The 287,674-nt window shown below is 43.8% G+C and overlaps 15 protein-coding genes, 3 long non-coding RNA genes and 1 pseudogene across 26 annotated transcripts in view; 10 read left to right on the top strand and 9 right to left on the bottom strand.

Annotated features, from left to right (window-relative positions):
- Positions 1-6,655: 6,655 nt before the first annotated feature.
- On the bottom strand, positions 6,656-11,280 carry LOC115179621 (uncharacterized). 2 transcript variants are annotated; one of them, XM_029741254.1, is made up of 6 exons: positions 10,778-11,280; positions 10,439-10,501; positions 10,286-10,348; positions 9,989-10,051; positions 7,381-7,509; positions 6,656-7,041 (listed from the first exon to the last, which is right to left on the bottom strand). In XM_029741254.1, exons 1-6 carry the CDS (start codon positions 11,190-11,192, stop codon positions 6,761-6,763), a joined length of 1,014 nt encoding a protein of 337 aa, XP_029597114.1. In that variant the 5' UTR covers positions 11,193-11,280; the 3' UTR covers positions 6,656-6,760. The 2 variants fall into 2 exon arrangements, with proteins under 2 accessions (XP_029597114.1, XP_029597115.1); XM_029741255.1 differs by lacking the exon at positions 10,286-10,348 and having other exon boundaries at positions 10,778-11,277.
- Positions 11,281-12,283: 1,003 nt separating this feature from the next.
- On the top strand, positions 12,284-23,015 carry LOC115179357 (activin receptor type-1). The gene is made up of 11 exons (XM_029740792.1): positions 12,284-12,409; positions 18,221-18,293; positions 18,856-18,926; positions 19,025-19,279; positions 19,408-19,619; positions 19,708-19,807; positions 19,951-20,097; positions 21,061-21,336; positions 21,534-21,731; positions 21,876-22,006; positions 22,201-23,015. The coding sequence occupies exons 3-11, from the start codon at positions 18,869-18,871 to the stop codon at positions 22,330-22,332; spliced, it is 1,509 nt and encodes a 502-aa protein (XP_029596652.1). The 5' UTR covers positions 12,284-12,409; positions 18,221-18,293; positions 18,856-18,868; the 3' UTR covers positions 22,333-23,015.
- Positions 23,016-25,971: 2,956 nt separating this feature from the next.
- Positions 25,972-30,557, bottom strand: d2hgdh (D-2-hydroxyglutarate dehydrogenase). Its single transcript, XM_029740912.1, has 10 exons — positions 30,155-30,557; positions 29,263-29,629; positions 28,933-28,990; positions 28,675-28,814; positions 28,255-28,448; positions 27,987-28,155; positions 27,646-27,789; positions 27,389-27,531; positions 27,078-27,243; positions 25,972-26,967 (listed from the first exon to the last, which is right to left on the bottom strand). Exons 2-10 carry the CDS (start codon positions 29,606-29,608, stop codon positions 26,705-26,707), a joined length of 1,623 nt encoding a protein of 540 aa, XP_029596772.1. The 5' UTR covers positions 29,609-29,629; positions 30,155-30,557; the 3' UTR covers positions 25,972-26,704.
- A 32,280-nt stretch (positions 30,558-62,837) lies between these two features.
- On the bottom strand, positions 62,838-72,992 carry LOC115179258 (uncharacterized). Its single transcript, XM_029740640.1, has 4 exons — positions 72,468-72,992; positions 68,606-70,312; positions 67,969-68,261; positions 62,838-62,871 (listed from the first exon to the last, which is right to left on the bottom strand). The coding sequence occupies exons 1-4, from the start codon at positions 72,651-72,653 to the stop codon at positions 62,838-62,840; spliced, it is 2,220 nt and encodes a 739-aa protein (XP_029596500.1). The 5' UTR covers positions 72,654-72,992.
- A 15,980-nt stretch (positions 72,993-88,972) lies between these two features.
- On the bottom strand, positions 88,973-91,518 carry LOC115179401 (ankyrin repeat domain-containing protein 34B). The gene is made up of 5 exons (XM_029740893.1): positions 91,412-91,518; positions 91,090-91,314; positions 90,746-90,928; positions 90,260-90,476; positions 88,973-90,178 (listed from the first exon to the last, which is right to left on the bottom strand). The coding sequence occupies exons 2-5, from the start codon at positions 91,309-91,311 to the stop codon at positions 89,226-89,228; spliced, it is 1,575 nt and encodes a 524-aa protein (XP_029596753.1). The 5' UTR covers positions 91,312-91,314; positions 91,412-91,518; the 3' UTR covers positions 88,973-89,225.
- A 637-nt stretch (positions 91,519-92,155) lies between these two features.
- LOC115179800 (single-stranded DNA-binding protein 3) lies at positions 92,156-112,749 on the bottom strand. Of its 3 annotated transcripts, none has more exons than XM_029741590.1 (18): positions 112,288-112,749; positions 105,774-105,846; positions 105,101-105,162; positions 102,948-103,032; positions 100,331-100,420; positions 98,606-98,671; positions 98,136-98,195; positions 97,960-98,026; positions 97,423-97,490; positions 97,283-97,344; positions 97,080-97,125; positions 96,848-96,883; positions 96,676-96,727; positions 96,498-96,568; positions 96,242-96,320; positions 96,100-96,128; positions 95,847-95,948; positions 92,156-95,526 (listed from the first exon to the last, which is right to left on the bottom strand). In XM_029741590.1, the coding sequence occupies exons 1-18, from the start codon at positions 112,341-112,343 to the stop codon at positions 95,371-95,373; spliced, it is 1,260 nt and encodes a 419-aa protein (XP_029597450.1). In that variant the 5' UTR covers positions 112,344-112,749; the 3' UTR covers positions 92,156-95,370. The 3 variants fall into 3 exon arrangements, with proteins under 3 accessions (XP_029597450.1, XP_029597449.1, XP_029597452.1); XM_029741589.1 differs by having other exon boundaries at positions 96,673-96,727; positions 112,288-112,746; XM_029741592.1 differs by having other exon boundaries at positions 95,435-95,706; positions 96,673-96,727; positions 112,288-112,743.
- LOC115179801 (uncharacterized) lies at positions 111,067-113,332 on the top strand. Its single transcript, XR_003872999.1, has 2 exons — positions 111,067-111,861; positions 112,084-113,332. It is a non-coding gene; the product is annotated as an uncharacterized LOC115179801 (long non-coding RNA).
- Positions 113,333-125,959: 12,627 nt separating this feature from the next.
- LOC115179622 (uncharacterized) lies at positions 125,960-126,654 on the top strand. Its single transcript, XR_003872977.1, has 2 exons — positions 125,960-126,322; positions 126,392-126,654. It is a non-coding gene; the product is annotated as an uncharacterized LOC115179622 (long non-coding RNA).
- Positions 126,655-130,914: 4,260 nt separating this feature from the next.
- On the bottom strand, positions 130,915-148,282 carry LOC115179791 (kelch-like ECH-associated protein 1). Its single transcript, XM_029741554.1, is given in 11 exon segments — positions 130,915-133,636; positions 133,935-134,387; positions 135,367-135,483; positions 135,600-135,651; positions 135,653-135,724; positions 135,881-135,990; positions 136,113-136,259; positions 136,392-136,469; positions 139,594-139,812; positions 140,246-140,777; positions 147,805-148,282. Coding segments are annotated over 8 exon segments (600 nt in total). The 5' UTR covers positions 139,612-139,812; positions 140,246-140,777; positions 147,805-148,282; the 3' UTR covers positions 130,915-133,636; positions 133,935-134,381.
- A 13,875-nt stretch (positions 148,283-162,157) lies between these two features.
- Positions 162,158-168,720, top strand: LOC115179686 (cytokine receptor-like factor 1). Of its 2 annotated transcripts, none has more exons than XM_029741364.1 (8): positions 162,158-162,537; positions 165,016-165,294; positions 165,912-166,041; positions 166,132-166,301; positions 167,106-167,338; positions 167,431-167,524; positions 167,652-167,833; positions 167,997-168,720. In XM_029741364.1, the coding sequence occupies exons 1-8, from the start codon at positions 162,480-162,482 to the stop codon at positions 168,018-168,020; spliced, it is 1,170 nt and encodes a 389-aa protein (XP_029597224.1). In that variant the 5' UTR covers positions 162,158-162,479; the 3' UTR covers positions 168,021-168,720. The 2 variants fall into 2 exon arrangements, with proteins under 2 accessions (XP_029597224.1, XP_029597225.1); XM_029741365.1 differs by having other exon boundaries at positions 167,652-167,837.
- Positions 168,721-169,942: 1,222 nt separating this feature from the next.
- Positions 169,943-172,082, top strand: odf3l2a (outer dense fiber of sperm tails 3-like 2a). Its single transcript, XM_029741274.1, has 6 exons — positions 169,943-170,350; positions 170,576-170,686; positions 170,902-171,015; positions 171,323-171,449; positions 171,540-171,726; positions 171,899-172,082. Exons 1-6 carry the CDS (start codon positions 170,308-170,310, stop codon positions 172,055-172,057), a joined length of 741 nt encoding a protein of 246 aa, XP_029597134.1. The 5' UTR covers positions 169,943-170,307; the 3' UTR covers positions 172,058-172,082.
- A 2,605-nt stretch (positions 172,083-174,687) lies between these two features.
- On the top strand, positions 174,688-178,218 carry LOC115179385 (splicing factor YJU2-like). Its single transcript, XM_029740865.1, has 8 exons — positions 174,688-174,840; positions 175,281-175,381; positions 175,487-175,631; positions 175,729-175,863; positions 175,981-176,162; positions 176,277-176,424; positions 176,509-176,680; positions 177,686-178,218. Exons 1-8 carry the CDS (start codon positions 174,817-174,819, stop codon positions 177,808-177,810), a joined length of 1,032 nt encoding a protein of 343 aa, XP_029596725.1. The 5' UTR covers positions 174,688-174,816; the 3' UTR covers positions 177,811-178,218.
- Positions 178,219-182,093: 3,875 nt separating this feature from the next.
- On the top strand, positions 182,094-186,607 carry LOC115179281 (SH2 domain-containing adapter protein F). Of its 2 annotated transcripts, none has more exons than XM_029740662.1 (9): positions 182,094-182,449; positions 183,252-183,444; positions 183,681-183,782; positions 183,933-184,179; positions 184,303-184,469; positions 184,550-184,655; positions 184,998-185,157; positions 185,275-185,394; positions 185,989-186,607. In XM_029740662.1, exons 2-9 carry the CDS (start codon positions 183,256-183,258, stop codon positions 186,173-186,175), a joined length of 1,278 nt encoding a protein of 425 aa, XP_029596522.1. In that variant the 5' UTR covers positions 182,094-182,449; positions 183,252-183,255; the 3' UTR covers positions 186,176-186,607. The 2 variants fall into 2 exon arrangements, with proteins under 2 accessions (XP_029596522.1, XP_029596521.1); XM_029740661.1 differs by having other exon boundaries at positions 182,095-182,449; positions 183,252-183,498.
- A 360-nt stretch (positions 186,608-186,967) lies between these two features.
- Positions 186,968-190,644, top strand: LOC115179282 (testicular haploid expressed gene protein-like; annotated as a pseudogene).
- Positions 190,645-191,698: 1,054 nt separating this feature from the next.
- LOC115179862 (phospholipid phosphatase 2) lies at positions 191,699-207,431 on the top strand. Of its 2 annotated transcripts, none has more exons than XM_029741725.1 (7): positions 191,699-192,161; positions 203,917-204,068; positions 204,166-204,252; positions 204,383-204,558; positions 204,650-204,707; positions 204,775-204,951; positions 205,638-207,431. In XM_029741725.1, the coding sequence occupies exons 1-7, from the start codon at positions 192,095-192,097 to the stop codon at positions 205,791-205,793; spliced, it is 873 nt and encodes a 290-aa protein (XP_029597585.1). In that variant the 5' UTR covers positions 191,699-192,094; the 3' UTR covers positions 205,794-207,431. The 2 variants fall into 2 exon arrangements, with proteins under 2 accessions (XP_029597585.1, XP_029597586.1); XM_029741726.1 differs by lacking the exon at positions 191,699-192,161 and adding an exon at positions 203,180-203,281.
- On the top strand, positions 194,404-196,537 carry LOC115179863 (uncharacterized). Its single transcript, XR_003873007.1, has 2 exons — positions 194,404-195,856; positions 196,009-196,537. It is a non-coding gene; the product is annotated as an uncharacterized LOC115179863 (long non-coding RNA).
- A 6,500-nt stretch (positions 207,432-213,931) lies between the features above and the next one.
- Positions 213,932-223,423, bottom strand: LOC115179803 (amino-terminal enhancer of split). 2 transcript variants are annotated; one of them, XM_029741594.1, is made up of 8 exons: positions 222,730-223,423; positions 221,011-221,108; positions 220,783-220,846; positions 219,023-219,067; positions 218,440-218,502; positions 218,232-218,306; positions 217,987-218,160; positions 213,932-216,383 (listed from the first exon to the last, which is right to left on the bottom strand). In XM_029741594.1, the coding sequence occupies exons 1-8, from the start codon at positions 222,754-222,756 to the stop codon at positions 216,297-216,299; spliced, it is 633 nt and encodes a 210-aa protein (XP_029597454.1). In that variant the 5' UTR covers positions 222,757-223,423; the 3' UTR covers positions 213,932-216,296. The 2 variants fall into 2 exon arrangements, with proteins under 2 accessions (XP_029597454.1, XP_029597455.1); XM_029741595.1 differs by having other exon boundaries at positions 217,987-218,157; positions 222,730-223,421.
- A 573-nt stretch (positions 223,424-223,996) lies between these two features.
- LOC115179716 (guanine nucleotide-binding protein subunit alpha-11-like) lies at positions 223,997-264,038 on the bottom strand. Of its 2 annotated transcripts, none has more exons than XM_029741399.1 (7): positions 262,920-264,038; positions 238,553-238,737; positions 238,232-238,386; positions 233,846-233,974; positions 229,627-229,756; positions 229,212-229,365; positions 223,997-229,110 (listed from the first exon to the last, which is right to left on the bottom strand). In XM_029741399.1, exons 1-7 carry the CDS (start codon positions 263,053-263,055, stop codon positions 228,920-228,922), a joined length of 1,080 nt encoding a protein of 359 aa, XP_029597259.1. In that variant the 5' UTR covers positions 263,056-264,038; the 3' UTR covers positions 223,997-228,919. The 2 variants fall into 2 exon arrangements, with proteins under 2 accessions (XP_029597259.1, XP_029597258.1); XM_029741398.1 differs by lacking the exon at positions 233,846-233,974 and adding an exon at positions 233,169-233,297 and having other exon boundaries at positions 262,920-264,036.
- Positions 264,039-286,698: 22,660 nt separating this feature from the next.
- The window catches only part of LOC115179655 (inositol-3-phosphate synthase 1-A), a 9,161-nt gene continuing 8,185 nt past the window's right edge, over positions 286,699-287,674 (bottom strand). Inside the window, exon 11 of the mRNA XM_029741305.1 lies at positions 286,699-287,658. Within this exon, the coding sequence (XP_029597165.1) occupies positions 287,469-287,658 (190 nt within the window). The 3' untranslated portion in view covers positions 286,699-287,468. The remainder of the gene's footprint in view (positions 287,659-287,674) is intronic.

The following is a 287,674-nucleotide window of genomic DNA, read 5'->3' as shown; positions in this document are numbered from 1 at the left end:
TGTATTGTAGTATGTATTGTATTATATATTGTATTTTGTATCGTAGTATGTATTGTAGTATGTATTGTATTTTGTATTGTATATTGTATTGTAGTATGTATTGTAGTATGTATTGTATTATATATTGTATTATGTATTGTAGTGTTATGTATACTATGTATTTTATTTATTTGTTTGGACCCCAGGAAGAGCAGCCACTGCCTTGGCAGCAGCTAACTACAGATCCTATTAAAATAAAATACATTTAAAAAACAAACAATCAATCAATCCGTCTATCTGTTCTCACCTGCGTTCATGCATCTCCAACAGGGACAGGTCACTGGAGGAGCGACGAGCCAGAGCTACAACACAGTAGCTGATACCATCTGAGAGAGCAGACAGGATAAGGTAAGATAGGTTCAAGTTTTACACACGGTTTCCTTCTCCCTCTCTCTCCCCCCTCCTCACTCACCCACTCCGTTGTAAGACTCTCCAGCAGCCAGTTCTAGTCCATAGCACCAGTCAGCTGTGTAGATGTCATCTGCGAACATGGCTGCTGCATCTGCTGTACCATTCTGACAAGACATAGGTAATATTACATGTTGCACAATTCAACTACACTTTCTCTACAGGTTGTTTAAGGTTGCACAACTCTGGTAACTTTCCAGAAATCCTGGTTGGAGGGTTCCCAGATTTCCTGCTTATTCTTTTGTAATTCCATGGAATCTTCCAACCAGGATTTCTGCAGCCGTAAGGCTGTTTTGCCACACACCTTGATCTTCTCCATACAGTCTGTGGGACTCTGTCCACGGACACACAGCAGCGTTCCTCTGATATTCCGAGCTGTAGCGCTCCCAGCCAGATCCAGACACTCCTGCTCCTCTGCCTCCGAAACTACACACCAGGAGACTGGAGGAAAAACACCTGTCGCACCTGTTGCAAACGCCACGGAAATGCTCAATAGCCTTCACATTATGATGAGGTTCATCATAACCAGGGTGAAAACACAGAATACATCTGACCAAAAGGTTTTCTGAGTGGAGAAAGAGATGAAAGAGAAGAGGAGAAGAGTCACGGCCAGCCTTCTGTCCCGATAAGTCATGTCGACTGACAAAATCATAGAAATCTTCTCTCTCTCAAACACACACTGTGAAGACGAAATCTCCTGTCACGCACGAGACACACTCCAACTGAATGCTACAGTGGAGAAACCAGTAACCTGAGGTTTTATCTGGAGAATTATTTTTTCACATCGACCCTCTCTTATACCCTTGTTCTCAGGAACCCTCAAGCGGAGAGATGGATGGGGGAAGGGGGGGGGGTCAGGTAAGAAGAAAACATTTCATTATTCTCTTCCATTCCAAAAATTCTAACCCCTGGTAGATAATCTCCTGATAGCTGTCTAACATTTCTCTTTCATTTATCCCCTTAGCTTTAGAAAGCGAGAGGAGGGGAGAGAGAGATGGGAGGAGATGGGGGAAGAGAGGGAAAGGAGAAGAGAAATGCAAGGGGAGGGGAGAGGAAGAGAAAGAGAAAGAGGATAGAGAGAGGTAGAGGAGGGGAGTTGACAGAGAGAGAGAGAGAGAGAGAGAGGAGGGAGAAGAGAAGGTGAAGAGAAGGAGGGAAGAGGAGAGGTAGAGGAAGGAATGGAAGTTGATGGAGAGGGTGGGGGAAAAGAGAGAGAGGGGAGGAAAGGTAGAGTAGTAGAGGGGGGAAGGGGAGGCAGGCTGGCTACTTGGCTTGGCGTACCCACTCCAGTACACCTGGCATATCCCAGCAATCTCTCTAATTAAAAGAGTGACGCAGACAGAGTGTCTCTGTGTGGAAGTCTGGTGGGAGGCCTTGCCAGGAAGAGCGGATGCTCCCTGGGTCCCGCTCCGCCTGGGCTGAGATTAAAGATGTAGCCTAGCCACCATAACAGGCTGGGTATTGTTCAGGAGTACGGTAGCCAGTCAAGGAAAACATATTGGCTATCTGATACCTCTACCCCTCTCTCTGGGTCTCAGCTCACAAGCAGGCAGGTACACATACACGCACAGACACACGTACATAATGTCTAGCTCTACCTTGACTTAAGAGTTTTTAAATCTTGTTTCCAGATCTGGAATAGGCTAAAAACTGGTAGAAACCAGTAGAAACAACAGTACCATAAAATCTTGTGTTTGTTACCCAAACCGCTTTAAGTATTGCATCCAGGGGTGCAACTTTCACTGGGGACGGGGGACGGGGGGGGGGGGAGTCTGAAATGGCATTTTTGTCCCCCCCACAGTTTCATCATTGGAGTGTGATACAAAATGAGGAAACGGTGTGCTTGGGGACCATGCGAACGCTTCAGAGCGGTCGGGTAGGCTGTTTGGAGTGTTTATCCGACTGAAAAAAATGTCATAAACAAAAAGTTATTGCGATGAGTAGTACACTCCTCTCCCCGGTGCTGTGAAGGCACCTGAAGCACAGGGCAAGAAGAGAGGGAACAACCTTTTAAATTGTGGCCACAAGATCTTTTGGTTATAGCTAGTGGGGATGAGCTAAGATGAGGAAAATGTCAGTCGAAGCTGCAGTTGAGCTTAATGGAGGGAAGAAGCCCTAATGCAATGGGTATATACAAGTAAAATAGCACAATCGATATGGATGCAGTCCATATTGATCAAAAGTCTAATGTCAAAGCCTCTATAAAGGGCCTAGTGGTTGAGGCCAGGGGTCGGTTTGATACTGGGCAGTACGTGTAGTAAAAGTAGGCTACCTGTATGTTGGCTGTAGGCATTGCCTATATTGGTGAAGACTTTGGTGTAGATCTGGTTTCAGAACTGAAGGGTGGTACTGCTCCTGAATCAGTTAAAGCCGCATAGAAGGCCACCTTTGGTCCGTCTGTGAGCACGGGAGAGAAAGTATACTTATTTAGGACAATTCACTGATAAAACGTAGAAATTCCGAATTAGAAAAGATCTTTAATTATTAAACCTACTTAGTTTCTAATGAGATGTTTTTTGAAAGTGAAGAGAAATTTTCCAATACCATAATTTAACAACATGGGAACAAGTGAAGTTCTCAGAAAATGTTTCACCTCTCTTTACCTCCTCCTCCTTGCCCTTGATTTTCATTCTATCATACAACGAGGAACAATATACACTATTTCAATTTCTGGTGGCCAAAAAAATACCGATTTTTATTTTGACTAAAATCTGCGTACTGCATCTTCCTTTACATTTGTACTCAACATGTATTTCCTTGCTTTCTATAAAGGCATGTTCTGTCATATCAAATACAGTACATTACCAGTATTCTTCCTCTCACTGGCACTGTCTTGCTGCCAATGCTAGAATCATATCAGCAGAAACACTGGTTACCTCACAGTTAAAACTGAGAGACACATTAAATGACCAACCCACTGTAGAACGTGAGCTGATACACTTCATCATATTTGCATTTTCACTCTCACTGGCAGTCAATCCAATTCAACTTTATTAATCATATTGATTCTCCCACTAATTCAAGAATAAGCTTTTCTACACTAGCTGTATTCTCACTTTCACTGGCTTGCAGTCTGGCCCCCATCCTCCTCGGCTCCACTCTCTGTTCAACCACCATGTCTCTCAGCGCTCTCAGCTCAGCCCAGACATCAGGTGGTGTGGTCGTGCGTTCGCCTGTCGTGCCTACAGCTTCAGTTCTTTGGGTCTCTATCTGAAATTCACTCACCATATTCTGTTCCCCTGTCCGTTGAGTGATGTCATTCTCTCTGACCCCTCCACTCTCCTCCTGAGTCCATGTTCCAGACAGACAGAACACCCTCCACTCTCCTCCTGAGTCCATGTTCCAGACAGACAGAACACCCTCCACTCTCCTCCTGAGTCCATGTTCCAGACAGACAGAACACCCTCCACTCTCCTCCTGAGTCCATGTTCCAGACAGACAGAACACCCTCCACTCTCCTCCTGAGTCCATGTTCCAGACAGACAGAACACCCTCCACTCTCCTCCTGAGTCCATGTTCCAGACAGACAGAACACCCTCCACTCTCCTCCTGAGTCCATGTTCCAGACAGAACACAGAACACCCTCCACTCTCCTCCTGAGTCCATGTTCCAGACAGACAGAACACCCTCCACTCTCCTCCTGAGTCCATGTTCCAGACAGAACACAGAACACCCTCCACTCTCCTCCTGAGTCCATGTTCCAGACAGAACACAGAACACCCTCCACTCTCCTCCTGAGTCCATGTTCCAGACAGAACACAGAACACCCTCCACTCTCCTCCTGAGTCCATGTTCCAGACAGAACACAGAACACCCTCCACTCTCCTCCTGAGTCCATGTTCCAGACAGAACACAGAACACCCTCCACTCTCCTCCTGAGTCCATGTTCCAGACAGAACACAGAACACCCTCCACTCTCCTCCCGAGTCCATGTTCCAGACAGACAGAACACCCTCCACTTTCCTCCTGAGTCCATGTTCCAGACAGACAGAACACCCTCCACTCTCCTCCTGAGTCCATGTTCCAGACAGACAGAACACCCTCCACTCTCCTCCTGAGTCCATGTTCCAGACAGACAGAACACCCTCCACTCTCCTCCTGAGTCCATGTTCCAGACAGACAGAACACCCTCCACTCTCCTCCTGAGTCCATGTTCCAGACAGACAGAACACCCTCCACTCTCCTCCCGAGTCCATGTTCCAGACAGACAGAACACCCTCCACTCTCCTCCCGAGTCCATGTTCCAGACAGACAGAACACCCTCCACTCTCCTCCCGAGTCCATGTTCCAGACAGACAGAACACCCTCCACTCTCCTCCTGAGTCCATGTTCCAGACAGACAGAACACCCTCCACTCTCCTCCTGAGTCCATGTTCCAGACAGACAGAACACCCTCCACTCTCCTCCTGAGTCCATGCCCCCCAGACAGACAGAACACCCTCCACTCTCCTCCTGAGTCCATGTTCCAGACAGACAGAACACCCTCCACTCTCCTCCTGAGTCCATGTTCCAGACAGACAGGACACCCTCCACTCTCCTCCTGAGTCCATGTTCCAGACAGACAGAACACCCTCCACTCTCCTCCTGAGTCCATGTTCCAGACAGACAGAACACCCTCCACTCTCCTCCCGAGTCCATGTTCCAGACAGACAGAACACCCTCCACTCTGCTCCTGAGTCCATGTTCCAGACAAACAGAACACCCTTCACTCTCCTCCTGAGTCCATGTTCCAGACAGACAGAACACCCTCCACTCTCCTCCTGAGTCCATGTTCCAGACAGACAGAACACCCTCCACTCTCCTCCCGAGTCCATGCCCTTGACAGACAGAACAGCAACACAAGCAGAGCTACAGCACCCCTCATTCTGATACAATGCTTCTTCAGATATGATATAGTCTACAGAGCTAATTTCCCTTCCTTATACACAGAGAACACACATCGTAGTGAACCACAACATGGGACACAAGCTGCACGTGTTCTCAAAGGTGAAGTCTAGACAATAAAACCAAAGACTGGTAAAATACAAGACAATTGAGAAGGTGTTTCCTTAAAGCAGGTCATTTCGATCAATGAGGCTACGAGACTGCTTGTTGTTATTGTCTGTCATTTGCCAGTCACCAAGGTCATCAGATTTCAGGTTGAAAACATTGCTCCAGATAATAGGGAGGGTGCTAAGGTCATAGGACCTGAAGGGGCATGGACACAGAGCCAAACCCAGAGCAGTGTACAGAGACGAGATCTACTGTGCCCTCCTAACTTATTTAAATTAGGCTAAAGTACAGAATGTCACCTTTTATTTCTTATGTTGGTCCTGTGTGTGTCTCAGCTGGTAGAGCAAGGCCCTTACAATGTCACGATTGTGGGTTGGTTCCCGCTGGGGCCACCCATAAGACAATGTATCCATGCACTACTGTAAGTTGCTTTGGATAAAAACATCTGCTAAATGTCATATTCTATATTATTATAGCGAAGGCTTTAATTATGCGAAGTTGTTGTACCTATCGAGCATTAAACTGCTGAAGAGGAGACAGGTAAAAAAAATACTGAAAAGCGGTGTGATAAAAGCTGATCAAGGCATCTGTGTCCAAAGACCTACCTTTACTTGACTTTGATTATTTATCCAATGAAATTGCTTCATAATAAAGCAACAACAAATAAGTTGATGTCTGTCCAGATACCGGAGGGCGCTGTAGTCCATCTAACTCTAGGCCACTACCAAGAAGACTATTTCCCTCTAGAGCTCCCTACTGTATGTCCTTGGATCCATACTGATAAACAGTCAGTCAGATACCAACACTACCAGATAGATAGTAACATTGCCGGTAAACTATTTTGTTATCTGGGTGATTTCACTGGCATCTATCTCAGGGGGCAGAGTTGCACTTGTTTTTTTCCCCAGATGAAAATTAACACAGGTCTAATTAAAAGGTTAAAAAAAAATATAAGGAGTATGGTATTGAGTTAAAGTGTAAATTTTGAGTTTTCTGTTCAGACTTTGAGTTTGTGTTTTACTTGGTGCTAACGATAGGTACATTTGGGCCTTGTCGTGGACAGACTATGCCATGACAATATAATGTAACCTAATCATACATCCCAAATCTTCTTCTCCCCTTCTTCCCACCAACCAGAAACACTGAGCTACTGTCATATTGAACTAATTAACACATTCATCAGGATGCCATACAGACTGTAAAACATAACACAAAATTCTGCTTTTATTGATGCATTTATTAATACGGGAGTCATTGTGGCTCCAAGAGGCCCTGACATACAGACTCTACACTAGAGACCATTACAGCATTCATTATGTTCTCACACAGTGAAGAGCAGGAAGCCACTGAAGATGTTGTGATTATTTGAGTCATCATAGAGCCTGTTGCTTGCAGGGATGCGCATGTACACCACATCTCCCTCCTCTAGCTCCAGACTGACTCCATTAGACAGTGTCTCATAACCTCCAGCATTATATCCCTGACTATACATGATTTTCTGTCCATTCTTATACATGTATGCATAAAAGTAAAACGAGGTCTGGACACTCATGGCAGTGAATCTGATGTAGTAGACTCCTCTCACTGGTGCTGTGAAGACACCTGCATCAGAGGAGAGTAAAGAGGAATCAACAGTTTCCGTTTCTCATGTTCTCTTTTGGCATGCAACAAAAATCACACAAATCAACAGAATGCCATTGACACCCGATAGCTAAACAACAAAAGTTATAACTTTGTAGCTACAGTAAGTATCAGACTACTTAACATCCTAGCCTAATGGCCATAAGAGCGACTAGCCTCAGAAGCCCAGGCCTACGAAGGAGGATTTGGAAGGATGGCCACGCATGACTAAAGAGTGACAAATATCACATTTGCAAGGAGCATTCAAAAAGGGACAAAGGGTTGGTTTGAAAAGGCCAGAGATCGGTGAAAGTAGACTACCTGTAGCTGGGTTGTAGGCCTTGCCAATGTTTGAGAAGATTTTGGTGTATACCAGTGTGGTTTCAGCAACAAAGGGTCCAACAGTTCCTGAATCAGTCAAACCTGCAGAGAAGGCCACCTTTGGCCTGTCTGCGAACACAGGAAAGATAACATACAGATTGAATGACAGACTGTACTTCTAGTATTCTCAAGTCCACAGTGAAAACTGCATTACACCCTCTGGCAAAATATTAAATGTTGTTAATAACCCAAATCCAGATAGCTGATGTTCTGAAAGAGCTGCAACATCTGAATCCCTACAAATCAGCCAGGCTAGACAATCTGGACCTCCTCTTTCTAAAATGATCTGCTGAAATTGTTGCAACCCCTATTACTAGCCTGTTCAACCTCTTTTTCGTATCGTCTGAGATTCCCATAGATTGTAAAGCTGCCGCGGTCATCCCCCTCTTCAAAGGGGAAGACACTCTAGACCCAAACTGCTACAGACCTAGATCTATTCTACCCTGCCTTTCTAAGGTCTTTGAAAGCCAAGTTAACAAACAGATTACCGACCATTTTGAATCTCACCGTACCTTCTCTGCTATGCAATCTGGTTCCAGAGCTGGTCATGGGTGCACCTCAGCCACGCTCAAGGTCCTAAACAATATCATAACCGCCATCGATAAGAGACATTACTGTGCAGCCGTATTCATCGACCTGGCTAAGGCTTTCGACTCTGTCAATCACAACATTCTTATTGGCAGACTCAACAGCCTTGGTTTCTCAAATGATTGCCTCACTTGGTTCACCAACTACTTCTCCGATAAAGTTCAGTATGTCGAATCGGAGGGCCTGTTGTCCGGACCTCTGGCAGTCTCTATGGGGGTGCCACAGGGTTCAATTCTCGGGTCGAATCTCTTCTCTGTATACATCAATGATGTCGCTCTCGCTGCTGGTGATTCTTTGATCTAGCTCTACGCAGACGACACCATTCTGTATACTTCTGGCCCTTCTTTAGACACTGTGTTAACTAACCTCCAGATGAGCTTCAATGCCATACAACTCTCCTTCCGTGGCCTCCAACTGCCCTTAAATGCAAGTAAAACTAAATACATGCTCTTCAACTGATCGCTGCCCGCACCCACCTGCCCGCCCGTCTAGCATCGCTACTCTGGACGGTTCTGACTTAGAATATGTGGACAACTACAAATACCTAGGTGTCTGGTTAGACTGTAAACTCTCCTTCCAGACTCACATTAAACATCTCCAATCCAAAATTAAATCTAGAATCGGCTTCCTATTTCGCAACAAAGAATCCTTCACTCATGCTGCCAAACATATCCTCGTAAAACTGACCATCCTACCGATCCTCGACTTCGGCGATGTCATTTACAAAATAGCCTCCAACACTCTACTCAACAAACTGGATGTAGTCTATCACAGTGCCATCCGTTTTGTCACCATAGCCCCATATATCACCCACCACTGCGACCTGTATGCTCTCGTTGACTGGCACTCGCTTCATACTCGTCGCCAAACCCACTGGCTCCAGGTCATCTACAAGTCTCTGCTAGATAAAGCCCCGCCTTATCTCAGCTCGCTGGTCACCATAGCAGCACCCACACTTAGCACGCGCTCCAGCAGGTATATCTCACTGGTCATCCCCAAAGCCAATTCCTCCTTCGGCCGCCTCTCCTTCCAATTCTCTGCTGCCAATGACTGGAACGAACTGCAAAAATCTCTGAAGCTGGAGACTCTTACCTCCCTCACTAGCTTTAAGCACCAGCTGTCAGAGCAGCTCACAGATCACTGCACCTGTACATAGCTCATCTGTAAATAGCCCATCCAATCTACCTCATCCCTATACTGTATTTATTTATCTTGCTCCTTTGCACCCCAGTATCTCTACTTGCACATTCATCTTCTGCACATCCTACCATTCCAGTGTTTAATTGCTATATTGTAATTACTTCGCCACCATGGCCTATTTATTGCCTTACCTCTCTTATCCTACCTCATTTGCACATGCTGTTTATAGATTTTTCTACTGTATTATTAATTGTATGTTTGTTTATTCCATGTGTAACTCTGTGTTGTTGTATGTGTCGAACTGCTTTGCTTTATCTTGGCCAGGTCGCAGTTGCAAATGAGAACTTGCTCTCAACTTGCCTACCTGGTTAAATAAAGGTGAAATAATTGTTTTTTTTTAAACAAGTGTCTATGTATGAATCAGTGTTGCAGAGTGAAACAGCATAATGCTAAATGTTGGAGCAAGAGCTTTGAGTGAGATCTCAGGGAGAGTGAGATCTCAGGGAGAGTGATGTCACCACATGATAGTTCACATCTGCCACAGTAGAATAGTTCTATCTGGGAGTAGGGGGGAGCTGAATACAGCCAAACTGGGAGAGAGTAGAGAAGCTTTGTGGTGTTTGGATGGATTCAAAACTGAACAGAGCAGGCGAATCAACTGCTACATTTTCAATCGTGTGTGTGTTGTAGAGTTTAAACTGAACTGTGACATCACCCTCCTAAGATCGAAGACTCAACTGTGGCTCTCAGAGTGACAAGCTAATGTTTTGCTAGACGTGTGTATGCTTGAAGCGGATGTCAAGGCAATCATCTGTTTTACCTGCAGTTGCTCTCTTCAGCTCCTCCACCTGGCTCTCACTAGCACTCAGTCTGGTCTCCAGGGCTGAACAATCATAAAAACGTCAGGACTACTCCATGACTACTCTTATGTATTATGCACTTCCTATGAACAGTAAAGTTAAGTACAGTAGCACTTTTAATATACATTATGTAAACATACCTGCAAGATACCACATATTCCATAGAATTATTACAAGGTAAAGAAATATTCAAGTATTTCTGTCATTTAGGTGAACTATCCCTTTTAAACAACCAGTAAATCACTCTTACTTATTACCTGCATTCTCAGCCTCACTGGCTGTCACTCTGTCCCCAATGGCTGATAGTTCAGCAGCTTGGGCTAAATTTATGGAAACATAAGCTATTCAAGTTTATGTAAAACAGGTGAGAAATAATCATGATCATTCATATAAGCAATATAGAGAATGACCTGCATTCTTTGTCTGCAGCTCCTCCACCTGGCTCTTACTGCCACTCAATCCAGCTGTCAGGTCTAGAATGATAGAAGAAATATGAAAAACAGTTCATGTTGCTTCTGATTGTGGAAAGAGGTGCCTGAAAAATCACAGGACAGGAAATAGGACGGGACATTGTTGAGGCCTTATGTGCCTCTAGGCATAATAAGGCCTAAGTACGTGCCTTACAAACTAATCTGAAAGAAACGTCCATCCAGAATGTTAAATGTTCATTATTTCCACTCTCGCTGACAATCAAATGTAACTTTAGTTGACTCTTGACTGTAAAGCAATAAATAATAAGCTTAAATGACCTGCATTATCTTTCTCCACTTCCTCAACTTTATTCTTGGTGAAAATCAGCTCCACCCTAAGATCGGTCACTGTGTTTCTCTGCTCCTTTGCCTCAGCCTCACTGGCTGTCACTCTGACCTCCATGTTCCTCAGCTTCTCTCTCTGCTCCACCACGATGGTTCTCAGGTTGTGCACCATGTCTCTCAGCTCCTTCATCTCAGTCCAGATGTCAGGTGAGGTGGTCGTCTGTTTGTTGGTTCTCTCTGAAGCGTCAGTCATTTGGCTCTCCATCTGAACCTCTCTCACCCTGCTCTCTCTCCCTGCACTGTGTCCCTGTTGAGTGATGTCACTCTCTCTGACCCCACCACTCTCCTCCTGAGTCCATGCCCCAGACAGACAGAACAGCAACACCAGCAGAGCAACAGTACCCCTCATTCTGAAACAATACCTGTTCAGATATGATGCACTTTGAGGCTCAGACCCCCGACTTATATACACACAGCTCAGTTAAGCAGAACGTGTACAAGAGGCACGTCATATTCAGTGGAAAAATACTAAGCCATAAGGACATTCCGATAAAAAAAGAACATTTTATCACAAGTTTCAACATGTAGCAGTTCAATCGATGTTGCGTAAGACTGTGAGAAGTCTGCAACTGCAGTGATCTCATGTCTCAGTACAGTTTGTTTGTGAACAGGTACAGAACTATGTGGTAAAAGACACAAACTTGTAATATAATCAGAATCTATCAGAGCACTTCTGGAACAATTGCTGCAGCTGTAGTGTAGAGCAGACAAGGAGTGAATGGGTGCATATTTTGGGGAGGGAGGGTAGCGCATTGCAGTAGTAGGCTATATGAGGTGAGGTCAGGTTTGGAGTTTAGCCGTTGTACAGAGGTTAACACCCCTAGACCTGTGATATGGGAGTAGGGTGAAGTTGCCCTTATAAGATGTTCTTGGGTCAGTTTTACATTATTCCAACTAATGATTATGGATATGATCGGGGAGGGGATGCTGATCCTAGATCTGTACCTAGGGGAAACTTCATCCCAGAGCTTATGATAGGTGTCATTGACCATTGTCAGATCTCATCCAAGTAGGTTAGATCTAAGCATTATGGCGATGGTCCACCGAGCATTCTAGGCAAAGGGAAGGTTACGCCCTACTGCTTCTCCACCTATTCAGAGTGTTTCATATCTGCATTCTGTAAACACAGAAGGGGATGGAGGGGGTCAAGGGACCAGGAAAGCTGATGAACTCCTTCTTTAGGCAATGAGTAAAAAATATATTACATAAGTGAACTTGCTTTCACCTGTCTAGCTACCTGGCTGTCTGCCCCCTGCAGAGTTGAGCTACATCAGACAGACTCATTGTAAATGCTTCAATGAATTACATGAGATGTGTGTACAAAAACACCTAAACAAAAATAACTTTGTACTGGGGAGAACCCCAAAATGGTTTGAGGACTGGGGTACCCACAATGCATTATAATGGGAACGTTGTTGTGACGTCATGTTGTTGCGCTAGAACTGCACGACCCAACAAGAAGCCTGTGGGTGGTGGTCGATTCGTTCAGCCTTTTTAACAGTAAAAGCAACTGAACTAGCACGCTAATTTGGATTAGCCCTTCCCAAATCAGTTAATTAAGCCCAGGTAAGCACAATTTCGCAAGCTTTTGGGCAGCTAGCTGCTATTAGCATGCTAACGAAGCTGAGCTAGAACAAGTAACGTTAACCTGGTTCAACGTTAGCATAGCGAAATTGCCAATAGCTTATAGTGAATTGCAAACTAATAAAACAACAAGTAAACGTTGGCTAACTAGAAGTGTTGATACAATAATACAGTGCATTCGAAAAGTGTACACCCCTTGACTTTTTCCACATTTTGTTACGTTACAGCCTTATTCTAAATTGTATTAAGTTGTACCCCCCCATTCTACACACAATACCCCACAATGACAAAGCCAAAGGAAAAACAGGATTTTTGATTTTTGCAAATGTATAGAGAATACAAACTGAAATATCACATTTCCATAAGTATTCAGACCCTTTACTCAGTACTTTGTTGAAGCACCTTTGGCAGGGATTACAGCCCAGAGTCTTCGGGTATGACGCTACACGCTTGGCACACCTGTATTTGGGGAGTTGCTCCCATTCTCTGCCGATCTTCTCAAGCTCCGTCAGGTTGGATGGGGAGCGTCGCCTCAGTTATTTTCAGGTCTCTCCAGAGATGTTCGATCGGGTTCAAGTCTTGGCCACTCAAGGATATTCAGAGACTTGTCCCGAAGCCACTCCTGCGTTGTCTTGGCTGTGTATTTAGGGTTGTCCTGTTGGAAGGTGAACCTTTGCCCCAGTCTGAGGTCCTGAGCACTCTGAAGCAGGTTTTCATTAAGTATCTCTCTGTACTTTGCTACATTCATCTTTCCCTCGATCTGCTGAACAACATCCCCACAGCATGAGGCTGCCACCACCAAGCTTCACCGTAGGGATGGTGCCAGATTTCCTCTAGATGTGACGCTTCGCCTTCAAGCCAAAGGGTTCAAGTTTGGTTTCATTTAGACCAGAAAATCTTGTTTCCCATGGTCTGAGAGTCCTTTAGGTGCCTTTTGGCAAACTCCAAGTGGGCTGTCATGTGCCTTTTACTGAGGAGTGGCTTCCATCTGGCCACTCTAGTATAAAGGCCTGATTGGGGGAGTGCTGCAGAGATGGTTGTCCTTCTGGAGGTTCTTCCGTCTCCACAGAGGAACTCTAGAGCTCTGTCAGTCACCATCTGTTTCTTGGTCACCTCCCAACCCTTCTCCCCCAATTGGTCAGCTTGGCTGGGCGGCCAGCTCTAGGAAGAGTCTTGGTGGTTCCAAACTTTTTCCATTTAAGAATGATGGAGGCCACTGTGTTCTTCTGGACCTTCAATGTTGCAGAGATTTTTTTTTGTACCCTTCCCCAGTTCTGTGCCTCAACACAATCCTGTCTCGGAGCGCTACAGACAATTCCTTCGTCCTCATGGCTTGGTTTTTGCTGTGGGACCTTATATAGACAGGTGTGTGTCTTTCCAAATCATGTCCAATCAATTGAATTTAACACAGGTGGGCTCCAATCAAGTTGTAGAAACATCTCAAGGATGATCAATGAAACAGGATGCACCTGAGCTCAATTTCGAGTCTCATAGCTAAGGGTCTGAATACGTATGTAAATAAGGTATTACTGTTTTTTTATTTTTAATACATTTGCAAAAATTTCGAAACCTGTTCGCATTGTCGTTATGGGGTATTGTGAGTAGATTGAGGATATCTTTTTTTAAATCCATTTTAGAATAAGTTTGTAACGGAACACATTTTGGAAAAAGGGAAGGTGTCTGAATACTTTCTGAATGCACTGTGCGAAAGCGATAATCAAAGAGGGACTGGCTGTGCGTTCTATGGAAAATAATGAATGACGTGGAAGGTGTGGAACTAACCTACCATGGAGTTGCATTATTTTCCAGAGAACTCATTGAGCCCCGAGTTGATTATCCCTTTTATACCATGGTTATAATTTAACACACTAGAAATGTGTTAAAACATCCAGTTGAAATAATGCACGCGCTAGAATGCCCTTAAAGAATATTCAACAATGGTACCGGCAGGTAGCCTAGTGGTTAGAGCGTTGGACTAGTAACCGAAAGGTTGCAAGATCGAATCCCCGAGCTGACAAGGTGAAAATATGCCGTTCTGCCCCTGAACAAGGCAGTTAACCCACTGTTCCTAGGCTGTCATTGAAAATAAGAATTTGTTCTTAACTGACTTGCCTAGTTAATAAATAAAAAGGTTAAAAAAAAATGCCGTAGCATAATTAAGCAATAAGGCTTGAGGGGGTGTGGTATATGGCCAATATACCCCTGCTAAGGGCTGTTCTTAGCCGTGGTATATTGGCCATGTACCATAAACCTCTGCTATTATAAACTGGTTAACAACGTAATTAGGACAGTAAAAATAAATGTTTTGTCATACCTGTGGTACATGGTCTGATATACCACGGCTGTCAGCCAATCAGCATTCAGGGCTCGAACCACCCAGGTTATAATGCCAGTTTATAATAGCAATAAGGCACCTTGTGGGTTTGTGGTATATAATCAATATACAGCAGCTAAGGGCTGTATCCAGGCACTCGTTGCGAACTGTGTGAAGACCATTTCTTCCTAACAAAGACCGTAATTCATTTGCCAGAATTGTACATAATTATGACATAACATTGAAGGTTGTGCAATGTAACAGCAATATGTAGACTTAGGGATGCCACCCATTCGATAAAATACGGAACGGTTCCGTAGTTCACTGAAAGAATAAACGTTTTGTTTTCGAAATGATAGTTTCCGGATTTGACCATATTAATGACCTAAGGCTGGTATTTGTGTGTATTATATTATAATTAAGTCTATGATTTGATATTTGATAGAGCAGTCTGACTGAGCGGTGGTAGGCAGCAGCAGGCTCGTAAGCATTCATTCAAACAGCACTTTCCTGTGTTTGCCAGCAGCTCTTCGCAATGCTTGAAGCACAGCGCTGTTTATGACTTCAAGCCTATCAACTCCCGAGATTAGGCTGGCAATACTATAGTGCCTATAAGAACATCCAATAGTCAAAGGTATATGAAATACAAATGGTATAGAGAGAAATAGTCCTATAATAACTACAACCTAAAACTTCTTAACTGGGAATATTGAAGACTCATGTTAAAAGGAACCACCAGATTTCATATGTTCTCATGTGATGAACAAGGAACTTAAACGTTAGCTTTTTTACATGGCACATATTGCACTTTTACTTTCTTCTCCAACACTGTGTTTTTGCATTATTTAAACCAAATTGAACATGTTTCATTATTTATTTGAGACTAAATAGATTTTATTTATGTATTATATTAAGTTAAAATAAAAGTGTTAATTCAGTATTGTTGTAATTGTCATTAATCGGCCGATTTAATCGGTACCAGCTTTTTTTGGGCCTCCAATAATTGGTATCGGTATTGGCGTTGAAAAATCATAATTGGTCGACCTCTAATATCAGCATGGTAGAATTTGATGGCTTTAAGTTCATTCTTAGATGTTTGAGCTGCTTTTGAAAGCAAAAGTTTAATTGAAAACATTATTGTCATTGCTGAATTAGATTTTCATAATAGCAAGCTAGAACTGATGGTTTGGTTAGCTAAACTAGCAAGTCTGTTTGGTTACCAAGTCAACTAACGTTACTGTAGCTATCTGGTAAACTAGCTAGCTACTAGGTATTAAACACATTCATAGCAGCAAATGTGATAAATTATAGCCATGGTATGAAAGGGATAATGAACTGGGGGCTCTATGCGTTCTCTAAAAAATAATGCAACTCTGTGGAAGGTTAGTTCACTCCTCTAGCGCGTCGTGGAACACACCTCCCACGTCGTTCATTATTTTCCACAGAACTCATTGATTATCCTTTACATAATGCACGCTCTAGAATGCCCTTCAAGCCAATCAGAAAGGAGTATTCAACAATGCCATAGTATAACTAGCCAGTTGGCTAGCCAAGTTGTCTGCCTGCGTTAGCGAACAGTAGCTAGCTAGATCGCCGGGGAGAACAGCTGCTAGCCAGTCAGCTTCCACTAAACCTACCAGGGCATGACACAAGGGCAGACCACCATAGTCCCTGTGCCCAAGAACACAAAGGCAACCTGCCTAAATGACTACAGACCCGTAGCACACGTCCATAGCCATGTAGTGCTTTGAAAGGCTGGTAATGGCTCACATCAACACCATTATCCCAGAAACCCTAGACCCACTCCAATTTGCATACCGCCCAAACAGATCCACAGATGATGCAATCTCTATTGCACTCCACACTGCCCTTTCCCACCTGGACAAAAGGAACACCTATGTGAGAATGCTATTCATTGACTACAGCTCAGCGTTCAACACCATAGTACCCTCAAAGCTCATCACTAAGCTAAGGAACCTGGGACTAAACACCTCCCTCTGCAACTGGATCCTGGACTTCCTGACGGGCCGCCCCCAGGTGGTGAGGGTAGGTAGCAACACATCTGCCACGCTGATCCTCAACACTGGAGCTCCCCAGGGGTGCGTGCTCAGTCCCCTCCTGTACTCCCTGTTCACCCTAGACTGCATGGCCAGGCACGACTCCAACACCATCACTAAGTTTGCAGACGACACAACAGTGGTAGGCCTGATCACCGACAACGACGAGACAGCCTATAGGGAGGAGGTCAGAGACCTGGCCGGGTGGTGCCAGAATAACAACCTATCCCTCAACGTAACCAAGACTAAGGAGATGATTGTGGACTACAGGAAAAGGAGCACCGAGCACGCTCCCATTCTCATCGACGGGGCTGTAGTGGAGCAGGTTGAGAGCTTCAAGTTCCTTGGTGTCCACATCAACCTAGAATGGTCCAAACACACCAAGACAGTCGTGAAGAGGGCCCGACAAAGCCTATTCCCCCTCAGGAAACTAAAAAGATTTGGCATGGGTCCTGAGATCCTGAAAAGGTTCTATAGCTGCAACATCGAGAGCATCCTGACCGGTTGCATCACTGCCTGGTACGGCAATTGCTCGGCCTCCGACCGCAAGGCACTTCACAGGGTAGTGCGTATGGCCGAGTACATCACTGGGGCTAAGCTGCCTGCCATCCAGGACCTCTACACCAGGCGGTGTCAGAGGAAGGCCCTCAAAATTGTCAAAGACCCCAGCCACCCCAGTCATAGACTGTTCTCTCTACTACCGCTTGGCAAGTGGTACCGGAGTGCCAAGTCTAGGACAAAAAGGCTTCTCAACAGTTTTTACCCCCAAGCCATAAGACTCCTGAACAGGTAACCAAATGGTTACCCGGACTATTTGCATTGTGTGCCCCCCCCCAACCCCTCTTTTTACGCTGCTGCCACTCTCTGTTTATCATATATGCATAGTCACTTTAACCATACCTACATGTACATACTACCTCAATAAGCCTGACTAACTGGTGTCTGTATATAGCCTTGCTACTGTTATTTTCAAATGTCTTTTTACTGTTGTTTTATTTCTTTACTTACCTACACACACACACACACATACCTTTTCGCACTATTGGTTAGAGCCTGTAAGTAAGCATTTCACTGTAAGGTCTACACCTGTTGTATTCGGCACACTTGACAAAAACTTTGATTTGATCCAAATCATGTCTAGCCAACTAGATATCTAGAACATTTTTGCTAGGTAGCTAACGTTGTCTAACTAGCTATGCGTGTTTTATGGTGACTGAAAGAGTCAAACCAGTAACTTTACCACAGTGTTGGTTTTGTACTTCCTAGACTGATGTACATCACATCATTAATGTGTTGTACATTGTGCAGTTGAGAAACCCGGCTATAAAATATGCAGTAATACATGTATGATGGCTACCTGATATGAGAATGTGTCTAACTGAATCCTGCTACTGTTTTGCGCTTTTCTCCTGTCCCCTCCAGAGATTTGTAGAGGCCAGACTGGCTATGTCTGAGCCCTAAGGCACAGCCGAGCATCCCAACTGGACCACTACAAGTAAGACCTGCTAGTAGTAAGCCCATATCTGACCAGGGCTTGGGTCAGTTCCAATGCAATTCAGTCTATTCAGAGAGCGAGTAGCAATTCATTTTCATTTCCTCTCTAAATAGAAATTAAATTGACCCAATCCATGGTCTAATGTGGATCTTACATTCTGCCCTTTATATTCTGCTATTCGTTTATTTTGAAATGTTTTATTTAACCTTTATTTAAGTAGGCAAGTCCGTTAAGAACAAATTCTTATTTACAATGATGGCCTACCAAAAGACAAAAGGCCTCCTGCGGCGATGGGGGCTGGGAATAAAAATATAGGACCAAACACACATCACGACAAGAGAGACACTACAACACTACATAAAGAGACCTAAGACAACAACACAGTGTGGCTATGTATTTTTCTCTGTCAACATTGCGAGTTGCAGCCCAGTTTAATTCACTTACACACGCTGCAGAGGATCGATCAATTGAGACAAAAGACATTGTGTCCCTTTAAGAGAGGAAATAAAATGACTGTGACCAGCCCTGTTCTGAGAGCTGACCGTCTCCCTCTCTCCTACAGTGCAGTGAACCAAATGGGTCGTTGTGTCTTTCTGTTCCTGCTGCTACAGACCCTGCAGACATTGGCCGAAGGTAGACATGAAGTATATCTACCGCTCTCTCTCATATGGACATTTGCTTTGCATGTGTGTTAACTCTCTCCCCTTCTTCTTCTCCTCTCTCTCTATTAGATGGCCAGTTGCTGTGTGTGTGTGAGGGCAGCGGCTGCCTCAACTCCGCCCAGTGCGAGGGCTCTCAGTGCTACTCGTCGGTGGCGGTCAGTAGCCATGGGGCCGTAGTAACACGGGGCTGCCTGCAGGGATCAGAGAAGACCCGTTTGATCTGTTCTACGGCCTCCTCCCTCAGCCATGCCCTGCTCTGCTGCTCCAGCTTCATGTGCAACCGCAACGCTACCGCCAGCTCACTACTGCCCCTCCTCGCTACCGGTGGGAACTGCACCCCTTAAACTACTTTTAAGAAAAGCAAAGACTTTGGCTTGTTTCATGTCATGCTGGGTCCAGTTGTAGTGATGTAACATTTTCTCTCTCTCTCTCTTCCGCCTTTCTACCTCCAGCTCCAGAAGAAGAGCCTATGAGGTATCGTGTGGAGACTCTGGCCCTGTTGGTATTGGGTCCAGTAGTGATCCTAACCCTCCTGTCAGTCCTATCTGTGTTGGGCTGCAGGAGGCTGCACCACGGCAGGCTACAGCGACTACAGGAGTTTGACCCAGAACAGGATGCGATTGACGGACTCATCACCTCTAATGTTGGGGACAGCACTCTGGCTGTAAGAAGAAAAGACTTGTATGAGTTTGTTTGTATTAATATAGAGAGAACCCTGATGACCTCTGTCTCTCCCCCACTTTTCTCTCTAGGAGCTGTTGGACCACTCCTGTACGTCAGGCAGTGGTTCAGGCCTGCCCTTCCTGGTCCAGAGAACTGTGGCCAGACAGATCAGCCTGATGGAGTGTGTAGGTATGTAGAAACGCAACAATTAGATCAGCCTAATGGCGTGTGTAGGTACATAGAATCACAACACATACAACAGACAAACACATATAGTAGAAATGTAAACAGGGGTTTTGTAACGAATGAGTTCTCCCTCCCCATGTCTTTAGGTAAGGGGCGTTATGGAGAGGTTTGGAGGGGTCAGTGGCAGGGGGAGAACGTGGCTGTGAAAATCTTCTCCTCCCGAGACGAGAGGTCATGGTTCAGAGAGACTGAGATCTACAACACAGTGCTACTGAGACACGAGAACATACTGGGTGAGTAGGAGTCCATCTCGCTCTCTAACCCACATCCAGCTCCCACACGCTATATTGGACTCAAGCACACAACAGCATATTGAACAATGTTATGATGTGAAATGGTAATATTCAAATAATATTTAATAATAATGGTCAGGGTTCTCCCCAAAGAATGTAAGAGAGGTGGTGCCTTCGGAAAGTATTCAGACCCCTTGATCTTTTCCACATTGTTACTTTACAGCCTTATTCTAAAATGGATTAAGTCATTTTCCCCCCTCAATCTACACACAATACCCCATAATGACAAAGCAAAAACTGGTTTGTAGAAATGTTTGCACAAAAAAAAAGTGAGGTTGGATAGGGAGCGTCGCTGCACAGATATTTTCAGGGTTTTTGGTATCCCAGATCTGTGCCTCGACACAATCCTGTCTCGGAGCTCTACAGACAATTCCTTCGACCTCATGGCTTGGTTTTTGCTCTGACATGCACTGTCAACTGTGGGACCTTATATAGACAGCTGTGTGCCTTTCCAAATCATGTCCAATCAATTGAATTTACCACAGGTGGACTCCAATCAAGTTCTAGAAACATCTCAAGGATGATCAATGGAAACAGGATGCACCTGAGCTCAATTTCAAGTCTCATAGCAAAGGGTCTGAATATGTATGTATATAATTATCTTATTAGTACATTTGCAAAAATGTCTTAACCTGTTTTCGCTTTGTCATTATGGGATATTGTGTGTAGATTGATGAGGGGGAAAAAATAATTGAATCCAATTTAGAATAAGGCTGTAACAAAATGTGGAAAAAGTCAAGGGGTCTGAATACTTTCCGAATGTCCTGTAAGACCATTATAGGTGTTCAAAAATCTCCCGCCGTCCTCAGCAGCAGCACCTTGTTAAAAATTCCTGGGGAGAACCCTGATGGTAATATTAAAATAATAGTTATTAAGATAATTGACCTCTCCGTTTCCTTTCAGGCTTCATGGCGTCAGATATGACGTCTCGTTACTCCAGCACCCAGCTCTGGCTTATCACACATTACCATGACAACGGCTCGCTCTACGACTACCTCCAGAGGGTTCCCGTGGAGACGGGGGAGGGCCTAGCAATGGCGACGTCGGTGGCGTGCGGTTTGGTGCACCTGCACACGGAGATCTTCGGCACCGAGGGGAAGCCGGCCATCGCTCACCGAGACCTGAAGAGCAAGAATATACTGGTGACCAAGGATCTACACTGTTGTATAGCTGATCTGGGTCAGTAGTGTGTGTGTCTGTCTGTCTTTACATGCTACTAATTAGCTTCGGTACTTAAATCCAGTGTGAAAGAAATATGTCAGAGATTGATAGATGCAGAGCCATATAAGAAAATAAAACGGGGCACTCAGTCACACACAGTAGCCATTTTGTGCCAGTACTGACCAGTTTCTCTCCTCTCTTCCTGTTCCCTACAGGCCTGGCAGTAACCCACTCCCAGTCAAACAACCAGCTGGATGTAGGAAACAACCCCAAGGTGGGCACCAAGCGCTACATGGCTCCTGAGGTGTTGGATGAGTCCATCCAGACAGACTGTTTTGATGCCTATAAGAGAGTGGACATCTGGGCCCTCGGTCTGGTACTGTGGGAGATCGCTAGGAGAACCTACAGCAACGGTGAGGACTAATAATGTTTTTATTACCTTAAATAGTACAGGAACCTCTGACGTCAAGTGGCTTCCTCTACTCGTCCCCTTTCCTTCACCTAGACCCTATAACCCTTGACCCTAACACTAGATGTCCTCTTACCCCTGTGATCAGGTATTGTGGAGGAGTACAAGCCACCGTTCTATGACCAGGTGCCTAACGACCCCAGCTTTGAGGACATGAGGAAGGTGGTGTGTGTGGAACAACAACGACCGTTCATCCCCAACCGTTGGTTCTCCGACCCTGTGAGTATGACCACTACGTGACCGTTAAGTGACCACACACACTGGTACCATGACCTTAACGGTAACACTAAATTAAGGTAATCTGTTCTCAGGTTTCTGTGTTTCAAACCCTGTCTTCTTGTGTATCAACTTACAATGACCCTCTCCATCTCTCTCCCCCGCTCCTCTCTCTCTCCCCCACCCTCTCTCTCTAGACCCTCTCTGCCCTGGTGAAACTGATGAAGGAGTGTTGGTACCAGAACCCCTCTGCTCGCCTCACAGCCCTGCGCATCAAAAAGACCCTGAACAAGATCCATAGCTCCCTGGAGAAAGGAAAGAAGTCGTGAGGAGAGGAAAGGAGGACGACTGCCAGAGGAGAGATGGAAAGAAGGCAGGGGGGGGTGGAGATAACAGATCAGATGGACACAGCTGCTGCTACTGAACATGAATGTTGATATCCTTATTGGCTGAATGCTGAACTGAACTAGCTGGTCACTCCGTGTGAGATGGTGTTACCGTAGCCTTACCCTGCTTTAAAGGCCTGTACACGCTGCAGGGGTCAAGGCTGGGGCTCAGACCCTCTACACACACGCACTTCTGCCCATTTGTCGTTTCAATGTTCAGCCAATCATATTATGTTGCTCTACTCAGACAATCAATCAGATGTGTATTCCAATGTAGGTACACACACGAATGAAGACACACACAATCTTGAGTTCAGTTACACAGGAACAGAGCCAATAGGATCAAATGAACGCTACAGTTGTGAACTCTATAGTAAAATATTGATGTAATGTGCTTTGTGTAGGGTGGGACTATGATGATTTGTAATGATATGACTAGGAGTTTGGAGTTGGTTTTGGTAAGGGAAAACTGATTACATTACAAGGAAACTTTATATACCCATGTAAATGCAGTTTTTTGGGCTATTAAGACATTGTGTATTTACAAAGGAAGTCAGGAGACATGCCTCCACATGCTTTGAATTGTGAGCTGTGAATGCATTATTGTTATAAATATTGGAACCACATACTGATTCAGTATTGTATGCTTTGTAGAATTCCACCCAGTGCTCTTGATTTACTTCACACCTGCGCCATGTTGTCAGTTTTCACCTTGACTGGTTTCAAAAGTGAACAACTCTCCCTACCCAGAGTGCAGGGCCGGCTCTAGCCTTTGCCAGATTTGGTTGTGGGGCCCCCCACCTCGCGACAAAACATTTTATTGGCCCCCCTCTTTACAGAGGAGAGAGAATGTTTTTTGTTATTTTTTACGCGATTTTCCTGTGTTTTATATATTTCCACAGTATGAGGTTGAATAATACTGTGAACATAATGCCCTTTTAGTGTAGTAGCTGTTTGGAATTTCAGCCTGTCCAAACTTCTCTCCCAATAACATTTTTAGTTTTCCACTCCCAGACAGTGCTAGTAAAGTTTTTTTGCTTGAGAAAGTGCTCTTGCTAATAAGCTATTTCTGAAAACAATCACAGGTACTTAAAGGGATACTTCTGTATTTTAGCAATGGAGCCCTTTATCTCCTTCCCCAGAGTTAGATGAACTGGATACCATTTGTATGTCTCTGCATCCCGTATGAAGTCAGTTGGAGGTAGTCGCGTGAGCCAATGCTAACTAGTCTAAGGTATCTACTAGCAGGTGCTAACTCTAGCTAGCAATTGCACTAACCCTAGTTAATAACTTCCTTCAAACGGCACGTAGACACAAATGGTATCCACGAGTTCATCTGACTATGGGGAAGTAGAAAAGGTATGAAATTGTATGCACTCACTACTGTAAGTCGCTCTGGATAAGAGCGTCTGCTAAATGAAAAAAAAGGGGCTTATTGCCAAAATCCTGAAGTATGCCTTAAACGTTACCCAGAAATGATTTGATATTGACATAAAAACGGCTGCATTGGACCTCAGACGTTTTGGGGCAGAGAGAAAACATAAACATTAACACATTTAGCCAATTTCCTGTAATTCTACACGTAATGACATGTTAATATGATGTCTGAGTGAGAATGACTAACAAAATCAATGGGGCCCCCTTGGAGGTCAGGGACCCTGGTCGGTATTTGTCCATGATTCCTACAAGTTTAGATAGCTGGCTAGACAAGCTGACATGGTTAATTGAGTGACTGTCAGTGACTGACAGACATAACAAGAGAAAAACTGCTGTTGCATAACCACATTTCTAAATTGCAGCTGGTATATTCTATTCTTACTCTCAATAGTAAATTGAGACCCGGCTGAGTTCCTGTTTTGGGGAGGATCCCGGAGGCCCTTAGTGACCGCTGATGTCACTTATGCCTGGAACCGGCCCTGCCGGAGTGTCAGGCAAGTTTAATCACGCGCACCTAATGATTCTGCTCACCCAGGACCTTACCTGATCGGGATTAGTGGACAGGATTGCCAACGCATAGGAAACAGACTTGTTCCTTTTGAGAGAATGTTTTACAGGAAAAGGCCAGGATTAAATCCGATCCGCAGTAGCCTGGTTAGCTGAAAAACACATTGCTCCTTTTGGGGGTCGGAGGTGTAACTGATTGGATTAAATCCTGACCTTAAATTTGTAAGGAACAGTGTGTGGAAAATGTCTTTGTAATAGGGTTGTACTAGTACCAAGGTTTTTAAAGTTGAGCCCCCGATAAGACTGTAAGCTGATCTGTTTTCACATTGGTACTGAAGCTAACAGGTGTTGCTCAATTAAGGTTCCAGGTAGACGTTTCCCCTAACCACAGATCTATAATCAGATTACCATACTACCCACATCCTAACCTTAACCACTACGGGGTTGACATATCAGACCCTGTATCAGGCAAGTTCTACCTACTCAAGGAGGTCAAGAGAGAAAATGTGTTTTATGGGCAGATTGGTGTATTTCTAGGGGCTGGATTAGATCCGTATCGCAGAAGATCCATGTTATAGCTCGATTGAAATGTAAAGGTAACGTTCCTGAGTTCTGGGAGACTATGTTCACGGTAAACGCCATTGTCTCATGTCATATGGCGTCAGTCCTCCGCGACGCTCGTCCCTCAACCAATATCGGTGCATGCCGAATCGTCTCCCTACCTGATGTAAGACAATGCGGTAAACGCTGCATATGTTGACTCAATCGGAAATGACCTTTACATTTTAACGCGGATCTTCCACTATACGGAATTAATCCAGCCCTTATTTGGAGGGCAGCTAACAAATGTGATTGGTTACGTTAAAGCAAGAACTATGAATGGGATTAGAAAACAACCACACTGAGATTTGAACATCAGAGCATCAACAAGATCAGAAGGTGACCTTCTGGTCCCTGTACCTAGTCCATTGCGCCACTAGGGAGGAGGCACCAGTCTTTTTACCGCACATATATAATGCTGTTCAGTCTGTCAGAATGACAGTAGATTGGGAATGTGATTGGTTAAGTATGGTGGGTTAGAGAACTGACACCACACTGGGATTCGAACTAGTGACCTTGTGTGTCAAAACTAATTTTGTACACCCTCTACCGTTCTCGAGTGGCGCATCGGTCTAAGGCACTGCATCTCAGTGCTAGAGGCGTCACTACAGACACTCTGGTTGGAATCCAGGCTGTATCACAACCGGCCGTGATTGGGAGTCCCATAGGGTGGAGCACAATTGGCCCAGCATCGTCCGGATTTGGCCGGTGTAGGCCGTCATTGTAAATAAGAATTTGTTCTTAGCTGACTTGCCTAGTTGAATAAAATAAAATGTTACCACCTAACAAGCCTTTATTTGACATTCACCTGTTGCTGCAAACTCTGCCTACATCCAACCAATCACATTAATTCTGCCCTCAGAACAAGATCGAAAAAGGAAAACTCCACTGAGCTTTTAACATCAGAGGGCAAGGTGGAGCTACCACAATATTGCTTATAGTGTAGGGGTTAAGGGTCAATTTGGAATTGGGCATCTATGGGTCCCTTTGGGGAAACGAGCATGCACAATTATTTACATGAAAAGAACCAGCCGTAGATCTAGTTTAGAGATTCTGTATTCATTCACAAAATGAGCTTATTTTGTTGCTGTACATTTTAAAAACATATATTTTTTACATGTAATAAAACAATATCTGCACTGTTACCAAACACCATCTGCTGTCTTCAATTGTGGTGGTAAATAATAAACTGATTATGTAAAAAAAAGTCATCAGCTCTATTTACAATGAATTTACACAGATTATACTTACATTAGAAGTTGATCAGACACTTATACAATGAGAGAACTATGGCCACGGTTAGCCCCCTAATCAGACAGGTCTACTGGGGCCTCATCAGTGCAGGTTGGAGTTGAGTATCAGGTAGTTCACTAGGGCCGGGATTCAATCCGATCGCGGATTTGGGCAATGCGCCACTTAAAGGTCATTTCCGATTGAGCAGACATATGCAGGGTATACTGTGAATGTGGTCTCTGTGAACTCGTAAACATTGCCTTTAAAACGTGCACTGCCGACAAAGAGCGATCAGATTGAATCCTAGCCTAGCCTTATGCAAAAAAAAGTGAGACGTTTCTTCTTAAGAAGGTTTTGTGAATCTGGGCCCTGGAGTCAGCAGTGGAGGTGGTCTGGAGGGGGGTTTGGGTCAGGGTTAGTTGAGTTCATCAGGTATGGTCGTGCAGGGTGAAAGGTCAACTGGTAGTCTTATGAGAGTTGAGTCAAGGTCAGGTCAGGTGTTTAAGTTATTAAGTTAATCAGGTAAGGAGCAATATGGTCATTGCAGGTTGTCCGGCAGGGTCTTATAAGGGTTGAGAATGCCTTTGGGGTCTAACATGGTCTTAATGTTCCCCATCAGAGCAACAGCCAGGCTGGCTTTACTGTAGTAAATATAGTTCCTCTTCTTCAGGCCCAGGCCGTGCTCTGCGCTGATGCTGCCCTGGAAACGGGCCGTCCACTCATAGACAAAGGGTTCGATGGAGGCCAGGAGGTCAGGGTCTTTGGTAGGAGAGGTGATGTTCAGGTGGAGGTTACCATCACCTGGTGGGAGGAGAGGACACACACAGCGTCAGGCACACACACACACACACACACACAAACACACAGCGTCAGGCACGCATGCACACACACGCACACACAGGTTGTCTTACCAACGTGTCCGTATCCCACCACACTCTTGGCCCTGTTTCCCAGGTGTTCTCTCATATCTGTGACCAGCTGGTAGATCCGTTCCACAGGAAGTGAGATGTCGTATTTATATGTGAAACCATCATGAGTTAAAGCCTCTGTTACTCGCTCGCGCAGTGACCAGAGCGCCTAAACACACACACAGGAACACACACACAGGAACACACACACAGGAAAACACATTGAGGCAACATGTCTTGCATCCTCCAATGTTTGATCATTCTTTTTAATGATTCTCTTTTTTGATATCAACATATTCATAAATGAAAGTCACCTTGATTTTGGCCTCCTCCGTTGCTACGGTCCCGTCGATAACCTGGGATGATGTCATGGCCTCCTCCAGAAACTGGTGCAACTTCTCCTCATCATGGGTGGGGTTAGAGCCGGACGTTTCTATGACGATGTAGAACGGACAGTCTGTGGAACAAAGCAGGAAATAGATAAGAGGCTTTGAACCAATCAGAGTTAGAATTACTCAATCGAACAATTACTAGAGCGTTCAAAAGCATTAGAAAATCTGTGTGTGTGTACCTGTGATGGGGTTAGCTAGTTTGAGGTGTGTGTTCAGTAGTCTCATACACTCTCTGTCCAGGAACTCAAAGGCTGAGAGGATCTCTCCCAGCATGCCTCTACACAGCTGGAAGGTCTGCAGCAGCTGCTCAAAACTCTCACAGCCTGGACACACACACACGCGATCATATCATCACATTAAATTGTCATGACGATCATCTCACAGAAGAAACACATCACATGCATTAGACAGCGTGAGAGTGTGTAAAAACATAAATTAGTCAAAAGGAGGATGTATATGTGACATTAGATGATCACCAATTACTAGGTCAGGAGGGGTCATGAGGTCAGGTCACACCTACCCAGGAAGGCCACGTTGACGGCTTTAGGTTTCCGTGGACACAGGATGGTTACCGCGGTGATGACCCCCAGCGTGCCCTCTGACCCGATGAACAGCTGTTTGAGGTCATATCCTGTGTTGTCCTTCCTCAGGGTGGCTAGGCAGTCCAGGACCCTCCCGTCTGCTAGCACCTACACACAAATACACACACAGAGTATTGGTGCTGTCCTTTATAGTTAGTTGAATTTCAAAATGCATAGCCCCCTGTCAACCCCCCCTCCCCTACTGACCACCTCTAGTCCTAATACTGTCCCTCGTAGGGATCCGTAGCGTAGCAGCCTCAGTCCTCCAGCGTTAGTGGCTACGTTGCCTCCTATATGGCAGCTTCCCTTTGCCCCCAGGTCCAGGGGCATGATGTAGTCCCTGTCCTCTAGGTAAAGAGACAGGCTCTCCAACACACAACCTGCTTGGCATGACAGAATACCTAGCAGGGGGGAAGAAAGAAAGAAAGAAAGAGAGAAAGAGAGAAAGAAAGAGAGAAAGAAAGAAAGAAAGAAAGAAAGAGAGAAAGAGAGAAAGAGGTGAGTCTGGCTAAACTGGATTGGACTGTAAAACACTAAGGCAAAACTTTGAGAATCGGAACAGGAAATTTGACGTGTAACTGACCAGTGAATACTGACAGTAACCCTAGAATTACAGACGATACTGACCGGAGACAGAGTCGAAGTTGATGACATTGTTCATGAGAGCGGTAGAGAGGATGATCTCATCATAGACAGGAACACTGCCTCCCACCAGCCCTGTGTTACCACCCTGAGGACTCACTGCCAGGTTACGACTGTTACAGTACCTACAGGAGAAACACAACACAACATTAGAACACAGGTACACTGCCTCCCACCAGTCATGTAACACTACAACAGTAGAGGAAACCTGGCTTCATACACTAGAAGACTGGAGAATAATACCCAAGGATCTGAGAAACTTCCTCTGTACTCTGGGGCCTCAGCAGAACCTCACTGAAACCTGCACAGACAGAGGGATGAGATCAACACATCCATCAACACAATACAACCATAACAAGTACATCAACAGTTCCTAACAACCCTACAGAGGAGAGAAAGATAGCAAGCTCTTTCCTCCACAATCTCCCTCCTCTGACTTATCTTTCTACATTGTAGTTATTTAGCAGACACTCTTACCCACAGTGACTTACAGTAGTGAGTGCAAACATTTTCCTATTTGTTTGTACTATTTGTTTCTCTCGCTTTCTCCCTCCCCCTCTCTTTATTTCTCACCTCTCACTGACTTGAGCCAGTCCACATTACTGGCCTCCAGTATATCTGGGTCAGTGATGGTCCTGCCTGGTATTATCTTGCTGAAGAAGGCCAGGTCCTCTGGAGTTACCCTGGAGAAAGGCCTCCTCTCTGGGGCAGCTGCGGGGGACGGGGTGGGTCTCTCTTCCCCAGCATGGAGCTCCCGACAGCGGACGCCACAAGACCCGGGCCTGGGTGTCTGGAGCAGGCTGCTGCTAAAACCTGGGGGTAAAGCTCTGACTACGGCTGGAGGTGAGGCAGTGCTGAGGGGACTCATCCACCTGAGAGCAGTTCTCAGACGCAACCTTCTGTGGAGGAGACCAGCCATGGCTGGGGAGAGAGCGGATGCCTAGAGTGGATGGGGAGGGATGCTTAGTTATATTGCAAAGTGTATTATGTGGATGTTTTACATACACTGACTTTAATTTAAGTTTGACAAATTATTCCTGCAGAACTAAAACCAATCATAAAACTACACAATCTAATTTTGTAAATCTAACCACAATCTAATGGGTTAAACACACACACACACACACACACACACACACACACACACACACACACACACACACACACACTACAGTAAGCTAGTGCCATGCAACAATACCATGCTTCCCCTTGTTAACCCAAGTGGTGCAGCGGTCTATGGCACTGCATCTCAGTGCTTGAGGCGTCACTACAGACACCCTGGTTCGAATCCAGGCTGTATCACAACCGGCCGTGATTGGGAGTCCCATAGGGCGGCGCACAATTGGCCCAGCGTCGTCCGGGTTTGGCCGGTGTAGGCCGTCAATGTAAATAAGAATTTGTTCTTAACTGACTTGCCTAGTTAATTAAAGGTTAAATAAAAAAACTTGTATTTAACATACTGTACCTGTCACTGTAGTTCAGTCGTGTTTGAGCTTTTCTTAGCTTCTTAGAATGTGCACCATTCTCATTAGATGGATGACGTTTTCCTTGAACGCAACAGCACTGCAACTTTAGATCAGACTTGTTATGACATTGGCTATTATTAGCTAACTAGTTAACTACTAACGTTACACGTCAACCACTGAAAAATACAAGATGTGGCTATAGCTAGCTAACGTTACTTTGTATAACGTTTGCTACCAATCAATCTGGGAACGTTGTTGGACGCAAGTGTCTCTATTAATGTCGTATACTGTCGCAAATATAGCTATCTGTCACAAAGTTCAAGGGCAGATTCAACTACAACGTCAAGATTGTTGTGGTCAATCAATTGTTTACATCCAGGACAGCTAGCTAGGAACCTAGTACGTAAGAGCAAGTGGGGAGGTCAGGACCGTTTTGCTGAAAACACAGTTCTGAGGAGGTGCAACACAAAAAGTGTATTTCCGGGTTTGAATAAAATAAAAGCACAATAAAAGCTTATGTCTGATAAAAACACTCCTAAAATGTTAGAATAACATTTCAATGGCCAATGTTCTATGAATGATATCTGGGTATAACAAAACAAATCATAACGAAGGCAAGCTTTAATTTTATCAGCAGTTCATTTTCTGAATTTGATAATAACTTAGTCTCCCTAGGCAGACAAGGTTGGTTTGCGTACCTCCCACAATGTTAACAATGTTCCATTGCCCTAGGTCTGGGATTTCCTAGACTAATACATCATTTTTAGAAAGTATGATCAACTGTATAAATAGGAACTCATAAAGTGTCCTCCTGAATTATTGGCACCTTATGTAAATATGAACAAAAAAGGCTGTGAAAAAATGCCATTGTTGTTTATCAGCTTGATCTTGCATTCAAAATATCATATGAATCTAACCTTTAACTGAGTTAAAATAGTATTTTTTAATTATCGTCATTAAAAAATAATTATTTTATTCACAATAATTGTCACCCCTGCATTTAGTACTTTGAGCACCCTCCCTTTGCCAAGATAACAGCTCTGAGTCATCTCATATAATGTTTGATGAGGTGGGAGAACACATAGGAAGGGAACGGATTTGAGACCATTCCTCTATACAAACCCTCTCCAGATCCTTCAGAGTCCTTGGTCGTTGCTTGTGGACTCTCGTCTTCAGCTCACCCCACAGTTTTTTCAATGGGGTTTATGTCAGGGTACTGGAATGGCCATTGCAAAAGCTTGATTCTATGGTCAGTGAACCATTTTTGTGTGGATTTGGAGGTATGCTTTGGATTATTGTCCAGCTAGAAGATTCAACGACGACCCAGTTTTAGCTTCCTGGCACAAGTTTAGACCTAAAATCTTCTGGTACTTGATGGAGTCCATGATGCCATGTAACCTAACAAGGTTCCCATGGCCTTTGGAAGTAAAAGACTGTGGATTAGGTTATTTTCTGCATGGCCATGACACTTTTTACTCCAAACCCACCTCTGGTGTTTGTTGCCAAAAATCTCAATTTTAGTCTCATCAGATCATAGAACCTGGTTCCAATCATAGTTCCAATGACATTTAGCAAACTCCAGCTGCTTACGTTTGTGGCTTGGTGACAGCAGAGGCTTTCTTCTGGCAACCCTTCCAAATAACTTCTTGGCATGGAGGTGGCGTCTAATTGTAATTTTGGAGAGTTGATGACCCCAAGATGTAACCAACTTCTGCAATTCTCCAACTGTGATCCTTGGAGATTTTTATTGCCACTTGAACCATCCTTCTCACTGTGCGTGGGGGCAAAATACACTTGAACCATCCTTCTCACTGTGTGTGGGGGCAAAATACACTTGAACCATCCTTCTCACTGTGCGTGGGGGCAAAATACACTTGAACCATCCTTCTCACTGTGCGTGGGGGCAAAATACACTTGAACCATCCTTCTCACTGTGCGTGGGGGCAAAATACACTTGAACCATCCTTCTCACTGTGCGTGGGGGCAAAATACACTTGAACCATCCTTCTCACTGTGCGTGGGGGCAAAATACACTTGAACCATCCTTCTCACTGTGCGTGGGGGCAAAATACACTTTCGTCCTCTTCCAGGAAGGTTCATCACAGCTCCAGGTGTTTTACATTTCTTAATTATTGCCCTATTAGTGGAGATGGGTATTTTCAGGCATGTTGCTATCTACATTACCCCAGACGAAAGTAGTTCATTTGACTATGGATGAGAGCTTATGAGATTTGTTTTAGAATTTTCTCTACCTATCCCAAATGTATAAGCACCGGTAATGGCTCTACCACTCCCTCTGATAGGCTATGTTGGCCATATTACACCTATATCTCCCTGTACATCTATCCAATACTTTCAAAATGTAGGAGTGCTTAGTGTTTATACTGTGTTATACAGTATGCCTTGCAGTTGAGGGATCTTTACGGTACACATGCTGGTAGAGAAATAAGATGTGCTGGATGTGTAATTATCTAGGACTAAAACATTTGGTTGAAGAGTAGGTAAAATCAAATCAAATGTTATTTGTCACATGCGCCGAATACAACAGGTGCAGACCTTACAGTGAAATGAGTACTTACAAGCCCTTAACCAACAATGCTTTAAGAAGTTTTAAGAAAACAAAGTGTTAAGTAAAAATGTTTAAATGAAAGTAACAAATAATTAAACAGCAGCAGTAAAATAACAATAGCGAGGTTAGATACAGGGGGTACCGGTACAGAATTAAAGTGCGGGGGCACAGGTTAGTCGAGGTAATTGAGGTATGTCGTGGAATTGCATAATTGTATTGCATAATATGTTTATGTGATATACGTGTCTATTAGAATGTATTTCTAATAGACTCTAGTGTTGGCAGTTACATTTCTTCCCTCAGCTGGGGCTCAGTCACTTGGGGCCCAGAGAGGGGAGAGGTCAGGCTTGTCTTTCACATATCCCTGGTGCTATGCAGAATATCAGAAAGGGAAGAGGACAGGATGGAACATTGTCTTCATATGTGAATGTATGTGTTAAACCATGTGAAGGGATGGCGTGATTAATGAGAAACCAATTACTTGTCTCCACAATGTCTGGGCGCAAGTCACTCCCTCCTTTTGCATTGGGGGGAGGTGTATGGCAGTGTCTGGAACCATTGTATGTCCTCTCTGATGTTGCACTTATCCTGGGATAGTGTGTGACTTAGAGGCTCAATCCCCTCAATGAGCTTGCCCAGGAGTTGGGTCAAGAGGGGTTTTACTTGAGATGGGAGTATCTACAGTTGACAATTGATTTATGCCATTGGATGAGATGGTGTTTTTGTGCTATGAAGTACCAGGAACGGGATTAGAACCATGTCTTGGGACCAAACTGAACGATAATTTATAGTGAATGCTATCTGGCTATGGGATACTCCTCTCTCAAGTAAAAGTCTTTCTTTGTGAACTGTTCCTAAGATCTGTTGTTCGTCATGTAGGTTGAGAGGGGTGTATCTTGGCTATAAAAGATCTTTGTACTTTTGTGTTGTCACTTTCAATGGTTCATTAGAAATGGAGCATCATTGAAAGTCAGTGCTATTGCAAAGCTCTTATTATTAAAGATGTAGTTTAAGTATAACTCTGACTGGTGTGTGAAGTTTGACTCTCCTCATCTGGTAATGCAGAAATTAGCCACCACAGGTAATATGTACACGTAGGTAGAGTTAAAGTGACTATGCATAGATAATAAACAGAGAGTAGCAGCAGAGTAAAAGAGGGGTCTGGGTAGCCCATTGATTAGCTGTTCAGGAGTCTTATGGCTTTAAGGTAGAAGCTATTCGCTGTGTCCCTGAAATCTTGCATTCTAGTTGAATAAATTATTAATTAAGGAAATCAATATCAGCTGACTATAGAGCCTGCCAACAGAGCCTGTTGTTAAAAACATGTTTGAAAATGTTCTAATCCATTTTGATCTAGCCAATCAGACAACCTTTCTTGCTCAAGAGCATCAGAAATTCCTCCATTCATTCTCCATCATATTCCCCTCTATCACATTCCCCTCTATCATATTCCTCTCTATCACATTCCCCTCTATCATATTCCTCTCTATCACATTCCCCTCTATCATATTCCCTCTATCATATTCCTCTCTATCATATTCCTCTCTATCACATTCCCCTCTATCATATTCCCTCTATCATATTCCCTCTATCACATTCCCCTCTATCATATTCCTCTCTATCACATTCCCCTCTATCATATTCCTCTCTAACATATTCCTCTGTATCATATTCCTCTCTATCATATTCCTCTGTATCATATTCCTCTGTATCATATTCCTCTCTACCCTCCATCCACTCCCCCTCCCTTTCCGTCCTCCTCATCTCAGCACAGCTCCGCTCCATTGGGTAGATTTGGAATTCAACATTTTAACATTGCAACACTCCCCAGATGTGTGAAAAGTAAACATTGTGTGTTTATACTGTGTTATACAGTATGCCTTGACAAAAATCAAACAGAGAGTAAACTTTATTTATTTAGTTTTTTATTCCTTTTTTCAATGCACGCAAAAATACAGTATCCCTCCCTGCTCTCTCTCTCTATTACCCAGTCCACTCATCCATCTTCAAGCTTTCATCCCTTCCCTGCTCTTCTATCACCCTCTCAGTTCCACCTCCAACTGGCTCCCTCTTTTTCTTCTTCTCCAGTCTCTTCCTCTCCTCTTTCCTCATCTTTTCTCTCTTCTTCTCCTCCTTTTCTTGAATCTTTCTCTCCATCTCCAGGAACTCAGCTTGAGCTTTCTCTCTCTTTTTCAGCTCCTCAGAACACTTCTTCTCTTTCTTAATCCTGTCTTTCATCATGTCATTATGTATCTTCATCCGCCCCTCTAACCTCTTTTTCTCTGCCTTTTCCTCCTCTTTTCTTTCCTTCTCTCTCTTTTTCTGTTCTAACTTCTCCCTCTTTTTCTCAGACTTCATTACTTTCTTCTGCTCTTTCTCTCTCTCAATCATCTCTTTCTTAGCCCTCTTTTTTTGCTCCTCCTCCTTGTTTTTCATCTCCTTTCTCTCTTTCTCATCATCTTTCAACTTCTTATTCAGTTTCTTACCTTCCTCCTTTTCCTCCATCTTCAAAAACGGGATATTCTGCATGTGGTTCCTGACCAGAAAGCCCACTCTTCCCAGGATGGTCTCTGCTCTCTCTGATGAAACCATCCCATTGGAGCTCTTGGAATGGGCACAGTCCGCCTCACACTTCAATCCCTCCCTCGGTCTCACCTCCTCCTTGACGCTCCTCTCTTCACTCTCAATGTCAATGCCGATCCAATAATCCTGACAGGAAGACATTGATTCTAGATGTAATATTGTTCCAATGTGGCACATTCAATACACATTTGAGTGATCAACATACAATGATGGCCTCATGGGGCACACAATTTGGAGGACAGTAATTAAGGTCATTTGTTTTTTTGTATCCCCATTATATCTTACAATATCCATACATGTTAACTCTAGTGAGGGGTGATGTTTCATACTAAGAGCAAAGAGCAGCAAGTTTGGGTCAATTCCAGTCAATTCAAGAAGAACTCTAAAATTCCAATTCTCTTCAATGCTTTGAATTGAAATGGAACTGACCCCCAACCCTGTAAAGTAGTAGTGTAAAATAGGACACCTACCTTTGTCTCTTCCAGGGTCCAGGTCCTGGGTTCATCATTGTGGGTTGACAGAGTTAAGTTAGCATCTGGGTCCAGCTGGTGAGCGTGAGTGCAGAGATACACCTCCTTAGTAGTGTCCCTCCCTTTCTGATCTGGCTCGTTGTGGTCTTTGTCATGGATGCATGCCAGGCTTGGAGGAAGTGCTAGGACAGGGTTTATATCACCTGTCAGTTCCTCTCTCTTGACAGTGGATGCAACTGCACTTGCCTCTGTGTCAACTAAGTGCTCTGTGTTGTCCTCAACTGTCTCCTCTGGCAGTTTGTGGTCAATGCTGTGGGTACAGGGCAGCCTTAGAGGCAGTGCTGCGGGTGCAGGAGGACTTTTACCAGCAAAAAACTCATCTTGGAGGACACTGGACACGGAAGCGGCTGCTTCACTGGCAACTGGACACTTACTGGTGCCCTCTACTGCCTCCTCTGGCAGTTTGTAGTCATTGTCAAAGACAAGTGGCAGACTTGAAGGCAGCACTGAGGGAAGACGTGTAGCTGCTGATGGATTCTCTCTATTAGCAACTGATGCCTCTGTGGCGACTGAGCACTCAGTGGCGCCCTCTAACGTCTCCTCTGGCTGCTTATGGTCATTGTCCAAAATGTGTGACAAGCTTGGAGGCAGCCTTGGAGCAGGGCTTTTATCACCCAACTGGTCTTCTCCCTGGACAATGGATGTGCCTACAGTGATCTCTGTGGCAAGGGAGGACTCGGTGGCATCCTCTTTTTTCTCCTTGGTCAGTTTGTGGTCAGAGTCACGGATACATGGCGAGCTTGGAGGCAGTGCTCCAGGGTCAGGAGGGCTTTGATCAGCTGCCATGTCCTCCTTTAGGTGAGTGGACACATCATTGGTTGTTCCACTGGCAACTGGACACTTGTTGGTTCCCTCTACTGCCGACCCCGGCAGTTTGTAGTCAATGTCAAAGACACGTGACAGACTTGGAGGCAGCATTGGGACAGGGCATTTAGCTGCTGATCTGCCCACTCCATCAACAGTAGCTGTACCTGAAGTGTTCTCTGTAGCACCTGAGACCTCATAGGCATCCTCTGCTGTCTGCTCTGGTGGCATTAAGTCACCGTCAAAGACTGATGGCAGGCATGGAGTCAGCACTGAAAGAAGACTTCTAGCTGCCCATCGGTTCTCTCTCTTGACAGTGGCTGTGCCTGCAGTAGCCTCTTTGGCAACTCGGCACTCTGTGGCTAAAACAGCAGGCTGGGAGGTTTCCGGGACATTGAATGAATTGCCAATGAACCGCTGAGCCAGTGGTGGGAGGGAGAAAGGATAGAATCTGTCCTCTTCCTTGATATTAGATTTTGCCACTGGAGCAACTGAGACCTCAGTGGTTCCCTCTACTGTCTGCTGTGGTGGCATGGAGTCATCGTTAAAGAAGTGTGGCAGGTATCGATGCAGCATTGAGGAAAGATGTGTATCTGTCGATAAGTCCTCTCTTTTACCAGTACGTACATCTGCAGTGGCCTCTGTGGCAACTGGGCACTCAGCAGGGACAAAGTATGAAAATACAATGAACCGCTGTGCCTCCTGAGCGCGTATGGCCAATTGAGAGGGGGGATGTAACATGGTTGGTATAGGCCTCCGATAGGTGAAAGCCAGTGGTGGGAGGGAGTCAATACAGGGAGCCATGAACTCAGTGAGTGGACGGTTGGTCACATCTCTCACATTCTGCGGGAGAAAAAAACCAGACATGTTGAAAGTGATCACATTCAGTACATAGATACTTTATGAGTCAATGCTATACAGTTTTAAAGACAAGACAACCATAAGAACTGAGGACTATGTACATAACAATACTCTAACAGAGAGACAGACATGATGTAACACAAGAAAAGATATCAGACAAAATATTCTTAGCTTACATTCCATGGCATATCGCACATTTTGCCCGTATATTGACATATATTTGATTCAATCAATATTTTTCAATAGAACTCTAGAAAACTTTGTCAAAGTTGGTCTTGTTACCTCCTCATTCTGGCTTGGCATTTTCCTCGTCTCAAACCAAATCCTCTTCATTTCCTTCTCCTGCTCTCTCTGGATCTGCCACACCAGAGCCAACCTGACTCCCAGCTCCATCACGTAGTCTGTCTGGATCGCCCTTTCCTTCAACTGACACTCAGCCCTCCTCTGTGTCAGCGTTGAACCCTCCATGTCTTCCTCCTAGCTAACAATAACTCTGGAAAATACATAACGTTGTAGTAAGTGGAGTGTTGCTCACCAAAGAATAATGCATCTCTTTACAATATGCACACATTTTACATTTACATTTACATTTTAGTCATTTAGCAGACGCTCTTATCCAGAGCGACTTACAGTAGTGAATGCATACATTTCATACAATTTTCATACATATCATACTTTTTTTTTTTTTTTTTTCTTCCCGTTTACTTACAATGAAGCAAGTGACAATCCTGATCCAGAGATGATTACGCAATAGGCCTATCTGATTTACTAGTAAAACGTTGGCTACTGGAAAAGTGACCAAGTTCAAATGAATCGATTTTGTCTGTTCCTATCATTATGTGCACAATATCCTTTATGACATCATCATTGTGATGCAAGCCGTTGCCATTGGAGATGACAAAGCACGACACAGACTTTAAAAAGCAAACTTCAGGCTCTCTCTGTACCTTACTATTGAGCCTTATTCACCCCCTCATGTGTCGCCACTCCACATTGGGCCTGGTTCTCACAAACCACACTAATCACTTATATCATATCATTCAAAACGTTTTTTGGGGTTGGAAAATGACTCTATCCATGCAGGACCTAACTTATACAGTTTCATCTATTTTAAACATTCCAGTCTTCTCTTTGAGTGCCTCTGAGTGTACCTCAATTAACGAGGTCTATCAATTCAACCATTTGAAATGGATAACCATTCAATCAAGAAAAGCAGATTTTTATAAAAAATGTAGCAGCTACAAATTAGGTAGACCTACTTGTTTTTTACACTACCTACCCATTTGGTACATATTTATTGAGATAATTGATTACAATGTGTGTTGGTGATTAACACAGAGAGAGGGATTTCTTTCATCAACATAATGCAATTGCCATTAGGCAGGCTCACTACAACAACTAACATGCCATCTCAGGTGTCAGGATGAACAATTTTATCACACAAAAGAGGTATTCAAGCAAACTGTCTCTCTCCAACAGTTTCAACAGATTGCATGTTAGGCCTGTAAGTAATTTGAATAGTAGTTACTCTACAGGAACATAGTTATACAGTAAGTTATATTACAACCTACCTCTCAAGTAAGCAGCGTGGTCTCTCTCTAATGAAATAGGACATTAATAATCTGTCAGTGGTTAGTTGAATCAGTCTCTTTGCACTGTTCTGTTTGTCTGTACAACAGCTAACCTCCCAGAATCAGAATCTTGTGATGTCACAATGAAGGCCTCATTGCCATGACTACCCACAGAAGCTCTCATGTGTAATCAAATGCTGGAACAATTCACCTTTTTTAACCTATACAGCAATCATACCAAATATCTACATTGAATCCATGTAACCACCATTTTTATTCAAATGAAATACTCTTCCTCATTTCAAATGGTTGACCATTCGTAATACAGGTGTTTTGCCTAATTCAATGTGAATATGTTTTAGATATCACAACTAGCATCCAGGTTTACCTAGGTTATTTGTTTGATCTCAGCCTACCACTAATGTCAATGTTTCTCATCATCCTCTTCATCATTAATATAATATTTAGGCTACCTTACTACAGTAAAACAAGTCTTCCATAGACTATGACACCTCAGTAACATAGATCCAACAAAGAAATGAGGGTTCAAGAAAATATCTCTCTTCAATGGCCTCAGCTATTATCCATATGATCAACAAGGTCAAATGCAGCACTACAATCAAGAAGCATCTCACCCACAAGTTTATCTTGGTCAAGTGACCTGAGCCATTGATGGGTTAAATCAACTAGAGCTGTTGCAGTTGAAGGATCTTTACGGTAGGCATGCTGCTAGAGAAATAAGATGTGCTGGATGTGTAATTATCTAGGACTAAAACATTTGGTTGAAGAGTAGGTGTCCCTGAATTCTTGTATTGTAGTTCAATAAATTATTCATTAAGGAAATCAATATCAGCTGACAATTGAACAGAAGTTTTAGACCTGCCGACAGGGCCCTTTGTTGAAAAACGTGTTTGAAATGTTTCTTATCCATGTCTTTCCAGTTGATCTAATCAATCAGACTCAAGAGCATCACACATTCCTCCATTCATTCCCCTCTATCATATTCCTCTGTCATATTCAGTGGTGTTACGGCTGTCGAAAGGAGGGGACCAAAGCGCGTGGTGATTGTTCATGATAATTATTTAATAATACGAAACACTTTAACAAAAGAAACAAAACAAAAACCACCAGTTCTGTCAGGTCACATAATACAAAACAGGAAAAAACTACCCACACAATCCAGGTGGGAAAAGGCTTCCAATCAGAGACAACGATAGTCAGCTGCCTCTGATTGGAAACCAAACCCGGCCAAAACATAGAAACACAACACATAGAATGCCAACCCCATATCACACCCTGACCTAACTAAACAGAGAAAAACGGCTCTCTTAGGTCAGGGCGTGACAAGTGGTGACTCGTTATTTAGGGCAGGTGGGGCTTAGCCCCACATTTTTAGCAAAGAACTGGCTGTCCTGTTTTGCATGTTATTTTGACATTTATACATGTCACATATCAGTTTGCAAACAATGTAAAAATATATATACAGTACCAGTCAAAAGTTTGCTTTCATTGCATATTATTAATATTATTTAAATTACATAGTTATGTTTCAGTGATATATTGGGGGGGACAAATCATATTTTTCCCAGGATGGGGGGGGTCGTGTCCCCCCGTCCCCCCCGGGATTTCCGCCCCTGATCATAATCCCTATATATCATATTCCCCTCTCTCATATTCCTCTATTATATTCATCTATAAAGTTTTCCCCTATGTCATGTTCCCCTCTATCATTTTCCTTTCTACCATATTCCCCTCTTTCAAATTCCCCTCTTTCAAATTCCCCTATATCATATTCGTCTCTATCAAATTCCTCTATATCATATTCCCTCTATCATATTCCTCTCTATCAGATTCCCCTCTATCATATTCCACTCTATCATATGTTAAGGCCCGACGCCGGAGATAAGAAGCAGGTACGGGGAGTTAAACATTTAATCGGGAACAGACCGAACAGGACAGGAACCGTGTCAACACACGGGTAAACAAGGACATAAGACAATGAATGCATAAGCAGGGAACAGAGTTTGGAACCCGACAGATATGGGGAAGGTAATGACAGAGGTGATTTAGTCCAGGTGGGGTCCAATAATCGCTGATGCGCGTGACGAGGGAAGGCTGGTGTGCGTAATGATGATGGGAGAAGTGAGCAATGCTGGGGAGCCGGCGCGTGACACATATTACACTCTATCATATTCGCCTCTATAATATTCAACTCAATCAAATTCCCTCTATCATATTCCCTCTATCATATTCCTTATATATCATATTCCCCTCTATAATATTCAACTCTATCAAATTCCCTCTATCATATTCCTTATATATCATAATCCCCTCTATAATATTCAAATATCAAATTCCCTCTATCATATTCCCTCTATCATATTCCCTCTATCATATTCCTCTCTATCATATTCCTCTCTATCATATTCCCCTCTATCATATTCCCCTCTATCATATTTTAAGGCCCGATCCCGGAGATGAGAAGCAGGTACAGGGAGTCAAACATTTAATCGGGAACAGACATAGAACAAGACAGTAACATTGTCAGCACAGAGGTAAACAATGACATATGACAATCAGGACAGAAGCAGGGATCAGAGCGGGGAACCTGACAGATATTGGGAATGTAATGACAGAGGTGATTTAGTCCAGGTGAGTCCAATAATCGCTGATGCGCGTGACGGTGGGAAGGCAGGTGTGTGTAATGATGATGGCAGGAGCGAGCAATGCTGGGGAGCCTGGCGCCCTCGAGATACAGGGGGGAAGATCGAGAGCAGGAGTGACACATATTACACTCTATTATATTCCCCTCTATTATATTCCCCTCTATCATATTTGCCTCTATCATATTCCCTCTATCATATTCCCTCTATCAAATTCATCTATATAACTTTCCCATCTACCATGTTCCCCTCTATCATATTCCTCTCTATCATATTCCCCTGTATAATATTCCTCTTTTTCATTTTCCCTCTATCATATTCCTCTCTGTCATGTTCCCCTATATCATATTCCCTATATATCACATTCCCCTCTTTCATATTCCCCTCTATCATGTTTTTCTCTCTCAATTTCCTGTATTACATCCCTCTATCATATTCCCCTCTATCAAATTCCCTCTATGATATTCCTCTCTATCATATTACCCTCTTTCATATTAGCTATATATCATATTCCCCTTCATCAGATTCCTCTCTATCATATTCCTCTCTATCATATTCCTCTCTAACATATTCCTCCCTATCATATTCCCTCTATCATATTCCTCTCTATCATATTCCTCTCTATCACATTCCCCTCTATCATATTCCCTCTATCATATTCCCTCTATCATATTCCTCTCTATCATATTCCTCTCTATCACATTCCCCTCTATCATATTCCCCTCTATCATATTCCTCTCTATCATATTCCCTCTATCATATTCCCTCTATCACATTCCCCTCTATCACATTCCCCTCTATCATATTCCCCTCTATCATATTCCTCTCTAACATATTCCTCTGTATCATATTCCTCTCTATCATATTCCCCTCTATCATATTCCTCTCTATCATATTCCCTCTATCATATTCCCTCTATCACATTCCCCTCTATCACATTCCCCTCTATCATATTCCCCTCTATCATATTCCTCTGTATCATATTCCTCTGTATCATATTCCTCTGTATCATATTCCTCTGTATCATATTCCCCTCTATCATATTCCTCTGTATCATATTCCCCTTCATCATATTCCTCTGTATCATATTCCCCTTCATCATATTCCTCTGTATCATATTCCCATTCATCATATTCCTCTGTATCATATTCCTCTGTATCATATTCCTCTGTATCATATTCCTCTGTATCATATTCCTCTGTATCATATTCCCCTCTATCATATTCCCCTCTATCATATTCCCCTCTATCATATTCCCCTCTATCATATTCCTCTCTATCATATTCCTCTCTATCATATTCCTCTGTATCATATTCCTCTGTATCATATTCCTCTCTACCCTCCATCCACTCCCCCTCCCGTTCTGTCCTCCTCATCTCAGCACAGCTCCGCTCCATCGGGTAGATTTGGAATTCAACATTTTAACATTGCAACACTCCCCAGATGTGTGAAAAGTAAACATTGTGTGTTTATACTGTGTTATACAGTATGCCTTGACAAAAATCAAACAGAGAGTAAACTTTATTTATTTAGTTTTTTTATTCTTTTTTCAATGCACGCAAAAATACAGTATCCCTCCCTGCTCTCTCTCTCTATTACCCAGTCTACTCATCCATCTTCAAGCTTTCATCCCTTCCCTGCTCTTCTATCACCCTCTCAGTTCCACCTCCAACTGGCTCCCTCTTTTTCTTCTTCTCCAGTCTCTTCCTCTCCTCTTTCCTCATCTTTTCTCTCTTCTTCTCCTCCTTTTCTTGAATCTTTCTCTCCTTCTCCAGGAACTCAGCTTGAGCTTTCTCTCTCTTTTTCAGCTCCTCAGAACACTTCTTCTCTTTCTTAATCCTGTCTTTCATCATGTCATTATGTATCTTCATCAGCCCCTCTAACCTCTTTTTCTCTGCCTTTTCCTCCTCTTTTCTTTCCTTCTCTCTCTTTTTCTGTTCTAACTTCTCCCTCTTTTTCTCAGCCTTCATGACTTTCTTCTGCTCTTTCTCTCTCTCATTCATCTCTTTCTTCTCCCTCTTTTTTTGCTTCTCCTCCTTGTTTTTCATCTCCTTTCTCTCTTTCTCATCATCTTTCAACTTCTTATTCAGTTTCTTACTTTCCTCCTTTTCCTCCATCTTCAAAAACGGGATTTTCTGCATGCGGTTCCTGACCAGAAAGCCCACTCTCCCCAGGATGGTCTCTGCTCTCTCTGATGAAACCATCCCATTGGAGCTCTTGGAATGGGCACAGTCTGCCTCACACTTCAATCCCTCCCTCGGTCTCACCTCCTCCTTGACGCTCCTCTCTTCACTCTCAATGTCAATGTCGATCCAATAATCCTGACAGGAAGACATTGATTCTAGATGTAATATTGTTCCAATGTGGCACATTCAATACACATTTGAGTGATCAACATACAATGATGGCCTCATGGGGCACACAATTTGGAGGACAGTAATTAAGGTCATTTGTTTTTTTGTATCCCCATTATATCTTACAATACCCATACATGTTAACTCTAGTGAGGGGTGATGTTTCATACTAAGAGCAAAGAGCAGCAAGTTTGGGTCAATTCCAGTCAATTCAAGAAGAACTCTAAAATTCCAATTCTCTTCAATGTTTTGAATTGAAATGGAACTGACCCCCAACCCTGTAAAGTAGTAGTGTAAAATAGGACACCTACCTTTGTCTCTTCCAGGGTCCAGGTCCTGGGTTCATCATTGTGGGTTGCCAGAGTTAAGTTAGCATCTGTGTCCATTTGGTGAGCGTGAGGGCAGAGACACACCTCCTTAGTAGTGTCCCTCCCTTTCTGATCTGGCTCGTTGTGGTCTTTGTGATGGATGCATGCCAGGCTTGGAGGAAGTGCTAGGACAGGGTTTGTATCACCTGTCAGTTCCTCTCTCTTGACAGTGGATGCAACTGCACTTGCCTCTGTGTCAACTAAGCGCTCTGTGTTGTCCTCAACTGTCTCCCATAGCTGTTTGTGGTCAATGCTGTGGGTACAGGGCAGCCTTAGAGGCAGTGCTGCGGGTGCAGGAGGACTTTTACCAGCAAAAAACTCCTCTCGAAGGACACTGGACACGGAAGCGGCTGCTTCACTGGCAACTGGACACTTACTGGTGCCCTCTACTGCCTCCTCTGGCAGTTTGTAGTCATTGTCAAAGACAAGTGGCAGACTTGAAGGCAGCACTGAGGGAAGACGTGTAGCTGCTGATGGATTCTCTCTATTAGCAACTGATGCCTCTGTGGCGACTGAGCACTCAGTGGCGCCCTCTAACGTCTCCTCTGGCTGCTTATGGTCATTGTCCAAAATGTGTGACAAGCTTGGAGGCAGCCTTGGAGCAGGGCTTTTAACACCCAACAGGTCTTCTCCCTGGACAATGGATGTGCCTACAGTGATCTCTGTGGCAAGGGAGGACTCGGTGGCATCCTCTTTTTTCTCCTTGGTCAGTTTGTGGTCAGAGTCACGGATACATGGCGAGCTTGGAGGCAGTGCTCCAGGGTCAGGAGGGCTTTGATCAGCTGCCATGTCCTCCTTTAGGTGAGTGGACACATCATTGTTTGTTCCACTGGCAACTGGACACTTGTTGGTTCCCTCTACTGCCGACCCCGGCAGTTTGTAGTCAATGTCAAAGACACGTGACAGACTTGGAGGCAGCATTGGGACAGGGCATTTAGATGCTGATCTGCCCACTCCATCAACAGTAGCTGTACCTGAAGTGTTCTCTGTAGCACCTGAGACCTCATAGGCATCCTCTACTGTCTGCTCTGGTGGCATGAAGTCACCGTCAAAGACTGATGGCAGGCATGGAGTCAGCACTGAAAGAAGACCTTTAGCTGCCCATCGGTTCTCTCTCTTGACAGTGGCTGTGCCTGCAGTAGCCTCTTTGGCAACTTGGCACTCTGTGGCTAAAACAGCAGGCTGGGAGGTTTCCGGGACATTGAATGAATTGCCAATGAACCGCTGAGCCAGTGGTGGGAGGGAGAAAGGATAGAATCTGTCCACTTCCTTGATATTAGATTTTGCCACTGGAGCAACTGAGACCTCAGTGGTTCCCTCTACTGTCTGCTGTGGTGGCATGGAGTCATCGTTAAAGAAGTGTGGCAGGTATCGATGCAGCATTGAGGAAAGATGTGTATCTGTCGATAAGTCCTCTCTTTTACCAGTACGTACATCTGCAGTGGCCTCTGTGGCAACTGGGCACTCAGCAGAGACAAAGTATGAAAATACAATGAACCGCTGTGCCTCCTGAGCGCGTATGGCCAATTGAGAGGGGGGATGTAACATGGTTGGTATAGGCCTCCGATCGGTGAAAGCCAGTGGTGGGAGGGAGTCAATACAGGGAGCCATGAACTCAGTGAGTGGACGGTTGGTCACATCTCTCACATTCTGCGGGAGAAAAGAAACAGACATGTTGAAAGTGATCACATTCAGTACATAGATACTTTATGAGTCAATGCTATTTACTTATACATCACATATACAGTGCCTTCGGAAAGTATTCAGACACCTTCACTTTTCCCACATTTTGTTACCTTACAGCCTTATTCTAAAATTGATTAAATCGTTTTTTCCCCTCATCAATGTACACACAATACCCCATAATGACAAAGCAAAAACAGAATCGTTCCAAATTCATCACACATTTTTTTTTAAATATCATATTTACATAAGTATTCAGACCCTTCACTCAGTACTTTGTTGAAGCACCTTTGGCAGCGATTACAGCAGACAATATTTTTGGGTATCACTCTACAAACTTTTGCTTCGGGAATTCTCCCTTTCTTCTCTAAAGATCCTCTCAAGCTAAGTTAGGTTGGATGGGGACTGATCCTCTCAAGCTAAGTTAGGTCGGATAGCTGCTGCACAGCTATATTCAGGTCTCTCCAGAAATGTTCGATCCGGTTCAAGTCCAGACTCTGGCTGGGCCACTCAAGGACATTCAGAGACTTGTCCTGAAGCCACTCCGGCATTGTCTTGGCTTTGTACTTAGGGTCATTGTTTTATTGGAAGGTGACCCTTCGCCCCAGTCTGAGGTCCTGAGCATTCTGGAGCAGGTTTTCATCAAGGATCTCTCTGTACTTTGCTCTGTTCTTCTTTGCCTCGATCCTGACTAGTCTCCCATTCCCTGCCTCTGAAAAACATCCCCACAGTGCCTCACCGTAGGGATGGTGGCAGATTTCCTCCAGACGTAAAGCTTGGCATTCAGGCCAAAGAGTTCAATATTGGTTACATCAGACTAGAGAATCTTGTTTCTCATGGTCTATGAGTGTTTAGGTGCCTTTTGGCAAACTCCAAGCGGACTGTCATGAGGAGTGGCTTCCATCTGGCTACTCTACCTTAAAGGCCTGATTGGTGGAGTGCTGCAGAGATGGTTGTCCTTCTGGAAGGTTCTCCCGTCTCCGCAGAGGAACTCTAGAGCTCTGTCAGAGTCACCATTGGGCTCTGGTCACCTCCCTGACCAAGGCCCTTCTCCCCCGATTGCTCAGCTTGGCCAGCTCTAGGAAGAGTCTTGGTGGTTCCAAACTTCTTCCATTTAAGAATGATGGAGGCCACTGTGTTGTTGGGGACCTTCAGTGTTGAAGAGAGTTTTTGGTACCCTTCCCCAGATCTGTGCATCGACACAATCCTGTCTCAGAGCTCTACAGACAATTCCTTCGACCTCATGGCTTGGTTTTTGCTCTGACATGCACTTTCTGCTGTGGGACCTTATATAGACAGGTGTGTGCCTTTCCAAATCATGTTCAATCAGTTGAATTTACAACTGGTGGATTCCAATCACATTGCAGAAACATCTCAAGGATGATCAGTGGAAACAGGATGAACATGAGCTCAATTTCCAGTCTCATAAGTCCAGTCTCATAAGTCTAAATACTTATGTAAAACAGGTATTTCAACATTTCTACAAACCGGTTTTCGCTTTGTCAATATGGGGTATTGTTTGTAGATTGCTGAGAATTTGCATTTATTTCATCAATTTTAAAATAAGGCTGTACGTAACAAAAGGTGGAAAAAGTCAAGGTGTTCGAATACTTTCCGAAGGCTCTGTATATATCTAGTGTCCTCTCAGATGCTCTGCACCAGTCTGTACCAACCCTGGGTCTTCTAGCCAATGGGTCAACTAAGTGTAAAAATACATGCACCACACCCAGCATAACATTTGACATTTTAGACATTTAGCAGATGCTTTTATCCAGAACAACTTACAGTTAGTGCATTCAACTTAAGGTAACTAGGTGTGACAACCACATAATCCTGATATGAAGGTCTACGAGAGATCGCTTGGTCTAGTTTATAAAACATTTTTAAAGACAAGACAACCATAAGAACTGAGGACTATGTACATAACAATACTCAAACAGAGAGACAGACATGATACAACACAAGAAAAGATATCGGACAAAATATTGTTAGCTTACATTCCATGGCATATCGCACATTTTGCCCGTATATTGACATATATTTGATTCAATCAATATTATTCAATAGAACTCTAGTCGACTTCGTCAAAGTTGGTCTTGTTACCTCCTCAATCAGGCTTGGCATTTTCCTCGTCTCAAACCAAATCCTCTTCATTTCCTTCTCCTGCTCCCTCTGGATCTTCCACACCAGAGCCAACCTGACTCCCAGCTCCATCACGTAGTCTGTCTGGATCGTCCTTTCCTTCAACTGACACTCAGCCCTCCTCTGTGTCAGCGTTGAACCCTCCATGTCTTCCTCCTAGCTAACAATAACTCTGGAAAATACATAACGTTGTAGTAAGTGGAGTGTTGCTCACCAAAGAATAATGCATCTCTTTACAATATGCACACATTTTCTTCCCGTTTACTTACAATGAAGCAAGTGACAATCCTGATCCAGAGATGATTACGCAATAGGCCTATCTGATTTACTAGTAAAAAGTTGGCTACTGGAAAAGTGACCAAGTTCAAATGAATCGATTTTGTCTGTTCCTATCATTATGTGCACAATATCCTTTATGACATCATCATTGTGATGCAAGGTGTTGCCATTGGAGATGACAAAGCACGACACAGACTTTAAAAAGCAAACTTCAGGCTCTCTCTGTACCTTACTATTGAGCCTTATTCACCCCCTCATGTGTCGCCACTCCACATTGGGCCTGGTTCTCACAAACCACACTAATCACTTATATCATATCATTCAAAACGTTTTTTGGGGTTGGAAAATGACTCTATCCATGCAGGACCTAACTTATACAGTTTCATCTATTTTAAACATTCCAGTCTTCTCTTTGAGTGCCTCTGAGTGTACCTCAATTAACGAGGTCTATCAATTCAACCATTTGAAATGGATAACCATTCAATCAAGAAAAGCAGATTTTTATAAAAAATGTAGCAGCTACAAATTAGGTAGACCTACTTGTTTTTTACACTACCTACCCATTTGGTACATATTTATTGAGATAATTGATTACAATGTGTGTTGGTGATTAACACAGAGAGAGGGCTTTCTTTCATCAACATAATACAATTGCCATTAGGCAGGCTCACTACAACAACTAACATGCCATCTCAGGTGTCAGGATGAACAATTTTATCACACAAAAAGAGGTATTCAAGCAAACTGTCTCTCTCCAACAGTTTCAGATTGCATGTTAGGCCTACTTAAAAGGTCATGGTAGTACACAAGTCATTTGAAAAGTAGTTATTCTACAGGAACATAGTTATACAGTAAGTTATATTACAACCTACCTCTCAAGTAAGCAGCGTGGTCTCTCTCTAATGAAATAGGACATTAATAATCTGTCAGTGGTTAGTTGAATCAGTCTCTTTGCACTGTTCTGTTTGTCTGTACAACAGCTAACCTCCCAGAATCAGAATCTTGTGATGTCACAATGAAGGCCTCATTGCCATGACTACCCACAGAAGCTCTCATGTGTAATCAAATGCTGGAACAATTCACCTTTTTTAACCTATACAGCAGTCATACCTAATATTTACATTGAATCCATGTAACCACAATTTTTATTCAAATGAAATACTCTACCTCATTTCAAATGGTTGACCATTCATAATACAGGTGTTTTGCCTATTTCAAAGTCAATATGTTTTAGATATCACAACTAGCATCCAGGTTTACTTAGGTTATTTGTTTGATCTCAGTCTACCACTAATGTCAATGTTTCTCATCATCCTCTTCATCATTAATATAATATTTAGGCTAACTTACTACAGTAAAACAAGTCTTCCATAGACTATGACACCTCAGTAACATAGTTCCAACAAAGAATTGAGGGTTCAAGAAAATATCTCTCTTCAATGGCCTCAGCTATTATCCATATGATCAGCAAGGTCAAATGCAGCACTACAATCAAGAAGCAGCTCACCCACAAGTTTATCTTGGTCAAGTGACCTGAGCCATTGATGGGTTAAATCAACTAGAGCTGTTGCAGTTGAGGGATCTTTACGGTAGGCATGCTGCTAGAGAAATAAGATGTGCTGGATGTGTAATTATCTAGGACTAAAACATTTGGTTGAAGAGTAGGTGTCCCTGAATTCTTGTATTGTAGTTCAATAAATTATTCATTAAGGAAATCAATATCAGCTGACAATTGAACAGAAGTTTTAGACCTGCCGACAGGGCCCATTGTTTAAAAACGTGTTTGAAATGTTTCTTATCCATGTCTTTCCAGTTGATCTAACCAATCAGACTCAAGAGCATCACACATTCCTCCATTCATTCCCCTCTATCATATTCCTCTGTCATATTCAGTGGTGTTACGGCTGTCGAAAGGAGGGGACCAAAGCGCGTGGTGATTGTTCATGATAATTATTTAATAATACGAAACACTTTAACAAAAGAAACAAAACAAAAACCACCAGTTCTGTCAGGTCACATAATACAAAACAGGAAAAAACTACGTACACAATCCAGGTGGGAAAAGGCTTCCAATCAGAGACAACGATAGTCAGCTGCCTCTGATTGGAAACCAAACCCGGCCAAAACATAGAAACACAACACATAGAATGCCAACCCCATATCACACCCTGACCTAACTAAACAGAGAAAAACGGCTCTCTTAGGTCAGGGCGTGACAAGTGGTGACTCGTTATTTAGGGCAGGTGGGGCTTAGCCCCACATTTTTAGCAAAGAACTGGCTGTCCTGTTTTGCATGTTATTTTGACATTTATACATGTCACATATCAGTTTGCAAACAATGTAAAAATATATATACAGTACCAGTCAAAAGTTTGGACACACCTACTCATTCAAGGTTTATTTTCTCGTTTTTATCTACATTGTAGAATAATAGTGAAGACATCAAAACTATGAAATAACAAATATGGAATAATATAGTAAGAAAAAAAGGGTTAAACAAATTAAAATATGTTTTATATTAGAGATTCTTCAAAGTAGCCACCCTTTGCCTTGATAACAGCTTTGCACACTCTTGGCGTTCTCTTAACCAGCTTCATGAGGTAGTCATCTGGAATGCATTTTAATGAACAGGTGTGCTTTGTTAAAAGTTAATTTGAGGAATTTCTTTCCTTAATGCGTTTGAGCCAATCAATTGTGTTGTGACAAGGTAGGGGTGGTATACAGAAGATAGCCCTATTTGGGGAAAAAAGGCAATTTTATGGCAAGTTCATTTCAATAAAGCAAAGAGAAATGACAGTCCATCATTTCTTCAAGACATGAAGATCAGTCAATCAGGAAAATGTCAAGAACATCAAGCGCTATGATGGAACTGGCTCTCATGAGGACCGCCACAGGAAAGGAAGACCCAGAGTTACCTCTGCTGCAGAGGATAAGTTCATTAGAGTTACCAGCCTCATAAATTGCAGCCCAAATAAATGCTTCAAAGAGTTCAAGTAACAGACACATCTCAACATCAACTGTTCAGAGGAGACTGCATGAATCAGGCCTTCATGGTGGAATTTCTGCAACGAAACCACTACTAAATGACACCAATAAGAAGAAGAGACTTGCTTGGGCCAAGAAACACAAGAAATAGACTTTAGACCAGTGGAAATCTGTCCTTTGGTCTGATCAGTCCAAATTTGAGATTTTGGTTCCAACCGCCGTGTCTTTGTGAGACACAGAGTAGGTGAATGGATGATCTCCACATATGTAGTTCCCTGCCTGAATCATGGAGGAGGAGGTGTGATGGTGTGGGGGTGCATTGCTGCTGACACTGTTTGCGATTTATTTAGAATTCAACCATTCTTACAAGCATGGCTACCACAGCATTCTGCAGCGATCCGCCATCCCATTTAGTTTGCGTTTAGTGGAACTATAATTTGTTTTCAACAGGACAATGACCCAACACACCTCTAGGCTGTGTAAGGGCTATTTGACCAAGAAGGAGAGTGATGGAGTGCTGCACAGATGACCTGGTCCACAATTACCCAACCTCAACCCAATTGAGATGGTTTGGGATGAGTTGGACCGCAGAGTGAAGGAAAAGCAGCCAACAAGTGCTCAGCATATGTGGGAACTCCTTCAAGACTGTTGGAAAAGCATTCCAGGTGAAGCTGTTTGAGAGAATGCCAAAAGTGTACAAAGCTGACGTCAAGGCAATGGGTGGAAACTTTGAAGAATCTCAAATATAAAATATATTTTGATTTGTTAATTATAGATAACCTATCGTTGCTCAACGGCCATTGGACATTATCATCAAGTTGGAAATCGCAAATTCAACAATGAGTGGTTTGGAAGGAATCAGTCGCTAACTGCAAGAATTGCAATGCAGTCATTAGCCTGCTATTCACTGGAGTGGCTGTGTAGTCCCAAGTCTAAGATTAAGAGTCTCTTTTCCTAGTTCAAATATATAAACAATCAACATTGGCCATGCTGTCAGTGAAGCATGATTTGTGCCGCGCTCAAAACAACTGTTAACCCGGAACTGCAAAATCTGACTTTAGTAAGTTCAAGACAACTGGGAACTCGGGAAAAATGATCTACGACTGGGAAAATACATTTTGACCTTTCATCCAGCTCGGAATTGTAAATTCGGAACTCAGGCCTCATTCTAGAGCTACGACCTGAAGATCACTGACGTCATCATGATTCATGCTTTTTGTTGTTGTTGAGTTCCCAGTTTTCTTGAATGCACCATGAATCCAGAAAATGCCAGACTTTGATGACAAAGTTTGTTGATTTTGCACACGATGGATAGCCGCACCACCTTCCTGTTCAAGAGAGCACAGCAAAACAAGGTGAGTCCAAAAATGTCTTGTATGCTGCTACATAAATTAAGTAATATGGCAGGGAGATATATATACCGTAGCTAAGAAAGTAAGCTGTTAGTAGCCCATGTGCCTCACCGAATGAATGAACTATTTCGCTGCCAGACAAGGCTTTGCTGATAGCCAGGTATAGCAGTGGTAAGGTGTTGGGACTGCTGTTGGGACTCTGCTGTTGGGACAGCTTTATGTAGGCTCAAACAGTTTGTGGGCACCGTTATTCACCCTTATAGTGCAATTAATGTATTGTTTAGTGTTGTGTTGTGGCTTTGTTGGCATGCATCCAACATTGTTTTTTCTTTGCCCCACCAAGATTTACAAGCTAAAATCACCACTGATCATATTCCCTCAATCATATCCCCCTCTATCATATTCCCTCTATCATATTCCCCTCTATCATATTCCCTCTATCATATTCCCTCTATCATATTCCCTCTATCATATTCCTCTGTATCATATTCCTCTGTATCATATTCCTCTCTATCATATTCCCCTCTATCATATTCCCTCTATCATATTCCCTCTATCATATTCCTCTGTATCATATTCCCCTCTATCATATTCCCTCTATCATATTCCCCTCTATCATATTCCCTTCATCATATTCCTCTGTATCATATTCCTCTCTATCATATTCCCCTCTATCATATTCCCTCTATCATATTCCCCTCTATCATATTCCCCTCTATCATATTCCCCTCTATCATATTCCCTTTATCATATTCCTCTCTATCATATTCCCCTCTATCATATTCCTCTCTATCATATTCCCCTCTATCATATTCCCCTCTATCATATTCCCCTCTATCATATTCCCTTTATCATATTCCCCTCTATCATATTCCCCTCTATCATATTCCCTCTATCATATTCCCCTCTATCATATCCCCTCTATCATATTCCTCTCTATCATATTCCCCTCTATCATATCCCCTCTATCATATTCCTCTCTATCATATTCCTCTCTAACATATTCCTCTCTATCATATTCCCCTCTATCATATCCCCTCTATCATATTCCTCTCTATCATATTCCCCTCTATAATATTCCCTCTATCATATTCCCCTCTATCATATTCCCCTCTATCATATCCCCTCTATCATATTCCTCTCTATCATATTCCCCTCTATAATATTCCCTCTATAATATTCCCTCTATCATATTCCCCTCTATCATATCCCCTCTATCATATTCCTCTCTATCATATTCCTCTCTATCATATTCCCCTCTATCATATTCCCCTCTATCATATCCCCTCTATCATATTCCTCTCTATCATATTCCTCTCTATCATATTCCTCTCTATCATATTCCCCTCTATCATATTCCCTCTATCATATTCCTCTCTATCATATTCCTCTCTATCATATTCCCCTCTATCATATTCCCCTCTATCATATTCCCCTCTATCATATTCCTCTCTATCATATTCCCCTCTATCATATTCCCCTCTATCATATTCCCCTCTATCATATTCCCCTCTATCATTTTCCCCTCTATCATATTCCTGTCACATCTGTTGGAAGGTTTGGACCAAGCCGCAGCGTGTAAACTGCTCATCTTCTTTTATTAACGTGAATACTTAACCAAAATAAACAATACGACAAAACAGTTCCGTAAGGTTCACAAACTATACGAAAAACAACCACCCACAAACCCAAAGGAAAAAACAGGCTGCCTAAGTATGGCTTCCAATCAGAGACAACGAAAGACACCTGCCTCTGATTGGAAACCATACTCGGCCACACATAGAAAATGAAAACTAGAACAAATCCCAATGAAACAAACCAAACCCAAAACACACAAAAACAACATCCCCTGCCACGCCCGGACCATACTACAATGACAAATGACCCCTTTACTGGTCAGGACGTGACAATTCCCCTCTATTATATTCCCCTCTATCATATTCCCCTCTATCATATTCCCCTCTATCATATTCCCCTCTATCATATTCCCCTCTATCATATTCCTCTCTATCATATTCCCCTCTATCATATTGCCCTCTATCATATTCCTCTCTATCATATTCTCTCTGTTATAATCTCTCTATCATATTTCCTATATATCAAATTCCCCTATTTCATATTTCCCTCTGTCATATTCCCCTCTGTCATATTGCCCTCTATCATATTCCTCTCTATCATATTCCCCTCTATCATATTGCCCTCTATCATATTCCCTCTACCGTATATCTCCATATTATTTTCCCCTCTGTCATATTCTCTTCAATCACATTCCTCTTGATCATAATCCTCTTTCATTTTTCTCTCTATTGTATTCCTCTCTGCTACAAGACCATGGTGCTTGCCTACGGAGCTGTGAGGGGAACAGCACCTCCGTACCTTCAGGCTCTGATCAGGCCCTACACCCAAACAAGGGCACTGCGTTCATCCACCTCTGGCCTGCTGCCCCCCCTACCTCTGCGGAAGCACAGTTCCCGCTCAGCCCAGTCAAAACTGTTCGCTGCTCTGGCACGCCAATGGTGGAACAAGCTCCCCCCCCCCCCCCAAAAAAGATATAGATGTACTATTGTAAAGTGGTTGTTCCACTGGATATCTTAAGGTGAATGTACCAATTTGTAAGTCGCTCTGGATAAGAGCGTCTGCTAAATGACGTAAATTTAATTGTAAATATTCCTCTCTATCATATTCCCACTGTTATAATCTGTCTATCATATTCCCTATATATCACATTCCCCTCTTTCATAATCCTCTCTATCATATTCCTCTGTATCATATTCCTCTGTATCATATTCCCTCTATCATATTCCTCTCTATCATATTCCTCTCTATCATATTCCTCTCTATTATATTCCTTATATATCATATGCCCCTCTATCAAATTCCTCTGTATTTTATTTCCCTCTATCATATTCCCTCTATCATATTCCCTCTATCATATTCCCTCTATCATATTCCCCTCTATCATATTCCCCTCTTATTACATTCCTCTATATCTTATTCCTCTGTCAAATACCTCTATGTCATATTCCCATTAACATATTCCCCTCTATCATGTGCCTCTATCATATTCCCTCTCTGGCTGCTTTGCGTGTTGTATTGTTGTCTCTACCTTCTTGTCTTGTTTGCTGTTGTCTGTGCCCAACAATGTTTGTGCCCTGTATTGTCCTGCTACCATGTTGTGTTGCTAACATGTTGTGTTGTCATGTGTTGCTGCCATGCTATGTAGTTGTGTTAGGTCTCTCATTATTTAGTGTTGTCTTTCTTGTAGTGATGTGTGTTTTGTCCTATATTTTAATTTAATATATTTATATTTTTAATCCCAGCCCCCATCCCCGCAGAAAGCCTTTTGCTTTTTGGTAGGCCGCCACTGTAAATAAGAATTTGTTCTTAACTGACTTGCCTAGTTAAATAAAGGTTAAATGAAATAAAATAAATAAAATATCATATTCCTCTCGATCATATTCCTCTCTATCATATTCTTCTGTATCATATTCCTCTCTAACATATTCTTCTGTATCATATTCCTCTCTATCATATTCCTCTGTATCATATTCCTCTGTATCATATTCCCCTCTATCATATTCCTCTCTATCATATTCCCCTCTATCATATTCCTCTCTATCATATTCCTCTGTAGCATATTCCTCTGTATCATATTCCTCTCTATCATATTCCTCTCTATCATATTCCTCTCTATCATATTCCTCTGTATCATATTCCTCTGTATCATATTCCCCTCTATCATATTCCTCTGTATCATATTCCCCTTCATCATATTCCTCTGTATCATATTCCCCTTCATCATATTCCTCTGTATCATATTCCCCTTCATCATATTCCTCTGTATCATATTCCCTCTATCACATTCCCCTCTATCATATTCCCCTCTATCATATTCCTCTCTATCATATTCCCTCTATCACATTCCCCTCTATCATATTCCCCTCTATCATATTCCTCTCTATCATATTCCCCTCTATCATATTCCTCTCTATCACATTCCCCTCTATCATATTCCTCTCTAACATATTCCCCTCTATCATATTCCTCTCTATCATATTCCTCTGTATCATATTCCTCTCTATCATATTCCTCTCTATCATATTCCTCTCTATCATATTCCCTCTATCATATTCCTCTCTATCATATTCCTCTGTATCATATTCCTCTGTATCATATTCCTCTCTACCCTCCATCCACTCCCCCTCCCGTTCTGTCCTCCTCATCTCAGCACAGCTCCGCTCCATCGGGTAGATGTGGAATTCAACATTTTAACATTGCAACACTCCCCAGATGTGTGAAAAGTAAACATTGTGTGTTTATACTGTGTTATACAGTATGCCTTGACAAAAATCAAACAGAGAGTAAACTTTATTTATTTAGTTTTTTATTCCTTTTTTCAATGCACGCAAAAATACAGTATCCCTCCCTGCTCTCTCTCTCTATTACCCAGTCTACTCATCCATCTTCAAGCTTTCATCCCTTCCCTGCTCTTCTATCACCCTCTCAGTTCCACCTCCAACTGGCTCCCTCTTTTTCTTCTTCTCCAGTCTCTTCCTCTCCTCTTTCCTCATCTTTTCTCTCTTCTTCTCCTCCTTTTCTTGAATCTTTCTCTCCTTCTCCAGGAACTCAGCTTGAGCTTTCTCTCTCTTTTTCAGCTCCTCAGAACACTTCTTCTCTTTCTTAATCCTGTCTTTCATCATGTCATTATGTATCTTCATCAGCCCCTCTAACCTCTTTTTCTCTGCCTTTTCCTCCTCTTTTCTTTCCTTCTCTCTCTTTTTCTGTTCTAACTTCTCCCTCTTTTTCTCAGACTTCATTACTTTCTTCTGCTCTTTCTCTCTCTCATTCATCTCTTTCTTCTCCCTCTTTTTTTGCTCCTCCTCCTTGTTTTTCATCTCATTTCTCTCTTTCTCATCATCTTTCAACTTCTTATTCAGTTTCTTACTTTCCTCCTTTTCCTCCATCTTCAAAAACGGGATTTTCTGCATGCGGTTCCTGACCAGAAAGCCCACTCTTCCCAGGATGGTCTCTGCTCTCTCTGATGAAACCATCCCATTGGAGCTCTTGGAATGGGCACAGTCCGCCTCACACTTCAATCCCTCCCTCGGTCTCACCTCCTCCTTGACGCTCCTCTCTTCACTCTCAATGTCAATGCCGATCCAATAATCCTGACAGGAAGACATTGATTCTAGATGTAATATTGTTCCAATGTGGCACATTCAATACACATTTGAGTGATCAACATACAATGATGGCCTCATGGGGCACACAATTTGGAGGACAGTAATTAAGGTCATTTGTTTTTTTGTATCCCCATTATATCTTACAATACCCATACATGTTAACTCTAGTGAGGGGTGATGTTTCATACTAAGAGCAAAGAGCAGCACGTTTGGGTCAATTCCAGTCAATTCAAGAAGAACTCTAAAATTCCAATTCTCTTCAATGCTTTGAATTGAAATGGAACTGACCCCCAACCCTGTAAAGTAGTAGTGTAAAATAGGACACCTACCTTTGTCTCTTCCAGGGTCCAGGTCCTGGGTTCATCATTGTGGGTTGCCAGAGTTAAGTTAGCATCTGTGTCCATTTGGTGAGCGTGAGGGCAGAGACACACCTCCTTAGTAGTGTCCCTCCCTTTCTGATCTGGCTCGTTGTGGTCTTTGTCATGGATGCATGCCAGGCTTGGAGGAAGTGCTAGGACAGGGTTTGTATCACCTGTCAGTTCCTCTCTCTTGACAGTGGATGCAACTGCACTTGCCTCTGTGTCAACTAAGCGCTCTGTGTTGTCCTCAACTGTCTCCCATAGCTGTTTGTGGTCAATGCTGTGGGTACAGGGCAGCCTTAGAGGCAGTGCTGCGGGTGCAGGAGGACTTTTACCAGCAAAAAACTCCTCTCGAAGGACACTGGACACGGAAGCGGCTGCTTCACTGGCAACTGGACACTTACTGGTGCCCTCTACTGCCTCCTCTGGCAGTTTGTAGTCATTGTCAAAGACAAGTGGCAGACTTGAAGGCAGCACTGAGGGAAGACGTGTAGCTGCTGATGGATTCTCTCTATTAGCAACTGATGCCTCTGTGGCGACTGAGCACTCAGTGGCGCCCTCTAACGTCTCCTCTGGCTGCTTATGGTCATTGTCCAAAATGTGTGACAAGCTTGGAGGCAGCCTTGGAGCAGGGCTTTTAACACCCAACAGGTCTTCTCCCTGGACAATGGATGTGCCTACAGTGATCTCTGTGGCAAGGGAGGACTCGGTGGCATCCTCTTTTTTCTCCTTGGTCAGTTTGTGGTCAGAGTCACGGATACATGGCGAGCTTGGAGGCAGTGCTCCAGGGTCAGGAGGGCTTTGATCAGCTGCCATGTCCTCCTTTAGGTGAGTGGACACATCATTGTTTGTTCCACTGGCAACTGGACACTTGTTGGTTCCCTCTACTGCCGACCCCGGCAGTTTGTAGTCAATGTCAAAGACACGTGACAGACTTGGAGGCAGCATTGGGACAGGGCATTTAGATGCTGATCTGCCCACTCCATCAACAGTAGCTGTACCTGAAGTGTTCTCTGTAGCACCTGAGACCTCATAGGCATCCTCTACTGTCTGCTCTGGTGGCATGAAGTCACCGTCAAAGACTGATGGCAGGCATGGAGTCAGCACTGAAAGAAGACCTTTAGCTGCCCATCGGTTCTCTCTCTTGACAGTGGCTGTGCCTGCAGTAGCCTCTTTGGCAACTCGGCACTCTGTGGCTAAAACAGCAGGCTGGGAGGTTTCCGGGACATTGAATGAATTGCCAATGAACCGCTGAGCCAGTGGTGGGAGGGAGAAAGGATAGAATCTGTCCACTTCCTTGATATTAGATTTTGCCACTGGAGCAACTGAGACCTCAGTGGTTCCCTCTACTGTCTGCTGTGGTGGCATGGAGTCATCGTTAAAGAAGTGTGGCAGGTATCGATGCAGCATTGAGGAAAGATGTGTATCTGTCGATAAGTCCTCTCTTTTACCAGTACGTACATCTGCAGTGGCCTCTGTGGCAACTGGGCACTCAGCAGAGACAAAGTATGAAAATACAATGAACCGCTGTGCCTCCTGAGCGCGTATGGCCAATTGAGAGGGGGGATGTAACATGGTTGGTTTAGGCCTCCGATCGGTGAAAGCCAGTGGTGGGAGGGAGTCAATACAGGGAGCCATGAACTCAGTGAGTGGACGGTTGGTCACATCTCTCACATTCTGCGGGAGAAAAGAAACAGACATGTTGAAAGTGATCACATTCAGTACATACATACTTTATGAGTCAATGCTATTTACTTATACATCACATATACAGTGCCTTCGGAAAGTATTCAGACACCTTCACTTTTCCCACATTTTGTTACCTTACAGCCTTATTCTAAAATTGATTAAATCGTTTTTTCCCCTCATCAATGTACACACAATACCCCATAATGACAAAGCAAAAACAGAATCGTTCCAAATTCATCACACATTTTTTTTTAAATATCATATTTACATAAGTATTCAGACCCTTCACTCAGTACTTTGTTGAAGCACCTTTGGCAGCGATTACAGCAGACAATATTTTTGGGTATCACTCTACAAACTTTTGCTTCGGGAATTCTCCCTTTCTTCTCTAAAGATCCTCTCAAGCTAAGTTAGGTTGGATGGGGACTGATCCTCTCAAGCTAAGTTAGGTCGGATAGCTGCTGCACAGCTATATTCAGGTCTCTCCAGAAATGTTCGATCCGGTTCAAGTCCAGACTCTGGCTGGGCCACTCAAGGACATTCAGAGACTTGTCCTGAAGCCACTCCGGCATTGTCTTGGCTTTGTACTTAGGGTCATTGTTTTATTGGAAGGTGACCCTTCGCCCCAGTCTGAGGTCCTGAGCATTCTGGAGCAGGTTTTCATCAAGGATCTCTCTGTACTTTGCTCTGTTCTTCTTTGCCTCGATCCTGACTAGTCTCCCATTCCCTGCCGCTGAAAAACATCCCCACAGCATGATGCTGGCACCACCATGCCTCACCGTAGGGATGGTGGCAGATTTCCTCCAGACGTAAAGCTTGGCATTCAGGCCAAAGAGTTCAATATTGGTTACATCAGACTAGAGAATCTTGTTTCTCATGGTCTATGAGTGTTTAGGTGCCTTTTGGCAAACTCCAAGCGGACTGTCATGAGGAGTGGCTTCCATCTGGCTACTCTACCTTAAAGGCCTGATTGGTGGAGTGCTGCAGAGATGGTTGTCCTTCTGGAAGGTTCTCCCGTCTCCGCAGAGGAACTCTAGAGCTCTGTCAGAGTCACCATCGGGCTCTGGTCACCTCCCTGACCAAGGCCCTTCTCCCCCGATTGCTCAGCTTGGCCAGCTCTAGGAAGAGTCTTGGTGGTTCCAAACTTCTTCCATTTAAGAATGATGGAGGCCACTGTGTTGTTGGGGACCTTCAGTGTTGAAGAGAGTTTTTGGTACCCTTCCCCAGATCTGTGCATCGACACAATCCTGTCTCAGAGCTCTACAGACAATTCCTTCGACCTCATGGCTTGGTTTTTGCTCTGACATGCACTTTCTGCTGTGGGACCTTATATAGACAGGTGTGTGCCTTTCCTAATCATGTTCAATCAGTTGAATTTACAACTGGTGGATTCCAATCACATTGCAGAAACATCTCAAGGATGATCAGTGGAAACAGGATGAACATGAGCTCAATTTCCAGTCTCATAAGTCCAGTCTCATAAGTCTAAATACTTATGTAAAACAGGTATTTCAACATTTCTACAAACCGGTTTTCGCTTTGTCAATATGGGGTATTGTTTGTAGATTGCTGAGAATTTGCATTTATTTCATAAATTTTAAAATAAGGCTGTACGTAACAAAAGGTGGAAAAAGTCAAGGTGTTCGAATACTTTCCGAAGGCTCTGTATATATCTAGTGTCCTCTCAGATGCTCTGCACCAGTCTGTACCAACCCTGGGTCTTCTAGCCAATGGGTCAACTAAGTGTAAAAATACATGCACCACACCCAGCATAACATTTGACATTTTAGACATTTAGCAGATGCTTTTATCCAGAACAACTTACAGTTAGTGCATTCAACTTAAGGTAACTAGGTGTGACAACCACATAATCCTGATATGAAGGTCTACGAGAGATCGCTTGGTCTAGTTTATAAAACATTTTTAAAGACAAGACAACCATAAGAACTGAGGACTATGTACCTAACAATACTCAAACAGAGAGACAGACATGATACAACACAAGAAAAGATATCGGACAAAATATTGTTAGCTTACATTCCATGGCATATCGCACATTTTGCCCGTATATTGACATATATTTGATTCAATCAATATTATTCAATAGAACTCTAGTCGACTTCGTCAAAGTTGGTCTTGTTACCTCCTCAATCAGGCTTGGCATTTTCCTCGTCTCAAACCAAATCCTCTTCATTTCCTTCTCCTGCTCCCTCTGGATCTTCCACACCAGAGCCAACCTGACTCCCAGCTCCATCACGTAGTCTGTCTGGATCGTCCTTTCCTTCAACTGACACTCAGCCCTCCTCTGTGTCAGCGTTGAACCCTCCATGTCTTCCTCCTAGCTAACAATAACTCTGGAAAATACATAACGTTGTAGTAAGTGGAGTGTTGCTCACCAAAGAATAATGCATCTCTTTACAATATGCACACATTTTCTTCCCGTTTACTTACAATGAAGCAAGTGACAATCCTGATCCAGAGATGATTACGCAATAGGCCTATCTGATTTACTAGTAAAAAGTTGGCTACTGGAAAAGTGACCAAGTTCAAATGAATCGATTTTGTCTGTTCCTATCATTATGTGCACAATATCCTTTATGACATCATCATTGTGATGCAAGGTGTTGCCATTGGAGATGACAAAGCACGACACAGACTTTAAAAAGCAAACTTCAGGCTCTCTCTGTACCTTACTATTGAGCCTTATTCACCCCCTCATGTGTCGCCACTCCACATTGGGCCTGGTTCTCACAAACCACACTAATCACTTATATCATATCATTCAAAACGTTTTTTGGGGTTGGAAAATGACTCTATCCATGCAGGACCTAACTTATACAGTTTCATCTATTTTAAACATTCCAGTCTTCTCTTTGAGTGCCTCTGAGTGTACCTCAATTAACGAGGTCTATCAATTCAACCATTTGAAATGGATAACCATTCAATCAAGAAAAGCAGATTTTTATAAAAAATGTAGCAGCTACAAATTAGGTAGACCTACTTGTTTTTTACACTACCTACCCATTTGGTACATATTTATTGAGATAATTGATTACAATGTGTGTTGGTGATTAACACAGAGAGAGGGCTTTCTTTCATCAACATAATACAATTGCCATTAGGCAGGCTCACTACAACAACTAACATGCCATCTCAGGTGTCAGGATGAACAATTTTATCACACAAAAAGAGGTATTCAAGCAAACTGTCTCTCTCCAACAGTTTCAGATTGCATGTTAGGCCTACTTAAAAGGTCATGGTAGTACACAAGTCATTTGAAAAGTAGTTATTCTACAGGAACATAGTTATACAGTAAGTTATATTACAACCTACCTCTCAAGTAAGCAGCGTGGTCTCTCTCTAATGAAATAGGACATTAATAATCTGTCAGTGGTTAGTTGAATCAGTCTCTTTGCACTGTTCTGTTTGTCTGTACAACAGCTAACCTCCCAGAATCAGAATCTTGTGATGTCACAATGAAGGCCTCATTGCCATGACTACCCACAGAAGCTCTCATGTGTAATCAAATGCTGGAACAATTCACCTTTTTTAACCTATACAGCAGTCATACCTAATATTTACATTGAATCCATGTAACCACAATTTTTATTCAAATGAAATACTCTACCTCATTTCAAATGGTTGACCATTCATAATACAGGTGTTTTGCCTATTTCAAAGTCAATATGTTTTAGATATCACAACTAGCATCCAGGTTTACTTAGGTTATTTGTTTGATCTCAGCCTACCACTAATGTCAATGTTTCTCATCATCCTCTTCATCATTAATATAATATTTAGGCTACCTTACTACAGTAAAACAAGTCTTCCATAGACTATGACACCTCAGTAACATAGTTCCAACAAAGAATTGAGGGTTCAAGAAAATATCTCTCTTCAATGGCCTCAGCTATTATCCATATGATCAGCAAGGTCAAATGCAGCACTACAATCAAGAAGCAGCTCACCCACAAGTTTATCTTGGTCAAGTGACCTGAGCCATTGATGGGTTAAATCAACTAGAGCTGTTGCAGTTGAGGGATCTTTACGGTAGGCATGCTGCTAGAGAAATAAGATGTGCTGGATGTGTAATTATCTAGGACTAAAACATTTGGTTGAAGAGTAGGTGTCCCTGAATTCTTGTATTGTAGTTCAATAAATTATTCATTAAGGAAATCAATATCAGCTGACAATTGAACAGAAGTTTTAGACCTGCCGACAGGGCCCATTGTTTAAAAACGTGTTTGAAATGTTTCTTATCCATGTCTTTCCAGTTGATCTAACCAATCAGACTCAAGAGCATCACACATTCCTCCATTCATTCCCCTCTATCATATTCCTCTGTCATATTCAGTGGTGTTACGGCTGTCGAAAGGAGGGGACCAAAGTGCGTGGTGATTGTTCATGATAATTATTTAATAATACGAAACACTTTAACAAAAGAAACAAAACAAAAACCACCAGTTCTGTCAGGTCACATAATACAAAACAGGAAAAAACTACGTACACAATCCAGGTGGGAAAAGGCTTCCAATCAGAGACAACGATAGTCAGCTGCCTCTGATTGGAAACCAAACCCGGCCAAAACATAGAAACACAACACATAGAATGCCAACCCCATATCACAGCCTGACCTAACTAAACAGAGAAAAACGGCTCTCTTAGGTCAGGGCGTGACAAGTGGTGACTCGTTATTTAGGGCAGGTGGGGCTTAGCCCCACATTTTTAGCAAAAAACTGGCTGTCCTGTTTTGCATGTTATTTTGACATTTATACATGTCACATATCAGTTTGCAAACAATGTAAAAATATATATACAGTACCAGTCAAAAGTTTGCTTTCATTGCATATTATTAATATTATTTAAATTACATAGTTATGTTTCAGTGATATATTGGGGGGGACAAATCATATTTTTCCCAGGATGGGGGGGGGTCGTGTCCCCCCCGTCCCCCCCGGGATTTCCGCCCCTGATCATAATCCCTATATATCATATTCCCCTCTATCATATTCCTCTATTATATTCATCTATAAAGTTTTCCCCTATGTCATGTTCCCCTCTATCATTTTCCTTTCTACCATATTCCCCTCTTTCAAATTCCCCTCTTTCAAATTCCCCTATATCATATTCGTCTCTATCAAATTCCTCTATATCATATTCCCTCTATCATATTCCTCTCTATCAGATTCCCCTCTATCATATTCCACTCTATCATATGTTAAGGCCCGACGCCGGAGATAAGAAGCAGGTACGGGGAGTTAAACATTTAATCGGGAACAGACCGAACAGGACAGGAACCGTGTCAACACACGGGTAAACAAGGACATAAGACAATGAATGCATAAGCAGGGAACAGAGTTTGGAACCCGACAGATATGGGGAAGGTAATGACAGAGGTGATTTAGTCCAGGTGGGGTCCAATAATCGCTGATGCGCGTGACGAGGGAAGGCTGGTGTGCGTAATGATGATGGGAGAAGTGAGCAATGCTGGGGAGCCGGCGCGTGACACATATTACACTCTATCATATTCGCCTCTATAATATTCAACTCAATCAAATTCCCTCTATCATATTCCCTCTATCATATTCCTTATATATCATATTCCCCTCTATAATATTCAACTCTATCAAATTCCCTCTATCATATTCCTTATATATCATAATCCCCTCTATAATATTCAAATATCAAATTCCCTCTATCATATTCCCTCTATCATATTCCCTCTATCATATTCCTCTCTATCATATTCCTCTCTATCATATTCCCCTCTATCATATTCCCCTCTATCATATTTTAAGGCCCGATCCCGGAGATGAGAAGCAGGTACAGGGAGTCAAACATTTAATCGGGAACAGACATAGAACAAGACAGTAACATTGTCAGCACAGAGGTAAACAATGACATATGACAATCAGGACAGAAGCAGGGATCAGAGCGGGGAACCTGACAGATATTGGGAATGTAATGACAGAGGTGATTTAGTCCAGGTGAGTCCAATAATCGCTGATGCGCGTGACGGTGGGAAGGCAGGTGTGTGTAATGATGATGGCAGGAGCGAGCAATGCTGGGGAGCCTGGCGCCCTCGAGATACAGGGGGGAAGATCGAGAGCAGGAGTGACACATATTACACTCTATTATATTCCCCTCTATTATATTCCCCTCTATCATATTTGCCTCTATCATATTCCCTCTATCATATTCCCTCTATCAAATTCATCTATATAACTTTCCCATCTACCATGTTCCCCTCTATCATATTCCTCTCTATCATATTCCCCTGTATAATATTCCTCTTTTTCATTTTCCCTCTATCATATTCCTCTCTGTCATGTTCCCCTATATCATATTCCCTATATATCACATTCCCCTCTTTCATATTCCCCTCTATCATGTTTTTCTCTCTCAATTTCCTGTATTACATCCCTCTATCATATTCCCCTCTATCAAATTCCCTCTATGATATTCCTCTCTATCATATTACCCTCTTTCATATTAGCTATATATCATATTCCCCTTCATCAGATTCCTCTCTATCATATTCCTCTCTATCATATTCCTCTCTAACATATTCCTCTCTATCATATTCCTCTCTATCATATTCCTCTCTATCATATTCCCCTCTATCATATTCCTCTCTATCATATTCCTCTGTATTATATTCCTCTGTATCATATTCCTCTGTATCATATTCCCCTCTATCATATTCCTCTGTATCATATTCCCCTTCATCATATTCCTCTGTATCATATTCCCCTTCATCATATTCCTCTGTATCATATTCCCATTCATCATATTCCTCTGTATCATATTCCCCTTCATCATATTCCTCTGTATCATATTCCCATTCATCATATTCCTCTGTATCATATTCCTCTCTATCATATTCCTCTGTATCATATTCCTCTGTATCATATTCCTCTGTATCATATTCCTCTGTATCATATTCCCCTCTATCATATTCCTCTCTATCATATTCCTCTGTATCATATTCCTCTCTATCATATTCCTCTGTATCATATTCCTCTGTATCATATTCCCCTCTATCATATTCCTCTGTATCATATTCCTCTCTATCATATTCCTCTGTATCATATTCCTCTCTATCATATTCCTCTGTATCATATTCCTCTGTATCATATTCCTCTCTACCCTCCATCCACTCCCCCTCCCGTTCTGTCCTCCTCATCTCAGCACAGCTCCGCTCCATTGGGTAGATTTGGAATTCAACATTATAACATTGCAACACTCCCCAGATGTGTGAAAAGTAAACATTGTGTGTTTATACTGTGTTATACAGTATGCCTTGACAAAAATCAAACAGAGAGTAAACTTTATTTATTTAGTTTTTTATTCCTTTTTTCAATGCACGCAAAAATACAGTATCCCTCCCTGCTCTCTCTCTCTATTACCCAGTCTACTCATCCATCTTCAAGCTTTCATCCCTTCCCTGCTCTTCTATCACCCTCTCAGTTCCACCTCCAACTGGCTCCCTCTTTTTCTTCTTCTCCAGTCTCTTCCTCTCCTCTTTCCTCATCTTTTCTCTCTTCTTCTCCTCCTTTTCTTGAATCTTTCTCTCCATCTCCAGGAACTCAGCTTGAGCTTTCTCTCTCTTTTTCAGCTCCTCAGAACACTTCTTCTCTTTCTTAATCCTGTCTTTCATCATGTCATTATGTATCTTCATCCGCCCCTCTAACCTCTTTTTCTCTGCCTTTTCCTCCTCTTTTCTTTCCTTCTCTCTCTTTTTCTGTTCTAACTTCTCCCTCTTTTTCTCAGCCTTCATGACTTTCTTCTGCTCTTTCTCTCTCTCAATCATCTCTTTCTTCTCCCTCTTTTTTTGCTTCTCCTCCTTGTTTTTCATCTCCTTTCTCTCTTTCTCATCATCTTTCAACTTCTTATTCAGTTTCTTACTTTCCTCCTTTTCCTCCATCTTCAAAAACGGGATTTTCTGCATGCGGTTCCTGACCAGAAAGCCCACTCTTCCCAGGATGGTCTCTGCTCTCTCTGATGAAACCATCCCATTGGAGCTCTTGGAATGGGCACAGTCCGCCTCACACTTCAATCCCTCCCTCGGTCTCACCTCCTCCTTGACGCTCCTCTCTTCACTCTCAATGTCAATGTCGATCCAATAATCCTGACAGGAAGACATTGATTCTAGATGTAATATTGTTCCAATGTGGCACATTCAATACACATTTGAGTGATCAACATACAATGATGGCCTCATGGGGCACACAATTTGGAGGACAGTAATTAAGGTCATTTGTTTTTTTGTATCCCCATTATATCTTACAATACCCATACATGTTAACTCTAGTGAGGGGTGATGTTTCATACTAAGAGCAAAGAGCAGCAAGTTTGGGTCAATTCCAGTCAATTCAAGAAGAACTCTAAAATTCCAATTCTCTTCAATGTTTTGAATTGAAATGGAACTGACCCCCAACCCTGTAAAGTAGTAGTGTAAAATAGGACACCTACCTTTGTCTCTTCCAGGGTCCAGGTCCTGGGTTCATCATTGTGGGTTGCCAGAGTTAAGTTAGCATCTGTGTCCATTTGGTGAGCGTGAGGGCAGAGACACACCTCCTTAGTAGTGTCCCTCCCTTTCTGATCTGGCTCGTTGTGGTCTTTGTCATGGATGCATGCCAGGCTTGGAGGAAGTGCTAGGACAGGGTTTGTATCACCTGTCAGTTCCTCTCTCTTGACAGTGGATGCAACTGCACTTTCCTCTGTGTCAACTAAGCGCTCTGTGTTGTCCTCAACTGTCTCCCATAGCTGTTTGTGGTCAATGCTGTGGGTACAGGGCAGCCTTAGAGTCAGTGCTGCGGGTGCAGGAGGACTTTTACCAGCAAAAAACTCCTCTCGGAGGACACTGGACACGGAAGCGGCTGCTTCACTGGCAACTGGACACTTACTGGTGCCCTCTACTGCCTCCTCTGGCAGTTTGTAGTCATTGTCAAAGACAAGTGGCAGACTTGAAGGCAGCACTGAGGGAAGACGTGTAGCTGCTGATGGATTCTCTCTATTAGCAACTGATGCCTCTGTGGCGACTGAGCACTCAGTGGCGCCCTCTAACGTCTCCTCTGGCTGCTTATGGTCATTGTCCAAAATGTGTGACAAGCTTGGAGGCAGCCTTGGAGCAGGGCTTTTATCACCCAACTGGTCCTCTCCCTGGACAATGGATGTGCCTACAGTGATCTCTGTGGCAAGGGAGGACTCGGGGGCATCCTCTTTTTTCTCCTTGGTCAGTTTGTGGTCAGAGTCACGGATACATGGCGAGCTTGGAGGCAGTGCTCCAGGGTCAGGAGGGCTTTGATCAGCTGCCATGTCCTCCTTTAGGTGAGTGGACACATCATTGTTTGTTCCACTGGCAACTGGACACTTGTTGGTTCCCTCTACTGCCGACCCCGGCAGTTTGTAGTCAATGTCAAAGACACGTGACAGACTTGGAGGCAGCATTGGGACAGGGCATTTAGATGCTGATCTGCCCACTCCATCAACAGTAGCTGTACCTGAAGTGTTCTCTGTAGCACCTGAGACCTCATAGGCATCCTCTACTGTCTGCTCTGGTGGCATGAAGTCACCGTCAAAGACTGATGGCAGGCATGGAGTCAGCACTGAAAGAAGACCTTTAGCTGCCCATCGGTTCTCTCTCTTGACAGTGGCTGTGCCTGCAGTAGCCTCTTTGGCAACTCGGCACTCTGTGGCTAAAACAGCAGGCTGGGAGGTTTCCGGGACATTGAATGAATTGCCAATGAACCGCTGAGCCAGTGGTGGGAGGGAGAAAGGATAGAATCTGTCCACTTCCTTGATATTAGATTTTGCCACTGGAGCAACTGAGACCTCAGTGGTTCCCTCTACTGTCTGCTGTGGTGGCATGGAGTCATCGTTAAAGAAGTGTGGCAGGTATCGATGCAGCATTGAGGAAAGATGTGTATCTGTCGATAAGTCCTCTCTTTTACCAGTACGTACATCTGCAGTGGCCTCTGTGGCAACTGGGCACTCAGCAGAGACAAAGTATGAAAATACAATGAACCGCTGTGCCTCCTGAGCGCGTATGGCCAATTGAGAGGGGGGATGTAACATGGTTGGTATAGGCCTCCGATCGGTGAAAGCCAGTGGTGGGAGGGAGTCAATACAGGGAGCCATGAACTCAGTGAGTGGACGGTTGGTCACATCTCTCACATTCTGCTGGAGAAAAGAAACAGACATGTTGAAAGTGATCACATTCAGTACATAGATACTTTATGAGTCAATGCTATTTACTTATACATCACATATACAGTGCCTTCGGAAAGTATTCAGACACCTTCACTTTTCCCACATTTTGTTACCTTACAGCCTTATTCTAAAATTGATTAAATCGTTTTTTCCCCTCATCAATGTACACACAATACCCCATAATGACAAAGCAAAAACAGAATCGTTCCAAATTCATCACACATTTTTTTTTAAATATCATATTTACATAAGTATTCAGACCCTTCACTCAGTACTTTGTTGAAGCACCTTTGGCAGCGATTACAGCAGACAATATTTTTGGGTATCACTCTACAAACTTTTGCTTCGGGAATTCTCCCTTTCTTCTCTAAAGATCCTCTCAAGCTAAGTTAGGTTGGATGGGGACTGATCCTCTCAAGCTAAGTTAGGTCGGATAGCTGCTGCACAGCTATATTCAGGTCTCTCCAGAAATGTTCGATCCGGTTCAAGTCCAGACTCTGGCTGGGCCACTCAAGGACATTCAGAGACTTGTCCTGAAGCCACTCCGGCATTGTCTTGGCTTTGTACTTCGGGTCATTGTTCTATTGGAAGGTGACCCTTCGCCCCAGTCTGAGGTCCTGAGCATTCTGGAGCAGGTTTTCATCAAGGATCTCTCTGTACTTTGCTCTGTTCTTCTTTGCCTCGATCCTGACTAGTCTCCCATTCCCTGCCGCTGAAAAACATCCCCACAGCATGATGCTGGCACCACCATGCCTCACCGTAGGGATGGTGGCAGATTTCCTCCAGACGTAAAGCTTGGCATTCAGGCCAAAGAGTTCAATATTGGTTACATCAGACTAGAGAATCTTGTTTCTCATGGTCTATGAGTGTTTAGGTGCATTTTGGCAAACTCCAAGCGGACTGTCATGAGGAGTGGCTTCCATCTGGCCACTCTACCTTAAAGGCCTGATTGGTGGAGTGCTGCAGAGATGGTTGTCCTTCTGGAAGGTTCTCCCGTCTCCGCAGAGGAACTCTAGAGCTCTGTCAGAGTCACCATCGGGCTCTGGTCACCTCCATGACCAAGGCCCTTCTCCCCCGATTGCTCAGCTTGGCCAGCTCTAGGAAGAGTCTTGGTGGTTCCAAACTTCTTCCATTTAAGAATGATGGAGGCCACTGTGTTGTTGGGGACCTTCAGTGTTGAAGAGAGTTTTTGGTACCCTTCCCCAGATCTGTGCATCGACACAATCCTGTCTCAGAGCTCTACAGACAATTCCTTCGACCTCATGGCTTGGTTTTTGCTCTGACATGCACTTTCTGCTGTGGGACCTTATATAGACAGGTGTGTGCCTTTCCAAATCATGTTCAATCAGTTGAATTTACAACTGGTGGATTCCAATCACATTGCAGAAACATCTCAAGGATGATCAGTGGAAACAGGATGAACATGAGCTCAATTTCCAGTCTCATAAGTCCAGTCTCATAAGTCTAAATACTTATGTAAAACAGGTATTTCAACATTTCTACAAACCGGTTTTCGCTTTGTCAATATGGGGTATTGTTTGTAGATTGCTGAGAATTTGCATTTATTTCATCAATTTTAAAATAAGGCTGTACGTAACAAAAGGTGGAAAAAGTCAAGGTGTTCGAATACTTTCCGAAGGCTCTGTATATATCTAGTGTCCTCTCAGATGCTCTGCACCAGTCTGTACCAACCCTGGGTCTTCTAGCCAATGGGTCAACTAAGTGTAAAAATACATGCACCACACCCAGCATAACATTTGACATTTTAGACATTTAGCAGATGCTTTTATCCAGAACAACTTACAGTTAGTGCATTCAACTTAAGGTAACTAGGTGTGACAACCACATAATCCTGATATGAAGGTCTACGAGAGATCGCTTGGTCTAGTTTATAAAACATTTTTAAAGACAAGACAACCATAAGAACTGAGGACTATGTACATAACAATACTCAAACAGAGAGACAGACATGATACAACACAAGAAAAGATATCGGACAAAATATTGTTAGCTTACATTCCATGGCATATCGCACATTTTGCCCGTATATTGACATATATTTGATTCAATCAATATTATTCAATAGAACTCTAGTCGACTTCGTCAAAGTTGGTCTTGTTACCTCCTCAATCAGGCTTGGCATTTTCCTCGTCTCAAACCAAATCCTCTTCATTTCCTTCTCCTGCTCCCTCTGGATCTTCCACACCAGAGCCAACCTGACTCCCAGCTCCATCACGTAGTCTGTCTGGATCGTCCTTTCCTTCAACTGACACTCAGCCCTCCTCTGTGTCAGCGTTGAACCCTCCATGTCTTCCTCCTAGCTAACAATAACTCTGGAAAATACATAACGTTGTAGTAAGTGGAGTGTTGCTCACCAAAGAATAATGCATCTCTTTACAATATGCACACATTTTCTTCCCGTTTACTTACAATGAAGCAAGTGACAATCCTGATCCAGAGATGATTACGCAATAGGCCTATCTGATTTACTAGTAAAAAGTTGGCTACTGGAAAAGTGACCAAGTTCAAATGAATCGATTTTGTCTGTTCCTATCATTATGTGCACAATATCCTTTATGACATCATCATTGTGATGCAAGGTGTTGCCATTGGAGATGACAAAGCACGACACAGACTTTAAAAAGCAAACTTCAGGCTCTCTCTGTACCTTACTATTGAGCCTTATTCACCCCTCATGTGTCGCCACTCCACATTGGGCCTGGTTCTCACAAACCACACTAATCACTTATATCATATCATTCAAAACGTTTTTTGGGGTTGGAAAATGACTCTATCCATGCAGGACCTAACTTATACAGTTTCATCTATTTTAAACATTCCAGTCTTCTCTTTGAGTGCCTCTGAGTGTACCTCAATTAACGAGGTCTATCAATTCAACCATTTGAAATGGATAACCATTCAATCAAGAAAAGCAGATTTTTATAAAAAATGTAGCAGCTACAAATTAGGTAGACCTACTTGTTTTTTACACTACCTACCCATTTGGTACATATTTATTGAGATAATTGATTACAATGTGTGTTGGTGATTAACACAGAGAGAGGGCTTTCTTTCATCAACATAATACAATTGCCATTAGGCAGGCTCACTACAACAACTAACATGCCATCTCAGGTGTCAGGATGAACAATTTTATCACACAAAAAGAGGTATTCAAGCAAACTGTCTCTCTCCAACAGTTTCAGATTGCATGTTAGGCCTACTTAAAAGGTCATGGTAGTACACAAGTCATTTGAAAAGTAGTTATTCTACAGGAACATAGTTATACAGTAAGTTATATTACAACCTACCTCTCAAGTAAGCAGCGTGGTCTCTCTCTAATGAAATAGGACATTAATAATCTGTCAGTGGTTAGTTGAATCAGTCTCTTTGCACTGTTCTGTTTGTCTGTACAACAGCTAACCTCCCAGAATCAGAATCTTGTGATGTCACAATGAAGGCCTCATTGCCATGACTACCCACAGAAGCTCTCATGTGTAATCAAATGCTGGAACAATTCACCTTTTTTAACCTATACAGCAGTCATACCTAATATTTACATTGAATCCATGTAACCACAATTTTTATTCAAATGAAATACTCTACCTCATTTCAAATGGTTGACCATTCGTAATACAGGTGTTTTGCCTATTTCAAAGTCAATATGTTTTAGATATCACAACTAGCATCCAGGTTTACTTAGGTTATTTGTTTGATCTCAGTCTACCACTAATGTCAATGTTTCTCATCATCCTCTTCATCATTAATAGAATATTTTGGCTACCTTACTACAGTAAAACAAGTCTTCCATAGACTATGACACCTCAGTAACATAGTTCCAACAAAGAAATGAGGGTTCAAGAAAATATCTCTCTTCAATGGCCTCAGCTATTATCCATATGATCAACAAGGTCAAATGCAGCACTACAATCAAGAAGCATCTCACCCACAAGTTTATCTTGGTCAAGTGACCTGAGCCATTGATGGGTTAAATCAACTAGAGCTGTTGCAGTTGAGGGATCTTTACGGTAGGCATGCAGGTAGAGAAATAAGATGTGCTGGATGTGTAATTATCTAGGACTAAAACATTTGGTTGAAGAGTAGGTGTCCCTGAATTATTGTCTTGTAGTTCAGTAAATTATTAATTAAGGAAATCATTATCAGCTGACAATTGAACATAAGTTTTAGACCTGCCATCAGGGCCCTTTGTTTAAAAACGTGTTTGAAATGTTTCTTATCCTCCAATCTTGTCTTTCCAGTTGATCTAACCAATCAGACTCAAGAGCATCACACATTCCTCCATTCATTCCCCTCTATTATATTCCTCTGTCCTATTCAGTGGTGACTCGTCATTTAGGGCAGGTGGGGCTTAGCCCCACATTTTTAGCAAAAAACTGGCTGTCCTGTTTTGCATGTTATTTTGACATTAATACATGTCACATATCAGTTTGCAAACAATGTACAAATATATATACAGTACCAGTCAAAAGTTTGGACACACCTACTCATTCAAGGTTTTTTTTCTCTTTTTTTATCTACATTGTAAAATCATAGTGAAGACATCAAAACTATGAAATTACACATACGGAATAATGTAGTAAGAAAAAAAGGGTAAAACAAATTAAAATATGTTTTATATTAGAGATTCTTCAAAGTAGCCACCCTTTGCCTTGATAACAGCTTTGCACACTCTTGGCTTTTTCTTAACCAGCTTCATGAGGTAGTCATCTGGAATGCATTTTAATGAACAGGTGTGCGTTGTTAAAAGTTAATTTGAGGAATTTCTTTCCTTAATGCGTTTGAGCCAATCAATTGTGGTGTCACAAGGTAGGGGTGGTATACAGAAGATAGCCCTATTTGGGGAAAAAAGGCAATTTTATGGCAAGTTCAGTTGAATAAAGCAAAGAGAAATGACATTCCATCATTACTTTAAGACATGAAGATCAGCCAATCAGGAAAATGTCAAGAACATCAAGCGCTATGATGGAACTGGCTCTCATGAGGACCGCCACAGGAAATATATTTTGATTTGTTAATTATAGACAAAACGTATCGTTGCTCAACGGCCATTGGACATAAACATTAAGTTGGAAATCGCAAATTCAACAATGAGTGGTTTGGAAGGAATCAGTCGCTAACTGCAAGAATTGCAATGCAGTCATTAGCCTGCTATTCACTGGAGTGGCTGTGTATTCCCAAGTCTAAGATTAAGAGTCTCTTTTCCTAGTTCAAAATTATAAACAATCAACATTGGCCATGCTGTCAGTGAAGCATGATTTGTGCCGCGCTCAAAACAATTGTTAACCCGGAACTGCAAAATCTGACTTTAGTAAGTTCAAGACAAATGGGAACTCGGGAAAAATGATCTACGACTGGGAAAATACATTTTGAACTTTCATCCAGCTCGGAATTGTAAATTCGGAACTCAGGCCTCATTCTAGAGCTACAACCTGAAAATCACTGACGTCATCATGATTCATGCTTTTTTTGTTGTTGAGTTCCCAGTGTTCTTGAATGCACCATGAATCCAGAAAATGCCAGACTTTGATGACAAAGTTTGGTGATTTTGCACACGATGGATAGCCGCGCCACCTTCCTGTTCAAGAGAGCACAGCAAAACAAGGTGAGTCCAAAAATGTCTTGTATGCTGCTACATAAATTAAGTAATATGGCAGGGAGATATATATACCGTAGCTAAGAAAGTAAGCTGTTAGTAGCCCATGTGCCTCACCGAATGAATTAACTATTTCGCTGCCAGACAAGGCTTTGCTGATAGCCAGGAATAGCAGTGGTAAGGTGTTGGGACTGCTGTTGGGACTCTGCTGTTGGGACAGCTTTATGTAGGCTCAAACAGTTTGTGGGCACCGTTATTCACCCTTATAGTGCAATTAATGTATTGTTTAGTGTTGTGTTGTGGCTTTGTTGGCATGCATCCAACATTGTTTTTTCTTTGCCCCACCAAGATTTACAAGCTAAAATCGCCACTGATCATATTCCCTCAATCATATCCCCCTCTATCATATTCCCTCTATCATATTCCCCTCTATCATATTCCCTCTATCATATTCCCTCTATCATATTCCCCTCTATCATATTCCTCTGTATCATATTCCTCTCTATCATATTCCCCTCTATCATATTCCCTCTATCATATTCCCCTCTATCATATTCCTCTCTATCATATTCCCTCTATCATATTCCCCTCTATCATATTCCCCTCTATCATATTCCCCTCTATCATATTCCTGTCACATCTGTCGGAAGGTTTGGATCAAGCCGCAGCGTGTAAACTGCTCAACTTCTTTTATTAACGTGAATACTTAACCAAAATAAACAATACGACAAAACAGTTCCGTAAGGTTCACAAACTATACGAAAAACAACCACCCACAAACCCAAAGGAAAAAACAGGCTGCCTAAGTATGGCTTCCAATCAGAGACAACGAAAGACACCAGCCTCTGATTGGAAACCATACTCGGCCACACATAGAAAATGAAAACTAGAACAAATCCCAATGAAACAAACCAAACCCAAAACACACAAAAACAACATCCCCTGCCACGCCCGGACCATACTACAATGACAAATGACCCCTTTACTGGTCAGGACGTGACAATTCCCCTCTATTATATTCCCTCTATCATATTCCCCTCTATCATATTCCCCTCTATCATATTCCCCTCTATCATATTCCCCTCTATCATATTCCCCTCTATCATATTCCCCTCTATCATATTCCTCTCTATCATATTCCCCTCTATCATATTCCTCTCTATCATATTCTCTCTGTTATAATCTCTCTATCATATTTCCTATATATCACATTTCCCTATTTCATATTTCCCTCTGTCATATTCCCCTCTATCATTTTCCTCTCTATTATATTATCTCTATCATATTCCCTCTACCGTATATCTCCATATTATTTTCCCCTCTGTCATATTCTCTTCAATCACATTCCTCTTGATCATAATCCTCTTTCATTTTTCTCTCTATTGTATTCCTCTCTGCTACAAGACCATGGTGCTTGCCTACGGAGCTGTGAGGGGAACAGCACCTCCGTACCTTCAGGCTCTGATCAGGCCCTACACCCAAACAAGGGCACTGCGTTCATCCACCTCTGGCCTGCTGCCCCCCCTACCTCTGCGGAAGCACAGTTCCCGCTCAGCCCAGTCAAAACTGTTCGCTGCTCTGGCACGCCAATGGTGGAACAAGCTCCCCCCCCCCAAAAAAAGATATAGATGTACTATTGTAAAGTGGTTGTTCCACTGGATATCTTAAGGTGAATGCACCAATTTGTAAGTCGCTCTGGATAAGAGCGTCTGCTAAATGACGTAAATGTAATTCTAAATATTCCTCTCTATCATATTCCCACTGTTATAATCTGTCTATCATATTCCCTATATATCACATTCCCCTCTTTCTTAATCCTCTATATCATATTCCCCTCTATCATATTCCTCTCTATCATATTCCCCTCTATCATATTCCTCTCTATCATATTCCTCTCTATCATATTCCCTCTTTAATTTCTCAATCTATCATATTCCCTCTTTAATTTCTCAATCTATCATATTCCTCTCTGTCATATTCCTCTGTATCATATTCCTCTCTATCATATTCCCTCTATCATATTCCCCTCTATCATATTCCCCTCTATCATATTCCCCTCTATCATATTCCTGTCTATCATATTCCCCTCTATCATATTCCTCTGTATCATATTCCTCTCTATCATATTCCCCTTCATCAGATTCCCCTCTATCATATTCCTCTCTGTCATATTCCTCTCTATCATATTCCCCTTCATCAGATTCCCCTCTATCATATTCCTCTCTATCATATTCCCTCTATCATATTCCTCTGTATCATATTCCTCTCTATCATATTCCTCTCTATCATATTCCTCTCTATCATATTCCTCTGTATCATATTCCTCTCTATCATATTCCTCTCTATCATATTCCCTCTATCATATTCCCCTCTATCATATTCCCCTCTATCATATTCCTGTCTATCATATTTCCCTCTATCATATTCCTCTCTATCATATTCCCCTTCATCAGATTCCCCTCTATCATATTCCTCTCTATCATATTCCTCTCTATCATATTCCCCTCTATCATATTCCTCTCTGTCATATTCCTCTCTATCATATTCCCCTTCATCAGATTCCCCTCTATCATATTCCTCTCTATCATATTCCTCTCTATCATATTCCCTCTATCATATTCCTCTCTATCATATTCCTCTCTATCATATTCCTCTCTATCATATTCCCCTCTATCATATTCCTCTCTATCATATTCCTCTCTATCATATTCCCTCTATCATATTCCTCTCTATCATATTCCTCTCTATCATATTCCTCTCTATCATATTCCCTCTATCATATTCCTCTCTATCATATTCCTCTGTATCATATTCCTCTGTATCATATTCCTCTCTACCCTCCATCCACTCCCCCTCCCGTTCTGTCCTCCTCATCTCAGCACAGCTCCGCTCCATCGGGTAGATTTGGAATTCAACATTATAACATTGCAACACTCCCCAGATGTGTGAAAAGTAAACATTGTGTGTTTATACTGTGTTATACAGTATGCCTTGACAAAAATCAAACAGAGAGTAAACTTTATTTATTTAGTTTTTTTATTCTTTTTTCAATGCACGCAAAAATACAGTATCCCTCCCTGCTCTCTCTCTCTATTACCCAGTCTACTCATCCATCTTCAAGCTTTCATCCCTTCCCTGCTCTTCTATCACCCTCTCAGTTCCACCTCCAACTGGCTCCCTCTTTTTCTTCTTCTCCAGTCTCTTCCTCTCCTCTTTCCTCATCTTTTCTCTCTTCTTCTCCTCCTTTCTTGAATCTTTCTCTCCATCTCCAGGAACTCAGCTTGAGCTTTCTCTCTCTTTTTCAGCTCCTCAGAACACTTCTTCTCTTTCTTAATCCTGTCTTTCATCATGTCATTATGTATCTTCATCAGCCCCTCTAACCTCTTTTTCTCTGCCTTTTCCTCCTCTTTTCTTTCCTTCTCTCTCTTTTTCTGTTCTAACTTCTCCCTCTTTTTCTCAGACTTCATTACTTTCTTCTGCTCTTTCTCTCTCTCATTCATCTCTTTCTTCTCCCTCTTTTTTTGCTCCTCCTCCTTGTTTTTCATCTCATTTCTCTCTTTCTCATCATCTTTCAACTTCTTATTCAGTTTCTTACTTTCCTCCTTTTCCTCCATCTTCAAAAACGGGATTTTCTGCATGCGGTTCCTGACCAGAAAGCCCACTCTTCCCAGGATGGTCTCTGCTCTCTCTGATGAAACCATCCCATTGGAGCTCTTGGAATGGGCACAGTCCGCCTCACACTTCAATCCCTCCCTCGGTCTCACCTCCTCCTTGACGCTCCTCTCTTCACTCTCAATGTCAATGCCGATCCAATAATCCTGACAGGAAGACATTGATTCTAGATGTAATATTGTTCCAATGTGGCACATTCAATACACATTTGAGTGATCAACATACAATGATGGCCTCATGGGGCACACAATTTGGAGGACAGTAATTAAGGTCATTTGTTTTTTTGTATCCCCATTATATCTTACAATACCCATACATGTTAACTCTAGTGAGGGGTGATGTTTCATACTAAGAGCAAAGAGCAGCAAGTTTGGGTCAATTCCAGTCAATTCAAGAAGAACTCTAAAATTCCAATTCTCTTCAATGTTTTGAATTGAAATGGAACTGACCCCCAACCCTGTAAAGTAGTAGTGTAAAATAGGACACCTACCTTTGTCTCTTCCAGGGTCCAGGTCCTGGGTTCATCATTGTGGGTTGCCAGAGTTAAGTTAGCATCTGTGTCCATTTGGTGAGCGTGAGGGCAGAGACACACCTCCTTAGTAGTGTCCCTCCCTTTCTGATCTGGCTCGTTGTGGTCTTTGTGATGGATGCATGCCAGGCTTGGAGGAAGTGCTAGGACAGGGTTTGTATCACCTGTCAGTTCCTCTCTCTTGACAGTGGATGCAACTGCACTTGCCTCTGTGTCAACTAAGCGCTCTGTGTTGTCCTCAACTGTCTCCCATAGCTGTTTGTGGTCAATGCTGTGGGTACAGGGCAGCCTTAGAGGCAGTGCTGCGGGTGCAGGAGGACTTTTACCAGCAAAAAACTCCTCTCGAAGGACACTGGACACGGAAGCGGCTGCTTCACTGGCAACTGGACACTTACTGGTGCCCTCTACTGCCTCCTCTGGCAGTTTGTAGTCATTGTCAAAGACAAGTGGCAGACTTGAAGGCAGCACTGAGGGAAGACGTGTAGCTGCTGATGGATTCTCTCTATTAGCAACTGATGCCTCTGTGGCGACTGAGCACTCAGTGGCGCCCTCTAACGTCTCCTCTGGCTGCTTATGGTCATTGTCCAAAATGTGTGACAAGCTTGGAGGCAGCCTTGGAGCAGGGCTTTTAACACCCAACAGGTCTTCTCCCTGGACAATGGATGTGCCTACAGTGATCTCTGTGGCAAGGGAGGACTCGGTGGCATCCTCTTTTTTCTCCTTGGTCAGTTTGTGGTCAGAGTCACGGATACATGGCGAGCTTGGAGGCAGTGCTCCAGGGTCAGGAGGGCTTTGATCAGCTGCCATGTCCTCCTTTAGGTGAGTGGACACATCATTGTTTGTTCCACTGGCAACTGGACACTTGTTGGTTCCCTCTACTGCCGACCCCGGCAGTTTGTAGTCAATGTCAAAGACACGTGACAGACTTGGAGGCAGCATTGGGACAGGGCATTTAGATGCTGATCTGCCCACTCCATCAACAGTAGCTGTACCTGAAGTGTTCTCTGTAGCACCTGAGACCTCATAGGCATCCTCTACTGTCTGCTCTGGTGGCATGAAGTCACCGTCAAAGACTGATGGCAGGCATGGAGTCAGCACTGAAAGAAGACCTTTAGCTGCCCATCGGTTCTCTCTCTTGACAGTGGCTGTGCCTGCAGTAGCCTCTTTGGCAACTTGGCACTCTGTGGCTAAAACAGCAGGCTGGGAGGTTTCCGGGACATTGAATGAATTGCCAATGAACCGCTGAGCCAGTGGTGGGAGGGAGAAAGGATAGAATCTGTCCACTTCCTTGATATTAGATTTTGCCACTGGAGCAACTGAGACCTCAGTGGTTCCCTCTACTGTCTGCTGTGGTGGCATGGAGTCATCGTTAAAGAAGTGTGGCAGGTATCGATGCAGCATTGAGGAAAGATGTGTATCTGTCGATAAGTCCTCTCTTTTACCAGTACGTACATCTGCAGTGGCCTCTGTGGCAACTGGGCACTCAGCAGAGACAAAGTATGAAAATACAATGAACCGCTGTGCCTCCTGAGCGCGTATGGCCAATTGAGAGGGGGGATGTAACATGGTTGGTATAGGCCTCCGATCGGTGAAAGCCAGTGGTGGGAGGGAGTCAATACAGGGAGCCATGAACTCAGTGAGTGGACGGTTGGTCACATCTCTCACATTCTGCGGGAGAAAAGAAACAGACATGTTGAAAGTGATCACATTCAGTACATAGATACTTTATGAGTCAATGCTATTTACTTATACATCACATATACAGTGCCTTCGGAAAGTATTCAGACACCTTCACTTTTCCCACATTTTGTTACCTTACAGCCTTATTCTAAAATTGATTAAATCGTTTTTTCCCCTCATCAATGTACACACAATACCCCATAATGACAAAGCAAAAACAGAATCGTTCCAAATTCATCACACTTTTTTTTTAAATATCATATTTACATAAGTATTCAGACCCTTCACTCAGTACTTTGTTGAAGCACCTTTGGCAGCGATTACAGCAGACAATATTTTTGGGTATCACTCTACAAACTTTTGCTTCGGGAATTCTCCCTTTCTTCTCTAAAGATCCTCTCAAGCTAAGTTAGGTTGGATGGGGACTGATCCTCTCAAGCTAAGTTAGGTCGGATAGCTGCTGCACAGCTATATTCAGGTCTCTCCAGAAATGTTCGATCCGGTTCAAGTCCAGACTCTGGCTGGGCCACTCAAGGACATTCAGAGACTTGTCCTGAAGCCACTCCGGCATTGTCTTGGCTTTGTACTTAGGGTCATTGTTTTATTGGAAGGTGACCCTTCGCCCCAGTCTGAGGTCCTGAGCATTCTGGAGCAGGTTTTCATCAAGGATCTCTCTGTACTTTGCTCTGTTCTTCTTTGCCTCGATCCTGACTAGTCTCCCATTCCCTGCCGCTGAAAAACATCCCCACAGCATGATGCTGGCACCACCATGCCTCACCGTAGGGATGGTGGCAGATTTCCTCCAGACGTAAAGCTTGGCATTCAGGCCAAAGAGTTCAATATTGGTTACATCAGACTAGAGAATCTTGTTTCTCATGGTCTATGAGTGTTTAGGTGCCTTTTGGCAAACTCCAAGCGGACTGTCATGAGGAGTGGCTTCCATCTGGCTACTCTACCTTAAAGGCCTGATTGGTGGAGTGCTGCAGAGATGGTTGTCCTTCTGGAAGGTTCTCCCGTCTCCGCAGAGGAACTCTAGAGCTCTGTCAGAGTCACCATTGGGCTCTGGTCACCTCCCTGACCAAGGCCCTTCTCCCCCGATTGCTCAGCTTGGCCAGCTCTAGGAAGAGTCTTGGTGGTTCCAAACTTCTTCCATTTAAGAATGATGGAGGCCACTGTGTTGTTGGGGACCTTCAGTGTTGAAGAGAGTTTTTGGTACCCTTCCCCAGATCTGTGCATCGACACAATCCTGTCTCAGAGCTCTACAGACAATTCCTTCGACCTCATGGCTTGGTTTTTGCTCTGACATGCACTTTCTGCTGTGGGACCTTATATAGACAGGTGTGTGCCTTTCCAAATCATGTTCAATCAGTTGAATTTACAACTGGTGGATTCCAATCACATTGCAGAAACATCTCAAGGATGATCAGTGGAAACAGGATGAACATGAGCTCAATTTCCAGTCTCATAAGTCCAGTCTCATAAGTCTAAATACTTATGTAAAACAGGTATTTCAACATTTCTACAAACCGGTTTTCGCTTTGTCAATATGGGGTATTGTTTGTAGATTGCTGAGAATTTGCATTTATTTCATCAATTTTAAAATAAGGCTGTACGTAACAAAAGGTGGAAAAAGTCAAGGTGTTCGAATACTTTCCGAAGGCTCTGTATATATCTAGTGTCCTCTCAGATGCTCTGCACCAGTCTGTACCAACCCTGGGTCTTCTAGCCAATGGGTCAACTAAGTGTAAAAATACATGCACCACACCCAGCATAACATTTGACATTTTAGACATTTAGCAGATGCTTTTATCCAGAACAACTTACAGTTAGTGCATTCAACTTAAGGTAACTAGGTGTGACAACCACATAATCCTGATATGAAGGTCTACGAGAGATCGCTTGGTCTAGTTTATAAAACATTTTTAAAGACAAGACAACCATAAGAACTGAGGACTATGTACATAACAATACTCAAACAGAGAGACAGACATGATACAACACAAGAAAAGATATCGGACAAAATATTGTTAGCTTACATTCCATGGCATATCGCACATTTTGCCCGTATATTGACATATATTTGATTCAATCAATATTATTCAATAGAACTCTAGTCGACTTCGTCAAAGTTGGTCTTGTTACCTCCTCAATCAGGCTTGGCATTTTCCTCGTCTCAAACCAAATCCTCTTCATTTCCTTCTCCTGCTCCCTCTGGATCTTCCACACCAGAGCCAACCTGACTCCCAGCTCCATCACGTAGTCTGTCTGGATCGTCCTTTCCTTCAACTGACACTCAGCCCTCCTCTGTGTCAGCGTTGAACCCTCCATGTCTTCCTCCTAGCTAACAATAACTCTGGAAAATACATAACGTTGTAGTAAGTGGAGTGTTGCTCACCAAAGAATAATGCATCTCTTACAATATGCACACATTTTCTTCCCGTTTACTTACAATGAAGCAAGTGACAATCCTGATCCAGAGATGATTACGCAATAGGCCTATCTGATTTACTAGTAAAAAGTTGGCTACTGGAAAAGTGACCAAGTTCAAATGAATCGATTTTGTCTGTTCCTATCATTATGTGCACAATATCCTTTATGACATCATCATTGTGATGCAAGGTGTTGCCATTGGAGATGACAAAGCACGACACAGACTTTAAAAAGCAAACTTCAGGCTCTCTCTGTACCTTACTATTGAGCCTTATTCACCCCCTCATGTGTCGCCACTCCACATTGGGCCTGGTTCTCACAAACCACACTAATCACTTATATCATATCATTCAAAACGTTTTTTGGGGTTGGAAAATGACTCTATCCATGCAGGACCTAACTTATACAGTTTCATCTATTTTAAACATTCCAGTCTTCTCTTTGAGTGCCTCTGAGTGTACCTCAATTAACGAGGTCTATCAATTCAACCATTTGAAATGGATAACCATTCAATCAAGAAAAGCAGATTTTTATAAAAAATGTAGCAGCTACAAATTAGGTAGACCTACTTGTTTTTTACACTACCTACCCATTTGGTACATATTTATTGAGATAATTGATTACAATGTGTGTTGGTGATTAACACAGAGAGAGGGCTTTCTTTCATCAACATAATACAATTGCCATTAGGCAGGCTCACTACAACAACTAACATGCCATCTCAGGTGTCAGGATGAACAATTTTATCACACAAAAAGAGGTATTCAAGCAAACTGTCTCTCTCCAACAGTTTCAGATTGCATGTTAGGCCTACTTAAAAGGTCATGGTAGTACACAAGTCATTTGAAAAGTAGTTATTCTACAGGAACATAGTTATACAGTAAGTTATATTACAACCTACCTCTCAAGTAAGCAGCGTGGTCTCTCTCTAATGAAATAGGACATTAATAATCTGTCAGTGGTTAGTTGAATCAGTCTCTTTGCACTGTTCTGTTTGTCTGTACAACAGCTAACCTCCCAGAATCAGAATCTTGTGATGTCACAATGAAGGCCTCATTGCCATGACTACCCACAGAAGCTCTCATGTGTAATCAAATGCTGGAACAATTCACCTTTTTTAACCTATACAGCAGTCATACCTAATATTTACATTGAATCCATGTAACCACAATTTTTATTCAAATGAAATACTCTACCTCATTTCAAATGGTTGACCATTCGTAATACAGGTGTTTTGCCTATTTCAAAGTCAATATGTTTTAGATATCACAACTAGCATCCAGGTTTACTTAGGTTATTTGTTTGATCTCAGCCTACCACTAATGTCAATGTTTCTCATCATCCTCTTCATCATTAATATAATATTTAGGCTACCTTACTACAGTAAAACAAGTCTTCCATAGACTATGACACCTCAGTAACATAGTTCCAACAAAGAAATGAGGGTTCAAGAAAATATCTCTCTTCAATGGCCTCAGCTATTATCCATATGATCAGCAAGGTCAAATGCAGCACTACAATCAAGAAACAGCTCACCCACAAGTTTATCTTGGTCAAGTGACCTGAGCCATTGATGGGTTAAATCAACTAGAGCTGTTGCAGTTGAGGGATCTTTACGGTAGGCATGCTGCTAGAGAAATAAGATGTGCTGGATGTGTAATTATCTAGGACTAAAACATTTGGTTGAAGAGTAGGTGTCCCTGAATTCTTGTATTGTAGTTCAATAAATTATTCATTAAGGAAATCAATATCAGCTGACAATTGAACAGAAGTTTTAGACCTGCCGACAGGGCCCTTTGTTTAAAAACGTGTTTGAAATGTTTCTTATCCATGTCTTTCCAGTTAATCTAACCAATCAGACTCAAGAGCATCACACATTCCTCCATTCATTCCAGAGACTGACTTGCCTAGTTAAATAAAGGTTAAATAAATCATATTTCTCTCTCATATTCCCGTCTATCATATTCCTCTCTATCATATTCCCCTCTTTCCTATTCCCCTCTTTCATATTCCACTTTATTTATACAGGGAATCCCAATTGAGACCAGGGTCTCATTTGTAATGGTGCCCTGTGTTACAGCAAAGAACAATCAAACAGCTTAAACAGATATAATTACATACAGAGCAGAAAATATATACAGAGCAAATCTATTAGATTGCAAACATACATTTCACAATGAACAGTTGATCTGAGCCCCGTTTTGCACTGTTTCACTATGGCTTTAGTTATCAATCTAGCAAGAGGGCAACATTTTAATAATGTAGTAGTGTTTCAGGGAGTGTCAGTTTAAGAGGTTTTAAATCTTAAAGTGATCTAGTGAAACAAATACTCTCTGTCACATTCCTCTCTCTCAAAATATTCCTCTCTATAATATTTCTCTGTCGTACTCTCCTCTATCATATTCCTCTCCATCATACTCCCCTCTATCATATCCCCCTCTATCATGTTCCTCTCTACCCTCCATCCACTGCCCCTCCCTCCTCCTCTCCCTCAGTGCAGCCCCTTTCCATCCACCAGAGCAGGAAGTCTCTGGGCTCAGTGAGGTCCAGCTCAGACTGAAGAGAGGCCATTTTAACTGTCTTCTCCTTTAGCTGTTCCTCCAGCCTGGAAAGTACCATCTCCTTGTCAACCAGGCAACCTTCCTTTTCCACATCTTTGACTGCCTCCTCTTTAACTCTCAGTTACTCTCTGTTGATCCTCAAAATCAGCCCTGATCTGGGCTTTGAGATGATCTGATGTCTCGTTTGTTTGAGACATTTCTCTTTGCTGCTCATCATATTCCAGCACACTAATGTCATTCTTGAAGTAGTTTAAATCTGAGGCTACCTCTTTTTTCAGATCCTTATGTGCTGCTCTTATAGGTTGGAATGTGTGTCCTCTGTCGTCTCTCCCATCTCTGCAGATCCCAGAGATCAGATTACTGTCCGTCTCACAAGGCAGCTTCAGAGCATCTCCATGTTCACGACATTCATCTTCTCTGCCGTTTCCTCTCTCGGCTGTAGCTCTCTGTCTTTTAGGATCTTCCTCCAGTTTCAGCTGGTAGGCCACGTTCCTGATCAGTCTGTTGATCTGGAAGTTTCTGGCTCTGACCAGAGCCCTGCCCTCTGGACAGAGTTGGTGTCCAGCATTCAGGCTGTCTTGGAGGCATCTCTTGCAGAAGGTGTGCTGACAGCTCAGACACCGGCTCAGTGTAGATCTCTGTCCAGATGGAACAAGACAGGTGCTCTGCCAGGTCAGAGGAAGCTGTGGTCATAATGAAGATGACTGTGCTCGTGCTCAGTGCGTGAGAGAAAAAGAGGCAGGATCAGAATACCCATATTAGCATACTAAATAGTAATGTTTTATAGTATGTGAAATTTAGAAAGTATGCAGCGTTCACATGCTAGTCGGAACTAGGAAACTCTGAAATTTCCGACTTGCTGATTCGTTGAATGCGACACGTATATAACTACAACCAGTAACCAAGTCTGACATTTCCAAGTTTCCTAGTTCTGACTAGCACATGAACGCAGCAGTACTATTCCAAATGCGTCAACTAATGCACGATTGCATTGACTCCGTCATTCGTTTATTTTGGTACAGCACTTCAATTTATCTGATCATCAGCTGTTGTAAAACACGTGAGTCGGAAAAGAAGAATGAATTCTACAGGGGTGGGCAACTCCAGTCCTCCAGGGCCTGATTGATGTCACACTTTTTCTCCACCCCTAGCAAACACAGCTGATTAATCACATTGCATTCTAAACTGGAGATCATGATTAGGTGATTATTGGAGTCAGGTGTGTTAGCTGGGGCTGGGGAAAAACTGTGACACCAATCAGGCCCTCGTGGACTGGAATTGCCCACCCCTGTTACTAGATCAAATGGCGAAATTAGTACATCGCCTAATCTAACTGCCTGTAGCTCAGGACCTGAAGCAAGGATATGCATTTTCTTGATACCTTTTGAAAGGAAACACTTTGAAGTTTGTGGAAATGTGAAATTAATGTAGGAGAATATAACACATTAGATCTGGTAAAAGATAATACAAAGAAAAAAACTACAGTTTTTTTTTGTACCATCATCTTTGAAATGCAAGAGGAAGGCCATAATGAATTATTCTAGCCCAGGTGCAATTTGGCCACTAGATGGCAGCAGTGTATGTGCAAAGTTTTCAACTGATCCAATGAACTATTGCATATTTATTAAAAATGTTGTATCAAGACTGCCCAAATGTGCCTAATTGGTTAATTCATGCAATTTCAAGTTCATAATTGTGCACTCTCCTCAAATAGCATGGTATTCCTTCACTGTAATAGCTACTGTAAATTGGACAGTGCAGATAGATTAACAGGATTTAAGCTTTCTGCCCATATCAGATGTCTATGTCCTAGGATTTTTTGTTTGTTTCTTACAACCTCATGCTAATCACATTAGCCTACGTTAGCGCAACCGTCCCATTGACGGGACACCGATCCTTTAGAGGATTTATTAAGCATGTAGAATGCTAGTATGGGTATTCAGACACGGCTAGGTCTGTCTTGGAAAAGACAAGTATCGTCTTAAAGTACACAGTCAAATTAACATTTGCTTTAAAGCCCTCATTAAGAAAACTGACTGACTTCTTGTAATGGTAGGGGCATGTGACTATCATAAAGCAAGACAGACTAAAGTTCAGTGACATCTTTCAGTGTGGGTGTGGGGAAAAAGCTACAACACAACTGAATACAGGATGGGTTTTATTATCCATACAGTATAAATAGGAAATATCTAATGAACAAATGATTCCAAATAATTCTTTGGATTGGAGATCACTGCTTTAGACTGTTGATATGAATCCACACATTGAGGTCAGCAAGCACTAAATAAGTGTCCAGCATGCTCTAGAGGTTATTACAAGTAACTACACACACCACAACAGCTAACATAGGGTCTCACTCCTGCTCCTCCTTTCCTCCTCATCTCTGTTCTTCCTCTATTCCTCCTCCTCCTCCTCTCCTTTCAGCGGCTCCAGCTGGATAGAGTGACGTCGAGGTGACCTCTCACTGGAGGGAGGGAGAGGGGGAACAAAGGAGGAGGAGGTGGAGAGAAGGAGAGCAGGAATGGAAGAGGAGGTAGAGAGGGGTAGAGGAGGCAGAAAGCCTGGTCTAAATATTGCTTTAAAGGGAAGAGAGAGGGGGGGAGTGGGAGAAAGAGGGGAGGAGGGGGAGGGCAGCTGCGTCCGACACACCATACCTAAACCTGCAACAGGTAGGCCAAGGGGTGGGACCTGTAGGTGAGACTCATAACATGATAGGGGAGGCAGGTGAAGAAGGGGTGGAGCTGGAGTCAAGGATGGGAGGGTGTTCCTACGAGCCCCCTGCCAGCGAGAGGGAGAGCAGGGAGGAAGTCTGTCCACGGAGCACTTCCGGGTCATTGGGTCGCATCCGATGAGATTAGATCCCCCTCTACAATGTAAAGCAGTTTGAGTACTGGGGTGTTCTTTGTATAAATCCAAGGTGGAACCTCCAGGGGCTAGCCTCCTCTCAGGGGACAGTCTGCTCTGGGCTGCCTGGGAAAGGTGCTCCTCTGTGGGAAAGAGGAGAGAACAAGAGGCCCCGGAAGAGATCTCCTTATGGTAGAGATGGACAGATCGACTCTCCTTGTCCTCTCTCACCTCTTCCTCTAGCTCGGCCTTCTCCCTCCTTTCCTTCTTGAAGTCGTGATGAAGAGAACCTTTTTCTCCCTTTCCTCCTTCCTCTCCTCCCTCTTCCTCTACCTTCCTTTCCCTCCTTCCCTCTTGGTAGACCTTGTTAAGTCGAGCCAGATTGTGAATAGCTAGCCATGGTTCAGACCACTGTCGCTGTCTGGGAGGGGGGATACAGGACTGGTCCACTGGACTCAGCTCACATGGGGAGAATCTGCTGCTGCTGCCACTCCCCCTCTTACCTGGGATGAGATAAGAAAGTATGAGACATGTTCCTGAAATGTTTAACACCTTTCTTCCCTCCCTCCCTCCCTCCCTCCAACCTGATCCTCTGAAATTGAACACATTCTCTCCCTCAAGTGAGTTGGGTGAACCCGTCTTGATGATGATGTCAGAGGGTGACATGCAGGTGACAGGTGATGCATCGGGAGACGGCAGAACGTTTAGGTAGCGCCTCGTCACCGGCCCTCCGCTCACACCCATCTCCGTAGTGATGATGATGATGTCACGGCCTTTGGCGCGGCACGCATCCAGCAGCACCTGGGGGTATGTAATAGTCAGTTATAATAATTTCACCACACACACAGTCTTGTATAACAAACCTTTTGGGGGGACACAATTCACTCCCATTCAAAATACTATTTTCCCTAACCCATACCCTTAACCCAAAAATCAAACCCAAAACCTAATTCTAACCTTAACCCCCTAGAAATAGCATTTGACCTTGTGGGGACCAACAAAATGTCCCCATTTGGTCAATTTTTATAGTTAAACAAATCCACACACACACACCCCTCCTCCCTCCTGACCTGTAGTGTAGGCTGGTGCTGTGCGTTGATAGCGTAGACCATAGCTGAAGCTCCAGAGTAGTCCTCCATACTGGGGTCAGCTCCAGCTGAGAGGAGAGTAGAGGCTAGCTGAGCTCCAGCCCTCTCCATACAGGAATACATAAGAGCTGTACGGCCTGACCGGTCCTGGGCATTAGGGTCTGCCTAGGTGGGGAAAGATAGGATGGGGTTAGGATGTAGGTAGGCACACAAACACACAGTGGGCTTTAGGGTCCGCCTGTATAGAATAGAATAGGATAGAATCCCACAAGGACCCACAAGGGAAAATTAAACCTACAGAGCTCTCCTTAAAAGCAGACACAGACCTGGTTGTCTAGTAGGTATCTGAGCAGTTTCAGGGTTCCAGGTCCGGTGGGTTCCCCTCTCAGGGCTTTACACGCAGCCAGGAGAGGAGTCTCTCCTCCTGGGTTTCTCTCGTTGACCTGAGCACCCCCCTCCAGGAGCAGCCTAACGAGGCGAAGCTTCCCCAGCCTCGCTGCTCCAATCAGGGGACTGCCGTCTGGAAAGAGGTCCTGGGGGACCGACATGGTCTGGAGGAGAGGAAAAGGTAGAGAGAGATAGTAAGAAAAAGAGAGTCAGTCAAACAGACAGGCGAAAGACAAATAGTGAGTTAGCATCCAAACGTACCTGGGTTGACTGAGGTCCTGAGTTGATTGTTAAGGTTTCACTCCAGACCAAGTGGAGATCCACACATTACATATTGGCAGCAGACAACTTCAGCAGACTAGACACCGATACACATCCTCTTCTCGCTTTCTCTCCATCTCACTCCGTTGTACCTCTCTCCTGTACGAGGAGCGTGGGTCCTGTCTCAGGTGAAGGGCAGGCGTGGGTAGTGGTTTTCAGCTCTAAATGTCACCTGTTGCTGATTCTCCACACTACAAAGGCTCTGGGAAGGACTGACAGAAGTCAGCTTTGAACGGCCTTCATCTGGCAGACCACCGCCTGAGTTCAAACAGCCCAGAGGGGTGTGTGTGCAGAAATGGCACTCAAAATGTAATTTTATTGGTCACATACCCATATTAGCAATGTTACTGCGGGTGTAGCGAAATTCTTGTCTCACAAAAAAAATATTTAAAAAAATACTGCAAAGTTGCTTAGGAGCTAGAAGCAGAGCTGCCATGTCTGTCGGCGCCATCTTGTCAGAACACAGACCTGTGATAAAAAGACCTGAGGATATGTAGGAATGTTTTGAAGCGCTCTGGTAATGACTTTACTGGCTGTTCTGCCTTTGGATAGGCCTGTAAACACACACACTTCCTTTGCCTTCATCGTCAGCAGTGCGAGAGAGAACAAACTCTAATTGACGTCATGGAACTAGAAGCCTCTAATAAAAAGGTGTTGAAAGAACTAAATGTCTTGGCAAAAGTAGTGAAGTAATTTTATTTTGATGTATCTACAACGAGGGACACAGGAAATAAAACTGATGACTCAATGAAAAACCTAAAACAAATTACATTTATTGATGGAAGATTTCCCACCTTTTTCTCAATAAGCAACTTTTTAAATCAGTCTCTAAAGAAACTTTATTACAACATAAAGAAAACGTACAAATAGGAAACATTTTATTACTACACACGACATTTAGGAGCGGAAACTAGCCTATCAGGAAATACAAAGCAAACCCAGGAAGCAGTTCTTCACAATGTTTAATCCAGATTGGCATGATACTGTGTTGCCCCCTTAGATTATGGTCCCCCTGCTTTTGAAAAGAACCTGACTATAGCAATATTCCAACTAAATGGGATCATTTATATACACAGCACTGCAAGAGATAGGTCAGATTTCTTTCAGTTGGATCTTCAAATCAACGAGGCACCCAATCCAGAAGGGGTTAACAGAATTTAAAAACACAGGATCATTGTAATGGACTAAATGTTCTGAACTACTGGCATCAGGAAACAAGACTGCCTCGTCTTCAATACTGCTTTGTCACCAGAGAAAAACATGGTCTGCATCTCAGTCCAAAGTGGCTTCCTCTCCTGTCATCTCTTCTTTCACGTCAGTGCGGTATGAAAGGAGAGGAGACGAGGAGAGGACTCACCTTTAGACTATCGTGTTGGATACACCCAAGGAACAGAAACATGTTTCCTTATCCTCCGTCCCCTCCTCCTTTCAACCCTCCCAGAATGAAACAGTATTATACATCACCATAGAATCACAGAAATGACCAAAAATGTGACAACGTTGATTTTACATACAGGAGAGGCGTTTGCACCGGTGCAGAGTTTGACACCTCATGATCAGAAGGGAAGAACTAGGGCCAGGAGGTTTTCCTGAACAGGTCACATGGTCAGGGAACACAACTTGAAAAAGGTAGAGCCATAGAGAATGAGAGGCCTATAGTGGCCAAAATGCTGTTTTAGCATGGGCAGCGGCATTGAGGGCTTCCACCATATTAAAGTAGTCAAAGTAGTCAACTGGATGGGGATTCTTATGGGTTGTAGCCTCAACGGCACTGCCCATGCTGTCACAGATATAAAGATGAGTCCTCTATCGCTATGGGCAGAGCGGAAAGGTCAAATGAAGATCATGAGTAGGGCCATGAGTTTTTCCTGAGCACATGAAAAGACAAGGACCACAGGAGTTCGGTGGCACCTTAATTGGGGACGACAGGCTTGTGCTAATGGCTGGAGCAGAATCAGTGAGATGTAATCAGATACAGCAAACGTGGTTCCACGCTCCATTCCAGATATTATGAGCCATCCTCCCCTCAGCAGCCTCCACTGACAAGGGCGCACAAAAACAAGTCATAGCCCTAGTTATGTTAAGTAAATATATCTCAAATTTTAAAAAACAAACAGTTTCACAGTTTGTTTTCCAATTATTATCCTCTTCCAACAATAACAAACACTTTGCACTGGTGCAAACTAGGGCACATCCTAAATGGCACCCTATTCCCTATGTAGTGCACTACTTTTGGCTTCAGTAGTGCACAATATATAGGGAATTGGGTGCATTTCAGATTTGCCCTTAGTGAATATGGTAGAGAGGATGGTTCAGAGTTGAATCCATACAGCAGTATCTCAAAATACACCAAAGTCCCCCCCTTAACACTCTTCATATCATTAAGAACCTGCATTTTTACATCTTTTCTCAATTGAAATACAGAAGAAAAAAAATCCTGAATAGAAAACCTTATTTTCTTTTCATCTATCGTTACTAGAGACAGGAGATTTCCATTACAGCTTGACCTGACCAGGAAATAGTCTGGACTCTAACGTTACTTGTAATTCCTAAGTAATGATCCAATAAAGAGGGTTCCTCCTGGCCCTAGTTGTGTCGGGAGTTAAACAGTGAGGTACTGTAAAAACACACACCGTCTCTTTCAAACCCAGATGGTCTGAATCAACTCATTTCTCATCAGTCATTGGTTGTGACGGAAATATCAAAACATGTCATGATATCAAAATTCACTTTACAGTATTTACAACAAACCAAAAGACAGATGGAGACGTCACAAAAGTAGAGCGAGGTGGTTGGGGAGGGGGATGGCGTAGGTAGGCCGATTGGTTGGTTGGTTGTGTGTGTAAGGACAAATGTTGTCCTTTTGGGGGATCTTGACAGTCAGTTACCATGGCAATTGCCACACCGCCTACTGATTGGCTCAGCTCTGTTACAAGAGTCCTTTAAGCATCCAATCAGAATAATTTCACAGAAGGTCAGAACTGTCCTCTGGGTAAAAAAATACAATTAAAACAAAAACCAGACACTTCCAAGATGTCTTCCTCTAGGAGATGGATGCTGATTGGTGCAGAGTGATTCCGGGGTGTGCAGATAGAACAGGTTGACAATAAGTCTGTCTCAATGGAAAATTAAACATACAAATAAATACAACTGTGCATCCTCTGCATGTTCAGGGTCACTTAGTCTACTACAGAGAGAATGCCTTCAGGGGGATGGAGGGACATTACTATGGGAAATACAAATGAAAGAACCATGATGGACCAAGGTGCTGCCCTCTGACTGGGCAAAGAGGGGACAGTAGATTGTGTATATCCTGTGTATATCCTGTGGGGTTTTCCTTAAGGAGACTAGTGAAGGTTCACCATCCTGTGAAGTTACTAACAAAGAGGTCATCAGTGTGTGTGTGTGTGTGTGTGTGTGTGTGGTGTATGTCCTTTCAACAACAACTCCAGAAATTAAATCCTACATTTTAAAATAACCAGAATCATCATAACAATATTATTAATCATAACAATAAAATATTATAAAAGAATAGCAATAATACATTACATACAGAGTAATGGAAAACATCACAACACTTCTGTTTTTTAAATGTATACACAGAGTGAACGAGGGGGGATGGACGACACTTCCATGTCTACGTCTCAAATGACACCCTATTCCTCTAAAGTACATAGGGAAAAGGGGATCATTCGAGATTCGTTCCCTGTTCCACCCCTGTATCCATTAGAAACACAATCAAATCCATTAGAAACAATAAAAACATCAAAATAAAAGTGAATGCCAATGTAATGTTTGTCGAGCTTCCAGACAGCTACTGACAGAACCCTACCATGCTGTGTCCTGAAGGGTGTCCATGTTATCCAGTCTCTTCATCTTTCTTTCTCTCATCCCCTCTCTCATTGTCCAGACCCTGACAAGAAGTCTGAGAGGCAGGGGGCGGGGTTAGAGAGTAGGGACTTCCTGTGTCTCTGTTTCCTGTCTATGCCACAGACAGCGTCGGGAAGCTCCGCCTTCACTAGAGGCCCAGCATGCCCCAGGGATGTCCTAGAAGCCTGGGTAGCGGCGAGAGTTCCGAGGTGGGGGTGAGGTGAGGTGGGAAAGGCAGAATGAGTCCGATCCAAGGTGAGGGGTTGGAAAAATCCAGGTGGAAAGGTACAAAAAGAAAATAACCAAAAGAAAATACAAAAATAAAGAAATTAAAATTACACACTCATCGTCATGTTGGGTGAATACTGTGAAGAGAAAAAAGGAAGGGGGGGGGTAGACATGAGTGAAAAATGTAAACGCTACAACCTTACATACCAGGTCACCCACCCTGGTTCTTGTGGGGTCAAGGTACAAGGGTCAGGGGTCATCGGCCAGCAGTACTCACACTTTCACTTTGGAATGGGTTGAGAAAGTTTCCACCCATCTCTCCATCGTCCCGCGGCGTCCCGGGAGGGTTGCTCATACCCCCCATGTTGTTAGGAGAGTTCTGGATAGATAGAGAGTAAGATAACTCTACAAATATGTCATACCACAATTTATTTGCCCAGCAGCACCAAGACATGTCCCTTTGACTGTAAACCCTCTGTCGGTTTGAGAGATTCAAGTCAAATGTTGTAGAAAAGGGGATTTATATTCACCTTTGGCAACCCGTCCATGTCCCCAGAGCCTGAGAGACAATGAGAGAGAGATATGAGATTCAAAACAGTTAAATTCATGCACTGAACATTATGTCACCCTTACGACTGCATTATAACAGGTGTTCATAACCCTGTCACCCACCTAGTGAGCCGTTCATGTGGTGAGGTTCCATGGCTCCCATAGCTCCCATCGGTCCATCAGGCCCCGGGCCCATAGGGAACTGGGAGAGAAAACACACACACACAGAACATAAAGATGTCTCAGTGACTGGACCTGTAGTCTGGTTTTATTGCCCTATCTAATCAGCAGGGGGATAAAGTCCTACTGCGTTATAATGTATTGTGGTGTCACGCTGTGTGATGTCATGCGGTGGAATACGCCGTGTCATGTGACTCACGTTGGGTCTGTTTCCTCCTGGTCCTATAGGGTTCATCATAGTGTAGATGTTTTCACTGGAGTTGTTGGAGTCTGGGGGAGACAAACAATAGCACATTAGTCCACAGAGAGAGGCAACACACAGTGTCTAAATATAGTACTGGTGCAGGGGGGGGGGGCTTATTTAAGAGACGCACCACCTGGGCTGGGCATGATGGGAGTTCCGGGCGGCCCCCCTCCTCCTGGAGGACCCTGGGAAACAGATAGTTCAAAAGGTCAATAAGAACAGTGCAAACAATTTCCCATTTCCACAGCTAAGGAACAGTTTTATAACTGACGTGTTACTGAAAACACTGACGGTTGGCTACTCACCACATAGTGGCCTGGAGATGAGGAGGAGTATTGTATCTGTGATGAGAGAAGGGAAACTAGAGGTTAGGGGGTCATAGTTACCGCCAGGAGAGATTCTCATCTAAGCAGTAGTTCTTTCCTCCAGCAACAAGAGGGCAGTATAGTACCTTTTCAAGCCACCTGTTATATAATAACAATCCTTGTCATGAATAATCTAATCTATGACAAATTGAGCGAGGAGGAAACAACTTACTGAGTTAGCATTGGGACCAGGCCACGGCCCTCTACCACCAGGCCCCCTGAGAGACAGAGAGACTGTAAGCATAGGGAAACACTGCCATAAACCAAGAAAACAACAGTTCAACATTCATGATGTCGGGGGCCTTCGATATTCAATCATGAAGCTGGTGCTGCTATGGGATAGACTGTATTTCTCCCTGTGGAGGGAACACTTACATGTTCATCCCAGGCATAGGACCCCCCATGGAGTTAGGAGGAGGTCTCATACCCCCGTAGTTCTACATACAGAGAAGAGATACACAGTGTCAAAACTATAGAGAGAGAGTGTGAGTGTGTGCGTGTGTACGCGCACTTACCTGTGGACCCATGGGCCCCATTCCTCGTGGAGCGTTCATTCTCATTGGCCCGCCCATATTAGGATGTCCTATAGGAGAAAAGATGACAAGAACACAGTCTTAACACCACCACACTGGTAGTTAACATAAAGATACTATGTGATGGTCTAATGGATAATTCGATTCACTTAGCAAATGCTTTTATCCAATGAGACGGTCACCTCCACACCTAATCCACATATGGTCAGTCTGAACCTGGAAGGCAGGGTTTATGGCAACAGACTAAACTCTCCTCTAATCTCATTAACTGGGACCCCTGTTGGGTTAAATGGTAATCTCTAATCTGAATTTGTAATCTCAAGCCAAAACCCACACAGAAACCCACACAGAGACCCACACGTATCTTCTACCCAGATGACCCCTAGATCTGTAAGGTCCTGGGGGCACCGGCGTTTTCAGTGTGGCATGCCACTGAAAAACGGCAAGCTTACATAAACACAAGCATGAATAATGTCCGTGCTGGACACACACACACACACACACACCCACACACCCTACCTTGTGGTCTGGTGGGGTCCATGCTGTTTGGCAGGAGAGGCTGAGAACCAGGGATTCCCCCTGGAGGCTGAGGGAAACAGATGGACGAGAGAAAGGGTGATAGTGAGTATGGACCACCAGCACATACTTACCTGAAAGTACATGTTCAGCTGTATAGGTGAGTGTGTGGTCCATACCTGATTTGGCATTCGGAGAGAGGGGCGGGGTCCACCTGGAAACCGTGGCGACATGAAAGGCTGAGAGAGACAGAGAGAGAGTTTGTCATTCCAACTGAAAAGGAGCGGAGCAGACAGATGATGGACAGAGTGTGAATGGAGGATGAGGAGGAAGGGGGTGTGAACAACACAGAAAACTAAAACAACGCGCAGACACTCAAACAATGAGCAGGCTAATTAGTGAGGTATTTTACAGAGGAAGCTCGTCTTCAAGGATGTTGGCTTTGCTCTCCTCCCTTAGTCTTACATGCAGATCAGTGTGTGTGTGTTTTGTCTGTCCTGTGCACATGCTCAGTGTGTAGGTCCACAGTGGCTCATCTTTTGTTTTATTGATGAGGTGTTGGTGGAGTGTGTCTATGTGGAGGCTAAAGCTCCCTCCCTCCAGAACAGCTCCAATTATTTATCTCTCTGTGTGTGTGTGTGTGTGTTACCTGTCCGTGTGGTCCCATGCCGTGGGGGGGCTGTGCGTGGGGAGACTGCTGGGAGCCTGGCGGGCCCTGAGAGAAGAGAAGAGTGACATCAGAGAGAGGGAGGAGTTAACACAATTACACCTGCAGGACCAAGGGATGGGATGTGGCAGAGAAGCTAGGCAGTAGCCAATCAGAACACAGAGAGGAGGCCGTTTTTCCTAAGGGTGCCACCTAGGGTGTCTTCACCACTAGAGGGCAATGTTGACACAGCTAAAACACACAGCTCAGAAGGACAGCGGATCCAAGGAGCCTACAGCATGGTGACAGTCCATCCAACACTATTCAACATTAGGCATGCAACGAGACTGAGGAACTGCTTGAACTGCAGAGAATGTGCATGAACGACTTCAGGTTTGTTTTGTGAGTTGTGTGGGTCTTCTATTTTAAAAAATTATTCTTAGCGAACAAACACCAAAACACACACACAAGATAATAGCAACACAGGCATATTTGCAGCAAACAGCTCTTGCTAATGATGAGGCCACTTGTACAAAAAGGACAACACACACACACACACACACCCTCCTCCCTCACTTGTTATAAATAGCCCTTCCGTGCCTCTCCTCTCGCTCCCTCACTACTCTCGCCATCTCCCACTCTCACCTACTTCCTCCCTCCCATTATTTCATTCCAGCTCTCTCGCCCTCTCTCATTCGCTCGCTCTCTCTTTCCCTCTCTAGACAAACAATTAAGTGGTAGCCACAGAAACAAACACATTGAGGCCCATCTCTCTCCGTTCCACCTTATCGTCGTTGCTGCCAAATGCCAGGGCTGTCCATCACACTGTCTGGCCGTGTGTGTGTGTGCGTGCGTGCGTGCGTGCGTATATATATATATATAGATAGGTAGAGAGAGAGAGAGGGAGGTGAGGAGATGTAGGAAGAGAGGGAGGTGAGGAGATGTAGGAAGAGAGGGAGGTGAGGAGATGTAGGAAGAGAGGGAGGTGAGGAGATGTAGGAAGAGAGGGAGGTGAGGAGATGTAGGAAGAGAGGGAGGTGAGGAGATGTAGGAAGAGAGGGAGGTGAGGAGATGTGGGAAGAGAGGGAGGTGAGGAGATGTGGGAAGAGAGGGAGGTGAGGAGATGTAGGAAGAGAGGGAGGTGAGGAGATGTAGGAAGAGAGGGAGGTGAGGAGATGTAGGAAGAGAGGGAGGTGAGGAGATGTAGGAAGAGAGGGAGGTGAGGAGATGTGGGAAGAGAGGGAGGTGAGGAGATGTGGGAAGAGAGGGAGGTGAGGAGATGTGGGAAGAGAGGGAGGTGAGGAGATGTGGGAAGAGAGGGAGGTGAGGAGATGTGGGAAGAGAGGGAGGTGAGGAGATGTGGGAAGAGAGGGAGGTGAGGAGATGTGGGAAGAGAGGGAGGTGAGGAGATGTGGGAAGAGAGGGAGGGAATGAGAGGGAGGTGAGGAGATGTAGGAAGAGAGGGAGGTGAGGAGATGTAGGAAGAGAGGGAGGTGAGGAGATGTAGGAAGAGAGGGAGGTGAGGAGATGTAGGAAGAGAGGGAGGTGAGGAGATGTAGGAAGAGAGGGAGGTGAGGAGTGTGAGGAGATATAGGAAGAGTGAATAAAGTAATAGATGGTGAAGATGGAAGAGTGGAGGGAGGGATGACAACAAGAGGGAGTTTTACCATGCGTAAAGTGAGGGGCGAGGGAGGTCGATAAAGAGAGGGATGAATAGAGGTGTATTACCTGGAAGAATCCAGGTGGCATGGGTCCTCCTGGCATGCCATCATTAGGAGGCATGTTCCCCATCACAGGACTGGGGGCTGCTGCCGCACTCTGCAACACACACACGTTAAAAGATGAAGCACACAATCACACACACTAATAGACGCGCGCACACACACACACACACACACACACACACACACTCCACCCTAAACCCTGGCCTTTCCACTTTCTGTTAAACTGACCCCCCCCTTGTCTTTATACATGTATGCTAATTCTGCCCATGAACAGGCCCAATGTTGTCCCTGGGGACAACATTGGGTCTCCCTCCATCTCACTCTCTCTCTCTCCCTCTCTCTCTCCCTCTCTCTTTTCCCTCCTCATTCCCCTTAAACCCCTCTCCATCCCCAAACATCTGTACTCCTCCTCTTTCTCACATCTCTCCCCTCCCTCCCCCACGGCCCCAACCCTCCCACGGCCCCAACCCTCCCACGGCCCCAACCCTCCCACGGCCCCAACCCTCCCACGGCCCCAACCTCCCAACCCTCACACGGCCCCAACCTCCCACGACCCAACCTCCCAACCCTCCCACGGCCCCAACCCTCCCACGGCCCCAACCCTCCCACGGCCCCAACCCTCCCAACCCTCCCACGGCCCCAACCCTCCCACGGCCTCAACCCTCACACGGCCCAACCTCCCAACCCTCCCACGGCCCCAACCCTCCCACGGCCCCAACTCTCCCACGGCCCCAACCCTCCCACGGCCCCAACCCTCCCACGGCCCCAACCCTCACACGACCCAACCTCCCAACCCTCCCACGGCCCCAACCCTCCCACGGCCCCAACCCTCCCACGGCCCCAACCCTCCCACGGCCCCAACCCTCACACGGCCCCAACCTCCCAACCCTCACCTGCCTCAGTTCTTCCCCGTTGCTCTCACTTCCTTTTGCTCACTCCTTCTCCCTCTCCCCCTCTCTCATCTCTTGCAGTAGCTAGTCGAAGCTGTTGCTATGGAAACGAGTCCTTTGCTCCCTGTCCCTCTAGCATCCCCCTCTCAGAGAGAGAGAGAGAAGAGGGAGGTAGGGGAGAGAGACCGAGAGAGACAGAGTAACGAGTTTTCAGTAACAATCTCTAACCAGGCCCTAGCCACTTGTGTGGATATGAAATAATTGGATAGATATAGGCAATATGGTGAGAACTCCACCTATCATATTAGAGGGCAAGGTTCATATAGAAATACCATTAACCAGGCTACTGGCATCATGCTTGACATATTGACAGAACACAGACAAATCCTAAATCCTACACGTCAATGACAAATAACTGTACATCAATACAGTTACATGGCTGACTATCACTCACCCACACAAACAGAAATACATGTCAACACACACCATCCCACACACAGTGACAGGAAGCCCCACAGGGGAAGGTTCATGTCTGGCTCAGCCTATAGGAATCCACCACCATGAATAATTCATCAACAAATCAAAACTGATGATTTGATTGGGCGATGTGGCTCACTGATACTGAATGGAATTGATCCATCCAGCCCCCGCCCGCCCACACACAAATTAACAGATCAATGGTGCTCAACACATTATTGACCTTTTCCCTTGTACCTTTTCAATGGTAAGACACAAACAAACACTGGAAGATGGAGAGAGGGAGAGAAAGAAGAGAAAATAGGAAATAAAGGGGGAGAGAAGAGTGGTAATCTCCCCCAAAGAGAGATGAGAGAGTGAAGGGGGCAAAATGAGAGAGGGAAGACGGCAAAGAGAAAGTTACAGGAAAACAAAATCATTTGTTTTCTATGAACTTAGAAAACAGCATGTCTGAATCCACAGACAAACACACAGACGACAGAGAGGCACCCTGCCAGAACGCTAGACATGGATATAGACACAGACACACAGACAGACAGAGATGCACCCTGCCAGAACGGTAGACATGGATATAGACACAGACACACAGACAGACAGAGATGCACCCTGCCAGAATGGTAGACATGGATATAGACACAGACAGAGAGGCACCCTGCCAGAATGCTAGACATGGATATAGACACAGACACACAGACAGAGAGATGCACCCTGCCAGAATGGTAGACATGGATATAGACACAGACAGAGAGGCACCCTGCCAGAATGCTAGACATGGATATAGACACAGACAGAGAGGCACCCTGCCAGAATGCTAGACATGGATATAGACACAGACAGAGAGGCACCCTGCCAGAATGCTAGACATGGATATAGACACACACCTTGTGTGTTTGAGTGCCCATCTGGTCCTCAAGACTGGCAAACTGGCACTTCACTCAAACAGTTGCCAGCCAAGGCAGACAAAACAGAACACACAAAGCATGCACACACACACACAGTTAACCAGCTCTCTCTGGCACTGAGGATGTGAAAGCCCCCCTTGCTCTGGGCCGGATGCCAGGGCTGCAACACACACATACACACACCTGGCTTAGCCCCGGCCCAGTGCTGGGATTACTGGATTAAGACCTCTATTCCATTATCTCCACACACTGACGATAGCAACACACACACACACACACACACACACACACACACCTAGGCCAAGGGAAGAGGCGGGACAAAGACGCACCCACACTTGGGCCTGTCACTCACGTAATCATGGAAGGCCTTGGCCTCGCTGGAGTGTTCGCAGTTCTCCCGTCTGTCCGGCGCAGCGCAATACAAATCCCAGAATACACTGCAACGGGAAATAGAGGAAGAGGGTTCATGTCAGGGAGCACCCGATGAGCCAATAGAGGCGGTAAAGAGGTCAATCGAAAGCCACCAAAGCAATAGAATTGCCATGGAAACACATGAAGGACCGTGGGGGAAAGATCCTGACTCCTCATTGCCCCCCAGCAAAATGATCCTACATTTAGGCTATTGTTTACATGTGTATTTCACACTATGTTGAGGTAGAAATCGCAATATAATGCTTGTATAGATGTCAGCCCCAACACATGTTCATGTCATCGTTACAAATCAATTGCATTATATAGTTAAAAACAACTGACCACCACCAATTTCTGTATGCTAGTTATGCTAACCAGCTTATACGAACGGGAGCTAACATTTAGCAGCCACTTCTAAACCGTCCACATGTTACGCGGCGAAAACAGCAAAATATATCCAAATCGGACTTAGGTAACCACATTGTGTGCCTGTTACAGTAGATAAATGTCCACTTTGTTAGAACGACCAACCTGGTCAATGGAACGCCTGCATTCCACCAACTCCACATCTATGTACAGTACATCAGTTATTCACCATACTACTCTCACTTGCCATCTATCACACTCTGACATGTGCTCTCTCTCTCACACACGTACAGTTGAAGTCGGAAGTTTACACCTTAGCCAAATACATTTAAACTACATTTTTCACAATTCCTGACATTTAATCCTAGTAAAAAATTCCATCTTAGGTCATTTAGGATCACCACTTTATTTTAAGAACGTGAAATGTCAGAATAATAGTAGAGAATGATTTATTTCCGCTTTTATTTCTTTCATCACATTCCCAGTGGGTCAGAAGTTTACAATTACTCAATTTGTATTTGGTAGCATTGCCTTTAAATTGTTTAACTTGGGTCAAACGTTTCAGGTAGCCTTCCACAAGCTCCCACAATAAGTTGGGTGAATTTTGGCCCATTCCTTCTGACAGAGCTGGTGTAACTGAGTCAGGTTTGTAGGCCTCCCCCCACAACATGATGCTGCCACCCCCGTGCCTCACGGTTGGGATGGTGTTCTTCGGCTTGTAAGCCTCCCCCTTTTTCCTCCAAACGTATCTAAGGTCATTACGGCCAAACAGTTCTATTTTTGTTTCATCGGACCAGAGGACATTTCTCCAAAAAGTACAATCTTTGTCCCCATGTGCATTTGCAAACCGTAGTCTGGCATTTTTATGGCGGTTTTGGAGCAGTGGCTTCCTCCTTGCTGAGCGGCCTTTCAGGTTATGTCGATATTGGACTCGTTTTACTGTGGATATAGATACATTTGTACCCGTTTCCTCCAGCATCTTCACAAGGTCCTTTGCTGTTGTTCTGGGATTGATTTGCACTTTTCGCACCAAAGTAGGTTCATCTCTAGGAGACAGAACACGTCTCCTTCCTGAGAGGTATGATGGCTGCGTGGTCCCATGGTGTTTATACTTGTGTACTATTGTTTGTACAGATGAACATGGTACCTTCAGGCGTTTGGAAATTGCTCCCAAGGATGGACCAGACTTGTGGAGGTCTACAATTTGTTTTCTGAGGTCTTGGCTGATTACTTTTGATTTTCCCATGATGTCAAGCAAAGAGGCGCTGAGTTTGAAGGTAGGCCTGAAATACATCCACAGGTACACCTCCAATAGGCTAATTGAAATCATTTGAGTCAATCAGAAGCTTCTAAAGCCATGACATAATTTTCTGGAATTTTCCAAGCTGTTTAAAGGCACAGTCAACTTAGTGTATGTAAACTTCTGACCCACTGGAATTGTGATACAGTGAATTATAAGTGAAATAATCTGTCTGTAAACAATTGATGGAAAAATTACTTGTGTCATGTACAAAGTAGATGTCCTAAACAACTTGCCAAAACTATAGTTTGTTAACAAGAAATGTGAGGAATGGTTGAAAAACGAGTATTAATGACTGCAACCTAAGTGCATGTAAACTTCCGACTTCAACTGTATGCATCTGAATGTAAATGGTACGGAGTGGTAATATTCTAATGGAATACACAAACGTGTGAACACAAGAAGATGCGCAGGGCCGAGATACTCACCACCACCATGAGTGTAGGAATCCAGGAGGCTCCCCTAACGTAATATTCTTTTCCCATCGTATCTGAAAGAGAGAAGGCAACATCAGGTCTAGTTCTAAACTCAGCAGGAGAGGAGACGGTCAGGGTGGGTGTGTGTCTAGAGGACGTGTGAAACTCATTCCACTGAGGGCTGAGCGTCTGCGGGTTTTCACGCCTCCTTTGTACTTGAATGATGAATTAAGGTCATTGATTAGTAAAGAACTCCCCTCACCTGGTTGTCTAGGTCATAATTGAAAGGAAAAACCAAAAACCCACAGACACTTGGCCCTCCTTGGAATGAGTTTGACACCCCTGGCCAAGAGGTTAAGAACACATAATCAGTCTGTCTCAGCCAGTCAACGCTGTCCCTCTTTCTTGACCACGCTCTCTCTCCCGCTCTCCTCCTTTCCCTACCTCTCAGTCAATGCCCTCTGAGATAGTTCCACCTCGTTCTACAACACCGTCCTTCCCCCTCGCTCTCTCGGTCTCCCTTCCTCTACCACTGCCTCCATCTTGGCTACCGCTACCTGTCCACATCTCTACCTCATTCTCACTCTTTTTTCCTCTCAGTTAGTCTCTACCTTTCACCTACTGTCTCACTCTAGTCCCTTACTGGGAAGGAGCAAAGTCGGACAGAAAAGTGTGTGCGTCTTACCTCTGACAAGAAGGTCTGTGCAGACTTCTGTGCTCCTACATGCAGCAGGTACTCATATACGTACAGCGCTAACCTGCAACAGAGAACAGGACATTGCATTAGCAAAATTATAGAAAAAGCCATAGGAGTTAGCATTAGCAAAGATCTGGATGAGGATTATACAAACCTACTAGAACAACAAGGCTGACCGTGTGAGCAGGGCCAGCTCCAGGCATAGGCGGTCGCTTAGGGCCCCAGGCCGCTAGGTTGTTTTTGGGAACTCAGTCAGAGTCTTAACTTACTGTTGCGAGTTAGAATAGTAGAATACACAAGGTGCAAGTTCAAAATTTGGTTGTGCATCAGCAATTTCAGCTAACAATTGTTTTATTTATTTACCAATCTAGCGAGCCATCTAAATATGTAGTAATCATGGCCAAATACCGACCAGGTATGTTCCTAGGGTCCCCAATTGATTTTGTTAGTCTGTCACTCAGATATCATTAAAACCCTTTCCAGCCGGAGCTTTCTAATTTCGTAATAACAGTTAAACAATGGTTTAAAGCCTTAATAACACTGCTGTCCAATCACCAAATGTATTGCTGTAAACTGCCATTTACACATGACAACATGAGCTACAAATAGATAGAATTGGTTTAGGGATTTATGGGCGGGACTTTTTTTTTACTTCAATGAAAGGTCATGGAGCAAATCCTCCATTTGCCTCAGTGCCCTGGTAGATGACTGGAAGGAGAGTGGATCGAGTGCTATTTTGACAGTGAAAACCACCATGTGGAGCAGATGAGGAAAGAAAGTTCCTACTCACTCTGTTTCTGAATTTTTTTGGGCCATTTCTTTCTAGCTGGCAAAACAAGTGAGCTAGATTTTCTGTGTACTGTCAATAACATAGCCAAGTATGTCGCTGATATGGGCTAGTAAAAAAAAAAAGATATATATATATATATATATATATATATATTTTTTAAATAAATCGGCAGGTAGAATAGCGGTTAAGAGCGTTGGGCCAGTAACCAAAAGGTTGCTGGTTCGAATCCCTGAGCTGACTACGTGAAAAAATAATCTGTTGATATGCCCTTGAGCAAGGCACTTAACCCTAACTGCTCCTGTAAGTCACTCTGGATAAGAGTGTCTGCTAAATGACTCAAATGTCAATTAAACCAGATTGACCACTGTGCTCACACTGGTTTCACTTCACTTGCAGTGAAATGAAACCAGATTGACCACTGTGCTCACACTTGTTTCACTTCACTTGCCAGATCAGGCTGGTTTAGGGAGGTTAAGGAAATACAGTATGCTTGATGCCTGTCCCCCTGCCCCCACAGGTCTAAGACACTCCCCAGCGTTGCTCCCCGGCCTCCCAACGCCCCTCCCCAGACCGCTTCCACCCTTGCCTCTCCCCTCTTATCCCCCCACTGGCCTTGCTTCCTAGTCCTACCAGACACCGGCTGCATACCAGCTTCCAGGTCCACCGCAGCTACTCTGAGATAGCCGACTCCTCTGCCCACCAGAGGCCCCCACCTTGGCTCCTCCATGACTCGTGTATGTTCCTCACCCTTGTATGTTGTCCTTTCCTTTTCCCATATATCCTGCCTACCAGCCTGCCTACCTGTTTGAGTCATGACTCACATGGCCTTGGACATGTAAAGGACATGTAAAGACTAAAATAATGTTGGGCTTTTAAATTGTTCCCGTTCTGATTCCTCACGTGATAGGCCTAGTGTAATGAATATACAGAAGAAATTGAAGGTGTAAAAGGCAATAAATTGGCATTATATGCCTTTATCATATTAAGTCATTCCAAATACATTTTCATGACAATATCTCTAAGATGGTTGTATTTAATGTTATGGCTATGATGGTAATATTTTATTTTTATTACAGGTTTGAATGAGACAATGTACTCCCTAATGTTATTCTTTCAAAAAGGTTATTGAATTATTATTATTATTATTATTATTATTATTATTATTATTACTTGTTTAGGACTTTCCTTATCATATGTCAGACTAAATACTATTTGTAATTCTTTTTTTTCAGATGTGTTGAATATACTATGCAGATAAGTGTCTGTTCAAGGAACATTCCATATATATAAAAAGTTAAATACCATTGGTCACTAAAACAACTAACTTGTTCACAGTAAAAAGGTATTTCTATTCTGATTTCAGATTTTCAATCCTTACAAAACAAGAGACTGAATATGCTCTAAGTTTTTCTAGATCTTCATTAGAAAGTGTTGTAAATTGCCGTTATTTGGGGGGGAAAAGCATAGATTTTTTCTTATAAGATACAGTTTCACAGGTGTTCTTTCTTGACTGATTGTCATTTGAAAGGGCAGTTTCTCAGCTTTCAAAATAGGTATCATGTTTTCATTATACTCATTAACGCACGCCGAGGTCATGATCCAGTAAGAAGTGGAACATTCTGCTCAGGCTGGAAAGGGTTAACATGGCATAAGTCATAAAGTGTAGAACTGCTGTAAATTTGCTTCAAAAGCTACAATATGTAACTTTTTGGGCGACCCGACAAAAGTCATAGAAATGTGAGTTACAGATTCTATGTGCACTATTTCTATGCTTCCCATTTAAGTTTTGTTTTTGTACACCAGCTTCAAACAACAAAGCAAAATATTTTTGGTTATGGAAACAATTTCACAGCGGTTTAGATGGTACAATGATTCTCTACACTATACTTGCTTTTTTTGTCAAACGGAAATTAGGCGAACTATTCGAATTTTAAGAGAAATTTCTGCATAGTGCCTCTTTAAAACTTCAAACATTTCACCCCATAGCAAAATGGGTAGAATTGCAAGAAAGTAACAGTAAAACTTTTTTTCTACCACATGGCAAAATGTGTAGAATGGCATGAAATTTGTAATAAAATTGCTAAAATGTTCTCTTCAAAATATGTAGAACTTCAGAAAAATGGCTTTACAAATGCAGCATTCTCTACACCACATGGGTAAGTGTGTCCGCTCAAGTGTTTTGCCCGTGAGGTGGGGGGCCCCCCAATCAAATCTCGCTTAAGGCCCCCCAATAGGCTAGAGCTGGCCCTGCGTGTGTCAGACTGGGTTAAAATACTATTTCAAATATCTGAATTACTTCACATTTCAATTAAATATTCAGATACTTGTCTTTTCAAATAACAAAAATTAGTTGAATATTTGAATGCTGTGGGGAAATACATTTGGAAGGTATTGGCATGTATTGGAAAATATGTTTAAATTCAATCACTTTTTGACCCCCCCCCAATCAAAACTTTCCATACATATTTGACCATGACCTAAATGGTCAGAAAGTGACTTCTTACACCTGAATACCAAAACATCCAGGAGATTAAGGTGCTCAAAGTTGACCCATTTTCCATACCACGAGACAACCATGTCGTCATCACTGGAAAAGATAAATGGTTGAGTTTGATATATTATTTTCTTTAACATACAGGGTTGTCAAACTATTTTATAATTTCATGATTTAAAAAAAATACAATTATATTCGCATATGTTGTAGCTTAAACTTTTCATCCTCTGAGGTTTGTGTTGTGCCTGCCATCAGTTGAGACGCAACAGCTCGTGAATACAATAGAAGTAGTTGAGTCGACCCATATTTGAAAATACACAGAAAAGAAGTACTTAAATAACAAAATCCACATGCATTTGAACCCAGGTCTGATGTGTGTGTAGTCGTAAGGGCTGTCTCACAGGACAGGATCATAAATAGCTGAGGGGTGTTCCCACCCTGTGATCACACAGATAAAACAACTGGTAAGACAGGACACACACACTGCCAGAGAAGAGTACGAATCCTCTTAAGAGCAGGAGGTAATTGTGAGTTTGCAGCTCTTCAGACAGGCGAGCCTGTGATTTATGAGCCAGGACGTCAGAGGTAGTGGTTCACACACACACACACACACACACACACGAAAGTCACTTAGCTCTTTGAGACTACTGGTTTAGTGTGGGTCTCTCGGCACACACACACACACAAGCACACACACCTTAGTCAGTGCTGTAGGGGTAAAAAAATGTTTTAAAAACAGGTGGGCAAACTGATCGACGGTCACGTGGAATAAAGTAACCCTGCCTATACTTTCAATGCATTTTTCCCCAAAAAGTGGGGAAATGTAGCCAGGACACCAGGGTTAACACCCCTTCTCTTATGCTACGTGCCATGAGATCTTTTAGTGGCCACAGCCAGGACACTTAACATCCCACCAGAAAGACGGCACTCTACATAGGGATACCGTCCCCATTCACTGCCCTGGGGCATTGGAATTATGTTGTTGTTGTTTTGACCAGAGGAAAGAGTGCCTCTGCTTAGCTTCAGAGGCAAGCCAGAAGTGGGATGCATGGTGGGTAAACTGCCTTTACCCTCCACTACACCACTGACTTTAGCTAGTGTAGGTCTAGTCTCTCACATACACACCATGTCTTCTCCTGGCCATTTACAGAAGGCTATGGTTAACAGAAACTTCTGATCTCCCCCACAAGGGCACTGATGAAATGTTTGTGTGTGATGAGAGGCCTGTCTGTGTGTGTGCACGGGGTGGGGGGCTATGTGCACCTGGTCTGCTGCATTATTTAAGCTCACTCATTGACAGGAAAATAGTTTCTTGAGCTGCAACACTGGGGAGACATTTTGATGGGAAGGTAGTGTCTCTGCGCACACAGACAATTCTTCAGTCAGCAAAGGGACAGCTCACTCCTCCCTCAGTCCCTTTCTCGCTCACACAAACTTCCCCCCTGATGTTCGCCACCAGTACACCTGACAGCGGCTGCAGACAAAACCCCTCTTTAAACATGGATAAGCCTGCCCACCGACGCTCTCTCCTTCTCACAGACCGAAAAACACACACATTGCTCTAGCTCAGAGCGACCGCACACACACACACCACTCCGACTCACAGCACAGAGCAACCGCTTCAGTCAAACACTCAATAATTCAACACAGAAGAGGACTTGGAAGAGAGGAAGGGAGAACTGAGCATTGGAGAGGAGGGGAAGAAAGGAGAGGAGACAGGAGGAGAGGGAAGGGAGGTAAGGAGGCAGAAGAATAGAGAGACAGAGGGGAGGAAAATCAACAAAAGTTTGCCTTCTGAGCAAAGCTATGGTCTGACCAGAGCTCAAGTGCTGAGGTTGATTCATAAAATCAGTTAGGCTAGATTGTAGAGATTAACATACTCATATCAAGCACAGCAGCAGCACAAAGGAGCAGACAAATGTTTTGACAAAATCTAAGGGACAAGGCTTAGAACAGTTTTTATTGAAATATGGACTTTAGTGTGTGGGGAAAAGCATGGGCAAATAATGAGGTATCGGCTTTGTTGACATTTGGAAAGACACAGGACAAAAAGAGCCATCTACATCTTGTCAGTAAAGTTCAAATAAATCAGTACGAATAGCCTAGTAGTTGTGTTGTTCACGGTGCATCATTTTGAGTATCTGGTTCTGCAGATTATAACAACAACAAAAATAAATCTCTTTACAAACCAAATAACACATGTTGAGAGACAAACATGTTTAGGAACTAAACATAAATGCAACACAGTAGCACTAGGTGGATAAAATAACGTTTGTCGTACTAGCTGCCAGTTCCTACATCAGCGGAACAGCATCCCTCACGGACAAAACGGCACCCGTAGCTAGCAGACAAAGGGATAGGTAAGCTACCGCTATCTGAGCTAGCACACTACCTAGAGTTTAACTCAACTATTCGGCTAAATGCTTAGCATAGTGGCCAATTTTAAAATGACAGAAAACCTAGTTTTATAAAGTACACGTATTTTACTCTTTAATAAGAGCTAAACAAACGGTTTGAACACAAAGTTGTCATACTTGCCGCTAGCTAGCTCCTAGCCTACCTAGCAGTAACTCGCGTATGAAGGAACACATTCATACAACGTAGAGTGAGTTCGAATAGTTACTTTTTGGAACGTTGGACACTACTTTGTTACATTGAAACAAAACCGGTTACATTGGTTTCAACTTTGTAAAAGCTATCAATCGGCTACGTTATTTCACCTTAAACTAATCCCAGGCTTCCTGAAACACACAAGCATCTTCACGAATGCATTGTTCCCAATACCCAGAGAGGTAGGGATTCTCTTTTCCACTCAATTCTAAAATGCAACATATTGCACAAACAGTTTTAAAACAAACGAATTTGCCAATGTTGTTTAATATCGCCAATGTCATACATTAAGTTAGTAATATACTGTACCGGATGAGAATGAAACTAGTAGGGATGGATACCTTAGTAGTAAGCTAACGTTAGCTAGGCTAGCAATCAACCCCTAATAACTGCTTGCTTGTTAGGGCTACAAGACTTCCCCGATGCAAGAAAACAACCTGAAAAACAAAGAACCAAAACTACGAAGAGAGAGCATATCGTATCCTAATCTGCACCCTCTCTATGACAACAAGCAAGGTGGTGTATGTGAGCGTCGGAGATAACAGTAGATATCCTAGCATTAGTGTCTCTAGCTAGTGTTTTTGTGACATTGTACTATTCCCACTTACTTTTCTCTTGCTTGGTTATCTGAGGGCACAACAGCACCTTTCCCCTTGGCGTACATCCTTGAAGCTGGTTTCGATACTTTTTATTCAGTCCGGTTCCGACACCTGTCAAAGAAAGCGACCACTTACGATCTCCATAGCTACACAGCAGTAGTGTTCTCTCTCTCTCACTGTGCCCCGGTGTCTTTTTTTTCTAGCAGGCTACATCCATCCTCAACATTGCCGATCCGAACAGGGGCTGCTGCCGTCGCGGGGAGCTTGAAACCGTCTGTTGGTGATCGTTTTTTTTTTTTTTTGTCGCTGTTCCAGGGTTTTACTAACGCTCCCCCTGTTATAGAATGGTGGGGGCTTCTTAAAGGAATAGATACCTTTTTTTGTTTTTTTGCCAAACTAAATTATGATAGACTGGTCAGTGTTCTTCATTCCTGTGCCTGGAGACCCACATGGGTGTGTGCAGGGTTTTGATATAGCACAGCACTAACATACCTCTTTTAACAGTACCCTACTGTGCCCACATGTAGCTGTATGCTCTGTAAGGTATGTTCCGGACAGGAATGGTATATAACAGCTCTGTGTGTCCTGTTTAGATATAGTTCTATGGCTGTGTTTACACAGGAAGCCAAATTCTGATCATTTTGCCACTAATTGGTCTTTTTACCAATCACATCAGATCTATTTCAGAGCTGATCTGTTTGGTGAAAGGACCAATTTAGTGGAGAAAACAGATCAGAATTGGGCTGCCTGTCTAAACACAGCCCATGTGTCGTGTGAGGGAATTATTCATAAAATGTGTACATGTATACCAAGTATGAAGATGAGGGATGTGTGTGTGTCCTGTCCCTTTAAGAATGTATGTGAGTGCCTTGCAGTGCAGTGGCTGGGTGTGTGTGTGTGTGTGTGTGTGTGTGTGTGTGTGTGTGTGTGTGTGCAGGAGCGGGAAGGACACACTGACTGCATGCGTGTGTGCGCATGCATGTGTCATTCTTGGGGTTAGCCACCTCCACTGTTTTCTATAGGACACACATAAGCAAACACATTGTCCAAAAAAGGGGGAAAGAGAAGAGAGAGTGCAGAGCTAGGACAAACAAACACAGTCTAGCTAGGCAGACCTGTCAGTGTGCTTGTGTTGCTCCAATAGGGAAGAGAGTGAGGGAGAGTGTGTTTGTATCTACTCAGCTCTAGACCACAAACTCTATCACTGTCTCATCATAGCATCAGTATCGATTGGTCTGAGCCCACATACCTCTCAGAACACACACACTATTGAGCGTGTGTGCCTGTGTGTGTGTGTATATTTTCTGATAGGGTAGGATGAGTCGTTAGGGTAATTATAAATCAACTCCACTCCTGGAATTCAGAGGTATTCACCCTAATGTACACACGCACACACACTCCAAACAGGTTGTGTTCAATCGAGCCAGACCTCTATTTTCAATCACTCCATAAGAGGACCTCTCAGAACATTACATTCACATATTTCATTGCTAATTGAATGAGGCCGTTTGACTCACCAATTAGGCTGTTTGTTGGATTTCTGGATCAGTACTCACTGGATTCCTATAGATGGCTTAAAGACTTGGGCCCCGTTTCAATGCTGTAGTAAGAAAGGAGGAGGTTACTGGAACATGGCTCTGACATGAGTGTGTCAATACCACAACCTAGCTAGTAGAGAGTGTGGTGGTTTCAGTAGTAGCATATTTAATCAATGTGGTTAACTATTTTGCTTATCACACTACCTGATAGTTCTACTATCTCTCAGAATAGAAGTTAGAACTTTAACTACAGATCTAGGATCAGGTTACCCGACCTCACATTCTAATCATAACCATTAACAGGACTGAACAAGTGTCTGACCTGGGACCAGCTAGGCTGCGTTTACACATGCAGCCCAATTCAGATTATTTTTCCACTAATTGGTCTTTTGAGCAATCAGAAGAGCTCTTTTGCAAATAATTGGGCAGAAGATCAGAATTGGCCTGCCTGTGTAAACACAGCCTTAGACTTAAGGAAAATGTCTACCTGCTCCTGTATCTCTCGAATCTCTGTTCTATCTCTATAGAAATGTAATCTCTCTAAAGATCATACTGCCTGGTTTCTCTATGCCCCTATTTTTGTCTGAGGGGAAAACCACAGACAACCACTGCCTCTGTATGACGCTGCCTCTCCTTGCTTTTTCAGACTCTTTTTATCTCCTCTTCTTTCCTCTCCCCTTGTCTCCCATTCATTAATTCTTCCACCCATCTTCTCCATCCTCCCCACTCCTTGTGCAAGCTGCAAACAGGTATATCAGTTGTAGGTGTTTTGCAACAATGTGTACCTGGACTGTATTTACACCCTGCCTGCTCATGCTAATTACTCATAAATGATTACCTCCTAATTACCATGTAAGTACATGGGTTTTAGGACCACAACATATAGGTGGACCATATTTCCAGAAACTAAAATTGCAGGTTGCTGTTGTTTTATACTGAAAAAATATATAAATCGCAACATGCAACAATTTCAAAGATTTTACTGAGTTACAGTTCATATAAGGAAATCAGTCAATTGAAATAAATGAATTAGGCCCTAATCTATGGATTTCACATGACTGGGCAAGGGCGCTGCCATGGGTGGGCCTTGGAGGCATAGGCCCATCCACTTGGGTGCCAGGCCCACCTAATGGGAAACCAGGCCCAGCCAATCAGAATGAGTTTTCCCCACAAAAAGGGCATTATTACAGACAGAAATACTCCTCAGCTCCTTCTCCCCTCAGACGATCCCGCAGGTGATGAAGCCGGATGTGGAGGTCCTGGGCTGGTGTAGTTACACGTGGTCTGTGGTTATGAGGCCAGTTTGACGTACTGCCAAATTCTCTAAAACAAATTAACGTTGAATTCTCTGGCAACAGCTCTGGTGGACATTCCTGCAATCAGCATGCCAATTGTAGGCTCTCTCAAAACTTGAGACATCTGTGACATTGTGTTGTGTGACAAAACTGCACATTTTAGAGTGGCCTTTTATTGTCCCCAGCACAAGGTGCACCTGTGTAATGATTGTGCTGTTTAATCAGCTTCTTGATATGCCACACCTGTCAGATGGATGGATTATCTTGGCAAAGGAGAAATGCTCACTAACAGGGATGTAGAGAAATTTGTGCACAACTTGAGAGAAATAATCTTTTAGTGCGTATGGAACATTTCTGGCATCTTTTATTTCTTCTCATGAAACATGGCACCAACACTTTACATGTTGCGTTTATATTTTTGTTCAGTGTAGATATGAATCGTATCAGCGTGGTTGTAATCAGCCAGTGGAAAACAAAGGGGATCCAGAGGGAGAGAAAGAGAGAGAGATGTGGGAATTTGAGCGAGTTGACTAATATTCTGAGAGATTAAAGGAGAGAAAGAAAGAGAGGGAGAGAGAGATTGTGTGTGTCTGTATAAAGAGGTCAGACTGGGCTTATGAAACTGTCTATGACCTAACCTGCCCTATTTCTGACAGAACACAACTCTGTACAGTCATATCATACCCGTAGGCACACAAACACATACATGCATGTACAGGCTTTAGGATCAGAATGTCAAATATCACCACTTCAACTTCAGTAAAGTTTTGATGCTGTGTGTCAATAATGTCAAACTTTTAAACAGTTGGAGCAGAGTCAAGTACATCTGACCTGAGAGCCCTGAAATAAAAACACATGGATGTTAAATAGGATCCAGATTGTATGTCCTCTTAAAGAAGGGTTTTAACAGTGGCACGCACTCACACCTATGTACACATGCACACACACGCACCCGGAACACAGTTTTTTCATTAAAGGAACTCAGACTGTGGTGTGATCTGCTGCTACACAGACAGTACACTGATGTTCTCAGCTTTTAACATTATTTTGTTTAAATGTTGAATTCGATCAAACTCTTACTGCAATGGTTATCTGGTAATGTCTTGATATTGCTTTACTCACCAAATGTCTAAATGGTTTTAGGTAAAAATGACCATATAACTACATTCCCAAGTATGTTTGTTGACTGAATAAATAATGCTCTATTCTATCCCCCCTCCCAATCTCTCTCTAAATGTTCTCTCTTTACTGCTTTCCCTCTCTCTCCTTCTCCCTCCCCCTGTCTCTCCTTCTCTACCCTTCTCCCCCCCTCTCTACCCTTCTCCCTCCCCCTCTCTCTCTCCTTCTCCCTCCCCCTCTCTCTCTCCTTCTCCCCCCCTCTCTACCCTTCCCCCCCTCTCTACCCTTCTCCCCCTCTCTCTCCCTCTCCCCTTCTTCTTCCCCCTTTTTATCCTTCTCCCTCCCCCTCTCCCTTACCTCTCTCTCCTTCTCCCTCTCTCTCCTTCTCCCTTCCCCTCTCTCCCCTTCTTCCTCCCCCTTTCTATCCTTCTCCCTCTCTCTTGCTCCCCCCCGCTCTCTCTCCTTCACCCTCTCTCATCTTTCCCCTTCTTCCTCCCCCTCTCCCCCCCTTTCTATCCTTCTTCCTCCCCCTCTCTCCTTCTCCCTCACCCCCTCTCTCCTTATTCCTCCCCCACTCTCTCCAGTAGAGAAGGTTCTGCTTGGCATTATGTTTGTCTTACCTCTGCTCTTGGTGTCACATGCAGTGTTATGTACGTACACAAACACCAAAAACGGGCTGTGTGTGTGTGTGTGTGTATATGGAGTGTGTTGTCTGCGGGTTTTGATACATGCGTTGTTGACAGTCTCGCCCCTCGGCCAGAACTACAGGGCCCCTCTACCCCTCTGTGGGCCTCTAAACCTCTCTTTCTTTTCTCTCTCTGTCTTTCTCGTTCTTTACCGCTGTCTCTCTCCCTCTGCGCACTCCATACCTCCTGCTCTCCCTCTCTCTCTCTGTTCACCACCACATCCACCTATCTCTAACACACGGTGGCAGGGCTGTACTCTACCTCCCCAAGGAGTAGTATTTAACTCACTGACGAGGGGTTTAAGGCCGAGGATGTTTGTGTGTGTGTGGTGGTGGGGAAAGTAAATTGTTTAGTGTTTCTGTGCTGACTCCACATATGATCTCCATTAGCTAACGGGGGTACACACACACACTCACGGTAAAGGATGCCGTTAATCCAGTGTTAGCCATAATGGGTCCATTCTAGCTGTTCAGCAGTATCTACTGCAGACATCACAAAGCACTTGTACATACCTGCTCTATTCTATTATGTTCTATTATGTTCTATTCAGATGTTGTGAATAAAACATTCATCTTTATATTTTACTTTAAGGATTTATCTATTGTTTGTAAAAATCTGATGTAGATTAAAGGCTATAACGGTTATTAGGCGTCGAGAGACGTGAAAACAACATGAACAACAATTTGTTTTATAAAAAAAAATGTTAATGCACATTCTTCTAGTCAATGTCTCCATACCAAGTCCAGAGTGTCATGTTTCAGATGTAATTAGAACTGAGTTGATAGCCCATAGCGTTCCAAAGTTAGAGCTCAAAGTCTGATGGCACAAGTGACCATATCGTTGGCCATTTTAAATCGTGTCAGCATGTCAGATTAGCTCAATCGCCAATTTCTCAGCCTCTGAGTATCACAGAAACACAACACTTTGAATAACAGACAAATGTTCATAACAAGTGGCTGGATGAAATGTATCAAAATATCTGTTCAAAACATGAAAAACAATCAAACGTATGTTTTGAAAGATCAAATTTGACTATAAATGTGTGCAATTCTTTATTTAAACCTTTTACTGCAGTAGGCTGAAACAGGGTCACGCAGTGTTTCTTGGTGGTCTTAAACAAATCTACTTTGAAGCAAAAGTATACACCTCACACACATGGTTGTGGGTTTAAAAATAAGAAGACACTTGTACCATGTCAGATATAGAGTTGAAATATATTAAATTTTGAGTTTGCATCCCAATATTAGACTTTATATACATCACATAAGACTGAAATATAGCAAAACCGTTTGACATAGAAACACTGGATTTTCATGACAAATTTGTGTTTATTAATTATGAAAAATATGAATAATTTCCACCCATGAAGCAACTAGAGGGCGCTTCAACTGCAATACTATATACTTACTTGGGGGAAATATAAACCATTTACTTGTGTGTGTTTAAACTATTTATATTTGTGTTACTTCTTGACAGACAGTGTCTCTTTGCAATCATTACAAATTTGGGGTCAAAATGAGCCCTGTTGGCGCTTTTAAGCTAAACATATGTTGGAGCTTTTAGGGTTAACACTGTAGCAACATCAAAAACATAATCATCAACAACAACCACAGAACAACAAGAACAACCACAGAAGCCCCATAGGGGATAATCAGATCTTAACTATACTAATGCTTGATTGGTCCTGGGGATTCATTGTATTGTTTTAATACACACACACACACCGTGAGTATGTATGCTATCTTCCCGATCTTGACCTGTGTTAAAGCATTATGATTATTGTATGAATTGCACTCCACACTGCCCTTTCCCACCTGGACAAAAGGAACACCTATGTGAGAATGCTATTCATTGACTACAGCTCAGCATTCAGCACCATAGTGCCCTCAAAGCTCATCAATAAGCTAAGGACCCTGGGACTAAACACCTCCCTCTGCAACTGGATCCTGGACTTCCTGACAGGCCACCCTCAGGTGGTAAGGGTAGGTAACAACACATCTGCCACGTTGATCCTCAACACAGGGGCCCCTCAGGGGTGTGTGCGAAGCCTCCTCCTGTACTCCCTGTTCACTCATGACTGCATGGCCAGGCACGACTCCAACACCATTAAGTTTGCAGACGACACAACAGTGGTAGGCCTGATCACCGGCAACAACGACGAGACGGCCTATAGGAAGGAGGTCAGAGACCTGACCGTGTGGTGCCAGGACAACAACGTCTCCCTCAACATGATCAAGACAAAGGAGATGATTGTGGACTACAGGAAAAGGAGGACAGAGCACGCCCCCATTCTCATCGACGGGGGCTGCAGTGGAGCAGGTTGAGAGCTTCAAGTTCCTTGGTGTCCACATTGCCAACAAACTAACATGGTCCAAGCACACCATGACAGTCGTGAAGCGGACACAACAAAACCTATTCCCTTTCAGGAGACTGAAAAGATTTGGCATGGGTCCTCAGATCCTCAAAAGGTTCTACATCTGCACCATCGAAAGAATCCTGACTGGTTGCATCACTGCCTGGTATGGCAACTGCTCGGCCTCCAACCGCAAGGCACTACAGAGGGTAGTGCGTACGGCCCAGTACATCACCGGGGCCAAGCTTCCTGCCATCCAGGACCTCTATACCAGACAGTGTCAGAGGAAGGCCCTAAAAATTGTCAAAGACTCCAGCCACCGTAGTCATAGACTGTTCTCACTGCTACCACATGGCAAGGGGTACCGGAGCGCCAAGTCTAGGTCCAAGAGGCTTCTAAACAGCTTCTACCCCTAAGCCATAAGACTCCTGAACATCTAATCAAATGGCTACCCAGACTATTCACATTGCCCCCCCCCCCCCCCCTCCACACCAGTGGCACTCTCTGTTGTCATCTATGCATAGTCACTTTAATTATCTCTACCTACATGTACATACTACCTCAACTAACCAGTGCCCCCGCACATTGACTCTGTACCGGCACCCCCCTGTATATATTGTTATTTTTTTACTGCTCCTCTTTAATTACTTGTTACTTTTATCTCTTATTTTTATCCGTATTTTTTTTAACTGCACTGTCGGTTAGGGGCTCGTAAGTAAGCATTCCACTAAGGTCTACACCTGTTTGTATTCGGCGCATGTGACTAATACAATTTGATTTGATGAATGGCTACATAGGACCTGTAGAGTCAAGTGTCACTAGTCCTTCTCCCTTAACTGCTACCACTGTTAATTTACCAGCCATATGTACAGTACAGGATATGGGGAGAGAGAGAGACGGGTAGAGCGAGAGAAAGAGGGAGAGAGAGTTTCCCATTATTGAGAATAATTGTCCAACATTATTATTCAATCTCTTCTGTTTGTCTTTTCTTTTTTTTATTCTGGAGAAAATAAAACGACAACATGACAATCATAGTTCACATCACAAATAAGATTTGCACTGGCACGGCATGCACTGGAATTACTCTATTATAATATCATCATTTATGATAAATGTGTTATAGCATAGGCAGGCCTAAATTTTCAGAACAAACTGATCCAAAATGGCATAGCAGTAAGACATGTTTGTTTTTGTCCCATGTAAAAAAAAAAAAAGTTTTTTTTGTGTACAAATTCAATCTCTTTTTTCCATTTTCGGGTTAAATATACCTTCCTGCAACCCAATGTGGTACGGATCTGCTATTTTTTAGACCTTATAACTGGAACCTCCATCAGGAGCTAGCCATCAGAAGCTAGCCAGCTAATTAGCTACTAACTATTTAGTCATTGTTAGCCACTAATAGCGGTCTTTAGCTCAGACACCAGCCATGATAGCCTGGATAATACCTGCCAGTCTGCACAGAGCGATATCAGCCCTGAGCATATCGGACAGTTTTTTCCCACTACATCACCGGATTCCTGCCGCAAGCTCTGGACCATTACACCGGATCATCGCAGCTAGCTAGCTGCTACCGAGTGGCTATTGTGGCTAACACCCTTGTCCAGAAGCAAGCACCAGTTAGCCTCAAGCTAGCCCATCTCCCGGCTACCAAACGAAATACACCAACTACAATACCTCTCTTGCCAATTGGCCTGGACCCTTTGTCGACACGGAGCCCCGCCGATCCATCACGACTGGTCTGCTAGTCTGCTGACGTAATCCGGCCGATGTGCTCTCAACCAGCCTCTGCGTCGTGGATGTGGTGAAGATCCATCTGCTAGCCCCGGCCCGCTAGCTTTCTGAACGCCGTGTCTCCCGCTCGCCTAGCGTAGTAACGACTACCGAACGGCTCCCTGTTTCATCTATTGCTGCTCATTGGACCCTATGATCATTCGACTACACAGCTGATGCCTACTGGACTGTTCATTAACACGGTACTTCATTTTGTTTATCTGTCGGCCCCAGGCTCGAACTCAGGCCCTGTGTGTAGCTAACTGACCCTCTCTGCCCATTCATCGCCATTTACCCATTGTTCTTGTCTTAGCCGCTTACCCGTTGTTGTCTTAGCTCTCCCAATCAACACCTGTGATTGCTTTATGCCTCTCTCTGTCAATATGCCTTGTATACTGTTGTTTAGGGCAGCTCTCATTGTTTAATTTTACTGCGGAGCCCCTAGTCCTGCTCAACATGCCTCAGATAGCCCCCTTGTCCCACCCCCCACACATGCCGAGACCGCACCTAGCTTAACTGGCGCCTCCAGAGATGAAACCCCTAACTGTAAAAGCCTCGGGTTCATGCATGTTAACATTAGAAGCCTCCTCCCTAAGTTTGTTTTACTCACTACTTTAGCACACTCTGTGTCTGAATCCTGGCTTAGGAAGGCCACCAAAAATCCTGAAATTTCCATCCCTAACTATAACATTTCCCGACAAGATAGAACTGCTAAAGGGGGCGGAGTTGCAATCTACTGCAGAGATAGTATGACAGAACTCTGTAGGCTATCCAGGTCTGTGCCCAAACAGTTCGAGCTTCTACTTTTAACTGTTGCCACTTGTTATAGACCCCCCTCAGCTCCCAGCTGTGCCCTGGAGTGATCAATATTGTACAAAATGTTCAATCAAACTGAAGTGAGCTTGTTTATCTATAATGGAGTTGATGCTTTAAGTCAATGTTTTCTACTGGTTATGCTCTTTTCAGTGTACCGACACGTATATATTTCTTTGCAAATATATGTGAATTGATTGACCCCCATCTATCGTCAGAGTTTGTACTGTTAGGTGACCTAAACTGGGATATGCTTAACACCCCGGCCGTCCTACAACCTAAGCTAGATGCCCTCAATCTCACACAAATTATCAAGGAACCTACCAGGTACAACTCCAAATCCGTAAACATGGGCACCCTCATAGATATCATCCTGACCAACTTGCCCTCTAAATACACCTCTGCTGTTTTCAACCAGGATCTCAGCGATCACTGCCTGCGTCCGTTATATGTCCGCGGTCAAACGACCACCCCTCATCACTGTCAAACGCTCCCTAAAACACTTCTGCGAGCAGGCCTTTCTAATCGACCTGGCCCGGGTATTCTGGAAGGATATTGACCTCATCCCGTCAGTAGAGCACATCTGGTTGTTCTTTAAAAGTGCTTTCCTCACCATCTTTATAAGCATGCCCCTTTAAAAAATGTTTAACTAAGAACAGACATAGCCCTTACTTCACTCCAGACTTGACTGCCCTTGACCAGCACAAAAACATCCTGTGGTGTACTGCACTAGCATCGAATAGTCCCAGCGATATGCAACTTTTCAGGGAAGTCAGGAACCAATATACAGTACACAGTCAGTTAGGAAAGCATAGGCAGCTTTTTCAAACAGAAATTTGCATCCTGCACTAATTCCAAAAAGTTTTGGGACACTGTAAAGTCCATGGAGAATAAGAACACCTCCTCCCAGCTGCCCACTGCACTGAAGCTAGGAAACACCGTCACCACCGATAAATCCACGATAATCAAGAATTTCAATAAGCATTTCTCTACGGCTGGCCATGCTTTCCACCTGGCTACCAACAGCTCTGCACCCCCAGCAACTGAAATCCAGACAGCTGATGTTCTGATAGAGCTGCAAAATCTGGATCCCTACAAATCAGCTGGGCTAGACAATCTGGACCCTCTCTTCCTAAAATTATCTGCTGCCATTGTTGGAACCCCTATTACTAGCCTGTTCAACCTCTCTTTCATATCATCTGAGATTCCTAAAGATTGGAAAGCGGCCGTGGTCATCCCCCTCTTCAAAGGGGGAGACACTCTAGACCCAAACTGTTACAGACCTATATCCATCCTGCCCTGCCTTTCTAAAGTCTTCGAAAGCCAAGTGAACAAACAGATCACCGACCATTTCGAATCCCACCGTACTTTCTCCGCTATGCAATCCGGTTTCCGAGCTGGTCACGGGTGCACCTCAGCCACGCTCAAGGTCCTAAATGATATCATAACCGCCATCGATAAAAGACAATACTGTGCAGCTGTCTTCATCGACCTGGCCAAGGCTTTCGACTCTGTCAATCCTCGTATTCTTATCGGGAGACTCAACAGCCTTGGTTTCTCAAATGACTGCCTCGCCTGGTTCACTAACTACTTCTCAGACAGATTTCAGTGTGTAAAATCGGAGGGCCTGTTGTCCGGACCGCTGGCAGTCTCAATGGGGTGCCACAGGGTTCAATTCTTGGGCCGACTCTTTTCTCTGTATATATCAATGATGTCGCTCTTGCTGCGGGTGATTCTTTGATCCACCTCTACGCAGACACCATTCTGTATATATCTGGCCCTTCTTTGGACACTGTGTTAACAAACCTCCAAACGAGCTTCAATGCCATACAACACTCCTTCCGTGGCCTCCAACTGCTCTTAAATGCTAGTAAAACGAAATGCATGCTCTTCAACAGATCGCTGCCCGCACCCACCTGCCCGACTAGCATCACTATTCTGGACGGTTCTGACTTAGAATATGTGGACAACTATAAATACCTAGGTGTCTGGCTAGACCGTAAACTCTCCTTCCAGACTCAAATCAAACATCTCCAATCCAAAATTAAATCTACAACCGGCTTCCTATTTCGCAACAAAGCCTCCTTCACTCATGCTGCCAAACATACCCTCGTAAAACTGACTATCCTACCGGTCCTTGACTTCGGCAATGTCATTTACAAAATAGCCCCCAAGACTCTACTCAGCAAATTGGATGCAGTCTATCACAGTGCCATCCGTTTTGTCACCAAAGCCCCATATACCACCCACAACTGCGACCTGTATGCTCTCGTCGGCTGGCCCTCTCTGCATATTCGTCGCCAAACCCACTGACTCCAGGTCATCTATAAGTCTTTGCTAGGTAAAGCTCCGCCTTATCTTAGCTCACTGGTCACCATAGCAACACCCACCCGTAGCATGCGCTCCAGCAGGTATATTTCACTGGTCATCCCCAAAGCCAACACCTGCTTTGGCCACCTTTCCTTCCAGTTCCAAAAATCACTGAAGTTGGAGACTTATATCTCCCTCACTAACTTTAAGCATCAGCTGTCAGAGCAGCTTACCGATCGCTGCAGGTGTACACAGCCCATCTGTAAATAGCCCATCCAACCAACTACCTACCTCATCCCATATTTGTTTTTCTGCTCTTTTGCACACCAGTATTTCTACTTGCACATCCTCATATGCACATCTATCACTCCAGTGTTAATTGCTAAATTGGAATTACTTCTCCACTATGGCCTATTTATTGCCTTACCTCCATTTGCACACACTGTATACATATTTTTCTATTGTGTTATTGACTGTATGTTTGTTTATTCCCCGTGTAACTCGGTTGTTGTTTTTGTCGCACTGCGTTGCGTTACCTTGGCCAGGTCGCAGTTGTAAATGAGAACTTGTTCTCAACTGGCCTACCTGGTTAAATAAAGGTGAAATGTTTTAGTTTTTTTATTAAAAAAAGGAAAGGTGGATGTGGTAGACTAGAGAAAAACAAGAAAACATTAAAGCCTTTTAATTAAGATGGCAAAATACTTTTCATTCAGTAGAAATGGGCAGACATGTCAACCGACTTTTCCCTCAGTCCACTAACATTTTCGTTATCTAAAATGTACTAATTCCTTATTATGGCGGGGGGAGGGTAAACTGGTGACTTCAACAGCCTTCTGTGACCCAAAAAACTGTCAGTCTTTGCCTGGAATAAATTGTGGAATATACTATTTCCAAGAACAGGGGGGGCATATTTGACAAAACATTGAATTCTTAACCATTGGCTGCTCAACTTTAATTCTGACTACTTTAAAGTCTAAAATAAACAACAAAGAAGACGAATAGGCTTATTTTTTATTTCGACGTGTTTTGTGTGTTTAAAGGGGTTGGTTAAAGAAGGACGTAACATCGCATACCCCCGCCATACACTGCTGCGTTTCGAGCGGCCCCATAGTAGAATCAATTCAGCTAGGGGGAGCTTGAAACTGTCAACTGATGCTTTCCTCGGAGCTCTGGAGAAACACAGTCAAACTGAATACAGTCAGCTAGTGGGATATCAGCAGAACCGCACAAGTTACACACACTGTCGATCACACTCATTAATCTTGGCTTTTCCTTGACCGATTACCAAATGTAGAATTATGTTAAGTTAAATAACAGTGTAATACATTAACTATATGGAGGCTATACTTAAGCTACAGTCATTGTGTTTTGAGCACTGAAATGGACTGCATAATGCTCAACACCTCAGTCATTTACACTGAGGGTTTAAAAACATGTCTTCATATGCTAGAATGCAAAATTAATATGCCAACTTTAAGATGATCTGTTATAACAAAAACCGATCGAAATTCCAATTCAACTGAAAATAATATCTGAAATGACCCCTGATCATAATCCATATAATCTGAAACTTCTTTCTCTATTGTGTGAAGTTGAAGGTATTGTAGCAGTTGGGTAGTAACTAAGGAGGTGGGGGTGATACATAGCAACCATCACATCTAGATGAAGCCCTGTGATGAGTGAGATTTATTGTAATCACCGTCCCAAATGGCACCCTAATCCCTACCATATTGTAGTGCACTACTTTTGACCAGAGCCCTATGGGGCCTGGTCAAAACGAGTGCACTATCTGGGGAATAGGATACCATTTGGGACAGGCCCATCATGTATGGTCTTACCTGGTCACTGTATCCAGGCCGCCACCACCACCACACCTGGAGCAGCTTGAACTGGACAGGTAACAAACTAGATGCTTTGGAGCTTTGAGCGCACACACACACTGCAATTATGTCAGTCATGTACGTACATTACGTCACAGGGAACATGGCTTGGGGGGAAATCAGGCGCACTATTCCATTGTGTGTGTGTGTGTGTGTGTGTCACTCATATGCATCAACGTAATCTGTGCGTGCCTGTGTGTGTATTTGTGTGTGCGTAACCACCAATGTCACCTTCATGGAACACTATACATGGAGCATCCTTCAGAATGTAACAGATCAGGTTTGTAGGCAGGGAGGGATGTTGATGTGTGTGTGGTGTTGGAGCATCCTTCAGAATGTAACAGATAAGGTTTGTAGGCAGGGAGGGATGTTGATGTGTGTGTGGTGTTGGAGCATCCTTCAGAATGTAACAGATAAGGTTTGTAGGCAGGGAGGGATGTTGATGTGTGTGTGGTGTTGGAGCATCCTTCAGAATGTAACAGATCAGGTTTGTAGGCAGGGAGGGATGTTGATGTGTGTGTGGTGTTGGAGCATCCTTCAGAATGTAACAGATAAGGTTTGTAGACAGGGAGGGATGTTGATGTGTGTGTGGTGTTGGAGCATCCTTCAGAATGTAACAGATAAGGTTTGTAGACAGGGAGGGATGTTGATGTGTGTGTGGTGTTGGAGCATCCTTCAGAATGTAACAGATAAGGTTTGTAGGCAGGGAGGGATGTTGGTGTGTGTGTGGTGTTGGAGCATCCTTCAGAATGTAACAGATAAGGTTTGTAGGCAGAGATATTGATAAGGTCATCCCTTCCCAAGGTCACTTCCACATGTATGCGTATTTCATTTCATTTCATTTTATCCTCTATATACAGTCTGTATGATCTGTTTCTATGTGTTTAAGATGGATTGAAACCTAGCTCTGCTTTCTTTAAGGACACACTGCATAGACTGAAGCAAGAGGTCTTTATGAGCCAGTCAGATCAGGAACAGTCAGTGTGTGTGATGCTTGTCAGTGTGTGCCACGTGTTTGCCATGTGAGTCATCCTCAAGTGTGAGGGTCTAAGTACTCTCCACTCTCCTCCTTCCACCTTCTCCCTCTTTCCTCCTTCCTCTCCTCCTCTCTCCTCCTTCCAACTCCTCCCTTTCTACTCCTTCCACCTCCCCTCTCTCCTCCTTCCACCTCCTCCTTCTCACCTCCTCCAGCTCTACTCCTTTCACCTCCTCCAGCTCTACTCCTCCTTCCACCTTCCTCCTCTCTCCTCCTTCCTCTCCTCCCTCTCTCCTCCTTCCACCTCCCCCTCCTCCCTTCCACCTCCTCTCTTCCCTCCCACCTCCTCCATTTCTGATCCTTACACCTCCTCCCTCTACTTATTTCACCTCTCTCCTCCCTCCACCTCCTCTCTCTACTCCTTCCACCTCCTCCCTCTCTACCTCTCTCTCTCCTTCCTTCCACCTCTCTCTCCTTCCAACTCCTCCCTCTCCTCCTTCCCCTTCCCTCTCCTTCTTCTACCTTCCCTCTCCTCCTTCCACCTCCCCACTCTCATCCCTGCTCTCCTCCTTCCAACTCCTCCCTCTCCTCCTTCCAACTCCTCCTTCCACCTTCCCCCTCCTCCTTCCACATCCTCCCTCTCTCCTCCCGCCCCCTCTCCTCACACCTCCCTCCACCTCTCCCTCTTTCTCCTCCTTCCACCTCTCCCTCTTTCTCCTCCTTCCACCTCTCCCTCTTTCTTCTCCCTCCACCTCTCCCTCTTTCTCCTCCTTCCACCTCTCCCTCTTTCTCCTCCTTCCACCTCTCCCTCTTTCTCCTCCCTCCACCTCCCTCTTTCTCCTCCTTCCACCTCTCCCTCTTTCTCCTCCCTCCACCTCTCCCTCTTTCTCCTCCTTTCACCTTCCCTTTCCTCCTTCCACCTTCCCTCCTCTCCTTCCACCTCCCCATTCTCATCCCCGCTCTCCTCCTTCCAACTCCCCCCTCTCCTCCTTCCCACTCCACCTTCCACCTTCCCTCCACCTCCTCCATCTCCCCTCCTTTCACCTCCCTTCTCTCCTCCTTCCACCTCCTCCTTCCACCTCCCTTCTCTCCTCCTTCCACCTCCTCCCTCTCTCCTTCCACCTCCTCCCTCTCTCCTTCCACCTCCTCCCATTTCCACTCACTTTCAGTCAAATATACAAACTTTTAGTGCTCATCTTTCCCCTGTTATCAGGGACTGATTCAGATCTCGGGTGTGAGACCTGGGACAGCAGGTGAACGCTGCCCTGGAGGTTTGGATGTGAATATGCCTGACCCTAAAGACTCCTACTGAACACACACAGAGATAACATCAGCTAGCACAGAGGGGGAGGGGTCGCACAGGCACACACACAGAGAGATAAGTAAACAGTAGTCTGACGTAAACCAGTGGTGACTAATGCAGTGATGTCTACTAAACAGTCCTATGACCATGGTTGGAATACAGAATGAACAACACACTTGAATGTGTCCTGTTGTTATGTGCTTTCTGTTATGTGCCCTGTTGTGTTCTCATCCCTCTATTGTTTGGTAGTAGTCTTCCTCCACCTAGTGGTGGCTAACCAACACGCTCCCACAGGGACTAGGCTTTACTACAGCGCAGCAAGAGAAATTAACCACACGTTTTAATACCTATGGGCCCTGGTCAAAAGTAGGGCACTATAAAGGGAATAGGGTGCCATTTGTAACACAAACTATGTGAGGTCAGAGAGAGAACTGTCTTCATTTCAGCTTCTCTGGAGCCTCCTCCTATGATGTGGACAAGACAACAGTGTATGTGAACTATAATAAGGTGCACTTGGATTATGAAAACACTGCATGTGAAAAACTGCGAGATTTATGGTCAGAGTTGTTGATAGAGAGAGGGGACATGATGGCGCAGTCAATTAGAAGAGTCTCTGAGATGAGTTCTGTAGCAATATAGATCCCATTAAATTACTAGAGGGGCTTTGTCATAAACCCTCAAAGTTCCAGAATGGGGTGATCAGCCACTGTGGTCAGGGAGAAAACCAAACCAGTCTAATTGGAATGAATGGCAGTAAAGGCATAATCCTGGTTTTATGTGTGCAGGAAAATTTAAGTAAGGCATATAATATTGGAAATTGGGTAATAGAATTACTGTCAACCTAAAATATTGTCATATAATCATAAATACAGTTTATGGGTTTTATACCATTTGCAGTAAAAAGCCACTAAAATATATGTAAACAGACCATGAATGTCTAAATAGTTGTTTTCTTGGAAAGCTGAGAGTGCTATTATATGATACAATATCAGAGTCCTATCATCTACTGATTTCAGACAGTGTATGGCTGTGGATTGACTGCATTGTTTGAATAGAATGTTGGCATATTGGCAGTTAATTTGAAACATTAATAGAATCAAACCTCTAAAACTAGCTGGCAGGCTAACACACAGAGTGCAGATAAATGATTCAAATTCATTATTTGACACTATCACAGCACTGGCAAACCATGGTTGACAAACTCCCTGACCAAAATGGCTGACCTTTATCCCTTCATTTATTTATGTATTTGACATTTTGCAGGATGAAATCTCTTGAGATGCACCATCTCGTTTTCAAGAGTCCAAATGAAAAAAACAATACTTAGAATAATATGGAAACTACTCTCTAATAATAACAAAATATATTTAAAAAAACATGCATTAACAGAATAAAAAGTTGTACAACTACTGCTCCAACTACTAATAACACTACTGCTCCAACTACTAATAAAACTACTGTTCCAACTACTAATAAAACTACTGCTCCAACTACTAATAAAACTACTGCTCCAACTACTAATAAAACTACTGTTCCAACTACTAATAAAACTACTGCTCCAACTACTAATAACACTACTGCTCCAACTACTAATAAAACTACTGTTCCAACTACTAATAAAACTACTGCTCCAACTACTAATACAACTACTGCTCCAACTACTAATACAACTACTGCTCCAACTACTAATAAAACTACTGCTCCAACTACTAATAAAACTACTGTTCCAACTACTAATAAAACTTCTGCTCCAACTACTAATAAAACTTCTGCTCCAACTACTAATCCAACTACTGCTCCAACTACTAATCCAACTACTGCTCCAACTACTGCTCCAACTACTAATAAAACTACTGCTCCAACTACTAATAAAACTACTGCTCCAACTACTAATCCAACTACTGCTCCAACTACTAATAAAACTACTGCTCCAACTACTAATAAAACTACTGCTCCAACTACTAATAAAACTACTGCTCCAACTACTAATAAAACTACTGTTCCAACTACTAATAAAACTACTGCTCCAACTACTAATAAAACTTCTGCTCCAACTACTAATAAAACTTCTGCTCCAACTACTAATCCAACTACTGCTCCAACTACTAATCCAACTACTGCTCCAACTACTAATAAAACTACTGCTCCAACTACTAATAAAACTACTGTTCCAACTACTAATAAAACTTCTGCTCCAACTACTAATCCAACTACGGCTCCAACTACTAATAAAACTACTGCTCCAACTACTAATTAAACTACTGCTCCAACTACTAATAATAGTAAGTACCTATAATATATCCATACAAATATCTTCACATGGTGATGTTTCTATTAGCTAGTTAAAAACACAAACTGTTTGTTCTTTAACATTTGAAAAATGGCTTCCTTAAATTCAGTGTTTTTTCTATAGGTACATAATTCCAGTCAGTCGGGCCTTTGTATCTGAAAGATCTTACTCTAACCTCATGATATACCCTTGGACTTTAATTGCTGCGGTTGTTGAAATAAGTCATGTGAGTCTTGTAAAGATAGGTGTTCCTTAAATTTAAGTTGACACACTTAAAAATAAATTGTGACCAATGCAGTTGTCTTCTGTTTGGGAGTGACAGCCCATTTAGTGATTCAGACAATGTGTCTTATAATGGCATCATACGAAGATTCATATCCATTCTAGTATTCTAATTCCTAACTCTGTCTGTAGCACCCTAATAATGGTGAGGTCACTTTGAAGTCATTGTGAGGTCACTTCCTCCCCCTGGTCCACTTCCTACTGTCTCAACATAGAATTAGAATGATCAGAACAGACATTCCTGATTAATGCAAACTTTGTGGCTTTGGATAAAAGTGATCTTGGCTTTGTCCTTTCTACTCATTCTAATTCTATTGCAACAAGTCCTGCTCTGCCGCCATGTTGAGTCAGATATAAAAAGAGTTATGATGAGTCATGTCTCCTCGCTCTAACTCTATGTGACTTCTTCCTCCTCGGGCAGGTTGCCGGGGCAGGGCTCCATTGTTACTGCGACGGCCATTCCACTGCGTCCTAGCAACATGTTGGTGATGGACGTCCACTGGTTGGTGTCAGGGCGGTAACTCTCAACGCTGGTTGGTGTCAGGGCGGTAACTCTCAACGCTGGTTGGTGTCAGGGCGGTAAGTCTCAACGCTGGTTGGTGTCAGGGCGGTAACTCTCAATGCTGGTTGGTGTCAGGGCGGTAACTCTCAACGCTGGTTGGTGTCAGGGCGGTAACTCTCAACGCTGGTTGGTGTCAAGGCGGTAAGTCTCAACGCTGGTTGGTGTCAGGGCGGTAACTCTCAATGCTGGTTGGTGTCAGGGCGGTAACTCTCAACGCTGGTTGGTGTCAGGGCGGTAAGTCTCAATGCTGGTTGGTGTCAGGGCGGTAAGTCTCAACGCTGGTTGGTGTCAGGGCGGTAAGTCTCAATGCTGGTTGGTGTCAGGGAGGTAAGTCTCAATGCTGGTTGGTGTCAGGGCGGTAAGTCTCAACGCTGGTTGGTGTCAGGGCGGTAAGTCTCAATGCTGGTTGGTGTCAGGGCGGTAAGTCTCAACGCTGGTTGGTGTCAGGGCGGTAAGTCTCAATGCTGGTTGGTGTCAGGGCGGTAAGTCTCAACGCTGGTTGGTGTCAAGGCGGTAAGTCTCAATGCTGGTTGGTGTCAGGGCGGTAACTCTCAACGCTGGTTGGTGTCAGGGCGGTAACTCTCAACGCTGGTTGGTGTCAGGGAGGTAACTCTCAACGCTGGTTGGTGTCAGGGCGGTAACTCTCAACGCTGGTTGGTGTCAGGGCGGTAACTCTCAACGCTGGTTGGCGTCAGGGCGGTAACTCTCAACGCTGGTTGGCGTCAGGGCGGTAACTCTCAACGCTGGTTGGCGTCAGGGCGGTAACTCTCAACGCTGGTTGGCGTCAGGGCGGTAACTCTCAACGCTGGTTGGCGTCAGGGCGGTAACTCTCAACGCTGGTTGGCGTCAGGGCGGTAACTCTCAACGCTGGTTGGCGTCAGGGCGGTAACTCTCAACGCTGGTTGGCGTCAGGGCGGTAATCCTCAACGCTGGTTGGCGTCAGGGCGGTAACTCTCAACGCTGGTTGGCGTCATGGGGGTAACTCTCAACGCTGGTTGGCGTCAGGGCGGTAACTCTCAACGCTGGTTGGAGTCAGGGCGGTAACTCTCAACGCTGGTTGGTGTCAGGGCGGTAACTCTCAACGCTGGTTGGCGTCAGGGCGGTAACTCTCAACGCTGGTTGGCGTCAGGGCGGTAACTCTCAACGCTGGTTGGCGTCAGGGCGGTAACTCTCAACGCTGGTTGGCGTCAGGGCGGTAACTCTCAACGCTGGTTGGCGTCAGGGCGGTAACTCTCAACGCTGGTTGGCGTCAGGGCGGTAACTCTCAACGCTGGTTGGCGTCAGGGCGGTAATCCTCAACGCTGGTTGGCGTCAGGGCGGTAACTCTCAACGCTGGTTGGCGTCATGGGGGTACTCTCAACGCTGGTTGGCGTCAGGGCGGTAACTCTCAACGCTGGTTGGTGTCAGGGCGGTAACTCTCAACGCTGGTTGGTGTCAGGGCGGTAACTCTCAACGCTGGTTGGCGTCAGGGCGGTAACTCTCAACGCTGGTTGGCGTCAGGGCGGTAAGTCTCAACGCTGGTTGTTGTCAGGGCGGTAACTCTCAACGCTGGTTGGTGTCAGGGCGGTAACTCTCAACGCTGGTTGTTGTCAGGGCGGTAAGTCTCAACGCTGGTTGGTGTCAGGGCGGTAACTCTCAACGCTGGTTGGTGTCAGGGCGGTAACTCTCAACGCTGGTTGGCGTCAGGGCGGTAACTCTCAACGCTGGTTGGCGTCAGGGCGGTAATCCTCAACGCTGGTTGGCGTCAGGGCGGTAACTCTCAACGCTGGTTGGCGTCATGGGGGTAACTCTCAACGCTGGTTGGCGTCAGGGCGGTAACTCTCAACGCTGGTTGGTGTCAGGGCGGTAACTCTCAACGCTGGTTGGCGTCAGGGCGGTAACTCTCAACGCTGGTTGGCGTCAGGGCGGTAACTCTCAACGCTGGTTGGCGTCAGGGCGGTAACTCTCAACGCTGGTTGTTGTCAGGGCGGTAACTCTCAACGCTGGTTGGTGTCAGGGCGGTAACTCTCAACGCTGGTTGTTGTCAGGGCGGTAAGTCTCAACGCTGGTTGGTGTCAGGGCGGTAACTCTCAACGCTGGTTGGTGTCAGGGCGGTAACTCTCAACGCTGGTTGTTGTCAGGGCGGTAACTCTCAACGCTGGTTGGTGTCAGGGCGGTAACTCTCAACGCTGGACAGAAACCCTGTGGAAGCGGGATGGAGCGGGAGAGAGAGGAAGAGGGATGGAAGGGCAGAGAGAGAAAGAGGGATGGAAGGGCATAGAGGAAGAGGAGAGAAGAAGAGGGAGAGAAAGGAAGAGGGAGAGAGAGGAAGAGGAGAGAGGAAGAGGGAGAGAAAGGAAGAGGGAGAGAGAGGAGAGAGAGGAAGAGGAGAGAGAGAGAAACAGGAAGAGTGAATCCAAGGCTCAGCAGGAGCAACATGGTATCTGGTTCTAAAGTTGGCCAAACTCTCCAGAGAGATGGCAGGTTTCTCCACACTCACCCAGTATGAAGATGGGTCCCTGGTAGATGGTGACCCCGTGAGCGCTGCGGCAGTGCTGCATGGCGGCCACTGGCTCCCACACATCTCTGGTTACACTGTACCTCTCCATGGAGCTGAGCTGGGTATGGCCGTCATACCCTCCTACTGCATACAGGTACGAGTCCACACACACCAAACCTACACACACACACAGAGGGAGAAACGCTATCCACACACTTTGACAGGTGTATACACACACACACACACACACTCACTCAGTCCGCTGCGTACAGTAGTCATGGGGGCTAGTTGGTGCCAGGTGTTGGAGTCGGGGTGGAACCTCTCTGCTGTGTTCCAGCGGTTCTGGCCATTGAACCCTCCTACCTTGTACAGAGTCCCCCCACAACCTGCTACCCCCGCCCCCAGACTGACATGGGGCTCACAAACACCCAGCAGTTAACCTCTGGGTCATACCTGGCAGAGAGAGAGAACATTTATGGTGGTGGTTGTCTTAAAGCTGCAATGTGTCACTTTTTAGGCGACCCAACCAAATTCACATAGAAATGTCAGTTAAAGAAAGCAAATCTAAGAAGCAGTAGATCTGCTCTATGTGTGTTATTTCTATGCTTCCCATTCTTAAGTTTTGCATCTTTTACTTTCGGTTTTGTACACCAGCTTCAAACAGCTGAAAATACAATATTTTTGGTTATGGAAAATATATTTCACAGCGGTTTAGATGGTACAATGATTCTCTACACTATACTTGCTTGTTTTGTCACATAAACTGAAATTTGGCGAACGATTAGAATTTTAACAACCAGGAAATGGTGTAGCGATTTCTGCATAGTGCATCTTTAATTCTCATTATCATTGTTATCATCATGACCTGAGTGCATTGGACTGTAGGAGCTATCAGAGTGTGAGTTTGATAGTATAACTAACTCATTTGTATAGGAGCCAGGTAACTTACAGTGGATTAACTAAAGCTACCAGCTTTGTGCGGTGTCCAGTAACACGCTGTGTGGGAGGGTGGGAGAGCAACGGAGAGGAGAGGCAAGGGTGGATGGATGGAAGGAGGGAAGGGAGATAGAAAAAAGTCAGGAAGGACACATCTCTGAGGTATTCTACCAGAGCCACGGGTCCTGTAACGACATTCCGGTGAAGATGATTTCCCTACCTGTTAGCCACTCAGAAGCGAGTTGTGAAGCATTCCTAACCAGATTGACATTCCTTGGAAGTGGGTACCAACACAGCCGGACCAAAGGCTGTCACACTAATTAGTCAGGAATTTCTACATTATCTTGGGGAATTTACACTACCTCTCTCTCTCTGTCTTCTCTCCTCTACCTATTTCTCTTTCCTCCACCTCTCCACAGTGTTATGATGTGTGGACCCCTGGGACCCCCCCCCCCCCCACGGCGTAAATGCTCCCGTCCACCACGGCCACCCCCACCCTGTTCCTGGGGGAGTTGAGGGAGGCGTGCTGGCTCCGCTGATTGGTCATGGGGTTGTAGCAGCACAGGGAACTGGACTCAGTGTTGTTCTGTAGGGACAGGTTCCTGCCTCCCACCTGAGGATGAGGGAAATAGGGAGGGAGAGAGAGGGAGGGAGGGATGGAGAGGGGGAGGGGTTAGATAGACCTACAAGGCTGTAAAAAGCAAGGTGTGTGTGTGTGCATTCGTGTACCGTGTAGAGCAGGCAAAACAGCACACAGGAGCCCAGGCCACTGCAGGGAGATGTCAGCCAGCTACAGCCAGACGTTCCTACCAGGGTCAAAGGCCTCCATAGAAGACAGAGAATGCTGCCGATACCTGGGATGGAACACAAGAGGATCAGACAGTACTTAACCGTATCAGGATTATATCATCATACTCGTATGATATCTTATCATCCAATTATCTCATTGTATCGTATCCTACGCTCTACTATCCTACTACACCCCATCCCATCATATGTTTGTAGACTACCCTCCGGCTACGTAGATAAGCTGTGTTCCACGGTGAGGCGCAGGGGGGAGGGGCTTCCTCAACGCCATTTCCTGGAATATCTTCGACAGGAAGTGTCTACAGGAGTTGGCCTGGAATGAAGGAACGTGAAAATAGAAAAATGATTGAATTTGGTATTCCTCAATCTATCAATCAATCCCAGCAGCCGGTCATAGATGAATAGACGACATAGGTTTCATAGATAGGGACTTGCCTCGCTGAGGATGGGGCATGGCTGGAGCTGTATCTTGATGAACTTGGGAGGCAGAGCGTAGACGTGGAGAGCATTGAGGAGGGCGTGGAGATAGGGAGCTCTGCTCTCCACGTCCCATCGCACCCAGTCTGTACAAGCCTTGTACACCTGACATCAAGGAGCTCATGGTCACACTTTGGCAGACAGTTATCTTGATTTTCACATAGAAATATGCATATAAGTGAAGTATATAAATATACACCTCAGGATAAACCATGTATATAGAATATAAATCCATACCTGGGACTCACAGAGCACCTTGAGGCTGTCCTGGCTGATGAGCTCCAACAGACTGAAGAACTCCTCCTCTTTGGTTACCTGGGGTTGGGACAAATAGACACACAGTCAACACACGTCACATGCTCACCAACACAGTCCGTCAAAGCATTTCTATATCCGACTAAGCACACTGTTTTTGTCTATAAGGAACAGGTGACGTCAGGGGACCCTTCACCAAACAGTTGGACTTCTCATGGTCTTATATAACATTGATAAAACTTACCAACCTTGACATTTTAACGACGTGTCTCTTGTACACGTTCTGCTTAACTGAGATGTGTGTGTGTGTGTATAAGTCGGGGGTCTGAGCCTCATAAAGTGCATCATATCTGAACAGGTATCGTTTCACAATGAGGGGTACTGTTGCTCTGCTGGTGTTGCTGTTCTGTCTGTCTGGGGCATGGACTCAGGAGGAGAGTGGAGGGTGTTCTGTCTGTCTGGAACATGGACTCAGGAGGAGAGTGAAGGGTGTTCTGTCTGTCTGGGGCATGGACTCAGGAGGAGAGTGGAGGGTGTTCTGTCTGTCTGGAACATGGACTCAGGAGGAGAGTGGAGGGTGTTCTGTCTGTCTGGGGCATGGACTCAGGAGGAGAGTGGAGGGTGTTCTGTCTGTCTGGAACATGGACTCAGGAGGAGAGTGGAGGGTGTTCTGTCTGTCTGGAACATGGACTCAGGAGGAGAGTGGAGGGTGTTCTGTCTGTCTGGAACATGGACTCAGGAGGAGAGTGGAGGGTGTTCTGTCTGTCTGGAACATGGACTCAGGAGGAGAGTGGAAGGGTCAGAGAGTGACATCATTCAACAGGGACACAGTGCAGGGAGAGAGAGCAGGAGAGTGAGGGTCAGATAGAGAGACGACCAACGAACAGACCACCACCGCCCCTGACATCTGGACTGAGATGAAGGAGCTGAGAGACATGGTGCACAACCTGAGAACCATCGTGGTGGAGCAGAGAGAGAAGCTGAGGAACATGGAGGTCAGAGTGACAGCCAGTGAGGCTGAGGTATAGAAACAGAGAAACACAGTGGTGGACCTTAGAAGCCACCATGAGGAAGCTGAAGATAAAGGACACAGGTGATTTAACAGGTGTGGTTGTAAAAGGTGTAAATGGAAGGAAATAAGTCAGTCACAGCGTCCTGCTGTTTATAATGACTTGAGGAAGGGTTAACATTGTCATGTTGGATGTAATGTTACTGGTGACTCTTAGTGTGAATATGTCTGTTGTTTTCAGGCCTGGAGGCCATACTGAGTGCCAGTGAGAGCTGACGAGGGCAGCTGCAGCTATAGTAAAACGGATGTAAACAACACTGATTTTGAGTTGGGGATCAGTTCATTTCACCAAATCTACATTGCTGCAGAATTCACTGTTGCACAAATATAATGTATTGAATACCATTGAGAACCTGTGAACCATAAAATATACTGTCGATTGCACTCTGATTGAGAATAGAAGAATGATGTAAATGTTTCAGTATCAAGTAATTCTACTGTTTTCTCTCCTGTGTTCATGGGCAAACCAAAAGTGGTCTTCTCTGCTGGTTTGAGCCACAATTGACCTGTAGGCCCCTTCAATAATGTCACCACCCCAGTCTACACCAGAGTCATCACCAACATCGGCAAGACCTATGACCCAACAACAGCCTTTACGGCCCAACCATATAGAATGTTTTTGATTGAATTTAGTCTAGGAGTTCAAGCGTGTATGCAAAATGTCCTTGTCCTCTGCTCCAGGTATCTCCACCAGTAAGTAAGTGTACTAGAGATTCACTGCCATTAACACATGTTCCAGTGCCTTCAAAAACGATTCACTCCCCTATACTGTTTCCACATTTTGTTGTGTTACGGCCTGAATAAGTGTGATTTTGTTTGTAGAACATTTTTCTAAATGAATTTAAAAAATGAAAAGCTGAAATGTCTTGAGTCATTAAGTATTCAACCCCTTCCTTATGGCTAGCTTAAATAAGTTCAGGAGTAAAACTCTGCTTAACAAGTCACATAATCATTTGCATGGACTCACTCTGTGATCAATAGTGCTTAACATGATTTTTGAATGACTAGCTCATCTCTGTACCCCACACATACAGATAATTGTAAGGTCCCTCAATCGAATTTTAAGCACAGATTCAACCAAAGACCAGGGAGGTTTTTAATGCTCTCAAAAAAGGGCACCGATTAGTAGATGTGTAAAAATAAAAAAGCAGATGCTGAATATCACTTTGAGCATGGTGAAGTAATTAATTAGGCTTTGGATGGTGTATCAATACACCCAGTCACTACAAAGATACGTGTCCTTCCTAACTCAGTTGCCAGAGAGGAAGGAAATTGCTCAGGGGTTTCACCATGAAACAAATGGTGATTTTAAACAGTTAGAGTGATAGGCTGTGATATGAGAAAACAGAGGATGGATCAACAGCATTCTATTTACTCCACAATAGTAACCTAAATGACAGAGTGAAAAAAATATACCCTGTACAAAATAAAAATATTCCAAAACATGCATCCTGTTTGCAACAAGGCAAGTCCTGAATACAAAGCGTTATGTTTGGGGAAAAACCATCACTGAGAACCACTCTCCATATTTTCATGCATGGTGGTGGCTTCATCATGTTATGGGTATGCTTGTCATTGGCAAGGACTAGGTCGTTTTTTTGGATAAAACAAAAACGGAATAGAGCTAAGCACAGGCAAAATCCTAGAGGAAAACCTGGCTCAGTCTTCTTTCCAACAGAAACGGAGACAAATTCACCTTTCAGCAGGACAATAACCTAAAACATAAGGCCAAATCTACACTGGAGTTGTTTAAACAAGATGACATCAAATGTTCCGGAGTGGTCTAGTTACAGTTTTAACATAAATCGTTTTAACATAAATATTGTTCAATCCAGGTGTTCAAAGCTCTTAGAGACTTACAGCTGGAATCACTGCCAAAGGTTTTTCTAACAGATATTCTCTCAGGGGGGTGAATACTTATCTAATCAAGATAGAGTTTCATTTTTAATATAAACTCAGCAAAAAAAGAAACGCCCTCTCACTGTCAACTGCATTTATTTTCAGCAAACTTAACATGGTACCTGATTCAACTAATAAGGTAATGCACAAGGATAATGCTGTATTTTACAGTCCTTATACAGCTTTATAAGTAGGAACAAAGAGCAGCCCTCTCACCTTGAAGTTGGCGGTCATGTCCTCATAGTGTAGAGTGTAGAGACGTGTAGAGTGATGTCACACAGCACGTGTCTTCTGAAGTCCTCCATGGCCTGCAGGGCTCTGGAGGGGTGGGTCTCTATGGTGTAGTCCAGGTACCCAGACCCCCACATCAACGGCACCACGATGGCAGAGAAATCTGCATCCCTGGTGAGGCGCTTCTTCCTGGGGCACAGCATCCTGACCGATGGGGGGGTGGAGGTTGTGGGAGTTTGTCTGTCTTAGGGACTAATTAACCAATCAATGGACTAAGCATTGATTTTCCCTGAATTTATTTACCTTTATTTAACTAGGCAAGTAAGTTAAGAACAAATTCTTATTTTCAATGATGGCCTAGGAACAGTGGGTTAACTGCCTTGTTCAGGGGCAGAATGACAGATTTGTACCTTGTCAACTCAGGGATTTGAACTTGCAACCTTTCGGTTACTAGCCCAATGCTCTAACCACTAGGCTACCCTGCCGCCCCAATCCCCCAAGTCGAATGATTGTGACAGTGCAGTCACTCAACGCGTGATACTTATCGATATTACTAAACGTTCAGGAGGAGTGTGGGTTTTCCCACGCAATATCTGTTATTACAAATCAAAGTCCTAAACAAGTAACAGCCACGTACCCCTCCATTTGTCCGATTTGATGATAACTTCCATCCATCACTGTTGGCAGTATTTCCTCCAGAGTCAATGTGTTGATAATATTTTCACCTCTCTAGCATAGCTACAACACACACATCATCAACGCTAGTTAGTCAGATATCACAAAAGAAACCAGTCATGTTGCTGAGATTACTGATTTCATCCAAACACTTCTAGTTCAGTCCAGCAATTCCATATTCAGTCCAAAGATTCCAATTTTAGTCCAGAAATGCCTAAATTAGTCCATGATATCTCAGCTTTTGGTCCTGATATTTCTGGTTTAAGAACTATTCCTATTAGTCCATGGAGTTCTAGTTCAGTCCAGAGATTCCATCTTTAGAGCAGATATTTCCCATTTAGTCCATGAGATTCCAGCTTGGTCCTTTGGTGTTGGGCCTCCAGTTCTGGGGTTCTGGGATGAATCATTGGTTGGCCATTCTTCACTTTTTGTCCTCTAAATCCATTATGTCCAAGATAGATGACACCAGGGATGATCTGGTGGCTTCTGTTTGTCTGGGAGCAAATTAAGACAATATAGTCATTAGGAGAGGCAGCATGTGTGTATCCAATGGAGTGTGTGTGTGTGTGTATGTATGTATGTATGTATGTATGTATGTATGTATGTATGTGTGTGTGTATGTATGTATGTATGTATGTATGTATGTATGTATGTATGTATGTATGTATGTATGTGTGTATATATATATATATATATATATATATATATATATATACATATATATATATATATACACACATGGAGGTCTGGATTTGGAGTCACACTAAAAATTAAAGTGGAAAACCACACTACAGGCTGATCCAACTTTGATGTAATGTCCTTAAAACAAGTCAAAATGAGGCTCAGTAGTGTGTGTGGCCTCCATGTGCCTGTATGACCTCCCTACAACGCCTGGGCATGCTCCTGATGAGGTGGCGGATGGTCTCCTGAGGGATCTCCTCCCAGACCTGGAATAAAGCATCCGCCAACTCCTGGACAGTCTGTGGTGCAACGTAGCGTTGGTGGATGGAGCGAGATGTGTCCCAGATGTGCTCAATTGGATTCAGGTCTGGGGAACGGGCGGGCCAGTACATAGCATCAATGCCTTCCTCTTGCAGGAACTGCTGACACACTCCAGCCACATGAGGTCTAGCATTGTCTTGCATTAGGAGGAACCCAGGGCCAACCGCACCAGCATATGGTCTCACAAGGGGTCTGAGGATCTCATCTCGGTACCTAATGGCAGTCAGGCTACCTCTGGCGAGCACATGGAGGGCTGTGCGGCCCCCCAAAGAAATGCCACCCCACACCATGACTGACCCACCGCCAAACCGGTCATGCTGGAGGATGTTGCAGGCAGCAGAACGTTCTCCACGGCATCTCCAGACTCTGTCACGTCTGTCAGGTGCTCAGTGTGAACCTGCTTTCATCTGTGAAGAGCACAGGACGCCAGTGGCGAATTTGCCAATCTTGGTGTTCTCTGGCAAATGCCAAACGTCCTGCACGGTGTTGGGCTGTAAGCACAACCCCCACCTGTGGACGTCGGGCCCTCATACCACCCTCATGGAGTCTGTTTCTGACCGTTTGAGCAGACACATGCACATTTGTGGCCTGCTGGAGGTCATTTTGCAGGGCTCTGGCAGTGCTCCTCCTGCTCCTCCTTGCACAAAGGCGGAGGTAGCGGTCCTGCTGCTGGGTTGTTGCCCTCCTACGGCCTCCTCCACGTCTCCTGATGTACTGGCCTGTCTCCTGGTAGCGCCTCCATGCTCTGGACACTACGCTGACAGACACAGCAAACCTTCTTGCTACAGCTCGCATTGATGTGCCATCCTGGATGAGCTGCACTACCTGAGCCACTTGTGTGGGTTGTAGACTCCGTCTCATGCTACCACTAGAGTGAAAGCACCGCCAGCATTCAAAAGTGACCAAAACATCAGCCAGGAAGCATAGGAACTGAGAAGTGGTCTATGGTCACCACCTGCAGAACCACTCCTTTATTGGGGGTGTCTTGCTTATTGCCTATAATTTCCACCTGTTGTCTATTCCATTTGCACAACAGCATGTGAAATGTATTGTCAATCAGTGTTGCTTCCTAAGTGGACAGTTTGATTTCACAGAAGTGTGATTGACTTGGAGTTACATTGTGTTGTTTAAGTGTTCCCTTTATTTATTTGAGCAGTATATATATATATATATAAATATAAATATATATATATATGTTTTAACCCCCCCCCCACACACACACACACCACCGTTATTGTCATAATTGTAATTTTGGTTAAAATGGTTTTGAGCTTGTAACATATCCTTTAAAATTGGCTTTGGCATACCTAATGAATAGAACACAGCATTGATGACACCCCTATCTCAAAAACAAATGGTTTTAAACTTTTGGAAATTAAGCTGTTCTGCTCTTAAAATGATTACCAACTTCATGTACACTAAAACAAAAAATTAAAAACGCAGCATGCAACAATTTTTTTGATTTTACTGAGTTACAGTTCATTTTAGGAAATCAGTCAATTGTTATAAATTAAAATCAGGCCCTAAACTATGGATTTCACATGACTGGGTAAACAGATATGCATCTGTTGGTCACAGATTCCTTAAATTAAAAAAAAGAGTTAGGGGTCGTGGATCAGAAAACCAGTCAATATCTGGCATGACCACCATTTGCCTCATGCAGCGTGACACATCTCCTTCGCATAGAGTTGATCAGCCTGTTGATTTTGGCCTGTAGTCCCACTCCTCTTCAATGGCTGTGCGACGTTGCTGGATATTGGCGGGAACTGGAACAAGCTGTCGTACACTTCAATCCAGAGGATCCCAAACATGCTCAATGGGTGACATGTCTCGTGAGTATGCAGGCCACGGAAGAACTGGGACATTTTCAGCTTCCAGGAATTATTTACAGATCCTTGCGAAATGGGGCTGTGCATTATCATTCTGAGACATGAGGTGATGGTGGCAGATGAATGGCACGACAATGGGCCTCTCTTCACAACGTTAACATCAGCAAACCGCTCGACCACACAACACCATCTGCCCGGTACAATTGAAACCGGCATTCATCCATGAAAAGCACGCTTCTCCAGCGTGCCAGTGGCCATCGAAGGTGAGCATTTTCCCACTGAAGTCGGTTTCGACACCAAACTGCAGTCAGGTCAAGACCCTTGTGAGGAAGACGAGCATGCAGATGAGCTTCACCGAGACGGTTTCTGACAGTTTGTGTAGAAGTCCTTCAATTGTGCAAGCCCACAGTTTCATCAGCTGTGCGGGTGGCTGGTCTCAGACGATCCCGCAGGTGAAGAAGCCGGATGTGGAGGTCCTGGGCTGGCGTGGTTACACCTGGTCTGAGGTTGTGAGACTGGTTGGACGTACGGACAAATTCTCTGAAACAACAGCTCTGATGGACATTCCTGCAGTCAGCATGCCAATTGCATGTTCCCTCAAAACTTGAGACATCTGTGGCATTGTGTTGTGTGACAAAACTGCACATTTTAGATTGGCCTTTTATTGTCCCCAGCACAAGGTGCACCTGTGTAATAATAATGCTGTTTAATCAGCTTCTTGATATGCCACACCTGTCAGGTGAATGGATTATCTTGGCAAATGAGAAATGCTCACTGACAGGGATGTAAACACATTTGTGCACAACATTTGAGAGAAATAAACTTTTTGTGCGGATGGAACATTTCTGGGATCTTTTATTTCAGCTCATGAAAGATGGGACCAACACTTTACATGTTGAGATTATATTTTTGTTCGGTATAAATATGAAAAATTGCTATTGTTTCACTTCCTTAAGGTTTATAAATAGAGAGGACAAACAATCATACCAGAAATGATATAGGCCTAGTGTGGTGTGTGTGTGTGTGTCACCCTACAGCTAGCCTGACCACAAGTCTGAAGACCGAAACCCACCAGCCAGGAGAAAGAGGGGGAGTGAGAGAGAGAAAGGGGGGGAAGGAAAGAGAGTGGTGAATGGGAAAAAGAGAGAGAGGGGATAGAAAAAGAGTAGGAGTGAGGGAGAGAAAGAGACCTTCATACCCCCCTCCACTACCTCCTATAAAAGGTCCATTGTCCTGAGCTGTGTCCCCTGGTATTGAACTCCTGATCTGGCTTAAGGGGTTTTAACACACCATAACTAACCCTGACGACACAGCAAATAAGCATACAGTCCACAGCAGACAGTGTGAAACATCTGCAGAACTACTGAAACAAAGTTACACTGCTGACTTACAGTACCAGTCAAAAGTTTGGACACACCTACTCATTCAAGGGTTTTTCTTTATTTTTTACTATTTTCTACATTGTAGAATAATAGTGAAGACAACTGTAAAATAACACGTATGGAATCATGTAATAACAAAAAGTGTTAAACAAATCAAAATTGATTTTATATTTTATATTCTTCAAAAGTAGCCACCCTTTGATGACAGCTTTGCACACTCTTGGCATTCTCTCAACCAGCTTCATGAGGAATGCTATTCCAACAGTCTTGAAGGAGTTCCAACATATGCAGAGCACTTGTTGGCTGCTTTTCCTTCACTCTGCGGTCCAACTCATCCCAAACCATCTCAAATTGGGTTGAGGTCAGGTGGTTGTGGAGGCCAGGTCATCTGATGCAGCACTCCATCACTCTCCTTCTTGGTCAAATAGCCCTTACACAGCCTGGAGATGTGTTGGGTCATTGTCCCGTTGAAAAACAAATGATAGTCCCACTAAGCGCAAACCAGATGGGATGGCGTATCGCTGCAGAATGCTGTGGTAGCTATGCTGGTTAAGTATGCCTTGAATTCTAAATAAATCACAGTGTCACCAGCAATGCACCCCCACCCCATCACACCTCCTCCTCCATGCTTCACGATGGGAACACCACATGTGGAGATCATCCGTTCACCTACTAAGCATCTCAAAAAGACTAACGGGTTGGAACCAAAAATCTCAAATTTGGACTCATCAGACCAAAGGACAGATTTCCACCGGTCTAACGTCCATTGCTTTTGTTTCTTGGCCCAAGCAAGTATTTTCTTCTTTCTGGTGTCCTTTAATAATGGTTTCTTTGCAGCAATTCAACCATGAAAGCCTGATTGCAGTCTCTTCTGAATAGTTGATGATATGTGTCTGTTACTTGAAATCTGTGAAGCATTTATTTGGGCTGCAATCTAAGGTGCAGTTAACTCTAATGAACTTATCCTCTGCAGCAGAGGTAACTCTGGGTCTTCCTTTCCTGTGGCGGTCCTCATGAGAGCCAGTTTCATCATAGCGCTTGATGGTTGTGGCGACTGCACTTGAAGAAACTTTAAAAGTTCCTGAAATTTTCCGGATTGACTGACCTTTAGGTCTTAAAGTAATGATGGACTGTCGTTGCTCTTTGCTTTTTTGAACTGTTCTTGCCATAATATGGACTTGATTTTTTACCAAATAGGGCCATCTTCTGTATACCACCCCTACCTTGTCACACACAACTGATTGGCTCAAACGCATTAAGAAGGAAAGAAATTCCACAAATGAACTTTTAGCAAGGCACACTTGTTAATTGAAATTCATTCCAGGTGACTACCTCATGAAGCTGGTTGAGAAAATGCCAAGAGTGAGCAAAGCTGTCATGAAGGCAAACGGTGGCTACTTTGAAGAATCTCAAATATATTTTGATTTGTTTAACACTTTTTTGGTTACTACATGATTCCATACTGTGTAATATTTCATTGTTTTGATGTCTTCACTATTATTCTTCAATGTATAAAATAGTAAATATAAAGAAAAACCCTGGAATGAGTAGGTGTGTCCAAACTTTTGAATAGTACTGTACATGCTATACAATGTAAACAAATACTAGTTGAAACTAAGATGCGGTTCTACATCACACACTATTCAGTCACTGTGACAGTAGCCAAACGTTAACCATTGACAGACTCAACAGTGGGTGTTTCCACATGTAACAGAACCAACGAGAACACACAGTGCTGTTCTATCACTGCGGGTTGCATCTCAATACTTTGAAGAGGCTTCCTCTCCTCAGCTCATCCCCTTCATCATTTAACAACCTGACTAGAGGCATTTACAATGGTATTTGCTATGTCATAGCATGACACTACAGTATTCACGCAATGCTGCTTGACACCGTTATCCATGTCAATTAAATCATTTCAGGCTAGAGGTTACATGCTGAGCAACCAAACATGGTCTGCAAATTAAACATTAACTGCCAACAAAGCAGTTTTAACCTTTGTTTTGCCAGTGGGATCAAAACAATTGTTTCACTTCAGTTCAATTGGATTTTAGAAAAATTGTGCATTTTTTCATAACAGGATGTGCACATGTACAGTACACACGACAGAGCATAGGCATGTTTCAACATTATGACTAATGAGATGGTGATTCTGACAGACAGGTGACTCAAAATAGGATTCATTTTGTGTGTGTGTATGTGTGTGTGTGTGTCACTATTTTACACTGTCATAAGGTATCTGGCAGACATATTTGACTACAAAGAACATAAAAGTCAACATACAAGTCAAACAATGATTAGACAATATATCAAACCATAGGCCCGAAAGATGAACAAAGTTACTGAACCCAGTTGTTACATAACTTCCTATGCTGGGGAAGGGTTAAACTCTATTCACTGGAACAACTGATAAGGTGCACATCATCTGAAACCACTCAAGAGTATATTAATAATGCTGATGACAACATGCAAAATCAATACCTTGATCTTGTTTATGTTCATTCATCATCATGACTCACTCCATAAATCAGCTATATTCTTGTTATAGATAAACGTATTCCCTTGAGATTGTCATTATTTATACTTATCAGAATGTTTATACAGACTTAGTTGTCAAACGAATAACTTTATCTCAATTTATCAGCTTCAAGGGCCCCCTACGGGCTTGAACACCAGGGCTACAGACCCTGTAAGAACCTGCATTAATCAGGCCCTGAATACACACTATGCAGCTGTTGCAAGAGCTCATTTTCACTGGCTGTCCACTTGTGTCAAAAACGACTGATAGGCAGCTTAAACTTCTTCACTTCAACCATTACTGCAATGCAATTCAACGTCAGGTTTCCAGGCAAGTTTAGATTGAGATATGTGAGCGGGAGTTAGTCATATGTGGCGCTCATCTGCTTCTAAATCAGTTTTCACTTCCTTTTAGACTGCAGTGCATTCAACAACAATAGGACATGTGAAACGTTAAATATTACACACACTGATATAGCCTAGCCCATCTGCTCAAATCAGTAGATACTCAACTCCCCTGCTATATTATATTTTAGGCTACAGGGATTTTATTCCAAAATAGTCGTTTCCAACTAGTGTTCTTTTCGCGGTTAAGGACACATTCTGACTGTCAGTATGGAAATCAGCCTGTCAAACTGCCGACGCAGTTGTCCTTTGATGACGCAACCGGGTCGGCCTTATTTCGGCACAAAAAAACAAAACTTGCCACTTCACTTAAATGACATCGCACCTATGGAATAAAACGAGTGATATTTTTGGATACATTTTAGACACATTCAGATGAACAATACCTCGTTTGAAGCTGTCTCCTGTGCTGTGTGCGAATGAACGCTGCGCGCTTCGCATTGACGTGGGGCATTCACATCACAGTAGATGCATCATATGCGCGCGGCACGATTTTTACATCACCATGACTTAGCAACTTCAACTTCATAGCAGCATAGCCCAGCAGCACAACTTCATTACTGACCCCCGGCAAGTACGCATAAAACAACAATAACAACATCCCAAGAAATTAACCCGATTACCCGACGATAATAACGCAAGATACGCCAACCCCAGCGCATTTTAGCGTGGCTGGCAGACTATCTATGACATCAGACACTTATACGCTCAAAACAAATAAACGCCCAAATACTAAGGTCCTAAACAGTTTATTTGAGTCATACATATAGTGCTCTAGGCCTATTCAATTAAACATGCACTACCTCAAACTGAAAGTCAAACAGATCACGAAGTGTGTGTGTGCAAGGTCAGCAGTTAATGAACAAAGAATGTGTACACATTGCTATGGGGAAAAGTAGTTTCACGGAACAGTATCATCAGAAAGTGCTGGGTGGTGGCACATTCTGATGTGGAGGCATCTGATGGAACGGTTTAATGGGACACCATGATGTTTGTTTGCATGCATTTCCCCTAAGGATTACAGCCACATTCTCGACGTTGTGGATCAGTGTATGGTTCGTTCAATCAATGGTTTCTCAATATGCATGATAGGATCACTACAGGGGCGAAAATCTGATATCAACTTTGGAGGGGACAATTACATTACATTTTCTCAAGAGCAATTCCTGAGGGGGACACCAAAAGTTGTGCTGTAACACATAGCCTACATTGTAATATGGTAAATGTATATTGAGGAACCAAAGAAATAAGGTGTTTGCCGTACTCCTAACTACCGGTACCCAAAACTACACAACTAATCACAACAGCAATACCATTGCCTTTAACAAATCTTAGTTCAGTCACCAGTTTAAGTTGACAGTGGGGGTATCCATGGCATTTTCCAATTATGTTCCTATTTTACAAGTCAAAAAAATGGAGAACCTTTCATAATGTTGCCAAACAAAGACTCAACAAACTTACCTGAGACTCCCTGTCTCTGGCAGTCTGTCCCTGCATATCTGTCCCCAACTCTGCTGTCTGTGTGCCATCTGTTGCCTGCTCTGCCTAATGACATCATTGTGAAACATTTCCATTAGAATTTCATTTCTTTCTTATGAACATTTTATCAACTAGTCTTTGAGATATTAGCCTACTAGGGTTCTTACTTTGCGTTTTGGTGTACTGAAAAATACTCTGATGTCCGTATTTTATTTTTCTGCCATTTTTCTACCTGGCTGGCTGGCTGGCTACACACACACACCGTGTGTAGGTTATTTACAGTAGGAGATGGGCTTCTATCATCTTATCTTTTATCATTCTATTTGGGCTTCGATCTAAAAGGTAGCTAGCAAATGTGAAACGGATTAAAATGACAAGAGTTGACAGCTGTATGAGTTCACCATTTACACAACATATGCTGCAACCTTTTGTAATTTTAATAGTTTGTTTCATATTGGCTGGCTTCCAACAATAGCTGAATTTGCAAAGCTAGCGAGCACCAATTCCGTTTCAGTGGTGTTTGCTAGAATCTTTAGAATCTACCCGGGTTAAATAAAGGTGAAATAAAATAAATAAATAAAAGTTCCCTTGTGACAATTTAGCTTTTGCAATGAGACCATTAAATATATTTAAGACAATGGTAGAAGAGAGTGTAGTTCTGTTTAGTTTGGACTTCAGTTTATCGCTAACCTTATCGCAGGGACTTTGAAGCACTAACTTACATCATCTGCATGCTGATCTTGGAATAAATTGACGATAGCAAAGATTCCATCTTTGACGAGGCCACATAAATGGAATAGGTACTAGCTAGCTTAATAGTTAATATTTGCGCGCTAGCTCTGCATATTCAGCTAGTGTGTGTGCGCGATTGACTGGATTAACCTCACTTCAGTTACATTCATTGAGTGCCTTTCAGACAGTAGATAAGACCCCTCTGTTACCTTGCCAACTAAGGAACTGGCAGTGGATCAAAACATTGTGAGGCAAAGGGTGGGGGGGGTCGCAATCTTTTGAAACTTAAAAACGCGCTATTAAGTGTCTATAATCAGCACAATTGCTTTCATTGTGTATTATTAATATTATTTAAATTACATAGTTATGTTTCAGTGATATATTGGGGGGGACAAATCCTATTTTTCCAAGGATGGGGGGGTCGTGTCCACCCCGTCCCCCCCTGGATTTCCGCCCCTGGATCACTAATACACGTAGCTTGTGTGGTGGATGATGTATATTTATCTAATCCCCTGTCTGTATCTGTGTTATAACGTCAATGCCCCTGTGACAACCATTTTGGACCCCCTTGTGGCCCCCCTAAATGTGGAGTATGAAATATTTTTTACATAACAAATTTTTGCTATCGTTCTTTTTTTACATCCGTTATTAGACAGTGGCAACGCGGAACACTAATGATTATGAACATGGTCTTTTGCCTGCTAATGCCTGCAATGCAGTGAAGAAAACGATATGACAACAATAACGTCTAATGTAACTGGCCCCTCTAACAGTACAACTGGCCCCAGCTTGGCCCCCCCCCAGTTGAAATGGTCTAGAACTGCCACTGTATGGGTGGTCCCGGGACTCAAACCCACTATCCTGGCATAGCAAGCACCAAAACTGGGGAACAATAGTATGTTAAAAATGTAGGTCGAATCCCGCCTCGGAAAATAAATAATATTTCTAAAAACAACTCGTCTCCAAAAGTGTTATTATTTTTCACATTTGAATTTAAGATCACCTGAGGATTATGGTAGCATAATCATAACGTATAGAAGTGTTGTTCTAATGAGGTTGGCTTATTATTAATATACTCCCGTTACATCGTTTATTGAGTTAGTATCTTCAATGATCAGTTATCTGTTGAGGTTTCTTGTGGACTGCATATTACCTGATATAATTCTAAATTCATCACGTCCCACTGGGCACAGACGCCACTTCAAGGCGGTGCAACTAACTATCAGGAAGGTGTTCCTAATGTTCTGTACACTCTGTGTATGTGGCTCTCAGAGGAAATTGTCATTCATCCCACTGGCACACACTGGTTGAATCAACGTCTATCCCACGTTGGTTCCACGTCATTTAATTGAAATGACGTGGAACCAACGTTGTTTCAACCACTGTGGGCCCAGTGAGAAGAATGGCAATTTCTTCTGAGAGCCACATACACGGAGTGTACAAAACATTAGGAACACCTTCCTAATATTGACTTGCACACCCTTTTGCCCTGAGAACAGTCTCAATTCATTGGGGCATGGACTATAGAAGGTGTCAAAAGCATTCCACAGGGATGCTGGCCCATTCTGTCATCATGAAGTGCTTTGAGAGGCTAGTTAAGGATCATATCACCTCTGCCTTACCTGACACCCTAGACCCACTTCAATTTGCTTACTGCCCCAGTAGATCCACAGACAATGCAATCGCCATCGCACTGCACACTGCCCTATCCTACAGTGCCTTGCGAAGGTATTCGGCCCCCTTGAACTTTTCAACCTTTTGCCACATTTCAGGCTTCAAACATAAAGATATGAAACTGTCATTTTTTGTGAAGAATCAACAACAAGTTGGACACAATCATGAAGTGGAACAAAATTTATTGGATATTTCAAACTTTTTTAACAAATAAAAAACGGAAAAATTGGCCGTGCAAAATTATTCAGCCCCCTTAAGTTAATATTTTGTAGCGCCACCTTTTGCTGCGATTACAGCTGTAAGTCGCTTGGGGTATGTCTCTATCAGTTTTGCACACGAGAGACTGAAATTTTTGCCCATTCCTCCTTGCAAAACAGCTCGAGCTCAGTGAGGTTGGATGGAGAGCGTTTGTGAACAGCAGTTTTCAGTTCTTTCCACAGATTCTCAATTGGATTCAGGTCTGGACTTTGACTTGGACATTCTAACACCTGGATATGTTTATTTGTGAACCATTCCATTGTAGATTTTGCTTTATGTTTTGGATCATTGTCTTGTTGGAAGACAAATCTCCGTCCCAGTCTCAGGTCTTTTGCAGACTCCATCAGGTTTTCTTCCAGAATGGTCCTGTATTTGGCTCCATCCATCTTCCCATCAATTTTAACCATCTTCCCTGCCCCTGCTGAAGAAAAGCAGGCCCAAACCATGATGCTGCCACCGCCATGTTTGACAGTGGGGATGGTGTGTTCAGGGTGATGAGCTGTGTTGCTTTTATGCCAAACATAACATTTTGCATTGTTGCCAAAAAGTTTGATTTTGCTTTCATCTGACCAGAGCACCTTCTTCCACATGTTTGGTGTGTCTCCCAGGTGGCTAGTGGCAAACTTTAAACGACACTTTTTATGGATATCTTTAAGAAATGGCTTTCTTCTTGCTACTCTTCCATAAAGGCCAGATTTGTGCAGTATACGACTGATTGTTGTCCTATGGACAGAGTCTCCCACCTCAGCTGTAGATTTCTGCAGTTCATCCAGAGTGATCATGGGCCTCTTGGCTGCATCTCTGATCAGTCTTCTCCTTGTATGAGCTGAAAGTTTAGAGGGACGGACGGGTCTTCGTAGATTTGCAGTGGTCTGATACTCCTTCCATTTCAATATTATCGCTTGCACAGTGCTCCTTGGGATGTTTAAAGCTTGGGAAATATTTTTGTATCCAAATCCGGCTTTAAACTTCTCCACAACAGTATCTCGGACCTGCCTGGTGTGTTCCTTGTTCTTTATGATGCTCTCTGCGCTTTAAACGGACCTCTGAGACTATCACAGAGCAGGTGCATTTATACGGAGACTTGATTACACACAGGTGGATTCTATTTATCATCATTAGTCATTTAGGTCAACATTGGATCATTCAGAGATCCTCACTGAACTTCTGGAGAGAGTTTGCTGCACTGAAAGTAAAGGGGCTGAATAATTTTGCACGGCCAATTTTTCCGTTTTTTATTTGTTAAAAAAGTTTGAAATATCCAATAAATTTCGTTCCACTTCATAATTGTGTCCCACTTGTTGTTGATTCTTCACAAAAAAATACAGTTTTATATCTTTATGTTTGAAGCCTGAAATGTGGCAAAAGGTCGAAAAGTTCAAGGGGGCCGAATACTTTCGCAAGACACTGTATCTGGACAAGAGGAATACCTATGTCAGAATGCTGTTCATTGACTATAGCTCAGCATTCAACACCATAGTACCCTCCAAGCTCATCATTAAGCTCGGGGCCCTGGGTCTGAACCCTGCCCGGTGCAACTGTGTCCTGGACTTCCTGACGGGCCGCTCCCAGGTGGTGAAGGTAGGAAACAATACCTCCACTTCGCTGATCCTCAACACAGGGGCCCCACAAGGGTGGGTGCTCAGCCCCCTCCTGTACTCCCTGTTCACCCATGACTGTGTGGCCACGCACACCTCCAACTCAATCATCAAGTTTGCAGACGACACAACAGTAGTAGGCCTGATTACCAACAATGACGAGACAGCCTACAGGGAGGAGGTGAGGCCCCTGGCGGAGTGGTGCCAGGAAAACATCCTCTCCCTCAACGTCAACGAAACGAATGAGCTGATCGTGGACTTCAAGAAACAACAGAGGGAGCATGCTTACATCCACATCGATGGGACCGCAGTAGAGAAGGTGGAAAGCTTCAAGTTCCTCGGCATAGACCTCACTGACAATCTGAAATGAACCAACCACACAAACATTTGGCTTGGCCCCTAAGACCCCCAGAAACTTTTGCAGATGCACAATTGAGAGCATCCTGTCGGGCTGTATCATCGCCTAGTACGGCAACTGCACTGCCCGCAACCGCAGGGCTCTCCAGAGGGTGGTGCCGTCTGCCCAACACATCACCGGGGGCACACTGCCTGCCCTCCAGAACACCTACAGCACCCGATGTCACAGGAAGGCCAAAAAGATCATCAAGGACATCAACCATCCGAGCCAAGGCCTGTTCACCCCGCTAACATCCAGAAGGCGAGGTCAGTACAGGTGCATCAAAGCTGGAACCGAGAGACTGAAAAACAGCTTCTATCTCAACGCCATCAGACTGTTAAACAGCCATCACTAATATTGAGTGGCTGCTGCCAACATACTGACTCAACTCAAGCCACTTTAATAATGGGAAAATTGATGTAATCAATTTATCACTTGCCACTTTATATTATTTATATTAGATAATGTTTACATAACCTACATTATTCATCTCATTTGTATATACTGTACGCCATACCATCTACTGCATCTTGCCATCTTGATGTATTAGATGTATCGCTAGCCACTTTAAACAATGCCACTTTATATAATGTTTTCATAACCTACATTACTCATCTCATATGTATATACTGTACTCTATACCATCTACTGCATCTTGCCATCCTGATGTAATGTATCACTAGCCACCTTAAACAATGCTGCTTTATATGTTTTCATACCCTACAATACTCAGCTCATATGTATATACTGTACTCCATACCATCTATTACATCTTGCCTATGCCGTTCGGCCATCACTCATTTATATATTTGTATGTACATATTCATATTCATTCCTTTACACTTGTGTGTACAAGGTAGTTGTTGTGGAATTGGTAGATTACTTGTTAGATATTACTGCATGGTCGGAACTAGAAGCACAAGCATTTCGCTACACTTGCATTAACACCTGCTAACCATGTGTGACAAATCAATTTGATTTGATTTGATTCCTCCGAGATTAGGGAAACCTTGAGGGTTACTCCCTCTCATAAACTCTCAGAGTTCTTGCTAGGTCGGGTCAAACATAGGTTAATGGTTCTGGTGTTTTCTTAAACACACACACACATTCCTCTCTTATCCCAGTCCAACCTAGTTAGACTTTATGTTTAACATTTTAATTACTCATTATACATGCTACATAAACTATATCACTAATAGTTAGGTTTTAGGGTAGAATTATTTAATAATTTATCTTTAAACATATCATTATTTTATCAAAAGGTCTTAACCTATTACATCCATAAACAGTCAACTTATTAATCATAACCTCTTATCATATCATCATTCTGAACAGTCGTAACCTCATGCAACTGCAAAAAAACCCTGTCTTACTGATGATTCAGTACTACACCAATTGGTTGAATTATTTATTTACTAGCTAACTAAATGGTAACACAGGATAATCATACACACTTAATACATTAGAAACAGGACCCTAGTGGACTGACACAGCATGGTGGCTTGTTGCAAAAGACAAAAGGGAGGGTGAGAGAGAGAGAGAGGGACAGAGACATAATGCTTTGGTACATTTAGAAACTGCTCTCACAGTAATCATATACTTTGCACATGAACCACCACCCGTTTGAAGTAAGAAATCAAATTATGTATTTACGTGTAAATGTCTTGGTTTGTCGTGGTTTTCTGTCAGAACTAGGCCTTCTTGGAAAGTGTGTTGGGCCTTTTTGCTGCATGCTTGTAAGGCTCTGATTGTCCAAAAGGGGTCCTCACCCATCTTATATTGTTATTCTTCCATTCGTTCTGGAAGATGCTTATTTGAATATAGGCTAGCCAGCCTTGCCAATGGATCCCATTGGGGTGATGAGAGGAGTAGAATACGATGGTTTGAAGAGAGTAATAGAATAGTCCCACTTAAATTTGCTTATCTAGATACTTTACTTAGGACAGCTAATCACCTGTACCAGTGATTGTCCGCGAGGTGACGTTATCGTCTCTACCTCGTGTTGAGATTGAGTTCGAACCACTTTGGACGTGAGTTGCAGCTACACATCTCTCTGGTCTGATATGTTATATTCTTAACCCATTGTTTTATACAGTTTGTTCAAAAGGGGCGGTTTGTGAGGCTGATCACACTCAAGGGGGCAGTGACTACTTACTTGTACAAAGTTATAGAAACAATTTCCTCTAATACTTTCTAAGATCACATCCCTCTCTTAACAAAAACACTTTCATATTTTTTCATATTTCATACACAACATAGAAGATGGAAACTTTGTACATATATTGTATATACTGTTCAAGTTACAGTATTTTCTTTATATCATTTTAATACAACAAGAAGAAAAAATAACAACCGAAGTGACATTATTATTCTTTAGATCACCACCTCACATTCCTCACATTCTATGTTAGAAAAATTGTTCCAGTATTCGCTTTAGAACATGTTAGAGTTTTGGTGGGAAAATGTCTGTGAAACAAAGGCACATTCCTGTGTGAATTTGGAGAGGGAGATAGCTGAATGTTCTAATCCTTGATTTACAACAGAGTGTGAACTGTCAACCCCCCACCAGCTCCCTTCTCCCACCTCTGCGGGTGAGAGGGGGTCTGGCTGAAGTTATTTATTGCAAAGCTGATCTGACCTATTTGGATCCCTACAGGACAGTCATGACAGATGTGTGTAGTGGTTATGATATGGTTTGGCTTAGAAATGTTTTTTCGCCTGGTCACATACAGCTGATGTGTTGTGCATTGAAGTCCACAAGCGAATGGAAAAGGTGAGAGGAGGGGAGGGCATATATGCAAGAAGGAATACAACGTGGCTGTTATGAAAGTGAACCGTGTTTACGTGTGATCAGGGGTGCATTCTTTGGCCGATTCTGTAGATCTTTTTTTTCTTAAATGGAAGCAAATGGAACAGGGATAAACATACCAGAATTTGTCCAATAGAAACTCTCGTTTGCAAATATTGGACTAATGATTACACACTAGATCAGCTAGATGCAGGAAACAGTGTGCAAGGTGCTATTGAATGTGTTACTATCACCTCAACAAAAAAAATCTCTCAACCTGTGTGCACCTACGTTGTAAACTTTCATTCATAGGCTAGGTTGTGGCAACCTCACAAGGGTATTGGGAAAATTTGAGAATCATGTAGTAGCCTTAACCTATTGCTGTTACAATGAACTGGGTTAATGGAATATGAATGACAGTCATCCAATATGTAGCCTCTGACTTCAATGTATGAAAACTTTATGGTGAGAAAACTGTGAAAAACTATAAAAATCACACCAAAATGAATCCAAATCATTAACATGTGATGTAAAATGTTGTCTAATGATAGATAGTAAATGTTAGCTAGATAGTTAACGAAATTAGCTAGCTGAATAGCATTTACTAAAATGGGCAATAACTTAACCTTGGTAATGTTAGCAGATTGCATTATATTTTAGATTTCAAAAACTTTGACAGTTCTCTTACCAAATCTAGAGCAACTGTACTGTAACTTTACTGAAATGTCACCGTTAACGTTACCATGCAGGCTACTTAGCTTGACAGGCGTCTGAGCTTCGCAGCAACTATTGATAGCCACAAGTCTGCAGTTGCTACATAAATTATACTGTTGGAAAACAAGTTGGCTCTGATTAATATCACAATTGCAGTATCATTCATGTTTTTAATCTTACCTTGGGGTATGAAAAGTTGATATTTCAGAAGGTTGGCTAGCTACAGTTCTGTCTCAATCGTGCACTCTCTGGATGTCGCTCTTTTTCCCTAGGGGGTTGGCTAACCTATAACTCCTCCATCTTTTGCACCCCTCCATAGGTGTGTGACGCTATAGGCTGTGTCCTTCTCCTAAAGAATGAGAAGCTATACATTGATTGGCTTTTTGCACATGGACATGGAGATGGTGATTGGACATGGTTGACAGCCTAACGTGAGTAGAATGGCGCCAACGCCATGTTCTATCAACTGATCTACAGAGGACCACGCTGAGTATGATATGCACTGTTATAAACTGAGTGGTTCGAGCCCTGAATGCTGATTGGCTGACAGCTGTGGTATATCGGACCGTATACCACGGGTATGACAAAACACTTATTTTTACTGCTCTAATTACATTGGTAGCCAGTTTATAATAGAGATAAGTCATCTCGGGGGTTTGTGGTATATCAAATCAAAATCAAATCAAATTTATTTATATAGCCCTTCGTATATCAGCTGAAATCTCAAAGTGCTGTACAGAAACCCAGCCTAAAACCCCAAACAGCAAGCAATGCATGTGAAAGAAGCACGGTGGCTAGGAAAAACTCCCTAGGAAAACTCCCTAGAAAGGCCAAAAACCTAGGAAGAAACCTAGAGAGGAACCAGGCTATGAGGGGTGGCCAGTCCTCTTCTGGCTGTGCCGGGTGGATATTATAACAGAACATGGTCAAGATGTTAAAATGTTCATAAATGACCAGCATTGTCAAATAATAATAATCATAGTAGTTGTCGAGGGTGCAACAAGCACGTCCGGTGAACAGGTCAGGGTTCCGTAGCCGCAGGCAGAACAGTTGAAACTGGAGCAGCAGCATGGCCAGGTGGACTGGGGACAGCAAGGAGTCATCATGCCAGGTAGTCCCAAGGCATGGTCCTAGGGCTCAGGTCCTCCGAGAGAAAGAAAGAGAGCAAGAGAGAATTAGAGAGAGCATATTTAAATTCACACAGGACACCGGATAAGACAAGAGAATACTCCAGATGTAACAGACTGACCCTAGCCCCCCGACACATAAACTACTGCAGCATAAATACTGGAGGCTGAGACAGGAGGGATCAGAAGACACTGTGGCCCCATCCGATGATACCCCCGGACAGGGCCAAACAGGCAGGATATAACCCCACCCACTTTGCCAAAGCACAGCCCCCACACCACTAGAGGGATGTCTACAACCACCAACTTACCGTCCGAAGACAAGGCCGAGTATAGCCCACAAAGTATATGGCCAATATACCACGGCTAAGGGCTGTGTCCAGGCACTCTGTGTTGTGTCGTGCATAAGAACAACCCTTAGCCGTGGTATGTTGACCATATACCACACCCCATCGGGCCTTATTGCTTAAATATACAGCCATTGACACATACAGAACAAGCTTGTAGGTACTGCCCTCCAATGGATAGAAATGGAGCAACAGGCCCTCACAGTCGTACTGCAGCTCCACATTATTGGGTTGGGGAGTAGCCTATGGTTGAAAGCAGCCAGCATCCAATCTATCCAACCCAGCTAGTTCAAATAAACATGCACTTCTCATGTACTTGTAATTCAGGCCATAAAACCAGAGGGATTTACAGACAAAACCTTGATCCCCTTCTCCTCAATGTAGTGTTTTGCTTTTTTTGATTGTTGATGGCATAGAGTAGACCAACACATTGGGTCCAGATGGGAACAGAGGGAGAGAGGGTGAGAGAGAGACGTAGGGAGACAGAGAAGGAGAAACATAAGTTACGTTGGCATGTAGAGGCCCTGCCATAAGAGAGAGACAGAGAGAGGGAGAAGAAAGAGGTTGACATACATCTGTCATGCATTATTTCAGGGAAACCATTGCTTGACACAGAGAGGAAGAAAGATAGACTATGTGAGGAGGAGGAATGACAGTCTGATTGGTTCTCTCCTTTTTCAGGGGTATAATCCCCACACATATGCACAATCCCTCTGAATTCCTCAGAAAGGAGTAGCCCTGCTTTGTGTCTCTGGATGTAACTGGTTCATAACCAGGTACTGATGGTCTTCAAACAACATTCTTCTCCTAATCAGGCTGGATTGGACTGCTGGGGCTCTGGGGCTGCCTCTAGGTATGTTGAGAGGAAATGGTCTCTCTCTGCTATTCTCTGATTACCTCTTTCTCTTACTTTCTATCTCTCCCTTTCTCTCTCCAACTCTTTGTCTCTTTCTTGCTCCATCGCTCTTTCTTCCTCCCTCTTGTTCTTTCTATCTCTCCCCTGGTACGTCATCTTGTACTCAGATAGAGTTGGAGTGGTTCCCAGTCCTGATTAGAGGGCTCTAACTGCAACCTCTCCTAAAACCTCCTGCGGGGTCTATACACAGAGGAGAATAATACACGTATCATCACAATATATTCTATTCTATTGTACTGGAATCTACAGTACTGGATTCATTTTGATGTGTCCCTTAATGGAATCATCCTTCCCTGTGAGACACAAGCATAGAACCAAATGAGGAAAGCATGTTATTCCCCTTTAGAAATACTTGTAATAGGCCCCCGATATGAAAATAATCTGATTTTTGATTTATAGAACAATTTTCTTGGAAACTTTGCAAAAAGCCACATTGGGCTTCAATGTATGACAACTTTACGTTTAGAAACTGTGAAAATCTATAAAAAAATCACATCAAAATGAATCCAAAGCATTAACATGTTATGTCAAATGTCAAATGATATATGAATCTGAAATGAAGTCATTTTGTCTAAAATAGCAAATTTGAACATATATTTTTGAAAGGATCAACTATTTTGTGTTTTTAGTATGTATGAAGAACATCTAACCTACTTTATTTAGTTGTCCTTTCTGGCTTAACTTGGAGCGATAACCTCCTATCTTACTCCTTTACAACAAAATGAATGGTTGTCAATGGCAGTATTTTGACCTCATAAAACACACCTTTTTGTTTGTCTGTTCTTTTGATGTGTAGAAGGAACATCAAAGTACCTATTGAAGTTTTTGGTTGTCCATATTTGTAGAATTTGGAAGAGAAACAATCTCTCAAACTTTTCTATTACTATATGAATGCAGCCCTATGTCTCAGTTTTGTAACCCTTTAAGCTACCCTTAGCTCTGGTTCAGAATGTTTGTTTCTTCATTTATTTCTATTTTTTACATAATCAGAACACAGAAAATAATATTTCAAGTAATGTACTTGCATGGATGGCTACCAACATACACTATGCTTGTGTTGGGGACCAGTGTGGTCTCAGATGAGAGGACAGGTTTCTAATGTTTCAGAGGCTACTGATGGCACAACAATGATACTGACACACAAATACTAGTAAGACATACATCTGGGTCTAAGGAGATGCACTAGGTAGTGTTTGACACCATTGTTTAGTAGAGGACCTGTACATGCCAGATGGTTTTGCCATAGGCCTATGTTCCCATCAGCGTGGTCTGGTTTAAAGGGAATAAGCCTGTCTTCCCATGTCTGTTACAGTAGTACTGGATGGAACCATCTCCATCCTGTCCTCCTCAATGTTTCAGCATGGTTGTAGGGAGTCGGTCACAGATCTAGAACCAGCTTACCCTCTCTGTGTGTGTGTGTGTGTGTGTGTGTGTGTGTGTGTGTGTGTGTGTGTGTGTGTGTGTGTGTGTGTGTGCCAACTAACAGACCATTTTTTTTTTGCATTGATGAGAAACCTTCTCCTTTCAGTCCCTTTCGGTCAATCGACACCCCCTTTAGCAAATCTGTTTTATTCTAGCAGTTTCAGAATGGCTTATAAATGACACAACATGGGGTTTTCTTGTTCATTCAAATCTTTTTTTCACACTTACGGGATGCCCGGACACAGTCGCCACATCACGAGCGGGAATCACCTCGGGAACAACGGGCGCCTCCCGGAGCCGAGAGAAAGCATGGCATTGTGGGACATTTGCCTCTGAATCAGTTAACATTGTTAGTCTCTGTTACACTAACTGACTCAAAGAAGAGAGGGAGAGAAAGAGAGAAAGCAAGAGAGAGAGAGCCAGAGGGGGGAAGAGACAGAGAGAACGACTGAAAGAGAGAAAGAAAGAGAGGGGGATGCCAACTTCAAACGTTAGTCATAGTGCCCATTGAGATGTTCAACTTGAAGTGTTTTTTTTATCCTACAAGACAATGCAGTATGATTGAGTCGACTGGATGTCGTGACTGTAGTCTACCTTACATCACCGTCTCTCTCATGGGAATTAAGACATCTAGTGAGTTCTCCAACGCATCAGATGACACCCACTCTCACCACTCCTACAATGTCAAATCAGTGATTACTTCAAAGGGAAGGAAGGTAGGAATAAAAGAAGATTTGAAGGAAGAAATGACTGATGAAAATATTGATGAAATATTTCATATAATTGGGAAAAGTGACAAGTTCCAATCACAGCTAGTTGGTGGGGGAGGGAGGGGGTGAGGGGGGGTGTAGACTCAAAATGTACTAGTGTAAGACATAATATGTATTGCTCCCTGCAGCCCAAGACGTTGGGCATGGGTTATGCAAGATACCACAATACATCCCTTTCACCACCTGTCACCATAACGTCAAAACAAACACAAATCCAACAAGCATGCAAGCATAGACACACTGCATGTATGCACATACACACAGACACACACACTGTGTGGGAGTCAAAGTCATCATGAGGAAGTTTCCTATAATGCTCTGTGACTCAACACTCAACAGCCCCCCAGGCAGAAAAGAAGGAGGGGGGGAAAGAGTGATTCGGTGAAAGTGAATGGATCTGACTCCTTGACGCGTCACAGGCCAAGAGATGGGGGGGGGGGGGGGGGGGTTGAAAAAGAGAGGAAAAGACTGAGGGGAAGAAAAAAAATGACTGGCGTTTGTGTGGGAAGAGAGAGGAGGAGCTTGAAAAGTATGAACTTGTGTGTGAAGACGCAGACAGACAGAAGGAGAAGCACTAGAATACTAAACGGAGTTTGGAAAAGCTCACGACTACCGATGGTCTCTTTAGGACCGGAGATGGTTTGCAATCAACTGATCAAATAATAGGTTTGGACCGAGCTTGGGCATGAAAGACTCATCTTCTCGCATCTTCGGACTGCGGTGCTGTTGAACCTGTGCGCCCCCCCCCCCCCAACCTGTGTAAATTATACTCTATTAATAGAAGCGTAAAAAGTGGCGAGTTTACCGACTGAACAAAAGAAGATAAAAGTTGCCATAAAATGTTGTCATTATTATTCTTGATTCTGTACATTCCTGCTGTGATGTCCTCATCGTCACGTAAGTACAGTAGCTCTTCCAAGTGATAACACGCGTTGTCTGTAAAGCTGGTCTGGTAGGATATATCCTACTGTTAGATAATAGCCTACTGTCCTAAACCTTGTCAATGGGCTAAACGGTATTGTTTATGCGGGTTTCATAGGGAATTAGTGTACAAAATAATTGCTCTAACAATGGCAAGTCCTACATATTTTGAAACGATTATCCATAATATTGTAATAATAATGTGAGGTAAATATTAAGTCATTTGAACGCAGGCAATCAGATTTAGTAGGCTACCTTATTTTTCCAACCGTTTAAAATTAAATGAACAGGCTAAACTGAATTCTAATGCATTTCATAAAGAAATAAAATAACATTTGAGATATGTATCCAGCATCAAACATTATATAAAATATTGCAATATTTAAAAAAATGTCAGTTCCATGAACAATCACTAGCCCTTCTAGATTTGATGAAAGTCCTAGCTAGACACAGATCTCGGGATTCTTGACCATGCTATTGAAAAACGGTGTCCCAAGAAGATGGATTTCAACAGGTCGGCTCATAATTCGTTTAACACATGTAGCACTGGGCTTTACAGAGGCAACACCACGGTGACATCATATGGTCGGGTCTCAGGGAATATTAACCGCCAGTTTAATACAAAGTAAAGTAAATAAATCACAGTTATGTGCTGCGGTATGTCGGCTAGATTTTGTGTCTGTGTGTCCAGTTTATTTGTATAGGCGAGGTCATAAAACTACGTAGGCCTAGATAATTATTGTCCAACCATGAACTTTTTATGTATTTTCAGTTGTTTCGATTAATGAAGAAATGAATGTATACGACAGTAGTGAGCCACTGCCTCTATAGCAAGAAGTCTTGGACTTTTATGGCACAGGAGATTGTGTACTGCACTTTCCACAGAGTTGCTGGTTGAAGAGCAAGACCCACTGCTCCAGTGATATTCATAACAAAGCAATACACGTTTTTTGAAAGGTTATTCTTCCTGGTTTGGATGTGCATCAGCACTAAACTCACCACTGAAGACCTTTAGGTACGGTCTCTCACCTTCCTTTCTATGTCATGTTGATGCTCTCTAGTTGATGTTCTGTTCTTGTTGTCAACGTTTCCAGTGAAAACCCCCACTCACTCATCATAGTCACAGTAACTGCCATTCAGAAAACATCACATGGCTCGATATGGCTAAATGTTGCATGACTTCTTGTTTCAATTCACTCACGTACAAGGCCTCCATCAAATGTTCCGCATGTGGCTCCTTTGTCCCGTAGACGGACAGAAACACAGACTACCTTTGAACTGTTCCGTGCAGGAGCGAAAGGTAAACAGTGTTTTACAAACCAGGGGATTAGTCGCTTTTCAAGCATCCTTGAAGACTGACATCCAGAACCACGAGGGTCTAAAACCAGAGGCCATTTTTCATCTTCACAACACCAGGGCTGTAATACAGGGCTTTAGCCCGACAGCTTGTGTGTTTACTTAGATTCAAAGCAATGCTTTTCACCCCTGAGAAACAAACAGGGTGTTGCAGACTTTTGTTCCATCCAAGCACTTAGCACACCTGATCTAACTGACCACCATCTTGGCTCTGTGCCTGGATGGAAAGAAAACCCTGCAGAAATGATTAATGCTCAGTCTCAGACATGAACGAAAACAAACATTCTGTACAAGCCGTATAATCAGTGCACAGAACACTCTTACCAGAACCCCCCCCGCATTTGCACCTTTAAACCATCATATGAGCAGCCTTACCTCAGGGGACCTCCTTTCTAGAAACAAATACTATTTTACAGCCCATAGTTCCTTCTTCAGAACCCATCAGGAGAGTAAATACACAAGTGTAATTGCATCTGTCGTTGAGGTCTTTAGAATGAATGTTCTGCTGCTTAATTCAGGGGCATTCCCTCTGCCTAGCCCTTCCTGTAATACTGCGGTGGTGAGACCATGATTGTTATGGAGCTGGATCGTTGTTTGATTGGCTAATCACGGCCTGGCTTCCTCTCCACGATGATACATTTACAGCATCAGCGTTGCCAGTGTTTTGGTGTAAATAGTGTGTGTGTGTGTGTGTGTGTGTGTGTGTGTGTGTGTGTTGTCGAGGAGGAGTTTTGGTCAAATGAACGTCTTCATATGAGCTTCCTCAAAGCACAACACAGCCATTATCTGAGGCAGCTGTTCAACACTCATGGCTTGAGGATGAGACTTGTAGAGGTCTGACAATGTGATAAACACTGCGTCTATGGAAGTGGCAATCTGGGTTCACTACTGACCTGGGAGTTACTGCTGTGTTCTAGAATAGAGTAGCCTATTTGTCGGATATTCTCTTCTGAATAATTGCATCAGTAAAAATCCGTCTCTCTCTACTCTCTCTCTTTCCCCTCTCGTTTGTCTCTTTCCCTCTGCTTACTGGGAATCAATAGTTCAATCAACCATTCTTTAATCCATGTATTCACTCATCCCATCTCTCCCCTCCAGAGATGGCAGGGATCTTCCCCCAGGACCCAGCCCTGCCCATCGGCTCCACCCTCACTGCCACATGTTCAGTCAGCCCTGATCTGGGCCTCCACGCCAGCTCTCTGTTCTGGAGCCTGAATGGCCGCCGGCTGCCCAGCTCTTCTTACAGCGTGTTGAGCCCTACGGCCCTCAGTGTCACCCTGCCGGGCCTGCCAGCCTCTAGGCAGAGGTCAGGGGACAACCTGGTGTGTCACAACCATGGAGGACATGTTCTGGCCGGGTCCTGTCTCTACATTGGGAGTAAGTGGAGCAACACACACACACACACACACACACACACACACACACACACACACACACACACACACACACACACACACACACACACACACACACACACACACACACACATCTAGCAGCAGCATTTAGCACACACACATAGCTAAAAGTTAACAGTGTTATACTAGTCTTATATCAGAGTACCAACTTGTGGTGGATGAGTAACTGTAGGGTCTTTAGTCCTGTTAACTCCTGTGTTATTACACCATGTTGTGGTGCATTACTCCCTTTACTACTCCCTGGAGTCTGACACACACACATACACACACACACACAGGTCTGACATACAGACAACCGCACACACACACACACACACACACACACACACACACACACACACACACACACACACACACACACACACACACACACACACACACACACACACACACACACACACACACACACACACAGTGTTGTCACAGTGCCCTAATCTCAGTGTGACGTCCCTGTTCAACACCTTGTGTTCAGAAAGGGATGGAATCTTGGCAAAGTCCCAGAATTTGAACCCCAGACAGACAGAAGAACATTCTGGACTAAAATATATCCTCTCTCCCTCCACCCACCTTCTCCCTCAGTGCCTCCAGTGAAGCCAGTCAACTTGACCTGCTGGTCCAGAAACACCAAAGACCTGACCTGTCGATGGGCACCGGGAGGACAGGGAGAGACCTTCATCAAGACCAAATACACACTCAAATACAAACTCAGGTACACATTCCTTACACACACTTAATACACACGCATACACACACATTCTAATACATTCTGAGTCTAATATACGTGTGTGTGTGTGTGTAGGTGGTATGGCAGAGAGAGAGAATGTGAGGAGTACAATGCCGCCCAGCCGTACTCTTGCTACATACCTCGTGACCTCGCCCTCTTCACGCCCTACGAGATCTGGGTGGAAGCCACCAATCAGCTCGGCTCAGCCACCTCTGATGTCATCACCCTGGATATCCTAGACGTGGGTGAGTGTGTGCGTACGTGCGAGAGTGTGTGTGTGTGAGAGAGACAGAGACAGATAGAGAGACAGAGAGAGAGTAAGTGCCTGAACTTTGACCCTCTGGCTTTATAGCTTTACATCTTGCCCCAGTTAAAAGTTGCCCTGGGGCACATATCCAGTATCAGCTTACCTAGCCCAAGACCTAGCAGTAACCATTAGTGGAGAATCTTACCTAGCCCAAGACCTAACAGTAACCATTAGTGGAGAATCGTAAAACTGACCTAAGATAAACGTCTAGGACCAACTTCATCCTACTACTTAGATCCCAACCCAGGATTTTGGGGGTGAGGGGGAACACACACACACACACACACACACACACACACACAAACACACACACACACACACACACACACACACACACACACACACACACACACACACGGGCGAGGACGGGCATTTTGTAGAATGGAAGAAGACTAGACACACCCTGCCTTTTGATGAGCTCATTTTCCTTTTACTCACGCTGGGTGGTCACACACACACACACACACACACACACACACACACACACCCTGCGGATGGGGCAGGGCTAAGAAGGTGGGCGATTGACGCTTTACACCACTCCAGTTACTACTCGCTGCTCCCTCATTTCCCTCCACACTGAAACTAATAACACAAACTAACAGTACCTGTGCTGTATGACTTCCTGTTACGCTCAGATCCAATTCACTCAGAGGAGAAAGAAATAACCATTATTTTAGACGGATCTTGCTGTTTTAAAGTAGTTTTCTGAGTTACCCTACCTCTTTCCGCTCCCCGTCCACAGTAACGACGGACCCGCCGTCAGGTGTGAGTGTGAGTCGTGTGGGTGACCTGGAGGACCATCTGAGTGTTCGATGGAAGTCTCCCCCAGCTCTCAAAGACTTCCTGTTCCAGGCCAAGTACCAGATACGCTACCGGCTGGAGGACAACTCAGACTGGAAGGTCATGGATGACGTTGGGAACCAGACATCATGTCGTCTGGCAGGCCTGAGACCGGGTACTGTGTATTTTGTCCAGGTACGGTGTGTGTGTTCGTGTCTGTATATATGCGTGTGTGTGTGTGCGTGTGTGTGTGTGGTAATCTCGTAATCTCAGTGTGTTCTATGCAGGTGCGCTGTAACCCAGTAGGGATCTATGGGTCTCGTAGGGCTGGTATCTGGAGTGAGTGGAGTCATCCTACTGCTGCTTCTACACCTCATAGTGGTGAGGACGCACACACACACACACACACACACACACACACACACACACACACACACACACACACACACACACACACACACACACACACACACACACACACTCTAACCCCCTCTCTCCCCTTCTACAGAGCGTGTGTTATCAGGGTCGTGTGACTCCAAGTCTGGAGACTCCAATTCTACGTTACGTCGAGAGCTGAAGCAGTTCTTCGGCTGGGTACGGAATCATGCGTATGGCTGCGGCGGCATGTCAATCAAACTCTACGACCAGTGGAGAGTCTGGATGCAGAAGTCCCACAATACACGCAACCAGGTAGGTAAGGATCTATCTAGAACTCACCTGCACTCGTATACAACGACCACACACACACAGGCATGCTCACAGGTATTATTGAATCATTTGTATCATCACGTTTGAATCGTTAAGCTTTTCTTGTGCAGGGAAATCCTCATTAGTTTTTCTCTCTCGCCTACAGGTCCTACAAGGGGATAAGTCATAGTACGCATCACCCCTGTTTTTAAACAACCAGCAACAAAGTCAAGACAACATGTGTGTGAAAAATGGTTTCCCCTAAATGCTGTGGTTTTGCATACACCATTCAGTGATGGAAGAAGGGGAATAAATACAATTATGGGGACAGTGTCTCTACAACAGCTGCCCAAGATAGCCTATGCTGTAATTACCGGCTGGACAAGGCATGGAGGAAAAAGACATTGAGGAATAGTAATCTTCTTCTTACTGTGGAAATACTGGCAGTTCTGAAAAGCTAGAGATCCACAGCACCCTCTAGTGGAAGCTAACATACTGGGAGCAACAGTGGAGATGGAGGACTATAGTAATGTTTCTAGTCACATCCCAGTCTTGAACCATGACGACCCAATCGGAACTGTCTGTGACCAACTATTTGGGAACCGTTACAGGACTATAGACTGACATTGTTGTCAGTGTGGAGATCTGTCTTAATAATAAGTAGGGTCAGGAGTTTTTCCTGATCATATGGCCCTGCCCAGGAAAACCTCCTGACCATAATGCTAATGTATTTTTCTACAGAATTGTACTATCATATTGTAATGCTAATGTATTTTTCCAAAACAATAATACTATCATATTTAAATACTATTATGTTTTGTTAGTAAGTTATGTTAGGTTAGTGATCATGTTATTGACTTAATTATGAATTATAGTTTTGTTTGAAAGAGTTTGGGAGTCATTCTATTCACACACACTCGCACACACCCCCAGACACACAGCTGTGTTCCTCTATGCACTTATAGCCTGTCATGTTTATGTTACTGATGTTACACTGGGGGAACAGGGATGATGTTCTCTATATGTAATCTATACATGACTCCATTAACCCAGTTTATACATGGCTGGTCTTACATCACCAATGACTCCTGTACCCTGTTTTATTCTAAAAGTACTTTGTGACAGAGTCCAATTTTCATGTTCACTACAGTGGCAAGCTTGTGGTGATACATAATCGGTAGCAACCCGACTCTGTTTACCCAGCGTGTTTAGGGTCAACACCCGCGTTGTCTGTCTGATTTTGATGACATGGCTGCAGGGTCCCGTTACTGCGGCCTGCGGTCGCCTGTTAATAATTAACCCGTGTTTGTTGGTCAGGGCTCTGCTCAGTCTTTAGTTACCGCTCTCTGCCTCCCAACACCCTTTATGTAAAGATACCCTATACAGTAACTTAAAGCTAGACTCGGCAAAGTGACATCATTATGCACTGCGGGTCAGATTTCTGCTTACAGAAACAGCAGCAATGCAAATTAGGAAGAGACAATAGTGGTAGTCTTGGTAAATCTGAACTCTGTTGTTGTTTATGTATGTATGCTATGTGGGAAGTTGCCCCAATATGTGCGATGATATCATATTGCTGAATCTCCCTTTGAAGGGTCAGACTTGAAATACCTCCTGCAACACAGTGTGTACCAGAAAGACAGAGGGGGCATGTAACAATTGCTGCAAGTGGGCAAAGTGTAGCGAATTGTCTATGTGTGACTAAATGGGTTTAAACCTTGGTCATCTGCGTGCCACAACACCGTTAACCAGCTGAGCTAAAGCCTGGGCATTAGCTAAAGCCTGGAATAGCTACCGTAAGTCTTCAGTTGCCAGGGAAGCGTACTCATCACATGAACATGGAGTCACCTCTATGACACATGAACTCTAAGAAGAGAAGTGAGATGGCGATTTAGGTGTACCCAGGGCTGCAGAATGGAGATAACGTTTCCTCAGCTTGTAAAGACCATCTATAATTCAGCCTTTGAGGCTGTGTTTTTCCTGAAGAGGCTGGATGGTGCCGGGAGTGAATCAGTGACAGAACAGCAAAGAGTAAAGGGGAGAGACGGAAGAAGAGAGGAAAGAGAGAGAGAGAGAGAGAGAGAGAGAGAGAGAGAGAGAGAGAGAGAGAGAGAGATCTGTGTGCATGGAGTAGAGTTGTCAACATATTCTGGGATACCTTTCGAGTGAAGTGTTCTAAAAAGGTTTTGTCTATAGACGTGGAACTGGAAGGACCCGTACAGAGGATATGTTTGGACTAACAGAGGATCAAACCAGACCGAATCTCTTCTCCTGCTTGTTATTGTTGTGCTGATTGGTGATTGCATTTCTAGCTGCCAGCGAATCACAGGGCTGCCCACACAGACACAACTGACTGCTCTGGGAGAAAGTCCCTCATTCTCTGAGGGTTGGCAACCCTAGCTGGGAGTGACAGAAGAACAAAGTGTAAAAGAGAAATAGAGGAGGGGTAGGAAAATAGAGAGATTGATCGACAAATCATGGAGGTTAAGAGACGTCCGATAATCGCTGGCAGAGAGAAAGGTTTGTTGAAGACATTTATTATGCAACATGTTTAAATTAAAACTTTAATTTAGTTGACAGGGACAGTATTCAACACTGTCATGTTTCTGTTTTAACATCAATGGAAAAGTGAAATGTAGAAACTAGAAACTGGAGTAGCAGGAGTATGGAATTTGTATATATATTTTTTTACATGACTGGAAAATAAACATGATCATTATCATCACCATCATTACTTGTTGCTAGGGCCAGGCCCCGGTCGCTATGCTCTCCCTCCAACCATTGGCTACATCAACCATGACCTCACCAAGCCCAGTAGCCCCGCCTACACCTTCCACAGACGTATGAGCAGCAACAGTAAGTCTCTGAGGTCAATCTCAGTCTCTTTGCCTATTTCTCTTGTATGGTGAGTAGACCTTATTCACACCGTTGCCATGAGGATTCACACTCCAGGCTAGTAGGGCAGGAAGCAGAAGTCTATGGAAAGTACTGCTGACATTTTCCTTAAGTTTGACCTTTAAATTCACCTTTGACCTTTATTATTATAAATTATTGTGCGTTCTTCTCCACAGTGGTCTCTGTGGATTGCAGTCCAGGACCCCAGTACCACATCGATGCCAAGATGACCCGGTTCGGCCGCGTCGGTACCCCTTCTTACTCCATGCTAGGCAGGGCAAGACGCACCGGTGAGACTAGCTACTCCCTGAATCAGATAAATTGTTCAATCAAACTCTATTACCCCAGTGGGCATTTGTTGCTGGACATTCTTTACATTCTCTCTCTATCTCTCTCACCCCCCCCTCTCTCTCTCTCACCCCCTCTTCTCTCTCACCTCCCCTCTCTCTCTCTCACCCCCTCTTCTCTCTCACCTCCCCTCTCTCTCTCTCACCCCCTCTTCTCTCTCACCTCCCCTCTCTCTCTCTCACCCCCTCTTCTCTCTCACCTCCCCTCTCTCTCTCTCACCCCCTCTCTCTACATCACTCTCACTTCTAGCTGAACTCTTCCAGACTCCAGGTCCAGGTGCCTACAGCCCAGAGAAACCTCATCTCAGACCTCCCTCCTACACTATTGGCTCTCGGTCACGCTACCGTATAATGGATTCTGTGCCCGCCCCTAACCGGTACAAATGAAAGAGAGCGAGAGAGAGAGAGAGGGAGAGGGGGTAAAGAGGGACCCTATATCATTCATATCATTCTAATCATCCTCCCAGGTACACCCTCCCTAACCTGCTGGGTTCCCAGGTGCCCCACAAGCCGTCCAGTGCCAGCTACAGCTTGGCGGGGCGCAGACAGGTTGGAGCTCCATCAGAAGACCTGTCCATGACCCCTGGACCAGGACGCTACAACAGTACTGACCCCAGCGTCTACCTCACACGACAGCCGTCCTTCTCTATGCAGGTTCATAGCTTTATCTTATATTTATATAGGTATTTAATTAGCTTTTTAGCTATTTATTTATTTACAATTGAATATTTTGTATAGTATTTTCTTGCATATATCTTCCTCTAGACTAGAGTATTGGGATGTTTCCCTTAAAATAAAGTTGGATGTGATTTTAATTTTGATTCAGAGCCGGACCACCCGACCCAACGATCAGTCTCAGAAGCCTGGGCCAGGGACCCACAGCCCGGAGAAGGTCCTGCTCCACCTCCCCAGACCTCCTGCCTTCTCCCTGGGCATCAGACACTCAGAGTTCATTACTCCTCTGGTGGTGGTTGTTACCGACTGATTTTTATTGGAGTTTCACACAGAGTTTGTGGAAATGCTGGAGTCAGTTTTGTGTTAAATACCACTGTGTTGTTTTACTGAGCACATTTAGCACAATGTTGGAAAAGTGCGTCACAAGTAGAGTGTTTTTATTATCATTGTTATGCCAAGTTGTGGATCTATGTGTGTGTGTGTGTGTGTGTGTGTGTGTGTGTGTGTGTGTGTGTGTGTGTGTGTGTGTGTGTGTGTGTGTGTGTGTGTGTGTGTTCTCAGTGTGTACGTGTGTATGTTCAGTGTGCAGGCATAGTGACAATAATAGGTAGGCTCCAGTCACTGCTCTGTCCCAGCCCCATCAGTTCCATGGAACACACCTGAACTAGATAAGACCTCCTAGGAGACAGCCTTGGTAGAACTTTCTTGGTGTCCTCAAACGGATCCAACTACAGAGAGAGGGAGAGAGAGAAAGGGAGCCAGAGATAGAGAGAGAGGGGGGAGGAGAGAGAGAGTGTGAGAAAACGAGAGAAAGACAGTGTCACACACACAGACACACCATAAGAGTCTGCACTCACAGTGATCTCATGTGGGGTACCCTTGTTGTCCCAGTGGTATCTGACTTGGTACTTCAGGGGGAAGAGGGTGTGGTCAGACCAGGAAGGGGGAGGTGCCCACTTCACTGACAGCTTCAGCTTCCCTGAAACGACTTGCAAGGTCACATTCACAGGGGGGTTTGGCTTCACAGGTGGAGTTTGATACCAAAGACTCTATATTCAATCCTCCCTGTGTAAATAGTGACTTGGATCAGGAGGACCCACCCCAGCCCTCACATCTTGACCAAACTGTAGAGGACAGAGAGAGGGACACTCTACCTATCATCACAACTGAAGAGATCAAAACAGAAGCTGATGGAGAGGGCTACAGCGTACCAGAACCAACTAATGACACACAGCCTGTCAATATATCCAGACTGTTCTGCAAGGGAGAAACCATGTCGATGTAAAGACTGTGGTAGAGGCTTCTACAATAATATAGGCTTGACTAATCATATGAGGATACACACAAGGGAAAAACCGTTTTGCTGCGAAGACTTTGGCAAATGTTTCAATAACAAAGGAATCTTAAATCAGCCATGCAAGATCTCACACAGGGGAGAAATCTTATTGGTGCGAAGACTGTAGCAAATGGTTTGGCAACAAAGGAAACTTGACCATGCATATAAAAAGTACACATGGGTCTAGAGAGGAGAAGTCTTATCAGTGCAAAGACTGTGGCAAATGCTTCAACAAGAAGGCCAAATTTACTAGACATAATAAATTACATGCAGCGAAAATTAATTGGTGTAAAGACTGTGGCAAATGTTTCAGCACAAAGGTTTACTTAATCAGACATACAAAGCTACACTCAGGAGAAAATCCTTATCACTGTAAAGACTGTGGCCAATGTTTCAACCGTAAGGAAAACTTGACCCTCCATACACTATCTCACACGGGAGAAATCTGACAGTTGTAAAGAATGTGGCAAGTGCTTCAACAAGATGGGAAATTTGACCGTGCACATGAGATCTCACACAGGGGAGAAATCATATCAATGCAGAGACTGACAAATGTTTTCCTAATAGGACAGGCTTGATAATGCATACCATGATACACAAAGGGGAGAAATCATTTTGCTGTAATGACTGTGGCAAATGCTTCAGACAGACAGCAGCTCTGGGAAGACATATTAAAGGTTGTCACAGCAAGTAGAGAAAATGTTTTAACTGTAAGGATCACTTGACTGGCCGTACAGTATCTCACACAGGGGTGAAATCATATGGCTGCATAGTCTGTGGATAATGCTTGAATCACAGTGGGCTCTTTCGGGCTCCCGTGTGGCGCAGTGGTCTAAGGCCCTGCATCTCATGCTTGAGGCGTCACTCTGGTTCGATTCCAGGCTGTATCACAACTGGCCGTGATTGGGAGTCCCGGACAGTGTAGGCTGTCATTGTAAATAATAATTTGTTCATAACTGACTTGCCTACTTAAAGTTTAAATAAAAACATTTAAATAAAATTCACCAAGCATATGATGTTATATACAGGAAATGAATTGTATTGCTGTAAAAAAAAAAAACATTCTGGCAAATGTTTCAGTTGCTCATTAGCTTTCAGGTATCGTGTATGAAATAAAAGCCTTATCACAATGAGCCATTTAAAAGATCTTCAGGTCTGTTTTCATTCACGCTATAAACAACATTTATATTGTAGCAATCCTCGCTAATGAGCCACCTTACAATTCCCACCAAGTAGGTTAACCCTGTTGGAAAAATGCAGTAGTGTGATTGCCTTTCACGCCAGCAACTCAGGTTCTATTCCCGTTCCCTCAGTTCACAAAATATTTTATAACGTTTTTCTTATTAATGGATGTCATTCTGAAATCCTCTCTCTCATGATGGCAAATGTAATCCATAATTTATAATATTGCTGTGATGCAGATCCATGTGGACACTCTATTCCTTAGATAACGCATTAGGGACTCAACCCCACGTTCATGGACACAATCATTGTTTTAAATTAAAATATAAATCATAAAACAATATTTATAGATTGAGTAATATTAAATGCGTGTTTTTCTACATGAGCGACATTTATTATGAAGGCTGGACCTACCCCGGAAACGGAAGTGATTTTCTGCTCTTCTCAAACATCGCATTACAGCAAGCTAGCGATCTATTTAGCTAACATTATCACAGTTTATCCTTCCATTTCGTTGCTAAAGTTAGATTTTTTTTAATCTCCAATTAAGAATGTCAGAAAGAAAAGTTTTAAACGTAAGTACAATTCTTATTTACCATGTCTTGATTTATTCTCAATTCGCTGAAAACGGGCAGTTGTTTAGCGAATGCAATGTTTGCTAGTAAGCTGCGTGTTGCTAGTCAGGCTTGGCCATTGAAGCAAACACTTTTCTATGCTTAACATGACACCAATAGTAGTAGCTAACTCAATACGCTTAGCTAGCTATATAGCTAGTAGTCGTACTCATTGTAGCTAGCTAACTAGCTATGTTTCTTGCCTATCTTTCCTTATGAGGATATACTGATAGAGCAGGCTCTTGCTGTAAACGTTGAATGTTTTCATCTCTTTATGTGAATTGTGTTTGTCTAATTCTTGTATGTTTTCCTCTCATTGTTGTAGCTACTGACTGATAAAAACAATGTGAATCAGATATTTCGTAGTTAAATTACACTGCTGACTGTTCGTTCTCCTGTAGAAATACTACCCGCCAGATTTCGACCCGGCTAAAATACCCAAACTCAAGCTTCCTAAAGACAGGCAATATGTGGTCCGGCTGATGGCTCCCTTCAACATGAGGTATGTCAACACTCTACAACCCTGCCTAGAAACAGGTACCATGAGTTGTGAATGCAGGAATGCGTGCGTGTGCTCTGACCCTGTCCCTGCGTGTGTGCCTTGCAGGTGTAAGACTTGTGGGGAGTACATTTACAAGGGGAAGAAGTTCAACGCCCGTAAGGAGACTGTGATGAATGAGCTCTACATGGGACTGCCCATCTTCCGCTTCTATATCAAGTGTACACGATGCCTGGCCGAGATCACCTTTAAGGTAAATCAGTTTCTGCGTGTGTGTCTAGCCTGAGCCATAAAACACAAACTACGTCTTAGAACAGTTTGTGTACTCACCCAGTGTGTGTTGTCTACAGACTGATCCGGAGAACACAGACTATGCCATGGAACACGGTGCCACAAGGAACTTCCAGGCGGAGAAACTTCTAGAGGAGGAAGAGAAGAAGATAACTAAGGACAGAGAGGAGGAAGAGTTGAACAACCCTATGAAGGTACACCTCTATAAACAGTGCTGGAGAACCTGACAGACTGATATGTTCTCTACCAGGTTTCTGGAGAACCGTACCGATGTTGTGTTGAAGAGCCGTGCTGATGATGTTCCGTTCTAGGTGTTGGAGAACCGTACGCGGGACTCTAAGATGGAGATGGAGGTTTTGGAGAATCTTCAGGAGCTCAAGGAGTTGAACCAGAGACAGGCTTCGGTGGACTTCGAAGGAATGCTGGGAACATACAAAGAGCTGGAGCAGAGGGAGAAGGAGAGGGAGAAGGAGGACGACGAGAGGGAGACACAGTGAGTACAGAGAGGGATGATGAGGAGAAGAAAGAGGGAAATTGTTAAGCAATTTTAATTTTTTTAATAGTGCAAGTATAGCGAAATAACAAAATGGTTATGTATGTGTTACAGGGAGATGCTAGAGAGAGCTCTAGTGAAGAGGTTAAGAGACTCCGACTCTGACTCAGACCAGGAGAGCGAGAGCAGCAGCAGACCAAAGAAACCCAGCACAGACAGACCTACTGACATCCTCACCACAGACAGACTCGCTGACACACAGGTAACACACACACCAAACACATACAGGCCTCACAATACATGTTAACCAACATGCCTACTTATGTCCTGTGTGTTGTTTCTGCAGGGCCTGTCAGTGAGAGGGGTGAAGAAGGCCAAAGTGGAGAGCTGGGAAAGAAGTGTGGGGGGGCTGGGAGGTGGAGGGGCACTGGGAACACTGGTGGTGAGAAAGAAACCAGCGACCTCTGTCCCTAAACCTGATACCACAGTAACTCCTGCAGGCTCAAACACACAGACAGGTGAGCTGTGGAGGCTTTAACAGAAGCTTTATGGCAGAAACTGCAATATTGAAATGACTTTGTATACACCGAGGTGATTTCCTGTTTAAGGCGTCAGCATGCTTCAGTTCGGCAGGCGCCTAGCCGAACTAGTGTGCTTGCGTACTCTTTTAAAAGACCTTCGCTTGAAAAATGAGAAAAAAGCAGTAATAGTACTTTGTGCATTTTCAGACATTGTAGCCAGTGTACACTTCCTCAAAATAGAACTCAAGAAATCTGGCATACATTTTAATTTTTTGTTGTTGTACTTTTTCTCCCCAATTTCGTGATGAATCCAATTGTTAGTTAGTCTTGTCTTGTCCCTTCACTGCAACTCCCATATGGACTCGTAAGAGGCAAAGGTCAAGAGTCATGCGTCCTCCGAAACACGACCCCACCAAGACTCACTGCTTCTTGACACACTGCTCGCTTAATCCGGAATCCAGCCGCACCAATGTGTCGGAGGAAACGCCGTACAGCTGGCGACCGAAGTAATTTTGACGAGGAGATCTTAGTCGTGCAGTTTGACATCTAACTAAGATGTTTGGTGCAGTATTTCTCAATGAAAACATTTGCATTAAAAAACGAGTTGTCTCTCGTTGAATAACAACAAAGACTTTATTGAAGAATCTCTACTGTTGACCAATCACTGACGAATGGGCGTAGACTTTTTTTTTTCTGGAGGCAAGCCGGAAAAACCCTCACCAAAACAGCCATAATATATGCAAGAAGTCTTCCAGCTGTAAAGCATGCGGACGCCTTTACAGCAGTCAATAACAACAGGATTCAAGACTCAACGCTGTCATTATTGGCTCTTACCAATGCCTCAATGGACAGTGCAGCCTGACAATTGTAGCAGTCTTGCCAGATTAGCATTATTTTCTCTGTGAGCACCGCAGGAAGTCACTCTGCTCTACATGTTGTATGGCTGAAGATACTTTTACTGTTATTTCTGTCATTCTAACCTCGGTACATCCTGCTTTGCAGTTTCAAAGGCAGCTGCTATCGTACCGACGGAGGCTACTAAGCCAATCACAGCACAGAATGGGTCGTCGTCGCTCAGCCTCCTGGGGGCGTATTCCGACAGTGATGACAGCAACAATAGTGAATGAGAGAAAGGCTGGCGACGCTTTGGCTAATCAAAATGCTCAGTCTGTCTGAACTTCGTGATATGGAAATGTGTTGATATGATGTTGGGCAATTCACCTGTTCCACACAACCCAGAACGGTTTTGGATTTTCAAGATCACAACACAAGGATGGTTATTAGGTGTAAGAAAGGGGTAAGCAATTTGATGCCTGTAATGATTTAAAACTGCTGTAGTTGTTTCAGAGTAAATAGGAGAGTTAGCGGGCTGAATTTTATCATCCTGCTTTGTGACCCTTACCCCCAATGTAATTAGTTTTCACCTGTGATTTTAGAAAATATATTTTGAAATGTCCATCTACCAACTACCCTCCAACTTTGTAAAGGTGTAAGTCATGTTTTGACTTTCCATTAAATACTTATTTTACTCTAAATCAGTGGTTCACTAAATGTTTTCTTGCACTGTGGCGCATTCTAAACTATTTTCTCTTGTGCCCTACCCAATATGAAAAAAATGGATTTGAATACGTCTGACTTTTCTGGAGTCATAAAAATGTACTTTAGGTCCTAGCTAAGTGTTTTTTAAAGTTGTGTGTTATTGGGCAGGGGTCTCTGAACTGGTCCTGGAGAGAGACTGGGTGTGGAGGTAGTAAATGTAGACCTGTGTTGCAGATAGAAATACAAATGTTTATTTTTGATTAACCTTTAACTAGGCAAGTCAGTTAAGAACAAATTGTTATTTACAATGACGGCCTAGGAACAGTGGGTTAACTGCCTTGTTAAGGGGCAGAACGACAGATTTTTACCTTGTCAGCTCGGGGATTCAATCTAGCAACCTTTTGGTTACTGGCCTAATGCTCTAACCACTAGGCTACCTGCCACAAAGAATAGAGTTTACTTGATAATTTAATCTACACACGACTTTACCCAAAGACCTCAATTCTCAGCTGTAGTAGGCCGCTTTTGTGAGTTTAGAACATGAAATCAATGTGACGGAAGCAGATAACTTTTCCTAAAATGCTCCTTGATTGAACTTCAGGTTATCACACTAAATTGGCTACTAAACAGCACTGGTGTGGACTTCTCAACAACAATCAAGTGATTGTAACAATGGCAACAACAAAAAAACTCTCACTCACTCACACACACACACACACACAGTTAGTCTAGTCATACTCCCCACTTGTCCTGGGGAACTAGAAAATTCAGATGTCCTCTTTCTCTTCCACCTCTTCATCTGGCATGGAAGAGGAGATTTGGCCCCCGTCTCCAATGCTGTACAGCATGTCAACTCTGCCTGCACATTCATTGTGACACGCTTGCATGGTGTCGTGGCTCTATTGAAACGGATGTGGTTGGGGCGGTTCAAATGTATTGCTGGCTACTAATGCGTTTGGAATGAAAGATGACACTCAATGCCAGATCAACATTGCCATCTGCCGGTATTGTAGGGTACGTTTCCCAAAAGGGGCTTGGCATGCTCTTTATTTGAGCTGCTGAGCTCTCCTGGCAGGCTGGCACCTGCCCTGTAGGTGGAGTTTTTGTTTATTCCTAAAAACACTTTTTTTAAGTGAATAGAAAAATGTATACATTTACCTAAAACATTCAAAGACAGCCTGCGTTAAATAGTATAAATGTAAGCCAAAGTTTTTGTTTTTGTCAGTAAAAAAAAAAAATTAAATGTTGGCCCATTCATTCTCAGTTTCGCTCAGATGTCACTATCACTATGTGGTGAAGATCTCTGAGCCCTTGCCTCACACTAATTGTCATGATAAAGATGGTTCTGGTCCAGTAGGAGTGACATTTTTGGAGAAAGTGGACCCCTGCCTTTTGGCTGACCCATATGTGGTTTCTGGTTGGGTGAAAATGGAATTGGGTACTGTTGAATCAGTGAAGGTAACTCGAAGTGGACTTGTGGTGATTTTTTTGTGTTTCTTCCACCCAGAGGGAGCTGGGGACAAGACCTGTTACTTGCTTTGCTCTCAGAAACAGGGTGCCGTTGAAAGGAGTGATTACTGGGGTAAGGAGGTGGAGGTGGAGCAACTGAAATAGATGGTTCCCGGTGTCTGTAATGCCTGCCATTTGGTGCAACACAGACCTGGTGGCGAGCATGGTGAAACAGAAGAGTCACTGTCTGTCCTTTTTGAGTTTTAATTCTGAGTCATTACCTGACGAAGTCATGTTAGGCTATATCAGTTATCCCGTAAGCGCTTTTGTGCCGAACCCACTACGGTGTTTCAGGTGCCAAGCTTATGGTCATGTTGCAGCAGTGTGTAGAAGGGAGATTCCTATATGTGAGAAGTGTGCAGGAGGGCATGGGACAAAGGACTTTGTAGCATCGGTAAAGCAGTATGTGTTAAATGTAGGGTAGCCCTTGGTCATGACTATCAGTTCCATTACATTATACATAAGAGTCATTAGACTAGTCTTCTGTAGGGGGGAGTTTTGTTAAGAACTGCAAAGCTCGGTCTGAACATACACACGCGTCGCTTGCGGTATGGTTTTGGAAGCATAAGGACCTTATCGTTCATATAAAAAACAAGAGGTTTAATTGATACAACTTTATAGGGCTAGGGTTAAGATTCCCACATGGCCGTATGTCCATGTTACAGCTCTTGTTTACGGAAAACAGACGGATGACAGAGTGGACTACCTGTGCTAATTAGCTATTTGTGTCTCCGAACACCTGTGTGTCAACAAAAGACAGACGCCACAAATGTGTTTTCACTGAAAATTACTGTCAGCTGCAACTGTGTTAAAGATACTGCTTTTAAACACAGCAAGGTGACCGGGGACAATTGTATGGTTAAACAGTACAAATATGGCCTACACTCTTAAAAATGAGGGATTCAACAAGGGTTCTTTTAAGATCCTCAAAAGTTCTTAGAAGAACCTTAGAGTTCTTGGAACTCAAAATGGCCCCCAATAGGTTCTTCCAAGAACCCCATAGGAGGTTGGGTTCATGGTGGAACCTCCTTAGTTGGTGGGGGTTCTTGCAGGAACCTAACTGCCCAACTGAAACATTTCGATTTGAAAAGACAGCAGGTGCAGGCACTTAACAGAAAAATGTAAAGATTTCCTAAATTTTTAGGTAAGGTTTGTCCATTGTATGATCTAAATTGATATTGTTTTATGATGATACCATCTATCTTTTCATATTTGTGCAAATCTTTCTAAAACAGAAAATGGACACAATTCAATGGATATCAATCACAAAGAGGTAAGAATATGTAGGCTATAAGAATATGCTAAATATAAAAACTTTTGATAATGATTTTCATACACATACCTTGTCCATAATGTAGAGGCCTATGGGATATTTGTTGAAGAAGTAAGGGAGGAGGATGGTAAATGTGATCTGCATAACCAACCAATACCAATTGACATATCTTTGTATGCCTCCTCGTCTGTATACCTACAGACACAAAAGTGAGCATTTCACTGTACCCGGCAATTACAAATGCGACCCTGTGCGTGTGACTAATAAAATCATCTAATCTAACTGGTCAAAACAGTGGACAGTAAGTGTATATTTTGCATTTGTGATAATATTTTGATGTAATATGAAAGTACAGGGATTTATGTTTCTAGAACAATACTGCAATTGACAATCGATTCACGTTTAGATGGAGTATTTGTCTGTTTTGCCTTCCAGAGCCAATTCACCAATTAAACAAAACATGTAAGGTCCTTGTACTAATGAGTAACATTAGGCTCCTTTAGTCCAATATTGGGCTAACTGTAGGGGTGCTCATGTTACTGGGGATCAGAAGTGTCCAGTGCCAGAGAGGCAGGTTGAAGTTGCCAGGGTCAGAGTTGTGCAGAAGGTGTCGTATGCTGAGGCAGTGAAGAAAGTAGAGGAAGATATGTTAAGGGTAAGGGATCCTAAGAGGCTCCAGGTGAGTTGTAGAATTTTGCCAGTACAGAGTGATAGGCCTATGAATGCAATGTGCTTCAGTAAGGTTGGCTTTTTAGTGTTTATTGCTATGGTTGTCAACTGTCCAGCAGGAATGGAATGGAAAATCACAGAAAATAGGTGTTGTGGTGGCAGCTGCAGAAAAGTACTTGGGTTTATGAGATTTTAATGCAGAAGAAGGTGTGTTGAATGGTAGTGTCCCGTCCTCCCAGGCCATCTGCCCGGTATAGGATCAGATAGGTACAAAATAGTAGAATGGGGTGGTGGGTTTTTAATGAGTGAAGGGGTGGTTGGCAATACTTTTTTGTATTATGGATTTATACGCCAGTCCATTTGGTGGCGGTAATGGGCCATTACTATTGGATGCCAACCGCCGTTAAACCCAACCGAAGAATACTTTCTTGTAGCTAACTAACCGTTCTTATTGTAGCTCGGTGAGCTAACCGTTTCTGGCTAAAATAGTCGAATTAGTTAGTTAGATAGAAATTGTAACGTTAGCCAACTAGCTAGCTAGCTTGCTAACTGAAATAGTATCCTATAAAATGCAGTTCATCTTTGTTTTAAACTGACTGACTGACTGACGTAGTGTAGTTAATTTACGTTGGTGGCAGGCAAACTTGTTTTCTTCAGCTCAAGCCGAGGGAAGTTAAGCTAACGTTAGCTAGCTACAATGACATTTCTGGGAATTCATGGGGGGTGGACACACAATTAAACACGTCATTGGCTAACGGCCCGATTTCCATCAAAACGTAAGTATTGACAGTGTATCGTTTTTATATTATGCAAATATAAGCTGCATAGCTAACGTTAGCTAGTTAACGTTATGTCTTCAATGTTGCACCAAACATGACTAACGTTAGCTAGCTAGCTAACATCAGCTGATTATAGCTAGCCAGACAATGGCCAAACATTCGTAGTAAGTAACGTTAGATTCATGACTGACTAGCTTGTCTGTCGCTTTCCAGATTCAAACGACATATAGCCTTGTAAATAGAAGGATCTAGAAATACAGTACTATATCTAGCCCGCTAACAGTTACTACTCTCTCAAACGTTAGTTTGATGAATGTATTCCAGTTCGGCTACCTAGCTATATCTAGCTCCGATCCTCCTGTCACAAAGCAAAGGTTACATAGGTAGCTAGTGTGATTGAAAGATTCCTTTCTTTTGCTCAATATGTTATATATATGGGCCTTTAAACAACTAGGGCCCAGAGTTTTTCCTGCTAAGGTCTATCATGCCAGACTTTCCTCCTTTCATGTCCACTGCCCCCATACCAAGCAAGTTATGTCATTAGTTACATTAGAACGTTAATATTCCTCATAGATAAATTGTCTGACCTACCCTGATCACTTACATTGTCCAATGACTGACTGCCAGACGCAGTGTTTTATTCCCATATTCCCTCACACACTCAGCCTGATAAGCGTCCACTGAATGCCAGTGTATATTGTTTTTACTGATTCGATTGTCACGGTAAGCACATTATTGGAAGTGTTGACAGTGTTAGTTAGATATGATGTAATATTCTGCTTTATTCTCCTTCCCTCAGACCCATGGCAAAGTGGTTAAAGGAATACCTGAACTTCGGCAGCCGTCGTGACGTCCCCCATCCTCCACGTCCTGACTACACAGAGAGTGAGATCCTGAGGGCCTACAGAGCCCAGAAAGACCTGGACTTTGAAGACCCCTACCAGAGCGCAGAGAAACCACAAAATGGCTGCTACAGTGGCTGCAGGGGGACAGTAAGCCTGCATGCATTTCCTGCTTTCGCTTCTGTCCTTCCCAACGATGCAGAGGTGGGAAATGTTATATCTTCTGCTGTTATTACAGCAGAGGAGGCTGGTTGGCGGAGATATAGGAGGACTGGCTCAATGTAATTGCTGGAATGGGATGGATCTAACCGTGTCAAACACATGGCTTTACAGGTGTTATGACCATGTTATTACAGGTCTTTAAAGCTTGCTATAATGTATTCCAGGTGAAGGTGGTGTCTCCCAAACACAGGCTGATCAAGGTGGATTCTCAGGAGTTCAGTCGCAGTAAGATCCCCCTGAGCCCTGTCACCATCCACCAGGAACCGGTATGGCATGACAGTTTTTGTTGTTGATCTCCCTCTTTCATGTTCTTTGTATCCACATGATTCTCCTCATTATGGCTTTGACTCTTTAGTATTTTATTATTTTTACCCTTTTTCCTCACTATCCCACCCACCGTCCATCACTCTCTCCAGGTGCTTCCCTCTGCTCCTGCAGCAGTAGGGAACTCCGACACTGACTACTCGGACCCGTTTGATGCCAGACCAGTTCCACGGCTTAGAGCAGATTGGGAACCTAACCCACACCATACCTTAGGCCTCAGCCCCATCACCAGTCCTACCCTGGTAGCCTTCAGCCCTAACCCTATCCTAGGTCTCAGTCTCCGTCCAGGGGACAGCAGCAGCTACATGGAACCCTTTGAAGCCCAGAGGGTCATCACAGGTTGGTTCCTTTTAGCTGTTGCCTACACACCCACACCTTGGACTTCACGCCTGGCTGTCTAAAATGACTGACATACTACTGAGATGCATAGACTCACAGTTAATTAAACAATTGTGTGTGTAGAGCTCCAGCAGGGCCCAGAGCGGGGCCGGCCAGGAGTGGGCAGTGGAAGGGTTGTGGTTGGGATCGGAGATCAACTCTATGATGACCCCTACGATGAGAGGACTCGACATCGCCACCGGGGGGCGCCACCGCAGCAGCAGGGGAGAGAGTTCCTCAGGGACGAACAGGTAACAATCTTCTTCTTCTTCTTCTCTGTTTTGATTTCATCATCCTCCTACATCCTCTCCTCCTCCTCCTCCTCTTCCAGAAAGAGGTCAGAGAGAGCAGGCTGCCCCAGGACGATGAGAGACCAGCAGAGGAGTACGACCAGCCCTGGGAATGGAAGAAGGACAACATCTCCAAAGCTCTAGCAGGTAGATATCTAATAGAGGACAGCATCACTGAATTGTTTGGCTCTAAAATACATAATCTCTAAAGCTCTAGCAAGTAGACCAGTGCTCTGATCTGTTCTGGTGTAGGAGGCACTCAGTAGATGCTGCAGTTTTACATTTTAGTCATTTAGCCGACGCTCTTATCCAGAGCGATTTACAGGAGCAATCAGGGTTCAGTGCCTTGCTCAAGGGCACATTTTTCACCTAGTCTGCTCGGGATTCCGAACCAGCGACCTTTCGGTAACTGGCTCAACTCTCTTAACCGCTAGGCTACCTGTTGCCCAGGTATTTAAGTAGTTGGCTAATAAAACTCTCCATTTGTAGTGAAGTTTGAGGGGGCAGAGTGGGAGAAGTCAGACCAGGCCAAACTACCCAGGACCAGCCCCCCAGCCCCAGGGGGCGCAGCCAGCCTTCGGAGGCCTGGTGACACCCCCCCTGTCCTGGGTGAGAGAGTGGACCCCTGCCTGCCCCTGGAGAGACAGGTGTAAGTTCCTCCGCTCAACCGCTGACTCTCAGTATAATTCAAGAGGCCCCCCCTGGCCGTGTGTCACAATTTTGTGTCCCTTGCTATGCATCACACAGTAATATGTCCCCCTTGCAGGTGGTACCACGGTGCTGTGAGTCGTGCGGAGGCAGAGACTCTACTGACGTTGTGCAAAGAGAGTTCCTACCTGGTGAGGAAGAGCCAGACCTGCCCACAAGACTACTCTCTCTCCCTCAGGTACCTTTACACACTCTCCCTCTCTCATTCTCCTGGTGTTCTTTTTTTTGTTCTTTTTTGTTTTTCTACACAATTTTGTGGTATCCAATTGGTAGTTAGTCTTGTCCCATCGCTGCAACTCCCATACGGACTCGGGAGAGCCGTGCGTCCCCCGTAACACAACCCAACCAAGCCGCACTGCTTCTTGACACAATGCCCGCTTAACCCGGAAGCCAGCCTCACCAATGTGTCGGAGGAAACACTGTACACCTGGCTACCGTGTCAGCGTGCATTGCGCCCGGCCCACCACTAGTGCGCGATGGGATAAGGACATCCCTGCCGGCCAAACCCTCCTCTAACCCGGACGACGCTGGGCCAATTGTGCGCCGCCCCATGGGTCTCCCGGTCGCGGAGGGCTGCGACAGAGCCTGGACTCGAACTAGGATCTCTAGTGCCTTAGACCACTGGACCACTCGGGAGGCCTTCCTGATGTTCTACATTATGCCAATCACATCATCGTAAATGTGTTTTCCATATTTATCTAGGCCCTAATAAGGTGTTAAGGATTTTATAACGCTGCTCTCTATTTTTCTCTCTCTCTCCTCTCTCTTTCAGGAGTTGTCAGGGCTTCATGCATATGAAGTTCACTCGGAGTTCAGAGAGTCGTTACGTCCTGGGAGAGAACAGTCCTCCATTCTCCTCTGTACCAGAGGTCATCCACTACTACACCATGCACAAACTACCTATCAGAGGAGCTGAACACCTGTCTCTGCTCTACCCTGTCATAGTACAGACCCTCTGACCCTCCTCCACTCATTATCTGCATCCCAACTGGCACCCTATTCCCTATGTAGTGCACTACTTTAGTGCACTCTGATCAAAAGTAGTGCACTATATAGGCAATAGAGTGGGACACGGCTATTTATGATACTATTACTAATAGAGAAGGTGCTGTCGTCTGCGGAGATGCTAACATGGCTGCTGTGGAACTGTGTGATGTTATTCTTAGAGCGTCAACATGGTTCTGGTGGAAACCACAATGGTTAAACTGTATTATATGGCCAAAGGCAAATGCTGTAACAGAGCAGGTTACTGTATGTCAATAGAATATTATCGATCATCCGTCTGGCACATTGATTAGCTAGCTGTACCAGGGTGGGAGTTTCATCCAATAGTGCTATACAGTAGAACGCTATAGTGGAAAGCTATTATAAAAATGTGTGCTTGAAAGCTATTTCAGTACTTATATGTATGAATGATGGCGTTATACCCTGAGTGTACAAAATATTAGGAACACCTTCCTGATATTGAGTTGCACCCCCTTTTGCCCTCCGTACATCCTCAGTTCGCCGGGGCATGGACTACAAGGTGTTGAAAGCGTTCCACAGGGATGCTGGCCCATGTTGACTCCAATGCTTCCCACACTTCCCAAGTTGGCTGGATGTCCTTTGAGTGGTGGACCATTCTTGATACACACAGAACACTGTTGAGTGTCTAAAACCCAGCAGCGTTGCAGTTCTTGACACACTCAAACCGGAGTGCCTACTACCATATCCTGTTCAAAGGCATTTAAATATTTTGTCTTGCCCATTCACCCTCTGAATGGCACGCATGCACAATCCATGTCTGAATTGTCTCAAGGCTTAAAAATCTTCCTTTAACCTGTCTCCTCCCCTTCATAGACACAGGTGACATTAATATGGGATCATAGCTTTCGCCTAGTCGGTATGTAATGGGAAGAGCAGCTGTTCCTAATGTTTTGTGCACTCAGTGTAGTTGTGTGTTAGTGTGAATGTTTTTTGGACTTTTGTCATGAAAGCTAAAAATAATAGGTAGGTTTGTTACTGTGGTGCTGTTTGTAAGGTTTTCTCGTGTTCTATGAAAATAAAGTGTGATTTTGTTTTTAAAAAACTGTTAATTCTAACCACATATACACAGGGAGGGGAGAAGGGTTGTTCAGATAAATATATTTCCTACTTTCCATTGTCCATACCAATATCATTGCTTCGTACTAATTGGTATGCTAGTGTTTAAATTGGAATTGCAAGAGAAATCGAAAAAATACCAGCATGTACGTTCAATAATGTCTTCCATTATGAAAGCTTTTCACATCACTCAGTGCGCGACATGACGATGATATAGATTCCGGCGTCACCATAGCAACCACCAGGGGTCAGTATCAGCGCAAACAAAGAAACATCAAGGGTGCGTTTGTAAATTAACTTTGGCTAGCTATTTAGTGTGTGTTCGTAAATTCAATCTGGAGTGCCAGTGTGTGCTCAGACTGTTCTGGGCGTTCATAAATTTGTTTCGCTTTCGGAGCGCACACTGGACTCGGGTGCTTGACTGCTAACAGGCTAAAGTTGGCTAGATTGCTAGCTACTTCCAGACACATGAAAGAACACCTCACTCGCCATAGCAGAGCAGATTAGGCTTTTTAGATGTCATCTAGAGCGTTTGTGACTGCTGCTGGTAACAATTTCATAGTTTTTTTTGCCAACGTCTACTAACCGGTAATATTCAATGGTTGTTGCGCGTTCGTAAATTCATCAGTTATTCAGTGCTCTGGCACAAACGAGTGCTCTGAAATTGGAGTAGATAGCCAGAGTGCATTTACGAACGCACCCCTACTCAGATTTCAGTGCACTCTAGTTTGAGTGTATCAGAGCGCAGAATAACTAGCCAATGAATTTATGAACGCACAACACCTGTTGAATACTACAGGTATCAGGAAATGTCGGCAAAAAACGTGATTAAATTGTTGCCAGCAGCACAGTTACAGTCACCAACTCTCTAGATGACATGAGCCTAGCCTGCCCTGCTTGGGCGAGTTAAACGGTCAGAGTGAGGCGTTCTCTCATTTATGTCTGGAAGTAGCTAGCCAACTCTAGCCAGTTAGCTTGGGTGCTCGACTGCCGTTGTGAGGTCAGGACGCTCGGATCAACCCTACTCCTCGGCCAGAGCGTCAACTGCCCTCTGAATTTACGAACGGACAATCTGACACAGTTCTAAATTTACGAACGCACAGAGCGCACTCTAGAGCGAATTTACGAACACACCCCAAGTTGATCGCGAGGCAGCGGCAGGTAGGCTACGTGATAAATAACGTGATGATGTGTGCAAATATTTTAATCGTGGATATTGCGTTTATTTTATAAAAACGTATCTGATTAATACTGTGTACTCATGAACTGACTCACTAGCCTACGTTATCATTTTTCAAGGTTAATTATTCCTACTGTAGTGGTAAATAAAATCGTTGGCAACTTGGCATCCAGTGCATAGTTGACAGCATATTTGAGAGAAAGTTACAAATATTTTCTTACTAGGGGTCATGACAGCTCTTATGTCATGTTTATGCCATTGTTAGGCTATTTACATGTCATAATGAGGTGTTATTGTTACCCCTTTGATTTAGTACTTGTCTCCCATTGAAGAAAAGGTGTGAAAATACAATAAACCAGTGGAGCAGTGGAGGCTGCTGAGGGGAGGACGGCACATAATAATGTCTGGAAGGGGGCTAATGGAATGGCATCTTACACATGGAACCCATATTTGATGTATTTGATACCATTCCACCTATTCCGCTCCAGCCATTACCACGAGCCCATCAACCTCCTGTGCAATAAACAGTAATCTTTTTGTTATGCTTCAGCAGCTCACGTATCCATGACTACCCGGATGGTGCAACTCGCTCAGCCCAAACCCAACCTGCTCCGATTCCCTGACCGGTACTGCCACACACACACACACACACACACACACACACACACACACACACACACACACACACACACACACACACACACACACACACACACACACACACACAGACTGACTGATTATTTTCCTTCCAGACGGTCAGTCTACTGGCTAGATGAACTCCCACCTGAAAGAAATGGCTCCACCACCACGTTTGGTGAGATCACCCCACTCTCTTTCTGTCTCTATCCCTTTTTCACTCTCCTTTTTCACTCTTTATAACGACCTTTTTAATGTTACTGTTTTTGTTGTAGAGTTGACGCCCCACTGGTCTCAGCTGTGTGGTAGGAAGCGGCTTAATTCTGGGTTCGAACAGAGCAGGTGCGACTTCATATTGTGTCATAATGTTGTACAGTATGTTAATGATGTGTATAATGCATGATGTCTATGATGACTCTTGATGACTCTCCTCCTCCTCCCTCTCCAGATCATCTCCCCAATGGGAGGTCAGTGTAGCAGCTCTGAGTGCCTATCCATCCAATAGAGTGTGTTCTCTGGCTTTGCCCCGCCTCCCCACCGCTGGCTGGGCATCTGACCGCCCCCTACTGGCCTCCGTGAGCACCACACACACACACACACACCTCAATGTATAACCATCTATCTATCTATCTATCTATCTATCTATCTATCTATCTATCTATCTATCTATCTATCTATCTATCTATCTATCTCTCTTGTTTCCTCTCTTTGTGTGTGTCTCTCTCTCTCTAGCTGAGCAGAGCGGTGCAGACTGCAGTAGCCAGTCCTAGGGTCTGCCAGTTGGCCTCTCCCAAGCGGAGGCAGGGTCTCTATTCGCCCCATTCATCCAAGACCTCACTGGCACCCCCCCCACCCAGCTGCAACCTCCTCCCGACTACAGTTCCTTGCCAGTAAGACACTTAAGATACCTCGTATTTACCTCAGACAGTAACGTTTAATAACGGCCATCCAACTACATTGCAAAGTAAATGTGGTGTTCATTTTTAGCCTGAAAATTGTCCCTACTCTATCTACCTGTCTCGCACACACTCTCTCTTTTTCCATTACTCTCTCCGTCTCCTTCCTCCTCCCCATCCCACCTCCCCTCTCCTAGTCCCTAAGTCTGACCACCCCCAGTATGCCCAGGACCGTCCAGTCATCTGGCCAGTGCCTGGGCCAGTGAAAAAGGCAGTAGCCAGTGAGAGGGTGCAGGCCCTTTCACGGCCCAACCAGCGGAAGGCGCTGTTCCAAGGCTATAACCCGTACACGGTTACCCTAGCTGCACGCTCCGCTAGCGCCTCGCCGCGCCTGCAGGTGAGCTGTGTTTCTCTCATTTACTCATTCATTTAAATAATTTAATAAAAATATCATTAGTTTGTCTGTTTGTTTATTACAGGAGCTTTGTCTGCCCCTGCCACGGAAATGCAAGGGCAAATAGACGAATGCGTCTCATCTCACACCGCTGCAGTACCTGCCTCTTCTTCAGATACTCTTGTCTCCTATCCCTGATCACCACTACTCCATAATAAAGACCATCTACGATATCATTGAGACATGTTGCTGGGTCTTTGTTCTGGTCCAACGGGACCGTTGGCTTTAGAAGGTGGATTGTTTAGTGCTGTGATGTTCAACAGCGGGCTGTTCATTCAACTGAAGTGACTTTTACTATCACCAAAGGGGAGTTGTCACGGACCTAGAACATTACAACACACATTACAAACAAAGCGAAAACCACCTGAATGTAAAAGTCTACCTTATATCTTTTAGTGTGCAATTGTAGTAGGTGACAGATGTAGGAAACCTGAAAAAGGATGTAATGATGAATAGTCCCTCTACTGCACATTGTTGCACTCAGCCAATTCACAACCTCCCATGTGAATTGTTTTAAATTCAACAATCCAATGAGGTGCAGAAGGTAGACCCATGAGGTGGCGCACCATTGGCACAGTGGGTAAAAAAACAAATGTATCTTGCTCACGTGTTTTTGTTGTTTCCTGGAAGAAGTTCCCTGCCCAAATTGATACATCATGTTCTCTCTCTACATCACCTGCTGTCTCTAACTCTGAATGCTCGGCTATGAAAAGCCAACTGACATTTACTCCTGAGGTGCTGACCTGTTGCACCCTCTACAACCACTGTGATTGTTATTGTTTGACCCTGCTGGTCATTTATGAACATTTGAACATCTTGCCTATGTACTGTTATAATCTCCACCCGGCACAGCCAGAAGAGGACTGGCCACCCCTCATAGCCTGGTTCCTCTCTAGGTTTCTTCCTAGGTTCTGGCCTTTCTAGGGAGTTTTTCCTAGCCACCGTGCTTCTACATCTGCATTGCTTTCTGTTTGGGGTTTTAGGCTGAGTTTCTGTATAGCACTTCGTGACAACGGCTAATGTAAAAAGGGCTTTATAAATAAATGTGATTGATTGATGTGGGGGGTAAAAGGCGTTTATTTATATATTTTCAGAAAGCCTACATCTTCAATGACCCATCTCAATTACCTTGCATCTTTTTTCATTGTTTTCTGGATGTTGCTGCAACACCGCTTTATCTCTTCATCCTCTGACTCCACCCTGCGGGCTGGTTCACTTTTCTTTTCACAAAACCTCTGACGTCAGCTCTGGGTAGTGGAGAGTGTAAACGCACGCCTTTAGTTGGAAAAAGTAGCCCATTCTCAACTTTCCCTAAAGGAAACGATTTCAGTCGTTTTTTTCTTCCGTTATCTCTGCTTGCGAGTGGACAGTGCTTGACCCACACATGTCCGTGTGTTGACAGCGCAGGACACTCCGTGTGTTTGCGGTATACTACAGTTGCGGTTTTCCCTGACTCACCTATAGAGCGTAGTACCTAAACAGGTAGGCCAGGTAGGCTACGGGAGCGAAATCCGGAAGAACAAGCACATTTGATTGTTCACACTATTTTTCTCTTACCTCTGCAACTGAACTTCTCCCAATAACGTGTATGCAGTTTTGATAATTATTCGGAGAGAGTAGAAGTGTGAAGATGACGGAACTACCAGTTCACAAGAAAAATATGCTGATTCTAGTTGATGTTCTCTGTGTGGTTGTCGGTAAGTGCCCTATTTCTCTCTCTCTCTCCAACAACATGGCTGATATAACACTATTTGTTGTATTACCCAAGGACCCAACTCGCTCTCTGCCGTCGATACATGCCCAATGCAATAGGGTAGCACTAGCCACCAATAAATCAATAAAATAGTTGTTTATGTATAATTGTTTATTGGGTAAATGCTGGATAAGACTTGAGATGGTGGGGGACTTTGTAAACAATGATAGGCAGGCTACACACACACACAAGCCAAAGCCCAGCATGCAGGACACTGTCCATTGAAGGCCAGTCATAAGAACATGTGTTTTGTGTTACACACAGAGACAGACACACCGCAGTAGTATTGTAATAGGAAGAGAGTCAGCATGACTTATGTTATATCTTGTTTAATGGGTTCAGTCATCGTCTGTCAGCACATTACAGGTGGTTACAGTGCCCTGTGGAGTGGTGTAACATTGATCTGTATTGATTCAGGTACTGTAGATTGTAGGCTAGTCATCAGTCAGCATGGCTTAGTAACACAAAATGCATAGTCACAATTACTATGATTTTTAAGTTCACTATTTCACAGTTACAATTCATTTATGATGGCCATTTAAAAAATAATCTGTAATTGCTTGTGAGTGTGTGTGTGTGTGTGTGTGTGCGCACTTGTAACAGAACACCTGTTCTTTTGACTGGCATTCCATGGAAAGTGTCCTGCTTGTTGGGCTTTGCCCTGTAGCTTCCAGTGTAGTTGCTGCATTTGTGTATGTGTGGAGCCGGGGTTTGCATGTTCGGACTTGTACTGGACTCTCAATACTACAGGATCTGTAGTTTAGAATAGACATTTGGGTGGACAGTCTCCTTCCCGCTTTATCTCCCACTCCTCCACCTCTTTCCCTCTTCATCCTTTTCTTCCCCCATCCCCCACTCTTTGTCTTCCTCCCCCACTCCCTTGCTCTCTTTCTCTCATTGTATTTATTTAGTGAGTGAGTGAGAGAGTGTGGTTTTTTAACAGTTAAGCGGAGGTAAGCTGGTCCTTGTTAACAGACAACATCACCTTGTGGCATAACCATGTTTGTTGACAGTCTCAGGGGGCTGTGTGTCTGGGCCTGGGGTCTGACGACAGTAACCATGTTTGTTGACGGTCTCAGGGGGCTGTGTGTCTGGGCCTGGGGTCTGACGACAGTAACCATGTTTGTTGACGGTCTCAGGGGGCTGTGTGTCTGGGCCTGGGGTCTGACGACAGTAACCATGTTTGTTGACGGTCTCCGGGGGCTGTGTGTCTGGGCCTGGGGTCTGACGACAGTAACCATGTTTGTTGACGGTCTCAGGGGGCTGTGTGTCTGGGCCTGGGGTCTGACGACAGTAACCATGTTTGTTGACGGTCTCAGGGGGCTGTGTGTCTGGGCCTGGGGTCTGACGACAGTAACCATGTTTGTTGACGGTCTCAGGGGGCTGTGTGTCTGGGCCTGGGGTCTGACGACAGTAACCATGTTTGTTGACGGTCTCCGGGGGCTGTGTGTCTGGGCCTGGGGTCTGACGACAGTAACCATGTTTGTTGACGGTCTCAGGGGGCTGTGTGTCTGGGCCTGGGGTCTGACGACAGTAACCATGTTTGTTGACGGTCTCCGGGGGCTGTGTGTCTGGGCCTGGGGTCTGACGACAGTAACCATGTTTGTTGACGGTCTCAGGGGGCTGTGTGTCTGGGCCTGGGGTCTGACGACAGTAACCATGTTTGTTGACGGTCTCCGGGGGCTGTGTGTCTGGGCCTGGGGTCTGACGACAGTAACCATGTTTGTTGACGGACAGTAAAATCACTCTTTCTTCTTTCATTATTTCCTCCCTCAATCTCTGCTGTTGGTTCTTTTTCTTTCATCTCTCCTGCCTTCTCTCTCTCGTGGTCTCTATTGGTCTCTGGGGGTAGCAGTAATCAGTCTACAATTAGTGACAAGAAAACTATTGAGATTTTTTTATTCCCAGTTCAGATAAGAGTGATACAGGGGTGTGTGTGTGTGTGTGTGTGTGTGTGTGTGTGTGTGTGTTTGTGTGTGCATACTTGTGTGTTTTGTTAGCGTGTGTGTGTTAGCCCAGCTTCCTCACTGTGTCATTAATATAGTAGGAATGTGCCAAGCCGACAAACTGGATCTGATCCGACAAAGCTTTTCCTTTTTCTCTCATTCTCCCATCCCTCTTTCTCTCCCTCTCTCTATCCTCTTTCTCTCTGTTTTACTCCCTCTCTCTATCCTCTTTCTCTCTGTTTTACTCCCTCTCTCTATCCTCTTTCTCTCTGTTTTACTCTTTTCTCCTCTCCTTTGCCTCTTGTCCTTTGCCTTGTTATCACTGCAGACAAAGAAACATTACACACACAGAGGCACATTGAGTTATTTCTGCAACACTTTTTTCAAACAAAAATACCAACCAAACGCCACCAAAACCAAGCAATCTGCTGTTATACGCATAACAAAAGGGCCTAACGTATCCATCATTTCATTTGGACCTTTCGATCGTTCAATATTGACTGGGGATTGTGTGAATGGGACAGATTACTGTTGTAAGACCTGTACACGCCCTCTGGAAGAATCTGATTGGCAGACAATGATCATGTTCATTCTAAAGGTCATTCTAAGGAATCTAAATGAAGGAAGTTTCCCATTGTGTCAATGTTTTTCACTTCCTTCCCAGAAGTTTGCTGTGATGGGGGTCACAGTCCTTTAAAGCCATTGGGTCATTAAACTTTCTCTGGAAGTCAAACATGAGACCTAACACAGCTGCCGTTGCTCTAAGTTCTTACTGTTATTTATATGACTTGGGGTTAGAGGATCTGCATCAAACTATAGACTGATACCAACTGTTGTTGTGTTAGTTTGTTATTTATCGGTTTGATTTTCTGGGTTTTGCGCACAACTAGAGTTAGAGAAGATACCCTGCTGCTGTTTTACTGACTCTCTCTCACTCTCTCTCTCTCTCTCTCTCTCTCTCACACACACACACACCATCTCTCTGTGCCAACTATGTGTGTGTGAGAGAGAGGGAAGGGGGGTTGACCTTTCCTGTGTGGAAAATAACCAGGATTCTGACAGTACAGCGGGATTACTACAGCCATAGAGTACTGATCCTCTTCCTGCGCTGTCTCCCTATTGGAATCTCTCTATTGTCTAGATTGAATCAGTGTGTGATGTAGCTTTTGGCTGTGACTAGTACACAACTCCACTGTCCTACGTCTTTTGGCGTCTAGTCTGGAGAATAACAGGAACACTTCTTAGGTCCCTCCTTCCTGTGAAGTCAGAGGTCAGGAGGAAGTCGATCATGTGTCATATCTCACCAGACATTCCTCCATGTTTGTTTTCTCTGGGAGGAATCTGGAACTTTCTATCAACCAGATGAGACCGTGAAACAATGTTATCCCCTCTTCTTCTTTCTCTCTGACCGCGCTGTCCATTCTGTTACTGAAGACCGACCCCCTCGGCCCAGATAACTGTGTGGGGCAGGGGGTTAAAGAAGACAGACTATGGACTCTGCTTCCTGTATCTGCCACTGGACACACAAACGCACAGCCCTCTGAGTCTGTGAAACATTGCTGTTCTTTCTACATCTCTGAGGAAGGTCAAGATGTGTGCTACAAACTAACCCCTTCCGAAGATACCGAAGAGAATGCTTGAATCAGTTTTCCTTTAGGCTCATTAAAACATCTCCAGTACCACTGGATCCCAGGTACGGGTCGTCACCAGTTCTGTTACAATATATGCCATTCAGCAGGGTTCCAGATTCACTGTTACCACATTGTCTTAATAGTGTTGGTTTTCAATCTATCTTCTATTTATTCACACACTCCCCTTTCTCCTTTCTTGTTTTATCAAATCCAGCTCAGCCCACTCTCTGGAGAGAGGAACAATAATTATCAACCCTTGGCTACAATAACAATGTAGCAGAAACCTTACTGGAATAAAACTGGAGATGACAAAAATTCTACGTTTGTGTGTGTGTGTTTATTTCTCTGACACTGCAGCAGAGTGCTACAAACACATGCACACTTCATCCTCACCCTAACCACTAGTCTCCAGAGAGCTGTCTTATCTGTTATCCTAGCCCCCTACAAAGTCGACATGACTTCAAAGTAAATACCAGTTAGTACACTTCAAAGTGGCTGAGTGCGTGCTTGACCTAGCGAATTAAGGTTGACCAAATAGTCACGCTGTTCATAAGCCGCTGCTGAGTGACAATTAGTGGTGGGTCGTTCGCGGACGAGTCGACTCTAAGAGTCGGCTCTTGTAGGTGACCTTTGGGAGCCGGCTTGCATATCAGAAGAGCAGAATCTATTTATAAAAAAAGAAATACAAAAATTAAGATATGAATAATCAAAAGATTTAAATGAATAGAATTAACTAATTCAAAGAAGGAAAAATAAATAAAATAATATAGGCCTAAATGCTCAAGCGCACACACACTTGTTCTGACTGTCTGCTCAGACTAACAGCCTCACCTGTTGTTCCTGTCAATCAGACACGCAGTGTCAACCAATGAACCAAAGATGCGTGAGGGAGGGCCGAGTCAACTCACAGTCACACACTTAGCCACCGATGAGAGAGGAAGGACAGCTGTGAAAACAACAGCTGGAAAATTAGTCGGAAGCACAGTAGCATTTGGAAGCATTTTAATAATGTAGACAATGTTAGAGCACAGTGTAGAATTTGCCAAAACAAAATCTCATATAAAGCCGGTTCTATGCACAACCTACACCGGCATATGCAAACTGTGCACCCAACTGTGAAGCTAGCTGTAGCGGAGCTTCCAGAAACTAGCGGGCCTGCTGGTGATAGTGGTGGTGTATCCACTCAGTCAAGTAGGCCTACTGGGTCGCGGGACCCACAGCAACGCAGTCTTCTATGGACCAGTTTATGCCAAAGTCTATGTCTCTAGCAAAACAAGGCCAAATTGATATTGCATTGGCTAAGATGATTGCCACTGATTTCCAGCCATTTTTGATCGTGGAGGACAGAGGTTTTAGAAATGATAGCAATAGTCTAAATCCAATGTACACAATTCCAAGCAGGAAAACCCTTTGAAAATCACCTATTCCACAACTGTATGAGAGCACACAGGCTTCAGTGCGGGAAAGAGTCCAAAAAGCTACTGCAGTTTGCTTTACCACTGACTGCTGGACATCAAGGGTAACATGTCAGTTACATGTCACTTCATTGAAGATCTTTTGATGTCTAGCTGTCTTCTGGACTGCTTTGAGTTCAGCGACAGACACACCTCAGAGAACTTGGCAGAGGAACTGTTGAGAGTGACCAGGAATGGCAAGTAGATGAAAAGTGGTCTGTTGTGTTAGCGACAATGCAGCTAACATAACCAAAGCCATGAACATTTTAAAATGGACCCATCATCCATGTCTTGCCCACACAATCAACCTGATTGTAAGAGATGCTCTGAAGGTGATGAAGCCCACTGTGGACAAAGTGAACGCAGCTGTGGAATACTTCCACAGGAGCACAGTAGGTGCTGAAAAACTAAAGTCTACACAACGCCAGATGGGGATGCCTGAGCTGAGGCCTAAACACTGCACTACAAGGTGGAATTCAACATCTTATATGTTGAAGTGGTTTCTTGAGTCAAAGGATGCCATCATCTCTACCCTGGCCATTGTCAATGCAGCTGTTGATGCTCTGACCCAAGAGGAATGGGAGGTGGTGGAGGAGGTGTGCAGAGTCCTGGAACTCTTTGAGCAGGTCACTATGTTCATCAATGGACAGAACGTTTCAGAGAATAGAATAGAATCAGATGGAGCAGAAGCACCAGCAGTAGAGCCACAAACGTCTGCTGTTTGGATGCTGTTTGACGAGAGAGCAACTGGGGATGCAGCACGAAGGAATCCCTCAGCAGATGCCATAATGGAGGTCCGATCCTATTTGGAGGAGCCCCTCCTCCCAAAGATCTGTAGATCCTCTGAGCTGGTGGAAGCACAAGGCCTCTGTCTACCCACGGCTTACTAAAGTCATGACAGGGAGACTCTGCATAGTGGCCACATCCGTTCCCTCTGAGAAGGTCTTCTCGAAAATGGGACAAATAATTACTGAGAGAAGAAACCGCATTAGCCTCTCGAAAGTGAGGCAGCTTGCATTTCTGAATGCAAATCTCTCATAAAAGCAAAATCTGGTCAGCATTGCTGTGTGCTGCTGGTTATAACATGGCAATAAAGAAGAGAGAGAAAAGAGGGACCAGTTTAATGTTTTAAGTGGGATGCTGCAGTTTTGCACATTATTTATTTTTCTTTGATATGGTGAAATATTCTATTATGTTGTTCATATTTTATTAGTTTTGAATTGTTACATTTATATGCACTTTGTTTATATACATAAAAGTTATACTTTAAATGCAAATGTTTAATAGCATTATTTTTCATAACAAACCAATGCATTTTTAAATACATTGTGGTTAAGGTAGAGTATGATTTCATTTAATAATTGAATTAGAATTGTTTTAACACCAATCATAGTCAAACTATCGCAAACTGTTTGACTTGAAAAAATACAAAACATATTTTTTTAAAGAGCCAAAAGAGCCGAACGAGCCGGCTTACTGAAAAGAGCCGGAATGCCCATCACTGGTGACAATGTGAGCAGGGCGGGCGCCAGAACCAATCAGTTGGACTGGTGTTGGATTTTTATAGGCGGGCCCCTTTTTTTGTCACGGGACCTCCAATGTGCACGCACTTGCGCCTTCACACATTTTGTTAATGGGTTTTATGATAAAGACAGCTTGTGAGTTTCGAGTTTGGGGAAGCTCACACGTTATCCTACCATTTCTACCAGTTACGATTATTTTAATACTGTGTACATTTTCGTGGAACAGTTTCATTTCAATAATAACGTTTTTCGTTTCTCAAAATTATTGGCACATGGTTAATCTTAATTTAAATAATACAAATCTAGAAGTTAAAATTAAACTAATGCAAGAGCACCAGCCTTTGCCATATGGACACAGCCTACACCGGGATCCATTGGAAGAAATGAGCGCATGGAACTAAGAGAGAACCTATAGGCCAATGCTGCAGTAGGCTTATTTTACCTTTTATTTAACTAGGCAAGTTATTTAAGAATAAATTCTTATTTACAATGAGGCCTACCCCGGCCAAACCCGGACGACGCTGGGCCAATTGGGCGTCCCATAGGGCGGCGCACAATCACATCCGGGTGTGATGCAGCCTGGATTCGAACCAGGTACTGCAGTGACGCCACTCGGGAGCCCCTATAACTTCCATCATCAACTAAGTAAAATACATAAGCCTAAATCTGACAAATAAAAACAGTAGAAAATATCCTGATTAAAAATTCTGGTTATTTCAATTCCATTAATCTCTTCTGCCTGTCTGCCTCCCTTTCTATCTGTCTTGATTTGTCTATGGGTAATGAAGTGTAACATTGTATCAACTCAGCATGTTGGTGTGCTCAGGCGTGCACGCTCCCTCCCTCAATATTATCAGTACAGAAATCAGCATTGCTCACATAGAGCACTCAAAACAAAAGACAATGAAAAAATTGAAATAACTCCTAAATGATGGTTATGAAATAAACCACAACTCGTTTCTCACTGCCTTGGTGGAAGAGTGGGGTAACATCTCACAGCAAGAACTGGCAAATCTGGTGCAGTCCATGAGGAGGAGATGCACTGCAGTACTTAATGCAGCTGGTGGCCACACCAGATACTGACTGTTACTTTTGACCCCCCCCCCCCCCCCTTTTGTTCAGGGACACATTATTCCATTTTTGTTTGATACAAATAAACAATCGAAGGGCAAACAATTCTGGAGAGCTGATTTGCATGCATTCTGGAGAGCTGATTGCATGCATTCTGGAGAGAGACGCCCATATCTCCGTCACACACTCCTCCCCTTCTTGTCTCAACATTTTCAATTATACTCAAGACACATTATAGATGCTTTACGCTAAGCCTATTGCCACATGCGCTGCCCAAATTGCTTGCTTCTGAAATAGGCATAGGCCTATGCACTTGTGATGTGAAACAATCCACAGTGGTTTAAAAAATAAAATAAATAAAAAATAATGATAATATATGGCTAAGTCAAGCTGTCTGGTAAAGTATTTTGAATGATTTTATTTAGTCAGGAGTAATTATAATTTTGGCAAAACATCATTTTTACTTCAGGGGAAGCCAGAATCTGAACATTGCACTGTGCACCCGCCAATTTCCCTTTCTAATTCGCAAGTGGATGAAACCAGATATCTGTATATAATAACGAGATGCTCAATCTCCGTCCTAACAATTTGAGTCGTTGTCCCGAATGCAGGCACAAGCTAGGTCTGCGTAATACAGAGAGTATTCAGAGCCCTTCCCTTTCTCCACATTTTGTTGTTACAGCCATATTCTAAAATGGATTACGTTTAATGTTTTTCCTCATCAATCTACACACCATACCCCATAATGACAAAGCGAAAGCAGGTTTTTAGAATTTTTTGCAAATGTAATAAAATATTTTTTTTACATAAGTATTCAGACCCTTCGCTATGGACCTCCAAATTGAGCTCCGGTGCATCCTGTTCCTATTGATCATCCTTGAGATGTTTCTACAACTTGATTGGAGTCCACCTGTGGTAAATTCAATTGATTTGGACATGAATTGCAAAGGTACACACCTGTCTATATAAGGTCCCACAGTTGACAGTGCATGTCAGAGAAAAAACTAAGTCATGAGGTCGAAGGCATTGTCCGTAGAGTTCCAAGACAGGATTGTGTTGAGGCACAGACCTGGGGAAAGGGTACCAAAAAATGTCTGTAGCATTGAAGGTCCACAGGAACACAGTGGCCCCATCATTCTTAAATGGAAGTAGTTTGGATCCACCAAGACTTCCTAGAGCTGGCTGCCCGGCCAAACTGAGCAATCAGGGGAAAAGGGCCTTGGTCAGGGAGGTGACCAAGAACCCAATGGTCACTCTGACAGAGCTCTAGAGTTCCTCTGTGGAGATGGGAGAACCTTCTAGAAGGTCTGCAGCACTCCACCAATCAGGCCGTTATGTTAGAGTGGCCAGAGGGAAGCCACTCCTCAGTGAAAGGCACATGACAGCCCACTTGGGGTCAGAATCTCTGGTCTGATGAAACAAAGATTGAACTCTTTGGCCTGAATGCCAAGCGTCACGTCTGGAGGAAACCTGGCACCATCCCTACGGTGATGCATGGTGGTGCCAGCATCATGCTGTGAGGATGTTTTTCAGCGGCAGGGACTGGGAGACTAGACAGGATTGAGGGAAAGATGAATGGAGCATAGTACAGAGAGATCCTTGATGAAAACCTGCTCCAGTGTGCTCAGACTGTGGTGAAGGTTCACCTACCAACAGGACAACAACCCCAAGCACACAGCCAAGACAACACAGGAGTGGCTTCGGGACAAGTCTCTGAAAGTCCTTGTGTGGCCCAGCCAGAGCCCTGACTTGAACCTGATCAAACATTTCTGGAGAGACCGGAAAATAGCTGTGCAGCAATGTTCCCCATCCAATCTGTCAGAGCTTGAGAGGATCTACAGAGAAGAATGAGAGAAACTCCCCAAATACAGGTGTGCCAAGCTTGTAGCGTCATACCCAAGAAGACTTGAGGCTCTTTATCGCTGCCAAAGGTGCTTCAACAAAGTACCGAGTAAAGGTTCTGAGTACTTATGCAAATGTAGTATTTCATTTTTTAAGTATTTAATACATTTGCAAAAAAAGAAAAAAAATACCAGTTTTATGCTTTGTCAATATGGGGTATTGTGTGTAGATTGAAGAGGAAAAAAACAATATAATCCATTTTAGAATACGGCTGTAATGTAACAAAATGTGGAAAAAGCCAAGGGATCTGAATAATATCCGAATGCACTTTATTATACCCATAGAAACACAGTCATGCAATCTCCATAGACAAACATTGGCAGTAAAATGGCCTTTACTGAAGAGCTCAGTGACTTTCAATGTGGTTCCAAAAAGTCAGTTTGTCAAATTTCTGTGCTGCTAGAGCTGCCCCGGTCAACTGTAAGTGCTGTTATTGTGAAGTGGAAATGTCTGGGAGCAACAACGGCTCAGCCGCAAAGTGGTAGGCCACACAAGCACACAGAACGGGACTGCCGAGTGCTGAAGCTCGTAAAAAATTGTCTGTCCTTTGTTGCAATATTCACTAGTGAGTTCCAAACTGCCTGTGGAAGCAACGTCAGCACCATAACTGTTTGTCGGGAGCTTCCTGAAATGGGTTTCCATGACCGAGCAGCTGTATTTCTGTCTGTAATAAAGCCCTTTTGTGGGGGAAAACTAATTTGGATTGGGAGGGCCTGGCTCCGAAGTGGGTGGGCCTATGCCCTCCCAGGCCCACCCTTGGCTGTTCCCTTGCCCACTCATGTGAAATCCATAGATTAGAGCCTAATGAATTTATTTCCATTGACTGATTTCCTTCTATGAACTGTTACTCAGTAAAATCTTTGAAATTGTTGGATGTTGCGTTTTATATTTTTGTTCAGTATATGACTGGTGGAAGTTCAGTTTGCATCAGGGGAGCATGTTGTCTAGTGACAGGGATCATGAAAACGGGGAAAAAACATCAGGGTGTGTAAAACCATTGTCCTGTCAGATTTGAGTGTGTGTTTGTACACCATTGTGTTGTCAGTTGAGACAGTTTTATAGTCTATCCTGGTGCCAGTCTCTGCTCTGGTCTGTGACTCACTGAACTATGGGGAGAGAGCGAGGGAGTGAAAGAAAGAGGGGGTGACGTTTGAGTGCGGTAAAGAGAGGAGAAAGGTTAAACGAAAAGTCCATGGTCTGTTCTGTGAGAGATCAGTTTAAGGGAATTTCTCATGGTAACTTTGGGACATTCATCTCTCTCTCTGTGTGTGCACGCACGCGCATGTGTGTGTCCCGTCCAGTAGTCTGCTCCCATGCTCTTGTCAGCAAGGCTCAGTGGTGAAAGTTTAAGGCTGTTACGCTGTTGGGCATATCTATGGTGATGGATGAGTGTGTGTGTGTGTGTGTGTGCGTGCATGAGCATCAGATCGCACACAGAGTATCTAAACCCAGAGGCCCAACGACACAAAACTTCCAGGAACGCTTCGTGAAGCAGACTCGACAGACCAGACCGGGGTTTGAGAAGTCAATGGGAGAAGTGAGAAATTCTTCCTTTGCTGTTAATATTCTCTAAATCGAAAGGCACAACCTAGATGTCATAAGTAGCTGAACATGTTAATCCAACCTTGTGTGAAAGTGACAAACTGACATGTTTTCATTTTGGTGTAAAATAACTTTATATCTAAGGAGGGCCTTTTGAGTTGACGGCCTGCTCATGCGCAGTTCGGAGCGAGACGACCGTTAGACCCGATGAAGTTTCTGAGCTTAGCTAGCCAACGTTGCCATGACATCGCCTACAAGCGTGATTGGGGATTTCTATTGGAGAAGCAGTTTCTAGTCATGGTCAACTATACAACCTTTGGAGCGTGTGTGCGTGTGTGTGTGTCAATAGCTAGCAGCTTCCTCCCCAGGGGACGGAGGTCACTGATATACTGCTGACCAATAAGTGCCTAGATGTGCCTTCACGTGCCCATGTATTGTTCACAGTTCCTGTCCAGCTGATAGATTTAAACTTGTCGGTCAGAGCCTGTTGAGCTGCTTCTTGAACATCAATCTCACCTAGGCCAATACAGAGACAAGTTCAGCACCGTGTTGATACTGTCTCCCTTGACCCACTCTGACACCCCTCCTCTCTCTCCCTCTACCTTGCCCCTTCCTCTCCCTCCTTCCCAGCGGCCCTTCCGTCAGCGGTCTTGACGTTAATGTTCAGCCCGTACCAGAGGGGTATCTACTGTGATGACGAGAGCATCAGATATCCTTACAGAAGAGACACCATCTCCCACAGGGCAATGGCTGCAGTCACCATCCCCTCCTCCATAGTCATAGTAAGTTTGATGAACAACTTGATGGTTATGTACAAAATGGCACGCTATGGTACGAGTTTACCTCTGCTATGCTATGAGTTTGCCTCTCTCTCCATAGATAACTACAGGAGAAGCGTACCTGGTGTACTCCAAGCGTCTCCACTCCAACTCTAACTTTAACCAGTACATGTCAGCTCTCTACAAGGTCAGTTGGAACACGGGCCATAATTTGGGGCTGACAATATGTGGTCTTAGCTCGGATTAGCTAGATGCCGCTTCCCAATTTCATTGGTTCAGGAAAGTGGTTAAATTGGCCTGTGCTGTGCCTCTGCAAGGTGGTGGGGACCTTCCTGTTTGGAGCAGCTGTGAGCCAATCACTGACTGACCTGGCCAAGTTCACCATTGGCAGGCCGCGCCCTAACTTCCTGTCTGTGTGTAATCCCACGGTGTGTTCTGGGTACATGCTGCAACTCAACTGTACTGGCAACCCTCGAAACGTCACTGAGTCCAGGTGTGTGTGTCTTTCTGTCCGTCTTTCTGTCCGTCTTTCTTCTCCTGCTATGTCATGCAATGTCAACATGTTTCTCTCCTCTGTGTTCCAGATTGTCGTTTTACTCCGGACACTCTGCCTTCGGGATGTACAGCATGCTGTTTCTAGCGGTGAGTGTTTTTTATTTGTGTGAGTTTCATACACCCTTGAGATGACGATTAATGTGTGTGTGTATAGTTGTATGTGCAAGCACGTATGCAGGGGAAGTGGACTCGTCTGGTCAGACCCACAGTGCAGTTCTTCCTCGTGTCGTTTGCGGTGTACGTTGGATACACACGGGTTAGCGACTACAAACACCACTGGAGCGACGTACTGGTGGGACTGCTGCAGGGAACTCTCATCGCTGTGCTCAACGTGAGTGTGTGTGTGTGTTTGTACATGTCTGACTATTCATGTTGAGCAATTAAACCGAAATGTTTGTAATATTTCGGTTTTGGAACAACTAATTGACCGATGTCAGTTCAATTATTTTAATTCCATTTCAGGGTTTTTTCTGTGAGCTCAATGCGCACATTACACAGTTTCTATAGAGATAAATCAGATCAAGCCCGAACTGTGCGACGTAGTAGGGAGTTGTAGTTTCCAGAAAATACATTATCTAAGTGATTGACAGTTGGTATTCAGCAGTCATAAAAGTATGCCTTCTTAACTTTGATGAACTACTAAAATAGTGATTTTGTCAGACAGCATAGGCTGCAGCTCTATAGAGATGAGATGACTTGGAATGAAATAATAAAGTCATCAAATAAAACGAATGTAATATACACAACCAAGATATTTTATTAAACTAATGTGAATAAATGATGGTTAATAAGTGATGAGCAGTAATGGGCAGTCACTACCATCATGGGACTTGTATTGTTTTATTCTGTGTAATAACATTTAACCCACAATGCATAATGCATTTAATGTAAAAAAAAAGAAGATAAATTGTGACCGAAAACGTATTTTTTTTCTTCATTATTGAACTGAAACAGAACCGACCTCAAAAAGCACTAATCGCTCAGCACTACTGATTATAAATGATCCTTTTCTCTCAGGTTTGCTACGTCTCTGATTTTTTTAAGCTCCGCCCCCCTCCTCGCTGCCCACGATCCGAGGTGGCTGAAGACGAACGCCTAGAGGCCAAACCTGGCCTGAACCCAGACACACAACTACACAACAACCACTACAACTACACAACTACTTCAGCCTGAACACAGACTAACAACTACACAACAACCTCTACACAACAATCACGGCAACCGCGGGGAAGTGGGGTAGACAGGAATTTGTTGGTGGGTGGGCCTGTAGAAATTTGGGTGGGCATTTCTTTTAAATTAAAATGTTTTGTTGTTGGCGCTAACTTCCAGCAATGTTGCCATTGGGCCAAGAGAGAAATGTGCAGTTTTATAGCTGTTTATGAATTCTATCTGATGATGTTTAAGTAAAAAGACGACAAATAATTAGAGCCCGACCCGTATTGGATTTTTGGGTCCGATACCGATTTTGGGGGAGGAAAAAGTCACAGATTACTGATATATCTGCCGATATATTGTTTTTTTTAGAGGTTCAATGAAAAACAGACCAAATTGTGCTTCAAAGGATCAACACATACTCTAAATGATGATTTCTTAACTAAATATTATAGTTAACATTATTTAAGAACATTTTATTTGTGGTTTACAGGAGATCCACCAAAATGCAATTATATTCTCTATAAATACGACAGTGAATACAAAGCTTGTTTAGTTGACCTTCTTAGGCACAACTTAAAAATGTCTATGGCAGTGGAAAAGAGGTATGAAAAAGTGTTTGTGCTAAACTACCATAAGGGTGAATAGATTTACTAGTGTTACAACAGTCAAAGGTCATGTAAACAAACACTTTATGGCAACCTTGCAATGAGAGTACGTTATGACAAGCACAAGCTAGCTGTTCATTACGACAATATTTTCTTACAGAAACCATATTTACATAACATTGTTATTCAATACAAAATGTATTGGCTATACATTTCAACTGCAAATGGCATGTGCTGATGACTGAAAATGTTTATGCATGCAAATTGTTGCTGCACTGGTTTTGTCACACGTTCTAATTTCGCGAGCTAGCTAACATTAGCTACTTATCTCATAATGAATGCAAGCGCATGGCCTGAATGATAGACCTGCGCCAACTGTCTTGTTTTTTGCAGATTGTATATTTCAGAAAACTAACTAAATTAGCCCACTAGCTAACATAATAGGCCCTGACAGAATCAGTCTTCTTTTTGTATCAAGGACGAGTGTTCACTTTGGCGCCAGTCCAGTGTTGGCACAGATTGCTAGCTAGGTAGCTAAGTTTACTACCTTGCTGGCTAGATAACTTAGCTAACTACATTGCTGGCTAGCTAGCCAGCTAACGTTAACAAAGTGAGAATGTGATGAGGACAGGGCTGCTTGCTTGGTGAAGTGTACTTTTGATTATTTACTTATGCTTGCTGTGGCAAGCTACTCACCGTCAAACTAACCATGTCTACTTTCTCGCACACTGTGGACTAGGGCTGAATGATGTTCAATGAGCAGCTGGTAGAGTGCCCTCTTTAGGCAACCACTGAAAATGGAGCAGACGTATTTGTTTATTCTATGTATATAATATGGGAACTTTATCAATGGAATAAAGGCCGATTAAAAATATTTCTGTGCAAGGCTAATATCGGCCGATAATATTGGTCTACCGATTTATGCATGGGGGGTGCTGGGCCCACCCATGCCTACGCCCCTGCCGTTGAGCTGTCTGTGTGAGAGAAGTGTATAAATCAGTGTAGGCTCATTGTATTGGCTGGAATGGAATAAATCGAACGGTATCTAACACGTTTGACTCTGTTCCATTTATTCCAGTCCAGCCATTACAATGATCCCGTCCTCCGATAGCTTCTCCCACCAGCCGCCACTGGTGTATATGAGAAGATGTGTATAACCACTCACGTGCACATGCATTTTAACTTTGTATTTTATTTTAATACATTTACATTTACGTCATTTAGCAGACGCTCTTATCCACTTTTAGCGACTTACAATACAATGTACTAAAAGTATGGAGGATGAAACAGTTTTAGCAGAGAGCAAGACTTACTGTGTAGTTCCCTAGATTTCAATTATGCTAACAGGAAACACTGAAACAACAGTTTTACATTTTTTTATGATTCATTTATATTTCCTTTGTGCAGCAGCATCAACCAGGTCTTCCTGGGGTTTGTAGTTTTTTTGATTGTCCTGTAGTTCTTTTTTAACCCACCCTCTAGTCTTGTTTGTATTTGTAAATGAGTTTGTTTTTTTGTGTTTGTAATGCTTTGATCCCTTTGTTACCTACACTGGAGCTAACCCTCTCACACTTCATCCATCAAGACAGCCGTCTCCAAGCCTCGTGCTGGGGAGCTACTGGGCTGCAGGCTTTTGTTCCCGCCCACCACCAACCTACCTGATTTAACTAGACGTTAAGACCATGATTAGCTGAATCGGGTGGGTTAGTGTGCTCATCCTGTAGTTCTCCAGGAGGGGGGAAGACCAATGGTCTGTGGAGTTCAGTGTTAGGCCTACTGATACCTAACATGTCTGTAGAAGACATGCATGTACAGTATATGGAATGTAAAACAGTGTTTCATAGAAAGTAGTTATCTAACTGTTTATTTCTGTCGTATCTCTAAGCATGTAATACCACTACTAGCCCACTGTGATGTTTTTTTTTTTATGTTATTGACGCAACTTGTATAAGTTACTCCAGTTTATTATATATAAAGCTGTGTATAACCTGCCTACCTGCATGGCACACAGTAGGTCCTGTGAGATCATGATGCCATGCGCTGCCTTTGAAATGTGATTGACAATCGTCAGTGTGTCAATGATTGAGTCACTCACTGAGATGTTCTCTGAAAAACACATTACACAAAGGGTTAATACAGTTGAATTCGGAAGTTTACATACACTTTGGTTGGAGTCATTAAAACTACTTTTTCAACCACTACACAAATTTCTTGTTAACAAACTATAGTTTTGGCAAGTCGGTTAGGACATCTACTTTGTGCATGACACAAGTCATTTTTCCAACAACTGTTTACAGACAGATTATTTCACTTATAATTCACTATCACAATTCCAGTGGGTCAGAAGTTTACATACACTAAGTTGACTATGCCTTTAAACAGCTTGGAAAATTCCAGAAAATGATGTCATGACTTTAGAAGCTTCTGATAGGCTAATTTACATCATTTGAGTCAATTGAAGGTGTACCTTTGGATGTATTTCAAGGCCTACCTATCTCAAGACATCAGTCAGGAAGTTAAAGCTTGGTCGCAAATGGGTCTTCCAAATGGACTATGACGCCAAGCATACTTCCAAAGTTGTGGCAAAATGGCTTAAGGACAACAAAGTCAAGGTATTGGAGTGGCCATCACAAAGCCCTGACCTCAATCCTATAGAAAATCTGTGGGCAGAACTGGAAAAGTGTGTGCGAGCAAGGAGGCCTACAAACCTGACTCAGTTACACCAGCTCTGTCAGGAGGAATGGGGCAAAATTCACCCAACTTATTGTGGGAAGCTTGTGGAAGGCTACCCAAAACATTTGACCCAAGTTAAACAATTTAAAGGCAATGCTACCAAATCCTAGTTGAGTGTATGTAAACTTCTGACCCACTGGGAATGTGATGAAAGAAATATAAAATGAAATAAATCATTCTCTCTACTATTATTCAGACATTCTTAAAATAAAGTGGTGATCCTAACTGACCTAGGTGATCCTAACTGTGGTGATCCTAACTGACTAGGATTAAATGTCAGGAATTGTGAAAAACTGAGTTTAAATGTATTTGGCTAAGGTGTATGTAAACTTCCGACTTCAACTGTATATACACTATATGGACAAATGTATGTGGACACCTGCTCACCGAACATCTCATTCCGAAATCATGGGCATTAATATGGAGTTGGTCCCCCCTTTGCTGCTATAACAGCCTCCAATCTTCTGGGAAGGCTTTCCACTAGATGTTGGAACATTGCTACGGGGACTTGCTTCCATTCAGCCACCAGCATTAGTGAGGTTGGGCACTGATGTTAGGCGATTATACCCGGTATACAGTCGGTGTTCCAATTAATCCCAAAGATGTCCGATGGGGTTTAGGTCAGGGCTCTGTGCAGGCCAGTTAATTTCTTCCACACCGATCTCGACAAATCATTTCTGTATGGGTCTCGCCTTGTGCATGGGGGCATTGTCATGCTGAAACAGGAAAGGGCCTTCCCCAAACTGTTGCCACAATGTTGGAAGCACAATCGTCTAGAATGTCATTGATTTCCCTTCACTGGAACTAAAAAAAACAGCCCCAGACCATTATTCGTCCTCCACCAAACTTTATAGTTGGCACTATGCATTGGGGCAGGTAGCGTTCTCCTGGCATCTGCCAAACCCAGATTCGTCCGTCGGACTGTCAGATGGTGAAGCCTGATTTATCACTCCAGAGAACGCATTTCCACTGATCCAGAGTCCAATTGCGAGCTTTACACCACTCCAGCTGACGCTTGGCATTGCAGATGGTGATCTTAGGCTTGTGTGCGGCTGCTCGGCCATGGAAACTCATTTCATGAATCTCCAGACAAACAGTTCTTGTGTTGACGTTGTTTCCAGAGGTAGTTTGGAACGCGGTAGTGAGTGTTGCAACCGAGGACAAGCAGTCCCGTTCTGTGAGCTTGTGTGGCCTACCATTTTGTAGCTGAGCCATTGTTGCTCCTAGACATTTCCACTCACAATAACAGCACTTACAGTTGACTGGGGCAGCTCTAGCAGGGCAGACATTTTACGAACTGACTTGTTGAAACAGTGGCATCCTATGACGGTGTCACGTTGAAAGTCACTGAGCTTTTCAGTACAGGTCATTGTTTGTCTATGGAGATTGCATGGCTGGGTGTTCAATTCATACACCTGTTAGCACGGGTGTGGCTGAAATAGCAGAATCCACTAATTTGAAGGGATGTCCACCTACTTTTGGCCATGTAGTGTATTTTATTGTGTTTGTATCCACACTGTATTCCTTAATAAGCTTCTCTATAACTGAAACTATAGCGGCAATCAAATGTGTGCATATCTTCTTGATGGAAAAGGGAACTTGAGTTTATGGAAGCGTTTTTTCCCTTTATAATCTGACAACTCATGCTGAGACGAAAGTGCATGCAGAACCACAGAGTTACTGCTGTCGAGGGATGGATAAACTGATGGAATGAATGGATAGGATGTCTTCAACTTCATGGATTCATCCATGTCATTCACTAGGACTTTCCCAATGTTTGTTGGAGTGATGGCACACCAGACCCAGTGATGAAGACATTGCACATGTTGTCATATCTTTCTGTCAATTTATTTTATTTCTCTGTGTTGCTTTTTTTGTAGTTTATGCATAAAGATGAACTAATATGCCCATTGTGTATCTGACTGTTTTTTGAAAAAGTTTACTAAAGCGTTAGTTGATTCTGTAGCCTAATGAGGGAATAGTTGCTGAAAAAGGTGCAGGTATAAATACCCTGGGAATAATAATAATTCAATTTTTAATTCAATTTTTTTAGTTTGGGGGGGTCCTTGCAGACAAAGGCCCTCTTTGCAAATCCTTTCGCTGTATACTCTATGTGCTTCCTCGTAAGAACAGCCGGTGTTGTTTCTGATGGTTTGTACGTTTGTGGCTACCAGTGCAGCACCTTCTAGTTGTCACGTTGGGGATAACAGTTGTTGACAACTGTAGCATTTTAACCTTAACCTAATTCTCCTAACCTGCCTAGTTAATTATCCTAACCTGCATGTTAAAAAAACATCAGTATTGCCACAGCGACATGCACTTGGATGTACTCAGGTGAAACACTATCCTGTTGATAACAGTGGAAGTCCCATGATGCTGCAAGCCTGTCCAGACTTGTCTGAGTTGTGGGATAACTCTTGTCAGTTGGAAAACAAACTCCATAGAGATATACTACAAGCAGAATCAATGAGTTAGCCAGCTAATTTGCCTAAATATCCTGAGGTTGATTTTCAACTTTCTTTTAAGGTTAGAAATGGGAATGGTGCCTTCAGAAAATATTCATACACCTTGACTTATTCCACTCTGTTACAGCCTGAATTCAATATGGATTCAATTGTTTCTCACCCATCTACACACATTACTTTGTGACGAAGTGAAAACATGCTTTTAGAAATGTTTACAGAAATATATCAATTACATAAGTATTCACACACCTGAGTCAATACTTTGTAGAAGCAAGCAACTTTGGTGGCAATTACATCTCCCTTTGTCATTATGGGGTATTGTGGGTAGATGGGTGAGAAACAAAATCTATTTTGAATTCAGGCTGTAACAATGTTGAATAAGTGAAGGGGTATGAATAGTTTCTGAAGGCACTATAATTGACTCAACAACCAAAAACAGTGCCTTGCAAAAGTATTCTGACCCCTTCGATTATTTTCACATTGTGCTACAAAGTGGGATTAAAATGTCATTTTTTGTCAACAATCTATATGAAAGACTGTCAAAGTGGATAAGATATTATTAACTGAAATATAGTGCTTGCATAAGCATTCAGCCCCTTTGTTTAAGGCAAGCCTAAAGTAGTTCAGGAGTAAAATGTGGCTTAAATCACTTGTTACATGGACTCACTGTGTTAAATAATAGGGGTTGTCATGATTTTTGAATGAATAACCCTTCCTCTGTCCCCCATAAGGTCCCTCAGTCAAGTGTTGAATTTCAAGCAAAGATTCAACTAAAGACCAGGGGGCTTTGAAAGCCTCATGAAGAAGGGCAGTGGTTGATAGATGGGTAACAATAACAAATCAGACATTGAATTGTCAAGTTCATAATTACGCTGTGGATGATGTATTAAACCACCCAGACACAAAGATACAGTTGTCCTTCTGAATTGAGCTGCAGGACAGGAAGGAAACTGCTCAGGGATGTTTCCATGAGGCCATTGGTGATTTGAAAACCACATTAATGGCTGTGATGGGAGAAAAACATTGAGTGAAAAGAACACAAATATACAGAATAAAAATGCATGCAACAAGGCACTAATGTAATACTACAAAGAAACACAGCAAATGCCTAAATGTAAAGCCAGCACAACACATCATGGAGTAACTGCCTCTTTATTTCAAGCATGGTATGGGTATGCTTGTCATTGGCAAATACTGGGGAGTTTTTCAGGATAAAAAGAAACAGGATGGAGCTAAGCACAGGCAAAATCCTAGAGGAAAACCTGCTTCACACCAGAGAATGGGAGAGGAATTCAGCAGGACAATAACCTACCACAAAAAGGCCAAATCCTCACTGGAGTTGCTTACCAAAAAGACAATGTTCCTGAGTGGCCAAGTTAGTTGACTTACATCACCTTGAAAATCTAGGGCAAGACTTGATAATTGCTGTCATAGCCATGAGCATGAAGAATTTTTAAAAGAATAACAGGCAAATGTTGCACAATGCAGGTGTGGAAAGCTCTTAGAGACTTACCCAAGAAGACTCACAGCTGTAATCAATGCCAAAGGTGTTGTAACGTGTATTGACTCAGGGAGCTGAATACTTATGCAACGACTATTTGTCACATTATGAATCATTAAAAAAATAATCTTCCACTTTGACAAGTATTGTGTAGATTGTTGACAAAAAATGACAAATCAATTTTAATCCCCCTTTAACAATTACACGCAAAGAAATCCATGGGGTCAATACTTCTGTAAATTAATTTAAGCTTTCTTAATAAACCAGAAAATCAGCAATTATTTCTGGTTGTTTATCAAAGTTACCTGGCTAACTCATTGATATGGCTATGTAGTATACCCACAGGCATTCTTGTATGCAAACAGGCAAGCAAATAGACACACAAATACAAAAACCACTAGAAACAGTCTCTCCGTTGAGTCATTTATTTGTAAGGCACCATAGACATTTCCTTACTGCTGAGCGCTTCTTTCAGTCATGTTGTGTCGTCAATGTTTGGGTTTGGTTGGTTTACATTGTGTGACTTTTCCCCGCCACGTCTTTTCTTTTAAATGAAGCAATAAGTATTGGTTTTTCATAACACAGATGACATACATTATCGCCAAGTACACATTTATGAAGTTTCACATACAATGACAAAATGAAGAGTTTTAAAAATTACATTTACAAAGCTCAACAAGGAGGCGGCATTTCCTCAGCATTGTCAAGGGGGCAGGAGAGGAGGGGGGGCAGGAGAGGAGGGGGGGGGGGGCAGGAGAGGAGGGGGGGGGCAGGAGAGGAGGGGGGGGTTATTGGATAGTACCTCTTTCCATAGCACATCACATAATACACACGCTGCACTGAAACGTCATCTTCCATCACACGCATACACACTAAAAGCAGCTTTGAAACATACAAAAATGCTTTAAAAAGTATATATGTATATTGATATAGTTCTATAAATGGGCCCTTCACAACAGAAACACAAACCATTAATGTCCAAGTTTTGCTCTAAATTCAATCAAACCTGCCATAGCAAAGTTTACAGTGTCTTGGTTTACTATCCAAAAATGCTCTTCTTATTCTGAAAATGTAGACATCTACCTGTGAGGGGAGTCTACCTGGCAGCAGTAGTAGGTTTTTAGGGTCCTGTGATTTTAATTAACCCATTGGGGGGAATAGTCTGTAAATACTGTAATGGGGGTTTGATTGAATACAACCCTGGGTCTGGTTTGGCTTTGCTGCCACCTACTGTCCTGGAGAAGAACTAAACCTTATCGCCTCAAATTAGAAAGACAGTTATGCATCGGAGGGTAGGTTATAGGTTAGTGCGCTACGGCTGTGTTCAACGGTTTGGCACCATGCTCGCTCACCACACATTCTAGCTCCAAGTGCTATGCTAACCAAAAGAACAACATATGCAAATGTGTTCCTCTCCCTTTCCACCAATAGGATCTGATCTGAATGAGCACATGATTGATGTGAAGTTTAGGTCCCGTTAGATTTAGGCCCCGTCCAGGATCAACCCTTACCCCTTCGTCACTTCCTCTGTCTAGGGGAAGTGCCTAGGTGTTGATTTGGGACTGGAACATAGACTTGGTCAGTTAAGAGTGGACAGACAGGGGCGGGAGGGAGAATACGAAAAGGTGGTTCGCGCGCACACACACACACACACACACACACACACACACCCACCCACACACACCCTAGCTCCTATGACTTTTACACTTGACTGTCTTATTCAAGTGGCCCTTTCAGAACACTGTCTGTGAGATCAGTGAGCAGAGTTAGCAGTAACTCTGCAGCCAATCAGCAGAGACCTACAGGAGGAAGTTGTCCCTAGACACTGATCAAAGGTCAGTAATGCTTTGATCGTTTAAATCTGAGCTTAAGGGCAACTTTTACTAGAAGAGGAACAGAGGTCAGGGGTTAAAGGGTTAGAGCTGAGATGGGACCAAGTCACAATTTTGCAAGTCTCAAGTTAAGCTTTGAGTCAAGTCCCACAGCTCAGGTCAAGTCACAAGTCCCTAATTCTGGGTTTCGGGTCCTCAAGTCAAAGGCTAAGTGTTTTATGCCAATTTCATTGCAATGATTTTGGACCAACGTGTTTTACAAACTGACTAACAGGGATTTCCTCTACAGACAACAATTGCAATTGGATAATGCAACTCACAGGGCTAGGCTTGCTTTATGCAGGTTTGCATCGTGTAGGCCTCTGCAACTTTAATTGAAAAGTAACTCACACAGTCCATGTAAATCAGTAGTGTTTGATTCATTTCAGTTAATAATTTTGGATTGAAAAGGTCAAGGTAGCCTAGCCAGTTCAAGTTTGAATTTAACTTAAACCAAATTTGATCACATTCACATTTTCTCCTAACACAAATAAATGGTCTATAAAATAGGCTACATAACATTACTACCTGGTTGTTGTCAGTAGCCTAGTTGATTAGACTGAGAAGTCATCTCGTTTTCTTCCCATACAGTTTAGGTGTAGGCTGCTGTAACATTTCTGTTAAGAGTTCTTGCTTTTGTTTGTTGGGAGTGATGTGTTATCACGTTTGCTAAATAAATACGGCAGGATAGTGGAGAGTGGCGCGCTTTGCTAGATGACGTGCTTAGTGCCCGGCCTGCGAGAGCTGTGATTTCCGTGAATATGATTGGTGAAGACAGAACAAAACTCAAAAAACTTGCAGCACTCCGATATGAAGGACAGAGAGGCCTACCTTGTGAGCGAGATGACAAACCGAGTCTCGACTCATATAGCTGGTCCAAGTTAAGTCACCAGTCATAAATGCTCAAGTCAATGTCGATTGGCAAGTGTTTGTTTCTTTTTGCCAAGTCAAGTATCAAGTCATGAAATGTCCAAGTCACGTGACTCGAGTCCACATCTCTGGGTTAGAGGTCAGGGTAGTATCTGTTGGCAATGGGTTGTCAGCGGCAATAGTGAACAGAGGAGGAAAGGAAAAGAGGAAGGAGTCAAACAGAGGAGACCTGTCCAACAGGCTAGGTGACAAACTGATTTGATGATAATAGAAGATGAAAAAGGATAAGAAAGCAATGGAGTGGAGGCCCAGAGAGTAACTCTAAAGAGCTGAACCACAGGGTGACACCTACTGTAGGAACACTCAACTCACACACCCCCCTTAGCCCTCCCACAGTAGATCCACTCCCTCCTGGTTGTCCATCAGTCCAACTTGTCTCACCCCTCTCTCCACTCCTTCCCATCCACATTCCACCATCAGTCGGACTTGTCTCCGTCCTCTTCCCTCTGTTCTCTCTCTGCTGCGTCTCTGGCCTTGTCTTCTTTAGCCAGCTGGGCCTGAGCCTGGTGGGGAGGAGACCAGAGAACAAAACACAAGGAGTGGAAGAGAGTCGTGAACTGTCATTTGCATTTGTGTGTTACCTGCTAGGGGTGTGTGTGTTACCTGCTAGGGGTGTGTGTGTTACCTGCGTTGGGGGGGGGTTGAATGTCAGGGCTCTACGCTGGCATTTTATACAAGGAAAACATGTGCGCCTAATTAGAAAAATTAGGTGCGCACAAATAAATGCAGGCGCACATTGAAAAGTAGTCGAGGTAGTGTTTTAATTGTCTCTAGGGCTGGCACAATGATCTGTTAACAGTGTCTGTTTCACAATTTTTCAACATCTCAGCACTACATCAACGAATGTGAAAACAGTGAATTTCTATGTTTTGTAGTCAAAAATACAGGAAGGTAAGTGTTTCCAATGACATCAACCAATTTAGACAATTTAGTATGGAATGCCTACTCCTAATTGGTTAAAATTATAAGTAGGCATTAAGAATTGGTTAATGATGACATTGGAAACACTAATCTTCCTGTCTTTTTGACTATAAAACATAGAAAAGTGTTGAATATGAAGTAAACTTTTTTCTGACATATCCCTTTAAGTGAGGATTCCACCACAAAGCTAGAATGCTGGCTTGCAAGTATTGGTTCGGCCTTACAATACTTTTTGCTTTCATTCACCTTCAAACTCTAACCACAAGAAAGCTTTTTCCTCACTGTTGGATGTTCTTGTATGCTTCCCGCTGGCAGTGGCAGTGGCTAGCAGAGCAACGTCGGCGCCAACGTCACTATTATTGCTAGCGAAAGCTTCGTCTTCTTGTGTTGCTGGTGACTCGACGACCATGGGCTCAGCCACATCAGTATCACTGGCAGACACATCGGGCTCCTGTTGTTGATCTTGTCGCTTAAAGCTGCAATATGTAACTTTTTGGGTTATAGATCTGACATTCTCATTGAAAGCAAGTCTAAGAAGATGTAGATACGTTCTATGTCCACTATTTCTATGCTTCCCGTTCTTAAGTTTATTTTTTGCGTCTTTTACGTTCAGTTTTGTACACCAGCTTCAAAACAGTGAAAATACAATATGTTTGGTTATGGAAAATATATTTCACAGCGGTTTAGATTGTACAATGATTCTGCACACTACCTGCTTGTTTTGTCACAAACTGAAATGAGGCGAATGGTTAACATTTTTGCAACCAAGCGGAGCAATTTCTTCATAGTACACCTTTAAAATAAAATGTGATCCTCTTCATCCTTCTCCTGACAGAAGCGAATGCAGATCCTCTCAAGGTAGCTATTCAAAGGCTCGCGTTTCCAGCCTACTGAGGTAGTTCCAGCCTCTGACTACGATTGGCTCGTTGAGGTGCGTGTTGCATTATGGTATTCGTAGTTCTTCGTGCGATTACCAACCATAAAAAAAGCAGAAATACTACGACCACGGCAGTATTGGTTTTGGGGGTATAAGTCCCCACTTGGATATTTCACTTTTGCCATTAGCGCACATTTATTTTTAGTCACATATGCAGGTGAAATGGTCACACTGTAGAACTCTGGAGGTGTGTGTTGCCCGTGTGAGGTGTGTGCGTCGCCCGGGTCAGGTGTGTGTGTGTGTGTTACCTGTGCATGTGCTGCCTGTGAGTGAGAGTGCGAGGCCAGGATGGAGGACAGGGACATCAGTCCGGCGCTGGAGGTTGGAGGGAGGCTGGGAGCAGACAGGCCCATGGGGAGAGGGGCCATCGTGGGGAGGCCCAAGCCTTGGAGCTGAGACAACTGGTGCACCTGGAGCTGCTGCTAAACGCAGACAGATACACATGGTTATATACACACATATTCATACACGAGTCACAGACACACCAACCTACCCGTATGATAGAGTTCATCTCAGGAGGAGTGACCTGCTTGGCTCTCTCTATGGCCCCTAGGACCTGCTGCTGGTGCTGCAACACACACATCCAAACACATTTAGCTATTGTACAGAATTAAATAGATTGAGATTGTACAGCACGTTGATATGGGATTATGTTATCCTAAGGAAAAGTATGTGTGTAAGAGGAGAGGAGAGTGTAATACCTCTTGAGATAGGTAGGGGAGCACCTGAGCACAGATCCCGTTTAGTCTCTTCACGATCTCAGCCTGGGGAGAAGAGACAGACCGACAGTCAGAATCATAGAGATAGAGGTTTCTAGTGCCCAAAGCCCGTTTTAGCATGGGCAGCACCATTGAGGACACTCACCATTTTGAAGTAGTTAACTGAGTGGTACTTCCTATGTTAAGGAAGGATCCCATAATTCCATCCAGATCATCAGGAGGGATCAGCCAATGATTTATACTTGTGAGGAAATATTCCATAACTGCAGATGGCAGTAAATCGCCAACCTTGGCTTTATACCAATTAAAAACAACACACTCGAGGTGGCCGTGTGCACCCTTTCAGTTTGTTAACCAACTCAGAAGTAGTAGAAGAAAATGTACTACTTCAAAATGGAGATGGCCTCAATGGTGCCAATGCTCTCACAGATGCCATAATGGGAAAGATACCATGTTGCGTCCTCTAAAGATCTCTATGGTCAGAATACAACACTGGCTTTACCATACAACACCGTACCAGAGAGAGAAGAGGGGGAAAGAGAGAGAGCGAGAGAAAACAAGTTACCTGTTTGTGCATTTCAATGTTCAGTCCATAAGACATCTCGTAGTACTGCAAAAATAAGATTTGGGGGTTTGTGACAACACTAACATACTGCAGAATTCCAAATCAATCCCTAGCCCTCAATACACTTGTATACAGTACCAGTCAAAAGCTTGGACACACCTACTCATTCAAGGGGTTCTTTATTTTTTACAATTCTCTACATTGTAGAATAGTGAAGGCAAACTATGAAATAAACCCACATGGAATCATGTAGTAACCCCCACCCCCAAAAGTGTTAAATCAAAATATATTTTAGATTCTTCAAAATAGCCACCCTTTGCATTGACAGATTTGCACACTAGGCATTTTCTCAACCAGCTTCATGAGGAATGCTTTTACAACAGTCTTAAAGGAGTTCCCACATATGCTGAGCACATGTTGTATGCTTTTCCTTCACTCTGCAGTCCAACTCATCCCAAACCATCTCAATCGGGTTGAGGTCGGGTGATTGTGGAAGCCAGGTCATCTGATGCAGCACTCCATCACTCTCCTTCTTGGTCAAATAGTTCTTACACAGCCTATTGGTGTGTTGGGCCATTGTCCTGTTGAAAAACAAATGATAGTCCCACTAAGCACAAGGGATGGCGTATCGCTGCAGAATGCTGTGTTAGCCATGCTGGTTAAGTGTGCCTTGGATTGTAAATAAATCACAGTGTCACCAGCAAAGCACCCCCATACATCACACCTCCTCCTCCTCGCTTCACGGTGGGAACTACACATGTGGAGATCATCCATTCACCTACTATGCGTCTCACAAAAACACAGCGGTTGGAACCAAAATCTCCAGTTTGATCTCATCAGACCAAAGGACAGATTTCCACCGGTCTAATGTCCATTGCTCGTGTTTCTTGGCCCAAGCAAGTCTCTTCTTATTACTGATGTCCTTTAGTAGTGGTCTCTTTGCAGCAATTCGCCCATGAAGGCCTGATTCACGCAGTCTCCTCTGAACAGTTGATGTTGAGGTATGTCTGTTACTTGAACTCTGTGAAGCATTTATTTGGGCTGCAATTTCTGGGGCTGGTAACTCTAATTAACTTATCCTCTGCAGCAGAGGTAACTCTGGGTCTTCCTTTCCTGTGGCGGTCCTCATGAGAGCCAGTTCCATCATAGCGCTTGGTGGTTTTTGCGACTGCACTTGAAGAAACTTTCAAAGTCCTTGAAATTTTTCGGATTGACTGGCCTTCATGTCTTAAAGTAATGATGGACTGTCGTTTCTCTTTGCTTATTTGAGCTATTCTTGCCATAGTATGGACTTGTTCTTTTACAAAATAGAGCTATCTTCTGTATACCACCCCTACCTTGTCACAACACAACTGACTGGCTCAAACGCATTAAGGAAAGAAATTCCATAAAAATGTACATTTAACAAGGCACACCTGTTAATTGAAATGCATTCCAGGTGACTACCAAGAGTGTGCAAAGCTGTCATCAAGGCAAAGAGTGGCTACTTTGAAGAATCTCAAATATAAAATATATTTTGATTTATTTAACACATTTTTGGTTACTACATGATTCCATGTGTGTTATTTCATGGTTTTGATGTCTTCACTATTATTCTACAATGTAGAAAATAGTATAAATAAAATAAAAACCCTGGAATGAGTAGGTGTCCAAACTTTTGACTGGTACTGTATATCAGAGAACTGCAGTAATGGCCAAGAACTGCAGTAATGTATCCTAGGTAGGCCAAAAGTAAAAGAAGAGGTGATTATGTCACTCACCATGATGTAATGACGCTGCATCTCTGACTTCTCACTAGCTAGCTTGTCACACTCCATCTTCAAGCTGATTGGATATATGACAACATTTGGTTGGAGACATGTCTGTGTATATGAGACAGTGCATTTTGGAATCTGATTGCATGCAGTGTGCGTGACGTGAGTGTTTGTGGGTGTGTGTAGGTGGGTATTTTGAGTGTGTGACCGAGCATGTGTGTGTTTCAGTGTTACCTATGGTATTGTGCTTGTAGGAACTGAAACTCGTCCTTGATGCGGTCGCAGGAGTCGGAGGTGGTGAACTTGAGAGGCTGGGAGGACTGGGAGGAAGCCTGGGGGACAACATAATAACAAACATACAACAGTCAGAATCCCCAAGACAACAACAACAAACAGACAATCAACAAGCTAACAACAATCAGTGAGAAGCTGCCTTTCCATCCCCTACCCTTCTCACTGACGTGTGCATTTCTTCACTCCCCCTGTATGTGGGACTGTATGGGTGTGTGATAGAAAGGGGACGGGCACAGTTTGTGACTGTGTGTCAGACAGATGGGGGTGATATTTAATGTTCAGTAACATAGGGACTGACCTCTGAGATTAACCTTATAGCAGGGGTTTTTCTGGTCTTTTACTGGGGGGAGGGTGTCTGTGAGTATGGTCAGGGTTAGATGAGAGTTTCCAGAGGTGGCCAACTGACAAGAATGACCCCAGGCTGAGTCAGAGCCCATAATCCAGTGTTAATCTTCTCACCAAGGCCTTACTACTTCAGACTGGTGGAAGGAGGCCACCACCCAAATTACACCAGGGCTCTACAACTACCATCCTGGAGACTTACTGGCTGTGAATACTTTTGCTCCAGCCCCTACACAAACACACTTGGTTTAAATAATCAAGGTCCTGATGAGGTGATTAGTAGGGCTAGAGCAAAAGCCTGCACACCCAGTAGCGCACGCACAAACAGCTCTGCAGGAGGAGCTGGTCATCCTTGGAATTGAGAGAGGACAGGTTTATGTAGGGGACAAACCCTGATAGTGTGAACTAGGATCCTGCCCTAGGGGGTAGTAGGACGCTAAAGAGAAAGAAGCACAGAAATAGGCTCAAACATATCAAATCATGTACATTCTTATTTCCCAACCAGTATCATCATTAGCGCATCAGTATTACATTTTAAAACCTTTAGGCCTAGTTATCTAGCTACAACATCCTGTATAGCTCAGTTGGTAGAGTATGGTGCTTGCATCGCCAGGGTTGTGGGATCGATTCCCTGGGCCACACATACATAAAATGCGGGCATGATTAAGTCGCTTTGAATAAAAGAGTCTGCTAAATGGCATATTTTATTGTATATTACATCCACTTCTGTTGTGATCCCACATGGCATAGTGGCTGGCAGTCCTTGGGATCCAAATTAAAGACACCTTTGATTGAGGATTCAATTGATAGTATGAATTGACTTAATTCCACATGCCCTTACGCGTCAGGTCTGACTAAAAGACTGACAAGAACAAAGTGCGAAGACAAATTCGAGAAATCTAGTTAGCTACGTTTTATTAGCACATGTCACTTTACCTAAATAGCTGAGATATCCCTGTTCAAATATGTCACATCACGTTACTAATGAGTGGCAAACGTTTAGTATAATATTATAGACTAGCTAAAAAGGTAAACACCCATTTACAAAGCTTAATGAAAACGGCTGGAGTTAGTAATCTTGGTTAGCTAACGTTAGCTAGCTAAGTGGGAGCTAGCCTGGAATGTAAACAAATGCCGGGGGCGCGTGACAGACAAGCGATTGAATCCATCACCGACAACACAAATGAAAACATACCACAGCGCTACGGCCATCGTAGATATCCCCCTTTATTCTTACATGGATAACGCTGAATTGCTTCTGTAGCTAGCTAGAATTTAGCTATCATCTAGCTAGTTATGCTAACGTTAGCTACTTACCGAGTGTCTTGATTGTGGAAACATCATGTCAATGGATTTATCAGTGTTCCTCAGCAACCAGGATAAAAATATATAGACCCCGTTTTTTGGACAACTACAGCGTCTTTCCTTTCTTACTTTTTTTGACAGCTACGTTAACTGGCTAGCTATTTATCTTAACGTTATCTAGGACACCAGTTATCCGGTCTCGCGTAGTGATTGTTTTTTCTCCAACGTTGTTGGCTAGCTAGCGTTGGTTTTGATTTGGTTCCTTGTCAAAAAATTAACTAATGGCATCAAAAAAGGCTTAACACCGAGACGCGCAACGTTAGATAATATGGCACCGATTGAAGAATCTTAAAATAAATCTGGGCTAGGTAGATGTTGACTAAGTAACAGCAATATCCTTTCTTGTTAGCTAACTAACGTTAGCTAGCAAATCTTAGCAGAGAAGCGAGCCAACGTAAGCTTAGGAAGCAGATTTGTATATTGTCCAATTCCTCGTATATATTATAGCTGTCAAGTGGGGCAATCGTATCGAAAATCTGTTCTTGAAAAGCGTCTTCAATTCCACAGTGTGTTAGCTAGCTACCGTTAGCTGGCTGGCTAGCTAGCTAATGTCCACATACAAGCCTTCACTAGCTGAAACCACCCCTTGCGCTACAAAATGTACGAGTCATCGATGAGCGGGCGTTGCATGTGATGAGAGAAAGAGGTGGCGCTCCGAAGGCCCATTTTAGATGTCAAATGTATAAAATTACAGTTTGCGGAAGTGTTGCTGCTGCCGTGTGCCCCCGGTGGAAGGTGTGCAGAACTGTCCCCCGATTATGCACAAACAAACGAGCTACGTCTACTAGTGTGAGATGTGGTGGTTCCCTAACACTCATAACAATAGCCTGCTCATTTAATGTATAATAACCCCATTCCCATAACTTCATAATCCTCATAATGTAGACGAAATATGTCCATCACTGATTATTTCTATTCTGTGACACTCCCATCTATTTCACTAGCAGATGTCACAGAATGACAACTGACAATTCTGAGAAATGACAGCATTTCAATAACACCAAGAGAGGATGGAAAACCTCTATATAGACCCAAGAGCCATATTGTATAGACCTTCTTTGATGGAACAATGGCCAGGTCCAGAAACAACCCCTATTGTTTGGCCTACTTATCAAATCCTCTGAGAACTACACAAGTGCAAAGTGGCTAGAAGAGAAGGGCTTGGGTCATTTCTAGACATGGCATATGCCAGACTAGTCATTAACCACACACACAATCAGCAAGTATACGAACAAATTTATTTCAATTTAAAACAGATACCTTGTCATTATGTTCTCTCTTAGAAGGCGATGTTCATGTTTGAATGAGGATCAGGCAACAGTGGTTGAAACAAATGCATGAAAACACACATAAAAAAAAAGAAATATGGCGAGAGTAATGCAAATCAATAATCCATAATAACCAACCGATCAATCAATAACCGATTCCACCCTTTCATCAAGGTCTCTGCATCAGCCAATACATTTTTCTGAGCCCTCACCTTCTCCCAACACTAAATACATGCAATTATATAATTACACAATTTAAAAAAAAAAAAGTGTACTTATAGTTTTTGTTAGGGGTGGCGTAGTCGAACATGCCACGTGTTTAGGTCTCTGGTGTTCTTAAAAATGGGACCATCCAAGATGGCTGTCCCCTGATGATGATGTCAGCGTTGGCACTTGAGAGAGCCTGGCTCTAGAGAGTTGGGTTGGCACACAGTATAATACATCATTTACATTTGGTTTACATACAAAATAAAGAAAAACAAAAACAGCATTGTATATTTTATACACCAACTAAAATATTTAACCCTCAGGTTTCCTTAGATTAAAAAATAAATCAAGTGGTCCTAAATACAATAGTGTTCCGGTAATGTTTTTTTATCTTACAAAAAATATTTAAAGGAAAGAAGTCAAGCTAAGTTCTCAATATGCACCATGTCCATGTTAATCTGACCAGGTAAAACTCTGGGTCCTAGTTACAGCGTAGGAACAATCTGGGCCCTAATGTGCAGACACTTCAGGAGTGCCAACCAATTAACCCACAGGAAGTGGAAAACAAGAGATTAGTAGTGTTTCCTATAAATATGACTGATTAATCACCAAGTCAGATGATTGTAGTTAGGACTGTTTTCACCCTGCATTGTGGAGGCAGTACAGGAGCCCAAGTGCTTGTCTGTTTGGTATGCGAGTTGTATTCAACACATTGTTTGTGGGCAGGTCAACACCGAATGAAATACTGAATGTCATACTTGGATTAACATCCTCTAATACTGGCTGCAGTGTGCAGGCTTTAGTTCCAGTACAACACTAACACACTTGGTTCAACTAGCTGCAGTCTAAATCCAAGACCATGATTAGTTCTCAATCAGTTGACTGGGGTGTTAGTGCTGGTATGGAACAAAAGCCTGCACAGGTGTGCTAGAGCTGTGTGTTGCGCAGCTATGCTTTAACTTGGAATATAATTTGAACACCTGGTTTAACACCCTGCCTCTACTGCAGGAGTGTCTAATGACAATGTGCAAAATCTCCTCAACAAGCACAAAGCACACCCCCGGATGGTAAAACTAGCAGTAGGACAGTAGAAGGAAAGTTCCCCTTAACACTGATCTAAGGTCAGTTTTGCGTCACCCCGTAAATGGATAAAAGGCCCAATGCAGACGTTTTTACCTCAAAGTCAAGTAATTTCTGGGTAACAATTAAGTACCTTAATGCGATTGTATTCACTCAAAATTGTCAAAAAAAAGAAACAAAAATAGCTTCTTAGCAAGAGTAATTTCTCAAGCATGAATTTTGCTAGGACTGTCTGGAAGTGGTGGTCTGAGTGGTGAGGGGAAAACTGAAAACTAACTGTTATTGGCAGAGAGGTTAGAAACTTTTTATTTATTGGTTTATTAACTAATTTACTGCATGGTGATATCAAACAGACAAACCAAAACTCAAACCCACCAAAACATGCAGAAATTCCAGGTAGTCTTTTCAAACAGCTCTTACACTAAAATAGCATTATCACTATTTTCACAGTATTATTCCAACCTCAAAACACAGGAAAATCCCATTTGACTGCACTGGGCCTTTAAGGTTAGCATTGAGGGAGGGTAAGCTGATCCACGATCACACCCCTGATGATAACGCAGGGGACTTGGGGCTTGACAGATTCCCTCATTCGGAGCTGGAAGCTTGTGTGATCCACTGTTGATCCAGAGAAAGATAAAGTAAAAAAAATGAATGGTAGTGTTGGTCATGTATCCTACCACAGCTGCATTCACACACGGTCTTTGTTGAACAAAATGATCCCCACAAACACTCTTGAGTGAATGGCTTAGTTGACTGTGAACCTAAAACCAGGGGTGCACAGCCCAGTGCTTCGAAGTCCGCATTCCTGCTGGTTTTCATTTCTCCCCGGCATTTACTTGATCAATGAATGTTACCAATTGGCTGGAGATTGCAAACACCTGATCTCACAGGTAGAAATCCGTTTTTGGTTAGAAGGCAACAGAAAAAAAACAGCAAGACTGCAGCCCTTGAGGACAGAATGCAACCGTGTCGCCTTGTCCTCTACTGCCCATCGTTTTCTATGATTTTTGAATTCACTCATTGAATTTCCAGTCACCTCATGAATTGAAAACTGAATTGAGCCCTGTACTAGTTATCTCCCCCATCTGCCTGACTGTCTGATGCATGGCGATAGCCCTTAATGAGAATAATGAAGAAAAAGTTGCCTGTAGAAAGAGTTTCAAAAGTAGATCTGCAACGTCACTGGTTCTATCAAAGCAAGCCTCGGAACTTGAACTAAAACAACTCAAACCAACGACAACGCAAACTGTGTTTAAATTACAACGACAGAGCAAGCATAGACCATACTGGTCTCCAATCACAGGTTATAAAAATTCACCTACGTTCATATGGTACATTTCCTATGTATGCAGTTACAGAGCTGTGCCTATTAGAAACCCAAGAGGAGGAATACAAGTTTTCATCAATGAAACGAAACAAAGTGACTTAATGTGAGAAGAAAACCATAGAATGGCAAAGTACATCTGGAATTGTCTTAAGAGAAAAAAAGAAAGCAGAGATTTAGTACATACTATAGTAGACGTTTGTGTTACAGCAGTTTAGACTCAAGTCTAGCCCCGACCGCATTTCAACATGATAGAAACAAAAGCAGTCAAATTATCAACACCTTCAAACCTGGTTCCATAAATTATTAGATAAATTAAAAAAAAATTTTTATTTAGTTACTCTTTTAATATCATGTCGTTTGTCAACATATTGTGAATAACTAATCTGCTCTAGTGTTAGTAGGGAGAAGCTGCAGAGGAGAGCCGAGGATCTAGAATGTTCTGAAGGTTCTAGAATAGAAGGTTCCTGATGGTTTAGAACCTCTGTTCTGAGACTGTTCCTTTCCTCTCACTGCAGCCCTCTGTGTGTGTAGTCCTCTTATAATCAACTGATTATCAATAATCAAAGAAATCCAGAATCACAGTATAAATACTAGTAAATTCATAGGAAAACAAAAACAGTACACTATCGAAAAAATGTTTGGATTTTCTTCTCTATTTTTTTGTTGTTGCCAAAGATGGTGTACTGTACCACAGAGTGTTTTTGTACAGGAGCGTTTCTGTGTACATGTATTTACAAACAGAAATATACACAAACAATAACTTTTTGACTTCAGAGTATGCTTGCCTGTCCATCTGGGAGACAGGATCTTACGTCTCCTGCTCCTACCAATCAACAACCACCTCTCATCAACAAACAAAAGTGTCTATACAGTAAAAAAAGGTAAACAACATAAAGCTTCCTGTGTGTCTGGGATAATGGATGCCACCGTGTCATTTGTGTGGATGGACTGCCCAGAATCTCCAGAGCACATCTAATTGGGTCGCTGGGCGACTTAACACGTGATGTCATTCTTTCACAGACTGATGTACCGTACGGTGATGACATCATATCCATACATGACTCCCTCCCCCTCAGTGACTGTCCAATCAGAACATAGTAGCGAGTATCGGATGTTCGGTAATCTTAATGTAGCGTGTATCAAACAGAACGTGGTACTGCGGATGTCAAACGGAAGGTTTCGGTCTATCAGTCAGTAAACCAGTGAAGGAGGGAAGCGATGTGATCAAACCTAAACATGAACAACCACAACCGTCTGTAAAGGATAAAATTATAGTCCGTTTCTGGTTACCATCTTGCTTTTGTGATATTTAGCCTATTTTGCAAATTTTTTAAATACAAGATTTTGTTGTGTTAACCGCTTCTATAACTTTTCAAACGACTTCTTAGTCATCGGATAGAAGTTGACATAGCAACAAGTTACTATTATTAAAAACTATTTGTAAAAAAGCTCAGCGATACACAGATTTAATCAATTAGCTTTTTCCTCTCCCTCTGGTGCTTTCAGTCTTAGTGTATTTTGTCTACATACGTAATTACTTTATAACATATTTAATTATATTTTTTTGCGTTTGCGATGCTCACTCGGAGAATACATTCATCGATGCGAGGTAGAAACAGAATCCTTGGTCTGCCCCCTCACTTCTGTGTGACATCACTTCCTGCTCGCATCCTGGTGGCTTCCTTTATTACCTCATCGTCTCCACCCCCCTCCCAGTCTTTAGCCCCTCTCTTATAGAGTGAAAAACATCACCCCCTCAGGTGTTTTTTGCTTTGCGGTTGGGTCACTCCTTCCACCAATCAGAGGATGTGATCTCAGGTCAGTTGACTGAGGGTTCAAGGGTTAAAGACCCACAGTTGACTGACCGCACTGGTCCTCTTCCTCACCTACTCACATGCACACACACACGCACACAGACACATCCCATTGTCCCCTGCTGTAGTCATGGCATGTGTGCGGAGAAGAGGAGACTGACAAGCTGCTGAGAACGAGGGAGAGGACAGGCTTATGGCAAAAGGGTAGAAAGAAGGAAGGAATGAGAGAGTGAATAGGAGGAGAGATATTGGAAGAGGGGGGTCTTAAATCGCTGGAGTGAAAAGCAGAAGGGGGAAAGACCAACTAGATGTGTAGGTGTGTGTAAGCTTCATAAGTGTGTGTGTGTGTGTGTGTGTGTGTGTGTGTGTGTGTGTGTGTGTGTGTGTGTGTGTAGGCTAAGCTGTGCAACTGGGAAGAGTGTGTGTTTGCGTGCAAGAGTCTCTCAGACCAGGTTGTATTCTTTGAGGTTGAGCTGCAGGATGGTGTCTTTGACGGCAGCGAAGACGAAGCGGATGTTCTCGGTGTCCGTGGCGCAGGTGAAGTGGGAGTAGATGATCTTGTCGCTATCCGGGTTCAGGTCCACAAACATCTTCAGGATAAACTCCCGGCCTGCCTGGGCATCTCGCTGGGGACCTGGGGCACACACACACACAGTCAATCCCGCATCACCGTAGTCAGAAACCATCAGACACACAGTATATCACTAAGGTAACTGTAAACACACACACACACACCATCGAACTCAGGGAAGTAGTCGACCAGGTGGGAGTATGAGATCTTCTCCTCCAGGAGATCCTTCTTGTTGAGGAACAGGATGACTGAGGAGTTCTGGAACCAGGGGTAGGTGATGATGGTCCTGAACAACGCCTTACTCTCCTCCATTCGGTTCTGACAGAGGGACAGAGGACAGTTAGTAAGGGTGTTTGATATGTGTGTGCCGTGATGTGTGTGGTATCTTTGACATGATAACCACAGATCTAGGAACTCCAAAAAGGAACCATTGGGGATAAAGGCATATCAGATCCTGGATCACTGGATAGTCAAATTCTACCTAGTCCACCTATGTTCCACTATGGGAAACCGGGAGGGCAAAAAGGCGAACCATCTCTCCCACCTTTCCCTAGTGTGTGTGTGTGTGTGTGTACACACCTCATTGTCAGACTCCACCAGGACTTGGTCGTACTCGCTGAGGGCTACCAGGAACATGATGGAAGTGACGTTCTCAAAACAGTGGATCCACTTCCTCCTCTCTGACCTTTGACCCCCTACATCCACCATCCTGGAGCATGGACGGATGGAGGAGAGGTGCCAGGACACGGAGGATGAGAGAGAAGAGATGTTAAACAGCGTTGTGTTTGTAGAACAACTAATAAGACTGTCTAAAAACTATAAAATGGCTTCCTGAATCCATCCATGCAGAAGGGTTGGTGCCAATCAGTCCTCATTGATTTTCTATGTCTGTGATTTAACTCCACTTAGTGTATGGATGGATTCAACAGCTACATGAAGACCTAGCCCAAAACCACACACACATACAGAGGCTGGTGGAAAACTTGAGATGTAGAATCCTAATGACCGCCATTTTGGCACATAACGTTCCAAGACAATCCCATTCAACTGAGACTAAACGAGAACGTTTGGTGGCAACATGGAGGACAGTTTGTTCACTGAACTCTGTCTCATCTATGGCCCTGAGAGGTCACAGTTAGGAGAGCCTACGGTGGAAAACACACACAGATCATAAACTGACATACAGTACCAGTCAAAAGTTTGGACACACCTCATTCCAGGGTTTTTCTTTATTTTTACTATTTTCTACATTGTGGAATAATAGAAGACATCAATACTTTGAAATAACACATATGGAATCATGTAGTAACCCAAAAAGTGTTAAACAAATACAAATATATTTTATATTTGAGATTCTTCAAAAGTAGCCACCCTTTGCCTTGATGACAGCTTTGCACACTCTTGGCATTCTCTCCACCAGCTTCATGAGGTAGTCACCTGGAATGCATTTCATATAACAGGTGTGCCTTGTTAAAAGTTAATTTGTGGAATTTCTTTCCTTCTTAATGCGTTTGAGCCAATCAGTTGTGTTGTGACAGGTTAGGGACGGTATACAGAACATAGCCCTATTTGGTAAAAGACCAAGTTCATATTATGGCAAGAACAGCTAAAATGACAGTCCATCATTACTTTAAGACATGAAGGTCAGTCAATGCGGAAAATTTCAAGAACTTTGAAAGTTTCTTTAAGTGCAGTCGCAAAACCCATCAAGCGCTATGATGAAACTGGATCTCATGAGGACCGCCACGGGAAAGCAAGATGGTGTGGGGTTGCTTTGCTGGTGACACTATCGGTGATTTATTTACAATTCAAGCCACATTTAACCAGCATGGCTACCACACCATTCTGCAGCGATACACCACCCCATCTTGTTTGTGCTTAGTGGGACGATCATTTATTTTTCAACAGGAAATGACCCAAAACACACCTTCAGGCTGTCTAAGTCTATTTGACCAAGGAGAGAGATGAGTGCTGCATCAGATGACCTGGCCTCCACAATCACTCGGTGGATGAGTTGGACCACAGAGTGAAGGAAAAGCAGCCAACAAGTGCTCAGCATATGTGGGAACTCCAAGACGTTTGGAAAAGCATTCCTCATGAAGCTGGTTGAGAGAATGCCAAGAGTTTGCAAAGCTGTCATCAAGGCAAAAGGGTGGCTACTTTGAAGAATCTCAAATATATAATATATTTCGATATGGTTACTACATGATTGTGTCCAAACTTTTGACTGGTACTGTATGTAACATACAGTGTTGAAACAAATGTAGGTAACACTTTACTTCTTGAAGATCTGACTTTAAACTGCTTATTATCATTACATAATTGAGTTTATGTAGGCCTATGTTATAGGCAGTTTACAACGTTATCTATGCATAAAGTGTTACCCAGTGATTGGATCATCAGTAAAGAGTGAGCGGTGCCCATCACCATTCTCAAGTTGCCCCTAACCTCAGATCTAGGATCAGATAACCTTACCCCAATTCCAAACATTAACCATAAGTGGGATGAAGGTATATCAGATCCTGGATCAGTGGATAGAGGAAAATTCTACCTAGTCCACCCCGTAGCAAGATGGGAGGGCAAAAAAAGCAAACCAGCTCTCCCACCGTTCCCTAGTGTGTGTGTGTGTGTGTGTGTGTGTGTGTGTATGTGTGTGTCTGTGTTCCTGAAGCATTAGCCAAGCGCAATAGTGCAACCCTGGTGGAGGTGAGACAAAAAGAGGAGAATGAGAGAGGAGGTAGAGAGAGGACTAGGAACAGAGAAAGAGGAACAGACGAAGACTGATGAAGGGATGAGAATTAAAAAAGGAAGAAGATGGAGGGATACAGAAGGCACCTCTGATGGCGGGATTCCTTTCCTGGGTGAACGACAGGAGTGTGTCCTCCGAGTAGTTCTGACTGGAGTGTGTGCGTGTGAGAGTGTGTGCATGTCAAGGTTTCTTCCTTCCGTTTTTTTTTGCCACTGTCTTCCTAGGTTGTCTTTTAGGTTTTGTTAAGCGTTCTTCTGTGTTAAACGATTCAAGTAGAAGTAAAGTTAAGTAATGTAAAATGTTAGTCTGTCTGATAAAGTTACATTATGTACCAGGAACTGATTCAGACCAGGTGAGACTTGTTCTAAGTCAGTGATCTTAATCAATGATTTAACATCCAGGGAAAAGGCAACCAGCAGTACTATGGTCTTCGAGGCCTAGATTTGCATAGTCCTGTCTTTGAATTAAACAGATTGTTTTTTTGTTTTTTTTTCCAGAAGTGAATGTATGTGATTTAATTAATCCTGCTGTAGCATGGGGTACTGCAGTCCACAGAGACCAAGAGCCAATCAGAGCCCTGCAGGACCCCAGGCCCGAAATAACATCCTTCACTGGGAGATAGAGAGAGGACGACCTCCTTTCCTCTGCCAGGATGAACAGAGGGGAGGAGAGGAGAAAGAGGGTGACCCATTTTAAAAAGACGGGCGCCAGAATATAGGACTTTGGACTCACGAGGATGTGTGTGAGTATATGAGTGGAGGAGGTTGGGTGTGTGTGGGAGAGATCAAGCCTACAATAAAACACAGCTCTGTCCACTGCTGATTGAAGAGTTCAATGATAGTTATGGAACAACCAGAACGTATGACATGCGAGATGTACACGCACACATCGGTACGCCCTGTCCAAATACTGATAAATGTATCCTTCCTTAATTTAAAGTAACCACTAATTAATGACATGACTGGATTGGTGAAAGCTTAATGTGGGACCCTGACTTTCACCTATGCTCTCATGCCAGACTGTGATTACTTTGAGAAAAGGAGAATGCATTTTAAGAAGTAATGGAACCGGGCCAAGGGATGATTCACTGCTTAACATGACTGCACAAGGGCACTGATGCTGATGCTAGCATCCCCTTCCTGAATTCTGCATTTGCTAGGCTAATGTTAGCACCTTAGCCTCCTCTACTTGAAAATAATGCTTTTTCTAAGCTGACGTTAGTTGCGCCACCTGACTAATGCTTTTGCTAGGCTCATGTTAGCACGTTAGCATTGTCTACCTGAAAATGATGTATTTTCTAGGCTAATGTTAGCAACTCCACCTGACTATGACGTGTCTGCTAGGCTAAAGTTAGCACGCTAGCATTGTCTACCTGAAAATGATGCTTGACAAGTCGAAGGGGTACTCTATGATGCCGGTGGTGGGGATTCGCACCCTCAGAACATCTTGCTGTGTGGGCAGATAGTTGTTGTCTGAGATACGGTCCAGATCAGTTAGATAGCTACACACCGAGGGAGAAAGAGAGAGAGACAGAAAGAGACAGACCACAGTCATATAAAGCACAGTAGACAGTAAGCATTACCGCCACACCCCCCTACCAATCCAGAGAAGGTGGATCAGTCCAGTGTGGAAGGCTTGGGCGACCGTACCAAGTCTAGGAGAACAGTAGTGTTGGTCCGTATTAGGCTTCCACCACCACCCCGAGCCCCATACACAGACCCACTCACCCCCCAAAGCAACTCTGAGAACAGCCGTATCAGGTCTTTACCTTCACAATAAAAGGCTTTAGTTTAGTTGTAGCCATTTTTGCATCAACCCAACAAGCCATTTTGATGCCATTACGCATCATTTCTAGTTTGTGGTTCTGCAACAATTGCATAACAGTTGGGTTGTCCTGAGTGGGCCCAGTCTCAGAGAGGTGCTATGTGGGGACCTGGGTGTGTGTGTGTGTGTGTCAGTGTGTTGCAGGACAGTGACAAAGTGAGGACGTCGGTGGCAGCAGCAGAGGCAGAGAAGGAGCAGTCCCTCGCTGCAGTACCGTGACGGTACCTGAAGATGCAGTTCTCCAGGTCAAACGGGTACTCTATGATTCCCGTGGTGGGGACCCGGACACGAAGCACATCCTGCTGAGTAGGAACATATCCCTCCGCGGTGACGCGGTCTATATCACTAAGGTAACTGCAGACACACACAGACACACAGTCTATCACTAAAGTAACTGCATGGCTGCACATACGCACTAGCATGCTGACCAGACTGCTCGATTGTGCGCCGTCACGCGCATGTTGATTTTGTCCACCCACACCAGACGCGATCACGACACGCAGGTTGAAATATCAAAACAAACTCTGAACCCACTATATTCATTTGGGGACAGGTCGAAAAGCATTATATAAACATTGGGTTGTTATTTGACCTGAAATGCACAAGGTCCTCTACGCCAACAATGAATCCACAGATAAAAGGGTAAACTGAGCTAGTTTCTAGTAATCTCTCCTCTTTCAAGTTTCTTCTTCTCCTTTGACTTTACATGGCGGTTGGCAACCAACTTTAAGGTGCATTACCAGCACCAACTGGACTGTGGACCTGAGTTCATCTTTCAATCGCACACGTGGGTATATGCTCCTAAAAACCAATGAGGAGCTGGGAGAGGCGGGACTTGCAGCACGTCAAGCCTCACAAATAAAACCAAGTTCTATTTTAGTGCCTGGCTACGCGGACGCTCGTTGACGCCCACAAGCAGTGTGGGTGCAATCATTGAATAACTTGTACAGTCATAGCCAAAAGGTTTGAGAATGACACAAATATTAATTTCCACAAAGTTTGCTGCTTCAGAGTCTTTAGATATTTTTGTCAGATGTTACTATGGAATACTGAAGTATAATCACAAGCATTTCATAAGTGTCAAAGGCTTTTATTGACAATTACACGAAGTTCATGCAAAGAGTCAATATTTGCAGTGTTGACCCTTCTTTTTCAAGACTTCTGTAATCCGCCCTGGCATGCTGTCAATTAACTTCTGAGCCACATCCTGACTGATGGCAGCCCATTCTTGCATAATCAATGCTTGGAGTTTGTCAGAATTTGTGGGTTTTTGTTTGTCCACCCACCTCTTGAGGATTGACCACAAGTTCTCAATGGGATTAAGGTCTGGGGAGTTTCCTGGCCATGGACCCAAAATATTGATGTTTTGTTCCCTGAGCCACTTAGTTATCACTTTTGCCTTATGGCAAGGTGCTCCATCATGCTGGAAAAGGCATTGTTCGTCACCAAACTGTTCTTGGACGGTTGGGAGAAGTTGCTCTCAGAGGATGTGTTGGTACCATTCTTTATTCATGGCTGTGTTCTTAGGCAAAATTGTGAGTGAGCCCACTCACTTGGCTGAGAAGCAACCCCACACATGAATGGTCTCAGGATGCTTTACTGCTGGCATGACACAGGACTGATGGTAGCGCTCACCTTTTCTTCTCCGGACAAGCTTTTTTCCAGATGACCCAAACAATCACAAAGGGGATTCATCAGAGAAAATGACTTTACCCCAGTCCTCAGCAGTCCAATCCCTGTACCTTTTGCAGAATATCAGTCTGTCCTTCATGTGTTTCCTGGAGAGAAGTGGCTTCTTTGCTGCCATTCTTGACACCAGGCCATTCTCCAAAAGTCTTCGCCTCACTGTGCATGCAGATGCACTCACACTTGTCTGCTGCCATTCCTGAGCAAGCTCTGTACTGGTGGTGCCCCGATCTCACAGCTGAATCAACTTTAAGAGACGGTCCTGGCGCTTGCTGGACTTTCTTGGGCGCCCTGAAGCCTTCTTCACAACAATTGAACCTCTCTCCTTGAAGTTCTTGATGATCCGATAAATGGTTGATTTAGGTGCAATCTTACTAGCAGCAATATCCTTGCCTGTGAAGCCCTTTTTGTGCAAAGCAATGATGACGGCACGTGTTTCCTTGCAGGTAACCATGTTCTTCCTCTGTCAACCAATGATTCCAAGCACCACCCTCTTTTTGAAGCTTCCAGTCTGTTATTCGAACTCAATCAGCATGACAGAGTGATCTCCAGCCTTGTCCTCGTCAACACTCACACCTTTGTTAACGAGAGAATCACTGACATGATGTCAGCTGGTCCTTTTGTGGCAGGGCTGAAATGCAGCGGAAATGTTTTTTTGGGGGGGATTCAGTTCATTTGCATGGCAAAGAGGGACTTTGCAATTAATTGCAATTCATCTGATCACTCTTCATAACATTCTGGAGTATATGCAAATTGCCATCATACAAACTGCGGCAGCAGACTTTGTGAAAATTTATATATATATATATATATGTGTCAGTCTCAAAACTTTTGGCCACGACTGTATGTGTACATTTATTTTGCAACGCTCGCAACGTGAGCACTGTGGTCAGCATGTCACACACACACACACACACACACACACACACACACACACACACACACACACACACACACACACACACACACACACACACACACACACAGGGCAGAAGAGACTGATTAGCTGTATTACAACAGGGTTTTTGACAGGGGGCAGCGTTGGGAGCGATTCTTCAGCCCTGGTCCTGGAGATGCCCTGGGGTGTGCAGGCGTTCGTTCCAGCCCAGTCCAGCTCAAACACACCCAATTCAGCTTATCAAGGTCCTCACGTCCAATTAGCTGGGTGTCAGCAGAGATGGTGTCCTCTCATAACGTTAACAGGCAATCAACCAGGAATCAAAGATCAACATTACGCTCACACACACAATTCACTATATTCTAAGGTTTGACTTGACTTAAATGTCAGCAATAGATTGTTTAAATGGTAAACATGTGTGTAGTCATTGTATTGATGAATAAGTACTGGATAATTATTTCCAGAACCTTTAGAAGGTAAAGCAATGGTGTATGTTCAGTATTAGCTGAGTGTGAGGGGTAGAGAGAGGAGTGTATGAACTGTAGTGTGTGTGTGTGTACAGTGCATTCAGACACATTGATTTTTTCCACATTTTGTTACGTTACAGCCTTATTCTCAAATGGATTACATTAAAAAAATCCTCAATCAATCTACACACAACACCCCATAATGACAAAGCGAAAACAGGCTTTTAAAAAACAGAAATACCTTATTTACATAAATATTCAGACCCTTTGCTATGAGACTCAAAATTGAGCTCAGGAAAGTATCGAGGCACAGATTTGGGGAAGGGTACCAAAAAATGTCTGCAGCATTGAAGGTCCAAGAACACAGTGGCCTCCATCATTCCTAATTACAAGAAGTTTTGAACCCTCAAGATTCGTCCTTGAGCTGGCTGTCCGGCCAAACTGAATAATCGGGGGAGAAGGACCTTGGTCAGGGAGGTGACCAAAAACCCAATGGTCACTCTAACAGAGCTCCAGAGTTCCTCTGTGGAGATGTGGGAACCTTCCAGAAGGACAACCATCTCTGCAGCACTCCAGCAATCAGGCCTGTATGGTAAAGTGGCCAGACGGAAGCCACGCCTAAGTAAAAAGGCACATGACAGCCTGCATGGAGTTTGCCAAAAGGCACCTAAAGGACTCTCAGACCATGAGAAACAAGATTCTCTGGTCTAATGAAACCAAGATTGAACTCTTTGGCCTATATGCCAAGCTTCACATCTGGAGGAAACCGGGTACTGCTAATCACCTGGCCAATGCCATACCTCCGGTGAAGCATGGTGGTGGCAGCTTCATGCTGTGGGGATGTTTTTATGCGGCAGGGACTAGGAGACGAGTAAGGATCAAGGGAAAGATGAACGGAGCAAAGTACAGAGAGATCCTTGAAGAAAACCTGCTCCAGTGGGCTCAGGACCTCAGACTGGGGGCGAAGGTTCACCTTCCAACAGGATAACGACCCTAAGCACAGAGCCACTTAGGATTGGCTTCGAGACAAATCTCAATGTCCTTGAGTGGCCCAGCCAGAGCCCGGACTTGAACCTGATCGAACATCTCTGGAGAGACCTGAAAATATCTGTGCAGCAACGTTCCCCATCCAACCTGACAGAGCTTGAGAGGATCTGCAGAAAATAATGGGGAGAAACTCCCCAAATACAGGTATACATTTGCATTTTAAAATAAGGCTGTAACGTAACTAAAAGTGAAAAAAGTGAAGGGGTCTGAATACTTTCCAAATGCACTGTGTGTGTGTGTATGTGTGTGTGTGTGTGTGTGTGTGTGTGTGTGTGTGTGTGTGTGTGTGTGTGAGAGAGAGAGAGAGAGAGAGAGAGAGAGTCAGTCTCTCACTCTATTTCTATCCATCAGCACTCCGGAGTGGGGGCAGTGAACCACACACACACACACACACACACACACACACACACACACACACTAAAACCCACACGCAAATACCTCAACCCCAACACACACATCCACTCCTCCCCCACCCGAACAACCTCTCACAGACAGAGACACACCAGGACATACTATTTAGTGGAGTCTGATAGCTGGTATTCCCTGCGTCGGTCGTAGGCCTCCTGTATCCCAGGGTCGGCCCACAGGGTCTTGATGGCGCTGATGTAGGGCTGGTCGAAGCCACAGATCTTCTCTATGTCCACCTCCTTCACTAACATGGCATTCGACTGGGGAGGGAGGGGGGAGACAGATAGAGACAGACAGAGAGAGGAGGGAAGAGTGAGTGCATTGGAACTATATTGTGTGAGTGACTGTGGATGCGTTCTGACCAAGCTAATTCTGGTTGTGTGTGTGGAAGGCAGTGGTTTTTATGGTTGTGTTAGTAATTCCTACCCGGTTCTGTTCGTATTTGAAGGGGATCTTGAGGTTCTCTGTGGCTTTGATCATAGACTGCATGGAGGTGAAGATGTTCTGGTACACCAGCCTGATGAAACCCCTCTTGTCCTCCTCTGTGTAGCCCGCCCCGTGGATGATCCTCATCTGCTTGATGAATGTACTCTTCCCACTCTCTCCTGTACCTGGACACACACACAGAACACCTACTGTTAGCACCACTCTCTCCTGTACCTGGACACACACACAGAACACCTACTGTTAGCACCACTCTCTCCTGTACCTGGACACACACACAGAACACCCACTGTTAGCACCACTCTCTCCTGTACCTGGACACACATAGAACACCTACTGTTAGCACCACTCTCTCCTGTACCTGGACACACACACAGAACACCTGCTGTTAGAACCACTCTCTCCTGTACCTGGACACACACACAGAACACCTGCTGTTAGCACCACTCTCTCCTGTACCTGGACACACACACAGAACACCTACTGTTAGCACCACTCTCTCCTGTACCTGGACACACACACAGAACACCTGCTGTTAGCACCACTCTCTCCTGTACCTGGACACACACACAGAACACCTACTGTTAGCACCACTCTCTCCTGTACCTGGACACACACACAGAACACCTACTGTTAGCACCACTCTCTCCTGTACCTGGACACACACACACACAGAACACCTACTGTTAGCACCACTCTCTCCTGTACCTGGACACACACACAGAACACCTACTGTTAGCACCACTCTCTCCTGTACCTGGACACACACACAGAACACCTACTGTTAGCACCACTCTCTCCTGTACCTGGACACACACACAGAACACCTGCTGTTAGCACCACTCTCTCCTGTACCTGGACACACACACAGAACACCTGCTGTTAGCACCACTCTCTCCTGTACCTGGACACACACACACAGAACACCTGCTGTTAGCACCACTCTCTCCTGTACCTGGACACACACACAGAACACCTGCTGTTAGCACCACTCTCTCCTGTACCTGGACACACACACAGAACACCTGCTGTTAGCACCACTCTCTCCTGTACCTGGACACACACACACAGAACACCTACTGTTAGCACCACTCTCTCCTGTACCTGGACACACACACAGAACACCTACTGTTAGCGCCACTCTCTCCTGTACCTGGACACACACACAGAACACCTACTGTTAGAACCACTCTCTCCTGTACCTGGACACACACACAGAACACCTACTGTTAGCACCACTCTCTCCTGTACCTGGACATACACACAGAACACCCACTGTTAGCACCACTCTCTCCTGTACCTGGACACACACACAGAACACCTGCTGTTAGCACCACTCTCTCCTGTACCTGGACATACACACACAGAACACCTACTGTTAGCACCACTCTCTCCTGTACCTGGACACACACATAGAACACCTACTGTTAGCACCACTCTCTCCTGTACCTGGACACACACACACACAGAACACCTACTGTTAGCACCACTCTCTCCTGTACCTGGACACACACACACACACACACAGAACACCTACTGTTAGCACCACTCTCTCCTGTACCTGGACACACACACACACACACACAGAACACCTACTGTTAGCACCACTCTCTCCTGTACCTGGACACACACACAGAACACCTACTGTTAGCACCACTCTCTCCTGTACCTGGACACACACACAGAACACCTGCTGTTAGCACCACTCTCTCCTGTACCTGGACACACACACAGAACACCTGCTGTTAGCACCACTCTCTCCTGTACCTGGACACACACACAGAACACCTACTGTTAGCACCACTCTCTCCTGTACCTGGACACACACACAGAACACCTACTGTTAGCACCACTCTCTCCTGTACCTGGACACACACACAGAACACCTGCTGTTAGCACCACTCTCTCCTGTACCTGGACACACACACAGAACACCTACTGTTAGCACCACTCTCTCCTGTACCTGGACACACACACAGAACACCCACTGTTAGCACCACTCTCTCCTGTACCTGGACACACACACAGAACACCTGCTGTTAGCACCACTCTCTCCTGTACCTGGACACACACACAGAACACCTACTGTTAGCACCACTCTCTCCTGTACCTGGACACACACACAGAACACCTGCTGTTAGCACCACTCTCTCCTGTACCTGGACACACACACAGAACACCCGCTGTTAGCACCACTCTCTCCTGTACCTGGACACACACACAGAACACCCACTGTTAGCACCACTCTCTCCTGTACCTGGACACACACACAGAACACCTGCTGTTAGCACCACTCTCTCCTGTACCTGGACACACACACAGAACACCCACTGTTAGCACCACTCTCTCCTGTACCTGGACACACACACAGAACACCTGCTGTTAGCACCACTCTCTCCTGTACCTGGACACACACACAGAACACCTGCTGTTAGCACCACTCTCTCCTGTACCTGGACACACACCTACAGTGAGCTCCAGAAGTATTTGTTTCGACTCTGTAGTCCAGCACTATGGATTTGAAATGATACAATGACTACTAGGTTAAAGTGCAGACTGTCAGCTTTGAGGATATTTTCATCCATATTGTGTTAACGGTTTAGAAATTAGAACTATTTTTGTACATACGTTTCCCCTCCCCATTTTAGGGGATCAAAAGTATTGGGACAAATTCACCTGTGTATTAAAGTAGTCAACATTTTTTCATTTGGTCCCATAACCCTAGCATGCAATGATTACATGAAGCTTGTGACTATACAAATGTGTTTCAAGCATTTGCTGTTTTTTTGGTTGTGTTTCAGATTATTTACCATTCATTTTTATTGGGCACAAAATAATGTATTGTATCATTTTGGAGTAACTTTTTTAGAAAATAATATGTTTCTTACACTTCTACATTAATGTGGATACTACCATGATTGCAGATAGTCCTGCATGAATCGTGAATAATGATGAGTGAGAAAGTTAGAGGCATATATATCATACCACCAAAAAATGCTAACCTCCCCTGGTATTGTAATGGTGAGAGGTTAGCATGTTTTGGTGGTATGATATAAAATGCTAACCTCCCCTGTTATTGTAATGGTGAGAGGTTAGCATGTTTTGGTGGTATGATATAAAACGCTAACCTCCCTTGTTATTGTAATGGTGAGAGGTTAGCATGTTTTGGTGGTATGGTATAAAATGCTAACCTCCCCTGTTATTGTAATGGTGAGAGATTAGCATGTTTTGGTGGTATGATATAAAATGCTAACCTCTCCTGTTATTGTAATGGTGAGTGGTTAGCATGTCTTGGTGATATGATATAAAATGCTAACCTCCCCTGTTATTGTAATGGTGAGAGGTTAGCATGTCTTGGTGGTATGGTATAAAATGCTAACCTCCCCTGTTATTGTAATGGTGAGAGATTAGCATGTTTTGGTGGTATGATATAAAATGCTAACCTCTCCTGTTATTGTAACGGTGAGAGGTTAGCATGTCTTGGTGATATGATATAAAATGCTAACCTCCCCTGTTATTGTAATGGTGAGAGGTTAGCATGTCTTGGTGGTATGATATAAAATGCTAACCTCCCCTGTTATTGTAATGGTGAGAAGTTAGCATGTCTTGGTGGTATGATATTTATGCCTCTAACTTTCTCACTCATTATTATTCACGATTCATTCAGGACTATCGGCAATCATGGTAGTATCCACATTAATGTAGAAGTGTTTAGAAACATTACACTTATTTACAATAAAAGTGACTTAAAAATGACACATTTTTTACCATTCATTTCTATTGGGCACAAAATAATCCGAAACACAACCAAAACAAACAGCAAATGCATCAGACACCCTGTGCTGTGCAACAGGTGCGCTAATTTAGAGGGATAGGTGTGTAAATGCTATTCATAAAATTGCATCAAACCTTCAATATATCACTGGAGAGCATAGTATACAGAGCCAGACAGAGAGACCGAGAGCGAGCCAGCCAGAGAGACCGAGATCGAGACAGTCAGAGAGACCGAGAGCGAGCCAGCCAGAGAGACAGAGAGCGAGCCAGCCAGAGAGACAGAGAGCGAGCCAGCCAGAGAGAGAGCCAGCCAGAGAGACAGAGAGCGAGCCAGCCAGAGAGACAGAGAGCGAGCCAGCCAGAGAGACAGAGAGCGAGCCAGCCAGAGAGACAAGAGAGCGAGCCAGCCAGAGAGACAAGAGAGCGAGACAGACAGACAGACAGACAGACAGACAGAGAGCAAGCGAGACAGACAGAGCGAGCGAGCGGGCGAGACAGAGAGCGAGAGGGCGAGACAGAGAGCGAGAGGGGGCGAGACAGAGAGCGAGAGAGCGAGAGGGCGAGACAGAGAGCGAGAGAGCGAGAGGGCGAGACAGAGAGCGAGAGAGCGAGAGGGCGAGACAGAGAGCGAGAGAGCGAGAGGGCGAGACAGAGAGCGAGAGGGCGAGACAGAGAGCGAGAGGGCGAGCGAGACAGAGCGAGCGAGCGAGACAGAGCGAGCGAGCGAGACAGAGCGAGCGAGCGAGACAGAGCGAGCGAAAGCGAGGGAGGGAGAGAAAGCGAGGGAGGGAGTTGTGTTGTGAGTGCCAGAGTGAAGGGGAATCCAGTGAGATCCGTTTCAACAGTGTTGTTCTTTAACACAAACAGCTACGACAACAGCAGACAGCTTCCACCAGAAGGAACCAGATGATTGTCAGATCTCCACAGCCATGTCCTCCTCCTCAGACCGACACACCCACCAGAACCACCCGGAGCTCCATTCAACCCAGCCTGCACTGCAGTATCCATCCGCACAGTGGCTCGTTTCATCCCCATGGTCAACTACAAACCATAGGACGGCTTGGGGTTACTATGAAATCCTACTACTGTACGACCAACTAGTTAGACTCCCCTCACAGTTTCCACAAAGTAGTACTTCCTCACTCCCACCTCATGAATTTAAAATCATTGGCTTGGTGAAGGCATGGGCTACAGGGAGTTTCCACTGCCTTCACATTCCTTCTTTCACGAGTCCTTTCCAATCCATGATGAGGAATGAATGAGTGCACTTCCGTGAAAAGAGTAATAATCGTAAACAGAGGAATGGGTTCAAATGAGGCTCCATCCAACCAATGACATACACTGAACAACAAAAGAAAATGCAACGTATAAAGTGTGGGTCCCATGTTTCATGAGCTGAAATAATAATAGATCCCAGAAATGTTCCATATGCACAAAAACTCTCGATCAAATTTTGTGCACAAATTTGTTTCCATCCCTGTTTGGGAGCATTTTCCCTTTGCCAAAATAATCCATCCACCTGACAGGTGTGGCATTTCAAGAAGCTGATTAAACAGCATGATCATTACACAGGTGCACCTTGTGCTGGTGACAATAAAAAGGCCCATCTATAATGTGCAGTTTTGTCACAACACAATGCCACAGGTGTCTCGGGTTGATGGAGCGTGCAATTGGCATGCTGACTGCAGGAATATCCACCAGAGCTGTTGCCAGAGAATTGAATGTTGATTTCTCTACCAACATCGTTTTAGAGAATGCATTTTAAATCGATGGCAATTTGAACGCACAAAAATACAGTGACGAGATCCTGAGGACCACTGTGAGTCCCATTTCCTTTTTAAAGGTATCTGTGACCAACAGATGCACATCTGTATTCCAAGTTGTGAAATCCATAGATTAGGGCCTAATTTATTTTAATTGACTGATTTCCTCAAACTGTAACTCAGTAAAAATCTATGAAATTGTTGCATGTTGCGTTTCTATTTTAGTTCCGTATATAATCCAGGGGAGGCAGGGGATTGGTTCAGACAAAACTGTCACATGACCTGACTGCCAGAAGTAGGCCCTTGTCATTCCAGCAGAAACTCAGGACCCTGCCATACCCTCATCTCCTTTAGCTAATACATGCCTCTCCGGGGCCCAGCCAGACACCATGCATTACAAAACAGTACTGGGAACAGGTCTAATTGATTACGCTAAACTGTTAATGCTCAGATATGTCAAAGGTTCTTTGTCCCAATACTACAGCCATCTGTGTGTCTGTGTGTGTGTGAGAGAGTGAGAGAGAGAGGGGGGGGGTTATGGAAGACAATAACAGCCATATCATTGAGTGAGATTAAACAACTTGAGCCGCTTGTCTTTTAAAGGAGTGGTGTTCCCCTCCAGGCCTACAGGTCCACAATACCGCTGCTTCTCTGTTCTCCCTGGTAATTAACTGATGTATGTCACCAACTGTCCTCACCTGGGTCGTGTCTAGTATGCACGAGATGGAAAGAAACGGCGAGGTACTATCTGAACTTGTCCAAATCAGAAATTCATTTTCTGATGCAGTGGTTTTATGAAAATTCACGACACACACATTTGGCAAAGTAACCATTTTAGCTAGATTTACTTCAGTTAGCTGGCTAAACCCTCACTAGCCAAGGGGGCTGCTGGTAACCCATATTTCTCAGCCTCTCTGCACCATATGGACAGAAATACACATAGACCCTGAGGCAGGCTAACACCAGGCTACTGCCTTGTCAATCCCTAAACACAGATCTGCTATAGCTGCAAACTGAAAGAGATGGAGAAAGAAACACCAACACCTACATTCAAGGTTTTTGAAGAGCAGCCATATTTCGGTTGCCATGGCAACCCCTCTTCTCTCCACCTGCAGTTGTCCCTCTTTCTTTCCTAGCGGATAGTAAATAGAACTGTGCCTCAGGCTTTCGCTCGCTCCATCTCTCTCTGCTGCTATGTAGAAGGGCCCTGCTCCTCTCTTCAGTCTGATACAACACTGAGGAGGATGAAGTTGTTCCTAGACAACTGTTGTGCTGCTGCCATGTTGTGTTGTCATCTGTTGCTGCCATGCTATGGTGTTGTCTTTTGTCTCTCTTCATGTAGTGTTGTGGTGATGTGTGTTTTCTATTATGTTTTTAATCCAGCCCCCGCCCCCGTAGGAGGCCTTTTGGTAGGCCATCATTATGAATAACAATTTGTTCTTAACTGACTTGCCTAGTTAAATAATGGTTAAATTAAAAATATATACATTACCAGTCAACAGTTTGGACACGCCTACTCATTTAAGGGTTTTCTTGATTTTTAACTATTTTCTACATTGTAGAATAATAGTGAAGACATCAAAACTATGAAACAACACATATGGAATCATGTAGTAACCAAAAAAAAGTGTTAAACCAAAATATAATTTAGGTTCTTCAAAGTAGCCACCCTTTGCCTTGACAGATTTGCACACTCTTGGTATTCTCTCAACCAGCTTCATGAGAAATGCTTTACCAACAGTCTTGAAGGAGTTCCCACATAAACTGAGCACTTGTTGGCTGCTTTTCCTTCACTTTGCAGTCCAACTCATCCCAAACCATCTCAATTGGGTTGAGGTCGGGTGATTGTGGAGGCCAGGTCATCTGATGCAGCACTCCATCACTCTCCTTTTTGGTCAAATAGCCCTTACACAGCCTGGAGGTGTGTTTTGGGTCATTGTCCTGTTGAAAAACAAATGATCGTCCTACTAAGCACAAACCAGATGGTATGGCGGATCGCTGCAGAATGCTGTGGTAGCCATGCTGGTTAAGTGTGGTTGAATTCTAAATAAGTCACTGATAGTGTCAACAGCAGAGCACCCCCACACCATCGCACCACCTCCTCCATGCTTCACGGTGGGAACCACACATGCGGAGATCATGCGTTCACCTACTCTGCGTCTCACAAAGACAGTTTGGACTCATCAGACCAAAGGACAGATTTCCACCCGTCTAATGTCCATTGCTCGTGTTTCTTGGCCCAAGCAAGTCTCTTCTTATTATTGGTGTCCTTTAGTAGTGGTTTCTTTGCAGATATTTGACCATGAACGTCTGATTCACACAGTCTCCTCTGAACAGTTGATATTGAGATGTGTCTGTTACTTGAACTCTGTGAAGCATTTATTTGGGCTGCAATCTGAGGTGCAGTTAACTCTAATGAACTTATCCTCTGCTGCAGAGGTAACTCTGGGTCTTCCTTTCCTGTGGCGGTCCTCATGAGAGCCAGTTTCATCATAGCGCTTGATGGTTTTTGTGACTGCACTTGAAGAAACTTAAAGTTCTTGAAATGTTCCCGATTGACTGATCGGGAACATGTCTTAAAGTAATGATGGACTGTTGTTTCTCTTTGCTTATTTAAGTAGTTCTTGCCATAACATGGACTTGGTCTTTTACCAAATAGAGCTATCTTCTGTATACCACCCCTACCTTGTCACAACACAACTGATTGGCTCAAACACATTAAGAAGGAAAGAAATTCCACAAACCTTTAACAAGACACACCTGTTAATTGCATTCCAGATGACTACCTCATGAAGCAGGTTGAGAGAATGCCAAGAGTGTGCAAAGCTGTCAAGGCAAAGGGTGGATACTTTGAACAATCATCTCAAATATAAAATATATTTTGATTTGTTTAACACTTTTTTGGTTACTACATGATTCCATGTGTGTTATTTCAGAGTTTTGATGTCTTCACTATTATTCTACAATGTAGAAAATAGTAAAAATAAAGAAAACCCTGGAATGAGTAGGTGTGTCCAAACTTTTGACTGGTACTGTATAATATATAAGACGCTGCTGATGTAAGGTCAGTTTTGTATTTCCCAATACTTCACAGTATTGGGATGCAGCCCAAAGAGAGAAGAGGCTGCAATAGTATTGGGACATTGCCCAAAGAGAGAAGAGGATGTGTTACAGTACTGCAACACGGCCCGTGTCCTCAGTGAAAGATCAGTCTGAGGTCTGATTTATTTCTCGTGACCCTGTCATAAGATCTCTCCCTCCATCTCGCTTCTGTTCTGTCGCTTCCTCTCCTCTAGAGCACACTACCAGTCTGTCTCCTTCCACTCCCCCAGCCCACTCCCGCCTCCCCTCTCTTCTCTTCACCCAGCCTCGCCCTTACTCCAGCTCTCCTCTCATGCCCCTAATCTTTGTCTTCCTCCCACTCCCTGAGGCTGGAAACCATCTCCACCATTATCATCCACCTCCCCCTCTCTTCCCTTCGCCTCTCCGTCACTCACTCTCTCATTCTCCTCCCTGTCAAGCATTTGGGATATTCAGAACTAGAATCTGTCCATTCTTTTTTGGTGGCGACCTAGAAAAACAGAGGTCACCTTTTAATAGACCACACTACTGGGTTTGATAACGCTTTCCTTCCCAGTCGGCAAAGAGAGAGAGAGCGAACCAGAGCAACCATATACACTCACACACCTTTTACTAGCTGACACTACTTGGGTCTTTCCAGGCAGCAGCGCTTAGAAAAACACCCACAAGGCTACAGCGCAGGGTGAAACACACAGCCCACACACACACACACACACGTCTGGTAAAGAGAGGGGTGTATGTGGTATCAGATATGATGGTGGCAAGAGAGCAGAGTAATAGGGGAACCTTGCGCAAATACCTCAGCAAACAGAAACACACACAGCACTGATTTTTTTGCAGACACTAAACACTACATTGGAAAAATGGTTTGGTAAATGCACACAAACATTGAATGTGTTTGTTTAACATACAATTCTTCAGGGAAACAGAAAGATAGAATGCGGTCAGCAAAAAAATCTAGACGTTGTGTTGAACTTGAGTAGTGTGTGCGCACACACACACACACACACACACACACACACACACACACACACGTCAAAAGTTTGGACACACCTACTCATTCAAGGGTTTTTCTGTATTTTAACTATTTTCTACATTGTGAAGAAATCAAAACTATGATAACACATATGGAATTATGTAATAACCCCAAAAATTGTTAAAATCAAAGTATATATTATATTTGAGATTCTTCAAAGTAGCCACCATTTGCCATGATAACAGCTTTGCACACTCTTGGCATTCTCTCAACCAATTTCACAAGGTAGTCACCTGGAATACATTTCAACAGGTGCCTTGTTAAAAGTTAATTTGTGGAATTTCTTTCCTTATTCATGCGTTTGAGACAATTAGTTGTGTTGTGACAAGGTAGGGTTTCTTCAAGTGCAGTCGCAAAAACCCATCAAGCGCTATGATGAAACTGGCTCTCATGAGGACCGCCACGGGAAAGGAAGACCCAGTTACCTCTACTGCAGAGGATAAGTTCATTAGAGTTAACTGCACCTTAGATTGCAGGCCAAATAAATGCTTCAGAGTTCAAGTAACAGACACATCTCAATATCAACTGTTCAGAGGAGACTGTGTGAATCAGGCCTTCATGGTTGAATTGCTGCAAAGAAACCACTACTAAAGGACACCGATAAGAAGTGGACACTTGCTTGGGCCAAGGAACACGACCAATGGACATTAGACCGGTGGAAATCTGCCCTTTGGTCTGATCAGTCCAAATTGGAGATTTTTGGTTCCAACCGCCGTGTCTTTGTGAGACGCAGAGTAGGTGAACGGATGATCTCTGCATGTGTGGTTCCCACAATGAAGCATGGAGGAGGAGGTGTGATGGTGTGGGGTTGCTTTGCTGGTGACACTGTGATTTATTTAGAATTCAACCACACTTAACCAGCATGGCTACCACAGCATTCTGCAGCGATACGCCATCCCTTCTGGTTTGCGCTTAGTGGGACGATCATTTGTTTTTCAACAGGACAATGACCCAACACACCTCTAGGCTGTGTAAGAACTATTTGACCAAGGAGAGTGATGGAGTGCTGCATCAGATGACCTGACCTCCACAACCACCCGACCTCAACCCAATTGAGATGGTTTGGGAGGAGTTGGACCACAGAGTGAGGGAAAAGCAGCCAACAAGTGCTCAGCATATGTGGGAACTCCTTCAAGACTGTTGGAAAAGCATTACAGGTGAAGCTGGTTGAGAGAATGCCAAATGTGTGCAAAGCTGTCATCAAGGCAAAGGGTGGCTACTTTCTAGAATCTAAAATATATTTTGATTTGTTTAAAACTTGGTTACTACATGATTCCATGTGTTATTTCATAGTTTTGATGTCTTCATTATTATTCTACAATGTAGAAAATATTAAAAACAAAGAAAAACCCTTGAATGAGTAGGTGTGTTCAAACCTTTGACTGGTACTGTACATAGTAAAGATTTCCGATTTAGAAACAAATAAAAAACACTGAACCCCAACAAACCAGACCAAAGTCTGCACATGCAGACACAACCTGTAATAACTCAGAATGGATTTCCTCTGCTGACAGTTCAGTGCAATTTAACTACTTTTCTAATAAGTTCAATATTCTTTTTTATTCTGTTTCTATGTCTGGATTCCGTTTTTATAGGGCCCTACCTAGTGATTTCTGTGTGTGTGTGTGTGTATATATACACTGCTCAAAAAAATAAAGGGAACACTTAAACAATACAATGTAACTCCAAGTCAATCACACTTCTGTGAAATCAAACTGTCCACTTAGGAAGCAACACTGATTGACAATAAATTTCACATATGCTGTTGTGCAAATGGAATAGACAACAGATGGAAATTATAAAGGAGTGGTTCTGCAGGTAGGGACCACAGACCACTTCTCAGTTCCTATGCTTCCTGGCTGATGTTTTGGTCACTTTTGAATGCTGGCGGTGCTTTCACTCTAGTGGTAGCATGAGACGGAGTCTACAACCCACACAAGTGGCTCAGGTAGTGCAGCTCATCCAGGATGGCACATCAATGCGAGCTGTGGCAAGAAGGTTTGCTGTGTCTGTCAGTGTAGTGTCCAGAGCATGGAAGCGCTACCAGGAGACAGGCCAGTACATCAGGAGACGTGGAGGAGGCTGTAGGAGGGCAACAACCCAGCAGTAGGACCGCTACCTCCGCCTTTGTGCAAGGAGGAGCAGGAGGAGCACTGCCAGAGCCCTGCAAAATGACCTCCAGCAGGCCACAAATGTGCATGTGTCTGCTCAAACGGTCAGAAACAGACTCCATGAGGGTGGTATGAGGGCCCGACGTCCACAGGTGGGGGTTACAGCCCAACACCGTGCAGGACGTTTGGCATTTGCCAGAGAACACCAAGATTGGCAAATTCGCCACTGGCGCCCTGTGCTCTTCACAGATGAAAGCAGGTTCATTCTGAGCACATGTGACAGACGTGACAGAGTCTGGAGACGCCGTGGAGAACGTTCTGCTGCCTGCAACATCCTCCAGCATGACCGGTTTGGCGGTGGGTCAGTCATGGTGTGGGGTGGCATTTCTTTGGGGGGCCGCACAGCCCTCCATGTGCTCGCCAGAGGTAGCCCGACTGCCATTAGGTACCGAGATGAGATCCTCAGACCCCTTGTGAGACCATATGCTGGTGCGGTTGGCCCTGGGTTCCTCCTAATGCAAGACAATGCTAGACCTCATGTGGCTGGAGTGTGTCAGCAGTTCCTGCAAGAGGAAGGCATTGATGCTATGGACTGGCCCGCCCGTTCCCCAGACCTGAATCCAATTGAGCACATCTGGGACATCATGTCTCCCTCCATCCACCAACGCCACGTTGCACCACAGACTGTCCAGGAGTTGGCGGATGCTTTAGTCCAGGTCTGGGAGGAGATCCCTCAGGAGACCATCCGCCACCTCATCAGGAGCATGCCCAGGCATTGTAGGGAGGTCATACAGGCACGTGGAGGCCACACACACTACTGAGCCTCATTTTGACTTGTTTTAAGGACATTACATCAAAGTTGGATCAGCCTGTAGTGTGGTTTTCCACTTTAATTTTGAGTGTGACTCCAAATCCAGACCTCCATGGGTTGATAAATTGGATTTCCATTGATTATTTTTGTGTGATTTTGTTGTCAGCACATTCAACTATGTAAAGAAAAAAGTATTTGATAAGATTATTTCATTCATTCAGATCTAGGATGTGTTATTTTAGTGTTCCCTTTATTTTTTGGAGCAGTGTATATATATATATATATATATATATATATATATAAGTGTGTTTGCAAATCCAGAGGTAGACATTTGCATTGTGGTACAGCAGACTGCTGATAACATTTACATTTTAGTCATTTAGCAGACGCTCTTATCCAGAGCGACGTACAGTAGTGAATGCATACATTTCATACAATTTCATGCATTATTTTTTTTTCTTCTGTGCTGGCCCCCCGTGATAACAGTTTAGGTGAGGTTAACCAGTGGTGAACTGTGGTTGATTATCTGTGTAGTTCATTTCTGGACTTCCTCACTGTCAGATGGGAACGTGATCATAGACCGTGTCGATGCTGCCCAAGCTTCGTCTACAATGCCTCACACCTAACAAAAAACACAACTACTACAAATTTTTTGATTTGTTTTCCCCCCCATGATGTTTTTGTTGTACCCTGAACCCGTTGTGGAAACGTGGGTGTGTGTGTACTACTTTAGAAAGGAGAAGAAATAAAGGACTATTCAGCTAATCATAGTTCACACAGACACATTTGGAGCGAAGAGACAGGAGCATGCCTGCTGGGCGACCCAAAGTATACGTATCTCGCTGGCAGCATTTAGGAGACACACACACACACACACACACACACACAGAGTAGCAGCCAAGGCAGCCCTAAGGCATACAACACACACAAGCTGTCTACCAACTGAGGTTATAGAGATCCTGTAGTCAGCACCCCAGGCCAGTCAATGTTACCTACGCTGTGACACCCCACTTCCCTTAGTTGGCCTACCTAAACACACACACACACCCTTATCCCCAAGCTTACGGTAAGAAGGGGGAACAAACGTATGTACCAGTGTATCAGTTCCATTCTGACATCAACAGGGGGAAGGGAGGTGATATAAAGAGAGAAAAAAGGAGTGATGAGAGGGGGTTTACAGAGAAATAGGGATACAGAGAGGGGGAGAAATCGACGTCGGGGTCTGACCACTGGGGTATAAGAACTGGAGACTGCGTCCAAGATGTCCACCCTGTTGTTTTCAAGGTAATCTACTCACGTTCGCCAATTCATGGACCGTCTATATCCGAGTTGCACCCGGTTTATACAGACCAGCATCACATGTTCACTACGGTTTATACAGACCAGCATCACATGTTCACTATGGTTTATACAGACCAGCATCACATGTTCACTACGGTTTATACAGACCAGCATCACATGTTCACTACCACTCACTACGGTTTATACAGACCAGCATCACATGTTCACTACCACTCACTACGGTTTATACAGACCAGCATCAAATGTTCACTACCAGTCACTACGGTTTATACAGACCAGCATCACATGTTCACTACGGTTTATACAGACCAGCATCACATGTTCACTACCACTCAGTGTGCACAGGGAGCAGCGGGGGCAGCCACAACAACACCTTATCCAAAAATATGGCAGACATTGGATGAATATAAAAAATGTAATATCTTTGGTTGTGAGTGACAAATTAAGTTACGTTTATTTTTTTTGAATTTTCAGCCTCTGCTACAATTATTTGACTAATTCTGATTTTTTTGGCACAAATGTCATGACTAAAGGGTCTTATTAGCAGGCCTGGAATTTCTTAGGGGCAAGGCCACCTGCCAGGGCACCAAGGCCACACCAAGGCCACCTGCCAGGGCACCAAGGCCACCTGCAAGGGCACCAAGGTCACCTGCCAGGGCACCAAGGCCACCTGCCAGGGCACCAAGGCCACCTGCCAGGGCACCAAGGCCACCTGCACCAAGGCCACCTGCCCCAAGGCCACCTGCCAGGGACCAAGGCCATCTGCCAGGGCACCAAGTCCATCTGCTAGGTCCAAAATAGTCCATTTAAATCGATTTGAAAACTGAAACACATGTTTTTTGTAACAGAATTTATGTAAATGTTTGGAAATAATTTGCCTACATGTCGAAGTGCAGGTGATAGCCTATGCGTATTGGCAAGAGCATATCATGTCCAGACCGATACTGACATGAGGGAGGCGCCTGAAAATGTAGCCAAACTTTAAATTAGACTTTTAATTACATATATATATATATATATATATATATATATATATAGGCTGAACACCAGTCATGTTTGATAAATATAAAGTAGGATCATTATTACTACTACTACTACTACTACTACTACTACTACTACTACTACTACTACTACTACTACTACTACTACTACTATCTAAAGGCTTGATTCTGTCCGCATACTTGAGGGACTGTTCGTTCCGATAGGAAAGAAAGGCCAGTGCCTGTTGTGCACTTAAACATCACCCACCTTGCAATCTGAATGGAGGCAGTCAACATTTTGAAACTACTTTTAACCATAAACGTAATAGGTTAAAACCTGGAAGTTTATCATTTTATGAGGCATGTCTTACCATGTTCTGACCATAGGAATGTTAAGGGGATTATTTTATAAACACTTCCTCATATGCCATTGAAACCAGTGTCTCATGTTCTCAACTTTATTTTGTTGTCCAGCAGCCAAAGACACAATCCTAGTCATTAACAACCCATGCATCTTTAGGTCTTCCCTCTTTCTAACGCCTCGATCACACCGACAGTATCATTGCATGTTGGTACACCAGAAGTCCATTCATTTCCAATGGAACGCTGCGTTTGTCATGCAGCATTGCGTTGCAGAGGCAGTTGCAGTGCGTTCTACTTGGTTCATAGGTTGGATTTATCGAACGTAGGCATCAAACTGTATGTGTAGACGGCTTGACAGAAATGGTAGCAGAAGGTGAATGTTGAACTTTTGTTGCACACATCAAGATGATGCGTACCATTTTGCACAATGACGATGTAGGTGTAATGGAGGTTTACATTTCTGATGGGTATTTTCATCTCTGTCATATGAAACCACTCGCATGTGTGGCGCACTTTTGTTGCTAATTGCATTTTGGAACATTCATGCTTATAGCCTACTGCCGTGCACGCATTGCCGTGCCTTATAAATGTGAAGAAATAGCCTAATACTTTATCAACATTTTCAGCTTAACTTTCTGATCTGTTGCATCAGCCTAATTGCTTTAAAAAAATATATATTAATTTGGGTTCCGTTGCATCTCACAACTGTCCCAGAGTGTTTGGGATATTCATTTCCTGCACAATAGAATGTCTCAACTTTTGTACTATGGGGCATAGTAGAATGACATAGGCTAGTGCTTCTGCTGTTCATTAGGCATACTCATCTTGTTGATGCGCCTCAGAATAATTTAACTAAAATTGTTTGGTTTTTTAAATTACGTTTTTATGTCTGGATTCCGTTTTTATAGGGCCCTACCGAGTGATTTATGTGTGTGTGTGTGTGTGTGTGTGTGTGTGTGTGTATATATAAGTGTGTTTGCAAATCCAGAGGTAGACATTTGCATTGTGGTAAAGCAGACTGCTGATAACAGGTTATATCCACATCGGAATTCGGATAAGAATGGCCCGCGGTTGCATCCCTGATGAGTCCGTCTTCACTTGTAGCCTACTTCGGAGCTGCGATGCCAGTGAGAAGGACCCAATCACGTGACAGGCATTGGTTAATAAGAATTTAATTATCTGAGAAAGACATGTGAGCAAGAGGTGCTTCGGAGCATGGTGATTGGCAGCTGGGAGAAGGGAAGAATAATTATTGTATTCAGCGCAAGGGCACAATGGCCACTTGGGCTGCAAGGCATGGATTTCTTTAGGGGGCATTACGGCCATGGCCGTCGATGCCGCCGGTAAATTCGAGAGCTGCTTATTAGGAATTTTCTAATCTATGTGGCAATTATCTTTCTGGGCTGGGTGTCAGTTAAACTGTAGTACCGAAGCAAAACTGTAGGAGCAGTCGAAACCGTTCTTCTAGAACGGAACCTTGGCCTCTTGGGACTGACAAGGGGGTAGTAAATGTGACAATTTTCCTCTCTACCCTCACAAGGCTCAAAACTGCAACAACAACAAAAAACACTTGCATTTGCAACAATTTGACTTGGCAGTACGACAATTGTTTTATTGGTCGCTAGGGTGCAAGTGAAAACAAATGTAGCTGGTCACGTTAGTCTTTGGTTCACAATTAGCTTTTCAAAACAGCAATGGGTAAGTAAATCAGGTATTCAAAAATTTTGGTCCGAAGTCTTGGTTGAATCTTCGCGATGCGCAATTCAGTCATCATGCACTGTTTGAATTAACTTTGTTGTAATTTTTACCCCCTTTTTCTCCCCAATTTTTGTGATTACGATTTTGTCTCATTGCTGAAACTCCCCAACGGGGTCGAGAGAGAGGCGAAGGTCGAGTCATGCTTCTTCCGAAACATGACCAGCCAAACCGCGCTTCTTAACACCTGTTCGTTTAACCCTGAAGCCAGCAGCAATGTGTCGGAGGAAACACCGTTCAACTGACAACCGAAGTCAGCCTGCAGGCGCCTGGCCGGCCACAAGGAGTCGCTAGAGCACGAGCCAAGTAAAGCCCCACGCCCAAACCCTCCCCTAACCCGGACGATGCTGGGCAATTGTGCACCGTCCTATGGGACTCCCAGTCACGGCCGGTTGTGACAGCCTGGAATCGAACCCCAGGCTGCAGTGCCTTAGCAACACTGCGCTGCAGTGCCTTTGACCGCTGTGCCACTTGGGAGGCTGAATGAACATTTCTAAAGGCATTCCCCCAAAAACCTTCCCAATTAAATGACTGCAAAGTAGGCCTACCTGGCAGAATGATATCATGATGATTTGTACCAATCGCAGGACATTTGTTTAGCAAACTGCCATCACATGTAGCCAGCCTACAGTGACATTGTAGCCTACAGTAAAAACACAACTAGCCAAACAATGGTCTCTTGCTAGTTTACACAAATTAAAGGGCAACTACACGCTCCAATGTTGTTTTTGTTCTCCTGATGTGGTTTAAGCATTGTTGTGGACTTAAATACAGAAATGGAATGTTCTTTTCTATAAAAAGGTGATTAAGAGAAAACCTGAAAAAAAAACTAGGATAACTCAGAAGCCTGGAAAAATAAAACCGCGGGAACTGAATTTACCAAAAGACAAACTGATTTTATAGAACCCTACAAAGTGACGTCAAAAATCTTTAACACCTTTTTGAGATAAAATCTTTGCACAATTGTTTTCCTACAAACAATCAATATAAATGCCATTGTCAAGTTAAAATGTCATTTCTTTGTGTATGGAGGGTAGGTCATTATAGACTATAGGCTACTTGCTCAGCCCGCAAGCGAAAGATAACATTTAAATGACGCGTGCAACATCCGCTGTTCCTGGTCAGTATTCTTTTCATTCGGGCCAGTGGCTTCCAGTTGGCACTGGCCTGGTGTGCCAGTGGCAAATGTACCTGAATGTCAAGCTCTGCAAGGGCATGCAAATATAAAAGTCATTATTAGGTTCTGTATGGAATGCAGGCACATTACGAGACACAGGTCAGGTCATTGTCGCTGAGCAGTGGTGAAAAACCGGGACGACCAAATCATGTGCTGGTGCCATCAACTGAAAAAGTTGGGAGCACCAGTGCCACCAAAATAAAAGTTAGTCTAGAACTCTGCCTTTAAGTCTCCAGAGAGAAAGGCTTGACCCCGTTTGGGCTGAGTGTGCGTGGTGTTCCATGAGGATTGACCCCGTTTGGGCTGAGTGTGCGTGGTGTTCCATGAGGATTGACCCCGTTTGGGCTGAGTGTGCGTGGTGTTCCATGAGGATTGACCCCGTTTGGGCTGAGTGTGCGTGGTGTTCCATGAGGATTGAGCCCGTTTGGGCTGAGTGTGCGTGGTGTTCCATGAGGATTGACCCCGTTTGGGCTGAGTGTGCGTGGTGTTCCATGAGGATTGACCCCGTTTGGGCTGTGTGTGCGTGGTGTTCCATGAGGCTTGACCCCGTTTGGGCTGAGTGTGCGTGGTGTTCCATGAGGATTGACCCCGTTTGGGCTGTGTGTGCGTGGTGTTCCATGAGGATTGACCCCGTTTGGGCTGTGTGTGCGTGGTGTTCCATGAGGATTGACCCCGTTTGGGCTGAGTGTGCGTGGTGTTCCATGAGGATTGACCCCGTTTGGGCTGTGTGTGCGTGGTGTTCCATGAGGATTGACCCCGTTTGGGCTGAGTGTGCGTGGTGTTCCATGAGGATTGACCCCGTTTGGGCTGAGTGTGCGTGGTGTTCCATGAGGATTGACCCCGTTTGGGCTGAGTGTGCGTGGTGTTCCATGAGGATTGAGCCCGTTTGGGCTGAGTGTGCGTGGTGTTCCATGAGGATTGACCCCGTTTGGGCTGAGTGTGCGTGGTGTTCCATGAGGATTGACCCCGTTTGGGCTGTGTGTGCGTGGTGTTCCATGAGGATTGACCCCGTTTGGGCTGTGTGTGCGTGGTGTTCCATGAGGATTGGCGGCTGTGGGACACACACTCGATTAAAATCCTCTTCATTAACAAGGTGAGCACCTGGGAAAGTATTTATAGGCTGACTTCTGAGTGTGTGTGTTTGTCGGACTGTGAACCAGCCAGCCAGTCAGTCAGCCAGCCAGTCAGTCACACTGGGTCAGAATCATAGAAAAAGTTTGATGAACCTGAACACCGTTTTGATGGCCTAGGAGGTAGAAAAAATGGAATATAGAATTATGCAATTTTTTTGTAATAGTATTTATGTAATGAAAGTCAGATCATTATTACTAAACCTGACCCTTGGCATGGAGGGATTTAACACACACACACACACACACACAAGGCTGTCAAATCTAGCTCAAGAAGCATGACAACATTCCCTTATATGACCAAAATAATGAGAGAACACCTGAGTCTTCTCTCCTCCAGGCTATTTCTGCTCAGACCGTCACCAGGGTTAAGAACTAAACCCCTCAGCCTGCCCCTGGCTAGTGAGTGACCACCCAAATCGAACTTCATCTGAGCTAGTTTCTTCCCCATTGGGAGAGTCTGAGCCCTGCTAGCCCGACATGGAAACCCCTCCCATTTGGAGCGAAGCAGCAGGGCAAGAAAGTGACTGAGTAGGCAGCAGTTCATTTAGCCAACACCCAGGCCACAGATACACAGCTCCAAGTCATGCTGCAGCAGGCCCCAGCCCAGCCAACACAGCCCCAATTCAGGCAACAGCTGCCCCCAGCCCAGCCAAGCCAGCCAGTCCCAAGACAAGCAACAGCAGCCCCCAGTCGAGCTGCGGCAGCCCCCAGTCGAGCTGCGGCAGCCCCCAGTCGAGCTGCAGCAGCCCCCAGTCGAGCTGCAGCAGCCCCCAGTCGAGCTGCAGCAGCCCCCATCCCAGCCAGCCAGTCCCAAGTCTAGCTGCAGCAGCCCCCAGTCGAGCTGCAGCAGCCCCCAGTCGAGCTGCAGCAGCCCCCAGTCGAGCTGCAGCAGCCCCCATCCCAGCCAGCCAGTCCCAGGTCAAGCAACAACAGCCCCCAGCCAGCCCCCAGTCAAGCTGCAGCAGCCCCCAGCCAGCCCCCAGTCAAGCTGCAGCAGCCCCCAGCCAGCCCCCAGTCAAGCTGCAACAGCCCCCATCCCAGCCAGTCAACACAGACCCAAGTCAAGCTACAGCCGCCCCCAATCCAGTCAGCCCCAAGTCAAGCTACAGCAGCCCCCAATCCAGCCAGCCCCAAGTCAAGCTACAGCAGCCCCCATCCCAGCCAGCCCCAAGTCAAGCTACAGCAGCCCCCATCCCAGCCAGCCAGCACAGCCCCAAGCCCGGCAATAGCAGCCCAAGCCAGCCAGTCCCTAGTCAAGCTACAGCAGCCACCAGCCGAGCCAGCCTAGAGCCCTCTCTGTGTTTTGACCAAGTAGAGGAAAACGCCACCAGAGCTGTGGAGCATGGCTGGTCCCATGGCCTGATATGGCCCTCAGCAGCACATGTTACAGGGGAGATGGGGGAAGGGGGGGGTGGTAGAGTGAGTGAGGTCTCCATGGCCTGTCCCATCTTCAGGCATCAAAACTCAACTTTGGTCATACAAGCACTTCAACCAACCGAGCCATAGGAAACCACAGTATTTGCATGTACAATCAACTCCTGATAAAGGCAACAGCCTGGGACTGTGGTACTTGTAAAATCATGTATTGAACAGGAGAGTGTAGAACTATGGAGCATTTAAAAACAAGGTAATTGACCTGGAAAACCACGCATAGCCCTGGTGAGACGTGTGACTAATAGAAGTCAGTGACACATCAGTCTAAGCTTTAACCATGTTTAACAAAGCCTATTATAGACCTGGACTAATCCTTCTTTACACCTCCTTATCCCTGCTCAGACACACAAATACACAGCCTTAACTCACTTAGAATAGTCTGTGTACAGCATGACTGGTCACACAGAGGCACAGGCACACACTGCCTCTCAAAAAAGACCCACTGACTGACTAAAATCTGAAAATCTGATACAGGAAGTAGACTTCTCCACTGATCAGGGGTAGCTGATCCTGCAGAACTAGTACTGGCTTTAGTTCCAGCCCGGGTCCTAGACTCACACAGCACAAGAGTAGAAATAGTCAGTAGGTATAAACAGAGATATATTGATGATGAAGTGAGCAGTCCCAACCCACACATCCATCATCTCTGTGCTCCACTCTGAAGCAGTAGAATTGAGAAATGGAAGTGGGGAACAGTGATCCAACTGAGCCTACTGGATACAGATAGTGTGTGTGTGTTTGTGTGTGCACACACGCACACAAAAATATAAAATGCACATGCAAGAATTTCAAAGATTTTACTGAGTTACTGTTCAAAGGAAATCAATCAATGGAAATAAATGAATGATGCCCTAATCTACGGAATTCACATGACTGTGAATACAGATATGCATCTGTTGGTCACAGATACCTTAAAAAAAAAAGTAGGGGAGGGGTCAGAAAACCAATCAGTATCTGGTTTCAGCACCATTTGCCTCATGCAACGTGACATCTCCTTCACATAGAGTTGATCAGGCTGTTGATTGTGGCCTCTTCAATGGCTGTGTGAAGTTGTTGGATATTGGTGGGAACTGGAACACGCTATCGTACACGCCGATCCAGAGCATCCCAAACATGCTCAATGGGTGACATGTCTGGTGAGTATGCAGGCCATGGAAGAACTGGGACAGTTTAAGTTTCCATGAATTGTGCATAGATCCTTGCAACATTGGGCCGTGCATTATCATGCTGAAACATGAGGTGATAGCGGTGGATGAATGGCATGACAATGGGCCTCAGGATCTCATCATGGTATCTCTGTGCAATCAAATTGCCATCTCTTAAATGCAATTGTGTTCGTTGTCCATAGCTTATGCCGGCCTATACCATAACCCCACTGCTACCATGGAGCACTCTGATCACAACGTCTGACATCTGCCCGGTACAGTTGAAAACAGGAATCATCCATGAAGAGCACACTTCTCCAGCGTATCAGTGGCCATTAAAGGTGAGCATTTGCCCACTGAAGTCAGTTACGATGCTGAACAGCAGTTAGGTCACGACCCTGGTGAGGACGACGAGAACCCAGATGAGCCTCCCTGAGATGGTTTCTGACAGCTTGTGCAGAATTTCTTTGGTTGTGCAAACCCAGTTTCATCAGCTGTCCAGGTGTCTGAAGAAGCCGGATGTGGAGGTCCTCGGCTGGCATGGTTACACGTGGCCTGCAGTTGTAAGGCCGGTTGGATGTAAGGCCAAATTCTCCAAAACGACATTGCTTATGGTATAGAAATGAACATTCAATTCTCTGGCAATAGCTCTGGTGGACATTCCTTCAGTCAGCATGCCAACTGCACACTCCCTCAAAACTTGAGACATCTGTGGCCTTTTATTGCCCCCAGCACAAGGTGCACCTGTGTAATGATCATGCTGTTTAATTAGCTTCTTGATATACCACACCTGTCAGGTGGATGGATTATCTTGGCAAAAGGAGAAATAGTCACTAACAGAGATGTAAACAAATTTGTGCACAGAATGAGAGAAATAAGCTTTTTATGCGTATGAAACATTTCGGGAATATTTTATTTCAGCTCATGAAACATGGGACCAACACTTTACATGTTGTGTTAATATTTTTTGTTTCGTGTGAAATATATAATTTTTATCTCCATGACCTAGGCCTAATATGCTCCCCACAGGTTCAGGTCCAGAATACAATACAGTAGGATAGAATGTGATAAAATAGAGAAAAAAATACTAAATAGCCTACAATAGAATAGTGTCTCTCTCTGTGTGGTTTGGTTTGGCCTACTTCTCAGAACTGAGCCAGGGTCCACAGGGAAACGACTGGAGAGAGGGGCAATCGCACGTGTCAGACAACCTGGGATATGTTTTGTAAGTGTGAAACGGGAGCAAACGTTTCTGAAACAGAGCTGCCCGAAATGAACTTGTCCAATAGAAACACAAATCCATTTTTTTATGTCTAAAAGACTGGTAGAGGTTAGGAACGCCAAACTGATCCTAGAGACCTGTGTCTAAGGACAACTTCTACTGCCAGGAACATTTAAGAGTTTCTCCTGATTTTGCCTCCATGCTCTCCATCGTGGGAGTCTGTAAAAGCACAGACACACATATACAGACACACACAAGTATCTACATGCTTCTGACGGATGTTGAGAAGCTGCACCCAATGTTTCATATATACATTTAATTCAGAGAGCACACCAGAACTCTTTCCCATATAGAGCCTAGGTCAAGCTATAGGAATTGCATCTGCCAGGTTGTGCAATCCCCTAGACATCCTTTCAGCTCACCTGTATTCTTTATTTAGCAGTACAACTGTTACAATCTAGCACCTTCCAATGGATCATTCATTGGGGCTGGGGTTAACATAAAAATAGACGGGAGGGGTCTGTTTTCTGCAATACAGTACCATTAACATGACCATATATGCTTAAATTATTTTCACCATCAGATTCCTTCTGAAATGGACCTCTCCAGTGCTTGTAGTAATAGTATTAGTGGTAGTAAAACTTGGATTCAGAACTAGTCAGCAGATATAACAATATGGTGACACTAACGTTACTCATCTAATAATAAATACATAGTTAGCATAATCACTTGATTTGATTATGAACCATTCCCCCGTTCTAGGAATGAAATTGAAGCCTAGCACTCAGCTAGCTAACTAAACGTATATAGACTAATTGACTAGTTAAACCAGGGGTGAGTTGATGGTAAGCAAGATACAGTTAGTTAGCTAGCAAGCATGCAATGACAGCAAATAGCTAGATGCCAACGTTAGGTAGCTAGTTGGTTAGCAAGCACTAGTAGCACCAACAGCTAAAGTGACAAGATGTTGGCCAAGTGGCTTGGTGATTTAGCTAGCAACAGAAGGTAGCTAGCTACCTACCCATCTGACTAGCTAACAAACTCGTTTGCTAACCAAACACAAATCTAGCTAGCTAACGTGAACTAACTAATACATATTGACTGGTTAGCTAACATTAGATAGCTAGCTAGCTCACTTGGGGAAAAATGGAGGCCTGAAGCTAGCTAACCTATCTAGTTAGCTAAATTGATATTTCACAAAACGGCAACTAGCTACCTATGGTTCAAAGAAACCCCAAAATATGGATGACAGTTTGCGTTACCGAGAAGGAGCAATTTCAGTTCTCTCCTCGAGTCCCGCTTGTCTCGCCGGAGTTGTTTGTCTATCTCCGCATTGATTCGTTTCGATTCCTTCGCCTCTTCGCTCAGGCAGCAAGCCATCATCGACTCCAAAGTCATCCCTCCTGGTTTTGGCAGCCCGCTGGTTAGAATGGACTAGCTGGTTGGGTTAACTTTAGCTAGGTATCTAATATCACGATCCTCGCTTCTAATGTCTGGCGAGGAGGTGGACTGGGGGGTCTTGGATGGGAATGGGGGAGGGGAGCTAGGGGCCTCGCTGTCAAGTTGTCCCCAACCGAGAACTGCCCGACTTCACCCGTGTACAGATCTCAGCAAATCACGGGAGGATCGGCGAAGAGGGGGCAATGTCGGTGCGAGGGGGTGTGTTGAGGGCCTCTCTCCGTTGATGCGCGCCTCAAGCCTTGTTTAAATTTCTCACGTTAGCTAGCTAGTTGGACAACTAGCTAGCTACCTGGCTAGCTAACTATCCCTATTACCTGCCTCGATTGCGATACCCTGTGTTCACTGACTTGGGTTCGTGCGTCCCCTGGTCCTCGGCCTGACACAACGAGCGGGGCTAACTGCACTGTCGCGACATCCAACAAGCTAGTTAGCTAACGTAGCCAACTGTCCGCCTTCTCAGCGCCGTCCGCCCCCTAGCTAGAGCCAAGCCACAATTGTCAGTAAAATGCACACAAAGGCAACGCATCCATATGGCCAGTCTTGCAATGGCACAGTCACCACTTCCCAGCAAATGTTCGTCCTCTTTTTCTATCCCAACTAAACGCTAGCTAGGTTCCAGCGTTATGTCTCGCTAGCTGAACGGCTTCGTGATGTGTCAGAGCTGTGATGCTGGCAAACTGAGAAATGACCATTCCCCAGTCAGATTTGGCTGACTAGCTAGCAGTGCAGCATTCGATTGAATCTCGCATCATTTTTGGCGCAGTTATCGCATGAAAACACAGCCGCTAGTTAAACAAACAGAAAACAAAATGCGTATTGATGGCCTCGCTAGCAACTAGCAGTTCCATTTATTAGCAGATCGTTGCGTTTCTGTTGAAAACCGTGGGCATGGCACACTCTAGTATGATGCCAGGAGGGTACTAGGCAACCAAAGTGAGTGACAGTGGGTTTGCACGTTACATGAGCAGGAAAGGGGGCGGGACGTCTTTTAATTCTGGAGGTGGTTTCTGAGAACCACTCATTTTAGGTCGATGCATACAACAAACGGCATACATAAAATGCAGCTAGAAGACAACGACAAAAAAATCTGATTTTTGCCATATTGCTTTATGAGTTCATAATGGATCTATTTAGGGAGATTACCGGTATTGTTTTTTCAATGGCACAGGGATCAGCGGATTAATATCGCAGCTCCCACCCACTCATGATCTGCGGGTTTGCACTGCAAATGCACGCTATTAGATGATGGAGTTTATGGACGTTAGGGTACTAGGGGGTAACTAGCCCCCCCCCCTCAGGACAATGTCTAATTGCTGATTCCAAAAAGCAACATTCGCACGACATTGCATGTCACCATAAATATCCGCACTATGAGGAGATTTGATGTAAAGTTCCTCTTTTTAATTCACCTGCACGTTAATTTTCTCTGTTGTTCCTTTTCCATACAATCCATTATGTACAATTACTCTACATATTAATTGAATAATACAAGATTTTAAATCACAACCGTTTTTAAAATGACACTCAGGAGCAAAAGGTTTTCAATAGTTGTTTTTAATTCAGAAAAAAATCAATAATTGGAATATAATATTGTAATGGAATATGAGTAATAACATTGGAATATAACATTTAATAACAATAACTATAACTTAACTAATTCATTCAGTGTAACATTGATGTGGCAACTCTCTTATGCTCTGCTATTGCACAATTCTAATTTGTACATAGGTCACAAATAAAGCTATCCCCAGTAAAAGTGGAACACAACTCATAAGCCCACCTGTGACTAAACAGGGGAGAGAGATGCCAATTGAAATGCTCTCTCTTAAAAACATAGCTAGCTATCTGGCTATATCAAATCAAATCATATTTCTCACATGCCCTGAATACAACCTTACCGTCCAATGCTTACTTACAAGCCTTTAATCTTCTTAGGGCTAGGCCCCTTTTTCTAAATTTCCGCCTGAAGTGTGACGTGCCCAAAGTAAACTGCCTATTCCTCAGGCCCAGAAAACAGGATATGCATATAATTGGTACCATTGGAAAGAAAATACTTTGAAGTTTGTAGAAATGTTAAAATAATGTAAGCGAATATAATACAATAGATATGGTAGGAGAAAATCCAAAGAAAAACCAACCAGATTTTTTTGTTGTTGAGAGCCCATGCTCTCACAACAGAAAGTATAGGGGCATACTGCATTCTAGCTCCCATGATGCAATTCCTATGGCTTCCACAGGGTGTCAGCAGTCTATGTTCAAGGTTTCAGGCTTGTAACTTCAAAAACAAATAAGAAAGATCAGTTATAGTACAGGGACACAGTCTTGGAAATTCGTGTATTGAACATACTTCTTTCCGTAAGAAATATTATAGTTTGATGACATTTTAGGGAATCTGAGGAGTAAATAGAAACATATTATGACTTCAGATTCCTTTCTCTGAATGTTGAACGAGTGGATTACTCAAATCGATGGCGCCAACTAAACTGACTTTTTGGGATATAAAGAAGAATTTTATCTAACAAAACGACACTACATGTATAGCTGGGACCCTTTGGATGACAAATCAGAGGAAGATTTTCAAAAAGTAAGTGAATATTTAATCGCTATTTGTGAATTTATGAAACCTGTGCCGGTGGAAAATTATTTTGATGTGGGGCATCATCCTCAGACAATCACATGGCATGCTTTCGCTGTAATGGCTACTGTAAATCGGACAGCGCAGTTAGATTAACAAGAATTTAAGCTTTCAACCGATAAAAGACACTTGTATGTACCTAAATGTTTAATATCCATAATTTTTATGATTATTTATTTGAATTGTGCGTCCTCCAGTTTCACTGGAAGATTTCCCACTAGCAGGATGCCGAGCCCTAACTAACAATGCAGTTCAAGAAATAGAGTTAAGAAAATATTTACTAAATAAACTAAAGTAAACAAATGTAAGAAAAAGTAACACAATAAAATAACAATAACAAGGCTATATACGGGGGGGTACCAGTACCGAGTCAATGTATGGGGGTACAGGTTATTCGAGATAATTTGTACATGTAGGCCCCAGTGATGTACTGGGCTTTATGCACTACCCTCTGTAGCGCCTTACGGTCAGATGTCGAGCAGTTGCTATACCAGGCAATGATGCAACCGGTCAGGATTCTCTTGATGGTGCAGCTGTAGAACTTTTTGAGGATCTAGGGACACATGCCAAATCTTATCAGTTTTCTGAGGGGGTAAAGGCCTTCTTCATGACATTCTTGGTGTGTTTGAACCATGATTAGTTTGTTGGTGATGTTGACACCAAGAAACTTGAAACTCTCGACCTGCTCCACTACCCGTCGATGTGAATGGGGGCGTTTGGCCCTCCTTTTCCCATAGTCCACGATAATCTCCTCTCTCTTGCTCACGTTGAGGGAGAGGTTGTTGTCTTGGCACCACACTGCCAGGTCCCTGACCTCCGTCCCTATAGGTTGTCTCATCGTTGTCGGTGATCAGGCCTACCACCGTTGTGTTGTCAGCAAACTTAATGATGGTGTTGGAGTCGTGCTTGGCCAGTCGTGGGTGAATGGGGAGTACAGGAGGGGACTAAGCACACACCCCTGAGGGGCCCCCGTGTTGAGGATCAGAGTGGCAGATGTGTTGTTGACTACCCTTACCCCCTGGGGGCGGCCCATCAGGAAGTCCATGATCCAATTGCAGAGGTAGGTGTTTAGTCCCAGGGTCCTTAGCTTAGTGATGATATTTGACGGCACTATGGTGTTGAACGCTGAGCTGTAGTCAATGAACATCATTCTTACATAGGTGTTCCTTCTGTCCAGGTGGGAAAGGGCAGTGTAGAGTGCGATTGAGATTGCGTCATCTGTGGATCTATTAGGGCGGTGTGTGAATTGGAATGGGTCTAGGATTTACGGGATGATGGTGTTGATGTGAGCCATGACCAGCCTTTCAAAGCACTTCATGGCTACCGACGTGAGTGCTACGGGCGGTAGTCATTTAGGCAGGTTACCTTTGTTTTCAAGGGCATAGGGACTATGGTGGTCTGCTTGAAACATGTAGGTATTAAAGACTCGGTCAGGGAGAGGTTGAAAATATCAGTGAAGACACTTGCCAGTTGGTCCGTGCATGCTCTGAGTTCACATCCTGGTAATCTGTCTGTCCCTGCTGCCTTGTGAATGTTGACCTGTTTAAAGGTCTTGCTCACATCATCTACGGAGAGCGTGATCAGACAGTCGTCCGGAACAGCTGGTTCCCTCATGCATGTTTCAGTGTTGCTTTCCTCAAACAAGCATAAAAGGCATGGTAGGCCCGTATGGTAGGCTCGTGTCACTGGGCAGCTCACGGCTGGGTTTCCTTTTTTAGGTCATAATAGTTTGCAAGCCCTGCCACGTCTGACGAGCGTCATAGCTGGTGTTGTAGGATTCAGTCATAGTCCTGTATTGACACTTTGCCTGTTTGATGGTTCGTCTGAGGGCATAGCGGAATTTCTTATAAGTGTCCAGATTAGTGTCCCGCTCCTTGAAAGCGGCAGCTCTAGCCTTTAACTCTGTGCGGCTGTTGCCTGTAACCCATGGCTTCTGGCTGGGATATGTATGTATGGTCACTGTAGGGACGACGTCATCGATGCACTTATTGAAGAGCCCGGTGACTGAGGTGGTATACTCCTAATTTCCATTGGGTGAATCCCGGAAACATATTCCAGTCTGTGCTATCAAAACAGTCCTGTAGCGTAGCATCCGCGTCATCTGACCACTTCTGTATTGAGCGAGTCACTGGTACATCCTTCTTTAGTTTTTGCTTGTAAGCAGGAATCAGGAGGATATAATTATGGTCAGATTTGCCAAATGGAGGGCAAGGGAAAACGTTGTATGGGTCTCTGTGGGTGGAGTAAAGGTGGTCTAGAGGTTTTTCCTCTAGTTGCACATGACATGCTGGTAGAAATTAGTTAAAACAGATTTAAGTTTTCCTGCATTAAAAATTTGTCCCCGGCCACTAGGGGCGGCACTTCTGGAGGAGCATTTTCTTGTTTATTTATGGTCTTATACAGCTCGTTGAATGCAGTCTTAGTGCCAGCATCGGTTTGTGGTAGTAAATAGACGGCTATGAAAAAATATTTAATGAAAACTCTATCTTGGTAGACAGTGTGGTCTACAGCTTATCATGAGGTACTCTACCTCAGACGAGCAATACCCCGAGACTTCCTTAATATTAGACATCATGCACCAGATGTTATTGCCAAATAGACACACACCACCACCCCTCGTCTTACCAGACGTAGCAGTTCTGTCCTGCCGATGCACAGAAAACCCAGCCAACTGTATATTATCTGCGTCGTTGTTCAAACAGGACTTTCATTTTTAATATCCAGTTGGTAGGATGGTCTTGAATGGAGCTCATCCAGTTTATTCTCCAGTGATTGCACATTGGCCAATAGAACAGATGGTAAAGTGTGTTTTCACTGACATTTTCAACTTCTCCCTGTCTGAGTCTGTAATACCAACATGTTTCAAGCAGACCATCATAGTCCCTGTGCCCAAGAACACTAATGTAACCTGCCTAAATGACTACAACCCGTAGCACTCACGTCTGTAGCCATGAAATGCTTTGAAAGGCTGGTCATGGCTCACATCAACACCATTATCCCCGAAACCCTAGACCCATTCTGTTACGTTCCCCAGTTTCTGTGTTGTTGTGGGTTTGTATGTGTGTGTATTTCAGGAAATGGCTTCCTGGATTCCAAAAGCTGCTGATTGGCCGTCCCCATCGCTGATTGGATCTCTGACCCCTCCCTCTCGTCAGGGGAAACAGCTGGCTCTTCATTACCAACTCCTTCTCCAGCTTGATAAACGCCAGTGTTCCTTCATTTTATGTCCTGTGTTGGTTGTTGGTCAGTGAAAGTTCTGTTGATATTATTTTGTAGCCTCTCCTTCAGAGGTATGTGTATACCAATAGGACTTAGTGTTTTTTTGGTTAGTGAAATTGTTCACTTAAATTATTGGTAAATTATTCTGTTTCATATGTTCCCAGGGGGGAAGGGGAACGCACCTGTTTAGGCAAGAGGACTGCGGGCATGCATAACCCGTAGTATTAATCTGTCTATGCACACTAGGTAAGACCTAGGCGGACCACCCCCTGTATTTTGGTTAGTGCGCCAGGTGGTGCTAAAGGTTAGGTAAGAAGTGGGAAGGCAGGTAAGGTAGAAGAGGGGACTTTTTCATTTTTACTTTCTTTGCTTTGGTTCCGTCCAGTCACTTTTCCCCACATTACCGTGTTAAGGAATAATAAATTCCCTGTAAATGGTATTTTTCTCTGCCTCATTTGTCCTTCCTATGATCACATACTTTTTCACTCCACGGGGAGTTCAGATGTAGCAGGGTGTTGCGTTCCCCCCTCCAAGAGGAGTACGTAACGTAATGGGGGCTCATCCGAAATTATTAAATCCACAGGACCCCGTTGTTCTGAGCTCTCTGATTGGTGATTGAGACGTGGTGGTAAGGTTGTGAGTTTGGGTGACTTGTTTAGTTTACGTGTGTTCAGTAGGCTGCTGTGTACGAGATGGCTGCCTCAGCCGTCTCCAATTTTATTGAAGCGCCCTCTGTTGATCGGTTGTTGGGGTTGCGTAAAGTAGACCTTTGTGCCGTAGCTGACCATTATGGACTCTTCATCCCTGAAAAAGCCCTAAAGGCTGAGCTTTTGGTGCTAGTCAGGGAGAGTTTAGAGGAAAAACACTTTCTCTTTGGAAGATGAGGAGAGGGAGGCTTCAGGAGAGGAGACGGGTAGACCTTCCGATTACAAGTCGGAGGAAGGGGGTTGCTCGTACCCCCTTTACATTGCCCCAATTTGACCCTTTCTTCTGCTTCGGGTCGTTCAGACGGGACCACTAGGCTAAAGGTGAGGCTGGCCCATTTGTAAATGGAGCTAAAAGATAAAGAGCACGTTAGACAGCTCGAGTTTGATTTAGAAATGAGGAAAATGGAAATAGAAGCCGACAAGGAGGTGAGGATCCGACAACTGGAGCTAGATGCTGGCTCCAGTGCGACTCCACAACCTGCCAGTCATCAAGCCCACTTCGAAGTGAGTAAAAATATTGCTTTAGTCCCTCCATTTCGGGAGTCGGAAGTTGATTCCTTTCTCTCTGCGTTTGTGCGTGTGGCCGCTGCACTGCATTGGCTACTCGAGGTTTGGCCGCTCCTGTTGCAATGTAAATTGTCTGGGAAAGCCCAGAAAGTAGCAGCCGCTCTCTCCCTGGAAGACAGTTTACAGTACGATATAGGTAAGACAACCATGTTGTGGTGCCTGAAGTTTATAGGGAGCGCTTCAGGAATCACAAAAAACCCTCTCACTGTACTTTTGCGTTTGCTAGGGACAAAGAGTCTCTATTTAATCGCTGGTGTTCAGCCAGCAAAGCTAACACCTTTTCTGATATTCTGGAGTTGATGCTGTTGGAGGATTTTAAAAGCAACCTGCCTGATAGAATTGTAGTTCATTTAACCCTTTCATGCGTGAGTTCCAAATATCTAACAGTCGCCCCAGCGTGTTTTTTTTTCTTCTTCTTTTATGCATGTGATGGTAGAATGTTCACTCCATTCCAGAATGTTATTGTTACGCAACAGTACATTTAATCTGTGCTGCCCTCAAATCAAGGCACTCAGCCTGTTTTTATTTAGAAGTTTATTTTCTAAGGTTGAGAGCTTCAAGTTACTTGGCGTCCACATCACCAACAAACTAACATGGTCCTAGCACACCAAGACAGTCGTGAAGAGGGCACGACAAAACCTATTCCCCCTCAGGAGACTGAAAAGATTTGTCATGGGTCCTCAGATCCTCAAAAGGTTTTACAGCTGCACCATCGAGAGCATCCTGACGGGTTGCGTCACTGCCTGGTGTGGAAACTGCTCGGCCTCCGACCGCAAGGCACAGTACATCACCAGGGACAAGCTTCCTGCCATCCAGGGCGGTGTCAGAGGAAGGCCCTAAAAATTGCCGAAGACTCCAGCCATCCTAGTCATAGACTGTTCTCTCTGCTACTGCACGGCAAGCGGTACCGGAGCGCCAAGTCTAGGTCCAAGAGGCTTCTAAACAGCTTCTACCCTGAAACCGTAAGACTCCTGAACAGCTAATCAAATGGCTACCCAGACTATTTGCACCCCCCCCTTCTACACCGCTGCTACTTTCTGTTATTATCTATGCATAGTCACTTTAACTTCTCTGGCCTAGGTGGGACGTGACCGTCCCACACTATTCAACAGCCAGTGAAATAGCATGGAGTGAAATACAAAACAGCAAAAATATCATAATTTCAATTTCTCAAACATACGACTATTTTACACCATTTTAAAGATACACTTCTCCTTAATGTAACCACATTGTCCGAGTTCAAAAAGGCTTTACAGCGAAAGCAAAACATTAGATTATGTTAGGAGAGTACATAGACAAAAATAACCACACAGCCATTTTCCAAGCAAGGATATATGTCACAAAAACCCAAAACACAGCTAAATGAAGCACTAACCTTTGACGATCTTCATCAGATGACACTCCTAGGACATCATGTTACACAATACATGTATGTTTTGTTCGATAAAGTTCATATTTATATCCAAAAACAGCATTTTACATTGGCGCGTGATGTTCAGAAAATGTACTCCCACCAAAACTCCCGGTGAATGTGCACATCAATTTACAAAAATACTCATCATAAACGTTGACAAAATATATAACAATTATTTAAAGAATTATAGATAGACTACCCCTGGATGCAACCGCTGTGTCAGATTTTAAAATAGCTTTATGGAGAAAGCACATTTTTCAATATTCTGATTACATAGCTCGCCATCACAGCAAGCTATACAGACACCCGCCAAGTTCGGGGTCACCTAAACTCAGAATTAGTATTATAAATATTCTCTTACCTTTGCTGATCTTCGTCAGAATGCACTCCCAGGACTGCTACTTCCACAAGAAATGTTGTTTTTGTTCGAAATAATCCATATTTATGTCCAAATACCTCCGTTTTGTTCATGCGTACAGAGCACTATCCAAAGGCATAATGTGCGAGCGCGGTACCAGAGACGAAAAGTCAAAATGTTCCATTACCGTTCTTAGAAGCATGTGAAACATTGTTAAAAATCAATCTTTATGGTATTTTTTACGTAAAAATGCGATAATATTCCAACCGGACAATAGCATATTCATTCAAGAAGAAAAAGAAGGAACGGCGCGCTCGTGGGATTGCACATATCCAATCCCTTTGTCCCCAGGCAGTCCACCGATTGACTGAGCTACTATTCTCTGCCCAGTGACAGGAGAATGCTGAAAGAACTTTCTGAAGGCTGTTGACAGGCAATGGAAGCCTTAGGAAGTGCAACATGACCCCACAGACACTGTAGTTTCGATAGAGATTCAAAAGAAGAAGTACAATTCTGAGACTTTCCACTTCCTGGTTGGATTTTTCTCAGGTCTTTGCCTGCCATATGAGTTCTGTTATACTCACAGACATCATTCAAACAGTTTTAGAAACGTCAGAGTGTTTTCTATCAAAATCTACTAATAATATGGATATTCTAGTTTCTGGGCCAGAGTAGTAACCAGTTTAATTTGGGTACGTTTTTCATCCGGCCGTGAAAATACTGCCCCCTATACTTTAAGAATGAATAACTCTACCTACATGTACATATTACCTCAACAATGGTGCCCCCGCACATTGACTCATTACCGGTACCCCCTGTACATAGCCCCGCTATTGTTATTTACTACTGCTCTTTATTTATTTGTTACTTTATTTCTTTTTTTAGGTAGTTTTCTTAACCTCATTGTTGGTTAAGGGCTTGTAGGTAAGCATTTCACTGTTTGGTCTACACCTGCTGTATTCGGCGCATGTGACAATTAAAAAAAAAAAAGGATTTAGAGACGGGTTACCCAATTGCCGACGAATTCTCACAAGGCACCCCGATCGCCGTTCCCTGTACCTCTCTTTTCCTCACGCAAATGATTTGGGCCTGGTCTCGGAGAAACAGCATATCCTTTGCGTCAGACACATGAAAGAAAAAAATCTTTGTTTAGTTCGAGGTGAGTAATCGCTGTTCTGATATCCAGAAGCTCTTTTCGGTCATAAGAGACAGTAGCAGCAACATGTACAAAATAAGTGACAAACAATGCGAAATTGGTAGTGAGGTTGCTCGCTAGCACTCCTAGCAGCTAATGCTAACTAACTAGCTGGCTAGCATTTACTGATAGCGCTAGTTTATGCTAACTAGCAACTTCACTAACTAGGCTAGTCATTGTCTAAATGAAAGTTAGAAACCCATTCATAACCATAAAGGGGTAACTCGCCCCCAAGGTGTCAGTTACCCACACTCATCCAACATATTACTACTTTACAAAAAATGATCTACATTTTTCTCTCTAAACAAGTGGATTATTTATCTTAAGCCGTTCCTACTTTTATATTTAAAAAAGTGTAGTTCTAACTTCATTAGAATATATCTACAACTTTTTCAAAATTAAAAAATTATAGATAAACTTACCACAATCATTTTGTTGAAATATCTCCCAAAGTTTTGATGACACAGAGGGAATCACAGAGGGTCTTGCCAAGTTAAATAAAATAAATAAAAACAATGTGTTGAGCAAGAGTAGTGGCAGCCAGGAAAATGTTGGGAAAATAATTTGGTGAAATCTTGTGGTCTTAATGTGAATTACAGGGGGTGGGGGCAGTTAGCTCCAGGGGGCAAGATACCCCCTAGTACCCAATTTTTAATAAAGGTTTGAACACTGATGACAATTTCTTTGGAGACCATTACAGTATATAAAAAACAACAGAATAAATAAATAGAATCACAACGAAGATAAAGCAAATGTAGTGGGCAAAACCTTTGAAGAAGTGTAATGACATCGTGTGGCCATTTTACATAATTACAGTCTCAAACGGGGCAGGCCCTCGAGAAATTTCGGGGTCCCTGAAAAAGCTGAGATAAATACAAATTGAAAATAACAGCAGGAGCCTTAAAATATCAACCACACATTTGAATCAAGGTCAAGGGAAAGACACAGTGTTTATAAATCTATCAATGATGGGTATGGGACCTGGGTATGATGGGATACACATCACTGGAAAGAAGCGGGAGTTTGAGGTTCCCTTTCCAAGCGTAGATCACATTCCCTTTCCATTCTGAGGCGACTGTTGAGGGGTTTCCACTAGATAGCACAGCCACAAAGTATATATCTGGCTATAAGTCTGTAGTTTGGTTATACCGTAAAAATTCCTGAAAACTAAAATAAGCTTTTTGGTCTTAATTTAAGTTTAGGCATATGTTTAGCAGTGGGGTTAAAGTTAGGTTTAAAATCCCATTTTATTCAGAAGAGACATTTTTGAAATAGGCGGGGGCTGGTAACTAGTGATGACCCTGTTGAGAGGGAGGCTACAGCTAAAGAGAAGACCAAGTCAAACAACACAGAGTCAATAGCCTCAGTCAGTAGTCTGCTCACTTTACTACAAGCCTGCTGTAGACATAGACAAGGTAAGACATTCAGGGTACCGGTATTATATTTTCAAAATAGTTTATATATTTGTTTATATTGTAGCAACCCTCTAGGTCTAGGACTATCACGCAGGGCCTCGTGGGCAAAGGAGTTGCACCTAGTTCAGCTTTGATAGACCACTAGGTTTGGGGGTTGAGGGGGTTAGAGCAATGGGAGATAAGAGGACTTAACTCAACTCAACCCAATACCAATAGTGCACAATCGCAGAAATCTCTCATGGAGTTGATTTCTTTCCACCATTGGTGGCCAAACCTAAAGGTCCTGAAGAGCAGATGACTATTAGAGAAGGTTTGGAGCAAAAGCCTGCACACCCAGTAACTCTAAAGAAGGAGTGTTTGCCAAAGTTATGACTTAGACATAAATATGCCTGGTTAGTTCAACCGTTTCAGCTTACACTTCACTTTTGACCCTGGAAAGAGGAATCCTTATCTGCTCAATCTAATCAGAGACCTGATGAACGTAGACTTTGGTTGGCCCTTCCCTCGCTACGGCCTCACGCTGCTGCACTTGTTCGCTCACAATATCGGCTTCGACGACGATGGCAACATCAGTAGTCCCCCCCCCTTTGAACCAAACAGGGGAGACTACAGCTTTCATCACTATTACAACTATGAACGTATGTTACCTTATCCAGGCGGGGATGAGTACGACACACTGGGAAATCTCAACCACAACAACGCACTTCCTGCTTACGTCACTAAAAGCGTCCACAACTCCCTGGATTCTAGGGACAACAACACCTATGAGGTCACGCACAACCTCCTCAGAGAGATCCAAAGATTCCGGGAGCTCCCTGGAATGACGCCAGGTGAAATCTGAAGTAGCTATAAAAGAGATGTGAGTCAGCTGGGGTGCCTCGGCAGGGATAGCACTGCTGCTGATTTTTGTATTCGGTGGAGAGGATTTCATTCGTCCGTACGGTGGACTGCAGGGTGCTGGGATAATGAGCAACAACACTGTCAGGATGAATCTGGAAATAAAGAGCACATAGAGAGGGAGAGCCCAGATCAGATGGACGGACATCCCAGAAGGATCCTGGACTAGTGGTGCTTCATAAGAACAAGAGGCTGGACTACACCGTGGTCAGGGTCGGGGCCCCTGGGAGCTACGACACCTCAGTGCTCCTGAATCCCAGCCTGCAGGCCAGGCTGCACCAGGAGAACTCTCATTGGTTCTGGTGGTCCTGATATGGAGGGGTCCTGAGTTTCACAACGCCAGTGGGGAAGATCCCCTTTATTTATCGCTCTGTGAAGCCCGTCTGCAGTTGGGTTAAAGATGGAAAGGCCTGTGCTCGACTTTACGTCAGGAAGTACATTGATCAACGGAAGGACGCTTTCTACTACTCCTGGATTGGCTTCTACTCCAAAGGCAAACTTGTCTTTATGGAGTATGAGACCTACCAATAGGCAGTGAAATTCTCCAAGGAGGATTGGGGGGGACATACCAAACTATGATGTCTATGTGCATCAGTCTAGTATAACCATGTCTCCTTGGGTAGAGGCCAGATTCATGCTGGAGAAATATAATAGACAAATATGCTGTACTCAATCCTGGGAGAGAGATATATTACAGACTATAGACCCTACTTAAAGCTTTGTGGTGGCAGGTAGCCTAGCAGTTAAGAGCTGCACCAGTAACCGAAAGGTTTCTGGTTCGAATCCCTGAGCCGACTAGGTGAAAAATATATCAATCTGCCCTTGAGCAAGGCACTTAACCCTAATTGCTACTGTATGTTGCTCTGGATAAGAGCGTCTGCTAAATTACTAAAATATAAAATGTTGTAAAAAGATCTAGTCTAGGGGTATAATGGGTGTTCGGCACAGAAGGGAAATCATGTTCATTACAACATACATTTAACTGCAGTAGACCACAATCAATTAAAATCACCAGCACATACGGAAAGTATTCAGACCCCTTGACTTGGTTCAAATCAGGGCATAGAACAATGTCAGTGTAACCATAGAAACAAATGTAGTGACAGAACAGAAAATCTAACTTGTATTGTGCATCAATAAAAAGCATGACTACATACACGATATGCGCAAAATGCACATTAACACTGTGCTACACAACTATTTAGACACAAAAACAACCTACGAGAGAACAAAAACAAAGAAACAGGAACAGAGAGGAGTTACACTCAAAAGAGAGAGAGAGTGCTGATCTAGGATCAGGTCCCCCCCTGTCCATATAATCTTGTTCACTATGATCTAAAAGTCCAAGCTGATCTTAGATCAGCGCTACCTACTATTCTGAGACGCTTTATGAATACAGGCTGATAGAGATTGTAGGAACAGTAACTGGAATGCTGGCCAGGGCTATGTATACTGTCGTGAGAATCTTGTGGAGAAAAAAATGATAAGAAATGTTCCCTCTTTCCCCATCACAACACCGTCCATTCCATTAGTCCTGTTGTTGTAGTTGTGGCTGCTGGAAGTAGTCACAGAACAATTTTCTGACCTCCTCACCCTGGAGGTGGTCTGAAGTTCCAGGGGGAGAGGGGGCGTGGGCCGCAGTGTGACCAGGCTGGGGGTTCTCTCCCTTGGTCACCTCGCCATGCCATTCCCCCCGGAACAAATCTTCATGCACCTCACACACGTTGTGCAGGATGCAGCAGGCCAGGATCATGGTGGGCACCAGGCTGCAGGCTGCAGTCGTTCCTCTTGCTCAGGCATTGCCAGCGCGCCCGCAGGCGAAGAAGCGCCACCGCCACAATGCGCCACGCCCACACAAATCGCTACAGCAGGAGACAAAGTAACCAGGTTAAATGTTGATAAACTTTATTTTTTATTTTTATGGATTTACTGCAGCAAAACTCTGGGTCTACTACAGTCTGTGTACATTTAGCTCACAACTGTGTAAAACGTGTGAAATGTTCATTGAAATTGGGATTATTCTTTTTTTTTTTACACGTTACTACTTTTGAGTCTAATCCATGAGTGATTCTGTTTTGCGTTGTTGAAAATAATACCTGCCTGGTTGAAGGCCCTCCGGGACTCCACAAGCCCTCCTTCCTCCTCCTCTTCCTCCACATCATCCTCCTCCTTCTTGGAATAGGCCTTCATCAGCCAGGGCTGGAGGGGGTACCCTGGCTCCCCCAAAAACACATATCTGGACAAGACAATGTGCTCTCAGTCAATTTAGCTGGTAGGACACAGGTCACCAGAGGGATAATAATTGTAGCACAGGACTACTACTTTGGTCATACTTATACAAGTAACAATGATAGCACTATCTAAAAGGGTAAATAATAATAATAGCATCAATGATACCTCAGGGGCTTTCCCATGAAGCTCGGGGGTGGGTCAGGTGACAGCCCGCCCTCAGAGGCCGACGCCCAAAGTGCTGAGTTCTGCAAGATGGCCGTCGGCTCAGAGCTGCTGGGGAAACCAGCACAGACGTCCCAGAACTGACCCAGCCCATTCACAGCCACCTAACAGACAGACAGGAGTGTTACTACCTCACAGACAGGCAGATGACTGTTACTAACTCACAGACAGACAGGCAGTCAGACACAACCACATACTGTAAAACTTCAATTAAACGCTGAGTCTGAAATAGCCACCTGTCCCTTTCAATAGCCGGGCGTCGGCACACATTTCAGCAAATGTGTGTCTAAATGAATTGTTATCGGCACATGCTCTCTATGGTGCTGAACCGCAAAATCGGCTGTGTATGATAGGCAGCCTACTCTTTGCAAGTCTGATCTGTGAAGTATTTGTTTTTCTAATGTTTATATTGGTCATACTGGTCACGATAAACAGTGTGGCAGTCTTTTCAACATTTTATTGAGCAAAAATAGATGCCTGGCTCAAATAGAAGCATGTCTCTAAATAGCGCTGGTTGTGTTCAGCGATTGAAGCAAATAAATGCCCGGGCTATTAATTGCAGCATAGGTCCTGTCCTACCTGAGAGACCACAGTGAGCCACCCGTTTGGGTTGGCGTAGTTGGCCACATTAGCGGACGGCGTGAGGATGGCGGTGTGGAGGGTTGCCACGGCGCCCACGCAGTGAGGGAAGCCCCAGTGAGACAGGAAGTGACGCGCAGTCTTCCATTTCCTGTATGCTGGGCGAGCATAGGTAGACGGGCCGGAGTAGTGTGACGATGGCATGACACACGTCCCTCACACACTTACATACCGTGGAGCTGGCCACGCCAAACAGCCCACTGATAGTGCGGTACTCAATGTTGGACGCCAGCCGCCACAGGGCAACCGCCACACGCTTCTCCAGCGGAAGCGCCCGGCGGAAGTGGGTGTCCTGGCGAGCCAGGCGGGGTTTCAGCTTGCCACACAGGAAGAAGGTCTCCTGGCTCATGCGGAACTTCTCCAGCCAATCAGAGGGCTGGAACTCATTCATCACTTCCCGCTCCCACCAATCAGTGTACTCCGTGCTGGTCCAGGGTCGGGTACGGATGTCACAGTTGCAGCGCAAGTCTCGAGCTGTCAGCATCTGGAGAGAGAAAGGGGGAGAGACAGAGGGGGGGGTCTTTGTTTTCAACAGTGATACAAATCAGTAGTATACACTGGGTGGTTTGAGCCCATAGTTTGGATGTCTTCACTATTATTCTACAATGTAGAAAATAGTTCAAAAAGAGAGAAAACCCCTTGAATATGTAGGTGTGTCCAAACTTTTGACTGGTACTGCATATGTATCATTTATTTTATTGTTGCCTGTTTTGAATGTTATTTTGGCATTAATCCGTTTGCAAATAATGTAAAAAATTATAATAATTGTGTTAATAAAGCCACATACAAACATGGTCTCTTTTTTGCTGTCTTGAGTAAGGCAGCAACAAAATGCAAGTGTTTCAGCCTAGCTCAGTGCTTTCTGTGGTGGTGGGGCAGCCAGCGGGAAATACGGAGCGTAGGGGTTAGTAATGTTCTCTAGTTGCGCTGTGATTGGCTCAGTGTTCTGTCACTGATGGGGGCAATATGTTACCGCAAAATCTAAGGGGAGAGCTTGAAAATTCAAGCCCGTTGGGTGCTGCCATAGATTTACATTACAAGTTCCCATCCAAGCAGGATCAAGGTCATTGGCCACAGATAAAATGACGACAAATCATGTTATATCTACCGTAGCTTTGATTGGACTGATCATGTCTATATCATACTTTCAAAATCTTAGCTAGCAGTCATCATCATGAATCAAGTTGACAATCTACTGGAAAATCCTTTTCAAACCTTGTCATATGAAGAGCAATTAAAGACAAAACGTATCAGTGCTCATCAGCCATTGGACATAAATATTACACAACAAGTTGGAAATCACAAATTGAACAATGAGTGGTTTAGAAGGAATCAGTGGCTAATTGCAAGCTTTTCAAACCAATCACTAGCCTGCTATTCAGTGGAGAAGGAGTGTGGTCTGGGTTCAAGGGTCTCTTTTCCAAGCTTAAAAGGATAAACAATCACTCGCAACACACCATGGGCCAGAAAAGGTTGAATACATTGGCCATGCTGTCAATCCAGTATGACTTCTGCTGCGTTCAAAACAACTGGAAACTCGGAACTGGGAAATCTCAGAATTCAATGAGATCAAGACAACTGGGAACTCTGGAAAAAACTACGGTAGGATTTACCATGAATTTCAGAAATAAAGTTGTACTGCTAATGCCATTAAAAAATATATATATTTAACTAGGCAAGTCAGTTAAGAACAAATTCCTATTTACATTGACGGCCTTCCCCGGCCAAACCCTAACCTGGACGACCCTTGGCCAATTGTGCATCGCCCCATGTGACTACCAATCACGGTCGGTTGTGATACAGCCTGGAATCGAACCAGGGTCTGTAGTGATGCCTCTAGCACTGAGATGCAGTGCCTTGGACCGCTGTGCCACTCGGGAGCCCTCTATAGCGAACAGATTAGTGTTTTAACCAACCACACCAAAAAATAAAGATATGATCAAACATGTCCAGTGTTACCCATCATTGTAATCATGTACAATAAAGGAAAAGGAGGCATTCAAATTACATCCATTCAACAAAATTTTTTTCCAAAAAACAAGAGATGTACTTGTACTTTGCTGAATTGTGTCAAAAACAGATACTGTATTTTAAACAAATAGCAGTTTTGCTGGGCTTTCTGTACATATAGATGACAGTGTTGCAGGGACTGCAGTCTTAAGAAATCAGTAAATATTCTGAGTAAGACACAGTGGTGTGGGCTAACTGAAGCCAGCAGTGTCCTGGCAGGTAGGTCACTACAATTGGAAGGTAGAATGTTCTTAGAAATTTGGTTCTGATGTTTTTTACTCTATCAAGTTGTCACCTTCTTGCTCCATCTACAGTATAGTGTTGTGTTGTCACAAGTAAAAAGAGATGATTTAATTTTCAAATATATACAAACAAGTGGCCCGCTGAGTTCAGACCTTGGCACCTTAATAACTCATGTATTCATAACGTATTCATGTTGTGATGTGTGAACACATAAAACAAATTATGACACAATGACAGTTTTCTATTTGTTGTGAAAGTATCACGTCTTCTCAAGTTTACTTGAAGCAACGTTTCTCCCCTGTGTGAACAGGCTGGTATTTTAATTGGCTCTGGTAGGCGAAGCATTTATTGCATATTGGGCACCAATAGGATTTCTTCCCCGTGTGTATGGTCTTATTCATTCTAAGGCCCTGTGATCGAGTGAAGCATTTTCCACAGTCTATGCAGCGATAAGGTTTCCCCAATCTGTGAGACATCCTGTGGGTGGTTAAGTTTAGTTTATGGTTGAAGCATTTGCAACAGTCTTTGCAGCAATATAATTTCTCTTGTATGTATCTCTGTATGTTTCGCCAAGTCTTCCTTTCTTTCTAAACATTTGCCACAGACTTTACAGTAATTTGGTTTCCTTGAGTGCACACTTGAATGTCTGATCAAGCATGCCTTTGTTCTGTAGCATTTGCAACATTCTTTGCAAGGATGCAGTTTCTCACCCATGGGACCGGTTTCATCATATTTGAAATTGCTTACCATGAAATTTCAGAGTTTCCTAATTCCTACCAGCATGTGAATGTGGCATAAGTTGTTCAGTGACAAACACATCAAGAGCTGTAATTTGGTCGTCACTAGAGTCTATGGCCTGGAAGTCATAAACCCTGCCCATTTCTACAATTTATCTTCTTAAAATTTGATTTAAAACCTAACTCTAACCTTTTTTTGTACCTTTATTTTATCAGGGAGTCATACTGAGACTCCTACAGATGAGCCCTGAATTACATAAAATGCAAGCAGAAAGCAAAACACGATCATAACACGTTCATCAGTAATAAGGTGCTCAATCAGATTTCTCAATTGCCCTAGAGCAGGTATTCCCAAACTGGGGTATGTGCAATGCCGTCGGGGGTACGCCAAATAATAATGTGATTCATATTTTCAAAGAACCGAGGTAAAGACCGTTTCAAGTTGGCATACCCCCGACGGCATTGCACATACCCCAGTTTGGGGAAGGTGAACGGAAAGGCACTGGAGCAACGAACCGCCCTTGCTGTCTCTGTCTGGCCAGTTCACCTCTCTCCACTGGGATTCTCTGCCTCTAACCCTATTACAGAGGATGAGTCACTGGCTTACTGGTGGTCTTCCATGCCATCCCTAGGAAGGGTGCGTCACTTGAGTGGGTTGAGTCACTGATGTGATCTTCCTGTCCGGGTTGCCCCCCCCCCCCACCTTGGGTTGTGCCGTGGGGGGAACTTAGTGGGCTATACTCAGACTTGTCTCAGGATGGTAGGTTGGTGGTTGGAGATATCCCTCTAGTGGTGTGGGGGCTGTGCTTTGGCAAAGTGGGTGGGGTTATATCCTGCCTGTTTGGCTCTGTCCGGGGGTATCGTCGGACAGGGCCACAGTGTCTCCCGACCCCTCCTGTCTCAGCCTCCAGTATTTATGCTGCAATAGTTTATGTGTCGGGGGGCTAGGGTCAGTCTGTTATATCTGGAGTATTTCTCCTGTCTTATCCGGTGTCCTGTGTGAATTTTAGTATGCTCCCTCTAATTCCTTCTCTCTCTCTCTCTCTCTTTCTTCTCTCTGACAACCTGAGCCCTAGGACCATGCCTCAGGACTACCTGGCCTGATGACTCCTTGCTGTCCCCAGTCCACCTGGTTATGCTGCTGCTCCAGTTTCAACTGTTCTGCCTGCGGCTATGGAACCCTGACCTGTTCACCAGACGTGCTACCTGTCCCAGACCCGCAGGAGCGGAAGAGATACTCTGAATGATCGGCTATGAAAAGCCAACTGACATTTACTCCTGAGGTGCTGACCTGTTGCACCCTCTACAACCACTGTGATTATTATTATTGGACGCTGCTGGTCATCTATGAACATTTGAACATCTTGGCCATGTTCTGTTATAATCTCCACCCGGCACAGCCAGAAGAGGACTGGCCACCCCTCATAGCCTGGTTCCTCTCTAGGTTTCCTCCTAGGTTCTGGCCTTTCCAAGGAGTTTTTCCTAGCCACTGTGCTTCTACACCTGCATTGCTTGCTGTTTGGGGTTTTAGGCTGTGTTTCTGTATAGCACTTTGTGACATCAGCTGATTTACGAAGGGCTTTATAAATACATTTGATTGATTGATCTTGCTGCCAAGCGAATGCCTGTCAGCTTGAAAGACATTTTGGACACTACAGTGAAAATGGTTAACTTTGTTAAAGCAAGCAAGGCCCCTGAACTCTCTTGTATTTTCTGCATTATGCAATGATATGGGCAGCGACCATGTAACACTTTTACAACATATAGAAGTGCGCTGGTTATCAAGGGATAAAGTATTGACACGTTTTTTTAAATTGAGAGACGAGCTTAAAGTTTTCTTTACTGAGCATAATTTTCACTTGTCTGACCGCTTGCATGATGACGAGTTTCTCACACGACTGGCCTATCTGATGTTTTTTCCTCGCCTGAATGATCTGAATCTAGGATTACAGGGACTCTGCGCAATTATGTTCAATGTGCGGGACAAAATTGAGGCTACGATTAAGAAGTTGGAGCTCTTCTCTGTCTGCATTAACAAGGACAATACACAGGTCTTTCCATCACTGTATGATTTTTTGAAGCACCTGAGTGAGTTGGGTGCGCAATTACGCAGGTACTTTCCCGAAACGGACGGCACAAACAACTGGATTCCGATATTTGAACAAGAGAGCCTCATCGAAATTGCAACAAGCGGTTCAGTGGAAATGGAATTTAAATCAGAAGCCACTGCCAGATTTCTGGATTGGGCTGCGCTCAGAGTATCCTGCCTTGTCAAATCGCGCTGTCAAGACACTGATGCCCTTTGCAACCACGTACCTATGTGAGAGGGGATTCTTGGCCCTCACTAGCATGAAAACTAAATATAGGCACAGACTGTGTGGAAAATGATTTAAGACTGAGACTCTCTCCAATACAACCCAACATTGCAGAGTTATGTACATCCTTTCAAGCACACCCTTCTCATTAACCTGTGATGAGTTATTCACAATAATGTTTTATATGTAAGATGTTAAATAAAGAGCAAAATTATTGATTATTATTATTACATTATTTGTGCCATAGTCCTATAAGAGTTCTTTGTCACTTCCCACAAGCCGGGTTGTGACAAAACCTCACACTCATTCTTATGTTTAATAAATGTATCGTATAGTGTGTGTGTGTGTGGCAGGCTTACAATGATGGCAAAAAAAAACATTTGAGAGTGCGTTGACCCTGGTGCTAGAGGGGGTACGAAGCTGGAGGTTGAATGCTTGAAGGGGTACGGGACTATAAAAAGTTTGGGATCCACAGGTGTAAATAAATGTAATACTGAATCACTGAATAATGCAGACGCAAAACAAAAGGAGTTTGAGGAACTTATTCAGGAAAGATCAGGTTTCATTTATCTAAAAAACAGAAAATTCGATGGAGAATGGCAAAAAATTTGCCAACTTCTCCCTAAACCTTCAATATAGAACTGCGACCAAAAATAGCCTACAATTGTTTTACAAACCTGGAGAAATCTTTATCTCACTAACAGAGATTTTGAATGATGATGCAAAATATTTTAAACAAATGTTATTTTGTCAAGTTTCTCCAACATCCCTTGAGGATACATTTTGTGATATCCTTCTCCCCAAAAAATCCTGTTAAACTATCTACAACACAGTTTTTGGTGAAGGCCTAATTACATATGATGAACTATGGTTGGTAATTGATTCATTTTAGATGGGGATATAGATAAACTTTTTATGAACTACTGAAATAACAAATAACGGTTACTTCTAAGAACTTTGAATTGTCAAGAGGCGTAAAACAAGGCTGCCCCCTGTCACCATAACCTTTTTATTATGGCCATTGAATTGTTAACATTAAAGGGCTTAAAATTAAGGGACTAGAGACAAATTCTCAAGTCCTCAATCTTCAACCTTGAATGGCCTCATTGAGGACCTGGAAAATGTCTCCATTTTCTCTGGACTAAAACCCAACTATATTACAGATTGGGTCTCTAAAAGATACACTTTAAATTGCCATGTGGTCTCCCGATTTACATGGGCGGATGGTGAAGTTGATGTGCTTGATGTAACATATCCTGGAAAAGCGATCTTGCAACTATTAACTTCGATCGAAAGCAAAATAGATAGAATCTTGAAACAGTGGAAAGGGAAACACCTATCCATTTAAGGGAAGATTTCCCTGATTAATTATCTTGTGATATTGCAGTTTACATATTTATTCCATGGCTCTACCGTCTCCAGGAGAATCCTTTTTCAAATCAAGGGGGCAAAAAATATTTCATATTATTTGGAATGGCAAACCAGATAAAGTTAAACGAGCATATTTATATAACCAACATGAGTTTGTAGGGTTAAAACTATTAAATATTACGGCATTAAACCTCTCTCTTAAAGTCTCCATTGTACCGAAATTGTTTCTAGCAAGCTACTAAGTGAGGCCCATTCTATGTTTTCGAGTGGGCTCTTTGCCTTTTTGCATATTAAACATTTTCATTAGATTGGCAATGGATCCCTGTTTTAAAGTATCCTCCTTTTTACAGTTTTACTTTCATCCTCCAGAAAAGGGAGAACTAATATGACAGCAAATAATATGGCTAAACTCCAATGTACTGATAGAGAAAACATTTTTGGGGGGAAGAAATGTACAATGGGATAATATTTATGAAAGTCATTGTAAACAGGAACAATAAAATTGTCACACAAGCAACTAACAGTGTATGGAGGTGTATGCTCAATAAAAAAATTACAACGCATTGCAGCTCTGCCACAAAATTGGAAGAGACAATTACTTAAACAAGAAATTAAAGAATTAGTCTTCCCCCATAAAGAAAATCACAAATAGCTTAAAAATGATTGAATTAATGAAGTCAAAAGGTTTGACAGCAATACTGTATAAAAATTCTAGTCAGTTGGGAACAAGTTTCTGGTGTCCCAATACCTTGGCATCGGGTCTATGAACTGACATATAAAACAACAAGTGACATCAAGCCGTTTGTTTAAATTTAAGCTATTACATAAAAGTACTTGCTACAAAAATAATGCTCAATATATGGGACATTGAACAGTCAGCCTTGTGCAGACTGCCACGAGGATGATACGCCCTGACCAGTAAAAAAGGTTATTTTGTTTTTGTAGTTTGGTCAGGACGTGGCGTGTTTGTTTTGTGTTGTCGGGGTTTTGTTCTGTTCTATTTTTATGTCTAGTTTATTGTTTTGACCTTCAATTGGAGGCAGCTGTTCCTCATTGCCTCTAATTGAAGGTCCTATTTAGTAGGGGTGTTTTTTCTATGGGATTTGTGGGTAGTTGTTCTTTGTATAGCCTAGTAGCTTTACAGGACTGTTTCGTCGTTGTTTTTGTATACGTGTTTGTGTTTTCCGTCTTCAATAAAAAAAGATGAGTACACATATTCCCGCTGCGTTTTGGTCCAATTCATACGACGCCCATGACAGAGGAAGCAGAATCACTAGAATATATTTTCTGCTTCTGTCTATTGGTGGCTCACTTTTGGAGTCAGGTATGGTTGTTATGTTCTAAAATCAGGGACATGCAAACTGTATTGTTAAGAGATCTGAAAAAACATAATCAGCTAATGGAAAATATGATTATACTCTTTATTTTTGGGGCAATATCGGTAGAAATGTTACAAGGACACTCAAAAGACAGCATAGTATAATGAGGGATGCATTGCAAAATGACATACTGGGAAAGATGGGTTAATCTGTGGACATCGGAGGGTTGGATTTAAGATCGGAATGAATGGTGGATTGGCCGCTGTGGGTGAAAATCCATCACTTGAAGAAAGGGGAAATTAGGAATACATGTATAATTGTTTTAAATACAGATATCGTAGATGTGCGTGAAAATAGCTGTAAGTAGCAGTAGAAGTATTGTTAGTCTGTTTGTTAGTTTACTCCAATCAGGGTAGGGATGGTAGGGGATGGTAGGGTAACATTGCATGTTACATATCATTGGAACAAATACATGAACAGAGTTTGTATGTATATGAGCAATAAGAGTCAAAAACCACAGAATATTAAACTGGTCATCCAAAAGTTACAATGGTTAGAGCCAACTAGAGGGTATTTTTCCTACTGTATGCATCTTACACAAATAGGCCAACTAAAACATGATCATCATACAGTATGCTGAATAGAGTTTGGCTAACTTTCTATGGATCTAAATTAACTGCACTGTATACAAGTATCTAAATATGTAATAGTGTGTAACCCCAGGAAGAGTAGCTGCTGCATGTGTAACAGCTAATTGGGATCCTAATAAACTAAACTATGGATGTAATTGTTTCTCTATGGCTGTGGACACCTCTAGAATGTTCCCCGTGATGACAGAGACCTGATCTGCAGCCATTATCCAATCGTTGCCTCTTTCACCACGTGTGCGCAGACACCATTCTGTTGGGAGGCATGGTAACCGTTGCTTAGGACCATCTTGGTAGCCACATTGTCGTAGATACGGTTGTCGTGGCGAGGCAGGAAGCCCCTCTGCAGCTTGTGCTCCAGGTGCATGTGGTTCTGAGGGGGGAGACCAAGGCACGCTCTGAAAGGGAAAAGGG

The sequence above is a fragment of the Salmo trutta genome, chromosome 39 (genome assembly GCF_901001165.1).
Source record: "Salmo trutta chromosome 39, fSalTru1.1, whole genome shotgun sequence".
Taxonomy (NCBI): Eukaryota; Metazoa; Chordata; class Actinopteri; order Salmoniformes; family Salmonidae; genus Salmo; species Salmo trutta.
Note: the sequence above shows the minus strand (reverse complement) of the source record. Positions and strands in the feature narration are given on the sequence as shown.

Coding starts and splice junctions, on each gene's coding strand:
- LOC115179621 (XM_029741254.1), bottom strand. CDS start 11,192: ATGAGGGGTACTGTTGCTCTGCTGGTGTTGCTGTTCTGTCTGTCTGGG. Junction 10,349..10,438: donor GCTGCAGACAAAGAATGCAG/GTCATTCTCTAT, acceptor CCATAAATTTAG/CCCAAGCTGCTGAACTATCA. Junction 7,510..9,988: donor GCTGAAGAGAGCAACTGCAG/GTAAAACAGATG, acceptor CTGTGTTCGCAG/ACAGGCCAAAGGTGGCCTTC.
- LOC115179357 (XM_029740792.1), top strand. CDS start 18,869: ATGGGTCGTTGTGTCTTTCTGTTCCTGCTGCTACAGACCCTGCAGACA. Junction 21,732..21,875: donor TAGGAGAACCTACAGCAACG/GTGAGGACTAAT, acceptor CCCTGTGATCAG/GTATTGTGGAGGAGTACAAG. Junction 22,007..22,200: donor ACCGTTGGTTCTCCGACCCT/GTGAGTATGACC, acceptor CTCTCTCTCTAG/ACCCTCTCTGCCCTGGTGAA.
- d2hgdh (XM_029740912.1), bottom strand. CDS start 29,608: ATGGCTGGTCTCCTCCACAGAAGGTTGCGTCTGAGAACTGCTCTCAGG. Junction 28,991..29,262: donor CTGGCTCAAGTCAGTGAGAG/GTGAGAAATAAA, acceptor CTGTCTGTGCAG/GTTTCAGTGAGGTTCTGCTG. Junction 28,449..28,674: donor CAACTTCGACTCTGTCTCCG/GTCAGTATCGTC, acceptor CCCCCCTGCTAG/GTATTCTGTCATGCCAAGCA.
- LOC115179258 (XM_029740640.1), bottom strand. CDS start 72,653: ATGGAGGGTTCAACGCTGACACAGAGGAGGGCTGAGTGTCAGTTGAAG. Junction 68,262..68,605: donor GGACCCTGGAAGAGACAAAG/GTAGGTGTCCTA, acceptor TCTTCCTGTCAG/GATTATTGGATCGACATTGA. Junction 62,872..67,968: donor ATGAAAAACAAGGAGGAGAA/GCAAAAAAAGAG, acceptor TGTGAGAACCAG/GCCCAATGTGGAGTGGCGAC.
- LOC115179401 (XM_029740893.1), bottom strand. CDS start 91,311: ATGTCGGTCCCCCAGGACCTCTTTCCAGACGGCAGTCCCCTGATTGGA. Junction 90,929..91,089: donor GATACCTACTAGACAACCAG/GTCTGTGTCTGC, acceptor TTCCCCACCTAG/GCAGACCCTAATGCCCAGGA. Junction 90,477..90,745: donor AGCACCAGCCTACACTACAG/GTCAGGAGGGAG, acceptor ACATACCCCCAG/GTGCTGCTGGATGCGTGCCG.
- LOC115179800 (XM_029741589.1), bottom strand. CDS start 112,343: ATGTACGCCAAGGGGAAAGGTGCTGTTGTGCCCTCAGATAACCAAGCA. Junction 96,321..96,497: donor CAGGAGGAAACAGACCCAAC/GTGAGTCACATG, acceptor TTTCTCTCCCAG/TTCCCTATGGGCCCGGGGCC. Junction 95,949..96,099: donor ACATGGACGGGTTGCCAAAG/GTGAATATAAAT, acceptor CTATCTATCCAG/AACTCTCCTAACAACATGGG.
- LOC115179686 (XM_029741364.1), top strand. CDS start 162,480: ATGTTGTCATTATTATTCTTGATTCTGTACATTCCTGCTGTGATGTCC. Junction 165,295..165,911: donor GTCCTGTCTCTACATTGGGA/GTAAGTGGAGCA, acceptor CTTCTCCCTCAG/TGCCTCCAGTGAAGCCAGTC. Junction 167,525..167,651: donor TGCTTCTACACCTCATAGTG/GTGAGGACGCAC, acceptor CCCCTTCTACAG/AGCGTGTGTTATCAGGGTCG.
- odf3l2a (XM_029741274.1), top strand. CDS start 170,308: ATGGAGGTTAAGAGACGTCCGATAATCGCTGGCAGAGAGAAAG. Junction 171,016..171,322: donor AGGCAGGGCAAGACGCACCG/GTGAGACTAGCT, acceptor TCTCACTTCTAG/CTGAACTCTTCCAGACTCCA. Junction 171,727..171,898: donor AGCCGTCCTTCTCTATGCAG/GTTCATAGCTTT, acceptor ATTTTGATTCAG/AGCCGGACCACCCGACCCAA.
- LOC115179385 (XM_029740865.1), top strand. CDS start 174,817: ATGTCAGAAAGAAAAGTTTTAAAC. Junction 175,382..175,486: donor ATGGCTCCCTTCAACATGAG/GTATGTCAACAC, acceptor TGTGCCTTGCAG/GTGTAAGACTTGTGGGGAGT. Junction 176,425..176,508: donor ACAGACTCGCTGACACACAG/GTAACACACACA, acceptor TTGTTTCTGCAG/GGCCTGTCAGTGAGAGGGGT.
- LOC115179281 (XM_029740661.1), top strand. CDS start 183,256: ATGGCAAAGTGGTTAAAGGAATACCTGAACTTCGGCAGCCGTCGTGAC. Junction 184,470..184,549: donor AGTTCCTCAGGGACGAACAG/GTAACAATCTTC, acceptor CTCCTCTTCCAG/AAAGAGGTCAGAGAGAGCAG. Junction 185,395..185,988: donor GACTACTCTCTCTCCCTCAG/GTACCTTTACAC, acceptor TCTCTCTTTCAG/GAGTTGTCAGGGCTTCATGC.
- LOC115179862 (XM_029741725.1), top strand. CDS start 192,095: ATGACGGAACTACCAGTTCACAAGAAAAATATGCTGATTCTAGTTGAT. Junction 192,162..203,916: donor TGTTCTCTGTGTGGTTGTCG/GTAAGTGCCCTA, acceptor CCTCCTTCCCAG/CGGCCCTTCCGTCAGCGGTC. Junction 204,952..205,637: donor CTCTCATCGCTGTGCTCAAC/GTGAGTGTGTGT, acceptor CTTTTCTCTCAG/GTTTGCTACGTCTCTGATTT.
- LOC115179803 (XM_029741594.1), bottom strand. CDS start 222,756: ATGATGTTTCCACAATCAAGACACTCG. Junction 220,847..221,010: donor CTACAAGCACAATACCATAG/GTAACACTGAAA, acceptor ATATCCAATCAG/CTTGAAGATGGAGTGTGACA. Junction 218,307..218,439: donor TCCCCTACCTATCTCAAGAG/GTATTACACTCT, acceptor TGTGTGTTGCAG/CACCAGCAGCAGGTCCTAGG.
- LOC115179716 (XM_029741399.1), bottom strand. CDS start 263,055: ATGACTTTGGAGTCGATGATGGCTTGCTGCCTGAGCGAAGAGGCGAAG. Junction 233,975..238,231: donor CTATCAGACTCCACTAAATA/GTATGTCCTGGT, acceptor GTGTGTCTGCAG/TTACCTTAGTGATATAGACC. Junction 229,366..229,626: donor TGGTGGAGTCTGACAATGAG/GTGTGTACACAC, acceptor TCCCTCTGTCAG/AACCGAATGGAGGAGAGTAA.